Below are 286223 nucleotides of genomic sequence, written 5' to 3' on the forward strand. Positions count from 1 at the left end.
ATATGAAGGAGCAAAAGCAAACACACAAGTCATACCATTTCAGATGGTGATATGTTCTATGATGAAAATAAAGTAAGCCCAGCAGGAGCAAAGTGACAGATGTGAGGTGTGATGATATGTGGTCAGGGGACCTGTGGTCAGAGAAGGATGTGAAGGAGCCAGGTCAGGCTATGCTCTGGTACAAGAACATTTTGCACAGAGGGACCAGGAAATAGAAAGGCTGGGTATGAATAACCTTGGCCTACTGCTGAACAGCAAGGAGCAGGGAGGCTGGGCAGACTGAGTGCAGGGAGATTCGTAGGAAATGGGGTGGGGACTTGCTTTCTTGTCAGGCCCCTGCCAGCTCCAGGATTTGAGGACTCCTCAGGGAAGCCCTTGCCAGGCCCGGCCTGCCAGTCAACTACTTCCTGAATCATCAAGGTGAAGGTACCATGTGGGATGCTCTCCTCATGTTCTCTCATCCTCACCATAACCTTGTGAGGAGGGCCTTTCTACCTCCATTCAGCACATAAAGAAACTGAGGCTCACAGAGGTTGAGCAATCTGCCCAAGGTCACACAGAGTCAGGGAAAGAAATGGAGGTGTACCCGGGTCTGCCCGACCTGCAGTCCAGAGGTGTTTTCTCAGGGCCAGCACATACATTTGCTAAGGACTTCCTCATCAGTAACATTGGCCCTACAGGCACAGGCTGGGAGGAGGACCCCGAGCTCCCAGCTTTGGGTAGGCGTGTCCCAAGGCCACACAGCCCATGGGGAGGGAGCTAGGGTTCACGCCTGGCTCCTTCCACAGCCCCCCCACTCTCTGAACAGGGAAACTCGGCAGGTGAGCCGGAAGGCTGTGCCATGCTCGCCAGGCCCTGACACTCTTCCAGGGCCAGGGCGTGTTGGCTAATGGGTATCATTTCAGACCTTTCATTTCTAATAGACACTGTGCTGTCACCAAGACTGTTATTTCCTGCGGCTCATGCAGGATAATCAACGTGCTGGCTGCCCGGAGGGCAGGGAATGGCAGTGCCTGGGCACGTTTGTGAAGATAAAACCATCCTCTCCCTCTCAGTCATTCCACTTCTTCCCAACCAGACACAGCTGTGATGTTTGAGAGCATTGGCCTGGGTTCCCAAGAGGACCCAGCTCTCTGCATTGTGCCCCAGCTTAGGGAAAAACGGGCTCCTTTCAGACTAGCCTCACATGTCATAGCCATGTCATCTTGGGCACAGCACATTCCCTCCCCAGACCTCAGTGTCCTCATCTGTAAAATGGGGCCATTTATGTTGGCCTCCCCAGGTGGTTTAAGTGAGTGAGATGACACATCTTAAACACCTGCCATGTAGTCGGTGCCTAGGAGGTGGCTGCTGTGACAGTGACAGTGCTGGAGGTGATAATGATGCTTCGCACATTTGCAAAACAGGGAAAATAAGGCCAGAGAAGGGAATGGGCTCTCCCAAGGTCACACAGCAAATCAGTGGCAAAGCTGGGCCAAGGACTTGGGTTTCTAGGCCAGAGCTTTTGCACAGTCAGTAGTAACAACTGTGTTTTGTTGCCCCCTCCCTGTGTCCTGGGCACTGTCACCCATGATCTCACTAGATCCTCACAACGAGTTGTTGGAGTAGAGACGGGGCGACTTGCCCAAGGTAACACAGCTAGCAAGTAGTGGAGCCCTGGTGGCCTGGCTGCCGAGCCAGAGCTCTGGCCTCTGTGCGCTGGCCCTTGAAGATCAGCTGCTGAGAATACAGATGGAGGCCCCCTACATTCCCACCTGTGCATGTCCACTAACACAGTCACGCACTCAGCTTTGAGAACTAGGCTTCGCACAGGCTAAGCTATTGTCTCCCCCTCCACAGTAAGCTGACAAGGATAGGGCCAGCGTGGGCCCACCTGTCTCAGGTTCTGGAGGGCAGAACCTGGGGGGCACCCATAGAGAGTATCTGGTGTGTGTCCAGTTCTTTCCGGAAAGGGAAGCTGAGACCCAGGTGCTTGTGAGATGTTGACAATGCAGGCTGGTGACAGTAACTTGGCTCCGTGGTGGGAGGCATCTGAGAGTGACAAGGTGGGTGGGAGAGAAAGAGGAAGGAGCCTCTGCTCCACATACCGCAGACAGCAGCCGGGACTCTCTCCTGCTATCACACTCATTGTCCTGACAGACCTCCCTAATTCATCATGGTGCTACATCCTCACAGCAAGCTATGATGTATGGTCCCATTTTGCAAGTAGAGATATCAAGGCTCATAGAATAAAAGTGACTTGCCTAGGCTCACAAAATTAAAAAGAACTTGGATTTAAACACAGTTGTTCCAATGTCCAGGCTACTCTTTTTCCCTTAATTCACTTCTTACATCATTGGCTCTCTTCTTGCTAGTTCTTTCCTCTGCAGGTCACCCAGGCACCTGCCTTCCTGTCCCTGATTTTGCTACACCTGACCATAAGCACCTTGAAGGCAGGAATTTGCTTGATGGGTAGACTATTGTGTGCCTGGAGCCTGTCACAACAACAGCTGGTAACCAGTGGATGTTTGTTGGGTTGTTGGAGGAATTGTAATTGGGCTACAGTTTTTAAGATTGATACCAGTGGTCAGCATGGTCAATTTGGAGATTTCTGTTATTGTGGAAGGACTCAGTGGAATGATTTATGATGCCATATAAAGGTGACCAAGGCAAAGTGGTGTATTACGAATGCATGTTTTATTTCTTTTTCATTACAAAGATTGCTCCACTTCTTGGTATGTGGAGCTCTGGGGAGGGATGTACCAATTCACACAAGGGTGCCTGAGGTCTTCTCATAGGTCAGCATTCAGAACCCAGCCCTGCTCCCTCTGGTGGGAACTTAGAAAAATGGGGGTGATCCGGAGTAGTTCTGAGTAGACTGGAGTAGCTCTGAGTGAAGTCCCATAGCAGGAGCAGGTCCAGAGGGCCCCAAGAGAACTCATCTGGAGAGGAAGGGTGTGCTTAGCCTAAGCTCAACATCAGGGGTGAGGAGGACAGAGATACAGAGGACTCAATCAGCTTTTCAGTCAAGGAGCACACAAGATATTTTAGGAAAAATGCCAACATGAAAGAGACACCAGTCCTCAGCCTCCAGCTTCACTGCTGAGCACAGTGTAGGCCTGTCTGTGGTTTACACTGGGATCTGCCCCAGCAGGGCATTGCCACCTCAGTGGGCAGGTAAGCTTTCACCAGGATGCGCTCGGCCAGTCTTCAACAGCAACACCATGTGGCAGAGCCCAGAACGTGGTGGGGTTTCTGCTCCCTTTTCTCTGTTCTGGAGTCTGGAGGCCAGACTGGGCTGCTTTAAATGAAGTTCTCAGGGTTCTTGGGTCAATTTGGGTGACGGCTCCTGGGTAGATACTGAACCTTCAGCTAAGAAGGCTTGGGATGCGTGATTAGCTGGAAAAGTAAGAGACACCCTTATTTGTACTCTGAGTTGGTGAAACACTCTTACAAATTACAAAGGGAGTCGGCTTTATCCACTGTGTCTCCAGTAACAGTAACACATACAGTTCTTTTATATCTTTAAAATTAATAACGATTGCATGCATATACGTGCCATGCTATAGTTCACAAAGCTTTTATCCATTCATGCCCTTCTCTGAGCCTCATGTCAGCCCAGTCAGGTAAGCATGGCCGAGTAACGGTCCTTAGGAACCTGAGGCTCAAAGAGGGACAGTGACTTGCCCATGGTCACCAACCAGTCAACAAGGTCTGGTCCCATCTCTTTTGGAGGGCTCCCAAGCTGCCTCCCAGGGATGCCAGTGGCCAGGTCCCTACCTGGCCTGCTCACAGCAACATCAGGACCACGATGGCAATGACCATGAGGACTCCAGCCAGGATGCAAAGGCCCAGGAAGACAATGTCACTGGTGTCCTGGGCCACAATGGCCACGGGGCCCTCCACTGTGTCCACCTCCTCCCTGGGCGGTGCTTCCTGAAGGTGCTCGGCCGCCGCAGCATAGGGCCCGAGCCAGTGGGAGCCGGACAGCAGGTGGACAGAAGCCTCCTTGCGCCGGGGCTCACAGCGGACCTCATACTCCTGGATGTCGTCCTGCCCCCCGGCCGAGAGGTCGATGTATAGCACGCTGACGATCACTGAAGTGTTGTTCCTTCTCTGTGGGGGTCAAAGGCACTCACTCTTACTAAAGGGTCCCAGAGCTAACCCGGTCCCCCTAGATATCTGCGGACTCTGTACCAAGGCGGCAGCACCCCAGGAGCCTGGGCTCTAGTCCCAGCTTGGTCTCTGACTCCTTTCCCACATGGAGCCTCAGTGTCCCCGCCTGAAGAAGGGGTGCTCTGAGGGTGTCTGGAAGGACAATACCAGATTTGATGGGCCCATGTTTGCTCTGGCTTCTGTGACAGATGGTAACAATAATCACAGGGACATCTGCCACATCTCAGGCTTTATGAATGCATTATCTCATTTAATTCTCACAATCCTCTCTTCCTGGTACCACTGATATCCCCACATCACAAATGAGGAAACTGAGGCCTAGAGTTTAAATCCCTTGTCTGAGTTCACACAGCACACAAGTAACAGGGAACATAGTCTCACCCAGATCCTCCCAATTCTTACTGTGATCTTAGCCATCATGCTTCATTCAAATCAAAGAACATGGAACCACATGGGACTTCCATGGCATCTAGTTCAAGCTCCCTTCCCTGGCACTTTACAGATGTGACTACTGGGGCCCAACAAAGGCAGTAACGCCCGGAGCTAGTTTTGGAAGCCAAGTCTCCAGCCTCCCATATAGAAGCTCTGTCCCTGGTGTTATGTGACCTTTCTTCTGGAATCTTTTCTCCAAGTTATGTCTGCAGCCGTGAAGGGTCCCTGCTGTTGAATCACCAGAGTGGCACCACCTTAAGGTTGGGAAGAGTGCTTGAGGGGTAAGATGTGAGAGGTTTGGCACAATGTTGCCCTCCCCACTGCCACAAATTGGGAGGCAGGAGTCAAATTGCCCTGAGACGCTGAGGTGTGTGTGCCGGGGCCTGGGGGGCAGTATTTTGATGGGCAGTCTGATGTGGTCTAGAGCGGGGGCTGCTGTGACACAGGGCTATTCTCCCCACCCACCCCAAATATGCAGCAGCCCTGCATTCCTCAGGTTGCCCAACTGCCCCTGCCCAGTGGTGGGGCTTCTAAAATTCAAAACTGCCTGAAGCAGCCCTGGCCGGTGTGGCACGGTTGGTTGGGCGTCATCCCACAAAGCCAAAGGTTGCCAGTTTGATTCCCACTCGGGGCACATGCCTAGGTTGTGGGCCAGGTCCCGTGTTGGGGGCACACGAGAGGCAACCGATCAATGTTTCTCTCCCTCTTTCTCCTTCCCTTCCCCTCTCTCTAAAACTAAAAGTTCTGTTTTACTTTTTCTTTTTCTCAGGGGAGAGCGCGAACGCAGTCCCCCGCTACCACAAATTATGCAGGTGTGCTTCCCACACTTGGGGAAATGACAGGGGTCAGCGATGGATAAGCCTCGCCCTGGGAAAACCACCTTCGTGATCATGCTGTCTCCCCTGCCAGGGAAGTATCAAAAAATAAAATTTCTTTAAAAGTTGCCTAGAACAGAGAGAGCAGTCCTGGACACTTTGGAGAAGGGCATTCTGGAGACCAGGTGACTTTGAGGGTCTCTCCCAGCTCTGGGTTCCTAAAAGGCTCTGAGTCCATATCCCCAAGGAGCCCCCCTGCACCTGTGCCCTCAGCCTGTCACCACCACAGCCTCTGAAGAGGACTGGCGCCCTGGATTTTTGTAACACAGAATCGGGACACTGGGCAAGGAAAGGACAGCCCCTGGGAGTGGAAGGGAACCCAGTCAAAGGGCCGAAGTGAATCTTCATTATGAAGAAGGGAGAAAAATCATAAAATGGGGTGCGGGAAAGTTCTTGACGCGTGTGAGGCTTGAGGAGGAAGGAAAAACCACACAAGATGCTACAGTTATGAAATCAAGCCTGCGGTGCACAGAAAGGTTGGGGTGGCTTTTCGCCGTATGAGCTGTGCATTGTTGAAAGCAGCTCAGTGCAGCGACGGGTTCTCCTGGGTCTAAGACTTAAAAGCATTGCAGTAAGAATCTATGCATCTAAGGTTCTCAGCTCTATGTTTCCATGATATTGACTCCAAGAGTCCGTGATTCCAAGATTCTAGGATTCTGTAGTTCCAGGTTCTGGTGGTGGTTCTGTGACCCTGAGACTCTTGAGTTGTCTGATTTCCTTCTTCTAGATCATACAATTCTCTGTTTCTAGAATTCCCTGCCTATACCATTTCATGACTGTGGAATATGGTTCTGCCCCAAAGAAAATTCCTGGGGGACTTAGGCCCTGGAGTAGTACAAGCAGATTATCTTAGCAGCCAAGGCTGACCCTCGCTTCTCGTCCTCTGAGGTCAAAAGAACAGTGGCTGCCAGGAGGCTGGGGAAGCAGAGGGGTGGACAGGAGGGGCCAGAGGCATATCTTTGGCTAACGTCGAGGGGAGGGGGCTATGGCTTGCTGGAAAGCATGATTTCTGCCACACCAGTCTGGCAAATCCCCAGGTACCAAGGCTGGGGGGTTGCCCTCATAAAGACCACTGTTCCTCTTCCCTGTTCCCCTACCTGACCTGTCCCTACGAACACAAGCACGCAGGGTGCTTGGGGCACTGATCAGCAACTCTGAGGGCCCAAGCCAGGGTTTAAGTTTTCCGAAAGGCAAGGGTAGGAGAAAAATTTATCTGCAAGTCTCACTGCCTTTGGAGGGAAGTAGATCCTGTTACTTGAAGGGCCCTTTGGTTTTCCAGAGCCCAGGGAAGGATCTGGATCACAAGATTAGGGAGAGGGCAGGCAGAGGGCAGCAGGGCTGACACAGCTCTGTGTGTGGAAGGGGGGCGGGCCGGGTGACTCTGGGGAGTTCCAAGGAGGGGGGACAGAAGGAAGGCCTTCAGGCATGGTCAACCCATAAGGTCTTATGGGAGGAGCTTATGGGAGGAGCCTCCAACAGGGGCCTTTGGTTGAGCCAGGTTGTGCAATGGGCCCCCCTTATCTGTCTCCCTTATTTGAGTTCTTAGTTGTGTCTACTGAGCAAGTTTGCTGTAAAAGCCAAGGGGGGCTGAGTGCCGTATCCAGACTTGTGGTCACCAGAGCCAGGAAGAGAAGCTGAATTCTCGGGAATGGCAGATGCCTTTCTCTCACCTGCCCTTCGTCATGCCTGCCCTCCTCTCCCCAGCCCCTACCTGAGACTCAGTGCCACAGGTGTCAAAGCGGGCCTGGATCCGGACGGTGCTGCCGACTTCCTGGGCAGTACAGCGCCGGCTGCCCAGGTAGACCTGGGTTTGCCCCAGTGGGGCCAGTGCCTGTGTGGAGATCAGGATCTGGAAGTCCGTGCGGGAGCAGCTCACATTTATGGGCACCACTGGGGACAGGAGGGAGGAGCTGGAGGCCTTAGGGTCAGGAAATCTGACCCCCACCCTCCCAAGCTCCCACTTAAGGGTGGTAAGTGGGAAAACTGAGCCCAGAGAGGGAATGGCTCTTTTGCAGTCCTCTGGGATGTTTTATAGGCATTGCTCCATTTAACTCCATCAACGAGCTGCCCAGGACAGGCACCAGCCTGCTTCTCAGGGCTCTCTGAGCCTCACACAGAGCTTGGCAGGTACAGCAGATGCTGAATGAATGATTGATTGGTTGACTGAACAAATGAGTGGATATTCTTAATCATAATAAAAGCTACTATTTGCTGATTATTTTGCCATGTGCCAGGCAATTCATTCAATTGGTTAACAAATATTTATTGAGGGCCTACTATGTGCAAGCACTATTCTAAGCACCACAGAACAGAAATGGGGGGAAAAAACAGTAAAATATTCCTACCTTCTCAGAGCTTGCACTGTAGTTGGGTGAGGGGACAATAAATATGTAAAATACACCTAAGCTGTGGAGTGGTCTGAAGGCAAACCAGGCAAAGAATAAAGACAGAGAGCAGAGTGTGTCTGTGCTGGGGGAGGGGGAAGGGGAAGGGTAGGGCTGGGGGCTGCAGTCTTCCAAATGGTGAAGATAGCCTCACTCTCTCCCCGTGTTGACCCCATGAGGTGAATGTGACTAAACCCTCCCTACAGTTTTGGGGGCTGAAGCTCTGAGAGGCGAAGCTGTTTGCAGTGGTTTAGGTGGATAGTAACCATCAAGTCTGTAGGATTCCAGAGGTGCTGATCTCCTCTGCTCCCTCCAGGCCACTCAAGTGTTGGGCCTGTGTAAGCATGTGTGTGTGTGCATGAGTATGTGTGTGTGTGTGTGCATGAGTGTGCATGTGCACATGTACATGGGGGGGCAGTGCTTGCTGGGGCAGGGGTGAGTGTAGGGGAAAGGAAGGGGGGTGGCCACTGGAAGGAAAAGGAAAGAGCTGGCAGGCAGGGGCCTGGAACTCTCAATGCCTCTTCAGGAAATGCCTCAGACATATTTCAGCCTCTGGTGTCTGGGCAGTCAGGGATTTATGGGTCTGCCGTCTCCCACGATGATCTCGGTGGCGCTGAACTGTGTGTCACCTCTGATTGATGCTGAGGCTGTCCTCTAGCCAGGAGGCTGCCTGCAGCCTGGGCCGCATCTGGCGCCTCACGCAGCGTGAATGCCCCTGTCTGACCCTGGGCTCCCACGGGGGGATCCGGGGAGGGAGGCGGGGTGTGGTGGGAGCAAGGGCTCCTGCCCCTGAACAGGAGCCAGGATTAGAGCTGCCTCACCTTCAGTCTCTGGAGGCACCAAAAGGAGAAGGGGCTTGTCTGAGATCACACAGAGCTTGGAGAGGACCCAAGCCCGGAACGAAGACTATGGGAGCCAAAAGGCACTTGAAAGATCCTTCGGCCAATGTTATCATTTCACAGGTGGAAAAGCTGAGACCCACAGAGAGAAAGTGACTTGCCAGCTAGCTGTGGCAGAGTCCCATGGCAAGGGGATCCCTCTAACAGAGGAACAGTTCTCCTCTCCCAGTTCAGGGATGGAGCTGACTGAGGTCCTTCCTCTGCCACTAGCTTGTGCAGCTCTACTGTTTCCTTCCCCATCACTGAGGCCCCAAAGTCCTCTTGTATATGAGGTAAGAAGAGAGGAAAGAGCTTTCAAATGCAGAACAGGCCGTGGCACATGAGAGAAAAAAATCCACCCTCCGCAAGGGTGGCCTCAGAGCCAGGCACTGTGACCTGTGTCACCTCATTTCATCTGAATGACAGCCTGTCTAGGGCATTCATCAACACTTTTTGCAGATGGGTGGTCAGTGAATGGCAGCGGTTGGATGTGACCATGGCCTGTCTGAGCTCAGGAGGGCTCAGCAGGGTGTGTCTGAGCTCAACGGGGCCTCCTCCAGGGCCCTGCTCAGCCACACAAGAAGTCAGGGGAGTGAGTTCCAGTCTCAGCTGAGCCAGCCTCTCTCTGCACCTCTGTTTCCAGAGCCTCAGCCTGGTCAGGCAGAGGGCAAAATGGGTCCAGAACACAGGCCTTTCTGGGCCCACGGCCCAGGGAAGGTGGGGAGAAGTAGGAAGAGATGTCGGCTGGCAAAGCTAAGTGCCAATGTCCCCAGCCTCCTCTGCAGTTAGCCATGGCCGTCCGACCACGTTCAAACTAACGAGACCAAGAAGTCTTTTGACAGCTTCTGAAAATATTTTTGCTGTCCTGATAAAAGGGCATTTGTGGCTGCCCCTCTCCTACCCTCTTCCAGCTTTTGAACGTGGACACGATGCCTGAAGCTGTGGCAGTCATTTTACAGTAACGAGGCCAAGCGAGGCCCAGAGATCCCAGCTGGGACAGTGGTGAGTCCCTGAACCGACACAGAAGCTGCCGAGCTCCAGACTTCTTGTCAGGTGAGGAAAACAAGCCATTTGTTCAAGCCACTGTCAGTCAGGATTTCTGACTGATACAAGCAAGGCTGGTCGGCATCTAGGCGGTTATACCAATTATTTACCACAAGTAATATTATTTTGTATATTACTCCTGGATAGAGGACCAAGATCAACCACAGTATAAGAGAGGCCAGAGGCCGATGGCGGAAGAAGCCAATGGGGAGGGGTTAGGGATTGCGGAAATGGAAGCTAGAAAAGTAGGTCCCTCCAACAGTGGAAATAAGTAAGAGCCACAGTGGCACAGACTCAAAGGTCCCAGAGGCTGAGTCAGTGGTGGTAGAGCCACCAGGGTAGAGGTCGGGGAGACCCATTCGTGGGATGGAGGAAGGGAGCTGCAAAGACCTGGGACCCTCACCTTGCCTTCCCCACTCCAGCACGCCCACCCCTTCAACCCCAGCTGACCTCCAATGTAGGCCACAGAGAAGCCCCTGCGGGCGGTGCTGCGGTCTGTGCGTAGCAGAAGCAGGAGCTGGTTGCGACTTGAGGTGACCGGTGGTGGCGTCTGATGGCCACACCAGTTCCCCAGCAGGGGCGCCTCCTCACTGGCCCCATCGAAGGCTGCCAGATGATCAAAGTCACATGTCTTGGTCAGGCTGTTGGGCTCTTCCAATTCCAGGTCCAGGAAGAACACCTTAACTTGGTAGCCAGGTGGCAGGCGGATGGTCCAGTGGCATCGGATATTGTTGGGGTAGGAGCTGGGGTACTGTGGGCTGGAGAAGTTGCCTCGCACAGCTGTGTACACCTCCTGGCAGTCTCCTGGGGAGGAGTGGGTGGAAGGAGCCATAGTGAGAGGGGTGAGACAGGCGCTATAGTGGTTATAATGCCACCCCGGCAGGTTGTGGGCACCATGGCCAGAAAACTAGGCATTTGATCCCAAAGTCTGCTTTAACCTGAAATTAGCTAAAAGCCGGGAGTCTCATTCTAATTGGCACTTCCCTTCATGTGTGTTGGCTGTTATGGATTTTAAAACAGAACCTAATACCTGTCCTCAGAGTTGAGTCTATACTTGGATTTGACAGGCAGTGTGGTTCATGACCTGCCTCTGCCCCTTTTCTCACTGCTTCTCATCCACCCCACCTTCCAGCCTCACCAAACATTTCCTAGTACTACAAGCAAAGCACACCAAACCCTCTCTGTCCTCCATGCTTTTGTGCACGCAGAGCTCTCTGCTTGGAACACCCTTCCCTTCCTTCTGCCAGATTAAAGCACTGCCTAATTCTCTCCTCTTCCAGGATGTCATCTATGATTCTACCATTACATAGCATAGGTCACAGTGAGTTGTCATTGTCTGTTTCCATTCCTGTCTCCTCCTGTAGATGGTGACTACTCCAAGGGTTCATTTATTTGCTTGTACAAACATTAAATACTTCTACATGGTAGGTACAAAGATAAGGCCATAGGAGCTCACAGTCAGGCAGAGAAGATCAATATCCAACACATACAGAGTGATGTTAGATCAATTCTATGAAAAAAACTTCCGTAATGAATTGAAGGAAGGGATTCATTCTGAGTGAATCAGGAAGTCTTCACAGAGGAGGTGACATGCTTATGCCTTGGCATTGGCTAGGCAGGGAAGGGTGTGCTAGAACATTCCAGGCAGAGAAACAGAAAGCACAAAACCCAGAGGCAGGGAAGGGTGACCCTCTCACCCCACAAGCACACTGGGGAGGCAGGTGCCCAGCATGCACAGGGGACTGGGGTGCACCTTCAGACCCTCCTACCTGAGAAGTAGTAGGCCTTGAAGCCCCGGCCTCCAATGTTAAAGTCGGACTTAAAGATCACCTGCAGCTCATGGCCCAGCGACACAAGGGTAGGGGGCCTGGTGTTGCCACAATAGTGGTGCCCACGGGCAGGGTCAGGCCCCCCAAGCACAGCCACGTAGTCATAGGTGCACTCCTCATTGCCCTCCACTTGGAAGTCCACGAACACCAGCTTCACGGTGGCAGGGCCAGCGGCCCGGATCACCCAGCGGCACTCCACATTGTTGGGGTAATTGTTCGGGTATTCAGGGCTGGCGAGGACCCCCGACAGGCCCGTCAGGACACCACCACAAACATCTGTAAGGGATCCCAGTCGAACTAACTTTTCTCCTTCCCCGTGGCTCCACAATCCCCTCATATGGGCACCAGACACCCCCCAATGTGCCACTCCCGCAGGCGTTTCACGGGAACCTCGTCGTCATCCACCGAGCTCTGGCCAAGTGGCAGGGACAGGCCAGGCACTTAGCAGCTGCACCATCTTTTTAAATCGTTATCATAAGTCTACGAGGGACATGCAGTGGTTTTTCCCATTTACAGTTGAGAAAATGGTGGCATAGGGAAGTTAAATTACTTACCTGTGTGAGTTTGGTTTCACCTGGACTCTGAGATAAGGATTTGAGCACAGTGAGTTTATTTGGGAGATAGAGGGGTCCCCATGTGGGGAGTGAGGGCCACTAAAGGGGCAGGAAGGGGAGACAGCCACTGAAGGGTGCTGTCAAACCAGCTGCTGAGCCCTGTTGGGGAGCTCCTGGGAATGGTGTGAAGCTGGGGGTAGAGGTGACCGGTGGAGACTTTAGAAGAAGCCCTCAAGCAAAGAGATGAGGAAGTTAACAGGAGCCATTAAAGTGGCAAAGCCCAAGGGACATGGACAGGGCCCTGATAGCAGCAAGTCACTGGATTGGTAACATAGAAAACAGGGTTTGACTAACTGCAATGCCTGTGCAGTTGATCTTGTGATACTCACTGTCCCTCTGGCCAGGCCAGTGGGCTACAGAGCTGAAGTGCCTGAGTTCATAATTGTTATTAAACCTCCCTAATAGGCGAGGAACTGAGACTTAGAGAGAGGATCTGATGAAGTAGAGATGAGCTTGAAGCCTGAAGACAGGTGTCCTCCCAACTTGGCCTTATATTAGCTGTGTGACCCTGGGCAAGTTGCCCGGCACTCTCTGAGCCTCGTGGGAATATTAGAAATCATCACACATGCCCAGCCTGATCCACTGGGCTCAGACTCATGCAGAGTCTGAGAAGATGCTGGTGAAATCCCTTTGGAACCCTGTGTGACCAATACAACCAGGATGTGGTTGATGACAAACACCATGACTGGCTGGAGACTACCCGCTGGGAGGGGCACACTTGGATGTATTTCCTGAGACTCCAGAATCTCGCCCCATGGCATGGCTGAGTGGACTGAGCACTGTGCTGGGCAGCTGAGGACTTGACTTCTTGTCCCAGCGTTTTCCCCTCTGAGCTGTGTGACCTTGGGAAGGCACATTCTCTCTCTGGCCTCAGATTTATTGCCTGTGCAGGGAGAGGGCAGGCTCTGACAGTCTGTGCGATCCCTTCCAAGGCCAACACCCTTAGTAGTCTTTCCAATTGTGCTCCAGGGCTCCACAGTGGCCTTCTGACGCATCTTTCTACAGCATCTGGTGCAAATTTCATTCTTACGCTGTATTCAAACTATTTTTTAATGCAGTGGAAGACGGCATCCACAGTTACCTGTCTTACATGTAAAAATTTAACTTATTGGTGGCCATAGATATTGACTTACATTTTCAATGATTGGCTTGTAATAAGTAAATGTTAAAAATATGAATGTACAAAACAAATGCATACACTAAAATGCTGGCCACCTTTATCTCTCATATATCAGGGATTACCATAAGGTTCCATTTGACATACGGGTACTACTGTTTTAAAAGATGTTGGGCCCTGATCAGCATGGCTTAGTTGGTTGGGCATCATCCCACAAACCAAAAGGTTGTGGGTTCAATTCCTGGTCGGGGCACATGTCTGGGTTGCGGGCCCAGTCCCCAGTTGGGCATGATGAAAGGCACCTGATTGATGTTTCTCTCACACACATCAACGTTTCTCACTCTGTCTTCCTCCCTTCCCATCTCTTTAAAAATAAATACAATCTTTTTTTAAAAATAAACTTTAAAAAATGTTGGAATACATTGCCCATGGGGCTTTGATATCTGAACATTCTAAAAATCTAAGGGTCTCAACTTGCAAAACTATTATTAAACCAGTCTGTGATTCTGGCGCTTTCTCATTCTCCAATTCTGTGCCTCTAAAGCCAGAGAGAAGGGTTCCACCTGATTGCTTTTGGTGGACCCCGTGTGCCAGGAGTCTCTTCATGGGGCTGCCATGAAGAAGTTTTTGCAGAGAAGCCTAGGACAGAAGGAATGAGTCAAGGAGAAAGGCAAGGCGAGCAAAGCCTCTGGCAGGTTGCCATGCTGGTTGAAGAGGGGAGAAGTTAAGGACCCCAGATTCAAAAGGTGAGTTCAGGAAAAGCTTTTGGAAGGAAACCATCACCAGCTCCACACAGACGCTTGTGCTCCTTCCATTGGATGACATTCAAAGTGGCGGGGGGAGGGGGGGGGCCTGTGTGCCCATGAAGTAATGGGATGCCACAGAGGGACCAGCAGCAGTGACAGCATGGCATCCCCTCTGGTGTCCTGATGCCAGGGAAGGGGATAAGAAGGATAAGAATAGAAGAATATGAGAGGCTTCGTTCCTGAGCACAGTGAAGACTGAGACAGTGAGACACTCTGGGACTCCCAGGAACAACAAAGGGAGACATGGCGATTGTCGCCATGAAGATGGGAACCTGCAACTACCAAGACTGCAGACGGAGGCTGCCTTTGCCCAGTGAGCTATGAGAGCAAGGTCATCCAGGTTACGGAGCAACCTACACACTAAGATGCTGAGACCCTGCAAGGCTCAGCTTAGCCCCACTGCTCTTCCCTGACCTCCACCCCAGGACCACCCTCTCCACTGCCAATTCCCCCTTGCCTTTCTGATAGCCTGCAGAAAAGCCGCGGCTGGCCACGTGCTTGTCTGAGTGGAAGATGACAGACATGACATGCCAGGAGGAGATGAAGGGTGGTGGGGGCACCTGGCCACAGAACCTCCCCAGCAGGTTGCCTGGGTCTCCTGCAGCCCCATTGTAGATCTCCAGGAAGTCAAAGCCGCAGGTGTCATGGTATTCCAGGTCGAAGGTGTAGAAGCTGAGCAGCACAGAGGAGCCCTCAGACACCACAATCAGCCAGCTGCACTCCGTGTTGTAGGGGTAGAGTCTGGGGAAGTTGGGGCTTGAGAAGTTTCCAGAAGGTGCTGAGAGCACACCCCCACATTTGATACCTGAGGCAAGAGGGAAGAATGGCTCAGAGTCAGCACAGAGATCTTGGGTGGTGGGTCCCGCTACAAAGCTGGGTCTTTGGGATGGGAGGAGGGAGCATGAGGCCATGGTCCTAAATTAATTCATTTATTCATCTGGTTGTTCGTTTACTTAGTTATTCTTCATATATTTATCAAGCATTATTTTATTCATTCAAAAAATAATGTGTGAGTGCAAGGTATTGTTCTAGGTGCTAGAGTTACAGCAGAAACAAAACAGACGAAAATTCCTGCCCTCATGGAATTTACATTTTGGTGTGGAAGACAGACAATAAACATAATAAGTAAAATATAGAGTATATTAAATAGTTACAAATGCTATGGGAAAAAAAAAACAGAGAAAGGAGGGAGACAGGATGTCAGATGAGCCTATAATTTTAGACAAAATAGTACCATGTCAGGCCCTAGGTATGTGCAGGAGGGAACTTACAAATTTTTTAAGATAATGACTCCTTCCTGTCACACTGAGTGAAAATGTGCACAGACAATTGTAATGTTAAAAGTACTTGTTTATATGTACATATTTGCTTATAATTTAAAAAAGAAAACAATGGAAGGAAACAAATAAAAATGATTCCCTGTCGGGAAGGAGCAAACAGGAGGAAAGGAGGAAACAGGTATGACTGTGGGACCTCTTTAAATGCAACTTGTTTCATAATTTTGACTTTATAATTATGAATGATTTTAATATAATTTTTAAAGTATCAAAAATTTAAGTTACTCTTAAATATCCCAAACTGAAACAAATACACACTTAACTATGTTATCAAGCTGGAGGCACATTCACATGGAGAAAAATGATTTCAAATGACTTTGAAAGAAACTATTTTGACTGTACATTCCTAATGGAATATATCCCAAAGAAAACTTAAAGTATATTCAGTAGACTGACTATTGGTAACAATGGCAAATATCATTACTGCATTTTACATATTGAAACAAAGCAAATACATTAATATCAGTAGAAAACTAAGTTTTTCAGTGTAACAGAAGAATGGTACACATATAAAATTTGAAAAGTAAGTAAAACCCTTGTGATCCTTAAGTTGAATTGAAAACATCAGCATGAATTTAAGATTTTTTATTTCTGAAAAATAATTTCCTAGTCCTGTTCACTAAAAAATCCTAAGAGTAACAATATTACAGTAGTATTTTGCACCCTAGGCCTTAGATTAGGATTATTATGTCCAACAAAAGTGAGCCAGGGCTCCTTAGCTAGGGCAGGAAACACACAAAATACACTTGGGACCTCTTGTCCCACCAGAAAGCAAAGAAGCTAGCAAAGACTGCTGGGATTGTGTCAAAAGACATGGGAACCTCTGGCTGCTGTGGCTCAGTGGATTGAGCATTGGCCTGTGAACCAAGTGTCACTGGTTCGATTCCCAGTCAGGGCACATGACTAGGTTGCACATCAGATCCCCAGTTGGAGGCACAAGTAAGAGGAAACCACACAGTGATGTTTCTCTCCCTCTTTTTCTCCTTACCCCTCCCTCTAAAAATAAATAAATAAACAAACAAATAATTAATTATTAAAAAAAAAAAAAAGACATGGGAACCTACTTGAAGGGGCTCTTGCTGGCTAAAGAAGATACAATTTGAGCATCAAAAAGAGAATGATGATTGCAGTGGATTAAAACACGTTAAATACATAAAAGTCATGAATTCATAATGCAACTCCAAAGAAATTTTTTTTAAAACCTCATTGGTTTCTTTCAGAGATTTCTGGAGCACAAACTCATTTTTTTAAAAAATTAATTTGAAGAAAAAGAAAGAATTAAGCATCTACTTTGCCTTTCCTGCTGTGTACTGTATCAGGATAACCAAATAGCTGATGAAGAAAAATTGCTTCTTATAGCTGACCGCAGAAATAATAAACACACTATAAAAATATAATTTTGCAAACCTTAATGAAATAATCATCTTCAGTGTCTATTCTAATAACTGAGTAAAATGTAAATGAGGTAAAACTTAGATAGCTAGGTAGGTAGGTATTCCCTATAAAATTCTTTCAACTTTGCTAAATATTTGAAAATTTTTATAATTAAAAATACCAAAAAAGTTACTTTTATAGGTAATGAAATGAAAAGGCAACCTATAGGATCAGTGAAAATATTTGCTAGTCATACATCTGATAAGAGTTTAATATTCAAAATATATAAATAATTCTACAACTCCATAGCAAAAACAGAAAGAAAAACAAACAAACAAAAAACAATAAAAAACACCACAGTCTTATTAAAAACGGGCAGAGAAGCTAAACAGACTTTTTCCAAAGAAGACATACAAATGGCCAACAGTTACATAAAAAGATGCTTCCCATCTAATCATCAGGGAAACGCAAATCAAAACCACAACGAGATATCACCTCACACCTGTTAGAATGGCTATCATCAAAAAGACAAGAGATGACAAGTGTTGGAGAGGATGCGGAGAAGAGGGAACATCTGTGCCCTATTGGTGGAACTTTAAAACGGTGCAGCCACCATTCAAACAGTATGGAGGTTCCTCAAAAAATTAAAATTAAAACAGCCATATGACCCAGCAATCCCACTTCCAGGCATGCATCCAGAGGAAATGAAAACAGAATATTGAAGAGTTAGTTGCACTCCTGTGTTCATCGCAGCATTATTTATAGTAACTAAGATATGAGAACACCCTAACTGTCCATCAACAGATGAATGGATAAAGAAGATGTGATATGTACAATGGCATTAAAGAAAGGCCATCCTTTCATTTGCAATAACATGGATGGACCTTGAGGATGCTCTACTAAATGAAATAAACCAGAGAGAAAAGACAAATACTGCATATCACTTACATGTGGGATCTAAAAAAAAAAAAAGTAAAATTAATAGAAATAGAACAGAAAAGTGGTTGCCAAGGGAGCGGTCAGTATATATATCTGCTAGAGATATATCCTGAAATATTTATGGTGAAGTAATATATCTGAGATTGGCCTTAAATTGTTCCAGACACCCCAAACAGAGGGGGATAGAATAGAAGAAACAAGACAGGCAGAATGTTGATAATTATTGAAGATGGTTGTTGGAGACATAGCAATTCATTACACTATTTTCTCTACTGTGTGTGTGTTTGAAATTTTTTATAATTAAAAGTTTTAAAAAATAACCAACGTGTTCTTGGTCACCTTCTCTGTGAGGCTTTCCCCAGCCGCTCCATTTACAATGTGACCCTCCCACCCTATCCTCTATCTCTCTCTTTCCTGCTACATTTTTCTCCATAGCATTCACCACCATCCAATGTGCTGTATATTTTACTTATTTGTTTGGTTCATAGTTAGACTCTCTCCACAAAAATACAAGCTCTCTGAGGGCAGGATTTTTTGTATTTTGTTCTCTGCCATATCCCAAGATACACCTAGAACAGTAGCTGGCATAAAGCAGGTGCGCAATGCATATTTGCTGAATGAATGAGTGAACAATCTTATCCTCATAATAGCACCATAAAATAGACAAAGCTACAGGTGAGAAAACTGAGGCCCAGGAAGGGTCTCTACTTGCTATAGCTCTCATCTATTGTTTTGGTCTCCCCAGCACCCATTTCTCCATCTCTTGAAACAACACGCCCCCTCTTTCAGACACTGGCTCCCCTGCCTCCAAGGGTAACACCCCTACCACGTGACTCAGCTGGGCAACCCTGGGGTTCCCACCAGCACCACAATGACTGGCCTATGCTAGGTCAGGCCAGAGTCCTGCTGCAGAATACCTAGAGGAGGACCCTGTCCTCCCTGGTCCCTAGGCAGGGAGAGAGAACGCCGGGGGTGGGCACCATGCTCAGGGCCCACTGAGAAAGCTTGTCAGCAGATGGCAAGAACCGTGTGAAAGGTGAGAAGGGCCTGAAGCCAAGATGCTCTGGCTGCAGGCATCCCTGACCCAGCTCAGTGGCACTCCTGCCTCGCTGCATTCCTCTTCCGGCTTAAACCCATGCAAGCTGAGTTTGTCACCAGCAACCAAAAGCACCCTGAAGAATACCCTTAGCCAATGTTCCTGTAAGAGAGACACCCTCTCCAAGCCCTGTGCCAGGGCTTTGCTGATTCCGAATGGGCCCCTCCCTCCCTGGGAGCTCACAGTCAGGGGAAGGGTGGGAGTGGGGAGGGGGGTCAGGCAAATGAGGTAAAAGGCACAGCATGACAGTGCTGTGGCCACACAGGGGCTCTGGGGTCCAGAGGAAGGGAGGCCAGTCTTGCTGGGGCCAGCACTACTGGGGAGGGACAAGATTCGCAGAGGAGGTGGTATTTGAGTTTGACTAGGAGGGGAGAGAAGGTTTGTTAGTTGGGAAGATTTGGAGAGAGAAAATGACATGAACAAAGGCTCAGACTCTCCGTCACTTATCCTCCTGAGCCTCAGTCATGTTCTGTGAAATGGGGACCGTGACACCGCCCTTGCTGGGTAGCTGTGAGCAGTGATGATACAAAGCCATGAAGGGCTGCAAGGTATATACCCGGTTCACATTCTCGACTCCCTGCCTGGCCCCTGGGGCAGGCCAGGCAAGGACGGTGTCTGATTCATGCCTTTATGGCAGGAGGACAGAGGGAAAGTCTGTCTAGTAGCTGTCAGGTCCTTCCCCCAGCCCTGCCCATAGGACAGGACACATCATGACAGAGTCATAGCAGGACTCCCACGGCCCAGGACTTAGCCAGGTACCCTGATCCCCAAGGTCATCCCAAAGCCGCTGAAGCCCAGGTGGCTGGAAAATGAGAACAGTGGGCTCCTCCCACACTCCAGGCATAGAAAGAGACTCTGGGTGTCCAGACCAGTATGCCACCAACCAGGCGACTAGCAAGCTATGTTTCCTTCCTGAGCCCCACTTGAGCTCAGGGAAAATGAGGCACTGACAGCGGCTTGCTGAGCCCGGAAAAACGATACTGTCTTCACTTCACAGGCACACAACACGCAACTCAGACGGCCAGAGCAGCACCAAGTGGCCTCGGACCAGGTGCTGCAGAGGGTTCTGGGGGCATTAGAGGATGATGAAGGGACATGGACAGCTTCCTTAGTTTGAGGGATGAGCCCGATGGAAAAAGACAAAAGGGACCCTCCAGGCAGAGGAGCCCACAGTTGAAAGGGGTGTGATGCTCAGTCAGAGCGAAGGCTGCCCCGGGGACGCAGGGAACTGAGGCTGGATATTGGACAGAAATCGGAGCCAGGGTTGGGAGGGAGCTGAATGCCACCGTTAAGGAACTCTGATTTCACTTGGTTGGCGGTGGGAAGAACAGCAGACTCTCAGGAGCAGAAGGAAGACTCCTTCCAGCAACAAACCTGCACTAGTTCTCTGAGCCACTCCCGTTGCCCTTGGTAACCATGCAGTCTTGACTAGGTTACCTAACTTCTCGCGCCCTCAGTTTCCTCTTCTGTAACATGGGGGACTAATACCCACTGTGACATGTGTTGTGAAGGTTAAATGCAGTCATAAATGTAAAGCATCCAGCACATAGCAGGCACTCAGTAAACACTGTCTCCCCCCCATCTCAGAACCAAATACATCCTCAATGCAGCCATCTTTCCCAAAAGGGCCTCCTGCTGCTCTCTGGCCTCCCACATAGAAACCTCCTGAGACCCCCACTGCTGTCTGTCCACTGCTCTCCCCCTCCTCCCCATTCTTGCCTGTTGCCAGGAGCTCCTACCTTTCGTGGCCTGGGCCCTGGGTCCTGGGCCCAGCAGAGCCACTGCCAGCAGCAGACAGGACCCCAGCCCCGTCAGCATCTCCTCACCAAGGTCCCCACGCGTCTGCAGGCCAGGATCTGAGGGTCTGAGGCAGGGGAAAGAGAGGTGAGGCTGAAAGTCCCTCCAAGTTAATGGTGGTGTGAATAATTCATTGGCCCCTTGAATTAGTAAGCTGATCCCCCAGGTGTTTCCCTCACTCCACCCTAAGGTGATGGATCTAGTGTCACCAGGTTTACACATTCTGAGATCTGCACTGGCCACACTGCATTGGGGAGGGAAGCAAGCCGGGGCTGGAAGGGAATTTGGTGGTGGAGAGGGCATGCGTCTGGGGCTAGACAGATCTGGGATCCAACCCTGGTCAGCCTCTAACTTGCCAGGTAACCTGGAACAAGTCATCTAACTCCGCTGAGTCTCAGCCTTACTCGTCTGTCCAGTGGGACCATTCAGCCCTGCCAGCACAGCTGCTGTGGAAATGAAACGCAGAAGCACAGAGCGAGCGCTTGCTACAGGTGTTTCCCATCCCTCATTCATGCGAGGAACTGAAGGGAACGTCCAACTAGTGGGACAAGTGGAACAAGCACCCTTCAGACACACTTAGATTAGCTCCGAGGGAGAGCGAAGGAGGGAGTAGTGGACAGCTGATGAAGGAAAAGCCTTTGTCATGGAAGAATTCAGCAGGAATAACAGAATGGGATAATCATATTGTGCAATTCCTAACACAATCATGGATCAGGGCCACAGTGTGAATTCTGGCCAAGAATATCAAATGTTCACTGCTTTATTGATCTACAAACCTTGCTCGAACATCCCTATGTGCCAGACCCTGTACTCAGAGCAAGGCTGCAGAAATGCCCTCCAGGACTCGGTGTCCAACAGGAAACTGGATCTTTCTATTTCCTCTAGGAGCTCTGTTTGGTTCAGTTCAGCCCAGTGCTCATTTCCTAAGCTCCTTTGCTCAGAGCCCACACCAGGCAAGGGGCATCCAGGGTAAACATGCACATTCCTGCCTCCCAGCGAGGAGCCTGGGCTCTGGCGGAGAGGACAGATGAGGTCTGAATCCTGGCGCTCCCACCCACCACCAGGCTGTGGGAGCCTGGGAACGTCACCTAGCCTCTCTGAGGCATGGGCTCCTCCACCGTGAGACAGGAGCAATGCGGTGGCCTGTAGTTTGCCATGGGCCTCAGATGAGATAATGTATGGGAAGTCTTAGCCAGCTCCTGGCTCGGTGCTTAGGGACGAGTATGATTTTTATTTACCTCAGAGGAACTCAGATGTCCATCTGCCAGACCTCATGTTGCCTCTGGCCCATCCTTTTGTCCGGAGGTCCCCAGGGAGCCCTTTGTTGCCAGCGAGGGAGGCCACCTGGAAGGTGTTCAGCAAAGAGCATCAGGAATAGTTAGACCTGAGGGATCTGCTTACCTGTGGGGCTTGATTGGCAGGAACAGAAAGGTTCAGCTGTCCTGGGCTGTCTGAGGGGACAGGAGCTTTTATAAAACCACTATATGTGAGAAAGAGCTAGCCCAGTACCTACTAAGTGCTGGGTGTGGTATTAGGAGCCTCACATACAACAACATGCAGCATGTATTAGACTTCCTGTCTTACAGAGGACACCACTGAGGCCCAGAGGGTTTGAGCCACTGTCTTGGGCTGAGTTGTTCCACAAGAAGACTTTTTGACAAGGACTAGAGGGCAAGTAGTTCACATCGGGAAAGATCCCAGTAAACACAGGTTTGGGAGAGAGGGATTGAGACAGGAATGAAAAGAAGCCAGTTCAGGGTGTGTTAATGAGCAGCTTGCTATTGTGGGCAAACAAGGCTTGACCCCCATGGGCACCTCCAGAGACAATATAGACTACAACCCCAACTTCTTCCACTGAGGGGCGAGGAAGTGGAGTGTTTGTCTACCCACAGCTGGCTGTCCCCAGGTGGAGGCTGCTGAGGCATCTCCAGCCTGCCTGCAAATGGGGTCGTAGTCCAGGGGTTGCAGGCACAGCGTCTGCATGCCTGGGAGTGGTGAACGTCACAGAATGCGGGCAGGGCCGTGACAGCCGTCAACTGAGCCATCAACTGAGCCACCCATAAGACTGTTGCTATTATTGTGACAAAACCTGGGACTTGCTGTCCCTTGAATCACTCAACTCTGAAACGTTCATTCCACCCACTGGAACAACATCTCTTCCCACATTCTTATGCACACTCTCGACTTTCTGGTCTTTCTTCCCTGTGATTCTGCGCGCACCTCACAGACCCTTTGCCCCAGGGCTTAGATTCCAGGGTCAGGGTCTTCCAGCTCTCCTTTCATGACATCTGCAGGACAAGCCCCGCTGGCCACATTCTCCCTGTGTGTCTGGACCTCTCTGGGCAGAGTCCTGTCACCACATAGTCAGCACAACAGCAGTTCATGGTCTCCAGCCTTGTCTAGGGTCTCAGTTTCCCCAACTTGCCATGTTTCCCTACGTGGCTCTTTCTCAGATTCTCCACAGACATCGTCCCTGTTGGTCACTAGTCTCTTGGAGACATTGCATCCCCACCTCCCCCTGCAGATGACCGCACCCCTTCATACAGAGCAAAAAGACAAGGCAGAAAGTAGAACCCCTTCGTCTCCACAAATGCTCCAGCACCCTTCTCTCCAGCCTCAGGGAATGGTAGTCCCACCTCCTGTCCAAGGACAGTCCCTCCACCTGTACGGAGCCCACTGCTTTCCCTGGCTCAGGGACCTAACTCTCCATGAGCTCCCCCCTCTCTCCACAACCTCAGCCTCTCCAGCCTGGCTGGCTTTCTCCCATCCACATTTAAACACATGCAGATCTCCCCATTTGGGGGTGGGGTGAGGGGTTGGGGCAAGGATCTGGGGACACAAACACTTCCTATGACCTATCTTTCCCCCCAGCTCTCACTACATCCATCACCCACTGGCTGGCGTTCACAGCCAAGCTGCCTCTTCTCTTTCTCCCCTCCTAGCTCCAAGGCTTGCTGGGCTGCACTATAGTCAGACTATAGTTGGTCACCAGCAACTTCCTGGTCACTAAATCCTATCAGTGTTTCCTTTCTCCTAAATAAACGGCATGCATTCAAATCCTCATCTCAAGGCCAGCTTCTGGAGGAGCTCAAACTAAGACACGTGCCTGGCCTGGAACGTAAGCGGCAAAGAGGAGCAGGTCACATGATTAGCTTAGCACAACTCACCCCTGAAGACCAGGCATATTGCTATCACCACAAAACCAGGATTTGCTTAGCAAAGAGCAAGGCAAGGATGGCTGTGGGGCTGGCAACCAAAGGGAAAAACCAGAGTGCCCCTCGGGCCCCTCAAAACCAACATCTCCCAAACTAAACTCATAGCCTCCCCACAACCCCACTAAACTCCTCTGGTGTTTCTTATCAAGCAGTGAAACAACCAGACCACCAAGCAGACATGTAGCAGCTGCTTTGACTTCCCTTCCTCTCATCCCCACACCAATGGTCACACTTGACCTTGGTCACCACTTTAGGCTCTGGAACAATTTCTGAAGCCATCCCTCCCCATGCTCGCCATCCCTCTCCTGCATTATGACAGCGGCCTGCTCACCGGCCCGTATGTCTCTGCTCTTGTCTGCTCCCCGCCCACCTCAAACCACTCTCTACTCTGATCTTTATAAAATGTTCATCAGACCACATCACCCCTCTGCTCAGGATAAACTCCGAAGTCCTCTGCTTGGCATTCAAGCCTCTTCAGGACACTCCCCCTCCCCAGATGTTGTCCCTGTCTTGAGCTCCTCATCCCAGCCACCAGGTGGGTCTCCCACTTCTCACGTGCTGGGCCCTGAGCCTGAGTGTCCTCTCCTTCTGCTCCACCTTCCCCTGACAGACTCAGCTTGTCCTTCAGAACACTGTCACCTCCTCCAGGGAGCTGTCATGACCCCACCCCAAGCTGGGAGAGTGGCCCTCCCTCCTCTCCTCCTTCCAGGTTCCCTTGTAGTCAGCCAGGCCAGAGGAGAAGTCCCCCTGTGTCGGGCGGAGGAACAGACGCAGGCTCACCTGCCCTCCGAGCTACCATCCAGCCTAGTGTGCCAACCTGCTGCTGTGCTGAGCACCAAGATCTGAGACCTGGTCAAGGCTGTCATCCCGCCCTGCTACAAGCTCTGCCAGCATTGGGAGCAGGGGACAGGACGATGTGATAGTCTCCAGTCAGAGCCTATGGGACCCGCACTCAGATGGCTTTGCCACTTCCCACAATGTGAACCCCACACTCTTCTGCAGGGTGCTGGTACACACACACCATCTATTTGGAGTGAGCTCTGTGGGGTGAGGGGGCCCCATGCTGGAGCCTGGCCCTGAAAACTCAGCTCCTAGTTCATTTATCAGTGACCTGTCAAAGCAGCGCCCACCCGGACAATGCCAGCAGCTTCCACAACTCATGATCAGTTAAAAGAAACCGAGCATGATGCTTTACCTTTACCCCTCCTCCGGCCGGGACCACACACACGGCTGAGTGCCTTTGCCTCTGGCTGGAATTATGTCAACCACGTACGTGCACTCCCAGCTGCCTGTACAGATCAGAAGCTCGGAGGGCAGCTATCCATGTCTTTGATTAATAAAAAATGGGAGATAAATTAATGACTTAATACATGCAATTTGGGATCAAAATCTTCCAAAGCATGGGGAAAATAAGAAAAAGGGGAGTTCCTGATAGTGAAAAGTTTGAGAACAGGTGCTATTCTGAAAGGCTAGCCATGAACCAGGCACTGCTGAGAAGGGCCACCAGGGAGAGGACAGGAGGGGACTGGGCTGGCACCCACTCCGTGCCCGGTGCCATGCTTGGGCATCACACACAGTTCCTTCATCCTCGCACAGCCCTGGGAGATGCACTGTCACCTGCATTGTGTATATGAGTAAACCGCAGCTCAGAGAAGCCAAGTCAGTTACTTGCTTTGAATACTTACACAATCCTAGGTCTGCCGCACATAAAAAAGAACAAAATTTTTTAAAAGGAGGAAAAAAGAATCCCACCTGTGGTTCCTAGAAAGTCAAAAAAGAATCCCAGCTGTGGTCACTCTGAAAGGTCACTCTGGTTTGAGTTTATGAGGAAGAGGGACAAGCAGAAGGAACAGCATGTAAGCTACAAGGGCTGAACATTGCTTATATGTACTCTTGTTGCTATATGTAGACCAGGCCGGCACACAGTAGGTGTGAGACACAAAACCTTGGAAGCATAAAGGGACTTTGCAAATCCTGAGGTGAGAGGGAGGGAATGAATGTTTTAAGCCTCTGATTTCTTTAATTATGGAACTATTTCCAACACAAAAAAAGGTAGAACCCATCACCCAGATTCACCAGATATTCATATTTGATCATGCTCACTTCAAATATTCTTTTTTTTTTAAGACTTAATTTATTCATCTTTAGATAGAGGGGAAGAGAGGGAGAAAGAGAGGGAGAGAAACATCCATCAGCCACCTCTCACATGCGCCCTGACCAGAGATGGAACCCACCACCCAGGAACATGCCCTGACCGGGAACTGACAGGCAGCCCTCTGCCCTGTGGTGCAACGCCCAACCAATCGAGTCACACTGGTCAGGGCTCAAATATTCTTACAACAAAGTGACAAAGATAAAAGCCCTCCACCCACCTCATCCCTTCCCTTCCCTCTATCCCCAGAGGCCACCACTATCCCCGAAGTCGGTGGATCTCCTTCCTGAGCATTTGGCTTCCTTTTTTGTTTTTAAACTTTGCAAAAATGGTTGTCTCACTATACCTTTCCTTCAACAATTGCTTTTCACTCAGTTATTACGCTTTCAGGATTTAGTCTATGTTGATACATGTAGACCTGGATCATTCATTTGAACTGCTGCATGGCACTCTGCTGCATGAATCTCTATAGAACAGTTCACTTCTCCATTCTCTTACTGATGGATAGGAGGTACTTTATTCTTTGCTATTTCAAACAGCGCAGCAATGAAAATCTTTACACACATCTCCTGGTGCACTCACGTGTCACATATGACCATTATACCGATGACAGCACGTGCACCCCTACCTGACCTTGGAGCACTGCTTAACATCTCAGAAGTTCCGTTTCCTCATCAGGCAGCTGGGGTACTAATGCATTTTGGTGAGCTACCTGCTTCCATGTAGATGAAAAAGCATTTTGCGGCCTGTAAAGTACTCCATGAATATTGGTTGTTTATTATTCAGGTAGTCGACGTTCAAGACGTACTGCGTCCACTACCACTTTGGGGACACGATGAACTGGCCACTGTTCGCGGCCCTGGATGTGCTCATGTGCAGATGAGACTGAGCGGAGTGACAACAGAACACACAAGACTGCTCACTCACCCATCCTGGGTGGCAGAGGCAGGTAAGGCTTCTGAGAGGAGGTGACACTGAGCTGAGCCCTTAAAAGACAAGGAGGCCAAGGCGAGTGGCCACAGGACTGCAGGACGGCCCAGGCAGAGGGAGCAGCAAATGAGCGTGAAGGGAATGACTGATGCAGGAGAACAAGTTTGGAACCTAAGAGCTGAGGGTGGGGGGCGAGGGGCTGGTAACATAAAATAAGTCTGGAAAGGTAAACAGAGCTGAGAGGCTGTATCCTGAGGGTCGCAGGGGACCATTGGAAGGTCTGAAGCAAGGGACTGACAGGCTCAGATTTGTGTGAGAAAAAGTCTGAATAAGCTCTGGAGGTCTGTACCTACTGTTGACAATAATGCATTGTACACTTAAAAATGTGTTAAGAGGATAGATCTCATGTTGTGTTCTCACCACAAAAAAAAAAAAAAATCAGTCTGGCTGCAGTGGGAAAGGGGGTATGGGGGAGGGGCTGGAGGCGGGGAGAACAATGGGGGAGGGTGGTCAGGCGGTGCAGGCAAAACACAGCAAGGCCCTTGCGTCTTTGCTCTCATCCCCCTGACAGCACAGCTCCCACGACATGCAGTGAGGGCGCTGTCAGGAGAGATGGCAGGAATGGGCCAGCTGACGGGGACCTCACCCCCAACTCAAAGATGTCTATCCTCACACATCCCAACCAGTCCCCTTCTTGGACTCACTCAGCATCTTATGAGGCACAGCATACAGTCACGAGCTCCCAGGTTTCCGGGTGATAGGAGCCCTTTGGCATCTTGGCACCAAGGGCATGGCTGGGCCCTGCCCGTGTCCCATGATGAGACCCCACCAGTACCCAGGCTGCACAGTGCCCACGTGGAGTGAGGGGAAGAGGAAAGTGACATTACAGGACAAGAGAGGCTATTGGTTATCACTGGGTGGCCTCATCTAATATCTATGGCTAATATCCAACAGGGGACAAGGAGACACACAAGAACTGCCCCAGACTCCCCACCCCTTAAGTGGGGACGCCCACCCTCTCTCTCTCCCTTAAGAGTGAGGAATTACCTTTGAAGCCTCCACCCTGAGTGTGGAGGCGGGTCCTCGGCACTCCCAGGCTGGACTAGAGACCCTGGCCACCCACTCTCCTAGTACTCCACACCTCCCTGTCTAGAACACGCAACCCTTTCAGAACTACCGGCTTCACTCCTGCTCCCCTTTTGGGCTGTAAGCTCCCCGGTGGAGCTCGCTAGAACTGCACCTGCCTTTTCACCGCCATTTCCTTAGTGCCTGGAACAGAGTCTGGCTCCTAACAGGCCCTCCAGAAGTATCTGTGAGGAGACTCAGTAAGATGTGCTGACTGCAGGAGAGGAAGCATGAAGGAAGACGCCCAGATTCCCGAGGCCGAGAGAGGAAACGTGCCTTGCCCGAGTCACAGGCTGGGACCTCTGGCTGCAGGCAGGGCCCTCCCACACATGACACTGTGCTAAAAAGAGACTCTGCAACAGACAGGCATTTCCCAAAGCATATTCCACGGATCGCTGGTCTCCAAAGATTCTAGTGGATAAAACTGTTCCACAGTTAAATAAGCTTGGGAAACTTGGGGTTGAGCAAAATGAAAAAAAGTTCCTTTACCATTGGACTGTCCAGAGCCTTTAATGTACTCATGTACACATGACTCTTGATGAAGGTCACATTCAGCATTCCCCACGTGCATCGGACCATGGGATTCTGCCTGTGAAACAGTCTGAAACCTTGGGTGCCATACCTCCCCCCAACTGCTTGTCATGATTATTTACTGAACATGGCCCAGTACAGAGGTTTGTTGCAAGTGTTGGGGGGGGGGGTGTGTGTGCAAAAGAAACCCTTTTTACACAAATGAAAATTAATCCAAGCCCCAAAACATAAATGGGATAAAAGTGAGACTGCTCTGGTTGAAGGGGGGGCCTGGGATCCCATCTGACTGTCCCTTCCCTGGAGCCGTGCCAGGAACCCTTGTGTCCTGTGGAGCCCCACATGAACTCTGGCAGCAACCTCTGTACACAGGGCTGCCTTTGGGAGACCTGGCTTCTGGGGCTGGCCCTGCTGTGAACTGTTCACCTTTGTCAAGTCACGTTGCCTCACAGGGCCTTGGCTTCCCCATGGGTGGATACAATGAGTCTGACAGACTAGATGCTCTCTGGAGTCCTGAACTTGAATCTCTGATAGGATGAGGACTGTGAGTCTATGACTGTAAAATTCTAACTCCACGATTCTATGGTTCTCTCATTCTGAGTCCACGACTTAATATTCTGATTCTGGGACTGCCTGTAGCCAGCCTGAGCTGGCGCAGCGCACTGGGGCCCGGCTGTGAAAAGCAGAATTCATTAACTGCAGTGCGCTGCCCAGGGACACTGGCTTCCCGGGGGAGGGCATGCCCCATGCAGGATGGAGGGGGCTGGATGTGGAGAGAAGGGGTGGGTGGGTCAGAGTCAGCATCCACTCAGTGGGCAGATCAGGGAGAAGGACCCAGGTCTCCTGACTCCTGCTCTATCTTTAGATCTCCATAGCAACTGTCGCCAGGGCACCAGAGCTGAAGGGAGGGCTGAGCTGGCTGCCTGCAGGAGGGAGGGGCGTTTGCGGCTGTGCCTCTTTTGCTGGAAAAAGGACTCTCAGCTGGGCTCTGGAGCCAGGGAAGAGTGACTGAGAGTGAAGTCCTTCACAGTAGGAAAGGCCTAGGACCAATAAAAAACAGAGGTAACCCAAGGCACCACCCTGCTCTGAGAAAGTGGTCAGGTCACAGGACCCAAAACCCACCCTGTGTCTCATGACAGTTGGAGGTACATAAGGCAGGTTCCTCCTCCAGCGAGCTCTCAGCCACCCCTGTAGTCATCCCCTGATCACTTACCGGGCACCTCACCTGAGCCAGCCCTGAGGCCACCAGGGGATACCCAGTCTTCAGGGGAAGCAGGCTTTGGAACAGACATCGCAGGGCATGGTCTGACAGGAGCCCCACACAAGCCCTATAACCTGAGGAACCAGGGGAGCTCTTCTAGCCCCTTCTCCTATCAACTCCCACTCCTCCCGGGGTACAGCCTGGACCAGCAGTCCTGCAGGAGCCCTCCCTGGCTCCCAGGCTGGTTACTGTCCTCGCCAAGTCCCTGTAGCGCCGTCCTCCCTCCCACAGTAGGATGCTGGCCTGTAGGAGTCAGTAACTTCATGGGGTAGATGAGAAGCAGAGGTGCACAGAGGTAAAGATGCCTGCCCAAGGCCACCTGGCAAGTTAGCAGTGGTCTTCCATCCACATTTTCGGATTTCTGTCTGTGCTCCTCCCTGTGTCCCACCGGCAGGCCCCTGGCCTGGGCTTTGGAAGGGAGGCCAGGCCTAGAAGAGGAAGTAGGAGTCCTCGGCCAGGCCCGCACGCAGCAAGCACCTGGCCACATCCTTGGTGAACTCGGCCGAGCCACAGACCAGTGCGAACGGCTTTCTCCGACAGGAACCAACCAGCTCTTCAATCAGGTCCTGGGCCAGGCGGCCAAAGCGGGTCTTCTCCCGGTAACTCCAGGGAAGCTGTTCCAGGGAGTTCTCCTGGGATGATGAGAAACAGTGAGGGTGACTGCTGGGGGCGGTCCTCAGAGTTTGCACAGCCAGCCCTGTCAAATGAGGAAACTGAGGCAGGGCGGGTGGGAAGGCAACCTTCACCTAGCCCTACCACGAGCCAGGCACTTGCTCACACTGGGACTCAGCACCTCGCCACCAGCCTGTGGGCAGGTGCCTTCGCCCCTAAGACAGGGAAGGCACAGGGAGGAGGGGCATCCCCAGGGCACACAAAGTCTGACAGTGGCAGGGCTAGAACTCAGGTCCCATCGCTTCTCACTGCCTCTTGAGGGCCCCTGTACCTGTCATCCTGGGGGAAATGTTTTCTCCGCATTACTGGGGTCACCTAGCATCTTTTCAAGGTTGTCTATACCCATCACCCTTGGAGCATAACTGTTCACTTGTTTTAAGGTTTCATTTAATTTGTTAACTTGACATTTATGGAGCGCTCACTCTGTGCCTGGCTGCTGGCTTCTCACTGCTTGTGTGTATCAGGGACCATAGGCAGCAGTGCCTTAATCAAGAGAGGGGGCTGTTTCTCTCACAGAAGGGGTTTGGCGGGGCAGGTCAGGGCTGCATGGTGCCCGAGCAACCCAGGCCCAGCCCTCTGCACTTTCTGGCCTCAGCATGTGGCTTTCAGCCTCAAGGTCCACTGCCAGCTGACTTGGAGGAATTTCTTTTATGTAAACATTTTATTGAAGTATAACATATACATACAAAATTACAGAAATCATAAAGTACATGTAGCATGAAGAACTTGAACGAAGAGAAGAACTCATGTAACCAGCACCCAAAACAAACAAAAACCCCCAACAGAATGGGATTATTCAGACTTCTGCAGACCCTGTAAAGGTCAGCTTCTAGTTCCTGGGGCTAAGCAGAGGCAGGAAGGGGGTGGGGGCTGGGGTTGGAATCTGGGCTTTGCTGCCACTTCCTGGCTGAGTGACAGTGCCCTCTCTGAGCTACTGTGATGAGTGTGGGGTGATGGGGAAAGCTGGTGGAGGCTCCATGGGTGCAGGCCTGACCTCAGGGGCACTCCCATGACCTTGGAGCCCACCTCACAGAGCTGTCTGACCCCGAGAGCCCTCTGGGGACAGCACTGTGGTGCAGACAGGAGATCCTCTCTGATGATCTGGATTTTCCTCACTCTCTCCATGCCCCGACATACCCTATGGGCCCTCGAGGACAGGGACCATTGGCCTCACCTCTCCTTCCCACTGCTTGGTCCCCTCAGGCCAGTTAGGTTCAGCTCAGCCCACCTCCATCGTGCACCCAGAGATGTGCTGGGTCTGGTTACTGCTCAGGTGAGGTGGGGACTGATGAATAATGATGGTGCACCAGGGTGGGCGCCATGAAGGAGAGCCCAGGCTGTGAGAGCAGACACATGGACACCAGCCAGGGGCTCAGAGACAGCTTCCAGAATGGCATCACACCTCAGCAGAAACGTGTGGTGACGACTGGGTGTCTGGCTAAGAAGCGGGAAAAGTGCTCCTGGCAAGGGGACACTGGTGAGCAAGGGCCCAGCAGCCAGGAAAGCACGAGCACTGCAATCACAAGCAGACCAGCGACACCAGAACACAGCCTGCGGGGAGACTGGGCTAGGAGACAAGGCCACACAGGACTGGCATAGCCACAGAGGCTTGGACGTCGCCCTGAGAGCAGGAGGGGCCAGGGAAGGGCTGGAGCAGGGCAGTGGTGTGGTCCTTCCAGCTGTAGGATGAAGGACACATCAATGGGGGGGGGGGGGCTGGAGCAGGGGAATGCCTGAAGATTCAAGCTGTCACTGGCTGCTGGCTGTCACTGTGGCCAGGCAGGAGAGGGAGCATCCTGAGTGGAGGGAGCGTAGACAGTAGGAAGTACCTCTCACTCCATCGCCCCTGCCACTGATGGCTAGCCCACTCGCCTACCACATCCCAGGCCACAGGCATTATCCAAGCCCCAGCCCAGGGCTGAAGGCCCTCTATTGCTGGTGAGCTTTCACAAGCCGAGGCTCAGAGGCCATCTCCCCTGTGAAGCCCTCCCTGCTTGCTGCAGCATCCTGAACACCCTCAACAGCACCCATCCTTGTGCTGTTGTGTACTGATGGGAGTAACAGCAGGGCTTCTGGAGTAGGACTACCAGGGCTCACACCCAGCTCTCCACCAATTCGCTGTTACTTTGGACAAAGTTCTTAAAAAAATAATCTCCCTGTGCCTCAGTTTCCACATCTGTACAGTAGGTGTGATGGCAGTCCAAACCTCCTAAGATGGTGGTGGTGGGGTTACATGAGTCAACACAAAAAATGCTTAGCACAATTCTAGGCCCAGACAAAGTGCTCTGAAGGGGAGCCATTATCAGCAACCCCTGTGGCTGTCTCCCCACACACAGGTGAGCACCTGGAGGGCAGGGAGCAGGCAGACCTTGAGCAATAGAGAATGGAGGGAGGTGCCAGCAGGGTATCCCAGCCCAGGGGATGCAAGAAAGAGAAATGAAGCTACCAACCAGGGGAAGGCAGGTGAACAAAGAGAGCTGAGGGCCAAGACAGAGATAAGGGGCATGATGGGCTCCTCATGCTGTGGCCAGAGAAGTGGGGTCAGGAAGGCCTGAGTGAATGAGGGGATAGGAAATCAAAGGGAAGATGAGTCAGGGGACAGAGTCACCTCCAGCTAGAGTGTCTGTAGCCTGGAGAGCTGGAAGCAGCTTTCCTCCCAGGCAGGGGCAAAGTGATGCAGTAGGAACTCTGATCCGTGCAATGAACTCGGATCCAGTTTACTCCACCAATTGCTGATGGAGAGAGTGCCTACTCCGTGCTTGGCACTGTGCTAAGCACTGAGGAGAGTGGAGGTGGACCCTGCCTCAAGGAGGACTCTGTGGCCTGGCCCACGGACTCCACAACCAGGCCCCCAGCTAACGATGCCAGTGGGTGGATGGTTGGCAGCAAAGCATGATGGGTGAGAGCTGGAGCTCTGGAATCAGATAGCCCTGGGTTCAAATCCTGGCTTTACCCCATCTAGCAGCACAGCACTGCAGGCACCATCACCATTCTGAGCATGTTTCCTCATCTGCATAATGAACATGACAACACTGGCCTTCCTTGCCAGGCACATGGTGGGGATCCCACCAGGGCAGGGATCATTGCGGCATGGGCCACAGAGGCCCTGGCATGTCCCTAGGACAGGTGTGAGGGGAGCACAGAGTCTCAATCAGGGGAGGAAGTCATCTCCCTGGGCTTACCTGGCTGAGTACAAAGAAGGTGCGGATATTCCAGAAACGGGCCTGCTCCTCCAGGAAGGTTTTCAGGTAGATGCCCTCAAAGGTCTTGAAGCAGCCAACCAGTGTGACAAAGGTCTCGTCATCTGCATTGTCTGTGATGCTGTGCAGGATGGGCACCATGGGGGCCAGGCCAGTGCCCGCAGCCAGCATGAGAAGCTCACCATACTGGGGAACAGGATGGGTATCTGACAGGATGGGTCAGGGGTGGCCTCACCCCACCCACCCACTACGGGGCCTTTTCGTGTGCTTGCTTGAATCAGATGGCACTGCTCTTCCTGGTGCTCATCCATCTGGGTTTCCCTCTCTACCTCCTCCAGGAAACCATCCTGGCTTGTTCAAGTCTATAGCTGGTGAGGTCTGCGTAACAGAAATCACAGAATCTGAGGACTGAAAGGGAACATAAGGGTGTGGCCCATCCTACACGTGGTTTGTTTTCCTTCTAAAGCGTCCCCACGGGACTCTTACATACTTCTGCTGACAGGTAGTCCATTACCTCTCAAGTCAGTTTGCTCTATTATGGACTGACTCCCTTGCCAGGGAGGTCTTCCCACCTTATGCTGAGCTCAAATCTGCTCTCAGCAAAGCCTTGCCCACTGTCCCCACCCCAGCCCTGCCCTCTGGGCCGCTTGCTCTGCCCCAGGGCAGCCATGCAGAGATCTGAGGGCACTGGCTTGGAATCCTGAGACTGCTCCACCCTAGACCAAATAAGAAACTATACATAAATGTCTAGCATAGAAGGGCCATGTGATAATTGAGTTTCCACCCTAAGAGGTCCCAGTCCCACCAGCCACTCCTCACTGAACCCATTTCCTGGTTCTAGGCCTCTTAAAGAGAGGCAGTCCTCTTTACAGTCAGTTCCTTACAGGTTAGTGCCTGACCCATACAGTGAGGTATTCATCTCCCTCGTTCTAGAGATTAGGCCTCTGTGAATACAGTCTGGGTTTCCACTAGCTTAACTGATAGCCCCTACACACACCATATTATTGCATGAAATACTTCCTGGAGTGCCAGGAGCCATACAGATCTGGGTTGAAATCCCCAGCCATGTGCTCTGGGCAAATGCTTTTACCTGTCTGAACCTTGTTTTCTTCTCTAATTAAAATAATAATAATAATAATAATAATAATAATAATAATGACAGCACCTTCCCATAATAGCTCCTATCTCAGAATTGTCATGAGGATTAAAAGAGATGACACAAACTGCGTGGTGAGGCCTGGGGCTTAAGAATTAGATTCCCTCCTCTTTCTGAGTCCCTACTGCCAGCCACACCATCCAGCCCTGTATCCCTGCTCACCCACCGTCCTGTCTTTAGCCTGCTCTTCCTTCTCCCATTGCTGCTCAGGTTCTCCTCTGGGAAGCCTTCCCTGAGCCAGGGACAGGTAAGGGGTCCTCCCGTGTTTCCCCACAGCCCTCAGTGCACCCTGCCTCACTACACTGGCTATGCTGTGTTGTTGACATGTTTGTGTGTCTGTGTGCCCATCAGCATGAGCTTCTAGAGGACAGAGGCCTTGTCTGACCCATCTTGGGCCCCCAAGGGTCCAGCATAGGCCTAGTCCTGGATGAATCTGGGAATGTCTATGGAAGAGTGCACAGTTAGATGCTAACGTGTCAGTGTCTGGGCTGACTTCATGTCCATCTGCAATGAAGACAAGTTCAGAGCAGCAAGACAGGGCCGGGAAGAGGGCTGGTGCACCCCAGCCTCCTCAGAGGAGCGGAGCCAAGTTTAGCCACCAGTTCAGGAGCCAAATGTTAATGTGCAAGACCCGCTCTCTTCTTCACTGCTGGGCCCTACAGCCTCCCCAGGCAGACATGCAGGGGCTTCTCAGCAGTGTTCTGTGGATGCAGAGAAGCAGCCACAAGGCATGGAGAAGCTCCACTCTGAAAAGGCGGTCAAGACAACCTTAATCAGGTGCACCTCAAGGTTGGGACGAAGCGGAAAACCCCTAGTCCCTCCTCTCAGGGGCCCAGGGGACACAGGGACATACTCAGCTAAAATGCAAGTCTGAGCATGGTTAGTACTAGAATACTATAGAAGAGTATTAATATATGCACATCCCCATATCTGTAAAATGACGGTAGCAGTATCTAGGAGCAGTTGTGAAGATTAAATGAGTTACTACACAATAAGTATTAAAATCAGAGCCTGGCTCAGAGGTAGTGCCACATACATGTTTGATATTACTATACACACATACATGTGTGCACTTGTATATACACCTCTGTGTGGAAGAGGATTTAGAAGGATATATGCCAAGGTAGTAGGTGTTCTTTATTTTCTCCTTATTGCCTCTCTATATTTGCTGATTTTGGGGGTAATGAACATGTATTGCGTTTGTAATAAGGAAAAAAAACAATAAAAGCTATTATTAAATTAAACAAAAAGAATGGAAGGGAATTACTCATTCACTTCCCTTTGTTTTGCTTTGTTTTCCTAATTATAAAGGTAATAGGTGTTTATTGTGGGTAATTTGGAAAATATAATAAAGAAAATAAAAATCACCCATTATTTCATCACCCAGAGCTGCTATCATTTCATTGCAATTTCTTTTCATATTTTTTCTCTGCATTTTAACTCAGTTTCCCAGCCTGTTGTATATTCAGTTTTGTACCTAGTGTTTGTCACTTGATCTTATTACATAAACACATAATATCATTTATTAACATAATTTTAAAATCCAAGATAATATTCTTTTAAGAATCTGCAATCCAGGGTACTTAACTGTTCCCCTGTTGTTGAATATTCAGTTATCTCCAATTTCTTGCTATCATAAATAAAGCTGCAATGAACATGTGCAAAAGAATCAGCATTTTGGATTCCTTCCATAGGGACAGACTTACAAAAGTGGAATTACTGGGTTAAAAATTCTTAAGATTCTTCATACTGCCAAACTGCTTTCCAGATATGCACCAACTGATGAGAAATTGCTATTTCTTCCCGAGAACATCAGGGAAGGCTTTGAATACAGCATGAAAATAAGGAGAAGAGCATTCCAGGCTGGGAAGAGTGGCCTGTCAAGCAGTGAGCCATGGGACATATTTAGGGGTAGTCTACATAGTCTTGTAACTGGAAAGATATCTAAGGATAAGATGGGGTAGGGGCCTTAAATACCAAGTACATGAGTGAATTTTCTAAGCAATGGGCAGTCATGGATATTTCTGGAGCATGGGCAGGCAGTTTTGTTTCTCAGTGCCTATTCCATCTCCTCCCATGTCCAACCCCAAGGATACTCTCGGGCTTGGGTTTGGGCTCAGGAAGAAGAGTATACTGAGATTCTATAACCTGAAACCTGCAGTCCTAGAGGCTAAGCTGGGAGGGGTTTCCTGAGGACTCAGTGTGCTGGCACTGACCTGGTTGGGTTTATAGAAGAAGTCTCCGAAAGGTCCTCGCCAGAAAGCTGTGACTCCTGCTTTCCAGGACTCAACATACCGGGACATCAGCCCAGTCTGGTAGCACTGGAACAAACAAAGGAGACCTCAACGGGACAGGCACATGCTGCCAATACAAACCACAGCAGCCCTTTCTGCAATGCTAAGTGCTTCACATGTGTTATCTCATTTAAGCCTCCTAATCATCCCTCAAAACTGGTACTGTTGTTCTCAACTTTCAGATGAGGCTCAGAAGCTTACAAAGAAGGGAAATGGTGAGGCTGGGATGAGAATTCATAGGGCCTCCAGCTCTATCTACAGAGGTCTCAAATTCAAATAACTAAGGGCCCATGCAGGTAGTCTAAATGAGCAAAGAACTGGGTATAAAATGACTAATGACAACAAACAGTCTCAGTATAAGAGGGCAGTAGGGAATGGTGGGGACTATGGCAAATTGGGGAGTGAATGCTCCCTCTAAAGTTTGTAGACAACTCATCAGAAACCCCTGTAGTACCCTACACTGTTTCCCAGCTGGATAAAAAAACACAAAGGATGTGAAGGAGACGCCTCCACAGAGGGGAGGCAGTCTACATTTCCTGGCAGCTGCCCACTCTATGCCAGGCACCATGCTGAGACTGTAGGGGAGACAGCTGGACCTGAAGTTCCATGAAGGCAGCCAGTGCCTGAACCATGGAAAGAACTTGGTAGATATCTGAATGAATGAATGAATGAATGAATGAATGGACTCACCCAATCGATCAGATTCAGGCCCTGCCTTTAAGGAGCTCACAATCTAGGAGGAACCTAACTCTCAGACATATACAAAGCAGAGACTCTCTAATACTCCATGAGAAGGATAAAGTGCTGGAAGAACACTAAGGGCATGCAGTCACTTCCACTGCAGCAGGATTAAGAATAGCTTCCTGGAGGAGGAAGCATTTGAGCTGGACCTTGAAGACTGGGTAAGACTGAATTCACTGGGAATGAATGAGAGCAGGAGGACAGAGAGGATTCTGGGCATCAGCTATGGTATGATCAAGGGTAGAACAACAGCCCAGGTCATGTGCTGGGAACAGCAAGTGGACACAGCAGGGTGGGTGAGGAGGAAGCACTGGATGACCGGACTGGAAGGTGTCTGGGAAGAGATTATAACCAAACTGGGCTTTTAAGCACCCACAGTCACCTCTAGTACCACCCTGACTTCCTTGGATGCCATATGCATAAAGCAAGGGAAGTCCTTGGGTCACCTGGAAGAGGTCTGGGAGGAAGTTCTCCTAACTTGCTGGAGGCTGTCTCTCAGAGCACACCTTGCTCTGTGGCCCGGACTCAGGGGAGGCACAGCCCACACGGAGCCTGGCTTAATACACATGTGTTAGACAGGACTCACACAGAACTTATGTTCTTCCACTTGGAATTATGTTAGCCAAGGGGCCTTGGGAAATATGATACCATCTCTCTGAGCATTAGCTTCTTCATCTGTAAGATGGGGGTAATATGATGTCCTCTGTAGGGAAATTAGAAAAATAAAGAGCCAGAAGCAGTGCCTGGTGCCCAGACGGTGCCTGAGAAATGGGAGTTCCTCCTTCCCGTGAACCAGAAAGGATAAACCTAAAACCACGCCGTCTGCCTTCCCAATTTGCAATCTTTTCCAACTCTTCCTAGCCAGCGGCTTAGGGATAATTAAGTACCCCTCTAAAGAGAGGCTTTCTGGTAAGTGAAGGAGAAAATCAGCCTTGCAGCTGGGAGAAAACTGTCTCCAGGCTTATCCTTTCAACAGAAACACACCCAGACAAGCAGCCTGGGGAAGCAGGCCATTTGGAGAGGATTTGTGGAATCTCCCAGACAAACAGTTGTGTGGAGAAGGGATCCCGTCCAAGGTTCTGTGTGAGGGAGTAAACACTCGGGCTCTGAAGGCAGGCAGGGAAGGCAGGAGCCAGAGACAGTGCTGGGGTCTTGCAAACAGAAGGCCAGGGCTCACCACCAGCCGCTCTTCTTTCTAGCTGTGGAGCTTTGGGTTCTCCTGAGGCCTCAGTGTGCTTATCAATGAAATGGGGATAATAATTCCTGTCCCACAAGGGAGATAAAAGGATGTGAAAGCTATTCTTAATCATTGGTGTTCCCTAGGATTCCATTTGGGAAATGATGATCTAGAGCTATATAGTACTTTAACCCATGTGAAACTGCTGTTTCTGTAAGTCAAAAATATTAGAGTATCAGCAATTCTGTGTTGTTCCACCTATTTATTTTTTCCACATAACTGGGCCTTCATGTCTTCTTGTATCTTTGGTGCCTTTTCTTTGGGTCTGTGGGGTATTTTGTATTCAACCTACTTTGTTCATCTTATCTCTGCCCACTTCCTCACTACTTGGTTGCCTCCATGAGTACCTTTCCTCCTGCCATTTAGACTGGGAACAGTTCCCATGAGACCCTGTTCTCTTTCACCCATTCCTGCCTTTCCTTATTCGTCCCCTTGGCCTGGATGCCATTCCTTGCCACTGCCAATTTCTGCTCCTCCTTTAAGGCCCAATTCAAATGCCCTGGCCCCTGCCCATCTTCCTGAGAGGTGATCTCAGGTTAGTTTGGTCCACAAGGGCCTCCACGCCCCTGCTGACCCAAGACAAATGATGCACAGTTCCCTAATCAGGCCCCCTTTACCACTGTGCATGCTGTCCCCAGCACTTCAAGCTTCCTTCCCACATTTCCCCTCCGGTTCCCCACTCCGTCACTTACACATTCAGCTCAAACACACATTCCAGCTAGGAGGCCCGGCCTGCTTGCCCACAGCTCCAGCTACCCTGGGCTGGGAGCTCCCGTCCTGGTGTCTCTCACACTGGACTACCCTGGGCTGCTCCTCTAAGGTCAGGCACCGTGTCAGCTGCATCTGGACCCCATGCTTAATACACACTAAGTACAGGTACCGGGCAGCTCAGGTCTCCCACCCCCCCCTCGCTAGGCAAGAAAACCAGAAGCAGCTTTAACTCTCTCAGCTGGAGCCTCATTTTCATAAAATCAGTCAGAAAGAAGCCCCCTGTGGGTGGTCAAGCAGCCCCCCTTCACCAGGAAAGATGGGAGAAGGCTTTCTTTGCTGTCCCCACTGTTCCCTCAAGACAGCCTCCTTCTCTGTGAACCCATGGAAGCACCTGAGAGCACTGTGTGATTCAGCTCACCTTGATTAAAACTTCAAAGTATCCTTCTGCATTGGCAGGACTGATGGGCGTATAGGCTCTCTGAATTTCTAAGCCATCTACTATCCCTCTGGGAAAGAGAAGCAATCGGTCAGTCATTCAACCCTTATAGGTATCTGCTCTGCCAGGCTTGTAAAGGTGGAGGTGGGGTCGGGTCATTCCCAGTGGTCCTCACTGAAAGGTAAACAAGATGGAGCAGAAAAAAGGCACTGAGTCCTCCCTCTGCCACATGCTGGCTGTGAGTCCCTGGGAAGGTCCCTTAACTCCCACTTCTATGAAATGGGGCCAACCATCTTTGTCCCTGTTGTGTAGGTCTACTGGGGTTACAGATGGGAAAGTGCTTCAAGAAGTACACTGATGGCCCTGGCCGGTGTGGCTCAGTGGGTTGAGCGCCAGCCTGCAAACCAAAAGGTCGCTGGTTTGATTCCTGGTGAGGGGACATGCCTGGGTTGTGGGCCAGATCCCCAGTTGGGGACACGTGAGAGGCAATCAATTGTTTCTCTCACATAGATGTTCCTCTCCCTCCCTTCTCTTCTCTCTAAAAATAAAGAAATAAAATCTTAAAAAAAGAAAAGAAAGAGGTACATTGATGAAGCAAAGGGAGCTGAACATTTTCCTGCCCTCTTCTCGACCATAGAACGATAAAGATAAAAACAACTGTTTTTTAACAATTTGTTCATTGAACACTTACTACCATGTGCCAGGATCAGAATTGGAAGGATCCTCAAAAGTGCCCTAGTCCAAGTCCAGCCCTGAGCACAAATCCTCGCCGTAATGTTCTCAACAAGGGGAGCAGGATGATCGTCATGACTGAGCAGCCTTGTTGTCTAGATGCCTACTCTACACCAAGCATATTCTATGCATTATCTTATTTAATTCAAATAATAACCCAAATGAAAAAGCCAAGGCTTAGAGAAGGAAAGCTACTTGCCCAAGGTCACACAGCTAGAATTCACACAGAGCTCTGACTGCAGAGCCAAGTTCCTCACACTACTCCTCAGAGCTTTCCAGAAGCACCTCTCGAGTCCCACAATGTTTGCAAAGATTTTAAAAAGATCCTGTCCTGATGCATCCAAAGCAGGGGAGCAGAACAGCAACATTTAACAAATCCTTGTGGAACAAATGAGGAAATAACAAACAACACATGACATGACCTGGATGCAAAGAGCAGGTGACATTTGCTACAACAGAGGCAAAACTGACATGCTGTGGAGGGAGCCACCATTCTCACTGGGGGCACCGGGAACCTTGGGAGGTCCCCCAGGGCTAGGTTTAAAGGATGAGCAGGCCACTGGCATCTGAGAATGGGGGCAGGAAGGGAAGTAGTTCCAGGCAGGGGAACAGCATGGGCAAAAGCTTAGAGGTAGGATCAAGTAGGGCAGGAACTGGTGGGTGGATGCATGAAACTAGAACAAGGGGCAAATATGCAGCAGGGCGAGGGAGGACTTGGTGGGAAAGGAAGCTGGGAGCCTGGGTTAGGATGTCATTAGGGAGGCATCAGGGAGCAGAAGGTGCTGAAACAAGGAGAGACATGAGTGGCAGACGGGGTGGAGAAGAGGGAGGTAGTTCCTGTTTTATGGATGGTTGGTTGCAAGGGGCTGTGATCTGCCCTGCGGCCCCTCCCATCCATTGGAAGAGTGAGCTTTAAGGATCGCTGGCCAGGCCACAGGCCAGAATGAGCTGGGCACAAACACCGGGGGTCAACGCAAGGCAAGTGGCCAGGGTGTGACCAGTAATATGCTCTCTCCTGGTTTTCCACATCCTCTGGCTACATCTTCTGTCTGCTTTGCTGGCTCCTCCTCCTCTTGCCAATACCGTAAATGCTAGAGTAGACAGGGTTTGGTTTCCTGCCCTTCCCTCTTTTCATGCCACATGCTCCCAAATGCTGTCCAGGTATATGCCAATGATTCCCATACCCACACCTGCAGCTCAAATCTCTCTGCTCAGCCTCATACCCAGAGCCAACTGCCAGGCAAAGGCTCTTATCCCTGGGCAGGAGGGAGAGTACACAAGTAGGCTGGGGGGAAGAAGAAACTTCAAAGGAGTGGTTAAGAGTATAACTCAGGAGCTGAGCTGAATTTGAATCCTGGCTCCATGACTTACTAGCTGTGTGATAGTGGGCAAGTCCCTTGCTCTCAATGACAGTGTTCTTTCTATCAAACTGGTGCTATTCCTATTAGGTTCATACCACAGGCTCTAGAGCCACACTGCCTGCCTTCAAATCCTGGCTCCAACATTTCCTAGCTGTGTGACCTTAGGCAAGTTACTGAACCTCTATGACTTCAGTTTCTTCTCGGGTGTAACAGTACCTACCACACAGGATTTTATGAGAATTAAATGAGTTCATATGTATAAGAACACAGAACTGTGCCTTGGATAGTATAGGCTATAAAAGTGTTCGCTATTTTTATTGTTATTTATTATGAAAACCACATTCTCTAATTCAATCCTAAGAATCCTCTGAGTCCCATAATACTGTCTATTTTGAAGATGACTGGGGTGGGGCACGGGGTTGAGCAATCACCCTAGGCCACATGGCTAGCACATGGCAGAGCAGGGCTTCAAAGCTTTGAACCTCCCACTACCTGAGTGTACCGTAGGATGAGGTGCTGGCCAGGCCACAGGCCAAGCTGGCTTTTCCCGGGGAGCGCAAACTGGACACGGTAGGTGTCTTTGGTGAGTTTTTCCATGGCACTGATGTGGAAGCCCAGGAACGTCTCTGGACTCAGTTTGGAGGGGCAGCTCTGCAACAGGAAAATACCCAACAGCTAGAAGCTGGGGCTCAAGAGACATGCAAGCATCCACAAGTATCCTTCCCACTTTTCCCAAGGAGAGGCTGCCCCAGCTGCTAAGTTTTCTGTTATAACAGAGAGTAGTCCTGCCTTACTTCCCTTTCATGCTCTAATCTAAGAATGCCAAAGCAATTTACACTGTGCTCACCTGCTCTTAAGACTTCCATGGCTCCCCTCAGCCACAGGATAAAGTGTGGGCTCCTTAGCTGGACACTCATGGGACCTGTGGATGACCCTCAGACCTCATTTTACCTCCCATGCTCAGATGCCAGACTCTCCTCCACCCTGCCATGCCAAGAACATGCTGCTGCCTCCTACCTGTGAGCCTTTATTTGCTTAAGCTGGGTCCTCTGTCAATAACACTCATCTGTAACGTATTAATGACCCACCCATCTTTGAAACCTGTTAAAATCCGTATTTGTAAAATTTAGAAATTGATGAGACCTTAAAGGTGATCTAATCTAATATCCTTATTTTACATCTGAGGCCTTGGCGGTAGTGACTTACTTGTCACACCTTCTAGGTCTCAGCCCACTGCTCTTAACATCCCGCCTCACCTGCACCTCCTCCAGGAAGTCTTCTCTGAATGCCATTAACTCATGGATCTCTCTCTCGGGTAAAATGCCCACACCTAGTTACTCCTGGAATTGCCCCCCATACCCAACTCAGGGCCAGGCTTTTCTGTATATTTCCACTAGGCACACTCTCTTTTCTCTGCTGTACAAAGCCAGGGAAAGCTTCCCCAAGCAGGTACACTGCGCAGGGCCAAGGCCAGATAGATGCTGCCACCCTGGCCCTCTGGTCTGAGGAGCAGCTCTCCCGTACCTGTGACTGCTTCCCTCTTAGCAGGCTTCTGTCCTTGTTGGCTCGGGCTGCCTCCCACCTTGCCAGGTCTCGGTGATAGAGGTCGAACACACAGGGTGAGCAGCCACTGCCACAGCACTGGGAAGGCAATGGCTCCACAGGCCGAAGCTGCAGCCAGGCTTCCTCATCATCATCCTCCTCCCTCTCATCCATCATCAGAGGGCTTGGCAGCCTGCGAGGGACAACTGGTGCTCTTCCCAGAGCAGGCCTGGCTCTGTGAGGTCACGGGCCCAGGCCCCGTTCCCTTGCCAGTCTTGGAGAGGGAAAACACGTCACACTCTGGTCACCTCTACAGCCCCCATCCTCCCAAGACTTGCAGGTGCCATGGCTGTGTGTGAGCACTGAAGACAGGGATGAATCTCCCTGGAATTTGGTGCCTGTGGGGGAGGCAGGCAAACAGGACATAACAATCAGAACTGGCAGTCAAGGTTTCCTGGCCTTTTCCTGTGCTCTGAGTTCTGGATTAAGCATTTTACATAGGAAGTCTTGTCAGGGACCCCTGGGAAAGTATTGAGACTTGAAGCCCCACGCAGGCCAGGCGAAGGAAACAAAGCCTGTAAGACCAGACTGGAAAACCAGGAAAGCTGGGTGCATAAATGCCTCGATGCTATAGCCAGTGGGCCCTGGAGGTAATCAGGCCATGAGAAAATGCTTTATGTCCTTTGAAGCTTGCCCTGCTCTTTTACCTCACTTGATCACTTTATCGTACCAGCAGCAGAGGTTTTAACTTTTAACTCAAAATGAACTCACCCTCCCGATTTTATGGCCATCTGAAGTCTTTGTGTCCAACACACTCTGACCTGAGGGAGATCTCAACATTCTTTCAATTGTTATCCCTGAACGATATCTCCTTTCTATAATCAGCACTGTTTAACATTGGTTGATGAACTTTACATGTGTGCTATATGCCCTTATGCTTACTGCACTCAATAAAAGACCCTGGAGGAAGGCAATTGAGGCATTTGTCTCTCAGACATTTGCTGGCCTTCTCTCCCCTAGCACAAGCTGCCTGGGAAGTCTTCATTTCATCCACACCAGGGGATCTCTGTGGGTTGGGGGTCCCCAACAAAATCTTATTGAAGTTTTAAAATATTTTAAATGATGAAATTATAAAAAACAAATTTAAATGTTATCAAAGAACACCGTTGTAACCACCACTCAGTCAAGTAAAAAGAACCTTGCCAGTATCCCATAAGTCACTTACATGTGTGCTTTCCTGATCATACACTCCCATCCTTGTAATCAGCATCTTGACTTTTGATGTAATCACTCCCCGCTTTCCTTAATTTTGCCTCCTGTTTGCAGCCCTAACCACTACAGTTCAGCTGTGCTCAGTTTTTACCTTTACAAATCATATGAATGATTTTCTTACCTATACAGAATCATATGGTTTCTTTCACTCAGCATTGTTGGTGAATCACCCACCAAATTGCTGCATCTCATTTAATCTTTACAACAAGGTGGCGTTTTACACACTGGGGTCTGGAGAGGTTTAATAACCTTTCCAAGGCCACATAGGTCCTATAATGGTGGCACTGGGATTTTAACTCTGGTTTGCCTGGTTTCAGAACATACTTTTCCTCAACCACAAGAAAAGAGAAGGAGGTTGTGATGGTCCAGGTGAGAGATGACAAAGACCTGGGCCAGGGAAGCTTCAGAAAGAATGATAGGACAGGGGTATAGAGAGGTGGAAGGGACATACAAGTATCTGGCTTGGATTCCTGGGTGGACAGTGGGCTTAAGAGAAATGGAGTTTTCGGGAAAAGAGGGAGTGGGGGGAAGTGACAAGTTTAGTCTGAGGTATGCTGAGTGCTCGTGGAGCATCCAAGAGCAGAATCCAGCTGTCAGATGGATTAAACAGGTCTAGGTACAGGAGTCTGGGGACGGAGGTCCTGACACCAAGGGAGGGATGAGTGGGCAGAGGAAAAGAACAGAAGTTTGGAGCCTCTGTGAGGGCCTGCTTGGCTTCACTCCCTCCTGCAAGTACTCACAGCACTTGGTCCAGCCCAAGTGCTCAGTAAGTATTCTTCAAATGAATGAATCTCTCTGTTATAGCATTTCACACTGTTTCAAAATTACATGTTTACATGTCTTCTTCCTTTTTGAGACTGTGAACTCCTTAAGTACAGAGACCCATTTTTATTCATTTTATGAAACAGCACAGTGTATATTTTAAAATATGTGTGTTATATGGAAGGAAGGAAGGGAGGAAGGAAGGAAGGAAGGAAGGAAGGAAAGAAGGACGGGAAGAAATGAAAGTGGAGCTTGTTTTCAGGGCTGTTAGGTAAACATAGTCTGAAAGACAGTTCAGGGAGAAAAAGTTATATGGCTATGATTTAGAGACGTTTCTGTGAAAGTAGTTTGGGATTTATTAAGGTCATCCATATTTATATGTAGAACTCCACAGTTTACATAGAAATAGACTTGATCATCTCATCTATTAGCAAACTATTCATTTAAAACTCCATAGGCAAATAAAAATAAAGGAGGGTGTTCTTTACCTCTTGTCTGAGAATAGAATGAGGGAAAGTCTCATGTCACAGAACATTATTTGATATAAGTATCATTCCTCTCAAATGCAACTTTTCTAAGAGCTCCAGCCTTTGCTTTCCTCCCATTCATTCCTGCCATAGACACTTACTAATAGGGGCAGCTGAATGAGATGGTAGGATGCAGAAGTGAGTGAGACTCTGCCTCTGCTCTGGAGGAGCTCCTGGTCTAGTGGGAGAATCATCCACTAAACAGGTAACAACCATTATAAGAATAAATGCCACTAACTGAGCCACAGTCTAAGCCAAGCACTTTGCACTACCTCAGTCAGTCCATGTTCTTCGTCATTTCACAGAAAACTGAGGCAGGTCAGGAAGCCAGAAGTGGTGAGGTTAGTAATACACACCAGAGTCCCTTAGGTATCCAGGCTGGTGCTTTCTCACTAGATTTCATGCTTCTGGAGGGCAGGGGGGATGGTGTCCTCATCTCTAATTCCCAGTGCCTGGCCACTGGGCTGGCCCAGAACAGGGGTCCAACTTGCTAAACTATCACTGAATTTTATGGGCACCCTAATGGCATTAATTTCATTTGTGCATAAAGTTCTAGGATCAATGTGTGGGCCAAGTCTGTGGAAGGGCAGAGGTGTAAACCACCAAGTTGGCCAGGGAACCAGGAAGTCCCGTTTCTTGGTTACCAATTACTTCCCAGGAATCCTAATCATTAAGACCTTTTCCACTTTTACTGCTCCCCACATCCATTTACACTGGAGCTTCCCACAGGCCCAAAGGATGTGCTTCTAGTCTCTCTATACCATCCATCAGTGCACCTGCCAACAGCTCTGATCACACCAGTACCCTGCTTAGCAACTTCTAACAGTTCCCCATTGCCTACTGGATTGAATTCAATCTTCTTGCCTGATGCCCAAGGCTCTTCCTGATCAGAATCTGTCCAAATTTTCTTACCACTATCATTGGTTTTAGAAGGGTTGTCCTTCTGTGTGCAATAAATCTATCTCTCATAGAAGAAAGGGTATGGCTTCAGAGAAGCTGGTTCTACTCCTGGTTCTACGATTTCAGGAAGGCTTGGCAGGCTGGGGACCCCTTGAGAGCAAGGGTGGTTTCTTATTCTTTCTATATTCTACCACCAAACACAGGCCTGGCATTTGGAAGGCTCTGGTGAGTAGTGAGTGCTCATTCAGTTTACAAATAAGGTCTGGAGGCCAGGCACAGTGCTAGGTGCTGGGATACAGGAGAGGTAAGTAGGACATGGGCCCTACTTCATGGAGCTTTCAGTCTAGCAAAGTGTTACATCAACCCAATCCAATTTTATTGCATGTTATGTGCCAGGTATATGTCTTACTTTGATTTTTGAAAGATAAAGTGAGATAAGTGAAAGAACTCCATTGTCTATAAGCAGCTATACATTGTGAGGGTTATTCATATTAGTCTTTGCCTTACATTTACCTTTTCTATGTTTTAATAATCCATTTCTCTGGTATTTTGGAAACTGGCAGAGAAGTTGGCCACATCACTCAGGAATTTTAAAGATCTGATTCATGCCTCCTCTCCATCTCTACCTTTTCTGTCTAGAAGGCACCACCTTTAAGCCATGCCTTGACACATGTTGTTGTCTCTGCCTGGATGATGCTCCTCACTTGTCAGACCTTGCTTAAGGTCACCTCCCCTCAGAGGCCCTCCGTGAACTTCCCTTTCTCATTCTCTATCATGTACACTATTTGCTTCTATTAGAATTCATTCATTCATTAAACATGCATTTACTGTGTCGGGCACTGTTCTAGGGGTAGAGGGATATAACAGTGAAGAAACACAAACCCCTGCACTCATGGAGCTCACATTCTAGTGAGAGATATCCCTTAAATAAGATAAAGACTGAAAACAGATAGTGTGCCTGGGTTAAATGTTAAAGAGGAAAAAAACTGGGGAAAGGGATAGGAAGTGTGTATGTGTGTTGCTACTGCTTACTTGTTTCTCCCACTAAACTGTAAGTTCTACATTGCACATCTATTGTATTCACGAACACAAACACGATGCTCAGCAGTGTCTGGCGCAGTGGGCATTTGATAAACAGGTGTTGCTTAGTGAGCAAAGGAACGCCTCCATCGCTCCGGCCTTGCTTCCATGGGGCGGAAAGGGAAATCCGGAGGACAAGGGGGGCAAATAACTCACCCTTAGGGCTGGGAGAGAGGCGTGCGGTTCGAGCCTTGACGCTGGTGTGGAGGGCAGGGCGACTCTCAGGCTCAGAAAGGCAAGGGACAAGTGCCCGCCGCTTACCTAAGTGGGTGGAAAGGAAACGGAACTTACAGCGCACTCACTACGTGTCGGGCGCTGTACAGGTGTGTTACCTTGGGCGTTTCTACCCTATATTTACAGCAAGGGACATTGGGTCTCGGAGGAAAGTTCCTTGTCCAAGCTCCAACTGCTCGTTAGCGATCCAGGTTGCCCTGAGTTCAGGACTGGAGTCCAGGCGTTGTCCTATTCCCGTCCCAGTCACAACCAACACCACTCACCTACACTCCTGCGCTTCCCCTCCCGTGAGGATCCTTCAGGTTCCCTCCCTCCCAAGTCCCACCTATGAAAAAGTGAGAACGGCCTGCGGGGTGGAGCAAGCCTAGAAATCCCTGGCTTTTATTGGTTAAAATGGCTGCCACTCAAAAAACTAACTTTGGAGTCCAGCCCCTCCCATTCCCGGCTGGCCTTGCGCACGGGAAGATGGCGGCGTCCAGGAGGACCTCTTGAGGAGACCAACTCGGTATGGCGTTGGTGTCGGGGCCCGCAAGGCGGGCACTGACTTGCCCTGGACGGCTCGGCTTTGGGATCTATGGGGCCCCGAGACGCGGGGCGTACGAGTGGGGCGTCCGTTCCACGCGGAAGCCCGAGCCTCGTCCCCTGGACAGGGTGTACGAAATCCCTGGATTGGAGCCCATCACCTACGCGGGGAAGATGCACTTCGTGCCGGGGCTGGCGCGGCCGGTTTTCCCGCCCTGGGATCCCGGCTGGAGGCATCCAAGATACCACCCCATTCCTCCGCTTCACGAACATCCGCTGTACAAGGACCAAGTCTGCCACACCTTCCACCAGCAATGCCGCCTTCTCGAAGGTGAGGCCCAGGACGGGCGGGAGGACCTTGTTCCTCCACCCAGCACTGACCCCAGCCCTCTGTGGCTTTGGGCAAGATATTGGAACTCCGAAGATCTCGGTTTCTTGCCTGCGAAGTGGGGCCAATAGTGGTCCCTGTTTTCTGATAGTTGTCCGGATTAAGTGGGTTGTAGAGCTGTCTACCCTAAAGCTCATGATGTCTTCATTACCCCAGTCTTGCAGAGTTTTGTTACAAATTTTACAGACCATTTTCAAGTTTAAGGAACAGTGGCAGTGGCAGAACTAAAACTCAGGTTACCCAGCTTCCACTTAAGGATTTTTTCTGCTCCACCACAAAATCCAAAAGTTCAACTTCTAAATGTATTTCTGATGCCTTGTGAGCCTTAAAGTGAAAAGTCTCATTGCCCTCATTGCCTTTCATTTATTAATACAAAAGAAGTGGCCTGAGGGTGTCTCCCCGAACCTGTCTAGACTCCCTTTAATCCCAGACATTGCTTTTCCAATGAAGATATGTCCCTGAGTCGGAGTGGTGTTTTTCAGCCGGGATGAATAGCCTGTCAACCAAAGCGGTAACCAGCCCTCTGCCAACTTGTGGGCACAATCATTGAAAAGAACACAGTGTTAACTTTGATTGGATGGTAGAGAACTGGTATGTGGGCTTTAATGCAGAACCTAGTTTGCTAGGTCTGTGCCTGTTCCTCCCTTAGGGAAGCCACATCTGGGGAAAGTGAATTACGGGAGTTTTGCCTGGCACCGCAGCTCATCCTGCTGAGAGTAGCTGATGTTCCTTAATGTTTAAAGACTTAAGTTGTCTGAATCAACTCTATTTCAGTTTATTTATACTCTACCTTTTTCTGAAAAGTATATTGAGTATCTTAGAAACATCTAACAACACAGCCAGATTAAAAAGTAGGTAGGTGAGGCAGTCAGCACAAAAGAAAGATAAAGCAGTGAGTTGAGTACAAAAAATTCATTCTGTGAGGTTTTGCTTGCTAACTGGGAGCCCCAAACTTGGCTATCAGCTTACTAGCAATCAACAATGGAACAGAGACTGAAGCAGCTGTAGGCCAGCAGCCTGTTTCTGTAAACAGTTTTATTGGAGCACAGCCATGCCCACTTGTTTACTTTTTGCCTATGGCTGCTGTTGTGCTACAGTGGCAGAGGTGATTATGTGACAGAGATTATATGGGCCAGAAGCTGAAAATATTTACTGTCTGGCCTTTTAAGAAATTAAAAGTTTATTGACCATTGGGATAGGGAAAAACATTTTTAGTTATGCAAGTCACCATTTCCATAAGATTAAACAATACTGTACCCAGGAAAAGCCCAGTCTTCCTATATTAAGGCCAGAGAAAGGTTCAGAAGGTCTCAGAGAGACAAATACAGTATGTTTAAGAGGGCTTCTTCATATAAAAATCTGTTTATAAATAGCTCAGTGTAGAATGTCAGGGTTAGCCAGGATGTGAAATATTATCTGAATGCTCCAAAACTCAGGGCTCTTCAAGTTATTCATGATTTGAAAGTTACTTCCATTATTTACAAAAGCTCCTTTCCTTTGATAAAGCAGCATGGGCTTCATCCTAATAAATGAGGTATCATACATTTGGTAGATACCGGGTTTTCTGATCAGGGACTTGATGTGGGTTAATAGACGAGATCTAGGTTTTGAAAGGTTGGTATCCATAGATCTAATTCCATTGTCTAGGTTCTGTCTGAATAGACAGATGCTTATGATCTCAGTCATCTTAGCCACTGTTTTAATACCTCCTATGCTAGGCACCCACTATCTCAATTGTTAACTCTCTTAATAGACAGTCATTTCTGAAATAAGGTTGAAATCTGGCTGTTCTAGCTTCTGCTCCATATTTGTAGTTCTGACCCCTCAGATGTCTATCTGTCTGTCTGTCTCTCTTTCTCCTGTCTGCAGCCCTTTCCCCAAGGTGCTACCAGGCAGGCTTAGGTATCTCATTCCAAATTGTCTTTTTTTTTAACCCAAAGGTGTAAAGCAGGCCCTCTGGCTTACCAAGGCCAAGTTAATAGAAGGCCTTCCCAAGAAAGTACTTAGCCTTCTTGACGACCCGAGAAACCACATAGATAACCAAGATGAACGTGTTCTGAATGTGATCTCTCATGCCCGTCTCTGGCACTCCACTGAAGACATCCCTAAGAGAGAGATCTACTGGTAAGTTTCCTCCAAGTCGGTAAGATTTCCAGTTGATGGATTTTGGAGTCAATGTGTTGTTTTATGTCTCCAAATGTTTCTTCTTTTTTTCCAAGCCCAATCATTGTGGACAGTCTGATACAGCTGTGTAAGTCCCAGATTTTAAAGCATCCTTCTCTGGCCAGGCGGATCTGTGCCAAAAACTACAGGTTATCCACCACCTGGAACCGAGGTTGGTCATTTTGTATACACTCTTACCCATACCACCAGCTCACACTCCCAGTGCCCCACACCCCCATATGTGTCCTCACTTCCATTTTTCATGATCCAAGTTTATAGGCTTAGGCATGTCCTCAATATCATTAGCCATAGCCCAGGTTTTTTTTTTTTTTTTTTTTTTTTTTTTGCTTTTAATCACTTTTTTCTAAGACTATTGTTTCAAACATACCTATTGAGTACCTACAAGTGCCTAAATGTTGACAGAGTGAGGAAGTAACAAACCTCACACAGTCTCTGCTCTCACAAGCTCATATTCTATTGCAAGAGCCTTTTGCCCCATGCATGCCTTTCTCCTTTTCCCAATCCATTTTCCACATAGCTGCTAGAGTGATCTTTCTAAAGTGCATGTCCTATGGGCCTCTTTTTTCAAATCCTTCACTGTCTCCCAGTAGCTTGAACCATTTACCATGGTACCCAGTACCCTCTGTGACTTGCCCCCCTCCCCAGTCTTTCTAGTCTTGACTAGTCTCCTGCTCAGCTGCCTGTTGCCCCCCCAGGCCCAAATTTACACTTGAGCCACTCACAGCTTTTTGGCATCAAGCTTTTACACCTTTGCACATAGTGTGCATTCTATCTGAAAGGCTTTTTTCTACTTTCCTCATTTGACTAAATTCTTACCTGTAAGACTCAACTCAAGCCCCCTTCCCATGTGACTCCATAGGTTAGCTATTCCTCCTCTGTGGTCTTTATGCCCATTATGCATGATTTTTATCATAGCACATATTATACTATATTGTAATTATCTAATATCTTTTCTGTCTGCCCTACTAAACTGTGAACTTCTGTCCACAGTGTCTAACAGTTCATGGTACGTGATAGCTGCTGACTGAAGGAGCAGGTTAATGAATACCAAATCTCAGGTGTTTCAGGCAGGGACCTTCAGAGTTTCAGAGTACACGGGTGTGCTGATGAGTAGAAACCTAAAGCAGGGAGACCAGCTATGAAATAATTTGGGATTTTCAGGACATCTGCTTGGTCACGTTTCTCCAGCTTGCCCCTTTGAGTACAGACCTCCTGGCAAGGAGTCAGCTTTGCGGAGGTAATGGCACCACTAAGGAAATTAGTGCACCTCATTAATAGAGGAGCATTTGCTGGCCCACCATCAAGTATTACCTCTAATTAAACTGTCCCATTTGGAGCTGTCACTGGAGGAGGGAATTGAATTGGAAACCACACTAGAGTGGTCTGTGGGGAGAATCTAAAACCCAAGGTTAAAAGAGGTCCAGACACATTTATCTTCCTTGCAGATTATATGTGAGGAAACAGGAAATACTTCAGAAAACTATTCTTGAGGTATGGGTATGATTTATTTTAACAAACAGATCAGTTTATCCACAGATGTAGTTTCCCTCTTAGGTACTCAACAAGGGAGGCCACATGCTAATTAAATGACAGTTTTTAATGGCCACACCATATGTAAGCTCATTATTCTTGATCCATTACCATTACACAGCTATTTGACTATTTCTAAAAAAAAAACAAAAAACAAAACAAAAAAAACCCTGGACCTTCGGAGGAAGATTTGCCTCCATGGAGAATTCTTAGGAGGCCATTCTTAAGGAGTTTTTCCTTTTGCCTGTTGGTGGCGTGTGGCCTCCTGTGAGGACCTCCATGAAGGGCATTCACCTTCAGAGTATCAGGCTTGTTGATTAGTCAGATGTGAGGTTTTTTCCTCATGTACCTACGTCTCTTTGTAGCAGATATGCTAATCTGACTTGAGTGAGGTTTTCTGACTGGCTTGATTTTTTCCACTCTCAATTGTTGAGGACAATCTGGCTTTTTCCTGGGTTTAATAGCTTTCTCCTCAGCCTCTAGCCTCAGTACTTCTCTCTGTCCGGCTCTCGCTGCCCCCATACCATACTCTAGTCACCTGCATTTCTTTCCCTAAACCCTGCCATGGAGTAGCACTCTTGTATGCCTTTGAACATGCTGCTACTCCTTAACTAGAATGTTCCCCCACCCCCTCTTTCTTTACCTGGCAAACTCTTACCAGCAGTTTTCAACTAAGGGCAGTTGGGCCATCTAGGGGAGATTTTCCAACATCTGGAGACATTTTTTATTGTGACATGACTTGAACCAGGGTGGAAGGGGGGGGGGGCAGTTCTGGCATCCAGGGGTAGAGGTCAGGGATGCTGTCAGACATCTACAAGACAACCTCCCTCACCAAAGAATTATCTGGTCCAAAATGTGAATAGCGCCAAAGTTGCAAACTTCTGCTCTTTACTGTCCTTCAGAAGCTAGTTTGAAGGCAATGTTTCTTTTAGGATGCTTCCCAGGCCTGGAGGAGGCCAGTTTTCCCACCTCTACTATCTCCGAGTGCAGTTCATACTTTTGTTGTAGCACTATCTGGTGACCTTCTTAAGAGCAGAGCGTAATTCATTTGGGGATTGAAATCTGGCTATTCTAGCTTCTGGTCCTTATTTGTAGTTCCAACCCCTCAGATGTCTGTCTCTCTGTAGTTCTGACACCTCAGATGTCTGTCTGTCTGTCTGTCTCTCTCTCTGCAGCCCTTTCCCCAATATGCTACCAGGCAGGCTTAGAGCAGGGCTTAGGATGATCTGTGTGAAGCAGCCCTGAACCCCCAGAAACCACCAGGTCTTAGGGGTCGCTGGAAGGAGAACACAGGAAGCAGAATAAATTGTTCAGTTTCCCTCTCAAGAATCCCAGGATTAATGTCTTACCAAAATTTTATTTTTCTGTGATTAGAGTGATTAGCTCAGAAAGCTATAAAAGACTTGAGCATGGCCAGATGAAGCTGAGATAAGGCTTTAGATCAGGTTAGACTAATCGTCTTTCTCCCCTTCAGAGTCTATTCTCCTTCAGGTCCGCGGCATTAGCGGAGCCCGGCTGAATGCCAAGGATCCTCTTCCCCCCATCGCCTCCAGAGAAGAAGTTGAAGCTACTAAGGATCATGTTCTTGAGACCTTCTATCCCATCTCTCCCACTATTGGTCTTCAGGAATGCAATGTTTATGATGAAAAAGACGACATGGGTAAGTATCCAAGCCTTTGACTAGCAGGCAGTGTGGTGATGAGAGATGTGCTTTTTCTGAAGGGGAAGGGTATATTGAGTACTTACGATGTGCTAGGCACCTCCAATGCATTTTCTCCTAAGATCGACAGAGCAGCCCTGCGCAGCAGGTACTACCATCCACATTTTATAAGCAAGGTAACAGGCCAGAGAGTTCAAATGATTTGCTCAAAGGCTGACTCAAAGCAATACCCTTTACCACCACAGCACTAGGCATCAGAAGCTTAGCCTGAACAGGAATGCCATTTCTAACCGGCTTTTACTGTCAAGATTTAGTCATTGAAGCCTGACACCTAGGAAGCAATGCTGTTACATCCGAGTTTTAATGGGTGGCGTGAGGGGCTTTGGATGAGGGCCAAATGTTTCCTGTGTTCATAGGTTCCTTGAAAGACACCCTCTTTCTCTGTGTCATGTAAACATTGGCCAACCTCCTGGTAGGACTGAGGAAGCTCCACAGGCCTTGAATGGGGCTCTTCATCCAAACGCCATCAAACAGGGCACCGCCCAGTCAGCCCAGACAGAAACTAGGGAGTCAGGCTAGGCAGGACCACAGTTCCGGCTGTCCGCCAGTCACAATGAGCTCTAGAGTCTCCTTAACCTCCCTATTTCCGCAGCTGCAGCCTAGGTCAGCCAGTCCCCACCGTCTCTCACTCAGCCCTTTGCCGTAGTCTCCCAGCTGGTCAGCGTGACCCAGGCTGCTGTCCCTCCAGTCCATCTAGTTCACAGTCCAGCCTTTCTAAAGCAATGTGATTCTGTTTCTCCATGCCCACGTCCCCACTGTCTGTTGGATAAAGTGTGAACTCCGTAGCTTACCACATGAAGGCCCTCAGGTCTGGCCTCTGCCCCTCTCCCCGGCCTCATCTTTGTCTGCTTCCTCGTTTGCCCCCTTTATTCCTGCTGCACTTAACACAATGTGCTCTTTCTCACTGCCGTGCTTTGACACATTGTCTTCCCTCTACCTGGAACTTAGAACCATTCACCTCATTTTGTCTTCAGCTTGGTAACACCTCATCTTCCATAATTCCTCTTAGGAATCTTCTTCCCCAAAATGCACTGAGACTTTACAGTCTCATCAAGGACCTTTTCTCTTTCCTCCCACAGCCCCCTGACTCACCTTGTATCTTGGCATGTCCCTCTGTGTGGATATGATCAGTTCTCCTGTCTCTTCCCCTCTGTACTGTGAGTTCCTCAGAGGCAGTGGCAGGCTCTGCTTGGTTCTGTTCCTGGGACCTTCCATAGAGCTTGGCCCAGAGTGAGCGCTGAATGTTGGATGTTTACATGTGTTGAGGGGCCAAAGCAAGGATTGAGGCAGACTGGAAAGCCATGTCTCTCCTAAGTAGTGCTCTTCTCTGGGCTCTTCAGAGCCACATCGTCCCACCCTCTTTCTTCCTCCTTTTCACCCACATCCACTAGTCCAGGTGACTCATTCTAGGAGCCCCCAGCCTGCCAGGGATTCACCCAGAGCCATACAGGGGAGGAGAACAGTGACCCGCAGGCTCATGGCTGAGATGAGCAAGTGCCAAACATGGCTTCTCAGCACCAGTGTTGTGCTGATAGTTGTGAGGTATGTGGCAAGTCATTTGTTACTAATACTGTAATAAAGTATTGGCCCTGGCTGGTGTGGCTTAGTGGGTTGAGCATCGACCTGTGAACCAAAGGGGTCACTGGTTCAATTCCCAGTCAGGTCACATGCCTGGGTTGCAGGCCAGGTCCCCAATTGAGGGTGTGTGAGAGGCAACCACACATGGATGTTTCTCTCCCTCACTTTCTCCCTCCCTTCCCTCTCTCTAAAATAAATAAAATTTTTAAAAATAAAATAAAATAAAATATTGAATTTTGCAAATGATTTGCTTTAAAAAAAATACTACTGTAGGTTTCAGGTAATCCTGCTAATATCACTGTCATCTGTGTGCTTGAATGAGAGAGAAAGGTGGAATTAGATTCATGTAAGAATCACCTGTAACAGGTTGACACACATTCTCTGTGAAGAGCCCCATAGTAAAGATTTTAGGTTTTGCAGGCAACATTTGGCCCCTGCCACAGCTACTTAATTGGTGTTATGTAAGTGAGGGAGTGGACAGAGTTGTACTCTGGTAAAAAACTATTTTCAAAAACACATGGGGGCCAGCTTTGGCCAGCAGGCTGAAGTTTGCCAGCCCCTGGCCTAGAGTCTCCCTTTATTGAGTCTCTGTGGTGCCTGGCACTGAGGAAGGTGAGGTGACTTTTCTGAGGCTTTGGGGCAGGCTCATTAATCTTTTCTGCCCTCCACATGGTTATGTGTCTTGCAGGATTCCAGGAGGGTTACCCTTACCCCTATGCACACACCCTGTATTTGCTGGAGAAAGCAAATGTTCGACCATACCGCTTCCGGCCAGATCAGCTGAGGGCCAAGATGATCCTGTTTGCCTTTGGCAATGCCCTGGCTCAGGCCCGGCTCCTCTATGGGGTACGTATGCGGAGGAGACCACCGAGCTGCTCTATGTGGTGGTGGTCTCCTTACACTGCTCAAAAAAAGAAAGGGGCAGGGGAGGATTCCTTGCTTTACGGAGGAATTTTAGGGAGAGGCGCTGCATTCACCCTGCAGAGATGAGCTGACAACCACTGGGGGTCTTGTTTGTTGATCACAGTAGCCCACATAGGTTCACTGTGATCCCCAGGGTTAACACTATGCCACTCAGTCACAGAGGCTGAGCTGCTTCTGCAGCATTACAGGGCAGTAAGGAGTAGAGGAAGTCTGGGAACCAGGCACACCCAGCTCCCAAGGCTTTGGTTGTTTGTCTGCAGTATACCGCCTCTGTGCCTCAGTATCAGAACCGGAGCACCAGGCTCCACTGGGCAGGCAGGAGCAGTGGAGGGACCCAGACCTGTCTGCTTAAGTCAGGACGGGTTCTGGGGACCCAAGATACCCCTTGGTGGGAGCCCCTTGATTCTGCGAGGTGGCCTTGGGGACCTGGATGGTGTCATACAGAGCTGTTAAAGATCGGGGGAAGCCTCTCTGGGAGCAAGGGGTGGGGGAATGTTTGCGGGAGCTGCTGCCATGTTAGGGCCTAAGGCCCTCCTGGAGGAGGCAGGAAATCCAGCACGTTCTGCTGCCCATCCCACTCCGTCTGGAACTAGGTGGGGTTGGGGAGGTCGTCAGCCAAGTGAGATGGGGAAAGGCATGGACTTTGCCTGTATTGAACATCTGCTACATGCCAGACATTTAGTTAGGGTGGTTCTCAAAATATGGTCCTGAATCAGCAGCGTCAGCAGCATCTGAGAACTTGTTGGAAGTGCAGGTTCCCAGACCCACCCCAGACCTAATGCATCAGAGACTGGGGGCAGGGCTGGTAGCCAGTGTCGGACAAGCCTCCCAGGATGCTGCAACAAGTTCAGGTTTGAAACCACTGCACGAACACAAGAACCACGCTATTATTTAATCTCTGTAGCAACCCCCTGTGGCAGATACTAGTAGCTTCATTTTACAGATGAAGAAACTGAGGCTCAGGGAGGCTAAGTAACTGCCCAAGGTGACACAGCTAAGAGATGAGCAGCTGTCACATCCTTATGGAGCCTTCTTGTGTCTTTCCAGTCCTTGGAAGGTTATCTTTGTTTCCATTCTCTATATACTTCCTGAAGGCTCAGGAAGGTTCAGTACCTTTCTCAAGAGCCCACAGCTGATGATCCATCTAGCTTCGAAGAACGTGCTGCCTCCCATCTCTGGGGCAGGGGAAGGCGGCAGAGGTCGTCACGTGCCAGGTTCTAGGCCTGCAGGCTTGTTGCTTCTGTGCCAGCAGAGCCTGGGTAGCAACACTGCCACTAATTGCCACCCAGTTGGGTAGAAAGGAGGCCTCCTCCACCCCTCCAGGTACAGATTATTCCTGGGGCTGTGAAGTTGAGCAATTATGGGAAGAGCCTCTGTGTAAAAGGTAAAATTGCTGAGAAATTTATGTACTACCTGCAGCTTTATTGATCTGTAGAGGGAGATAAGAGTCAATACAAAATTCTCAGCTAACACTTAGAGGTACTTCCCTTTTTATTTATTTCTCATGCAGCTAAGAACAGATATTTCTAAGGCCAGTGGTCCTGGTGTGGCCCACATTGAGGTGTGACATTAGCTATTCCTAATGTAAGATGCAGCCCTGGAGGGGTGAACATAGGCAACATTTTCGAATCAAGGGTACTGTGCTTCATGCAGCCTGCCTGGTGGGTCTTTGTCCAGTGGGTAGCAATCAGGAAACTGAGTTGCCGAGAAGTCTCAGTAGGGTAAACATCTGATTTATCATTCAAATGGAACACTGCTGAGTAAGAGAAGAGGTGTGACTATTGGATACCATAGGGCACTGGGTGGAGTCCAGAACAGTGGGATTTTAAGTGATTTAATAGCATGAGGTCTGGCTCACATCTCATGGGTAACCTTGAGCAAATTTTACCACCTCGCTGAACCTCTGTTTCCTCATCTGGTTAGTGGGAATATACCACTAGATTTATGAGATTAGGAATGATTTTATGTAAAACTGGTATAATGCCCGGCACCTGAGAGGCCCTCAGTAAATGGTTGCTAGTATTGTTATTACCAAGCGGCACTAATTGAAAGAGATAATTAGCAAATGGGTTGACTAGTGAAATCCTGAAGCTGACTTGGCGGACGGGACACCCAGGAATCTGGCCGGTTCTCAGAGCTACATTGAGAGTGTGAAGCCCCAGTGAGACCGCCACCCCCTTCCGGGATGCCAGGCTTGGGAGCAGGCAGATGTGGGAAGTGAGCATGGCCTAGGCTGAGCTGGCCTGGGCTCTGATGCTGCACATCTTTGTGGCTCCAGACGAGCCACCTGCCTCACTGAATCTCTGTTTCCTGCTCTGTCCAGTGGAATGAGAACTGAATGGGATTACGTACATCCATTGGGCCTCCAGGCCCACGACTGAGAGAGCTGGGGCACTGTTGTCACCATCAGGTGATGCCAGGAGTTTGAGGGATTTCCTGTTGTTAACTTCTCAGCTCACCTTCCTGTCCTGTGCCCTTTGCCCAGTAATCACCTCTCAGTGGCAGGGATTATTACTTAAACATGCTCAATTTGAAGAGCAGCACCCTGAGGCCACGACGCATCAGGCAGGCAGAGCCAGGCTGGGAGCAGGCAGGAAGCCTGGCACTAGTCAGTGCCCTTCACTCTTTCTGTTTTCATTGTCTTGCGGTGAAGCCAGTAAATGGGAGCTGGCGTTGTTTTAAAGGCCAGAACTAGAAGCTGCCTGGTCTGGGCTGTTCCTTACACCCCACAATTTCACATTTGATTTACTTGTCCCCTTTTCCTGTCAGAACAACACTAAGGTTTTGGAGCAGCCAGTAGTTGTGCAGAGTGTGGGCACCGATGGACGTGTCTTCCAGTTCTTGGTGTTGCAGCTGAACACCACAGATCTGGCCTCGAATGAGGGCGTCAAGAATCTGGTGTGGGTGGACTCAGACCAGCTCCTCTACCAGCATTTTTGGTGTCTCCCAGTGATCAAAAAGAAGGTGGTTGTGGTAAGTCCAGCCATCTCCAGCCTGCGATTGGAGCAGGGCCATGGCTCACCCTACCCCAGGGGAGCGGGGGTGGTGTTGAGGGGATGCTCTTGCGTGAGACCTTGGTTTTAGGAGCTTTGCACCCAGGACCTCTGACTGGAGGACTCCTTCAGCCCTGCCCATCACCTAAAACAACGCCTTCCAGTCCAGGCCTGCCCAGCTCTTCTCCTCCCTTCCTGCTTCCCTCTGCTGCACCGTGCCCAGCTCTTCACAGCTCCCCAGTGGGCCCAGCATCTTAGTGGATGCTGCATGGGCGGCTTTTCTCCCTTGCGACTCTCCACCCCCGTTTCCCTTGTCTGGCCATCCTCCCATGTCCTTCCAGGTTTAGCATAAGGACCCACCAGCCCACTCCCATAGCCCCTGTATTCCCGCATCGCACACGGTCACGTTGCTGTTCTACAGTCATCTGTTTCCATGTTTTTCCCCTCCATCAAGTGGAGCTCCAAGCTCCTGGAAGGCAGGGCCCGTGAATGATGCATCATTCACTTCATCCCACAGACAGGGAGCCCCTCCCGCGGCATGTCACTGCTGCCCCCACAGCACTCCCCTGACATGTGCAGGCCTGCTTCCCGTGCAAGGGCAGCAACAGGATCTAAATCCACCCATAGTGTAACGTCAGGCAGGACCAGCACTCAGAGACCAGTAGGGGTGCTGCTGAATCTGACTCGCTGTGTCCCATGTCCCACACACAGCCTGAGTAGATTTGCTGAATGACATTGTTCAGCCTCCAAACATTATCAGCACGTCAGCTGTGTAATTAGCTCTCCAGCATCCATCAGGGTTGTTTCTACCCTTGAAGGGCCTCCGGGGCCTGGGCCCTTCTCGCCCCACACATCATTGTGTCTCACCTGTGCAGCCACACCGGCCACCTCCACGTGTCTCTGTTCTTAGTCATGCTCTCCCTTCTCCCGTGTGTGTCTCTCCCCTTCCATCAACTTCTTCTCTCCAGAACACTTAGTGCCAGGCCCTCCTGGTTTGGTCAGTGGCTCCTTACCTCGCTGGTTCAGCTCCTGCCCCCACACCCATCCTGCCCGCATCAGCCTCCTCACCCTTGCCCTTCCGCCTTCAGATATGCCTCTGTACCACCTATACTGGTCTCTCTGAGGTCTCCTTCCTTTTCTTTTTCATTCTGCTCCATTCTGCTTGCCCTTTAAGACTCATTTAAAAAAAAACAATAAACAGATTCATACAGTCTCTTCTGTGTATCGAAGTCAGTGAGTTAGTCATTTTCTCAGCATCTTTTTCCTAGTTCTATTACGAGACCTATCCCCTTTTCCTATCACCATTTGAACACCTGGCTGTAAGCTCCGTGAGGGCAGGAGCCAGATTCAGGTCCCTGGGTTTCCAGCACTGGGCACAGGCGCAGTACAGAGAAGGTGCCTGGTAAGTGCGTGTGGAATGAGCGAGGACTTACTGTCCCTGGGGATGAAAAGGAGCAACAGACCATTTGTAGTAGTTAAAGTGAGAGGGATTAGGGATCATGTCAGTGTCAACAGAAGATTTGGCTGAAGGCAGCCAAGAGTGCTTCATGTCCTCTCCAACCCCGCCCCTCATGTATCTCTTTGGTGCCAGCTTGCCAGGGTCCCTCCTTGGTCCATGAGAGAAAGAGTTATTATCCAGGTACTTAGGGTTTACATAAAACCGACCTTTATTTTAATTGCTGCCATTAAACCTGGTAGCAGGATCCTAATGGGTTGTGTTCTTTCCAGGAACCTGTAGGGCCGACTGGTTTCCAGCCAGAGACGTTCAAGAAGTTTTTAGCTCTGTATTTGCACGGTGCTGTGTGAGCCAAGGAGCCTTCTGAGGCCTGAAGGCTGCCTGCCCCTCCCTCACTGAAGATCCTGCATCCTGGGCAGTTCCTGGGCCACATCTGGGCCTGCCTGGAGCCTTAGTGCTCCTTTGGCCCCACGGTCATGCTGACAATAAAGAGTACTTCCGAGTGCGGGCACCTGTGCTTGGTGTGAGGGTGCTGTCCGGAGGGGCACCCGCAGCTGCACGTGGGCCCCCATTGCGTGCCTGCCGCCTGGCCTGTCCCAGCTCTGCCCACAACCCCTTCTGTGACTAGACAAGAATCTTTATCTCTCTGAGTTTCAATTTCTTTGCCTGAAACTTAGGGCTAATATGACCTACCTTGTTTTGAAGACTATCACTTATGTATATGTTGTGTCTGAATAGAGTAGTAGTTGTATTGGATTGGTCAAAAGTTCGTTTGGTTTCTTCCTTAAGATGGCTCTAGTAGCACTTAATTATCTTTAACTTCAAGAAAAGTTTGTTAGGCTGTATTATGATAGTGTCATATCAGCATGCATTTTTTAAAAAACATAAAAATTGAATTTTTGTGTAGCCATTTTAATATTGAAGATGGAAGAAAATACGCAACTTTTTCGGCATATTATGCTCTATTATTTTTAAAAAGGTAAAAACAAGTGAAACACAAGAAAAGATTTGTGCAGCATATGGAGAAGGTCTGGTGACTGATCAAACGTGTCAAAAGTGGTTTGGGAAGTTTTATGCTGGAGATTTCTCTTTGGACCATGCTCTATAGTCAGGTAAACCAGTTGAAGTTGATAGCGATCAAATCAAGACATTAATTGAGAACAAGAACAATCAATGCCCTACCATGTGGGAGACAGCTGACTTACTCAAAATATCCAAATCAATAAAGGTATTGGTGAAAATGAAAAATGTGTCTTATTTTACAGAAAAAATGAAATGGACTTGTTGGCCAACCCAATAGATTTCTCACTAGTGACCTTGTTAATGGATCAGCACATCCATAGTTCAGCTGGTCTCTATTTGTTCTAATAACATCAAGTCCTACTCGGCTGGGCACCTATACACAGCCTCTTGTTGAATCCTCACACAAGGTAAATATCATTTTCGTATCCGAGAGAAATGGTGAGTGCCTATTATGTGTTAGGCACTTTCTGGGCCCTGAAGAAGAGGAAACGCAGATAGTGTAAGGGACATGTCCAAGGTAGCTTCCCTAGGGAACACCGAGATTGGCAGGTGAAAGTTTGGGGAGAACCTTGAACAGCACCTGTGGAGAGGGACAGGCGGCAGCCCTGGGTGGAGAAGGGACTGAGCTCAGTGGGTTTGCACCTGAGGCCGCGGCCATTTCCAGGTCTGCGGGTGCTGTGGAGAAGACTTGTCCCCCCATAGGCGAGGAGCTGAGCCTTTCTAAAAACACCATTGACCTGTCACCAGTCATTGGATATGCACTGCTCCCCAGAGCTGGGAAGACCTTGGGTTAGGTGGCTTTGTTGGGCTGAGTGCAATTCCCAGAGGGACTGGGACATTCCTGCTGCTGGAGCTTCTCTGAAGAGAGATGGAGTACACGCCACATCCCCCACAGGAGTAAATGGCAGGAATAAGTTTGCAGACAGTGTGTCTCTGACCCTCAGGCTTGGGGTCTTTCCGCTTTTTGGCTTGGCAGAGGTGGGTGGGGTGGCAGAGGAAAGGTTACACTGGTGGTGGTGTGTGAAGGGGTTACTGGGGAGAGGCAACATGGTGTGCAAACACAGGGAGTCGCAGGATTCTGGTGAGGCTGGAGTGGCCAACTCACAAGGGGCCTTGAATGCAAAGCACCCAGGCTTCCCATGGCAGGTGAGCTGGGCCAGAGGAATTCACTGAGCCCTGTTGCCTATCTTTTTATTTTAAAGATAAATTGTACATATAAATGGTGAAAATTTAAAGTACACTCAAAGTGAAGGACCAAGACAGACCGCAGTCCTTTTCCCTATGGGTAACTGCAGCTTAAGTTTTCTCATGTAGAACCATTAAAGTGTACATGTATAAGAATAACATATATTACTCAGTGTCATCCTATTTGTACTCTTCTACACCTTTTTAAAAATTATTTAATGATTTTAGAGAGAGAGGAAGGGGAGAAATACCAATTTTGTTGGTCCACTTACTGATGCATTCATTGGTTGAGTCTTGTATGTGCCCTGACTGGGGATTGAACCTGCAACCATGGCAGGTGGGGATGACACTCTTAACCAACTGAGCTACCTGGCCAGGGCCTGCACCTTCCTTTTTCACCTAATACCTTGGGATCACAGCATCTTGCCACATCAGCGTATATGAGCTACCTTGTTCTTTTGAGCAGCTGCATTAATATCTATCAATGGAAATTCAGGTTGTTTTCAGTTGTTAGCTATTACACATAATGCTGCAATGAGCATCCTCGTTCATGTATCTCGGAGTACTTTTGCCAGCATAGCCATTGGATAAATTCCTAGCAGAATTGCTGAGTCAAAGGGATTTTTTTTTTTTTTCTTAAACACACTTGGTTGTGTGTGGAGGACAAGCTGGCAGAGCGGCTGTACAGAGCCCAGCTGGAGGCCGCTGCAGGAATTCTTGGGTGAGCGATGGTGATGGCTTGTAGCCAGGCTCAGCGGGCTGAAGCCCCTTGGAGACCGGTGGCAGAAAGGGGGGTGAGAGGGAGGTAAGCCTGAGTCTGGAGGCTGCAGGCCAGCGGACAGTGAGCAACGAGATGACTCTGTATCTTGGCTGCCCTGGAAGAGGGCCATTGTCACAGGGCAGCCCTGAGCAGCATGCCCCATCCCAGCCCTAATGGCTGGTCTTGGTGTGTCCTCTTGGGAGCTGAGCTGTGGAGCCTGGCGCCCACTGTGCTCTCATTTCAAGCCCCTTGCAGCTCATCTGCAAGGTGAAACCAGCAGACCTGGTGGCTTTTATCCTCCCCATACAGGTGTGGAAACAGGCTCAGAGACCACATGGTGTAGCTGGAAATCTCGTAAATGACAACAGCTGCCCCCTCCACAGAGCTGTACAGCCTCCCAGGGCCCACACACCCACCCACCTCATCGTCACCACCTTCTTACATTCCTTTCCTCCTCAAACACAGGAAGGGAAAAAATACAGGATGATTTTTCAGGCCCTATTTGGAGTTAAGACCTGAGAACAGACTACTTACCTAGCCGGTGAGTCTGGGGGAGGAAGCAGAAGTACTGTGGGGGGAGGTTATGCTATTGGTAGAATAACCCACTTACAGGGACTCGGACTTCTAAGCAACAGTCTCTTGGAACCAAAACTGACGTCTTTGTGAACAGATGTGAACATACTCTCATTTGGTCAGGTTCGTGTCTGGTTGAGCCATTAGAAGATTCCTCCATTCGTTCCCAGCAGTGGCAAGGGAGTTACAGTCTTGGACAGGGGAAGCCGTTTCCCAGAGCCTCCTGAATCCCAGCATTCCTCTCAGACCCTCTGTTCCTCATCTGCAAATGGGATAAAGCACCTCCCTTCCATGTTTTCCCCACTTTTAGATTAATAAACAGCTCCTGACCAGGAGGTTTCTAGTAGCTGGGTCTGGAGCCCTTCAGAAGCCCTGTGCAAAGGCGGGCTTTTCACCGGCGGGCTGCCCCGTCTCCCTAGGCCGGCTCAGCTGGACCCAGGGCAGGTGTCTGACAGAGGCTCTGTGACTGGCCGAGCTCCGTCCCTCAGCTGCAAGCGGAAGCTGGCAAAGAAGCAGTCCAGGGGCACCTCAGGGTTTACACAGCATCTCCCTGCTTCCTGTTGTGGCGGGAGAAAGTCCCTTAAAGCCTGCCTGTGGCCTGAGCATCTCAGACTGGCTTCCCTTTGGCATGAACACACCACTCACCATGGGATGCGGGCCTGCCTGCTTCGCTGCTGGGAGCCCAGCCTGCTATACCTGGGATAAGCTCTCAGGTGAGGGCTCACTCATCCCATGGGTGTCAGTGAACATCAGTTAACGTGGCAGGCGTGCCCAAGGCCCTGGGTATCGAACAGTGAGCCAGGTGAGGTCCCTGCTCTTACCATGTTTACACTCACGTGGGAAGATGGTGAAGAAAGAAGGGAAACTGGGGGCCTTTGACAGGGTTCCCTGAAACAGACTGAGGGGGAGGGTGTGGCAGGTTTATTGAGGAGCACTCTCCAAAGACCTGGAAGCAAGTGAGGAGGGAGGAGGGTGCCACTGGGCAGGGGGAGGAGTGAGGCCTCAGCTGATCCTGTGGAAAGCTTGGAGCTGGCTAGCCCTTCAGAGTTGTCCCAAACTGAGGTAAAATGGTGGGGCTGTGAGGTGCTAGGCTGAGTACAGCAGGGTGGAGTGAGGCCAGCCCCTCCCCTGTTCTGGACACTCTGCTTTGATTATTGCCACCTGAGATCCCCAATCTAGCCCATGCCAGACGCCCCAGGCCAATCTCCCCACACCCAAAGCCTGCTGCATCCAGGGCATGGGCTTGCTGCCCAGGCAAGAGTCCAGCCTGTCAAGAGCTGCATGGCGTCTCCCAGTTTTTTGTCACCCTCCCCACCACACACACACACACACACACACACACACTCTCTCTCTCTCTCTCTCTCTCTCTCTCTCTCTCTCTCGCTGAGCTCTGAGGTTACCCACTATAGACCTTTGCTAGGGGCAGTCCAACATGTTATTCAATCCAGTTTATAAGTACCTACTGTGTGCCAGGTCTTGCACTGGGAGTGAGATACAGAATGAGAGACATGGTCCCTGCCCTCGGGCAGCTCCCAGTTGGCTGGTGGACACTCATAAAGCTGCCAGTCTCCTTTGATCTGCAGAAGCAGGCAGACATAAAGGCCACCTTCCCCCACACCTGAGCACCTACCTTCGGGTGACAGCATGCAGTGGAGAGGGGCACAGGCTGACTACTCAGCAAACATCAAATTACTCCACGGAGCATGTGCTGGGTGGTTCTGGGGACGAAGACTCAAACATGATTCCTGGTTTTAAGGCGCTTCCAGCCTGATGGGGGAGGCAGACGTTGAGCCAACACAGCGCAGGGGCTGTGGGGCTCCAGAGAAAACCTCTAACTCCACCTAGAAGACTTCCTGGAAGAGGGACCAATTGAGCTGGATTCTAAAGGGCAAGCAGGAAAGGCATGCCTAGATGGAACAACAAGAACAAAAGCACCTGGTGGGCAACAATCTGTAGTCTTTTTATGTGGCTGGAGCATGAACTGCTAACGGGCAAAAAAGAGCAGCAGGGGCCTGCAGGGCCCAGCCAGGCAGCGTCTGAGTGAAGAGAGCATTGACTGCACCCCTGGGCACTGTGGGCCGGCCATCTGGGGCCTCTCAGCAGCACTTGGCACTCTGCTCCCTGCCGCTTTCTTCACTTGGCCTCCAGGGCACCTTACTGTCCTACTCATTGTCTGCCACCTTTGCTGGTTCCTATTTCCCAGCTCTCTTACTGCTGAGTCCTTAGGTCCTTGTCCATTTGCTCTCCAGATGATTGATCTCAGCCAGGCTCCTGGCTTACAGCCCTTCCAAAGGCCAGTTCCCAAAGCATGTGTCCAGTACTACCTACTTAACATCTTCACATGGATGGCTTTCACGCAAGCACCTCAAACTTGACACAACAGAGCGTCACCTCAACCTGCTTGTCCTGCAGCTGCCCCACCTTAGTGAGGGACAGCTCCATCCTTTTGTGTGTTTTGTTCACTATGTATCCCTAGAGCCGACAGTCCCTGGCACATAACAGGTGCTCAGTGAACTAGTGCATGAATAGGATGGAAGAATGTAAGGATGCTTAGAGTGAGTTAGAACTTTGTGGCAGTGGAAGGGCTGAGATGGAGGCAGGAACCCAAGGAGATGGCTCAATGTCCAGGTTCCTAGGTGCCAAGCTTAACTGGGCCTCCACAGGTACCTGAGAACCCGAGATTTTTGCACCACCAACAGACAAAATGGCCCTCTAACTTCCAGCACCCCCCACCTTGCTCTGGTCTTATCTATAGTACCTCTAGTGACAATGTCCAGTGAGTCTAGGACAGAGCACACTATCACCCCTTCTCCCCTGCCCAGCCCAAGGGAGTCCCAGCATTCCAAGAGGCCCCACTCCACTCAGTTCATGGCAGAACCCTCACAGAAACCCAGCGTGTGCTCTGGACTCAGTCCCCCGGAGCCGGTGGAATCCACATGGGACAGCAGAGACCGGGGTGGGGCTTCCTCAGGGCCACCCAGAGTATCGGGCTGAACAGTCCCAGCACCCGCTGAGTCCAGACTGGAGTCCTGCTCCGGCTCTGCACCTTGGCAGCTTCTGCCCCTGCACCCCTTTGCACATCAGCTGGTTTGCCCCAAGGCTTTCCTTTTCTGGCTCCAGGGAAGAGTGTCCAGCCAGGAGGGAGAGGGCATGGGTCTCTAGCCTGGCCAACTTTTTCCGACTGGGCCCAACCCTCACTCTGAACCCCCAGGCTGGTTGTCCCCTGGAAGTGGCACTTTGAGGAGCAGCTGCAGAGCTGGGCATGGGGCCTCCACTCCTGCCCCAGTGTCAGGGATAGGCCAGAGCCCATCTGGGAAAGGGGAGGAATGACATCCCCTTTCTCCTGTCTCTCACTCAGGGACCCAAATTCTGGGTGCAGGGCCTGGGTCAGGCCTGGGCAGGGCAGTGAAAACATTTTTGGGAACAGGAGCCAGTCCTCTCCTCAAAGATCTGCCCTGCTGAAAAGGCCAGCCCTGAACAGCCCTTACCAGGGCCACAAATGTTGCAACTATAGAGGCTGCTGGAGGGAGGTCGGGGGGCTGGGGGGCAGGCTGAGGTGTTCTCAGTTCCAGGCAGAGGTGGGCAGTGAGGCAGGCAGCAGGCTCTCATTATGGCAGTCCTCCCTCCCCCATGACCTCTGCTCCTGTCCCGAATGCTGCTCTGGGGAGCACAGGTGGCAGCAAGGGTATTGAGGGATGTTCGTCATCTCCTCGTTCTCCTTCAGCACTGGGTTGGCACATGGCACAAATGCCTCTTTGGAGCTGTGGCTGCAGCTCAGCCAGACCTGAAGTCTCGTCTCCCACACTGATGTCTTCCCAATAGTTCAAAGGTGTCTGTGCTAAGGAAGAGCCTGGAAAACCCTAAGATGAAGGAAGGTGCAAATGGATCTTCTAAACCCTCCCAACTACTTTCCGTCACACCCATTTGGACTCTCCCCAAATGAGTTAATGCCACTAACAGCTAACACTACTGCTGTTACTTCAGCAAGGCATTGTTTGGAACACTACAAACGTTCTTATCCTCACAACCCCGAGGTAGGTAAGGCATTACACCACTTTATAGATGAGGAAACTGAGCACAAGAGTAGAATTTAACTTGCCCATGAAGAGGCAAAGGCAGGATCTGAAACCAGCGATTTGCCATCCGGTCCCTCAGGCCTCGTGAAGGTGGACTGAGCCCAGCTTTTGCTCACTGTGTTTCCCTTCTCTCCTGAAGCAGACCTGGAATGAGGTCCTCAGAGTGCCAGGAAACGGAGATTCTACTTTCTAAATTCAGATCTGCACCCACAGCAGCTTATCTCCCCCAGTTCTCAGTACTTCCTGCCCAGGTGATGGCTGGGATTGGGTCTCCACATCCTTCCAGCCCACCCAGCCATTTTCCAGGATGCTGCTTGTACCAGTTTTCTACAATTCACATCAAACTGTGCTACTGCAAAAATCCAAGAGCTTCCCCTTGTCTTTGAGGTGTAAAAAAAAAAAAAAAGAAAAAAGAAAAATCAACCGCTGGTGGCACAGCACCCTAGGATCAGTGAAATAAATGCCACCGAAGGGAGAAAGCGGGGTGTGGCAGCAGCCCAGGGGCCATCCTCACTGATCCAGGGACCTTTCTGCATTTCCAGGAAAATACATTCTGGTGAGCCAAAATATGTTTGCAAGACAGGAAACCAAAACCGGCTTCCAAAATGCTCCCAAAAGCCTGCAGGGAGGCTGGTGTCCTCCCTCCCCACCCACCTGTCCCAGAAGCTGCTGCAGCTCTCCACAGAAAACTCAGGGTTCACATGCCCAGGAAAAGCAGGCAGACGCCGGGAACATGAAGCAAGATCTCCTTAGGCCTTGGGAATAAGAACTCCGGGCCCCACCCATTGTCTTGCATTTTGTAATCAGTATAATAAACTCCCGCCCAAGGACCCCCCCCAAACATGTCAGGAAGGGCTGCGGAAAAAAGATGTCCCTTTAATAAAACGTTATCAACATATATCGTACACAAACTACAATGTATCATAATTACTTTTTTTTCCTCTCTTAATTCAGAACCAGACTACAAGGTAAGAAAAAACACAGAAACAGCTACAATGTTCCCAATAATCCGCACAAGGTCTTTTTTCAGGCAGATGATATCTCACATAATATGATATACATGGATCAGAAAGGGGGGAGAAACAAAGACCAGCTACGGGGGCGGGGCAGGGAGGAGGAGGAGGGAGTAAATGTACAAAGAATTCGGGTGTCTCCAGGGCAAGACACAGAGGTTTCCACTGGGGGTGCTGAGGTGAGGGAGGCTGAGTCACCCCTCCTGGGAGGGGACAGGCTCCACTGTCGAGTGTCGGTTTTTGAAAATAAAAACAGGACCGGAAACAGCATGTCTGTTTGGTGGTTGGTATCCCACCCACCCCCCACAGCTATTCCAAAGTCTTTCCGTCCAGTTCCAAGCATATGCAGAGCAATTCTGGTCAATATCCCGTCTTTGAAAAAGGAGGAAGAATCAAGAGAAAAAAAATAAAACAAAAACCGCCCCCAAACTCCAGCCCTCCGCTGCAGCACACACGAGAAAGAGGACGATGCTAGGGCCATGGGGACAGGGACGCGGAGGTCACAGTTTCCATGTCCCAGGTCATAGCCATCCTGTTGCAGGTGGCCTCCCCCACTCCGCTCCAGGCCACCACCCAGCTGGCAGGATCCTCGCTGGGAAGACTGGGGTGGGGCTGAGAGGGGGCTGGGGGGGAGGTCCAGGAGAGGGGAGGAAGCAGTCCTGGGGGACACTGCCTGCCACCAGGCTGCAGTGGGTTAGTTGAGTCTCCGCCCTGGCGGAGTCTCGGGAGCCTCCCCGGGTGGCCTGGCCCTGCCAGCTGTGAGGGGGGTGAGGGAAATTCTGGGGTCCAAGTGGTGCAGCATCCCCACCTTGGCGAGGAGAAACTAAGCAAAAAACAAAACAAAAAAGGTCCCGCCCCTCCCTTGTCCATCCACACAAGCCAAGAACCCCACGTGGAAAAGGGTGACTTTCTTTTTCTTCCCAAAGAAGGCCTTTCGAAAGGAACCACTGATTATAAACTGCCCAGTTTATTATTATTATTTTTAGGTGGCTACAAAGACAGCGTGAGATCTCACACCTAGACTAGCTTTCCTGGTGGAAGGGCTTGGGTACAGACAGCAGGGCTTGTTTTTTTTTTCTTTTTTTTTGTCCTTTTTTTTCTTTTTCTTTTTTTTAAAGAAGAAAGCAGAGGTTGATTGGGGTGGGATGGGGTAGGGGCTTGCTAGAAGCTTCCTTTTAAAAAAATCTCCCCCCCCCCAAACCCCCTACTGAAAACAAATTAAAAAATCCCAACAACGGTAAAACCCCAAACAAAAAACAACAAAAAAGTGTCATGTACATAAAAGGTCCTTTTGGGAAAGGACAAAGGGGTGGGATTTTTCTGGTCATTGATTTGAAATATATTTTTGAGTTTTGTCCTTCATGTTTTATGGAATAAAAAGTTCGGCCTTTTTATTGCATGAACTAAAATTGGGAAAAGTCGGGGGAATGGAGAAAAGGGCAAGGGTGGAGGAGGAGCGGGGAGATGCCCCTCCCCCAGCTCCTGGGCAATGACACCTCACTTCTTCTTGCATAATTTCTGGCATCTTCCCGCCTGCAATGCCGGCTCTCTCAGCATCTCGGAGAAGAGGAGGGGGAGTCACACACTCATCGTCATGCTTGGAGAATACTGGAAGAGGAGAAGTAGAGAAGGGGGGTCGTGAGGGCCGGGGAGCAGGGGCCTTGCGAAGGTCTGATTAAATAGAGGTGGATGGGACCAGTCAGGGGGCCTGGCTGGGCTGAGACTGGGTGACACTGGGTGGCCAGGGGGCCCAGCAGGGCCAGGAGGCAGATTCACCCCCCACCTTCCCTCTACAAATCACCCCTCTTTCCAGCTGAAGAAGCAGCACTGCCCTACCCCTCACAGGCTGGAAGCTCTCCGGCAGAGAACAGGGGGTGCTCTGGGGTGGGAGCTACTCTGGGGTTCTCAAAAGCATCTTGACCATGAGGCTATTCCTTCAAATAAGATAGTAAACACGACGCCAGAATGGAAAAGTAGGCGGCCAGCCCCTCTCCAGGGAGACCCCAGGAAATCACTGTTTTGTACCTTCCTCCCCAGGACAGATGGAAATGGACCCCCAGGGATAATGACCCAGCAGGCCTAGGAGTCCCAGCCCAAGGCTTTTCACGCCACAGCAGCGTCGTCAGTGCCTGAGGCATTGTGCCTGCACAGAGGTGCCTCCAGAAGGGCTGGTCTGCTGGTGGTTAGGCTTAGGTGGCCGTAAGTCAGGGCCACGCCACAGGGACAAAGGTGAGGGCTCTCACTGTGTGGAAGAATAACCCAAGTGAGCAGCCCCCAACATGGCTGCTGGGACCCGGGCCCAGAGGCAGGTCTTGGCCGGGGGGGCTCTGAAATGTGTTCAATGAATAGTCCCCAGACCTTGGGGCATTGGACTAGGTGCAGGGATGAAATGAGGGGGCAGGAGGCACGCTTACATTGTCGTTCTGGAAGGAGTGGAGGAAGTTCCCTCCTAGCTCTCCGTCGTCCCGAGGGGTGCCTGGAGGATTGCTAATGCCACTTATGTTGTTCGGAGAATTCTGCAGGGAGAGGAGAGGAGAGGAGCTGAATCCCGGACTGGTGGAAAGGCTTTCTGTGGGGAGGGGTCTCAGGGGTTGGGCATGGCGGGTGCGCTCAGGGAGGAGGCTTCAAATCCACTCACTTTTGGAAGTCCGTCTATGTCACCTGACCCTGAAAGATAAAAAGAATTCTATTCAGTTTCTTGCCCACTCTTTTGCAGAGAGGCCTTCCAATGGTCCCACCCAAATCCCACACTATCTCTGAGCAGAGAATATTTCTGTCCTGGCAGTATCCTTCCCTCAGGATCTTGCTGTGGGCCCAGTGGAGGCTGGGGCTGTGGGCCAGGCCTAGCTGAGGCAGAGAGAAGGCTGGCGGGCAGGGCCAGGCAGGCTTACCTAACGATCCGTTCATGTGGTGTGGCTCCATGCCGCCCATGCCCCCCATCGGGCCATCCGAGCCTGGACCCATCGGGAACTGAGAAAGAAACAGAGCGAGGCGGCTGAGTGGGCCTCAGCCTCAGGCCTCTGCGGGTTCATGGGCTCCCAAGCCCAGTGGCACCCGAGTCCTAACCTCAGGGGGCTTCCTCTCTTGGGGGCTCCTGTCTCAGACACTCAAGGCGGAACAATGGACATTTAACTGGCTTCTCTTTTTTGGCTATTAGGAATAATGCTTATTAATATTTGTGTACAATTCTTGTGGGGACACGTTTCCCTTTCTCTGGGGTAGATATTTAGGAGTGGAACTGCAGGGTCACGTGGCGACCATTTAACCTTCCAAAAAGTTGCCAGACTGTTCGCCAAAGCCGCCGTACCACTACACACTGCCACCAGGAACGTGTCAGGGTTCCCATTTCTTTTCGTCCTCACCAACACTTGGTCTTTGCCTTTTCAATTATAGCCACCCTAGTGGGTATGAGGTGATGTTTGTCGTTTTCATTTGCTTTTCCCTAATAACTAATAATGATGAGCATTACTTTATTATTTTTTCTTCTTTAGAGAAATGTTTATTCAGACCCTTGACCCATTTTTAATTTTTCTTTAAACTATTAAGAGTTCTTTACATATTATAGATTCAAGTCACTTATCAGATACATGATTTGCAAATATTTTTTCCACTTTGTGGGTTGACAGTGTCCTTTGAAGCACAAAAGTTTTAAATTTTTAAGAAGTCCGATGTATCTACTTCTTTTCTTTTGTCACTTGTGTTTTAGGTGTTCAGATACTTCTGCTTAACTCAGGTCAGTCACAAAGACTTACTCCTATAATTTATTCTGTTTCCAGCTTTCTCTCTGCTGTTCCGGCCTAGGGTCTGCCTTGAGTTCCTCTTCTGGTACTGGGGTAGGGAAGCCGTCCAACTCCACTCAGTCAGGTCCTTTGTGTCTGTAAATCCACCAGACGGGCTCTCCCTGTCTCAAAGGTCCATCATTTCTAAACATCCCGAAGCACACTGGACGTCATTAGCTAGCAAACCTGTCTTTCTCAGGGCAACGGTTTTAAAGTAGAAAGGTAATTTGAACTTGTGTGATCCAAGCTGGATTCCAATTAAGTTACAGTTTTAATAAAGAAACTGTGAAAGTCCTGTTTAATGGGGTTGCCCTCACTGGTGACATTTTTTCAATTCTCAAGCAGTCTCATTTCCAAAAAATGAGCCATTCCGTTGGCCGTATGAGGTTTTGTTACTACCCCCTCCCCTCCACGACTGAACAACTCAGGTGCAATCCAAGGTCCACTCATCCTCAGCTAGGCTCCTCGTGGTCTCTTTAAAGATCATCAAACAGTTCTGGAGACACAGCATACACATTTCTATTTCAGTGAATTCCTTTCTCCACTCTCATCTCAACATATTTCCAAATTAGAGAGGGACATCACAGCAGGGTGATATTTTAACATCTTTCCTATGGCCAGCAACAACGATGGCCATTTCGTGGGAGCTGTCTGAGGCTTGCGATTTCTAGAAAGTCGAAAATCTCATTAAGAGCTTCTTCATGTTTTCAGGAAAATGACAAGTGACCAAAAACTTTCATTATGACAGCCTGATGTCACAGATGAGCAAATCGCACCCCTTTGTAGCTGTGGGGAGCAAGGTGTATGGGGGGCATTCAGCAGGTAAGATGTCCAGGGGCTCAATGGAATTTGCCAAATTAACCCTTTGAGTGCCACGCATAATTTGATATTTGGATCAACACATGAAAACTTATATCAATATATAACCTGAGGTACAAAAAAAAAAAAGAGAACAAAACATAAAATACGAATCATTCCATTGTTATTTACATTTATAGCCATCAAAAAAGTCACTGGGAGTGATGCTGGCACTTCTGGAAAAATTTGTCAGCGTTGCTCACAGCGACGTTGGCACTCAAACGGTTAACTGTGTACCGTCTGCCAACTACACAGATAAATGAGCAAAGTCTGAGTTTGTATTTGGACAAGAGAACAACCACCTCTGATTTATGTTTTCTTCACAGAAATCAAAATGACGAATTAAAGCTCCAGTTTTCAAGTCAAAGTACCCAAGACCTAGGACCTGTTTTTGCTGCCGGGATTTGCTGCAGCACTTGACATACTGTAGGAAGCTCACCGGATTGCTAGTTAACATCTGACAGAATCAACTCTACACTAAAGCACCAACACATTTGTCTTCAAAACCCCCCTCGTATTCACCCAGAGGACTGAGCTGCAGCCTCTGAACCAGCTGTAACCTTCTCAGTTCAGAGAGCAATTAAGGGGCCTGCATGGTGATGGTGTTCCTTCATGGGGTACGCCCAGGTGAACGCAGCAGCCACTACTTCTGATGGAGCTAGAAGGGCGTGCTGTCTCCTCCCAGTCGTGTGCGCCCCAGTCTCCAATGTGCCTTCTTCACAGCCCCTCCCTTCCCCTCCTTGCAGCACACTGTGCAGTACCTTCTGTCCTGGTTATTCACCTCCCTGATCCGACTGTACGTGCCCTCCCACCTGTCGTTGAAATAACATGGTCCTTTTGTCTTTTTTCCTGGTTCTGTCTCGGTCATGCTGGTGCTGGTGTCATCGTCGTTCTCATTTCCATCATTTGAACTCTTAGAAAACATGGTCCCAACACTCACAACATAAAACCTGCACTCTCTCCTCACAGAGTGCGACAGTTCACCTGCAAGCTGAGGCAAAGGTGGACGCCACCTGTACCTGTGACAGCATTGCATTTGAGTCGCACCCCTGGGACGACACGATGTGGACGATCCATCGCCAAGCCACAGGTCATGACTGACGGGACCAGTGGTCAGAATAAATATGGCGACAGCAACTGTGGGAGACGGGCGATTGTGCCTTTTCCATTTGAGACAAAACAGTGTGCCCAGTTCCTATTTGGGGTCACTGTACAGGTCTTAAACTTTCCTGCCCCACCTTCTGCATCCACTGCCATAAACCGGCACTTTTGTCCTGGTCCGTCATCTCTCGGGACATAGGGCTTCAAGAGCTAAAGCCCAGATGGCCAGTCACCTTCATAAGAAAAGGGGTGATGAGGCAGGGGGTACTGGAAAGTGCTAGGTGAGCAGATAAGGGAAGAAGCAGGCCGGTGGGGCAGCAGGTGGGACGTGTGATTCCCGTCCTGCTCTGTTACATGACCCTGGTTACAGCCCCTCCTGGCACTTTGGCGCCCTAGGAGATGGGCCGAAGACCGTCACTGCAGGGGGCTACGAGCAGCTTAAACACGTGCAGTGATGTGCATCCGGCTGCTCATGATCAGAGTTTAGCACATGGGGTGTTTTAGGTCTCATATGAATAACTGATCCAACAAAACCAAACAGTACCCCCCAAAGCCACAGACATTCTGGGGCCCCAAGCCCACCCTCTGGCCCTGCAGTCCACAGACTGTTGACCTGTCACATGGCAGCCTTCTTTCCAAACCCTGAGCTCCCAAGGGCAAGGCTGGCTGGGTTGTCTGGAGGTGACATGGACTGGCAGTGTCCTCAGGGAGCTCCCAGCTGGGAGCGGGAGATAGGCTACAGCTGCACAGTCAAGTCCCACAGGACACGGGACAGAGGACCAGGAAGCAGGGTGATCACAAGAGGTAGACTTTGATTTGCAACATCACTGAGGGCTGGAACTTTGAGGGGCCAAGAAGGGAGCAGCTTGTCGACAAGGGGGACGACCTGAGAGAGGCGAAGAGGTTGCCCGTGCGGGAGGCACGGGGCAGGATGGTCCCCAAATGGGCGGGCCACATGCTCCTGCTGTGGCCTCCATTCTGAGCTCCGTGGCCAAGGAAACAGACCCGAGAGGGTGAGGGATGCAAGGGGAGCACAGCCAGCCAGCTGGGCAGACAATGGCCCAAATCCCACCTGCACCCTGGTGCTTTCCTGCACTAACACCCACACGGGGCAGCAGGGGTCCCCCACAGTGGGGCCTGGCGCCCCGCTCTCACCAGAGGAATGGGAATCACTTCATCCCTTCTCTCCCACCCCTGGCAGCTCTGAGATGGGAACTAAGGTACCCAAGTTAATCACTTTTCCAACGTTTTATTTTATTCATCTTTGGTAACAAATGGCTGAAATCAATTAAATGTGCTTTCCCCTCAGCTGATGAAGTTAATTATGATTTGTTATTGTATCTGATATGTAAATTATTAGAAAGCAGACTTACGTTGGACCGGCTGCCTCCGGGCGGCACTGGATTAATCATTGTGTAGATGTTGTCACTGGAATTTGTTGAATCTGTAGAAGAGTGGAAACCCGCAAGTCAGGGTGATTAATTCATTTCTTAATTAAAACAAACTCGTGGCACTTGAACTCATTCTTTTGTATTTTATCACCTAAAATTTTCTTTAAGTACCGCCATTTTCTGGCTAATTTGTATTTAATGAAGATTCAGAAAGTTTTTAATCACAGAAAATTCAACTGTGAAAACCACTCAACCCTGAAACAAAGAATTTCAGGGGGTCTGGACAGCAGTGTGGCCAAGGCAAAGGAGGATTACAGGTTCAAATTCTCATCTCCCAACCCTGAACCAAATCTCATCATTGGCGGAGACAATACAGGGGCAGCCAGATCACCACCTGTGCTCTCCCAACCCTGCCCGGTGGTTTTAATCAAACTGGGGAAAGACAGACACCATAAATAACCTGGGGGCCACCCTGCAAAGCTGATGGGGCAGGAGGAAGAGGCAGGGGCAGGGCTGGAGACACATTACCATATGGAGTGGTTTAATGTGACCCAGTCTGAATGTAGGTCATGCAGCTCATAAAAATGCAGCAGCTGAAAAAAGGAGTAGGAGCGGGAGCCAGAATATTGCTGCCAGCTCCACCCCTGCAGCTGAGCAGCTTCCTTGCTATTGGGGGGGGGGGGGGGGTTGTTGGGAAGAGGAGTGGGAGAGAGAAACCCCTACTCCATCTCCCCAATTAGTCTGAAATGACTTCTTAGGAAATCAGCTAACATGTTTATATCAGGAGTGGGCCCCATATTTCTCATGCAGAAATTCAACCACCTCTCACTTTATTTCGGGGATGGGTGATCTCCTCTAGCTGGCGGTATGCTATTCTTAGCTGGAAGGAAGCACAATGGTCATGCTGTGTGGGCATGTGTGCACGTGCCCACATGTGTGCATGCGTGCTTTCCCTTGGTTAAAGAAAAAGGGAGAAGGGATCTCCTATACGGAAGACCGGAAGCCAAGAGGCACCGTGCGTACAGTCCTGGCCCCAGGCTGCCAGGACATAGAGCAACATACAACCACAACAGGATTCTCTCTGGCCAGTGGGAGCTGAGGCGAGTGAGGCGCTCCCCCATCTCCCTGCTCTGCTCGTCCTTTAACCAGAGATGAGAAGTGACCTGGCTGAGGCCACAAGGTGGTTTTGTGGCACCAGGGGCCTCACACCCCCAAATCCTGATGTCACAATGATCAGTGGAGGACATGCTGCTCAGAAGAGTGGTGGTAGAGAGACTGGCCTCTGTGCCTGTGTCCGCAAAGGCATCCCCACTTCCCCAGGCCCTCTTACCTGCAGGGCTAGGCATGATGGGTGTTCCTGGGGGGCCACCACCACCAGGGGGTCCCTGGAGATAAGGTAAAAACTGACGTGAGAAACCCATGGTGGTGACACAAGGGGAGAGGCCACCAAGCCGCAGCCACAACAGCAGCAAGTGCACACCTGGGGCCCAGCCGGCTTTCAGCCGAGTATCTAGGCCTTCGGGGACCGGTCTGATTCCTCCCTTTGTTTCTTTAGACTGAGGCGGCTGTGTGTGTGCATGCACGTGTACAGTAGTCCCTTGCTATATCGCGGTTCACTTATCGTGGCCTCACTGTATCGCAGGACTTTTAGAAATATTATATTTAATTATTTATTGCAGATTTTTCGTTATATTGCAGGATTTTGCGGTACTGTATACGTATGTTGTTAAAGTTACGTAGGTTTAAGAGTGTGGAATAAATGTAAGGTTCCTACTTCACGGCGGGGTCTGGAACGTAATACCTGCGATACGTGAGGGAATACTGTACACGTGGGTGCTCACGTGCGTGCCAATCGGTGAAACCAGAGGCCCATGGTGGAAGCTAGCCAACCCACTGGCCAGTTCCCCGGATGGGGATTCCCAGTCCCAGGTCTTATTTGTAAACTTCTGGACTACCAGGAGTTACAAATGCCTGTGCCCAGAATGTTTTGAAAGGGAAAAAAGACAAGGACCCTGAGTAGTTCTCTTGCACACTCAGTCACAAGTGGCCAAACCCGCACACACTTACCACATAGGTACCAGGTGATGAGGAGGAGTATGGAATCTAAAAATAAGAGGTGGGGGAACCATGTGTCAGAGTCACTTCCTCCGACAGGCAGCACCTCCTGGCTTCCAAACCCACTCCTGATGGGATAGGCTGTGGGACCCACTGAGCCAACTGGTTAGTTTCCCTAGGAGAGTGGGGTGTGAGCAAAGTCCAGCTCCTGAACGGACCTCAAGGGCCTCACAGGGAGCCCTAGGGGCCTCCAGTTCCAGAGGGCAGGAAAGCGGGAACTGCACCCCACCCGGTCCCTCGCCCCAGACTGTGCTGGCCCCTTCCTGGCTCCTTCTCTGCGCGCTGGAAGCTGGCCCTGCAGGAGCCTCTACGTGACCAGCGCTCTCGGAGCCAGGCCCTCAGCTCACACCTCGGAGTTTCTGCGGAGCAGTGTGCTGGGCTGGCGCTGGCAGGTCACTCCCAAGCCCCCGCCCACAGGTGGGCTTTTCCTCAGAGGCATCAGGTAGATCCTGCTGCACCTCCCCTTCCAGTGACACCTCCAACCTGGGGACAGGAACCACCCTGCACCCCAGAACCTCCATGGCAACCACCACCGAGCTGACTGGGTACTCACTGAATTAGCACTGTTAGGATTGGGCCAGGGTCTGCCAGCTCCCGGGCCCCTGACAGAGGGAGAGAGAGATAAGACAATGGAAAAGATGCCATCCACCCAAGGGGGCGGTGCCTGCAGGGCAGAACAAGGGGCTGGAACGACTAACAGGATGTCCTTCTTACCAGCCCAGGGCCTTAAGAGACCATCTGGCTCTGGGGTCGTAATGAGTAGGCCCATGGGTAGGAATCTACACCCTCCTACAAATTATATGAAAAACTTGTGAAGTATATAAAACTTCCTCTGCATGTGCACTCTCCTATGGATCTATCACTGTAAAGCAGTTAAGAAACACTGAAGCACTAGAACAGTTAGTTGTACAGGGGTTCAAATCCTGACCCTTCCTTCCACTTTATGGTGTGTGAGCCTACGCAAATGGCTTCACCTCTCTGTGCCTCAGTTACCTCCTCTGTAAGCGGGAGATGGTCGTAACCACCTCACAGGGCGTTTCTGAAGAATTGGTGAGCTAAGCCACGTAGCGTGCTGGGCACATACAGCAAGCACCATACGGGGTGAGGCCTTCTCGCCAGTATCCTAACATCCTCACTGTACTGACAAGGAGACAGAGGTCCAGGCAGGTGCCAGTAATGACTTGAATGAGTCACACGTGTTCCAGGAGGGCAGCAGAGTGGGGTGGGGGTGGGGGGAACCATGGGCTCTGAGTCACTGGTGGATCTTTTTGCCTTACATGTTAATCCCGGGCATGGCGGGGCCGAGGGAGTTGGGTGGTGGTCTCATGCCGCTGCCGTAATTCTGCAACGATAACCAAGGGTCAGTCTATGAGAAGGAGAAGGGGAACCGGAGAGAGAAGGAGGGGGGGAAACAAACAATATAAGCAAGAGGATTAGTTTGTGAGAAGAATCCGATGAGAAAAATATAATACATTTGTTTAAAAAAGGTGGAGGGAGGGTGGGAGTCAAGTGATGGGATCACAATGACAAGCCAGCACAGAGGGACAGTCACAACTTGAAACGCAGCTTTGGGGGCTTCAAGATGGTTCTCTCAAAAGCACACGGATGGCAAGCAAGCCGCTCACATCTCTGGGCTCACGGCGCCAATGGGCACCTTTCCCGCGGGTCTCAGGCGGGGAAAGGGGAAAGGACTCAGTAGCAGATCTGACTGGTGCAGGCCGGCTCGGGGCAGGGGCCGCGGCTGACTGTGGAAGGGGAAGAAGTACTCCTGGAAGGCCTGACCTGCAGCTGTCCCCAAGGCCTGGTATGCACAGACACCCCACCCTGCCCCCAGATCAAGTTGCCTGACCCAAGCACCAGCACACGGAGTGCTCAGCAGTAGGAGGAGAACGTTTCTTCCCTCGGAAGGAATCACTGTTCTGCTTGAGAGAAGAGTCCAGAAAGCTCCCAGGAGTCCCAGCCCAGCTCAGTATAACACAGAGGCAGAGTGGGACAGGTCACAGGAGTACCTGGACCAGGTGCTCCAGGCCTTCCACCTGGTTCATTTCCCGTCACCAAAAAGCCTGACTCCCCCCTTCCAATGCGATTTCCTTGGCAGGAATGAATGTTCTGCCTCCCTGCTCCACTGGGCGGGCTCCTACACATCCTCTAGTACCCAGCTCGGACAGCCCCGCCTCTGTGAAGCCTCCCCTGCCCCACCCTAGCTGCTCCCAGCTGCCTTACAGCTCCCCTCCTCCTCTGCCCACACCACACAGGTAATGACAAGGCCACATGTCCATCTCTCCCACTGGGCTCTAAGTGCCTTTTGAACACGGGAACTGTGTCTTAATGACCTTCATAGCCCCTTCCCTCCCAACACCAGCACAGGGCAGGTGCTGAACTGATCAGTGAAGAAGTGAATGAGTGAATGAGTGGGAAGTAAAACAAGCCTGGGTGCAGCACAAACTCTGTCCTCGTGGGAGGATCTAAAAGAAGTTAGGTTGGTGGAATTGATGGCTGTTCTTTACTGAGCACGTAACATGCTTATACACAGTCTCTGGTTTGGTCCTTATTACAATGTCATGAGACTGGTCTTACCCCTGTTCCACAGAAGAGGAGATGGAGGGTCTCAGGGGAGAAAGATTTGCCCAAGTCACAGTCAGCAAATGACACGGTTGGGGTTTAAACGTGGATCTGCAAGCCTCTGGACTGCCCTCGACGCCACACATCTGAGAGGCCAGTGGGAAGTGGTGAGTGGGAGGCTCAAGAGCAGAGCCGCAGATTCAGAGGTGACATTAGGCTGATGGTGAGTCCTTCAGTGAGGGACCATCTCCCAAATCTCACTGCCCCGGGGCCGCCTCCTCTGCTTGGTCTCCCACAGAGGGGCTCAGAGTCTACAGAAGCCCCACAGAGGGCAAGGACACCGACAGGGGCAGCGTCAGGCTGGCTGGCAATGAGCTGGGCCTGGAGCCAGGGGAGGCAGGGCAGAGGGACCCTGCGACAGCCAGCACTCTTAAGCCCGCACTGCCCGTGCCTGACTGGGGCTGAGAAGACCTGCGCCTGCCCTGAGCAAACAGTGGCAGGCTCGGGGGACACGCGGGGCTAGGCCCACTTGACCGAGATGTCAAGGGCAGTGAGGAGTGCCACGCATTTAGGGTCAGGACACGGGGAAGGTTAGCACCCTGACTCAGCCACTTGCTGGTAACTTCGGGCAAACTACACAAATAACAAAAATGCTTCCTCTGTGCCAGGCTGTTCTACGTGTGTTTTCTCGCCTGCATTTAGGCATCATACAAACCCATTACTATCCCCACTTTGAAGACTGGAAGACTGAGGCACAGAAGTGGGGCGACCGCGCCTTACACGCCAGTGCTTGCAGCAGGGCTGCTGCCTCCACAGGCTGAGAACAAAGGCCCACCCAACGGGCCCTGTGAGGATCAGATGAAGTGACAGCTCTGGGGTGCTCAGTCCTCAGAGGGGTGCAAGCTTTGGGACGTCGGCAGCAGAGCCAGTGCCAAAGTCCTCAGTGCTGCCTTACGCATCCCAGAACCTCAGCTCTTAAAGGACCTCAGCCTCACGTGCACTCCTCCAGAACAGGAAGCTCACCCCTCTCCCTGACAGCCCACTCCTCCAGAAAGGGAGACCTTCTGGGGGCTGTGGCAGCAGTGTCCTGCCGCCTCTCCCGCCCCGCGGGGTGGCCTGCACCTTGGGGCGAGGGGGGCACGGTGGACTGAGAGGCGATGACAAGTAGGCGCTCACTCCCGAAGACACCTGAATGGACGCCCCTCAGGGAGACTCCGGGGGCACCACCTGCTGCTTCCCTGGAGGAACTGTGCCCTCCAGGTCCTGCCTCCTTCAGAAGCAGACCCTGGAGGGCCACTCACACCTCCGACCACAGGTGGCAAGCTGGAGGACCAAGGCGGTCAGACACAGTGAGTGACAGGGGAAAGTAGGGCTGAAAGCTAGGTTTTGGGGGAAAGCTTTCAAATCACAAACACCAGCCTTGTCAGAGAGGGCAGGCAGGCCTGGAAACATGGCTTCAGAGACTCAGGTGGCACGGACTCCCTGCTCCTAGTGCCCGCCTCCCTGCCCGAGGCCCAGGGCTGCAAGGTGTGGCCATGAGCCAGACGCTCCCCCCTCCTCTGCTGCAAGCACAGCTCCACAGGGACAGGGGCGGCCGGAGACATGGAGCAGCTCTCACTGCAGCCATGGGACCAACCACACCCACATCCCCATCTCTGTGTGGGCACCCGAAACCCTGGGCAGAGGGTGGGATGTGATCCACGGCCAGAAACAATGAGGGGCCCTCCAGCTGGGGACTTTGGATCAGAGCCCACCCGTTTGGTCTCAGCTCTGTGCTCTGTGCAGGGTCCACACTAACTTGGCAAGTCACCTAGCAGCCAGCAGGAGCTGAGGCCTGCTACCACTTCCCAAAATACCTTGTCAAAGGGACTCTTTCTCGGTGCTGCCTGTGACCTGCTCAGTGCCATCTTCACCTTAAACTAGGGGAAGAGCCATCTTTACAACAGATCTGCCGAGGAGGACCTGTGGCTGACAGGGCAGTTTCCAGCCTGTGGGGCCTGTCCTCCTCCCTCTCTGACCACACGGGGTTCTGGCCATCCCATGCTGGGAGGCCCCCCGCCCCCCCAGCAAAGTCCCCAACTGGCCCACTCCCTCCTCGTTCTGACCCCAGGAGCTCTGACCAGGGTTCGATCCTCCCATCTTCCTGGAGTCTCTGCTCAGAGGCACTAAGTTTGGAACCTGCTGATTGGCAGGGAGGTGCTGTCCCCCCCTCCCTGCCCCCTGTGGGGCGCACAGATCCCCTAGGGACTGTGGATTATCCTTCTGCATTTTCGCAAGTACAGTCAGGCCAGAATGGCCATCTGACTCCAGGCTGTGCTGCCTCCACCTCAAACTGAACCAGACACACTGAGGGCCAGTGTCCCTGGGGACTGGTGTCTGTGAGGTCTGGGGGCCACAGCACCTCGGATGAGTACTCTCCACCTGAACCCGGTGAGAAGCCCCTACAGTTTCATCCTCATTCGATTCACTTTTGAAAAAGTTCCCAGGAGGCTCCCACCTGACACAGCCCCCACACATAATTCTTTACAGAGAGAAAACAATTAAGTGGAAATATTTCACCTCTTTACAGCAGGCCACAGGTGTGTGCTGGACTGCTGGTCAGGCTCACTGACATGAGAGACACCCGCCCACAAGTCCTAAACTTCCGGAACATTCTGCTCTCAGCCAGTCTGATAACATCCATTCCCAGCTTCTAGAACCTCAATATACTAATGACCTCTGGCAGGAAAAATAAAAATGAAACTACAAAAACAATCACCAAACCCAAGCAGCTAGAATCCTGAACGCCTGTTTTAAGCCTCCAAGTTGGAAAATGTAAATTGCTCACTAAGTGGCTACCCTATGCCAAGCGTTGTGCCAAGAATTTGAGCCTCCCCTTTTAGCAACACTACAAGGCAGACACTGGTCTCCTTCCCATTTTACAGATGCAGCTGGCTGAGCCTCCGAGAATCCAGAGGGGTGGGCAATAGTATAGGAATGAAGTTTTCTACCCCACACTCCACCTTCTTCACTGTCCAGAACATTCTGGAAGTCTAAGGCCACTGCCAATTTCAACACCAAGAGTATCTCTCATGTGCAGTGGATGCTGAGGGAGACTCAGGAGAAAACTCTCTTCTGTAGACTCTGCCACCTCCCACGGGTTCCTCGGCTCGGCTGCTTTGCAGAGGTCGGCCCAAGGCGGCCACTGGACAGGTAGGGACCACTCTGGTGGTTTAAGAGGTGGCTGGCAAAAACATGAGCTCTGAGGTATTTGAGGAAAGAAAAAAACAGGGAAACCAGAGCTCCAATTGTTGTGGGCTTGCCTCCTTTTAGGATTATGGGGCCAATAGAAGACAAGGCCCCCCTGAAACCTTCACCACCTCAGATGCTGTAGCACCGAGAAAAAAGCAGGGGCCAGACATGCTAGAAGCACAACGCAGGGTGGAGCAGGGGGTTGCAGGGTGTGCACAGATGCCCCTTCCTGCAAACGGGAGGTATTTGTGTATGTGTGTGTTGGGGGACTACTCCTCTATCTCCAAGGGAACGGGAAACCCGGGGAGGGGCCCAGAGAATCCAAGCATCTACAAGCAGGTGAGAGGGACAAGCAGGCTTCTGGGCAGGGCAGGAAAGAAGGGGAGACATCCTGGAACACAACCCTTCTACTCTCACCATAGGAAACTCCCCTCCCCTTACCCAGACTTCTAGCTTCTTTCAGGTGGTCAGACCCCAGAGAGTGCCCAAAGAGGGAAGAAGAGAGCAACATTCAAATACTAGAGAAGAGCAGGAGCCAACTGTGAGGAGGCTCTAGAACAGGAATGGCCTGTCAGACCCCTGCCCTAGGGTCCTGTGAGACCCTGTACCCGTGACAGGGTATGGAGCTGGGTGACAAGGAGCAAATGCTGTGTTGTAACTGTAAAGAGGCATACAGGGCACTTGACATCATTCCTTTCAAAGGTTTCTAAATGGTCCTTTTTTGCAATGGAGCCCTCTCTGGTCAAAAGAAATTGTAGGCAGGACTCCTGTTCATGAAACATGCAAAGGCTTTTGGGCTGAAGTGAGCTGGGGCCCTGGCCAGCCTGGCCTCCTCTCAGCTGGAGCAACACTGCAGAGAACTGTAAGCACAGACTCACTCCCTGTTGGACAGGTGGAGAAACTGAAGCCTACTAGGGCCTGCAGAGGTCATTGACCTGTCCATGGTAAACTGGAAACAGAGCTAGGACAGCCACTCATTTGTCCTGTCTTTGGATCATGACAAACCATGACCCTTGAGCCACCTCAGGTCCATCTACCCAGGATGAAAGGAGGCTTTGGGATTCCTTCAGAACTCACCACTGCCCAGGTACCAGACTCTCTTCCTTCCAAATCCCTCAAACCACCTGTTGGCACATGCCTCCCCTAGAACGGTCTGTCAACTAGGAGGCTCCCAGAGGGACTCCTAGCTCCCTGGGGGTCCCTCAACTCTGCTTGCTGTGGGGACTGCTCCGGGCTATGCGTGGGGCCGGGCCAGCCCTGGGCAGAGAGAGTAGCTGGGCACCTGGTCATGCCCTCTGCTCTCACCCCTGTCAGCTGAGCAACGTGGAAAGACTGACAGACTGTGGAAAGAGGAGAAAAGGCGGGAGCACAGGATGGTCAGGGAAATGGATGGACACACAGGGTTACCTGTGGGCCAGGCCCCATGGGCCCCATGCCTCGGGGAGGGTTCATTCTCTGCATTGATCCTCCCATGTTGGGGTGCCCTGCATGAGAGAGCAAGTGAGCTGTGAACGGCAGAGGCAGGCAGGAGGGAGAGGAGGAGCCCCTCCCAACTCCCCCTGCCCAGGGCAGCCCGCCCAGCCCTCTACCTTGTTGTCGTGTAGGATCCATGGAATTGGGCAGCAGCGGCTGTGTCCCAGGGACTCCTCCCGGAGGCTGAAAGAGACGGGGTACACGAGCTGAGTGGCTGCTCCCCACACTGGGGGGGGCAGAGGGAGATACGTCTACCGTGGCTCCACCTGACCATTTAGGGTCACTCATGGCCTTCCCAGGACCACTCTTGCTGCCTTGGGAGCGGCAGTGAGACTGAGCTGGCATCAGCGAAAACTGTGGCATGGGTGGGTCCGGGCTTCATCTGTGGGAGAGGAGCCACCGCTCCGCCCTGCCATCTCTGTGGGTCTGTGTCCTGCCAGAGGCTGCCACACCCTCTCAGAGGCAGCGGTGCGCCCCTCCCTCTTCCTGCCAAACCCCAACCCTGTTTCTCCTGTGCCTCACAGAAATGTTAACTCATTTTACCCCACCCTCCAAACTGTGGGGACCCCGAGACCCACTAGCTAAAAGCCTGTTAACAGTGGGAGGTCCTTTGTAAAGGGGAACAGGGAAAGAGGTGGATTTGATGTGGAGACAGGAGATGATGAGGCCCCAAGGAACCTACTGGCAAAGCCGGGGTCGACCCTCGGGACTCCTGGCTCCCTCACATGAAATGCCACCTGCCCACCCCGGGGGTGAAGAGGAGGCCTCCAGGAGAGGGGTGAGCAGGATGCTGATGAGAACCTGCTCCCCAAAGCCAATGCAGGTGGCAGACGCGGGTGTGATTACTGTTAGGAAGGTGAGGACAGGCTGCCATGGGTTTCCTGAGTGAGCACTTGGCACACCCGCTGTGAAAACCTATTAAAAGTGATTTATGTGGAACTGAAGTTATTTCAGCTGCTGTTGGAAAAGAGAGAGTGGGACAGAGCTGTGGGGAAAGGTTACTTCTAGAACCCCATGCCCTAGGATAAACGTGGGTCCTTGCCTGGGAGAGGAAAAGCCCTTGGGAAAGCTGGTCCCCCTTTCCCATCCCCTCTGAGGTGGGCACCTGTGGCAGGGACCCTCACCCCACCTGGCTCACTGCTGTTGGACGGCTGATGGACTGTTCACCTGCCTTTGGGCCAACGATGAACTCCAAACCAGCTTTGGAGCAAGGTGGTGGGAAGTGGAGGGATAAGTCTTCCTGGCTTAGATTCTGAGCGGGTGTGCATGGGTGTCTGGGGTGGGAAGCTTATGGAAGGGCCACATGAGCCTAGGGAGCACTTGATGTTCATGAAGTGGCCGTTGGCACCAACTGCTTCCACCTGTCTGGGGGGCACAGCGTCTGTCTCTCCAGCACGTGGGTTTTGGCTGCTCTGACCTCTTGCTTTCTCCCAGCCCTGCTTCCTCTGTGTTCCCGGGCTCTGAATCGCGTGGCTGGTTTGTGTCCGCCCTTGGGGGATTAGGCTTATTTCTTGAGCCTGGTTACATCTGAGGCTGTTTGGTTTGGAGGATCCCATGATGCTGAGGTGAACAGAGCAGCTGTAGGGGTTAGGTAATTGCTCCCATTCCAGACAGCCCAGTGTTGACCACCAGTTCTCACAGAAAGCTCCTCCTTGGCCTCCTGTAAGCCTGCTGCACGCCAGGGCACAGGAACAGAGCTGGGCTGTGCAGAGGTTCACAGGGGTGAGGGAATCACTTCCCTCACTGGGGTGACCCTGAGATGGGACAGGGCAGTCTGAACCTCCGGTACAAGGGAAGGATGGTGTGCAATGACCAAGATATGAGGGTACTGCACTGAGAAGGCTAAGCCCTCAGATGTGAGAAAGAAGAAAAATAGCAGCTCATATACGGGACTGCAAGCACGTGCCCTGCACACCTTGGGACCTGCTAGAGAGGTGCTCTGAGGCTGTCCCACGGGCTGCTGAAGCAGGCCTGGGCCTCTCCTACAGCAGCATGGGGCAGGTGCGCCAGCGTCTACCCAGGGAACGGACACATCCCAGCGGCATCTGCACGCTCATGTGGCTGCCTACCCGAGTCAGCTGCCAGGCTGGTGGGGGCTCAGCTGGGGTGTGATGATCCTCCTCTCCTAAGTCTAGCTGAACCTCTCTAGTTACCACCCATCTAGCCACCCTTGCTTGGAACAGCAATGCTCTATACACAGCATCAAACCTCAGCCAGGGAGGCAGGTAAGAAAGAGGCTGGCTTTGCAAGACTCTGTGGCAAGTCAATGACCCCCTAAGTGTCCTTCTCATTGCCCTCGGGCAGGAGGCCAGGGAGCCTGAGCAAGTTCTGCTGCCTCTGCTTCCTTCACATGCCCTGGGGAAGGGCCGAGCTAACTGGGTGACTGGAGGCTCTGGTTTGACTGACAGCCCCAAACGGGCACTCTCCAAGAAACCCTCAGGGGCAATACCTGTGAAAGGGGCACATCCCCCCTTGGAGGATGAAATTTCTTGAGTTCACAGGAAACTAGAAAAGCAGTGTCATTTTCTGAAGGGGGTGGCAGGAGGTTGAGAAGACTGGTTTGTAATATCAGATACAGATAACGATTTATTCTCTATTTGCTCTCTTGGGTACATACTCATGGTTAATTGATAAAAAGAAACAGTTTCCTCCAGTGTCCCTTAATGGCTGAAGGAAGGGCCACCATATGATAAGGAAGCATCTGTTCTCTCCCTGGAGCAGAGGCCAATTCAGGCCAAGGAGAGCCCTGGATGGGCAGGAGGAGAAGTTGCTGCTGGGCGCATGCATGCGATGGCAAAAGGAGACTCACTCCGTGACTGGTTAAAAACAGACGTGCACAACTATGAGAGCTGCATGGACAGGGGAGGTGCACGCTGCACTGGCCCAGGAACTGGCGCAGGACCCGAGCCCAGTTCACTGGGACTCACTCCTCCACTCTGACCTTCTGTTTCCTCATCTGTGATCAATCCATGGGCCCTCCTTGCTCAAAAAGCCAAGTCTCTAAGGCTTCTTGTCCAAATTTGTCCCCTCGTGTCAGAGAAAAGAGGAAAGAAAGGACTTCTGAAGAAGAAAAAAAAAGTAAGTGGAAACCTGATAGGCAATTTAACTTGAAAACTGGAGGCTCCCGGTTGTGAGCAGCCCTCCGTGTGCCTGTTCCGTCTCACTCGGGCTTTCTTGCGGAGCCTTGAGAACGGAAGTAATCACGCTTGGGGAACATGGATCTAGTTAGTGACTGAACTCCCAGCTCCCACGGCACCGAGCACTAGATGCACGGCTGTTGCTGTCAGGTTTTTTAAGGGCTTCTGAAAGGGCACTCAAAAAATTACGTATAAAAAATATTTTGGCAAAAAGGACACTTCCTTGACGTTTCTTCCAAGTTTAAAGTTGTCTATCCCCAAGAGAGGATATTCATCAGTACCTCACCAAGCTCCCCTCCTGCCTCTGGATGGGCTGAATTGGGGAGCAGCAGGGGGGCCAATTCTCCAGACCACCTAGAATTGCCAACCCTAATGGGCCAACATAAGGCACACAACCCTAGGCGGAAAGCCCTCCCCTAAGCAGACCACTCTTCTAATTACGTGAACAAATCCTTTCTTGTTTGGAGTTGGGTCTGGGAAGAAGGCAAACATTGCTGAAAAACTCCCAAATGTCCTGCTCTGCTGCCTTGCAGGCTCCTGATCTAAGCATTCCTATGGGCCATTTCTCCCCTTAATAGCAGGATTCTATTTACCAGCCTTGGCAATTCTCAAAAGCTTCCAGGAAAAAATGCACGTTGTCAATTAACTTCATTAAGGAGGAAGACCCTTTTCCAAGAAGGGGCTGAAGGGAGGGGCCAGGGTATTACCACCTTCTCTAGTATAGCTGAAGCCCTGCATTCCCACCCTGGCTGCTTCTGCTGCTGCCCTCCAAGCTCCAGAACTGTGGCCCAAGCCTCCCAGGAGAGGCAGGTGAAATGCTGACAGAGCTGCACCATCTGCACCTAGTGGACACAGGGCCTGCTCTGGGGACCTGCTTGGAAAGCTACCTTGTTAAAACCTGTCCCTCCACTTCCCAGTACCTTCCCCACTTTTTTGATGGGAGTCAAAGTTCAACTGGGGTCAAGGGTAGCCAACTGAGGGAAGAGAGAACATGAAAAGGTACAGTACCTGGTTTCCCATTCTGATCGGGGGCCTGGGGCCGCCTGCGTATCGCGGTGACATAAAAGGCTGCAATTACAGGGAATTAGTTCAATGACAGCCTGCGCTCCCCGCACAGCGACAAACACAAATGCACTCCACTCCACAAAGTCCAGTTTTGTTTCAACTAATGATCTTTTAAACTCTCTTTCTCCTGGTGGCCTCTTCCCTCTGGGCAAAAGTCCCCTTGGGCAGAGGAAACAATAGATGCCCCAACACGGGACACTCCAACTCTGCATCTGTATCTGTTCAGGGAGATCGACTCTGGGTGATGGGGCAGCAGGTGGGACTTGCCACAGGACAGGAAGAGCAGTGACATCAGCATGGGGCTAAGGAGGAAAACCTCTGCTCTTGGGAAGGGCAAATAAAAGAATCAGAAAGGGGACCTACACATACAATGTTCAGGGTGTGCAGACAAAGCTGGACACACGCGCACACACACAGAAACCACTGACAAAGGGGGCGGGGCAGGGGAGCAAGGATTTGAGGGGGCACACAATGAAAATGGTAAGGGGAGAGCGGGCTCCCTAACATAATGCAGGGAATGGGCAGAAAAGCTTTCTCAGCAGCGAGAGTGCACAAAGAAAAGCCTAGGGATGCAGCTTCGGTTACAAACAAATGGTTAACCAAACTCAAAAAACCAAACCAAAAGTGAGAGAGGAAAAAACAAAAACGCAAAGGCCGCTGACAAGGTCACAGAAATGTTTTTCTTTTGGTTTCATATCCAAGCTGGGTGTGATGTCCAAGGAATGAAGACTCTCTTTAGAAAACAATATATATATATTGTTTTTTGTTTTTTTTTTCCCCCAAAACACTTCCTTTGTCAATCAAGACTTGAAGGCAATGGTGAGAGCACGTTTTGATTTTTGTTTTTCCTCTGCTGGCTCTGTCCTCCTGGTGCCCCGTGCCCCCCGGCGGGCGGGCGAGCCAAGTGCGTTACCTGACTGTGGGGTCCCATCATGCTGCTGGGATTGTGGGGTGGAGGCTGTGCGTGCGGCGAGGGCTGTGACCCCGGAGGACCCTGTGAGGCCAGACAGTAGAGGCAGGTTATAGATCACAGCACATGGAGAAGCGCAGAAGCTTAAAAGAACAAAAATTAAACCAAAACGGAGGGTGGGCGGCGGACGTGCGGGCGGCGGGCTCTGGTTGGCAGGGAGGTGTGAGCTGCTGCCTAGGTCACCGGCTCATCAGAAGACGGCGAGCGGGAGGGAGAGAAGCTGATGAATACCTCTGTGAGGATTTATAGGAATGAAAAGTCAAATCGAGCTCCTTCGTCAAAGCACACAGGAGCGGAGGCCCAGGCATTGACTGGTGGTGCTGGAGCAGAGTTTGCCATGTTAAATACATTGGTTGACATGGACTCAGAGAACACAGTATGCACAGAAACAGACCCACTCTGCATGGCGTGTAAGAGGCCCTGCCCCCAAGGAGCTTCCGGTCCGGGAGGACAGATACAGGTCGCAGGTAGCTAGAGACCAGTCTACTGATGGCTGAATGAGAACAGACAGGAGGAGCAGGGTGGTGCCAGAGATTGAACAAATGAGCAAACGAGAGGAAGAGACGGTACGGAGCACCCACTCAGTGCAGTGCATCAATTCACCTTCACTTGAAAGTGGCCCCCTGAGGTGGGGTTTCTCATTCCTATTTTTCTCAAGGGATGAAGGGACGAAGGGACTTGGCTACAGCCACACAACTGGAGATGGAGCGGACTAGGGGGATGAGGCTGTAAGACCCTGACTGCCGTGCTGGGTGGGTGGGCACAGGGGCTGGGCTTTCCTTTCCATTCCAGGCAATGGTGAGCCATCCACAGTTCCAAGCTGCCCTCCAAAGCCCTGCGCAATGCTGAGCATTAAAATCCCCGCAGAAAAAAATGGACAGATAAATTCACTTAAACCAGGGGACTGGTCAAACTTTGGGTTGCAATCTATTCGTGGATGGCGAAATCAATTTTGGGGTTGCAACCATTTTTTTAAAAACCTGGAAAAGAATTTTTAAAATATACTAGAAAATATCAGAGAGCTTTGTGTGTTTTAAAGCAAGTATTTTTCACTATCCTCTATTTGTGTGTGTGTGTGTGTATGTGTCCTGGGTCACAATGTCAAATGCATTTCCTACTTCAGGGCACAGTCTAAAAGCACAAAAAGCCTGTCTTGGAGGTACCTCCCTGCCCACCCAGGGCATTCAGAGCTGGACACTGGTGCTGGTGCTGGTGCTAAGGAGCCCTTCCTAACTCCCTCTTCTCCACCTATGACTGTTGTTACCTTCGGAAGTTTTGCCTTTGAGAAAATTTCAAAACACGCATGGGAATGGGTGTAGTTATATTTAAAAAGACAAGGAGAGAGAATCTTTGAGAGACGCAAGAAGGGTTTTCTTCCCCAGCCTTCTTCTGCCTGCCTCAGAGCCAGGCTGCCGGCCTCCTCCCACCTGCTCAGGAAGTACTGCCCAGAGCGGAGGAGGGGCTGCAGGGGTGGGCCTGAGCTGGTGGGCAGGAAGATCCAGAGAACAGGTGAGCAAAGAAAGACAGAGGGGGCCATTCAGGAGCCCTGGGGTGCCACTAAAGACAGGCCTGGAGTTTGTCCCCAAGCCTGGGGCTGCTCACTTCCGGAAAGCTCCGTGGAGCAGATGTTCCCCTACCTGCCACGCTACTAATTTCAACAAGTGTGTGTCTTTCTAGCGGCTGCCAGCAACGGCATGGTTTGTTACCATGAGCAATTTTCTTAATTAACAGACATTAATTAGCCATTTAGCAATTTTGCAAGCATTTGTTTAGCGGCTTTCCTAAACATGAATACCACTGTGATAATGGCACTGATTAGAGGGTCCCCTAATTAACAGTACAGGGAAGGAAAATTGAAATCACATAAATTAAAAAGGAAGGGGAAGTTAATGAAGGCGGGACATATTTGCACCTGCAAGTCTTTTGTACCATAAAACTTGGGTGCAATGTAAACAAAATAAGATAATTTGAAGCCAACCCCTAGAAAAGGAAAAATAAAAAAAAAAAAACAGACAAGGAGAGTTCAAGGGTAAAGTCCAGCTGCCAAGAGGGGGCAAAAAGGCCTTCTGTTGGTTCCTCAGCTCCTGGCAAGAAGGGACCTCCTCCCTCCTCATCCTCCATCGCCCACCCCGGCAGCATGGCTTTTCCCAGGTCCCTCCCACCTGTGTGCCCCATTAGCCAGGAGATCAGTCGTGGCTGACTCCATGATTGATCATAGGAAACATGAACAAAGCTGGCCTCAACAGATGGCAGTCCTTTCTAGGGGTCAACCCTCAACCTGAGTCTGCAGAGCTCAGCTCTCGCTTAGACCCTCCGAAGCTCAGGAGGCAGGCTCTGGCTCCCCCTCAGAGGCTCCCTGTCAGCCTCTGGTCCCTGCATGAGTGGACATGACACAAGTTTGCCTCAACGCAGCTGCCTCAAGACAAAGGCCTGGTGAGTAGTAAGCACCCAGGGCATGACCGGTCATTGGGCCCCAGGCCAGCCTGTGGGGGGCAGTGGGGAGTGGGCTGTTAAGTCTGGGGAGGGAGCAGCAGCTCAGAAGTCTCTGCTCTGACTTGGAGCTAAGGTTCAGAATACTGAGGGCAAGGGAACCCTGGCCCAGATCAGCCAGTCACCTAATGAGAAAACCCCATCACAACCCCAGCACACCACAGGGTCACAGGGGAGTGGAGATGGGCGCACAGCTGAGGGGCACAGAGTATTAGGCTAGATCGGGGGGGGGGGGGGTCCTTACTACCTATTTCTTGGGTGGTCCTGATATATCCTGCCACCCAATGTCCTTCCTTCACTTATAGGGGAGAAAGAAGAGGCCTATTACAGTGGTGTGATGTCCAAGGCCACTGAGAACAGATGGTGGCAGCGCCACATTTCCTAACTCCAGCCCAGGGCTCTCTTCATGACACCACATCCCCATTCATTTTCTTTTCTTTTAAAGATTTAATTTATTTATTTTTAGAGATGGGAAGGGAGGGAGAAAGAGAGGGAGAGAAATATTGATGTGTGAGAGATACACCAACCGGCTGCTTCTCACACATTCCCAAGCGGGGACCTGGCCAGCAACCCAGGCATGTGCCCTGACTGGGAATCGAACTGGTGAGCTTTTGGTTTGCAGGCTGGCACTCAATCCATTGATCCACAACCAGCCAGGGGCCCATTCATTTTAGATAAAGTAACAGGGTGTGGAAAGACCTGGGTTCAAATCCTGACTCTGCCATTGATTGGACTTCTGTTCTCTCATCAGTGAAATAGGGACAATTATAGCAATAATGATGGAGCCACACATCCCACATGGTGAACGTGGCCCTGACCTGCATTAGCACATGTAATCCTCCACTCCTCACAGTAAGGGCTCCCAATTGCTCCATTTTACAGCCAAGGAACTGAGGCTTAGGAAGTGAAGCCAGTTTCCCAGGGCTGCATGGCTATTAAATGGTAGAGTCAGGCCTCAGGGTGTGGTTCTAAAGCCCCTGCGGATCTTGGCTGGCCTACCATCCCACAAGCACTACAGAGTGCGAGGAGCAAAGAGGCTGAAGACTAAGATTAGTGGGTACATCTAGTCACTCACCCACATACATATCACAGTCAGCCCCACGTTGGGGGGTGCGGGTCGAGGTGCATGAGGCTCTTCTAGCCTCTAAAAGCTTCCAGACTAGTTGAGAAAAAACAAGCTCAGGAGAAGGTGACAAGTAAACAGAGGCACAGAGTGGCCACAGAACGTTAGCCATCAGGTAGCTGGGATGAGAGCCCAGAAGTCATAACTCTTTCCATTGTAAGTCACCCTCCCCAGAGCCAAGGGGGTAGGGTGGTGGGGGTGGGAGAACCCAACTCTGGAAATCCCTCTACTGAGTCTAGAAAGAGGAAGCAGGGAATGTGCCCACTTACTGGGCCTTCACTCAGACCCGGACCCTGTTAATGAACTTGCCATTCTGTCTCAGACATTTCTAAGACCTCTGACCGGAGATACATAATCCCTGCACTTCCTTTTTATTCTTTTTCCTGTAATTTCAGCATTGGGTAGTGTTACATCTAGCGGCTTCTGAGGAGGCTCTGTGGTGGGTGTGACCGAGGCACACACTGGACCGTTCCACTAAAACTCTGAAGCCTGGACACAGAGTTAAGTGAAAGAGCCTTTGCCATGCACTGACGTGGTGAGGAGCGAGCATTCTCACTGTACACGGGATCTTAGGTCTCCGTGGAAAAGCATTGCAGAGCAGTCAGTCAGCAGGACCCACCTATGCCTCCCGGTCACATCTTGGTTGAGTCCCTGTATTTCATATGAAGCCATCTTCGATAGATGGGCTTGTGGTATTATGAGGAAGGCTTCACGGTTTCACAGACATACTGTGAGTCAGGTTTCCTCATAAGGAAATTGGGGACAGTGTACAAATATTGCTGGGCAAGTGGTACAGGCATACAGAAGGGTCCCCCATCATCCACAGTCCCCCATGCCTCATGCTCCAGTTGCCACTTACTGTCCATTTTCCAGGGAGAGTGGGAGCTGGACTCGCCCTGTTGAAAGCCCACATATTCTCCTTGGTGAAGCCTGTCCTGCTACCCACTCAGGTGCTCTCTGAATACCAGGCATCCACTTCAGACAGTCTGCCTTATCTGTGGGTAACTTGTGGGCTCCTCAAGGGCAACGACACTGCCTTGCACCCCACATGGACATCAGGGCAGGGCCTGGAGAGGACATCGAGGCTCAGTCCACAGGCAGCCACCCGCAGCCATGGTCAACAGCCCCTGGGTGGGTACATGTGACAACTCCGGGTTCAAGGAACCAGAAAAAGTTACAGGGTGGCCAAGTTGGTCCTCTGAGCTAGACTCTGGGGGATGAGAAAGAACAGCTTCTTAAAATTAAAAATCTGAAAAAAATTTAAAAACCTGCACTGATTTCTTTTAAAGAAGTAATAAAAGCTATGTGCTAAGTTTAGTATTTCCAAAGCTCACTGCTCCTTCACTGAATGCCACCCCACACTCCCCAAAGCTGCTCTGACCTGCTTAGAAATCACAGACTCTCAGAGAAACAGAGGTTTTCTGGGTGCAGAGGCAAGCCTGAAAGGGAGCACGCACAAGGACAGTGGCAACAGTGTGGGCCTTGAAAAGTCAAAGCACTGGAGTGGGAGTCCCGTCTTATAACCCTGGGTCTTGGGCTTCTCAACTGTGAGATGGGCAAGGGGTCCGGCTGAGACCCGCGCCACAGGACAGCTGTGAGAGCACTCTGTACACTGCCCAGTGATACCCAAACAGAAGGCAGCTCAGTTCCCATTTAGGCCAAGTGTGTCTTTCATCTTTGCAGAAGGCCTTTGGGGAAGGGGATGTGAAGTTTCAGTTGCTCGGAAACAACACGCCCCACACATCCCCATTCCTCCCACCTCCTGAGGATACTGGCCACTGGTCTGGCAAGGCTGATGGGGTGGGTTTTATCAACTGGCAGCGGGAGATGGACGACTTGCATTACTGGTGGCCTCTGTAACCTGTCTGTTGGGCGTGTCACTTTAATGAATATAAAATTACATTGATTACATACATGGTGAAAGGCATACGACAGACAATCCAATTTGCTCCTTGGACATGAATGGTGATGGAAAATGTTATAAACCCATTCTGGGGAGAGGGCCAAGGGTGTGCTCCCTCCCTTCAACATGCAGCTCATCCAAGGAAAAGTTAATTTTCTCATTTCAACCCATGGGAACAACTCAGCAGTGGCTCGGACAGTTGTCTTCCTATCCTGCTTCTATCTGTCCCCTCAGGGGACAAGGTTTCTGTGTATGTATGTGGGGGGTACAGGCCGGAGTTAAAGCTGAGGGCGGAAGGAGCCTGAGCCATCTTCATGCCCACCCAACACAAGTCTGACACATGCCCAGCAGGTCCTCGGGGGGCTAAGCCACACCCAACTGTGAAGCAATCACCAGGGCTGTAGCATGACAGGGAGCTCAGAGTCAGGGGGCTCCTGGTTGCCTAGAAGAAGGCCCACAATAATCATGACCCTCTACAGACACTAGATAAGTGGAATGGGTTTTGCCAGGGAGAAGTCTGGCAAGTGGTGGTGGCCCATATTCCTGGGACGGTGGGGAAGTCACCAATTAGAGAGTGCAGGACAGTACAAACTGTCTGCCCCTTGGAGATACTTCTGTGTAACATCAGGAATCTTCACAGGCACTGAGGTTCACTCTGAGCAAAGATCAGCAAAGACTCATTGTTTTCCGTCTGAGCAAAGGCCCTCTCTCCCCACAACTCTCTGAGGCAGGGCAGCGCTGAGAAGCCAGGGAGCTGGGCAAGCAAGAGTTCCGCATACTTGTGACTCTGGCTTCCTGGGATGGGCCCTCAAGACACCTGCAGGAGGCACTCAGCAAACATTTGGCTCAAGAGGTGGTGAGGCATGCTTGCCGCACAGCGACAAAGACACAGAATCATCAGGCCACAGGTTTTAAAACAAAGGGAGGAAACATGGCAAATGAAAGTATGGCGGCATCCAAGACCTAACGAGGAGCTCTTCCACACACTGCTCCCTGCCTCTTCCCCCAGCCCTGCGCACAGAAGGGAAGACTGAGCCCCACTAATCCTAGGTCCAGACTCGGTTCCCTGCACCACACTGCACATCCGGACTGGAGGCAGGGGCCAGTTGCAGCACGAGGACCCCAAGAGCACAGCCACATGTTGAGCTACAGTAAGAGGTGGCAAACTATAACTCTGGGCCAAATCTGGCCCGCCACTTGTTTTTGTAAATAAAGTTTCTATTTTAAATTCTCACCCAGGAAGATGTTTATTGATCTTAGAGAGAGAAGGGTGGGGGTGGGGGTGGAGAGATTGGTTACCTCCCATACACGCACTGACCAGAGATTGAATCTACAACCTTTTGGTGTACGGGATGATGCTCCAACCAACTGAGCCACCCAGACAGGGCTGTAAATAAAGTTTTATTGGAACACAGACGCATTCAGTCATGTACCATCCACAGCTGGTTTCAGAACAGGATGGCAGAGTTGAGTGGTTATGACAAGAGACCAGATGGCACACAAAGCCTAAAATATTTACTATCTGGCCCTTCACAGGAAGTTTGCCAACACTTGAACTAGGTAAAGGTTTTTAAGACTAAAGAGGGGAAAAAAATGAAGTCTTTTTAAATTCTCAAGGAAATAAAAGTTCATCTACTTTCTGATTCTTTACCTCATATCTCTCTAATAAGCTAAACAAAGCAAAAATTAACCCCATTTAAAAAGGACTGAAGTCCAGTCACATTATGGTGTTCTTTATCAAAGCCAAGATTTACCCCTTTGAGGACAAGCAGAATGAGTGCCCTACCAGGGGTCAGCAAACCGGAGGTGTGATTCTCCTACCACCACATCATGTTGGCCCATCTCTGAGCCCCAGTTTTCTTGGCCAGGAGTCTTGAACAAAATGATCTTTTAGCATTATCAACACAAAAATTGGCACTCACGTCCAGCTGGCCAGTCTCGGGGTATCTCCTTATTGACCATCTCCCCAATTTCATTCTTTCCACAATGCTGGGGAACAAGCTCTTCCCTCACTTATCAACACAAAGCATTCTGGGGGCTTGATTCCAGCCCTGAGATCTCTTAGCAGGTGCACGCTCTTTGACCCTCTCCTATGTCAAGGAATTCACAGAGGAAGTCTCTAGGGTCATCTCAGCAAAGAGCTCTACCTTGAATGGCTGTGGTGGGATGGGGATAAGAGAGTTGACTTTGCCTCCAGCTGCTGAATTCTTCAGGCCTTTTTGGAAGACTTCTCTGCATGTGCCTGTGTCCACACAGCTGAGCACTCTTTTCAGGGGCCCAGGAAGAAGCATCAATACCCAGAACACATGGGCAGAACCCGTGTCCATCTAGCAGTGCTTCCAGCTACCAGAACCCTGGGCTGAGTATGCACTAAGCGCTAAAGACACACAAATTAGCAGTACTCTGGCCCTTCTCAAGAGTCCCAGGCTGGTTGGAGAGACCAAGGTATAACTATTACCACAGCAGCACTGCAACAGAGGCAGGTCTCAGGTGTGCTAGGGAGCGAGAAGGCGGCCATTATGTAACAATCACATTTGGGCGGGATAAACAGGCCTCCTCTGACAGGCAGAAGTGGGCAGAGTGCGTGTGGTGCTGGAGGGCCTTACGAACAAGATGGTGACCCTGGGGCTGGGACTGTCAGGCCAAGGAGCAGGGGTGTTAACCTTTGGGAACTTGTACAAACGAATGGCGATCAGATCTATATTGTCTTGGGAGTCACACATTCCTTCTGTTTCTTTTCAAAGATGGTGCTGTGCCTTATCTCAAGTGAGAAATCAAGACTTATGGCCACTGGAAAACCCTGAATTCACAGCTGTCTAGGGTGCTAATTCCCATCTCTTGCTGACTGCATATGGAGTGAGGAAATTTGTTACTGCATGTCTGTGAGTAGCTCCTTCCATCCCTCCTGGGGTTCTCCCACTAAGCCACACCCCAGCCCGTATCAGCTAACCCTCCTTAATGTTAGCAAAGGAGCTGGGAATCAAATGCCCAGATGAGGATTTCCAACACCTGGTCCCAACAAACCATGTGGGTTTCTAGCCAGGATGCAGAGAGCACACCTCTTCCTTCCCATCTGCTTGCTGCAGTGGAGATCTGCTCTGCAGGTGAGTGGGAAGGTGGAGATGAACCCAGGACCCAGAACCATGCCCCTCCCTTGGAACATGTGGGGAGGACACCTACCTTGCCAAGAGAATCAAATTCTACCCCCCAAAAGATGGCCTTTCGCTATGAAAATGGATAGTGCTGCACAGACACATCCCACTCCTGCCCCCCAGGCCTACAGCACCTCTCACCAGCCCTGAGTCTCTGCTGGGAGTCACAACAGCATGGTGATGGTGAGGCCCATGGTAAAAAGGCACTGCCTCATCCACCCAGAGAATTCCTGCTCCGCTTTACTCTCTGCAGACACAGGCATACACACGACCTTCCTACCCTACCCACAACAGACAATTCCAAAGACTAAGAATTCATCATAGTCGACTGGGGAGGGGGGTGGGGGGTGGGGTGGGGGGGGAATGCAGGGCTCTGGAAGCCGCAAACGCAGAATGCCCGAATTCAACCCCAAGTGTCCCCAAGGTTTTCCCCTTTAGTTTTGCAACTATCTGGATAACTGGGTTGTTTAGCAAGCCGACTCTTCCCAGAGAAGCTGCGGAATGCCCCAAGATCTTGTCTTCCTTCCTCAGCTAAAGAGAAGCAACAGGATGGGGCAAGGAAAACCAGAACTCCGGGGAAAAACCGGTTTAAGAAGCCTGCCCAGTTACCTGGGCCGCGGGTGGTAAAGCCTGGCGCTCCTCAAGAGGAAACACGAGGGGCAGCTGTGCGGCGGATGCTGTTGGAAAAGCCCCAGGTTCGTGGGCCAGGAGTGGCCTCCAGTCCGCCAGGAAACTCACTTCCCTCTCCTGTAAAATGGGCTGCCCCACCCCTGCACAGAGCCACGGGACTTAGATACCTGGAGTACTGGCCCTCACCAAGGCGAGGCTACAGATACACCAAGCTGTGCCTTGTGGTCCTCCCTACTTCATGGAATACTTCAGGAACCCTCTCTTTCTTTGACTAAACCTTCCTATTGCCCCATTCCCAGGGAGCTGCCCCAATGCCCAGCAACACATAACCAGTCTTCACGTGAGCCAGTCTCAGGCTGGAAGAATGGCCCTCACCAAGAGGCCCTCAAGGTCCCTCCTGATGTGGGTGCTCTTCAGCAAACTCTGGAGGGGTAGTCTGGCCCTTTAAGTGGTCCCTTTTTTCTTCTACCCCCAAAGCCTTTGATGCCTCAGAGGAGAGAGGACAAGTTTCTTCTGCACCTCCCATGTCTACTCCTGCTAATGCTGTTGCACTTTACAGCTGGAAAATTGGGCCCCAACAGGTAAAGCCACTGCCCCAAAAGAGACTGCAAGTCCCCAAACTCTTAGACCCCTTCCACAACTTCAGAGTAAGTTTCCCCAGATCAGCTACCATAATTAATCTGAGAACAGGGCATGTAGCCAGATCCAACATTTGGGACCTATCACTTCAGGCCTTGAGGGATGGATGGGGAGACTTTGTTAAAGTCTTCTTGAATAAAACTGACTTGAAATTGAAGAATCTTCAAGAAGGAAAGGGGACAATTCTACAGCCCAAAGAAGAGGCCATCGGACATGCTGGAGGGGCAGAAGCTGAGTTTGAGAGCAAGAGCTCTGGCCCTTGTCCCAGGGAGCAGTAGCTGGTCCAACAACGGGGTGAGGGTGGCAGGGGCTAGATCACAAAGAGCTCTGTCTTACCAAGAACCTTGTTTGTTTGTTTGTTTGTTTGTTTGTTTGAATGAAGGGACACCATGACAAGAAGAGCACCTGAGGAAGGGGAATAAGCTATCTCACTAACTTGTAGTTAGCTCAGGCTAGAGTCCGCCCTATACATGCCAGCGCCTGGGAAGGAGCCCGTGTGCAGATTGCTGATCTGCCTTTCATTCCCACCTAGCTGGTAAAGCAGGTGGAGCTGCTCCTGTTTTATAGGTGGGGAAACTGAAACTCAAATAAATGATGCTCAGTTGACACTCACTAGTGACAGGACTCAGGAATATAGGTAAAGACCAAGATTCCTGGGTGGGTGAGCTGGTTTCTGTCAAGCTCACATTAACAAGCCTGTTTCTGGTAGGAACAGAATCACACAGCCAGCTTCCCTGCCTCCCATAAGGTGGACCACGGAACCAGGAATCAAGGTGGCAGACCATTAAGTGAGGTCACATGTTAAAGGGCCAAGTAGGGCCTGTACTTAGTAGGTGCCAAATATGTCAGTCAAATTGGAAAGGTAAACACTAAAAAGCCCGTGAATCTTGAGAACAGACCCTCTCCCACACACCACTGCCACCAAACAAGAAAACTCAGTGGCCCTTGCTCTTGAAAAAGTTGGAAGACCCAGCTCTACCTGGCCTCTAGACTGGAGAAAATAACAGCCTCAGGACACACCTGCTGTGTCTACAACACAGGATCCTGAGTGTCCCCTGTACCAGGCGCCAAGCAGGGCTTCAGAGGCATCATTTCATGGCAGCCTCACAGCTGCCCCAAGAGGTCAGGGCTTATTTCAGCCCCAACTGTCAGGTGAAACAACCGAGATCAGAAAGTTAACTGACTTTCTCCAGGCAACCCATATGCCAATGTTATGGCCACAAGGAAGGAGAGAATGCCTTCGGAGAGAGAGGGCAGGAGAGGGACGGGACACAGAGGAGGCAGATGAGCCAACAGACACACAGGAGCTCCAAGGGCCGGCCGCTGGCATCTGACCACTGATCAACATGGATCCTAAAGCCAATGGGTCATCATTCAGTGGCAGCAACAAACCACTATTGAACACCGTATGCATTTATACAGTCAGCCCTCATTGGAGCTCCAAAAGGAGACATTTCGATTTGTTGAGTAACTGCTTCTCAGCACAGCTGAGAAAACCAGTAATCAGAGAGGCCGGGTAACTTGCTCAGAACACACTGCCAGGAAGTGGTAGCAGACTGTCCTGCTCCAAGGCCCCTGGTCACAGCAACTGCATGTTGTAACACCTCTCTTCAGAGGTCATCTCCTTGGGAGGCCTCTGCCCCCGCTTGGTGCCCTCCTGCTCCTATCCCTGCACTACACACAGAGCTGATATGGTGTCCCCAGGTAGAGGAGCCCCTTGGGAATCCCAGCACCCAGCATGGCCCCTGCCCATGTGCTTACCAAGTCTTATCCCATCATTCCCATCATTCTGGACTCAGTGAGAGACAGGGCTTTCTAGAAGGCAAGTTCACAGAGCCACTGATGGGCCTGGACCCAGGGGCTTACTTTATCCCAAGGCCCTCATTTGGAAGAGGGAACCTGTCAGGGGAAGATCAGCTAAGGAGTTAATTTAGGCAAAACAGCACATAAAGCAGGATCCACACTGTGGATTTCCTGCTGTATCCCCAGCTCCTAGAACACAGCCTCAGTTAGTACCTGGCAATACACAAGAATGCTCCCCGACTCCCAGTTCTGCCCCCTGGCCCTGGGCCCAGCCCGGACTCCCTGAAGACCACTTTCCTTCTGGGGTGGTGTGATCTTATTCAGGGGGTCTCTCCTGATCCACATAATGCCAAGGCATGTTATTACAGGATTCCTCTGGAATTCTCTTCCCCAAACCTCTCTGCTACAAGGGCTGAGGAATTTGACCTTTTTTTTTTTTTAAAGGAGAAAAACCTCAGCATAATTCACAGAGAAGAAAGGTAGGGGCAGAAGCAAAGGAGGGTCTACCCCTTTAGCCAACTATGGACAAAGCAAAAACACAAGGGGGTTCCCCCCACCACCACGAGAGGCAGGAGGATCTTATGGGGGATCAGACACCGCCACTGTGCAGGGCAAGATGATCACCCAGAGAATAGCTCTTAAGCACAGGGGAAAAATTCAATTCTAAGAGGAACCCAAAATAAAAACCCAGGTCCAAAGGGGAAAAGGATAAACCAGCCCAAGCCCTTAATAAATGCGAGGTGAAGGCATCTGCTGACACCAATCCTTGAGTATCAGATCCATAAAAGTCAGAGATCCGGGAGTCAGCTTACAGCTCAGGAGAAGAGGCCCAGAGAGAGGGGCCGCGGCTGCCAGGGTCTCCAGGGGCACAAGGAGCAGAGTAAGAACACAGCCCAGGCCTCCTAGGTCCAAGGGTCCTTCTGAAGATGATCCCCTTCCTTTCACCCAACAGAGAGGAAAGACTTGGGTGGTGGATTTGAGGTGGTGGAGGCAGAGGCAGACAGCCAGGAGCTGGATGCAGCCCCCGCTGGGTTCCTTGGTGTGGGACCGGCTCTGCGTTAGGGGGCAGCCGAGGCCCATGAAGTGGCTGGGTGCTTTGTTACCGAGAAAATCTCCCAGGCACTGACTGCTGATGCATAGCTAACAGGGCGGCGGACATTGATTTATGTTCAACTTTCCATTTCATCAGTGAGAGTTACGGAGCGACATGTGGAGTTCACAGTTTTGGTTTTTTGTGGGTTTTTTTTTTGGGGGGGGGGGCGTTGTATCTCAAATGTGCATACACAAACAGGCCTGCACGTGTGCAGAAGCACACGCACCAGTCAAGGCCGCAACTTTCTTCCCCCTATTTTTAGGAGGGAGGATGAGGGGGCCAGAGGCAGCCTGGCATGTCAGGAGTAACCTTTTGTCCACTGTTGCTAGGAGCCCAGTGCTGGTCATCTGCCTCTTGGGCAGACGTTAGGCACCAGGCTGGCTGCCGGGCAGGGTGGGAACACAGCCTGACCTTTGTGGAGGCGGTGTTGGCAAGAAAAAAAGCCACCCCCCCCCCTGCCTTTCCATACAGACCAGGAATTGTTGGGGAAGGTCCAGAGGCAGGCGGGGGTAAGGGAGTGTGTTACCGGACCAACCCAAACCACAGTGCTTCAGAGTGGCCAGGGGTTTATAAAGCTCTCCTGAGCACCCCTCACTGGACATATGAGCAAAAGAAGGCCCTGAGAGGGGAGGATGGCTTCCCAAGGACACACAGCAGTTTGGCAGCAGGGCTTGCCTCAAACCAGGGCACCCAACTGCCACTGGTTTCATCAGAGTTAACCAGAGGAGGGGCTGCCACCTCAGAAGCGAAGTCAGCCTGGAACGGTGGGATGGGGGGTGGCTGGGGAGAATAGCAGTTGGGGCTCCCCACCTCCTCTCTAATCCTTCTCAGCAGGGGTGACCCTGCCTTCTGTCAGTCTGGAGCCAGACAGCAGGTCTAGGGGCTGTAAGGAGGGGGTGCTTCTGTCCCCACTCACCCCTGATGCAGCACCTCTGTCCTCCCCTCACACACATAGGCCAATGCATCTACCAGATGCCTTCTGCCCACAGAGAAGCAGATAGAGGCCCAGAAAGGGGAGGGGATTTGCTCCCCAAAAGACAGGGTTTGTCAGGAATCTCTAGATCTCACAGCCCCATCCGATCTTCCTTGAGCAACTCTGGCCAATTTGAGCCTCAGTTTCCTCTCATCCGTACAATGGGAATATTAGCAGCTCTCAGGTCCACGTTATAGGATCAAATGAAATCACAGAAGGGGATGCCTTTCTTTCTTTTTCTTTCTTTCTTTCTCTCTCTTTCTTTTTAAATTTTATTTACTGATCTGAGAGAGAAAATAATTTGTTGTTCCATTTATTTATGCATTCATTGGTTGCTTCTTGTCTATGCCCTGACCACAACCGTGGCATACTGAGATGATGCTCTAACCAACTGAGCTACCCAGCCAGGGCCAGGGATGCCTCTTCTAATCTGGACAGTGTTCTACCAGAAACTTTAGGAAGGGTTCAAATAGTTCCGCTTTAGGGCCTGCGAGCTTTAGCTGGGGCTGCCAGAGAGGGCTAGGCTGGACAGCCACAGGACCACACGTGGGGCCCGACAGGGTGGAAGGCAGCTCAGACTCGGCCTCTCAGCAACATAGCCTCCTACCTCAAAGACCTAGCCAGGAAGGGCCAATGCCACCCAGAACCCTGGGCCTCCGTTTGGCTCTGCTTCCTCCCCAGCTCCAACATCTACTGAGGGGCCACCAGCACAGGCCACTACCCCCAGTCACCACCTCATCTCAGGCCCTGGCCACCTCCTGAGGGTACCACAGCCTAGACTCCACACCTCCACACTGGCCAGCCTACAGAGACCCTGGCCCCTCCAGCCACTAGCATTCTTCCTGGGATCATGTCACTCTCCTTCCTAGAAACCTTCCACAGCTCCCCTCTGTCTTTAGGTTCAAGTCCTTTGTATGTCTAAGTCATGGCTCACCTGGATCTTCCCCCCACCGCTGCCACCCCTGTCCAGCCATCCAGACCTCCTGCCATCCATCCCAAACTCGCCTTTTACATCTCATTCTGGTGTCCTGGCACCCTGCCCCCTTTACCCGCAACTGCCTCCAGCTCAGGCCTCAGCTCAAATGTCAGCCTCTGGAGGCAGCTTTCCCAGACAGCCCCCTGGCCAGGCTGGCTGCTCCTTCTGCCAGCCCCCATGGCACTGACCCCTGCATGTAATCACTGACTGCCTGCCTGTCCATGTCTGCCTCCTTTGTCTGCAGTGCTCACCAGGGCTGGATGACTTGGAGGTCACTGTGCCCTCAGAGACCACACCTGGCCCATGGGCTAAGGGATAATCAACCAGCCTGGCCAGGTCTCACAGGGCTTAGCTTCCAGCCTCAGACTCATCATCTGTCAAATGGGGATCCAGATCCCCCATGATCAAATCCTCCCTAGTAGCAGGCTTTGAAAACCATAAAAACAAGGTAGTTTAATTCTTCCCAAGTCCCCCAAGTCCCAGACTTGCCCTGGTCAGCACAGAAGAGTCTCCTGTGACAGAAGGAATGTCAGCTCACTCAGCTACTCACTGGAGAGAAAGGCAGGAAATAGACCGTACTCGGCCCAGCTCTTAGAACTGCCCACACTGCTACATTGGCATGTTCTCCTTCACTGGGCTTTGACCCTCCCTGGAAACACAGCACCCCATTCCAAGGCTCACAGTCCCCAAGGCTCTCTGCTAGGCATCTAGTCTCTGCTTGGTTATGATCAGTACCAAGGAGCTCACTACTTCACTGTTAAATTGGTGAGTGGTAGAATTGTCTTCCCTATAAAGACTCAAATTGGTCTTCCTCTTCTTTTCTCTCAAGGATCTGAGATCTAAGGGCTGAAGCCTCACAGAGGCAGGGCTGAATATCTTCTACATGACAGAACTGACTGTCCAGTAAGTCATCAGAGCCCTCCTGAGGCTGCTTGTCTCCCAGAGAAACGCGAGCTACTTCTGCGGGAGGTAAGAAATGTTCCCTATAATCTCAATAGGAAACATCCAAGATCATGTGTGCTTTTCTCTCCCTTTGATTTTCTGGATCATCCCTCTGGTTCCTGTGCCATACACATCATCTGCTCCTTCTCTCCCCCCATCACTGATGGGAGGATTCTCTGGAGGCAGACCTCAATGTCTTTCCAAGGTAGATGGGCTTAACTGGCAAGAATGAGGATTCACCGGAATGGGGGACACGTCAACCCCTACTGCCCCCATCACAGCAGAAAATATATTTAGAGCAGGATGCACTGAGCTTTTGGCAAAGGGAGCTGGGTCGCCCAGGGCTGTTTTTCCAGAAAAGGCATAGGCCTTTAGTCCTATGACCCCAGCTGGGTCTCTGCAATGCTAGTGTCCATCAATGTTTTCAGCACCTGGGTCCCTGCCTCCACGGAGCCAGTGAAGCTGTTGAGGAGTAACTGTTCTGGAATGTAGACCTGGCCAAGGCGTTATCCAGACCAGGGTACTCCAGTGGCTTCCCCCGCTGCCGATAGAGCCCACACTCCCAAACAAGATCCATCAATAAATGCCGGCAACATCTCCAGCTTCATCTCCTACTGAGCACCACTTCATTCTGGACACTGTCCCAGCCAGGGCTGCGCTGCCACCAGGAAGCCCTCCCTAATCTCCTGTCTGGGCAGGTAGGTCTCTCACTTCCTGCTACAGGGTATGGGTTTACCTTTCAGTCTCTCTGGTAGGCTGGGTGCTCATGTGGGCAGGCTACGGTGAACTCAGTACTGACTTGGAGCCAAGCCTTGTGCCTTCACATCAGAGATGGCCAATGACTGTCACAAACCACAGTCTCATCTGCCTCTGGGCCTTCATTTCACATCTATAAATGAGAAGTCTGGACTAGACTGGGGATGGCAAATACGCAGGACATGAACTACCAATTATGTATCCATGTTGATGGTAAATCTGGCCAGTCAGTATCTGTTAGGCCTGGATACAGCTTCAGAAGCATTCTCAACACAGTGTTCTAAGCAGCCACCACTAACCAATCACAGCTGGCATTTGAATGGAAACAATGGCTATTTTCGAGAAAAGATGACTATAGAGCTTCCGTCTCCTTCCATTTTTTCCCTCCTTTTCTCTAGTTTCTCTTCATCCTCTAGACAATCAGACCTGTACCTAGACCTGGAGCACTAGGAGCAGGAACCAGGAAGCCTGGGTTTAGACTCTTATTACAACCTGAGTTAATAACTTTGGGCAGGCCATCTCCCCAAGTCTCACTTTCTCAATCAGCCACGCCTCCTCTGCAGAAAGAACTGTGATCAAAATGAAAGTAAGCTGCGTGTCTAAAAACACTACATAACTGAAAACAATTATTGGAATTTAAAACAAAACAAGAACAAAAACAGCCTGTACCCAATGCTCCCTTTTCCATGACCCCTGTCCTCCTGCAATTCCCCAGCTCTGGACTTAAAATCCTCATGAGGCAGTGCCTCGCTCTGAACTACCTTAGGACCAAGGAGCTGGGGACCCACCCAGACCAGTGAGCCTGGTCAAAGCCAAGGCAAGTTTGCCAGATGTGCAGCCCAAATGACTTAAGCTGCATGAAAAAAAATGCCACTGCTAGATTATGTAAAATCCATCCGGTTCCAAAGCAGAAAATCCAAGTTGGAAGGGCCTTCAGAGATCATCTGGTCTATCTAGCTTCATCTACTGCTGAGAAAACTGAGTCCAGAGATGGGGAGCAACTTGCCCAAGGTATGTCTGCAGGTGGGGCACTAACAGAGGCACCCCTCAGGTTTTAGTTTTCTGTTCCCCGCCCTCCTCCAGAACCCCATCCCAGACCCTCCAAGCCTGGTCAGGTCTCAAGCTTTGGGGCTGGTTTGGCTCCACTCCTGGTAATGTGAGCAATAAAAATAAACTCAGTTCCAACATTTCCTGGGGCCCTAGTGCACACCAGGTGCTGGGGATACCAAGATTAGGGCAATCTTTTTACAAGGAACACAGAATTAGAATGCCCTTGCTAAGTTCTGCCATGACCCCCAAGAACCCCACAATATTCCTCAACTGTGAATATGGCCAGGCTCCAAAGCACCTCCCTGTCAGCCCTCAACCTGCTGCTACCACACACGATCTCATGCCACAGGACCAGACAGGCACTATCCACCTCAGAAACCCAAACAACAAGTAAAAAAAGAGCAAAGAAACACAAAGCCAGACCTTCTGACCCCAGGAGCAGCCTCACAGCCTGGCAGTCAGAGGCCTGAGGAGGACAGCCCCCTTGTTGCTTCCTGAGGGGCCAGAATGGGGAGGCGGGGTGGGATGGGGGGGACAGCTGCTCTCTCTCACCCACCCTGGCAGCCCTGTTGGCTTCTAAAGTTAGCACCAAGTGGGGGTGGAGTGCTGACCTGAAAGCTGGGCTTGCCACTTCGGCACGGGGTCTGGCCAAAACTGGATCGGCCAACCCCAGCTGGCTCCCCAGTGCAAAGACCCTCCTACAGCAGAGCTGCCTGCCCAGGCCATGGCCAAGCAGGGGAAGTGCAATTATGGGCAGCAGATTAAAACCCTTGATACCATCTCTACTTCCCTTCTAATATCAGAGTGCCCGTCTGTAAGATGGGTGAGGGGCAGGGCCAACAATCAATAGCTAATATTCCTGTTGTGGGCTGGCCTGCTCTGGAAATGGGAAGCCACTAACTCCTGCCAGAAAGATACCCTTTCACCTTAGCAGTGACCCAGTCCTAGTGGTTTAGCATCATGGCCAGGAAAAACTCCATCCACCTTCATCTGACTGATGGGGAAATGATGCTCTGGAGAGGGGGGAGGGCTGTCGGCCAAAGTCACCCAGGAAGCAGAGGCCATGGCACACAGCCCCCTGCTCACTGATTCAGCCAGCTCTTGATGGTTTACCCTAACAGAGGACCAGAGAAGATCTCAAGTCAAGAGGATCTAAAAGTCATCTCTGTGTGATGGTGGCTGGTGGCAGCTAAATAAGGACAGAAATCAGTCTGGATTTTCTGACCACACACCCCTGAACGTCACAAGGGAGGGCCCAAGAAGTATGTCTGGAATTAAGCCTTAACCATGAACAATTATACCAAAGCAGGAAATAGGGAGCTGCCCATATATCAGGCAGATCTTGCCTTGCCCCAGACTCAGGCCAAAATAGAACTTAATGGCCTATTTTAAAAAATATATCTGCCTATTGTCCAACTCATCCCACCGTCTGCACTGGGCACCCAGATGGCAGCAAGCAGCCTCAGTAGGGGTACACACGGGTGGAGCCTGGTACCTGGGTGGGCTCTAAGCACCAGGCAGGAAAGCCACATCTGCATTCTATCATGGGCATCCATGGCATCATCAGAAAGAAGTCCCCGCACATAGAACACCTGTGGGAAAAACCACCAGCTGGGGATAGAATGCCCTGGGTGTAGTGGCCAGAAGATGACTGCCCCTTAGCACTGATTACCATCTCAGACAGTAGCCCCTTAAGAGTTCCTCTCTGGGAAAAGGTAGAGCCCACCTGACTCCTGTCTTCTTGGATCCATGGGTTTCCAAGGATTTGAACATCTGACTCTCTCTCTGAAGTCTAATCTTTCTTCCCAATGCCTGTGGCCTTAACCCCAAGCCAAGCCTCAGGCTATGCCTGGTCTTGTCCAACCTGGAGCCTACACACTGATTTCTGAGGCTGCACCCATTTCTACTCCTGGAAGAAGACCCCAGTTTGGGCAGTATGCTAAGAATGCATACACCATGCGTGGCCATCCAGTGCCTTGAACTGCCATCCTTATGTCCCTCTCACACTCCTTACTGCCGTCTGGATAGGCCACACGCTGCTTCTGTTTTCAGGGTACACTCATATTTTACTGACTCCCTTGTCTGGTGAGCAGCATGTCCTAACCAGGCTCTCCTGGGAGTTAACATCAATCAAAATGTAAAATCTTGCAAAGTAGAAGTGTCTTCTAGGTCATCTCCCATCCTTAACATCCCTAAGAGGCATTCTTCCCGTTTTTGCTCAGATACCTCTAGTACCAGGGAGGCCCCTGCCTCCTGCAGCCCGCATCTCACTGCTGCGCACACATGGTGTGAAATTCTGGCTCCCACCAAACACCAGTGTCTTTGGACTCTGCCTCACTGGCCCACAGTTTAGAATTCTTGGGCTTCACAAATAAATCTTTGCCTTCTTTTCTACACAACCACTCATTCCATATTCTTATCTGGAAGTGCTAACCTTGCAAAAGGCCTGGGGACCTCAGACAGATTCTCAAACCCAGCTGCAAACAGGTCTGAAAGAATGGGATATTACACTCAAGAGCATCATCATCAAGTTCGTCCCAGCCCTGCATATGGAAGGCACTTCCCAGTTCAATCTGGTTTAAATGGAATGAGCCCCCCCCAGAGGGAACAGACCAGAGACATGGAGGAGGAGGCACAGACGGGGTGGCAGCCACACCCAACTCTGACAACACAGAGAGCCCCTGAGAGGCCAACAAGGTGTCTTTTGGAAAAGGCCAGGCTCTTGATCAACGTGTGATCTGCTCCTGCTTTGGAGGGGCAGTGCGGGCACAGATGCTCATGGGATGCTGTCTGTGATCACACTCGGAAAAAATCAAGTGGTTAACCAGAGGGAGAGGGTTCCGAGACCTGCCAGGATGGTGGGTTTGCTGGGTTTTTTTTTTTTTTTAGATTACGCCTAAGGTTTGTAAGTTTGGACAGGCAAAGTAAACAATGACAACAGCAGCAGCAACAAAACAGAAACAAAGAACAGTTTACTTGTTTAAAAAAAAAAGAAGCCTCTGTTAAAAGACAGCTCCACATGGACTTGGAAGCAGCCCCACCGCCTGCCTGACCAGGGGTGACTGTGTCGTGGCTGCAAAGCAGGTGTGAAGAAAACAAACTCCAGCACATGCGGGAGGTGTCTGCTCTCCATCTCTTTTCTCCCTGCCTCTGTTTTTAGACGGGGTGGAGAAAGGGATGGGAAGGAAAGGGCTTTGACCAGCATAAAGCGACGGTATTTAGACCATGGCAAACTGAGCTATGACTTACTCCTCTCCCTCTCCTTCTCCCTCCCTCCCGCCTGCCGAAGACTGGCCTGGAGTGAAAGGAGCACAGGACCAACCGAGGACCCAGCACGTACCTGAAAGAAACCCGGTGGGATGGGGCCTCCAGGCATCCCATCATTGGGAGGAATGTTGCCAAGCACTGGGCTTGGGGCGGCTGCTGCACTCTGTGGAGACAGGAAGGTGAAGAGTTAGAGAGGCTGTACCCACAACGAAAGACACACAGTTCCAACCGCAGCCCCCACCCCTCCTGTCCGCCCATGTCCTCCATAGACCCTTCTCAATAACGCCTTTGCAGGTGTCACTTCCTAGGCAAATGATGAACTCTTGAGCCTCCATTTCCTCACCTCTAAAATAGGAGAACATCTACCACCTTGCACATGCAAGAGCTGTAGTGGGTGGCCAAAATGCAGTAGCTCTTTTAATGTAAGGAGGCCGTGCCTTACCCACTCAGCTGCTTTATGAAGTTCCTTCAGGACAGGCGGGGCACTTCATAAATGTCTGTACCCTAAGAGGCTGGCATGTTGTACAGAGCAGAAGACCAATAAATATCCACAACTTAATGAATAAACAGGCAGTCCAGCTGGGAAATGTCCCTGGAGAGGGTAAGGGAGGGCAGGTGTGTTTTGGTCCCATCAGTCCTGGGTGCTGTAGGACAGGAGGTAGGCTACACAATGTGGGGATTTGGGGGGAGGGAGGGTCATTACTTTTCCTTTTAAATGCTGCTATTCTGGCATTTACCTGGTACATCTGCTTCAACAAATGCCTCCCAGGGGTGAACAGACGTTGCTTGCCTTAGCCTGGCCACCTTCCAGACAATCTGCGCCCCACCTGTTCGTGTGGTCGGAGTGTCTGTGCCTGGCCCCATGCTGGCACAGGCACGGGGAGGCTGCCCAGGAAGGCACAGGCCTGACCATCCTGCTCCCCACCGATTTGGGCCTCAGTGGTCCCCAAATTCTGCCAGGATTGAGAATTTGAAACTGAATCACTAATCGTCTCCCAGGGGTCTGAGTGGTGCTGTGAGACAAGAGTGAGCCACTGGGGTCAAAAACGCTTTTTTTTCTCTTACAAATGCAGCCTGCTCTATCACCACCTTGAAGGAGTCCCTTCTTCCCCTTCCTCAGCCAAAAAATAGGAACCAGAACTCCAGACTTCCGATTCTGATGGAAGGATGGAAGGAAATGAGGCAGTGTATGAATTCCACAAACACACTGCATGCAGCAAAATGAAGAGATCCCCTGGGAACCAGTACAACTGGGTACAAGCAATGGTGCCTGTACTAGCAAGAGATGACCGTGGGCAAGCCAACTGGCCTTTTTACATGAGTTTCCCATAAGAAGTGGGGTGCCTCTTGTTCCGCCTGGTCTTTAGGCTTGTAGATGATTAAGTGAGCTATATTTTGTAAACCAGGAAAGCTCAGTCGTCTGGAAGCAAGGAGGACTGAGTATGGGCACACAGTAGGTGTTTTAACAGGCCCTAGGTAAAGAGAATGAGGTGGGGTTGGGCCGGCCCTTCTGGCCCAACATTTCAAAATGATTCTGCCTACAGAAAAGCAACCCTTTCTGTCACTAAAAAGGTTCTGACAACCCTCCTGCAATGTAGCGGTTTTCAGCCATTTTCATCTCATGCACATATAAACTAATTACTAAAATTCTGCAGCACATCAAAAAATATATTTTTTGCCATCTGACAAAAAAAAAAAAAAAAAAGGTATAATTTTGATTCATTCACACTAGACGGTTACTGTTGTATTGGCTGTTGTCATTTTTTTATTTGACAATCTAAGGGAAAACACGTCAGTGCCCTCACTAAATAGATACTGCATGTTCTAAAAATTCTTGCGGTACACCGGTTGAAAATCACTATGATGTGTTATCAGCATCCCAAACATCACAGATTAGGCCTTTCCACCTCCCTAGGTTTGAGGCCACAGTACCACCCAGAAGGAGGAGAAGCCAGCCACCCCCCAGTGTTATCTGGGATGAGGGCTGCCTGGGGGAATACGCCAGGTTATCCATTAGCTGCACTGTTTGTTTGTGGTTGGCGGCTCTGTGAAAATGCAACTTTTCATGATTTATGGCCAACAATTACTCCTCAGAAGCAGGAGCAGAAGAGTTTAAAAAACAATGGGGTGCGGTAACTATCCACCTATATTTTTTTCAAGTTCTTTCAGAGATTGGTTTTATATTTAACTCTTTAACCTTTCAGGATATGGTAAAGAATATGGATTTTTACTCCTCAAATAGTCAATGGCCTTAGTATGATTTTTCCCCACTCATCTTTTTTTTCTTTTTGCTAGTATTTTTTAATTGTATTTTTCCCATTACCACTTATGCCCCTCACGCCCCCTGCCCCTACTGCAATCACCACACTGTCATCCATGTCCATGAGTCTATCCCCACCAATCTTAAATCAGAGAAAAAATTCTTACAAAGGTCTGTTTCTGGGCATTTCAATTCTTTCCTATGTCTTTATTTTAATTATCAATTTTACAATGTGTTTTATTATTGCCTTTAATTCTTTAATAGACATTTTCTTGCTTATTTTTATCTACTTATCCCTCCAAACTTCAGATCACTTATAAAAGTCACCTCCCTCCCAAAATAAAAATGGTCTTATACACAGTGTTGGGTTAAAGTAGGTTTACAGTTCTAATATGTGAAAGAGTTTATTCTTGTACTATTATTTATTTATTAATCATTATACTATTTGTCTTGCTTATCATCATTATTATTGTTATTATTTCATATACTTATGACTTATCTTTTAAGTAATAATGGCTGGCAATTAAACCACCAAAGTGGATACTTAGCCCTGGCTGGTGTGGCTCAGTGGACTGAGTGCCAGCCTGCGAACCAAAGGGTCACCGGTTCAATTCCCAGTCAGGGCACATGCCTGGGTTGCAGGCCAGGCCCCTAGTTGGGGGCATGTGAGAGGCAACTACACATTGATGTTTCTTTTTCTGTTTCTCTCTCTTTCTCCCTCCCTTCCCTTCTTTCTAAAAACAAATAAATAAATAAATTTTTTAAAGACTACTTTAAAAAATTTTATTTTAAAGACTACTTAAACCTATTTTTGCCCACCTCTGTATATAAATATTTAAAGGAGAACTGACGTCTTTCTAAAACAGCGGCACCCCCCCCCCAATTAGTCACGTGTTTATTCAAGTCCACCAGTAATGCAGGATGAGTGGACTAACAATGACAATGATAGGTGGAAGCAGGCCATCAATTGGGGAAAACCAAAACCCTCTTTTGTGCAACTGACTTGTTTTTGAGATGAAGGTGAGAAAAACGGAGCTCCTACTGTGGTACGTGAAGGATCCAGTGGAGCCCAGGAGGTGTGGACGGTGGGAGCCATCTAGTCTGAGACTCAGAAAGGCCTGGCGCTTTCACACCATCTGTCCCTGAACCCTCAAGGTGGTCTTCTGAGGTAGACACAAACACCTCCACTTTACAGACAAGAATGAAGAGTAGGCTCAAGACAACTCTTTTCTATTTGCCTTCTTCAGGAAGTCCAGACCTATTCTTCCTCAGCCTTCAGCCCAGAAAAACAATGCTTTGTTTTCAAAGAGCTGAAAAGCTACACTAATTCTATTCCTTAAACTAGCATTTACCATTTAGTTTAAAAACACTTTCGTATTTTATAACACAGCAAAGTAAAAAGAAAATTAGTCACTGCATTTTGTTAAATAATGTCATAAGCACTTACCCTCCCCATAAGTGGTCAAAGGAAACCTGATTGTTTTTAACTAGACCTATTATTAATATATGTCGATGTATCATTATTTAACTAATTTAATTAACAGGCATTATATCAGTGTTTGGTAACCTGGTAATTACAAATTGGCTTCTCTTTGGTATTTCTGACTTACCTTTTGGATCACTTCCTTTTGAAATGGTTTACACTAGCCATCTGTAGATCTACTTTCATGGTAAAACATTCATGCCCTTTGCTATCTGGGTATATGACTTTTTCCCTTAGTGATATATAAGAGCTTTTTATGTATTATGAATATAACATAAGCATATCTTATAACTTTTTAAAAAACCTGTTAAATAAAAACTTGAACCTGAGAGCATTGCTTTCCCCTCACTCCAAGATCTCATTTTCTATGAAATCAGGAATGACTCAGTAGTTCTAGGAACTGGTGGTGGGTGGGTGGGTGGGTGGGTGGTCCACAGTCCCTTGAATGTCAGGGCTGAGGTGACCATGATTTAGTAAATGGACTGTGTAATTCTCTGCTCTGCATCTGGGTGTGGTATGGACTTCTGATACCCTTAAACAAAAGGAAGGCCATGTTAGCAGTGACTAAGGTGGCAGGTAGCTAAAGAGATGACTTTTATCATTTAAAGCCTCTTCCAGCAGCAAAATTAAGTAGTCTGCAGTGCTTAAATTTGTGTCCTGAATTGTAAGTTATTACTATTCTTTGATTATGAGGTAAAAAAACTGAGAATAACGAAAAACTTTTCAAAGGGCAGAAAATCATGAAGACAATGAAAAGCAGCAACCAGTCTAACAGGGTGACAAAAGGGTTAAGAAGACAGGGCCCCCACCCCCACACTTCAACAGCAAGCGCAGTTTTATAGTCTCGAAGACCCAGCACAAAGTGAGGCATACAGCAGGTGTTCAATAAATGATTATAACTTTTATTATTCAGAGACCTGCTTAAACCTGGCCATCTGGAGCCAGGCCTTTCCAGGTTACCAGTAATTGGCCTCTCTCTGTGGCTTCCAACTTGGAGTTCAAGTTCCATTAAGGCACTCAGCAAAGCACCTCATGTGAGTTTTCTCTAAAAACCCAAAACCCAAACTAAAACCCCCTGATGTTCACTGAGGCCTACAGCAGGCTAGGGCTGTGGTAGGTGCATGGGACAGAAGACCCTCACTGGAGCAGGAAAGAGTACTGGTCTCAGTAACCAGAGACAAGGCCCCCCCCCCCCCCACCAATGGGCTCAGCCCTAGCTGGGACCCCATGCACAAGCCCTTTCTCACTGTGTGCCTCAGTTTCCTCACATGTCCAATGGAGGAGTCAGAGAAGATGACTTCAAGAGCCCTTCTACCTCCAAGCTGATCTCCCAGCCCAATCTACACACCCAGGGGGACAGGGACTAGAAACAGCAACTCCCGCATGAACAGAAGGACAATCCTCTTTCCAGAGGGCCCTGCACTTTAACTCTCCTCTGCATTATGGAACAGTTAGATATCAAATGTTAAAAACCATCAACAAACCTATTCGTTATTGGAGCCTGCAGGTAACAGCCGATGACATTTGGGCTTCCCCAACCCCTGGCCCTCCTCACCAACATTTACCCATATATGCATACATCGTCGTCGGCAGCCGTCCGTCTCGAGAGACGATGGTGTAGCTTCTTAAGAGTCTATCTGCACCGCCGAGAATGGCTGTGCAGTCCGACTCGGGAGTGACATGGTATCTGTCTCCTCCCGTGTTGAATCGACATCTTGCGATGACGCTGAAGCTACAGAGCCTGGGCAGGGTAATATGGAGGGTCTGCTGTTGCCCATGCAGCAGACCCCCCCTCTCTTCGCAGCTGAAGGGTCCAAGGGAAAGACGGAGTCAATACAGCTTGGCTTCAGGTGCGCCGCAGGAGTTGCCGGTGTTGACTACAACGTCAAACCGCCTTAGGGACTCCGGCTCCGGATTTTCTGTCGGGGTTTACTCCCTTAGCCTTTCCCCTGAAGAGGTATGCCGCAAGGCAGCGGAGGTTTTTTGGAGTCAGAGTTTTCCTTCTCTGATGTGCCCTGACTGGAAGATCGAACCAGCGACACCTAGCTCGCAGGCCGACGCTCAATCCACTGAGCTAAACCAGCCAGGGCATCAAATCTCTATAGTTCAGCATTAAATAGGGATCTTCTGGGCGACTGCTGAAAGTAGCTTGTGTCTGCCCTTCCTAAGATTAAAAATGGAAGATTCATTTTTCTAGAAAAATAAGTCTTTAGTACCCTCTTGACATTTTATGCATGGATTCTAGCAAAGTTTTGGTATATGCATACATACATGGACTAAAAAGGCAGAATCCATCAGCTATGCAGTTTGGTAACTTGTGCATTTTTACAAAGCTAACTTAAACTTCTTTCTAAATAGAAAACAGGCCTTGTAGGGTGGCAAGGCCCACTTCGGCCAGCTGCATCCTCTAAGCCGCCTGGGTAGAGTCCACTGGAAAAGTCCAAGGTGTCTTCAGACAACTGCCTGAAGCTCTGGAAGTATTTTAGTTTTGTTTACAGCTGAGGAGACTTCCAAGGAGGGCTGATGCCTCAACTTTCCCCCTGAAGAGGGTTTCTTTACGATCCCAGGGTGGTTCCACAGCCACTGGGGCCCTCATGGTGTGCGCCAAACACACACCGGCTGGTTCACACCAGTGCCACTTCAACTACAGGCATCCCTCGTCATCCAAATCTGGTTGCATTGAGGGGTACCTGAACACCTCCACTGACCCAGAGTAAGTATATTCTCTCCTCCCACCCACTCCACCCGCTACCAGTGAAGAAGCAGGGTTCAAACCTGGGGCCTTGGAATCTAAGCAACTGTGAGGAGCCTTGAAAGCTGTGCTAAGGAATTTGGGCTTTCTGCTCTAGGCAACAGGGAAGGATTCTAAGCAGAAGACTGGCCTCTGAGAACCCCTACTTACCTGGCACCAAGCATCCCAATATATCACTGGCAAACCTTCCAATACCCAGAGAACCCAAAGCTCTAAGAACAAACAGACTTGGCAAGCCCTGGATGTCGTGCTGGGCCCTTTCCTCACTCCATGCAAGAAGGTCCCTGTAAAGAAACCAAGAGACAAGAGCCTCTCATCTAGCATTGTAGTATCTCATGGTAGGGGACAAGCATTCGTGTGTTTTTCAAGAAGTGAGAGTACAGGGGATATTCCCTACAAGGTTTTATCTTCCAGCCTCACACTAAGAACCCCAGTTATCCTCACTCACAGACCAGCATGAGTTCCCCCCACCCATTTTTTTCTCTGTCTTAAAAATGGTTCTATGCACATGAGACTCCTGGACAAGTGAATAACAACAAATGCTCAGAGTAAACCTTGGGACTCCTGCCAGGTCGGCCAACCCCTCCTGATTGATTTACAAGGCTACAAAATGGAACTGTGCTGTGCAAATCCCCTCCTTCCTCACCCCACCCCAATACTCAGGCCTCAGCGTGTCGCAGCATGGGGCCCACATGTGAAACCATTAAGTGAGGCCTTCCTTGACTGAAACTCAACAAAGACCAGGTGCCAAGCACCCAGGACACAGGGGTACGTGGGTTGGCTGTGTGCAAAACTGAAGGTCATGACCACGTGGCAAGCACCCAGGACACAGGAGTACGTGGGTTGGCTGTGTGCAGGAGTGGAGGTCACATAGGGGACTGAGGACATTCCCACACTGACTACACAAGGAGGACAAGTGAGAAACAAAAGCCTCTCAGTGATGCTTGTGTTGGGGGTGGGAGGGATGTTTGCACTGGTGTCATCGAGGCAGAGGCTTCAGCCTTCTGTGCAAAATACTGGAGTGACCTGGGGACTTTCCCAGAGGAACTTTCAGCAGCACCCACAAACTGAAGATGTTGGTGAGGGAATGGCATCACCCAGATGGAAAGGCTAAGACCAAGAAAGTGGTATCAAAAGAGGGAAGGTACAGGGGTGAGGCCTCTGGGTTTTATGCAGAGGCCGCAGAAGAGAATCGGTTTTGGAGATGAGGAGCTCTCATTCTGCAGTGTGGGAAAGACACAGAGCTGTTGCTACATGAAGAGACAAAACCAGCTGGTGTTAAAAATAGGTTCAGATGACACACGGGAGTGAGTGACACAGGATCCCTGCCTGCAAATAGCCAAGGTGCCGTCACGTGGAAGGAGGACGTGCTCTCCCAGGGCCAAGGGACGGCCTGGGTCCAGCAGTAGATGAGATGTTCCGGTCTACCAAAAGCTTGTCCAGTTCAGAGCAGTAGAGAGCTGCCTTGGGAAGTGGTGGGTTGGCTATGTTAACTTGGGGTGGCTCACAGTCAGGAAGTGGCAAGACCACATTACAAATCAAAATTATGTGGGCTTGACCTCCACTCGGCCACATCAGAGCCACGCTGACTGTCTCAGCCTTACTTGCCTCTCTATTAAAGGGGAGAGCCACAATACCTAGTAGTGCCTGGTGTCTCCTGGAGGTTACATGAGAAGAGCCCTAGACTGAGAGTCAGGGGGCTGGGACCCACCTACTGTATGACCTGGACAAACTTTCTTGCCCTTGGGTCTCTGCTCAGCTGTAAACCAGGTAGCTGAGATCCTGCTGTTCCAAGGAAACAGTGAGCATCACACTGAGCTGTTAGCCAAGCCACCTGAAAAAAGGCCACGAGTAGATGAAAAAAGCCCCAACCGCCGAGCCAGGCCATCAGTGAGGTATCCTGACATCACAGCTTCTTCCCAGAAGTGCCATGTCACTTCTGTCTCCTGGGGTAAGAGGATGAACATAGGAATGCAGAGAGGGAGCACAAAGGGAAGCAACCGACCCCAAAAGTGAGGAGAGGAGGAAGGGGATACTGTTTGCTCCTCAATACCCCTGGGAAGAAGTCATTTCTGTTTACTGGTAAGGAAACTGAAGCACAGAAAGGCGCACTATCCCAAGCGACTCTCACCTTAGTCTCTCTGTCCCTCCACTCCCTACCTTGGGTTCAAGAAACCCAAATAACAGTGTCTCACCCCACTCCCCAAACCCTGCTGTTCTCAAGAGTTCTGTGTTTTTTGACGCTTATGAAAAGAAATAACAGGCAGGTCACTACAAATGTAAGGTAAGCACAGAGCATTCTCTGCATTTGGCATCATCTACATCCTGCTCTGCCCTAAGCTGACTGACCTCCTCCTAACTCTGGTCCTTTTGACAAGAATTTCACAGAGATGGCCTTCACCAAGGAATGGGGCGTGGGGGGTGGTGATAGAGTGAGTGAGTATGCGTGAGTGTGTGTGTGTGTGTGAGAGTGTGTGTGTGAGTGTGCGTGTGTGTGTGTGTGTGTGTGTGTGTGTGTGTTGCACAATCCCACTGAAGAGCCTGTTGGATCTAACTGGCAAATTACCCTGAGAAGAGAAAGAGAAACAAGGCAGGTGGGAGCTTTGCACAGGTTGCCAGTACTTTGTACACATTGGATGCGCTCAGCAAACACTGGCTCCTGGAGCTGCCTGGGATGCGCTATGCCCACTGGGACAGAGGACGACAGAAGCGGGGCTCTGCCCTCAGGTCTGGAGGATGACATGAGTCTCAGTGACAGAGAACTGAGGGATGTGGGAAGGTGTTCTGGGCAGGTGCTGCGAGGCGGGGATTAGGGGGATCAGGGAGGCTTTATGGAAGAGGTGGCACTCAAGCCAGGGCCTTAAGGGATGGCAGGACTCGAAGATGCGGGAGGTGATACAGACGTGAGAGATTACTGCTGTCATCCTAACCCTCCCTGAAAACCAGGCCTTCTGGCAGCCTCTCCTTCAGAGCACAAATCCTACCAGGCCTCTGCCCTCGCCAGAGCTTCATCCCATTTCTGGTTGCAGGGTAGGCTTGGGTCTTACTTGTTCCCCCTCCCCCAAGAAAAGGGGGCTCTTCCAAAGAAGGGGAGCCATCCACCCAGTCTGAGAAGGCTGTCACTGCTAATCCAGCTAGCCCAGCTCACCTTAATGTGGCTTATCCAGTTTCTATCCCCAACCCATCCAACAACCCACTAGGGACTACAGATGAAAACACAGAGGCTCTGAGATGTCAAGGGACTTATCCAAGGTCACATAGTTTGAAATGGGCAGAACTGGAAGTCAAGTTCAGATGTGTTAAAAGAAGAGCCTGGTTCTTGGCTGTGCCCAGGCTCTCTGGTCTACCTTTTAAAACTGATGTTTAAAGACGGCTGCCTGCCCTGGCTGGTGTGGCTCAATATATTGAGTACCAGCCTGCAAACTAAAGGGTCGCTGGTTCAATTCCCAGCCAGGGCACATGCCTGGGTTGTGGGCCAGGTCCCCGCTGGGGGCACACGAGAGGCAATCACACATTGATGTTTCTCTCCCTCTCTTTCTCCTTCCATTCCCCTCTTTCTAAAAATAAATAAATAAAATCTTAAAATTAAGGCAGCTGCCTGAGGCAAAGTCTAGATTCAAAGCCCAGCCCTTCTGTGCTCCAGAAGCTGGCGTTCTTAGGCAGGTCACTTTACCTTTCTGAGTCCTTCATCATCATCTGTAGAATAGGAGAGCCCTCTACCCTTTGCAAGGGTGTGGGGAACTCAGGTAAGGGGCTCAGGCATGATAGCTGCTCAGCAAACAGAAGCCTCTGAGCCAGCAATACAGCACCAGGCAGGTGACAGATGCAGAGGAGGGTGGGGAATAAAAGGGGGCCAGGGCTCTTGGAAGGCACAGTCCTCTGTGCCATTCTTCTAAGGCATGGCCTCTCGCTACCTTTCGTTAGAAAAATACCCTTTTTTAAAATTAAGAAATGAAAAAAGGGCACACCCCAGTGAGAAGATTTCCAAAACAAAGAGAACTAGCTTCTGTGTGCTGAGAAGGCCACAGCCACCATTCCCCTGGGCCCTGCCCATCTATCCCAGGAAGCATCCAGCTTCTTCTGGGAACTGGATCAAAGGGCACAGTTTGTGTAAGAGGTGGAGCCCCATGTAATTAATACCTGGTTATACTCTGGATCCCAGCCAGGGCGCCCTCTTCCATGTGCAAATGCCTCCCTAGTTGGGCTAGATGACACAGGATGCGCATCCTAGGCATGTACACTCAAGACAAGGGAGATTAAGGGCTAGAGGTGCCCCCACAAATGAACAGTGCACAGTGCAGAGTGGATCAACAGCACACCACTTGTACATGCTGGTTTTCTTTTTAAAGAGAGATGAGCTTCAGGTCCTGGTTTACACCATTAGCAAAAGACACACACACACACACACACACACACACACACACTTACTCACTCACTGTCTTAAAGGAGCTACTTACAACTGCAAACATGTCATAGGCTAGTGACAGCTCCTTAACAAGAACACTGGCAGCTGCTTCTGGAAAAGTGGAAAATTCCCTGGCGTGGGCCCGCACACATGCTTAGCTCCAATGACAACTTAATCTTGCCAGGATTGAGGTGTGCAGAGAACAAAAAAACTGCCTGCTTCTAGAAACTTTTTTTTCTAAGTTTAAAAGAAATCGTTCAAGGCATAGCCCTCAGAACATCTTTCAAGAATGGGAGTCCACACTTTGCTCAGCTGGCACCCAAGTTAGTGTGGACAGAGTCACTTCCCTCAGCTCATCCTCTCCCGTGACAGGACAAACATGCCTTGCCAGAGTCCCCTCATAGCAGAGCAGGGAAGTTTAAACTTGGCTGGGAAGGGGTGGGTAGATGAAGGGACCGGGAATCCCAGGGCTCTCTTGATAGGCGAGGAAGCCAGCTAGCAGCCTACAACCATGGTTTGCAGGGTGGGACGCACAGGCTCAGAGCTGAGCAGATGCCACCTAAGCCTTTAAACCATGCACTAATTGCGCTAATTTAGCTAACAGTCTCTGTTTCGTCCCCACCCCAGTCAACCAGCGTCCTTTGGTACTGCTGGAGAGATGCAAGCTGTTGGCTTTACTGTTATTTTGTCAGCCATTAAACGATTCATCGGAGTCATTAATTGATTTATTACTGCTGCCTGCTTAGAGGCTTTAGCAAATAAAGAATGATGTAGGTCACAATGCAAAGGAAATTGGACGAAACAACGTCAAAAGAAGTTGGGTACTTAGTCTGCTACTGTCCACTCAGGCGGCCCTCCACACCCAGCTATCAGATGGGTGATGGTGCAGCTAGCTCTCCTGCCTGAAATCTGGGTCCCAGCCTGCCTCCCACTCAAGGCACCAGTGTTGCCAAAGATGTAGAAGGCAGAGAACCTTGTCTGGAGGACTCTGGCAGCCGGCACCTGCCAGGCTAAGTCACCAGCAACTGCGTACGCACGAGGGAGAGGAAACCTATAGCTGTCCACCAGGTGGCTGCTGGGTTGCAATGGCTGAGCCTGTGTCTCAGACCTTCAGGGCACCAGGGAGGCCAGGGAAAGGCCCCCCAGCAAGGGCTCTCCACCTCTGGAGGCGCTGTGCTCTGGCCACAATTCCTCGCTCTCCCTCCACTGCCCACAGGAGTGACACGACAAGAACAGCTGATAACAATAGGTGTGTCCCTGTGCCTGGCCCTTCAGTATCCATCTCTGATCCTCTAACAGCCCCTATGTTAGAGAGAAGAAAATTAAAGCTCCAGGAGTTGACCTGACCATGGTTACAATCAGGCCAGGAAGTGGCAATCCTGGGATTTGAACCTAAGCCTACATGACTTCCAAGTCCACATTTCTTCCCCCTACAACACTGTAGCTGACACAAAAGGTGCTACAGCTCAACCTCAATGATAACCCCAACAAAAACCAGCAGGTGAACAAGAACAGGTCAACCCCCTCCTTCTCAGAGCCCCAGGTGCCTCATTTATAAAATGACAGGGTTAATATGGGTGGGCCCTGAAACTACACGGAGGAGTGACACTGCACCACTCAGTCCCCTCTACCTAAATCCCAGCTGCCCTGGCCCACTGCAGTGCTGACAGGCTGGCCGTGCACTCAGCATGAATCATGCTGCCTTGTGCTCCCTTCTTGCTGTGAAGGTTCCTTGTGTCCGGAAGCAAGCCCTCCCATGGTTTCCCCTGCAGCCCTATCTGCCCTTCAAGCCCCAGCCAAAAGACAGCCGGTCCAGGAAGCCTTCCCGGATTAGGCCAGGCACCCAGTAAGTACACAATAAAGGTTTGCTGTGCTAGATCAGACTAGGGAGAAATAATTCTCATCCCTCCCTGATCCAAGTCCCCAGGTTCTGAGCAAACCCGAGGGATTAATATTGATATTGGGGAGGTGCGGGTGGGGGGCTAGAATGGTCATTTTACAGAAATGTGAACACCCCAAAAAAGAGGATTAACTGGTCACAGATACTGTGTGTGCACACATGCACGTGTACTTGTGTGCATGTGTCTGTCTGCCTCTGAGGCAGGAAAGGTCCTAGCTCTGGTACCTAGTGTCCCCCAGGAACCAAACACGGCTGGTCTGGTTGACTCAAATGCTGTGATCACAGATATCAGCCCCTGAAAGACACATCACACCCTCAATCCACCCACTGGCATCTAGAACAGAGCCCACCGGCAAGTGTTCAGAGGGTGGATGACTGTTTACATCTGCTCCGAAAGTGATGCAGATAGGCTGAAGAGGTAGGCCAAGTATACCCCAAGAACCGGTATGCTTCAGGGCTTGATACAGACACACCCCGTAGACACCTGAGTCTGTACCCTGCTGAAGTCTGATGGAGTGGCAGGGCAAGGCAGGGCTGCTCCTTCAGAACTCCCACCAAGAGGTCCACGTATATTTATTGGGTGTCTACCAGGCACACAAGGCAGGGCTTTCTTGTTAACATCCCCCAAGAATGGGTCCAGAGCATCCTAGAACACATATATCCTTTAGGATCCTGGTGAGAAGCTCGCTAAAGGGGCAGCGCCAGGACCCCGGCCTGAGAGGACCAGAGAAGATACCTGACTAATCAAAGGCTTGTGAAGGGACAGAGCAATTAATCTACTAAAAATCAGACCCAAACTTGGTTTCTGAAACAGACAAGGGATTTCCCATAGAGGTGGTCCACCCCACGCCCTCCCTCCATCAATTCATAGGGTATTGAAAGCACAAAGGTCTTTATACAGACCTTCATCGGGGTCTCACAAATTATTCTTTAAGTGCCATTAGAAAAAAAACAACCTATTATTATTTACATATATTTAGTCCTCTTAGCTAACTTACAAAGGCCTTTCTTCCCCCATATTTATTTGATGAATATGCCCAACCACCCTCTGAAACACTCTCTTCCACTCTCTCCCGTGGACGTTAACTCTTCGTCCTTTATGTTATGTGTTCCTCATCACAGCCCTTGTCACATTTGACTGTTAATTCCTTATTAAATTAGCCAGCTGTCTGCACAGGGATAGGGGCAGGAATGGTGCGCACAGCACAGAGAAGGTGCTGGCTCAGTAAATATTTTTTAGATGCATCAAGGCCTTGCAGAAACCCAGCTTTTCAAGAATAGTCACCACATCTACAAGGTCAAATTCCAAGACTAGCTAACTCACTCAACTACTAACTTACCATTTGGAGACATCCATACAACTTAATCCCTCCCCTCCAAATACACCACACACACATGCATGCACATACTCCAGCACATACACCTCCATGCCCATGCATGTCTCAGGACACACTCTTCCCTCTGCCTATAAAACCCAAGCTTTGGGTATTCAGAAAACCTAGGTGCTAGTGCTGCTCAGCCTTTGCTGGCAAATGAGTTGGCCAGGCCACTTCTCCTAGAGCCACTGGGCACCTCATTAAAATGAGATCACTGTTATGCCTCCCCTCCTAACTAAGACAGCTATGAAGACTGCATAAGCTAATGCTGAACAAAGCATTTGTACTTCCATAGAAGGACAAAGGCTATGAGAGGAAGTGGGGTGGCCTCAAGGGGTTCAACTTCCCCTTCTCATTCCAACTTTGGAAGTCAAGACTGGGCCCAGGGAGCTGGGTATAGTGAGAGGATCCAAGTGGTTTTCATGAATTGCTAAGATCTAGCTGCCTCTCCCCACCTCAGCCAAGCCTCCTTTCCATCCCCAAAGCAAAGCCTGTTTCTTCTCAGACAGGTTGGATGCCCTGGCTATTGGCCTGCCTGAAGAGAGATGTTTGTTCCACTAGCCCAAAGAGCCACTTTTTCCACAGGCCCCTTAAAGAGAGAACTTACTACCTTCAGGCAGAGGTGGGAGGGAACCACTCCTGGACTTGGCTAGAAGCTGAGGGGGACAGCAGGGCAGAGGTCCCACCCCAAGATGCCTTTTTCTGTGCACCAGAAAATGTGCCCCAGAGAAAGAGGACTCCTCTGCCAATCACAGTTAGACCCTCCAAACCACAGATTTGTAAGAGACGTGGTTCTTGGGATTAGAGGCAAGACACAGGACAAGCCCTGAGCTCACTCAGGAGGAATGTGTCCTCCTCCTCCTCCCTGCTGGTTGAAGCGCTCACTTCACATGAAACGAGAACTTAAGAGACAGAAAGAAGAGAGGGGCAAGAAACAGAGGAGGGGGAAGGCAGAGACTGGGCTCTCTGGGCCCACGGGGACCTCCGGCTACATTCCCTGTACTTATTATGTCCTGGAATGGCTTCAGCCCTTCACCAATTAGCTCCTGGGGGACATTTTGTGCTACTGTTATTTTCCCAGCTTGACAAACTCCCCCATCACCTTTCATTTACCGACATAAGAAATCTTAGTCATCCACCAATGCCCAGCTCAAATGTCCCTGCTTCCCCGCCCAGAGAAGTACCCAAGCCTCTGAGTAGGTTCATGAACTAAAAGTCACTATTAGAAGATACCTATCTCCACCTGCAACCCTCTCACAAGGGACCCAATGAAACATTTGATACCAACAAACTCCTAACCAAAGGTTGCTGGTGTTGTGGACAGAGCACTGAACCAAGAGCAAGAACTTCAGCTCCACAGCTAATTCAGAAAGGGACTCAATTCACCTGACTCAAGACATCCCCCCCACAAATACAAGATAATACCCTATTGGGGTTGGCATGAGCATTAAAGAAAACAATGAGCTAATGGAAGGGCTATGATCTCCTCTCAGCCTCTCTTTTCCTCCCATTCCAACCTCCCGTTTTCTTGGGCCTCCAGCTTCAGTCACAAGGAGTACTCACTGGTGCCTAGCCTCCGCACACACCATCCCCCCCACCTGGAATACGCACCTCCTTGCCAGTTTCTGCCATTCCAATCCATTTTTCCATCCCTCAGGCCACCCTGGGCACTGGACAGGATGACTTCTTCATCTTCAAGCCCACATGAAACTCTAACCTGACTCTTCCAGCATTACTTCAAAAGATTTTATTTATTTTACTTTTTAGAGAGGGCAAGAAACATCAATTTGTGAGAGATACACCAATCAGTTGCCTCTCACACACTCCCAACTGGGGACCTGGCCTGCAACCCAGGCATGTGCCCTGACTAGGAATCGAACTGGTAACCTTTCGGTTCACAGGCCAGCATTCAATCCACTGACCCACACCAGCCAGGGCTCTCCCAGCATTTTCTACTTGGCCTTATTATATGGACAAAGGATTTCCTTATAGGACTACTGGATCCAAAAAGGGAAATCCAAATATTTACTATATCTAGTAATCAATAACCATTGATGACGGGTAGGGACTGTGAAAGAGCTTTTTGGACAAAGCTAGGCCTGGCTCTTCTGGGAAATGTCTTCCTTGTTTTTCTCTTTTGTAAGACGTAGCTTTAAAGAACAGAACATCCTTTCATAAACCTAAATGTTAAGGGGACAAAGAGGGACCTTATCTTCCAAAGATCTCCATGCTTCTCTCCTCATACACTCGCTGAAGGACAGAAACATGAAAACCTTAGAAAAAAACCTGAATTTGAATCTTGGTTCTGTTCTTAGCTTGAAACCTATAAGTTACTTAGACATGGCAGGACCACCCTTGATGGATGACCAAGCTCCCCTCACTACTGAAAATCTGGTCTAAAGCAGCCCATTTTTCTTCTATTCTTATCTAATTCCATTTGAGGCTATGGCCTGAGTCTTTTCCACTGAAGAAAGGAGTTTTTAATTTGATTTGGGTAGTCCACAGGCCTTTAGAGACATTGAAACTAGACCCTTAGAGCAAGAAGGAATCCCATAGTTCCCTCTGTTACAGAGACAGCCCCCAGATCTGGCCGTGGACAGGAAAGATCTGGGACTTGGGTCTCCCAAGATGTTTGTGCCTTGGTGGTCTCATCTAGGAAACTGGGATAAAAAGCCCTGCTTCACAATTTGTGAAAGTGAAGTTTCTGCTTCCTACCCGAGAGCAGTTTCTGGCCTATTCCCCAGGTGCTCCATAAATACTTATTGAATGGACATCCTTCTAAGCCCTCCTCTCAGCCTTTTCTCCACTGAGAAGGCCTCAGGCCCTATAGGGACAAGCTGGCAGTGCTCAGCTGTAGAGCCTCAGAGCATTCCCACCCCTGTGTCCCAGGAATGGAAACAAACCATCACTCTAGAAGTCACCAAGGGAAGCTGATCCCAACCTCCCAACAACCTCCGCTCCTTTGTTTCACATCTGACCGATCTTCTAGTAAAGATTCTGAGGGTTAAGTGTCTTCACAAGGTCACAGTTCTTCCTGGCTGGGTCCAGTCCTCAAACATCCACATACCCAGCTCCCTCCAGTGGGAACCAGAAGGAAGACTTCAGTCACAGGAGGGAAAAAAAAAACAAAACACAACAACCAGAAACCAAAAACATAACCCTACAATTGGGCTCTCTGATCTGGCACCAGTTTGGGGCAGGTCTCACTGGTAAAGTCTGTACAATGGTGACTTCCCATCTGTAAAATGGGAAATCACCATCCCCTACCTGTCCCACCTCACGCAGGAGTGTGGAGAAACAAAACGAAGAAACAGACACGACACTGGTATGAATAGAAAGACAACAGCATACCCTGCCTACAGACAATCAAAGGAGCTGCGAAGAAAGGAGGATGTTAAGTCACAGAGTCAGGCCTTGGCTAGCTGTCCCCATGATCCCCTTCCACTAATCTATAAAACAAAGGGTTGAATGTGATTCCTGGTCCCCAAACCTGGCTGCACATCAAAATCACCTGGGGACTCTGCAATAGCCCAGCTGCCCACCCTCCCCAGGCTGCAGTGAGGCTTCAGGGGTCTACCTTTTGGGAGTTCCTGGATCAATGTTTCTGCAGATCCCTCCTGGGTTCCACCTCTGCCCTGACCAAGGGAAAGTAACCCCAGGTCCAGGGATGGCTGGCCAGATGGGCAGGCCTTTTCTGCCCTTCCCCCTCCCCAGCCAGGCTCCCAGGAGACCTACAGGAAGCCTCCGGATGCAGGTTGGGGCTTACTCAGACAGCCGCCCAAACAGGTACGAGCCCAGATTTAATTGGCATCTCAGTTAAGCTTCCTAATCTCATTAAAGCTGCCTCCATCACGCAGACCAAAGCTCTGAATTTAATAACAGGAGAGCACTGCCCTGCCCCACTGTAAGCTGATTAGGTCTAGAGAGAACTGAGAGGACAGCTTTGGACCGAGCCCCCTGGTCCAAATCAGACCCCTCTTGCTTGCTATACCAAGCCATGCTGCCATATGAATGGCACAAACTCAGACCAAAAGAAGAGGACACACTGCAAAGGGGGCAGGAAGGGAGGGAGGAAGTGGGAGGAAGTGTTTAGAGCAGGGGCGCAGGGCCCACCTGCCTAACTACCAGGGGGAGCCGGTGCTGTCCCTAAGACTTTCATAAATACAAACCACCAAGTGACTTCATTTCACATCTTATCAGGGTGCAACGATAGAGTCCGCCCCATAGCAGGAGACAACTGCCCTTCAGAGTGTGGGATTCACAGCTGTCTTCCTCACATTCTTTTGCGCAGTTCTCAACCCCTGCACCTTTCACATGGGAAGGAGATTGCAGAGGGGTGTGGTCTGGGGTCCAAACGGATGCTCTTCATCTTCGGAAGAGAAGACTTGTCCTGCCACCCACCTTTTCCCCCATCCTTCCACCCTCTGAGAGGAGGTCACTGGCACCAAAACACCATGGTGTGAATAAATATCATCCACTTCTTGATCATCTCACTCTATCTAAATATATCCCAAGGAAAGTAACTTGGCAATGATAAGAAATTCTGCCATGGCTCCAAAGTAGCAAAAACAAAAAAAGCGCGCGCGCACACACACACACACACACACACACAGATGAGTTCAAGGTGCCATACTGGGTCAAGAACAGGTGTGGAGACTCAAACATTCACAGGCAACAACTGCCCAGAGTGTGCTGAGTTTCAGTCCATTTAAGGGTTAGTGGCTGATTATTATTAATATTTAATAGAGAAGACAATATTTTAGAAGGGAAGGGACTTCCCCACAGGTTCCAGGCTAGGCTAGCACAGATGCCCTGTCCAAGGGAGATGTCTGGGGGCACGCCCAGCCAAGTACACACACACACACACACACCCATCCCCACCCCCTCAGGGACTCACTTTAAGACACTGGCATTTTCCACTCCACTTGCCAAGAATGGAGCCACCCTGCCCTGTTCGATCCTCAAACCCCAGGGAACAAAGGCAGCAGTCATGGGGGCGGGCCAACACCCCTCAGGCATTGGTCCCCTGTCTCCCCCACCTCCTAACATTTCACCAGGAACCAAACGCCCACAATAGGAGACACAAATGTCCAGAATCCGGCCAGTGTCCTGACTCCACTGTGCTTTCGCTCACTTGATAGGTCAGACAGAGGTGGCTTTTATAAAATGCCCTCAGCAAATCTAAGCTGTTTACAATCCCCTTGGGCACAAGGACACCAAATTATTAGGAAAATATCTGAGGGTCAAGAGGGTGTGGGCAATCCTCCCAATCATGCCAGCTCTCGATGGCCAGCCTGACCTTCCAGCTCCCACACAACACTCCAGTGCCCACTGTCCCCACTCCCCACCTGGACTTGGTCCTCAAGCCTGAGCCACTGAATCAGCCTCCTCACTTGTGTATCTTTGCCCCAGTCTTCCCCTGGCCTCTACTCGTTTCTCCAAACAGACCGAAACAGGCCACTGATGGTGCAGGCTCACATCGGGGGGCTGTCTGCTCCTGGCTGCACAGGCCTTTGCTAGGCCCTTCTCACAGGTCCAGCTCCACCCACACAAGCCCTCCTTCCTGAACACAGCATGTCTTTTCATGCTTCCAAGCATTTATATGAGACTTTCCTTGCCCTGGAATGCTCTATCACACTCTCCCTTTTCAGTCATTCAACTTTGATTTCTTTTTTCTTTTGGGACTCACAAGAAATGTCAAAGCATCTAAGAAGCCCTCTGGGTAGGGCCAGTCGGGCCTTCTCTTGGGATGCCCAGCACCTGGGTCTCCTGAAGCACCATTAGCATCTACTTACGTCTGTCTGTCTTGCCCCCTAGACCATGAGATTCCAGAAGGCAGATGGCCTCATCTCCAGGGCCCAAGTAAAGGTTCAGCACAGCAAAGGCATTTCCAGGCCAACACAATTCCAAAAGAAACTTCAAGTTTCTTGAATAAGAAACATTAAGAGAGATTGTTTAATCCAATCCCAGTTTGTTTTTTGTTTTGTTCTGTTTTGATTTTTAAGTTAAGAAAACAGAGGCCCAGGGAGGAGAAGGGAGTATGGACGTCACATAACTGAATAGCAGTGCTGGACTGGTAGCTGACGGGAGTCTTCATGGTAGCTGACGGGAGTCTTCATGGACTTCTCTAGATCAGCCAAAAGCCCCTGCATCAAGACCAAACTCAGGAGAGGGCTACCAGGACCAAACGTCCAAGAAGGGCCCAGAGGCTGCACAGGAAAAGCTGGCTTGGGGCTCAGGAGCCCAGCAGAAGAGCAGACACTCACTGTCCTGGAAGTCCCAAGTGGAGACCTGAGCAGGTGCTTGACAAGGCCTGGCATGTGGAGGCACTCAACCAACATTAGCTGTTACACAATTCATGGGACAGATGACCAATTACCAACCAGTGCGATGCACAGTATTGCACAGGCCTACACTCAGCTCCGAGACCCCAGAGAAAGGAAGGATTATTTCTGCAGGATGGGGAAAAGGGTGGGGGGCAGACCGGGATGGCTTCAGAGTGGTGACATCTGATCAGACACCATCTGTTATTTTTCTCTAATTGCTCCACATGTGTGAAATTCTGATTCTAAGCTAGAATGTGGACTCTGACAGCCTGAAACCGCGGCAGCTTCCCCTGCCTTTCCCAACCCCTCTCCAAAGGTCCTGTCCACAGTGGGAGATACTGAGAGAACTCCAGTAGGAGTGATGGACCATGCCCTTTTATTTCAAAGAGGAGATAAAAGCAACATTGGTTTCCCACAGCTCTACTTTACTCATCAAGAAACGCAGCCATGTCAGTGAGCATTTCCCAGCATCCAATGCCTGGTGCACCTGATGTGGCCTAAGAGATGAGCATCCTCAGGTGCTACTGAACATTTCCTCTGTCCCATGGGTAATATGGCTCTCTTGTACACCTTACCTACTTCCACCTCTCAACAACCCTACAAGATAGGAATCAATATCCCCACTGGACAGACAGGGAAAACCTAGTCTCAAAGTGAGGTCTAGGTAAAGTCAATGGCAGGCACAAACAGAGTCTTGGACCTCATCACATTTACCATAATATTAATTCTCTGCTCACAGTTTCTTGCTACAGAAGCATCACCAGGATCATTTGGTAGGAATGAATAGCGCCCATTCAGACATCAACATCCTATCTGTAAGAAAGGCCACCACCAGCACACCAATGATGGTTCCACAGCAACAACTAACCTAAAGGACTCAGTGCCCCACGTGGGGCCACTCACAGAGACCAGACTTTATCCCAGTTTCTACAGCTGCACCCCACCTCCTCATGTTGCCAAGGCCTTGACACCCCCAACCACCCCCTAGCCACATCCTAGTTTCCACAGGAGCCCAGAAGAATGCAAACTTCAATTATTCCCTTTCTTGTTTAGATAATGGCTACTTCACAATTCTCCCTCCCAAGTGGGACCCTTTGCTGTTCCTTGAGCAGGCGCTCAGGCCAGGGAGAGAGAACAAATGGGAGGGGGGATGAAAAACACACACAACAGTAAGCTCCAACCCAAACAGAACTAATCCATTCAGAGCCGAAAGAGTCTGAGCAGATGGGAAGCCGGCATCCCCCGCCCGCCGCCACCTGGGTTCCGGGGCCTTCACCACAGTGTTGTAATTATAAAGGGTGACCCAGCCACATGCTCTTGGGCCGCCCCCTGCTCCCAGGCACCCTTGGGCACCACCTTCATCTGGTTTGTGTTTACAGCCCTTCTCCCTGAGCCTGCCCCAAATCATACAAAGGCAGGAGCACAAGCACCCAGCCTGAGGACGAGCTGCCACAGGCAAGAGAGAGGTGCCAACTTTATGCGCTCCCCTCTGAATTCTGCAGGAGGAGCAAGACACCCCCAGGAGGGTTCCACCTCATTCTTCCCAGCCCAGTGCCCCCAAGCTCCCTCAGAGCACTGCTGAGATGACATGAGGACGGAGACGGCCTGGGAGCTCATGGTGGCGGCCCCAGTGCTCAGCACAGGGCAAGGCTGTGCCAATGTAATCACAGGTCTGCGAACGGAACGTAGACCACGACTCTTGAGTATTGTATTGACACTTTTATTCCCTTTTATTTGTTCCCTTATCTAAACCTTAAGCACCCTGAGGGCAGAAACTCTGTGTCATTCTTCATTATCTCCCCAATACCTGGCACGTCACCAGGGCTCAATAAATACTTGCTGCACGAAGGAGTGACCGTTCGCCACCCGCAGAACACCGAAGATCAACCAACGGATAGCCACTACAGCTGAGAATATTAGGGCTGAAGGGGGCTTAAATATCACTGGTGTCACCCTGTGTAACAAAAGGGGGAGTGACTTGTTTGCAGACACAGAACAAGTTCGTGTGGCAGATGCAGAACCGGAACCTGGGCCCTAATGCCCAGCCCGCCCTAGCAGGGAAGACAAAGGCACCAAAGACTCGCTGGCGGCTCAGAAGGAGCGGTGGATCTGGCGGGGCAGACGACACCAACACGTGAAACAATTAGTGACAAGATAACTGCCAGGCTCACGGTATTGTACCCTGATATAATAAAGTACACGCTGTACAACACAATTAAAAGACAAGAGTGAGGCACACCACACTAATTACACAGGACACAGAGTTAGCACACGGGAGCCGGTGCTGTCGCAGAGTGCTCTGGGGGCCAAAGGACCTGTGGGGAGCCTCGGGTGGGGTCACTTCCACCAGGAACCCTCTCCTGAATTACTGCTTCCTCCTCGGTATTCTTGCTAGCTCTTGCCCTGAGCTGGACAATCCCTGTCACTCATGGCCCCTGTTCAGTTTGATATGGACTACCTGGATGGTTGGCCTGGGGGCCAGGAGGCAGGCCTGGCATCAAGCCAGCCCCTGGTAGTCACTCAGGATTCATCATTTCAACACAGACGATCACCAGTACTACGTGCTGGGCACTAGGATGAGCCTTCGCACACATCGTCTCGTTCAATCCTGACACCCACCCCATGAGGTGAGGGCGCACTCTTTGCAGATAATAAGCTCAGAGAGGGGAAGTCACCCTCCAAAGTCCATAATCCCAATAAATGACAGTCAAGAGACAACATGAAATAGGTCCACCACTCCACAAATGTCTGTATCCACATGGTCCAAGATGGAAGCTGCAGCCCCAAGGGGCTACTGAGGACTAGAAATGGGGGCAGTATGAACAGAGATGTGTAAAAACAGATGAGGTCTTAAAGATTTAGTATAAAAAGAAAGTATGGAAAATAACTCATTAATAATTTCTATATTTATTACAACTTAAAATAGCATTTTGGACATTCACTTATGATTAAAATACATTATTAATATTAACTTCACCTGTTCCTCTGTGCCTTTTTTTTTAATGTGGCTACCAGAGAATTTAAGATGACATGTGTGGCTCGTCTTCTACTTCTATTGGATTGCATTGCCTCCATGATATTTGCCCAATGAATGATGGGCAGGATGTAGACAAACCCAAAACACCATCACCAGGACAGGAGAACAGAAAAGACAGCCCCGTGGTAAGGGGAAGCCGGGAGCCAGGTTAAAGTGGGAGGCAGCCCTGAGCCAGTGCAAAATGGATGGGTAGAGGTGAATCTGAATATAAGTGGGGAGGGGTTGGAGCCAAATGACATAAGACACGGAAAGCATGACAGGGCTCCAACCTGAGAGTTCTGATAGAAACTGCTCACCATGCGGAGAAGGGAGCTGGGAACCATGACTCCATGTGACTCCAGTGGCCCAGAACTAGACACCCACCCAGCTGCCTTCCAGAACATAGTAGCAATGCCTTAATTTCCTGTAAAGAGCTCTGGAGTGTATCTCCTCTGAGAACCAGGAAATATTTGTTCCAGGCATTCTGCGGGCTCAGGGCTGGTCTCACATGGGGATGCTAAAGAGGCCTTTCACAGGAAGAGGGGCTGGACAGTGAAGCTGAATGAGGTTTGGGATGTGGGGGTAGGTGAAGGACACACAGTAGGTAGGGCTCTAGCAGAACACTCCAGGACAAGGTGCAGTGTGTGCCAAGGCTGCATGTACAGGAGCAGGTACCGAGAGGGGAGCCACAGGCAGAGATGGAAGAGCAGAGTTCAGAGAGGCTGCTGGAGCCAGGCCCTGGATTTTCAGCTGATAGAGAAGACTGTTGGAGCAAGGCTGGAGGATGAGTCTGCGGATCTGTCAGAGAAAAGACTGGTCCTCGCCCAGGCAAACCACTCCTGGACCTGGGCAAAAGGCTGCTCGGCTATGATCTACTGAGATGAAAGTTGGTCTGCTGAGATCATAGAAAAACCCAGGCTACCACCACCAGCACCCAGAAGGGGAGAAGATGCATGGGACCTGACGCTGCCCTTATTGAAACACTCTTTCTCCAGGACACCCAGCTGGGATTTACCGTGACAGGAGAACGGCTGGGCAAAGACCCGGGCCACGTGTGTCTGGTAGGAGATATGGCACAGGAAACATGGCCGGGGGAAACAAATCCCAGCTTTGGTATGTGCACGCTGACAGACTTCAGGCTGCTCATTAACTGAGTAAGAGGGGAATCGCTATCTTACTCCCGAGGGTCATTATAAGGAATCAAGAGATTCAGCAGATGTGAAATACCCAGCACAGACCCAGGCCCTCCCTTCCGAGGGAGTGGAAGCACAGCACCTGCCTAGCACAGAGGGCAGCACACGACAGACATGTGATAAATAGTAAATGTTCTATTATCAGATGTCATGACTGAAGAACAGCAAATTAGATCTGGTGAGGAGAGCAAAAAGTTTCTTTAGTGAGCACTCGCAGGGCCATAGGATGTTCTTAAAAATGGAAAAAGGGCCCTGGCTAGTGTGGCTCAGGGGGCTGGATACATGCCTGTGGACCAAAAGGTCGTTGGTTCAATTCCCAGTCAAGGCACATGCCTGGGTTGCAGGCCAGGTCCCCAGTTGGGGGCATGCAGAGGTAACTGAGTGATGTTTTTCTTGTACATCAATGTTTCTCTCCCTTTCTCCCTTCCTTTCTCTCTCTCTAAAAAATAAATAAAATCTTAAAATAAAAAAATAAAAAAATGGAAGAAGGCTTCATGCTGTAGGCCACTGGCTTCTTTTGCCAGGCTAGGCAATTGGGAGCCAGAGTAAGGGGACTCAAATTTGGACAGTCTTAAAGATATACCATAGGCAGAAAGAAACTCACTTTGTTTTAGGACTCAAAAAGGGTTATTACTCTCTGGGGTTCTCCATCTAGCAGACTTCTCTCCCCTCTCTCAGTTTTATCTCAAGCCCAGTCACCTTATGTGCTGCTGCTTCTTATGTTCCACCTATCCTATCTTCCACAGAGATCTCCCCCCACTATCCCTCACTTGTTTAAATACTCTGAACCTTCAAGGCTCCCTGGAAATGTCACATTCCTCAGTAGCCCTTCCCAGATTCCCCAACTTGAATGGGTTCTCTGCTCCTACCCTGTCCCCAACTCCTGGAACCCTTCTATCAGGGCTGGCAGCTCCTGGTTTCCTTTGTTATTCCTCCTCCTGGACAGTACCAAGTCTTGCATAGGATCCAGGGGGCCTTCCCAAGGAGAGAGAGGAGCTCACACACCTGCTGAGGGAAAGAATGGGAGGAATGCAGTTATGCACACCTAGGTGCGATAAGCCCCAGGCTGGTGTCGGCCATGTGCCACAGAACATATCCGCTGGAGGACAAGGGAGAAGCTACAGGTCCAAACAGGCATAGAGTTTCAGGACAGGACACCAGGCTCATTATCAGCAAACATCAGGTTATTTGAAACCAGACTGTGTGACAGAGAGGTAAAAAGCCACGGCCACAGAGGCCTCACCTGACGCCATGTTCACCCCTTATCTGGGTTATCCCTGGGATGAATGGGAAAGATGCTGGCTGGTAGCGTGGAACCAGCACTCTGACATTTCTTAGGAGCTGTTACTGGTAGTATCATTATAAAGGTGATAAAAATAGTACATGTTTATTTGATGATTCTGTGGGTTGAGCACTTATGGTGATCACTTCTCTTTATCTACCCTCACACCAACCCAAGACGTAAATACTTTATAAGATCCATTTCACAGAGCAGGAAACTGAGGCTTATATTACCAAGGGTCATGCAGTGGTAGGTGGCAGAGCTGAGGTCTGCCTGACTCCAGGATCTTTCGATGACAACCTCAGTCTTTTCTACTGTAGCCCACCATCATCACTTACCTTGACACTCAACCTCGGGATTCTAATGGTGAAACAAGGAAGACTCAGATAGGATTCCAGCCATTCTCTATCCCAGAGCCCCTAGGAAGAATGAAGCCAGGCTTCACTCGAAAGGCCATCCAGGCCCTGCTACCTCAGGACACTTGACATTCCCATCACATTCTCCTCATTCTGCTCTTCTGGTCCTGGCATCTGAGGGCACACTGCCTTCTTTGAAGGAAACAACTTCTCCACCATCTGGCTGCCTGGCAAACACCCACTCTGCGCTCTCAAATCAGCTCTAGCTTTACCTTCTCTACCAATTTTTATACCCATCCCACATTCCCCCTGGCCCCAGAGAACCAAACCTTCCTCCTCCTCTGTGCCCAGCTCAGCCTGGCCTGGGCCCTGCATGAAACCTACACCACTGCCCTGTGTCCAGTGCTCTATTTGGCTTTACTCACCAGTGGGCTCCTTGAGGGCAGACGTGCCGTCTTATTTTATCTTTGAATCCCTAGTATTTGTAGAATAAATTAAGTAATGTTTTAAAGCACACACCCCCCCAACAAGAATTGCTCATAAATAATGAAAAATAACAAAGAGGAGCAGGATAGGCCACCAATCAGAAGGGAAGGGACTCATTCCTAGGTCAGCTCTGAAAATTAAGAATACCTAAAAAAGGGGCAACCTCTGCCAGAAAAATCTCACTGATTTGGAACAGAGATAGAAGATGAAAAGCTGGTGTGGCTTAGTGCTGTAACAAAGTTATGCTGCACGTCTGATGAACTGTATGAAACATACACAGAACATAGCTACAGTGACTGAACAGGGTCCCTTTATCAATATGCACCTGGTGTGTGTAAGCAAACACGCAGATTTCCAGCAATAAGATTATCAAGCAGGTTTCCTAATCTTTCTGCCTCTTATTAATACCACTCATTTGCTTGGCAAACCTGCCTTCTAGTCTTGGCCCAAAGAAGTGAGAGGAATGAGCTCTGCCATGAAGGAGGTTATAAAATCTATCGGACTGAGCTTCCCCCACACCCCCACCCCCGCCAAATATGCAATTCTGCAAGTAGACTAATGAGGCCAATGCTGCTGCAACAAGCTAGATCAAGTCAACACTGGCTAGTGCAGACGTTAGCCATGATGTAACTGGGTAACAAGGAAACATCAGCATCCCTTCAGCGAACAGCAAGAGAAGAGAAACGAAGCTGGTTTTTAAAACAGTCAGCCTTGCATTTGATTGACATTTGGGGAAACGGTCCTATTAGGATTTAAGGCCAACTGCACTGTGAGAAATTATTTGTCCCTTACACGTGTATACAACGAGCTGAGAAAACGCCAGGCAGTTGGAAAGTTGGCTTCATTGCCACTCACTGTTCCTGACACCACACGGTCACTCAAAGGCCCTGGAGTGGTCCCGAAAATCCCTCACTCCTGAAATGCCTGGTACTCAGAAATAACCAAGAGCTTTAGCCTCTGCCAAAAAAGAAAAAAAGAAAGAAAGCCCCAGGAACACACCAAATCCATGTCCAACTCCTTTGCCCCCTGGAACAAAACCCATTGCGGGCGCACACAAAGCGGGGGAAGGCTGGACAAAGGAGAGGCCGGGTCACACTCGACAAGGCTCTTTCTTGTCGTTTCCAAAACAGAACTGTCCTCTATTAAACTGCTCTTGTTGCTCAGATGTTGACGCAGGGAGGGAGGGGGGCACAAATCTCAAAACAAAAGGCGAGCTGCTGGGTAGGGAGGCCCCAAGCCAGCTCCTTCTCCCTGCACACTTCCAAGCCTTTGAAAGCCTGCAGATCTCAGTCCCAGAGCTGGCAGCTGTCTGTTATTATCCCAACAACTCCAAGGGCCCCAGCACCAGGGAGCGCGTCCCGAGCAGGTGAACGCCATCTGCCCGGCTCTGACAAGATGCCCGTCTCTGTGCCTGCTGCTGCCAGCAGGCTGCGCCCGCCTCGAGCCGCCACAGCCAGCCTCCCAACTTCTCTCAGAAGGCTCTTCAAGGCTCAGGCGGGCTTTCTTCTCTCTCCCCGGGGGCTGCAGGCTCAGTCACTACCTGGCATTTATCACAGAGGGGGAGTTCTTTTGAAAGACACTTGGTCACCTTTCAGAGAAATTTCTAAAGGCATTGAGAGTATGTCTTTTCTGGGGACAGGGGCAGGGGTGTTGGTGCACAGAGTAGGCTATACACAGAAAACAGCCCACTGACACACCTTCCAGGGGTCAATTTTAAGAAAGGTCTTTAATTGATCTACAAAGAGGGAAAAAAAACGTTCTACCTGCCTTTTAAAAGCACTCCCTGCATTAGCTAAAACATTCCCAGCACACCCCAGCCCATTTCCTCCCACCCCACCCCAGCTGTTTTAATTGGGGTAAGTGGTTCCCTGATGCAGTCTACAAAGTACTAGTCCAGACCACGGAGAGAGCAAGCGCTAAGTGGAAAAGCAGGGCTGGGCAGAATTTCGAGATGGAGCTGGAAGGCCCAGGGTTCCAGCTCTGCCTCTGCTGCCCCTGGGAAGCGAGGAGTTTCCCCCTTAAAGAATTTCACTGGCTGGTCTGTCCAACAAACGAAATGCCTACAGGTGTGACAAGAGGGGGAACCACTCCCTTTACAGGACCAAAGTGAGCTACAGATGATGACAGTGAGTCTGCCTGCCTGTGAGTCTGGGTTTCTGTGGGGTCAGATCCAACACGTCTCTGCATTGAGAGCTATGGCACCTGGAAGGAGCACAGGTCCCCACCCTCATCTCTCAGGGATCACGAGCAATAAGAAACCTGCAGTTTGATGTCTTCCAAGTCACACAGGTCTGCATCTATTTCACTGACACCCACTAGTGACAGACTTCTTCCTCTGCTCCTGCCATGGCAGGATCTCTGATGGGAAAGCAAAGTGGGGACAGGCACAGGGACAGAGTGGTTGAGCCATCCCAGAAGGGGGCAGCAGAGTTACAGTCTGGCCCTGGGCAGGAGGTAGCAACCCACCAACAGCTGAGATGGGACCACTGTCCTTGTCCTAGGCTTAAGGCCAGCAGCTGAAAACGCCCACAGGAAGGGTAGAGACTTGAATACTCTAGTTCTGAACAAAAGCCAAAAAGCAGGGAGGCAACGTGGAAAACCTGGACATCAAAGCTGGGTACAACCCCCTACAGATTCCCAGGCCCTGGGCAAAGTGAAAACAAGTTCCCTGCCTGATTCTCTGGACTGTTGTGGGGCTCAAAAAGGAGAGTGGAGGTAAAGGGCCTTGGAAAACCCTGCAGGACCATACCCACAAGATCCCCAAGTGGAGTCTACCTCATCAGGGGCAAATGAGCCAAACATGCAGCCCACAAGGGTACGACATCTGTAGCCATGTTACCACCATAATCGCCGCCATTGCTCAGGGAAGGAGCTGTAAACTCAGAAAGCAGCCCAACTATATTGAACATGTGACCTTTCTGTCCCTCCCATGCCCTGCTCACAGCAAAGGATCTGATTTCTAAGGTCTCCAGCTGGAGAAGAGCCAAATTATCATCACTAGAATAAAGCAAGAAGGTGGCACATAGAAGCAGGCCATGTATTACTCTACCCAAACGAAGTGAGCTCTGTGCTGTACCCCTGGTCCACAGTTGTGGGGACTCACATCTATGGCAGCCACCCCCCTGTCCAATGCACGGAGGCTCTCATACGCATCTGTCTTAGCTTAAACCCAACTGCCTCTCTGCAGCATTCACTGGCTGACTGGCCTTTCTCATTCTTGTGCAACAAAGCAGCAGCCCACAGGAAAAAGGGCTCCAGGACACAGCCACCAGCTCTCAGCTTTGTAGTATTTCAAAGGAAAGGGAGATTGTTTGGGGCAAGGAGTCAGAGAGGGCTTCCTTTCCCAAGAAGGTGTAGCTCCTGATGAGCCTTGAAAAATAGGCAGGATTTCAGAGAGGACTGAAAAACACGCTCCCACTTACTCCTCACAGCCCCCACTCTGGCCCAAAGGAAAACGACAACCCTCTAGTGCTCCTAAGGTTGTCTCATCTTGTCACAGATCATGAGCCTGGTCTTCAGACCAGACAAACCACATGCCAGGGACATGGCAGGGCTCAGGACCTGCTAGTCCCACCGGGGAGGCAGAGGCCACTGGACAAGTACCCAGCTGAAGCCCTCGGGTGTCTCCTCCCTGCCGAGCTTCCCCTCCGTTGGGGATAATCGGTCCAGTTTCCTGGAAATGTCTCCTCCACTCTGAATCCGCTGTAGAAACACAGGCCCAGAGCGGGAGATTGGGGAGGGGCTGCAATTGGAACATCCTGTCTGCATCAGAGAAGGCTGAGGACTCCAGGGCTCCCCACGTGCCTTCAGCCTTTTTTTTTCCCATTGAGAGGAAGTGTTCATTCGACCGACAAATAAGTAAGCATCTGGAGGTCGTGGTAGGGTTAGGGCACTGAAGCCAACCTCTGATTTGTGGAAGTGAACAATCCAAGACAATGGGTGTGTGACAGTGGAGAAACCAGCTCCAGATGCAGGCCAGAGCCAGCTGCCCAGGGACCAATCAGGTAATCAATCCTGTTGATATGTTTATTCTCAAAAGGAAGATGGAGAGGGGGTGGAGGAATACAGCCGCTACACACCAAGACAATGGAAGGCAGCTGGCAGCATGGTCCTGTGGTCCACCCTTCTCCCCGGCACAGTCTGGGGTTTCTACTTTCCCTTCTCTCTCAGGGCTTCTCTGCTCTCCAGCCAAGAACTTAGGGCTGAAGGGGATATGACCAACCACAGCCAGCTGTGTGCCTATGTTTTTTACATCAGTAGTCAAGTCCCCTGTGGTCAGCGACCAGGGTCTTGTACAAGGTACTGGGGCCTTAAGTGCCCCTCTCCACACATGGCTACAGGCTGCCCATCACCTCTGTACAAAGGTCTTAAGCAGGTGCTACTCAGGATCCAGATAGCTAGGCTTTCCCTAAACCTCATGTCAGCCAAAAAGCACAAATCCTAGGATTTTCCTTCTCAGGCCTAGACAGTATCAGTGTGTAGAAGATGAAAAATAGGGGCCCAGAGGGGCCCGGACAGCCAGTTAATAAGTAGCAGAGTTGGGACAAGCACCCAGGTTTCCCATCCTATCCTAGGGCTCTTCCCATGCTCACAAAGGGCACCCGCCCCCAATATGTAACCCTAGACCCAGTCCCCAGGGGAAGACTGGATTACTTGGTTCTCTGCCATGGGAGGGGGAGGGGGACCACGTAATGACAAACCACACCAATCAAGTGTATGTGACATATCCCAAAACGCACTTTGGAGGATCTACCATATAGTACAAACTCCTCGGAGAAGCAAGAAGAACAAAGGATTCCCCTGCTTCACAGACCCTCAAAGAGGAAAGTGTAAGAATTCTTCTATACGACACAATGTGACCAGGAGCAGTGGCCTCGAAGCTACACTCTGACCTGGCTAGTGCAGGTTCACTAACACTGTAGGGCAGCAGGGTCTCCCTGCCTGGCACATGTAATAAGCACCGTCCCCCCACCACACACCCCCAAAAAACTTGTTAAGTAGATTGTTAAATGGATGGCAAGTTGAGTCTGACAATGTCTAATACTGCTTTCCAGGACAATAACTTCAAATACCTCTTTAGCTCCTTCCTAAAAAGGACCACAGAGTGAGCTGCCTATTTAGGTAGTAAGCACTCAGTCATTAGCTGTACCCCAACAGGAACTGGGGTGCTGGCTTCCAATGTCCCTTCCCAGCGTGGAAATTCCATGAAAAAAAGCCATCTGGGTATCAACACTGGACAAAGGGGTGATACTTGCTGACTTGCCCAACCTTGGAGGTAAGAAGCCCCTGATGAACAAGAAAAGGAGAAGGGAGTTAAAAAACCTAAAAACAAAAGAACAGCAGAGCTTGTCACTCCGGCCTTGATCATCCATGGCACCCTCTCCAGCCATCTGTCACATCATATAGAAATTCCCTGCGTGTGATTCTGTCTGCCTGGAGAGACTGCTGGCTCTTCTCCATCTCCTTATCCCCACTGAGCTTGGGGCCCAGAAGGCCCCATAAACACTGTTGAACAAAACGATGAACCAGGGCACTACCAGACCCTTCTTTTACAGAGCAAGCACTGGGCATGCCCGTTCCTCCAGACCAAGGCTCTCTAGGCCACACAACTTGCTTTCCTTAACTTCTGACCACATGTAGCTCATACTGTGCAAAGCAGCACGAGATCATACCTGGTCTCTTTGCCACTGGCCACCCATTTCCCCTCTGTTCTCTAACAGAGTCCCCACCAGTCAGAAAACAAAACGACTCACCACGCTCCACTTGACACTCCAAGAAGCACACAGCAGTTGGACTTGGGGGTTAGTTCCAAAAGTAGAAAACTCAGGGTTATAGCATTTTTCATCTACAGTAAAGAGCACTTCCTTAGAAAACTTGTTTGTTTTTAATCCCCAGTGCAAGTATAGAATACCTATTTATCTATTCTAACATCAGTATAAATCAAGACCATCCTTTTGAAAATAATCTGGCAAAATGACTCAAGAATCTTGATAGGAGGAGCCCATACATTTTGACCTGGTAATTTCACTTCTGGGAATTTATCCTAAGGAAATCATCCAAAATGAAATGCAGTGTTCTGTACAATGGTGGGGCAGGGAAAGGGAGGACAGGAAGAAAGATCCAGTAATAGAGGAATGGTTAAATAAAACCCATCAGTTAGTAAGGACAATTAGGAGTACCTGGAAATATGCTTATCAAAAAGAAAGCAGCAGACCCCAAACACATGTGCAGACCCAGGCAGCATTTTGTCCAAGTCTAGAAGCTATGATACAATTTGGTACAGTGAATGCTTGCCTTTCAACTCCAGAACTTTCCCCAAAGTTATCTTTAAGAGACAAGGGCTGCTACACTAAGGGAGGAGAGTGGTGCCTGCATCTCCATCCCTCTACCTCCTTTCCAGGGCTGGGGCTTAAGCAAAGGGAGAAGAGGTGGGGGAAGACTCTGAACCATGGCAGACGAACCTGGTTCCAAGCCCTGTTAACATGACACCTCCAAGAATGACATTTAACCAACAGGAACCTTCTGGGAATATTTAAATATCCTCCAAAAAACCAAACCAGGCAGGCAGGCTTTATATATAGTGTGCACGCACATACAGAGAGCCAAAATTTTCACTATATAGAGATAGATACACCCTTCCTTTCCCCAACAGCAGCGGTGGCCAACTTTACGCCCCAATCAACCATCTGGGGCTCAAAGGGAAGGTGTCAGATTGATCACCAGGGTTGGATTAATTTTTTTTTCTTCTTCTTAAATCCCCTTAACTGAGAAAGTAGCCTGAGCCAATTCTGCTTTTCTCACAGACACCAAAACACCAAGCTATAGTTACACCAGTGCATCTTCACACCCCCAGAGTTTGGGGGAGGGGGACGACAAAGCTTTCCAAGCAGCTCTCTGCAGTCTCACCTCCTGGTGAAGAGGCTAGAAGCACAGGCTTAAAAGAATATGGCTGCTGGGAAAGGATGGTGTCCCCAGCCTCCTTCCACAGGTCACCTTCCAATGAAGAAGGTGGCACCGCCTCCCAGACACCTCTCCAGATCCCTTTCCGCAAGCCAGAAATCTTCCCTCCTCTGCCCTGCCACTGCGAATATTTTCTCTAGACTATTATATTAGCCTGACGTACATCAATTAAACATCCTTCAAACTTATTGAGAGATGGAAGGGAAAAGCTTATCCTGTTCCAGGTTATGCCGGGCACCATCCTCCCTATGATTTCATTTTTTCCCCTCACCGACCCAAAGCATAGACATTCCCATTTTAGAGATGAGTAAACTGAGGCTTGGAAATGCTGCAATTCTGTGGCTGAATCCTTAGTGTTCAAGGCTTTCTGCGCCACACTGGCTACTGTAGACCACACTCAACAGAGAAGAGAAGGGAACCAGCCACTACTGAGCATTGAGTATGTGCCAAGTGCTTCTACATGCATTCTTTCTAATCCTTATAACAACCCAGAGAGGCAGGGACATCCTCATCCCTCAACCTCCAGATGAGAATCTGAGGCTCAGATATGAGCTGGCTTCCTTCTCACACTTCTCGTATGTGCTGAGCCAGACTTGAGCCCGAGTCACAGAACTAGATCTAGGCCTCATGTCTCTCCACACGACAACTGTTCAATCATCAAAAGCTCCTGTAGGAACAGGATTGCAAACCATCTCTGTAGCTCCCAGCCACGTCTACACCTGGCCCTTTGTAGGTGCTCAGACATGTGCTTTTGTTGGGGACAGAGGCAAAACAGGGTAAGGGGAACCTCCAAGGATGCCCCTCTAATGGGGGAAACTTCCAAACACACAAGCAGCAGCAGCAACAATGAACAGGGGTTCTCTGGGAGGCAGCGCCGCCTCATGGCTCAGCTTCCTGCTGAACCTTACAACACAATTAGCACCACCTCTGGCCCAATCATTTGGAAGGTCCCTGACTACCCTCCCCAACTCCCAGGGCAAGACTATGCTGAGTGTTAATGCCTTCACCACTCAGACCCTCCCTGAACTTAATGATTAATCCTCAAGGCAGGCGCCAGCTTTCCAAAGGGACAATGACCACCTCCAGGAAAAATGGCCAAAAGCAGGTTCTGCCTCTATTTACTAGGTTGTAAAAGAGGGCCTAAAATAAAGAAAGAAAAGCAACCAAGACATGGTGTTTCCAGTATTTTTATTGTGCTTGTGTTGACCCCTTCTCTTTGAAGGAGGCAGGTGGTCTGTGAGGTTTAAGGAATGAGCAACCACAAGACTAGAGCCGGGGAGACTGATTTCAAACTCACTGGCTGGACAGACGTCAGGTTCTGACAGGAGAAAAGGGAGCTCCCTCAGTCCCAGGTCCCTCAAATGCACCAAACAGGAGGCTGCCTCCCACCATGGCTCACACTATGCATCCGGGCATCAGCTTCACACCAGGCAGGGAGGCGGGAGGGAGCAGGACTTCAGAGGTGAATCAGATGTGCCCCTGACTTCAAGAGGTTTCCAATTGGGGTTGGGGAGGGAATTCAACAAATACCAGTGACTAAAAAACACCAAGTAAAAGTTATGAGGAAGGAAAGCCAATATCTGAGGTGAGAAATGCTGACTGCACCGCCCTCTCCCCCTACTGGCCCCAAAAGAAAGGAAGAAAATAACCAATTAGGGGAGAGACCTGGTTTCAAAGAAACCAGAGACAAAGTTTGCACAAACAGAGTTTAGGTTAATATCCAAGCTGCTGGGCAGTCACTCAGGACCTTGAGCATCACCCAGGTGGTAGGAACCCAGGACAGAGACAGACAGACAGGCTCTGACTTCAAGGAAACTGGGCAGGGGAGACATAAATAACTTCAATCGGCAACTCTAGCAATTAGCACCATGCCTGACACACAGATGTTCAACCAGTGAATTTGTGGCATAAACGGATGAGTAGAAAAATGGAAGCAGTGTATTCTACCTTGAGGAGGCAGGAAATTTGTTGGGGAAAAAAACCTGGGACTCAGTCCTAAAGGGAAACTTGCCCTCCAAGCAACAAAAGGAGCATCAGGCACCCCGGGGCAGCGGGGACTGTGTGTGCAAAGGTACAGTGGCGTGAGAAAATGTGCCGTATCCAGGGAGCTCCAAAGAGTCCCTCTGTTCATGCTGAGAGACGAGATGGCATGGGCAAAGGCACTGAGCCCACAAGGCCTTGGAGGCCTAGCTGGGGAGCTTGGTTTCAGCCTGAAGAAGAAAACAGACTCCTCGAGATGCCCAGACGCTGGCGTAGCATGGCCAGACTGACATTTCAGAGAGAACTCTGGGAGCAGTTTCCATTCACCCCAATGCCCTCAGTTTCCAAATGAGGAAACTGAGGACTTGAGTAGGGCCATCACTTGCATGAGGTCAAGTGGCTGGATGGTGTCAATCCTTGGCTTTGGTCCAGGGCTCCTTTCACCACACCCTGCTACTGTTCTGAAAGCTGTCACTGCATTACCAAAATATTCCACCAATGCTGCAAAGGCTCTTCTGGATGAATATGCATGAACAGGCAGTGCAGCTCTCGGGCCGGGGACCTGGGAAGCCCTTAACCTGCCTGCGCTCCGGTTTCCTCCTCTTGTGAAAGATGGGGGCATCGATGCTAAACCCACAGAGCCGCTGTGCAAATGAAGTGAGGGAGGTATGTACAAGTGCTGCATGCTGACTTGCACAAGGTAAACCCTCTAAGGATGGTAGGTTAGTATCATTCACTCACTGAAACATACTTAAGGATCCACTATGTGCTCCTCTGATCATTAAGGGCAGGATAAGTTAAAGGAAGTGAAAGCCCACCAGGGTAAAAATGGACAGAATGCCCCTGAGGGTGGAGGGCAGGTGTCTGCGCCCTGTGGCCTATCAAGTGAGGGGTCTGGGTAAGCAAGGAAGAGAGTAAAGCCATAATGTGTTAGGTATTGCCTGGATGCTTGGACACAAACACAGAAAGCTGGCTGGGGAAGAGGCTGGAAAAACGGAATATAAACTGCTCTACCCTGCCCCTTCCAAAGCTTCAGGACTAGAAAATTAGCAGGTCTACCTGACATACAAGGTAGAGGAGGGGGACAGGCACAGCTATGGCCCTGGTTCCAGCCTTGAGAAGGTTCTGGTATGGTCATAAGTCTTTTCTATCCCTCCTGGCCCTGGTTGGCTGCTGGAATAGGTGAACCAGGAAACAGAGTTTCAGGCAGTAAGGGGTGACCGGGGGCAGGTAACAACTTTGATGTGGACTAAAGAATCTCATGGATTTGTGGTCTTCAGGGGTCCACCACAGCACTGCCTATAAAGTTTTGTGGTGTGAAGAAGTAGAACGCTTCGGTGAAGTGAGGTGTGTGTTTATGAGCAGCTGTGGCCAGTGTCCACCAGTGTGAACAATTGTCAACCTTCTTTGATTGGTGCCCACCACTAGGCTGCTGCCCCTGGGCCAGGAGGTTAGCCCCTCAAGGATTCAGTGTACCATGTTCTTAGCACCATCACCTAATAATGCATCTGACACATAAATTCAAGATGACACCTTTCAAATACCAAAAGACAGTGGCCAGGCCAACTCAAGCAGGATCACAGGGTATGCACTGAAGAGGTGCAGAAGACAAGGTCCTTACTCCTAGGGCCAGCAGAAAGAAGAACAAGAAGGAACAGCTATGGTCTCCAAGAACAAGTCAGTTTTCTTCCCCTCCCCCCAACTATAGCACCCCAATCAACTAAACCAGGTTCAGGGAACCCACTTATCCCTTCAGTGTTGTGTCACGCACAGGAGCATTTGGAAGTCCAATACAGTGCCTATCATAGGACAGGCATCCCATATAATAGCTCATTTCCTCCAAAACTGCACCAGGTACCTTACTGGCGCACTGGGATTAAAAACAGACAGGATCCCTGCCTTCTGGGACATTACTAATAATGACTTGGATGGGGGGCACAGAGGAGAGAGGTCCAGGGCCCTTGCCTTCCCCACTTGGGAACCAATGGTCACCCCTTGAACAAGTCAATTAAGCTCCCAGAGCACCTAAAACTACTCTCCCAATGGGAGAAAGAAAAAAGAAAAAAAATGAAGCCCAAAACTCTGCCTCTGGGGCTTAATTAGCTTTGTGAAAGGCCAGGAGATGCACAGATAGCGTACTTTTACCAAGACTAGAAAAAAGTAAACTACTCCAGGTAACACAGACAAGATCGATGCCCCAGCCCCCAGGACCTCTCCAGCAGGTGTAGCAGGGAGTGAGGCCCCTGAAACCAGTTCCTCCAGCAGGGCAGGATGCCAAGGTGTCCTACTGGAATGAGGCTCTCAACTTCCCTGGAGAAGGTGGTGCTCCAGCCTCCTGTCCTGGCCTGTTTGCCAGACCCTGTCCCAACAGGCAAGAGAGGACTGCTCCTGGCCTCACCTGCCCTGCTACCTGCCTCAGGCAAGCAGAGGGTGGGGAGAAGGCCTGCGGAGGCAGCAAGCACGGGGGGGGGGGGGGCCTCAGTCCTGGATTCCAGAAGCCGGATTCCTGTGACAGCTGACATATGCACTGAATTCATGGAATCCTCACCAGCTCTGGAGGTACAAAGGGCTGACACTAGAAGGAACAGAGGAAGGCCCTAACCTCCGGAGACCTCCCAACTCTGGGTCCAACTGTGTGGACCCATATAGTGAAGAAGCTAAGACTGGGCAGAGGGCAGTGGGGAACAAGCGAAAAAGAGGGTCGTCCTCCTTCAGGCTAGCACAGGCCCACCTGAGCAGGATGAACAAGTGGGGTGCAGCAGACACGCCGACATGTCCCCCACCACAAGATTTACTGAGGGTAGAAAGCCAGCACTGCACCAGGAGTTATCCTACCAATTTTACAAGAATTAACTCATTTAACCCTCCAGCATGCTTGCAGACTGTGCTGTCCTGTTTTACAGATGCGGAATGGAGGGGTCAGAAGGTAGGGAGGCAGCAGATTTATTTCTTGGAGACGGTAGCTGTTCCTTCTTATTCCTCCTTTTGCTCATCCTAGGCCCCCATTCTTCCAAGTCACATCTTTTTCAAATACCTCTGAAGTCCTAAGGTAGTGACCAAGAAAGCTGGCATCTAAGCCCAGGTGTGTGGACTCCAAAATCCCAGTTCATGGATACCATCTTCCAAAAGGAGAAAGCCTCTGGTCACTGAAACCAGAAGTGTAGTTAGACTCTCAACTGTCTTCAGAGCTGTGGACAAAGGCCCATATGGCACAACAAAATCCCCCTTCAGCAATCAGGGAACAATCAGGGAAGGAGCCTGCCCCTTTCAGATAGTCCTCAGCACGGCCCCTTTCCCTTGCCAGGTGTACTAAGGGGCCTACTGCAGTTTCTGTAACCCCTCACGAAGATGGCCCCACCCCCCACTCCCCAGTAACTACTTTTATTCAGTGATTCCACAGGGCAGGGAGAGTGCAGCAACCCCTCCAGACCCATGTCCCTGCCTGGGACATGCTCCCAAACCCTGCAAAGCTGCAGCTCCAACCACCCCACCGCCCATGGCATTCCATCACCAAGGCAACTAGGAGGTCCTCCCAGGGAGCAAGGAGAGGAGAAAACCAGCCTGATTTACAGAATTTATTAAATAGGTCTTTTTTTCACCACATTCCAGTCCTTTTGGGAAAACTCCAGGTTTTTAGGAGAAGTAGATTAATGGCGGGGAGTTAATGGGGCAGTGATATATTCTGCCTGAAAATTCTTGAGAAGTTCTGCGTCGAGGCATCCAAGTCCAGTGGACCTGCGTGATTTAGTACAGTGGCCCCTGAGAACAGGCAGGCCCACTACATCGGTAAATCTCCTAAACGAGGTCGTTTCTGGAGGGCAGTTTTCAAGATATACAGCCTGACATGTTGCCAAACTTCCCAGATAGCTGAGCCCCAAATGTGAAGACAATGGGAGAGAGCCAGGCAGCAAGTCAGCCCCAAAAAGTATGTGGAAGCAGCCAGCCAGTGCTGGGGAACCAAGGAGAGTTGAACTTCTGAGTTCTCTGGCTTTCTGCTCTGCTGGGAAAAGGGGGTTCAAGAACAAAAGAACCAAAGGCAGTAGCACCAGAAGGAAATTAGAAGCCACCTACTGCAGTCCCAGTTTATCAATGGGAAAACAGAACCTCAGACACTAGCCCCGAGTCTCGGACCAGGACCCAACTTTTACATGAGCAACCGCACCCATGCCCAAACCTCCAAAACCCAGCCAGACTCCACAGCCGAGGCCTGCCCTTCCTTCTAAGGGCCTCTGATCCCACAGGGAAATGGCAGGAGGGAATCCTCATTCTCTAGCTCAAGGCTCACGGGGCTCACCAGCTCTTTTGGGATCTACTTACCTGAATGAAGACAGAGGCACTGAGGGTGAAACCCTCCTGTCTGACAAGCCCTGTCCGGGGAAAGGTCACACATGCGTGCGCCTGGGCCAAGACTGTGGAGCCGCAACATACAGGTCACAGTCACTCTCACCAAGAAGAGTTGCCCCCTCCCTTATTTTGTAGCTCTCACTGATGTAAGTCAGTATCAGCTCAATTATGATGCCATCATTCCCCATTACCTTTGCTGGGGATTCAATTACTGGATTAATTTATAATCTCCCTTTCTGTTTTTTGGGTTTTTTTTTTACCTACTACTCTCTTTATAACACAATCACATGTAAGTAAAACTTAATCAAACAGCCCAAAAGGCATCCAAATGTCTTGACTGCTGATATCAATTCATTAAGAAGCATTGCTGCCACTTCTCTGTGTTTTCTTCACACTCCTCACCTTATTTTGAAATCCCTAAAACCAAACCTCTTATCTGTGGATTTAACACCGAGGCAAAGATAATCCAAAGGAAACTCCTGCTTGACATCAGGGGTTGTGCTTTCGGGTGGATTTCCAGGTCTCATCCCCAGCCATCTGTGACACCTTCCCACACTGGCTTAGTGGGCACAAACGGGAAAACTGGGTAGGTGCTAATGCTGGGTCCCATTCAGGGGAGACAGTGCTGCTGGTGACTACAGCAGCAGCTCCAACTCTCAAATCTCCCTCCTGGAGCTCAGGGTAATCTGATGATCACAGTGGATAATTACAGTCTCTTATCAAAACAATTAGCGGATGAATGAACAGCCAGCCAGTCCTGTCTCTGACACTAGCGCAGAGGAGCAGCAATGAAGGGGAGGCAGAGGCCGGGGAAATGACAAATTCCGGCCACCTTGCCCATGCCTGGGGACAGGCATTCTATTTCTAACACAGGAGACACACTGCTCCGGCGCCACCTCCCGCCCGGCCGGCCTGCCCATCCCACCAGCAACTGCCGGGAATGGCCTCCCTAGTGCACTCCCCTTTTTAGCCAGGAGTTCAGGCTCATCTTCCTGCTTTTCAGTGAGGTATCTGACTCGCTCTCCTCCTGCAGAAAGTTTCCAGCAGCCAGGCTGTTCCTCTGCTCCTCAGGACCCACTCCCAGTCCCTCTTAGTCGGGTGTTTACTCTCTAACCAGGCTGGGACCCCTGGGCAGTACTCAGAACTCTCCATAAATATTTGTGGAGCACACGAGTGAGCGAGGCCAGCCTGCTTCTCCCCTCACAACTGACTGAGGAGTGTTCCATGGGAATACCCTGGCCGTTCCACCCAGTGCCCCTGTCTGCAATTTCATTAGCTAATGTTTAAAATTCAAAGCTCCTCCATCATTCCCATGTCTCCCCATCTGTAAACAGGCCTGTGGGTCCAATAGCATTTGTTTCCACCGGTGAAAATACACAAAGATTAGCCAGAAAGCCCTCTGGAAACATAATCTGAAGTATGAAGTAGCCTAGATCATCAGGTGAGACAATTTGCCAGAAGAGTTGGTCCTCCCTGTTTGGTTTTCGGACCTAGAAAATAAGTGGAGAAGGTAGGGGATGCCCAAGGTGTCTACTGGGCTTTCACCAACAGGAAACACAAGGAAGAGCCTCGTCGTTTCTAAGCACTGTTCACATGCTCAGGGGTGGGGGCCCAATCTCTCTCAGATCTTACTCTAGCATCACATCCGAAAGCAATATATTCTTCCGTACGCTGGGAGGGGGTACCCCCCATCACTTCCTAATTTTCAACAAAATGAGGAGGGAAAAGGAAAGAAAGAAGCGGAGAAAAGGCAGGGGCCAAAGCAGAGTTCTCCATCTGCTTTTGTTTTCCGCAGTGTTCCTTTCAAAGGCCTGGGCTCTGCTAAGCCCGCGAAAGCCATGGCATCATCTGTCCACTTCCCCCTCTGCAATCTGCCACCCTGCCCAACCCTGGCAGCCATCAATCACTCCATAATGTGCTGACCTCAAAGCTCAGGGGACAAAATTTTCAAGTCAAATGTAGCCGTTAACATAAATAAAGCATTGCCCTGGGTTTGTTTATTTATTTATTTATTTCTCTCTTTCTTTCTCTCTTTCTTTGTGATTCTGCAGCTGCTGCTGTGGACTCAGTAGGCAACAAAAGTGAGGAGAGACAGGCAGAATGGAATGGCAATTCTACTTTCCTGACTCCTAAAAATTACGATGTTGATACAAGAACCATTTTCTATGAATTTTTAAGTACGAGTTATCCTGTTTTGCAATTGTCCCCAGGGAAGGAACAGTAGATTTAATAAGACCAAAGACTACAACCCAACAGTCCTGAGTAAGGGAGACCGGGGGTTCCTTCTGCACTGCACCTCCAGACACCCCCTCTAGCTGGGGCTCACTCTGCATCTTAAGTAAAGCAGCTGTCCTATAAGCACATTTACATGCAAACTACTTCCATATACCAAATATAGTTCTCTAAGCCAGCGTTTATTTTTAAACATGAAGAAGAGTCTCCCATAATAAAGCTCATGATAAATGTTATGATCCTTAAAATGATTTTCAGGGGGAAAGGAAGAGCGAGAAGAGGGACCAGGAGAGAGACTGGGGGTTTTACCCTGCTCCCCTTCTGCCCCACAGCCATCTTGGCCTCACATCCAGGCAGACCATATCCTCTCTCCCTGCACTCTGTGAACCACACACGCAGTGGAGAATAATAGGCCCAGACAAGGACCACAAGGTTAAAGGGACGGTCCCCAGAGATACAACCCACGGGCCCAGAATAGGGCAGGTGGCCCTGCACAAGCCAGGTATCTGGTAGAGCTCTGTTCACCTGCTATAATCAGGACACCTGAGAGTCACCAGCAAGGCTCACCTGAGACGGTAGACAGAAGTGACTAAAGGCTTCTGACTAGAAGTCAGGGTGCCTGGCTGGGCTCTGGTTCTGGCTCCGCTGCTGATCTGTGTGACCTTGACCAAGTCGCTGCCCCTCTCTGGGCCTCCATTTCTTCATCTATATAATGGCAGGGCCTAGCCTAGAAAGAATCCTCCAGGTTTGTTCCAGACCTAACTAGGCATAACCACCGTCACACCAGAAGCTCCCCTGATAGCTCTCCTTTAGGCAGGAGGCTGCTTTGCCCACAGAGGTTTTTAAGTTCCTCAACCAGTGTAACAATGTCTTGACATTCTCACTCACACCCTGAAAAACCTGGGGGTTACTCCAATTCCTTCTGGGAGAAAAACAGCTGAGGTGCCAGGCTGAGGTGCCAGGGTGTCCTTATAGATGCTACACAACACATGACAACAGGATATAAACCCCATGGACTGATTCATCCTTCCAGGGGCCATCTTCCTCCCTCTGGCCCAACCTCTTTCCATCCCCCCAACCTTGGAAACAGAGTGCTGGCCAAAGGAACCACACAAGAACAGGGGCTCCCCTCACGTCAGGCCCAACTTCCCCCACCTTATACTGAGCAGGGAACAGGGGCCTGCCTGGTTCAGAGGGCAGGGGCTGGAGCATGCACATCCCCTCCTCTGATCCTCTGGCTGGTGGGTTCTCATGGGAAGAGAGAAGGGTCCCCTGGCAGAGGAAGCCAGGAGCCAACACCTGTTTCTCAGATCCAACAGTAAAGTTCCCAAAAATATTTTGGAAACTCTGTGTAGGGCTTTATCTGACTCAAAACCGGAGAAACCACTGTATCTCCTGGGCTTCTGAAAGAAAGGGCCTTTGAGTTTAGTCCCCAGCCTCACCAAACCTCTGCTCATGGAAGAGAGACGGACACAGCATCCAAGGCAGGAGGCTGGGGGTGGGCGTGAACATGCCTATGACCCTGAGGATGAATGACAGACTTTTTTTTAAGACTGTTCAAGGCAGACACATTAGGAAGGCTGCACATTTATCTTTCTGACACTTTAAAATATACTGCAAGAAGCTGAATCTTAAATCAAGGTGCATTTTTAAAGGCATTTATACCAGGGATAAAACCAGCTCTTCCCCCTTCAAGGAGCATGCCTGCTGTGGAACAAGGATTACTGCGTGTGGCAGTCTGCACTTCCTGCACAACAGAGAGTGAGTTTTGTTTTGGAGGCGGCAGGACGGAGGCCCAGGCTGGGGCTCGCAACCACACACGGCCCCTTGTCAGGAACCTGCCTACCTCAACATCCCGGGCCCCCTGCCACAGGGGAGCTGAACGAGCCCTATGGAGAGAGCACAGGCCCTGCAAGGGTTCAACAGAAATGGACACTTTCCAGTTCTGGGGCTCTAAGGCTCTAGCTTCCCATCAAGTGTTCCAAGGCACAACCCCAAACAGGGAGCTCCCAGCTTCTTAGGAATCTGGATGCCATGGCAGCAAACGCTCTACAACAATACAGCTGCCCCAGCTACACCGCTCCCTGGGTCTGGGGGAGGGGTGGCCCTAGTTGGCTGTCCTCTTCACGTCATAATTCAAGTTAGGCTGCTAGGGCTGGAGTAGGTGGGAGGGCGGTCAGGGAAAAGAAACTTTAAATGGCTTTTGGAGTGGATTTGGCCCAATATTCCATAAACTGGGTAGAACACCTTCAACATAACCTAAGGGAGTATACCCCAAACAATCCAGGTCTACACCTGCGGTCAGTAGGGTATACTGATGCATAGCATGGCCTGGTTATAGAGTTATCTGGTCTAGATATTAAATGGCCCCTAATTCTCATTCTCATTCTCTCTCACTCTGTCTCAGCACTGAGCCAAAAAAGGAAAGACCTGCACCAACCCCCCACAGGCAGCCCCCAAAGCAGAGAAGGCAGGCCTTAAACCTACAGGGAACTGCTCTCAAGGGATCTCATTGCCGGGTTCTCCATCAGACCTGAGCCAGGGGGAGGCCTGGGTCCAACTCCACTGTCAACAGAAAAAAAGCAGAAATCAATACACCCAACTGCCACCTCCAGGAGGGAAGGCTACCTACGCCAAGGGGCACTCGTGCCAGAAGAAGAAGGGTCGGTGGTAACCACAAGGAAAGTGTTACCAATCTCACCGTACCCTTAATTCAGAGAAGAGTTGATAATGTGTCTCCAGGGGTCACGTAGACTGGCCGCACTTGCCTCCATATGCCTCCTCCAAGGCCATCCATTCGTCCTGTTTCATTCATCCTTATGGTCATCAAATTCTTCCTGGTATCAACTCTAGGTGGTTACTATAAATCAGCCAACAGAAATCCCAGATGCAAAGGAGGGCAAGGGCAACCCCTTGTTCACAGGGGTCCCTCTCTGCCACTATCAGTCGTCTCACTCACTTTCCCCTGGCCATTCCACCTGACTGAACAGAGAAGCTCAGCGCTCCCAGTCTGTCACCCCCAAGGTTCTATCTGCTGACACAGCTCAAACCTCAGTACAACCAACAGCTCCACTCTTGTGCAGTCAAGAGTCTATCCCAAGCCTAAATCTGAAGGACAGAACTGTCCCGGAAACCCCCCAGGACAGGCTGCACCCCTGCCAATACCAGGCAGCAAAAAGACACCATTAACAGATGGCCAACAAAGGCCTCCTCGAAACATGCAGTCTCTGCAGAGCACCAACTCTGGGTGGGGGATCGCCACACTAGTGGTAGGGACAGGGGTCCTGGAATGCCTGTTAAGGCAAAGCCTGGGAATAATGAGGAAACAGCTCATTACAATCACTGAAGGCATTGTTAAATGGTTTATTAAACTTGGCAAAGAAAAATACATCAACATCCATCAGTGCAAACGCTTTTCTATACATCAAGCCCTTGAAATTGTCCTCATTCCAAGTAGAAATAAAGGTTTATACATGTGTATATATACGCACATAAGCATATGTACCAATATAATAACACTATGTGTAAAGTCATCTCATCTATAGAGAAAGAAACGCAGGTCTATGCCTGGTTGGAGAGACAAAGACATATTATCTGGGTAAAGGCATGTTATATTATAGAAGTGTGTGCATGCACGCACACATACTTAAACCAGATGCCGAATCATTTCCAGATGCTACAATGCAGGATAGCCTTTGTTCAGGAAGAGGAGGAAAAAAGCTTACCCTTCATGTCCAGATACTTGGGTTCAGGTTACACGAAACAGGATTAGTTCAGAAAATAGTACAACTTCACAGCCAAGGAGAAAAACCAAAGAATGAAAACCTTGTAAACAGCCAGCACAACTGCAAGACTGAGCAGTGACAAAAGGCCAAAGACTTATTATGGTTTTGCTCCGACTCCCTTCCCTCTACCCCACACCTGAGATCTAATGTGGAATGGGGGGTCTCTCAGGCCTAATTACAGGGCTTGTGTTCTTACCATGACAAAATCCATTGACATCCAACCCAGGGGAGAGGTCTCAGGATTTGTTGTCTGCCTGGGTCTAGCTGTCATTTCTGCCTCCAAGGCCACACCAATCAAATGGCCAACTTCCATGAGCAACCTCTCTACTCTGGATGGTCACCACCAAGGACGAGCAGTGTCTGTGCACACAGCAAGGGTGCAGAAAAAGAAGTGGCAGAGAAGGGGCCGAGAATGGTGGAGTCCCTTGCCCCAATCACCCTCCAGCGCCCAAAGCCAAGGCAACAGTCTTTCGATGAAGCCAAAACTCTAAATGCACACATTCCCTGGTGCCTCCCAACACGGCCTCTTCACACTAGTCCAGGCCACCTGGCCTTCCCGAAAGCCTCCAACTACAGGTCTACATGGATCTCACTCACTTACATGAAAATCACTTGTCAAAGACCTGCAGAGCTGGAAGGTCATTGGACATTACCAAATCCAAATCATCTTATCTCCCAGATGAAGAACCAGGGCTCAGAAAGGTTAGGTGACTTGCCCAAGGTCACACAGCTCACAAGTGCGGGAGCTGGGACTGGATGCTAAAGCTGTCTAGCTAAGTCCTTGCTCCTTCCACTCAGCTAAGTCCTGAGAGGCAAAAGAAGTGACAAATGGGAAAATCAGACCCTGGCAGCCAAGGAAGGCAGCATGGCAGTGAAAATCACTGCATCAGCCCTAGAGGAGAAGCCGCAGCAGAAATGAGCTTCAAGGAAACCAAAGGTGGAGGAGGGAGCTGCAGAGTGGGCAGGACAAGAAAGTTGGAGCCAGGACACCTGGGGCCTAGTCCTGGCTCTGCCACTGACAACCTGAGATACCTTGACCAGGTCAAGCCTCAAATCTGGGCCTTGTTTTCTCATCTGTAAAATGAAAGGGCTCGACAAGGTGATCTGGAAAAGCCTCTTGCCCCCATTTCAAGTCATTAGGGCCTGATGATAGCTTCAGCCATGCTTGCTGGTTTTGTGGCCTCCAAAAGTCACTTCACCTCTCTGTGCCTGCATTCCTTAGCCTGAGACAAGGAGGTGACAGGCTCCCAGAGCTCCTTGGTAAGAACTCTGAGGAAGCCTAATAAACCTCAGGGATGCCCCCAACTGCCCTGGAGTCAGGAGGGACCAGAGCCAGCTGACTGGCTCCCATACTCTGCAGCCAAAGTGGCAGCTGAACAAGGAACCAGAGTGGGAGTTCAATGCATCAAGGAGTCAGGCAGAGTGCCCATAGGGGACCAGAGGGACCAAATAAAGTATGTCACTGCTGGCACTCAGGTCAGGAGGCGAGCAAACACATGCACACACCTCCTCCCACGCAGCATTGTTCCCGGTGCCTCTGTCAGCAGTTCTGCTGGCTTGACAGCCGGGTCTTCCTAATACGGCAGGCTGACCCAGCAGACACTGGTCACTTCCCCTCCAGTGGTCCATGGGGACATACCATTGCCTGGGGGTGGGGGATGTTCCAGGAAAGCTGGGCTTGTCCTCAACAAAGGACTGGGAGTCAGCCAGCTACACACGGTGGGCCCTGGGGACCTACCACACCCCACACACATGGTCTCCTCCACCCTCCTGCCTCTGCATCACCCCCAACAGGTGGGCAGTCAGTCACCTGGCAGCAGGGAGTTCACTACCTTTCTCAAGGGGCCTACACCACAGCCACCTGGCGTCCAGATTTAGGAGCGCAGGAAGCCGCTCCCATATATACATACATCCACCAACGGTTCTGCCCTGGATTCAGACACAACAGCCATCTTGCAGACAGGCTGTCTCAAAGAACAAAGAGCTCAGTAGGCTCTCTCCCACCCCAAACACTTTTCTCTCCAAAGCTGCATGGCCTACAAATAAAGTAATCCAAGCCACTCTATCTGGGTTTGAATACTGGATCTGCCACTTAACAAGCTGAAGCTGTGTCTTCTTCAGCAACTTACTTAACCTCTCTGTGCCTCATCTTCCTCATCTATAAAACAGAGATAATAATGGAGTTGACATATATAAACTCTCTAGAATGGGGCCTGGTAGACGGTAAGGACTATATAAAAGTCAAGGATTATTAAAACTGCCTTCAAGCTAAACGGCATCGTGTCCTTCAGCATTTCTTCATTCAGAATCACCACCATCTATGACTCCCCAGTTCAAGTTGACAGCACAGGCTTTGGGATCCAGCTGGGTCTGGCACTTCCTTGCAACATAACATTGGGCAAGTAACTTAACCCCTCAAGCTGGGTTTCCTTTTCCAAAAAAAGGAGGATCTTCTGACCTACCTCAAAGGATGACTTTACAGATGAAATGATAATGCACGTAAAGCACCTAGCTATTATTATGAATTATTAACAGTAACAACATCATTTTTCTCCTTTTAAGATTTTATTTATTTATTTTTTTGTTTTTTTGTTTGTTTGTTTGTTTTTTTAAGAGAGAGAGAGGGTAAGGGGGAGAGAGAGAGAAACATCAACCAGTTGCCTCTCAAACATGCCCCAACTGGGAACAAAATCTGCAACCCAGGCATGTGCCCTGACTGGGAATCGAACCGGCGACCCTTCATTTCGCAGGACACTGCCCAAACAACTGAGCCACACTGGGCTCATGCTTCTCCTTTTAGACATGATCCTTATTCAGTGAGCCTGTGTTACTTTCTTTCAACGATGACTAACTGCAGACACATAATATGGCTCTCAGGTAAAATTTGAGGGTCACTTTCTCACTTGCTGTTCAAATGAAGCTTCCTCATCCTGTGCCTATGAAGTTAATTCTTTTATTTTTTTTTTTGAACCCATATACAGAACTTTACATTTATGCCTATTAAATTTTATCCTATTGTTTGCAACCTGGAATGGGAGCGGGAGGATTCACTAATCAGCTCTGACTCAGACAGCATAGAGGCACTGTCCCCAAAGAGCTGCAATCCCTAAGAAATTACAGGATCCAGAGATGCCAAACTTCAGAAATAAAAAGGTGACAGTTACAGCTGTGAGGGCCTTGGCCAGCTCTGCCCTCTGCCCAACACCCAGACACAAGAGACAGCTCTTATTACCAGAATCCTATCAAGAGGAGGGGAAGTACCACTTTCAAAAATAAAGCCACATGTGCACACTGTTGTCATAAACACAGCCCCCATCAAGGCCTCTATTGCTTTCCTCCCCACATACTAATGTGTTTCATTTCTTCAACATAAACACAATCAGATTTATTACATTCACACAGTATTTCCAGGATGGAGAATGAGAAAGCTGCGTTTCCTGGGAACAATAGGTACTTGTACATAAGTATGCAAAGAAAAAGGAGAGAAAAGGCAAAAACCACCTTCCAGATTCCAGGTCAGGCAACTGAGCCACACAAGAACCTTTATGCTGTCTACCCTGCAGTGGCTGCAGGAGATACAGAGGCAGACTAAGCTTGCGGTTCAAGACCGTGTGTCAGACCAGACTTAAAACTTGCCCGCCACAGACTGCAGAGCTTCATGCCATTTAAAGTCTATCTACCTCGAGCTTACACATCAATTCAACAAACCCTTCTTGGAAGCCTGAGCCGCCCAACAGAGCATGAATCTCATCTTGGTCTGTTCTCAGGAGACAGGTATGCACAATCCTGTAAGACAAGCATCTGTCCCCTGGAAGGTGGCACAGTAGCAGTTGGGGGCTGGGATCTCACTTGCACCTTCCGCTCTTACTACTTTCCCAGGCTGTACAAGACAGCACCAGCAGGAGGGATTCCTGGGGAATCCAGGCAGGAAAGGGAAGCCATTGGGGAAAGGGCAGGAGAAATGAGTCTCACTAAAAGGGAGGACTTGTAGCAGGAACCAACGTGATGTCATGGGACAAGTACTGGTACTGGAGCCAAAGACACTGATCAAATTCCAGCTTCACCACTTCCTGTGTAGCTTTGCACAGATGACTTAACCTCTCTGAGATTCAGCTACATCTACAGAAGGAAGACAGAATGAACAGGACCTCTCTAAGGTTCTTCTGGCAATGACATTCCAGGTTCTCGCCAGAGACTTCTGCACCTTTGTTGACCCTCTCATCATCCATTCGGAGGGACTATAATACAACAGGCCGCCTAATTCCCTTTCACCTACTAGGTCTTTGCAGCAGGCAAGGCAAACATGAGATTAAACAGAAATTGACCGACACGGACCCCCATCTTGGTGGACCCTCCCAAACCCCTCCTGAAACCCCTGGAGGCCCCACCTCTTCATCTCCAGTCCCCCTCCCCTTCTGCTTTCACAACACTAATGAGAAGGGACTGGCTTTGATTCCTGCCCAAGCTCAGTGAGTACCCCTGGAGGTGGGAAGGAAAGAACCAGCAGAGCCAGAGCCCCTCAAACCCAGGGAGCCAATGGGCACCAAGTAGATGCCCCCGTCTCTGCACACTGGCATGATTCAGCAGCTTTTCAAATCAACAACGTAAGTTTTTCAAATCCTAAAAGGATTCTCAAGCCTCTTCTAATCTGACTGCCATTTTGTTTCGTCTGCTCAGCTCAAGTCAAGGGGAACTTGACATTTGGAATACTAACTGCATATAATCCACACCAAGGACAGGGCCTGGAGCGCTGCAGTGTCAGCATGTGGCTCACAAGGATGGTGGGGACATTCCAGTTACCTGCAGAGGTCCTAGAAGACACACTGCGCGGGGGCGGGGGTGGAGAGTGGGAAAGACGCCACAGGGAGCTGTCAGCTACCCCAAGGGCAGGGCTGTACCTAACTCACTGTATTTTTCAATACCTTGCCCAGGGCGTGGCAGAGGGGAGATGCTCTGCTGGATGAACAAATGCATACAAGCAGTGGAAGTGGAAAGCAAAGTTCAATGAACCAGCATTCTGCAAATTAGCTGTCAGCCCCAGTCCCAAGCAGCACAATACTTGGGGCTGCCTCAGGTGAAGTACTCTGCTTCTTTGCACTTCCACTTTGCAACAGTCACCGAATCCACAGTTGGCCCTGACGGTGGGGTCCTCCAGCAACCCCTCCACCTCTAGGCCACATATCTCAACCAGCAAAACATGCAGGCAGGATCACATGTTCAACCCTGGCACTCATGCTGGAGTCCTTGTGCACAGGCAAGGCAGGACCCAGGGTGGAGGCAGGGGTTGCCTTACATCCTGCTTGCAAACCCTCTCTGGCCTGCTCTTTTAAGAGGTAGTGGTACAGGGAGTGCCCAGCAGCCAAGGGAGACCAGGACTTCAAGGGCAGATTTTGGGTGGCCAAGGCTGACCTCCAGTCTCCAGCCTCTGAAACAACCAGGGCTTGGCTGACACAAAGCATTTTTTTCTCAAACTTTTCAAAGACAGTGAGCCCTTTGGATATAAAAATAAAATCCCAAGACCTCAACTGAGTAATAAAAGAAGATGTAACGACTATTACCATAACATCATCTACGTATACGAATAAAGCTCAACAGCAAATAAATCCAAGTGCACACTTGAAACCTCTTGTCTCCCGTCGGCTTAAGCCATCACTTCCTCCAGGAAGCCATCTCTGAACACCCTGTGTGATCGGGGCACCCCTCTTCTGTGTTCCCACAGCCCCTGTGCCCTCTTATGAGAGCTCTGGATCCTCAGTTCCTCCAACAGAGCCAAACACATATGCTTGGTATGCATATGCCAAACCAATGTTTACTTTCCATTTCTTCAATTAGACTGTAACATCCTTGAGGGACCATATTTTCTTCGACATCACTTTGCAAATAGATCTAGCATGTATCTCACACTGAAAACCACCTGTTGAATAAACAGGGAGTGGAAGAGCACATGGCCTTAGGTAGGGTTCTGAAGAGCCCTTGAAAATCTAAGCCCGACTAAGACAATTTCGAACTATCGAGAGTGATCGCATGGTTACTTTGGGTCCCGCCACCTTGAGAGAAATATATATACCCAAGGAATATGAGCCTGAGTTTCCATACAGGCCCAGGCAGCAAAGGGAATTCTCTCTTCCGGCTGAGGCTAAACAGGGACCCAACCACAAACATCCAGTAATGCTGAACATGACGTGAACAATGTAAAAATAGCTCCTGTATCTCTTGCCCCCTCCCTTCTCCCCAGCAACACAAAGGGCAGAACAAAGTGACACCCCTAACAAGCCTTAGCTTGTTCCAGCACAGACAGCCCCAGCCTCCTACATCTGGACCAGCTGCTGTGAACCAACAGGGGATTCCAAATTACATTTTAATTACCATAATTTTTCACAGGTACCTGAAACCAGACCATGACAATGACAATGGTGCAAGAAATCCCCAAGTATGATGCATGAGGGGCACGTTACAAGCTGGCCTTCTACACACACACACACACACACACACACACACACACACACACACTTTCTCCCACGTCCTTCAATTCATGGGGCACTTTACAGTTTTACAGTTTACAGAATGCTTTCAGGGGCCTTCTCTCTCCCATAGGCTCTGGTTCCATTCCAGCCTCTGAAGTAAGTGCCCTCTACAAAGAACTGTGATTTTAAAAAAGGGAAATTGGGGGTTGGGGGTGCAATTGTTATCCCACAGGGTTACTAGGTATATTAAAGAACAAATGGAAAGCACAGTGAAGATGTTTAAAGAGAAAGCCCCTATTTAGGATACTTCATGCTGGGCAGAGAGCAGATGCTTAACAGACCCACATTCTCAGTGTGCATGTGTCTATACCGCCAACAGGTTAGGAGAGTGAGCTCTGGAATTAATCTGCTTACATTTGAATCCAGGCTCTGAAACAGTGTAGCTGTGGGATCTTGGGCAAGTTAATTAACCTTTCTGGACCTCAGTTTCATCAACTGGAAAATGAGGATAATAGTAATTACTTCACTGGGTCACGGTGAGTCCAATGAAATAAATATAAGTAAAGCACAAGCAGGGTGCCCAGCCCTAGTACATAGGAAGCACTCAAAAAATAAAAATGTACTGTGGGAGAATGGCAAGTGTCCTAGGAAAGGGGAAGGCAAACGCATGGTGCTGCATTTAGCTCCCCATGTAGCAGGCAGACACTGTAAGGGAATTCCGAAGGGAGGTGGTGTGGGGATGAGGACCCCGTGACTCTCCTGCTCTAATTCTGTCTTAACACTTACATCTTTTTTTCCCCACCTAGAGGATGAGCACCTTCAAGGAAGGGACTGTGTCATGTTGCTTTCTGGTAACCCTTGGGTCCCTAACATGCGACTAGCACGAAACTTCTGCTCAGTCAATATTTACAAAATTAATTGAACAAATTAATTTTATCTCTCTTGCCTCTGTGCAGTCTAGATATCAAAAAGAAGCAGGCTGCCCAAAGTCCTCTAAACATGGCTTGTCTCTTTTCAGCTGCAGTAATATTTGCAAAGGGAGTTGGCGTCCCTGTGCAAGCCAGAGCTCCAGAGCTTCAGCACTGTTTGCTGCCGCAGAGGAGCAGAGGTGCTTCCTCATGGAGGGAGGCCCTCTAGCCCTCTTCTGGGGGCAGTGAGCAGCATCAAGCCCATCCATGTACCCAAATTGTGGGAATCCCCACATCAGCCAAGGGACAGCAGGGAGGGGGACCAAGGGTAAGTGGCTCCCATTGAACCCACCCCCCCCCAAAAAAAAGCCTACGTGCAGCGAGAAGCAAATATACACTTTATTTTTAGCTACAAATGATGGACAGTTACTCCCGGAACAGTACAAATTCTGCTTCATCACCCTCAGTACCTTTCCAGGATCCCCAGTGGCTTTCCCAGGGAAAGGGCGACTGATAAGGGGTAAGAGCAATTTCTGAGGCTCTCTCAGAGGAAAAGAGGGAAGACAGAAAAAATGAGGTGAAGTCAGGTGGGGGAGAGAGAGAAGGTGGTATCAGGGAACCACCAGACCCCCTGACCCAAAGGGTTGGAAGAACCTGAGGCTCCTACAAGTGGCTACAGCTCCACTGGCCAGCAGGAAGCAAGGGGGTCTTCAGCCCTCTACCTCCCGCTGGGAGGCACCAGGCTATGGAATCAGAAAGATCTGAGTTCCAATCAGTGTTGCTTCTGCTGTGTTCTGAAGCAAGCAACCAAAGGGCACTGAGCCCCCATTTCCTCCTCCACAAACTCGTGCTGCCACAACTGAGCCACTACAAGGAGCAAATGAAATGGTGACTGCCAGGCAGGCACCTGGCACTTAATGAATTCTCTTTTAACAATTAAACTGGAGCCCAGATAAACGTTGTCAAAGGCTCTGTTGTGTGATCCTGGCCTAGTCCTTTCTGTTGTTCTCTGGGCTCTCCATCTTCCCTCCCACAAAGGGAACCAGCTGGCCACACAACCTCTGAGACATGCCTGCTCTGGGATGCTACATCACGGTCTACTGGACTATTGGCAGGAGCATCCCTCTTTCAAGTGTTGGGGGTTCCACTCGGATCATACCCTGACCTCATTAAGGGCCCGAATTCTGATTACAATGTTTATTCCCTCCCACCCTCTGCCGAACAGTATCCACTGCACAAGGATTTGCTACCCCCTCCCCTCTAGGGCTGGGCAATGGCTATTTAGCAAACAGGACAGACCAGCCCCTGCCTTCCCCAAGCTTAATTGCTAAATGTTGTACAATGTAAGCTAATTATTTATTGTGCTTGTGCTAAGAGCTACAAAAGATAAGTACTGAGAGCCTTGGGGTATACAAAAGGCCTGACCTACTGACGGTCAGGAAGTGCCCTTTAGGCAGATTTGAAAGATGAGCAGGTGTTAACCTGGAGACCAGGGAAAAAGGGAAGGGAGGAACACACCTTCCAGGCAGAGGGAATAGCAGGTGCAAAGGCACTTTTCAGAAACCAAGAGAAGACCTGTGTATATTGAGGGCAGAAAGAGGATACTGCCCAAGTCCAAGTCGGGGCTTGCAAGGCAGGCTTTGAAATATAGATTGCCACTAAACCCTGTGTGAGGCTTCCTCCATCCTACCCCCCACCCCAAGGGGTTTCCTGAAACCTCTGGATTTGGGTCAAGTCTCTCTGCACAGACTAAGCAGGAGAGGTAGGGATGACTCAGGTCACAGCAAAAGAGGGAAGCAGAAGACTCCAGAATCCAGGTACAGTTCCTAACCTAGAACTGGCACAGACATTCAGAAGAACCTTCCTCAAATACCTTTTCTAAGATTTTTCTAAGGTTTTGCTCCTTCCCTGCTCCCCTTACTCCTACTTGTTTTGTTTCTTTTTATTTATTTATTTTTAAACTGGGGCCCGCTTATGGTCAAGTTAATGCATTTTTAAAAAGAAAGGCTTGCATATGCCGTGGCCCTCCCTCAGAGGAGATGGGTAGATCAATAGCCCTCTTAGCATTCTTCCTGTACCACCAGGAGGCCAGAGGGGTGGGCGCCAGGGCAGGCCCTGTGCTCCCTGCAAAGTGGGCCTGAGAGCAAGCATGGCTCACCCTCACCCCCTCACTCTGCTCACGCAGCATCTCCCACACCCTGGCCTGCACCCCTTAGAGAGGTAAAGCCCAGGAAACAAGAGGACAGACTCTGTTAAGGGAGAGAACACTGAACAGAGCCTAAAGACTTCAGTTTAAATCTCAGCTCAGCCTCTTCACAACCCTGAAATCTTGGACAATAGACTTAACCTATACCTCCCAGTACTGTTTCCTTAACTAAAAAGTGGGGATCTTGTCTAAAAATTGAGTGAATGGGAAAGGGGACCTGGGATGCTGCTGACCAGCAAAGCCCAAGGACCTAGTCTACCCCCATCTCCCAGGTTCCAAGGCCCCCATCCTGGAAGAACGTGCCCTCCGTGGAGGAGCAGATCCACTCTGTTGTCAAAGATCCTCCTTGCCCACCTCCCTCTGAGCCCTCCCCACCCCTGACCCCTCCAACCCCCCCACCATCGGTGAGCTGGCATACTATGAACTCCCTCAAGTGAAAACCTTCTCCCAATGCCCAACGCCAACAGATGGGGAGTCCTAAAATACAGCGTATGTATCATGTTTCGTGACTAGCAAAACATGCCAGCCGGGACACTACGAGAACCCGGCCAGTCTTCAAGGAACAGGATTTTACACATTTCCCAGGATTGGCGAATCTGCACTTGCCTCCGCCAGTAAGCGCTGGAGCCTGGGTCCTGCACCTGAAGATACTTAGGACAAATGGGAGCCTGGGTGGAGGGGAAGCCCCATAACCAACAGGCTAGCTGTGCCCTAACCCTTTGCTGCTTTCAATATTGTTATAACCATTTACTGAGCACCTACGAAGTTCATTCCTTGTACAGATCAGGTGTTTGGCACATCCTCTCAGGTCACACAGCCTGGGTCCCATCCTGACTCTCACCGTATGCCCACAGGCATGTTACTTTAGCACTCTGAGCTTCAGCTGGGGTTGGGAGTACCTTCCCCTCACTAGGTCAGGTGAGGAGCAGGTGAACAACCTAATGTGAGCCGCTGTAACAACTACTGTCATTGTCACAACAGCATAACTGTTGGGTAACCATCATTGCCACTATCCTATAGAAGGCAACGGCAGCTATCAGGGCAACACAGTGGTAGGGGGCATGTCTGTCTCTAGAGGGCCTCGGGGATGGGCTTCGAAGTGTCTGAACACCTCTGGCTTTCTTATTCACAGTGATTTGTACATAGAATGTGCAGTATTTGAAGAAGGCACCAGAATGTAGAATGTAGCTAACTCACAGGGATCCAGGGTCCCACAAAGGTTAAAAAACACAGCTCCCTGCAGCCCTGTCTGCTTGACACACACGAGGTCCCCTGGCAAAGCAGTCCTGGACTCTAGGATTTGGAGCAAGAATTACACCCCATTCCCCTCTCTCCAAGGGGAAGAAATCAGTTCAGGGCAACATCAGTTACAAAGCACTCCCGACTGAAGGAAAAAGCCAGGAGAGCCACAGGCAGTTAAGTGTGTGGGCAAGCCTCCTGGAAGGGAAGCCATGTGTTACACAGGTTCTAGAGTCTTAGAAAATTCTACAGAGCAAACAAGAGAAAGGTGGTCTGCACTTCCAAAGGCTCTAGAAGACCAGAGGGGCAGAAGGGAGATGGAGGCAGGAAACTGGGCACCTGGCAACTGAGGATACACATAAGGGGAGGGGCAGAATGCCCAAGAGGTGCCTCTGTTTAGAAGCCTGGGTTCACTGAGCTAAGTGAACTGATATTACCCCACTGAACTTGACCTCTTAAGGACAGGCACATGTTTAGAAAATAAGTCATACCAACAACATAAATCAGGGTATTAACCCTATTAATCTTTGGATAGTGAAATGCCAGAATTTTCTATTTATTATCTAATTTCCCTCACAATGAACATATACCCATGTACTACTTTGGAAATAAGACATGAAACTAATCTACTTGCAACGCTACCTATGTTGAGTACATGATCAGCCTTGGCATAGTATAAGTACTTATGCTTCTGCCCAAAATAGGCTCTTCAAGGCCCTGTCTGGGAATGGGTAATGCAAACCACTCCCAGGAAAGGTATCATTCTGGGACAGAATACAAAGATTAAGTATGTTCAAGACACTCCTTGGATCCTCAGCGGTTTGGTCTCTTGGGGACATACATTATGTGCTCTCACTATAATGACTGATTGAAAGAAAGCATCAAATCCAGTTGAATCAATATGTTCTGTAGAGTGGTGAAGGCCTTGTAAAGAGATTAAAGAAATGGACAAAATGTCTAATTAATTTTTTTGGTTAGGAACAGGGGACAAGAGGAAAAGAAGAATGGAGAAAAGAACAAGGTCCCCCCACTCCTAAGCCCTTGCTGCCTGCAGACAGCGCGCTAAATCCTACACGCGCACAGCTGTAAATTTCATTTGGCGTGTGTGGTTTTCAGTCTCAATGTTTTGAGGATACATATAATCCAGACTTCCTATTTACATTACATTGGTTTTCAGCAACACAATAGCTACAAATGCTTTCTACTCCATTCCTGTCATCTGTATGAAAATCCTTTTCTGACTCAGGAAGACTATAAAGCCACGGGAAGAATTCCCGTGAGTGGTGAGAGGACTCAAGTCTCACTTCTTCGTGCTTGTATAGGAAACTTCTGTGTGGGAAGAAAAGGGGCTGACCCAAGCCATGAGCCACTAACCCACACTTGGCTTCTTGTTTATCCACAGTGAAAACACAGGAGCCTGTTCAGAAAACATCCTTTATTGATTCTACACAGTATTTGCTCTCCCAATAAAACAGTTCCTAGCCACCAAGGCAGCCTGGAACAGACAATACAGAGAAGCAGTCTTGAATAACCATCTAAGTCCTACCCTTACTTGCAGAGAGGAAACTGAGGCACTGAAAGACCCTCCAGACCCAGTGGTTCCGGCCACCTTCCCTATCACCTTCTTCCAGAGAACAGTGACAGTAAATCCAAGCTTCATCAAGTTGACCTCAAAATTAAGAGGACAGGAAAGAAAAGCCTGCCTATATTTCTAAGGAGATTGCTGAAGTACTTGCATTAACATCTCCTTTAAACTTTCTTGTAAAAACCCTGGTGTCCATAATCAGGCTTCTCTCCATAAAACCAGGCAGTGCCTCATCTCTGTGAAGGCTGAGCCCAGAACCCGGCACACAGCAGATTACTAACCTAAATTTCCTGGATTTACTGAAATTACAGAATAGATTAGGACTTTGAGATTCCTTAAAACAGGAATTAGAATATGCCATCTAGATTTGGGGCCCAACACTGTCACCCTGTACTATAGACCCCCTACACAATATGTTCAAGTCTTAACCCCCAGTACCTGTGAATGTGACCTTAGTCAGAAACAGATCCTTTGCAGATGTAATCAAGTTAAATCAAGGTCATAGTAGATTAGGGTGGGCCCTAATCCAATTACTGGTGGCCTCATAAAATAAGGGAAATTTGTGCCCACAGACACACAGGGAGAATACCGTGTGATGACAGAGGCAAATACTGCGACTGATGTAAGCCAAAGAATGCCAAGAATTGCCAACACCAAAAGAGAAAGGCCAGGAACATATTATTTTCTAGGACCCTCAGAGGGAACATGGCCCCACCAAGACACCTTGATTCTGGATTTCTAGCCTCCAGAATGCCAAGAGAATAAATCTGTGTCATTTAAAGCACCCTAATTGTGGTACTCTGTTACTGCTGCCTAGGAAACTAATACACTCTTGAATTCTTTCCAACCCTCTTCACTTACTCACCCACCCACCCCTTTCCTCTTCCTCTGTACTGTTTCTCAATTCAGAGTTACATGACTTGAAACAATATAGCTGCACTTTGACATCCATGCAACCACCTCTGACCTTCTACCAACACCACCTGGGATAGGTCAGAGTCCCCATCCCAGTCTGAGTCACAGCAACACAAGGTCGTCTTTACTGGGTAGCAGACTCTGCCCCTACGCCTGCCAACTGAAAACAGCCAAGGAGAGTCTGAGGCAATGCACAAGGTGTTGGGAAAAACAGGGAAGATGTGGAGAAATGGGGTGGAAGATGAGTGGAAATTAGGAGAGTCAGCATAAAGGGGGAGAGAAGAGAAAGTTTAAAAAAGGAGCCTGAAGGGCACAGACAAGAGGCAAAGAAAGCAGACTTGCTTTCCACTGTCCTCCATGGCCAGCCACATGCTTGTTGCTCCCTCCCCCACCTGCTAGACACCTGCCTGGAACTTTAATCCAATAGCCTGCCAAGCAGGTTAACACCCAGAAAGCTGTCTACCCACACAGCTGTTGCACTTTGAGCTTCCGCAAAGAGAAAGCCAGCCTGCTTCCGTCCAGAGGCTGGGCTTTATTTGTTTTGGATTTGCAATACCTGGAACTTGGTGAAGCCAAGTCAACATCAAATGGCCAAGGAGCTGGCTAGGCAGATAGATGGGGCTGGGGTTGAACACATCACCTCACCTGTGCGGGCTTAGGGGGCAGAGTCCCGGGGAAGCAGGGCAGGTGTGTCCCAGTCTCACTCCTCTACCACACTCCCAGCACCAACGCACCTCAAGCAGCGAGACTTGGAGACTGATAGGGCCAGGGAAGTGAGTGACCTTGAAATCTCACCTCCACGCCTACAAAACCAGAAACAAAGGAATCCTCCAGCAGTGGCAGTGATGAGGGGTAACGCAGATCCACATGGTCACAGATCACGCCAGGACCTTGTTGTACCACAGTCTTCCTAGGCTCTGGGACTCACTCACCTCAAAGCAAGTCCACAAATGACGCCAGTCCCAAGCCACAGGTACTACAGAGGCAGCCTGATGTCTGGTTGAGAGGCTGGATTGGAAACCCAGTTCCACTAGCCTATAGGCTGTATGCCATTCATCCAGCCAACAAAACTTTACTGAGCACCTACTATGGGCTCCAGTGGCCTCATCTGCAAAAATGAGGTGACAATACCTGCCTTAAAAAAGCTTTTCTGAGGATGAAACACAATAAATATAAAATGCCCAGCACCATGTTGGGCACATTAAAAGAGCCGCTATTAAAGAGATTAGAATTGTTATGGTCCTGCCCTGGACAGCGTGGCTCAGTTGGTCAAGCATTGGTCGACCCATGAACCAAAAGATCATCAGTTAGATTCCTGGCAAGCGTGGCTCAGTTGGTCGAGCTTAGGCCCATGAACCAACAGGTCACTAGTTTGATTCCCAGTGACCAGTTCAATTCCCAATCAGGGCACATGCCTTGGTTGCAGGTTCAATCCCCCATCAGGACACATGCAAAAGGCAACTCTGTGAGAGGCAACCAAGCAATGTCTCTCTCTCACATCTATATTTCTCTTGATACCTCTACCTCCCTCCCTTCTCCTCATTCAAACAAACAAAATGAAGGAAGGAAGGAAGGAAGGAAGGAAGGAAGGAAGGAAGGAAGGAAGGAAGGAAGGAAGGAAGGAAGGAGGGAAGAAATTGACCCTGGCTGGTATGGCTCAGTGGATGGAGTACCAGCCTGTGAACCAAAAGGTTGCAGATTCGATTCCCAGTCAGGGCAACTGCTTGGGTTGCGAGCCAAGTCCCCAGTTGGGGGCATGTGAGAAGCAGCCAACTGATGTATCTCTTGCACATGAATGTTTCTCTCCCTCTTTCTCCCTTCTTTCTCCTTTCTCTAAAAATAAATAAGTAGTCTTTAAAAAAAAAAGAATTGTTATGGTCCTATCTTCCATATCAGAACTTGACATCTAAGGTCTACAGCAAATTTCTGTGCCATCTACTAGAACATCATGCTCCACGAGGACAGGCAGGATTATCATCTGTGCTGTTCCCTGCTGTACTCTCAGTACCTACAACGATACCTGGCACATGGCAGGCACTCAAATGTTTGTTATATGAACCAAACTCTCAGTAGCCAAGGCACCAACAATGGATGCAGAAATATCAAAACCACCACAACACATTAAATATCCTGGGGAGGAAAAGACGGAATCTGAGGTTATGAGTAGTCCTACCCCCAGGCCAAGGGGCAAAATGGCCAGGCACCCACTGGTTGCCCCAAATGAAGCCAAATTAAAGCAGGAGACCAGCATAGGTTCAGCCTCGAAGAGCACGATGGCTGCTCTTAGAGAACACAGGTAAGGGATTATGCCTCCTTAGTTGTATTCATAAAATGAGGGCTGGGGGCTCACACGCGACGGGTATCCAATGAGGAAACAGGTGTGGAAGGGCCAGAAAAACCTACCAAAACTTTTTTTATTTTGCTGATGTCTTCTGCAAGAGATCATGGCTCCCGCTTTGGTCAAAAGTCCAATAATATCATCTTCTTTAACCTCCCTCTCCTCTACCTACTTCCACTTCAGGTTCAAACTCACTGACCATCTGGAGTCCCCTGGCACATCAGCCTCCCAGGATCCTTTTAGCCACAGCAGTTAGCTGTCACTCCAACTCTTCTGCCCCAGATAAAACCTTACCAAACCCCAAACCTGGGTACTTAACCACTTCCATCCCTATTGGCTGTGCCCCACTGGCCACTCCTAGCACAGGCCTATTAAAACCACTAAGATATATGACTAGGAGGCATCCATGTGGAAAGGCATTACAGCAGATAGGATCTGGGACTTGAGAACCTGAAGGCTGAAGCACTGTCTTGCTTAGGTATGTAACTAAAGGTTTCTTCCCACTGTCCCTAAAAATGAGCATCATTAACAATAGTCCATAGGGCACTCGGAAGACCAGGAGACATGCCCCTAAATGGCTGTGTTTTTAAAGTGCAGTCCAAATGCTGTTGTTACTTGGAACTCCAGTCTTCTCTTCCTCACCAGCGGAAAAATGGACCCAAGTACAAGTTAGAAAACCATGCCAAGCACAAGGCAGCCCTGCAAAGCAGAAGTAGTCCCGTTTTTCTCAAGTGATTAACAGGTCCAAGAAAGGCTGCGGTGCAATTTACAAGGGCCACAGCCAAGAGAGATTTACACGCGTGTGGCCTTCAGATGGTTTTCTAAGACTGTGCACAACCCTCGTTTGGCTGAGGATCTCAGCAGCAAGTAATTTTCTAATTGATTCATTAGCACTCCAATCAACTAGTACTTTAGACACAAAGGGCCCTGCTTGGGTCTGAATGCCTGAGCCCAGGGAGCTGCACTGAATGGACCACTCCTGCTCCTGGGTTAGTGCAGCCCAGGGGCGGGCCCAGAGCCCTCAAGGAGTCCCTCCAAAAGCCATGCCAGCACAGGAAGAATACTCAGTTTGAAAAGAGAAACGGAGCCTACATAGCTAATAAACATTTTTTGTGTGTAACAAAAATTTTCAGACGAACACAATTATGTAAAAATGTTAAATGAAAAAAGAGGAAAACAGCCTGAAAGGAAACACTCCCCCCCCCACAAAAAAAGATGTTAACACAAACTTAGTGTTGGTGGTGGAATGATGGGCAAATTTTTCTTCCTTCTACTTTTCAAAATAAGCAAATACAGGACACAAAATTTCAGTTTTCTCAAGTGTAAAGCCACAGCGATTACACCCAATTCCTATGAGAGTGAAATGACATTATGTATGAAACAGGCAGACCCCAAGAGCTATGGGCACCGGACATTGTGTCAGGCTTGGCTTACCCACCAGCTCAGTGACTCAGAGTCCACCTGCCATTTGGACCAAGAATCAAAGTTATGCTCAGGGAGGTTATAAATTACTCCTGTCACGTGTGAATTGTTGAAGCTACAAATGCTAAAATTTGCAGATCTCAAGAGTAATGCTGTGGTCATTTAAATATAAATTAAACTTCATCGTTCCATATTTGTTTGGTGAGTAGAATAGTCATATAACACAAAGTTCCTGAATGGACCAAGCCAATAGGGAAGGAACCTCCAGCAGATACTCGAAGGCAGTGGTTCTCAACCTTCCTAATGCCGCGACACTTTAATATAGTTTCTCATGTTGTGATGACCCCCAACCATAACTAACTCATAGTGATTAATCACAAAAACAATATGTAATTATATATGTGTTTTCCAATGGTCTTAGGCGACCTCTGTGAAAGGGTCGCTCGATCCCCAAAGGGATCGCGACTCACGGGTTGAGAACCGCTGCTCTAAGGGAACAGTGAGAACTTTTTACTCGGCCTTTGTGAGATTCAGGACCTGGGTTGCTGCCTGTACACTCGGCTGTAGAAAAGCGCTCAACTACATGGCATTTTGGAAGGACTCCTAACTCAACCCAGCCTGGATCAGCACCCTACTCTACCCATGCACCCATCCTCCCATCCATCCACCCAGCCAGCCAGCCAGCCAAACTTCTCTAAGTATACTCTCCGTAAGGAACTCCTGGTGAGCCAAAGTCAGCGGGAATGCTCAGCAAACTAACAGGCACCCTCAGTCTGTACAGCCCTGGGCTCAAGGCAGATAAAAGGACCTAAGGTCTAGACACAATAGTTTGCTCATCAAAGCCCAAAATTTCAGAACTAGCATAGGGACACCTCAGGAAGCTTAAAAAAAATTATTAAAGTCCTACTTCACCTAGAAAGGAATTTACTTGTTTCCCCAGGAAGTGGCATTCTCCAGGAAAGCCCAATGGGTCTAAATTTCTTGGCTGGTAGATAAGGTGGCTTCTTCAAGTGACACCATGAAGTCAAACTTCCTCACAAAATATCCCTAGGGAACCTTTGTCAAAACTGACCCCACTCGTTTTCTCACCCCAACTTCCTATGAGGCCTCACATCATCTCCAAGCCCTCCCTCCCTTCCCCTCACCTCCCACGCTCCTAGAAGAAAGCCACCCACTTGGGGTCTTGCTATGGCAAGTCTAACACAAGAAGGCGAGCACAAACTGCGTGGCTGCGACCACGAGTCGCCCCTTACGAGGATCCACGGCAGGAAGCAGCTGTTTCACTCATCTTTCTGACTATCCACGCATCTACCATGATCAGCACTGCGTTCGCTATTATTATTACTGCCCACAGAAACGTGCAAACAATGCAAAATCTGAGAGGCACCATCTCAATCCACTGCTCTGAAATTTCAATGTGGGGGTAAATTCTTTGTCATTATTGCTTACTCTAAAACAGGATGGTTAATGATAGAAAAACATCAACAAGATCCATGAGGCTCAACCAAGATTCCCCCAAGAGAGCACAAAACCCACCCAACCCCACAAAACAGAAGTCCACACTGGGCCCCTCAGCAGACTTTAAATGGCAAATCCAAGAAACTTGGAGCTGGCCCTCAGGAGCCCCAGGTTTTGTGCTGGGCCCTGCCAATAATGCGTCCTCAGGCGGAGTCACTCCATCTCCTGCGCAACCCAACATTTCCTCATCTGGAAGGTAAGCGCTAAGGTTCCGCACATATCCCAGTCAGGGGAGGGCAGTTCTCTGAGGGCTTCAGCCAGCTTTGGAGCTGAATACACAGCTTGTTTTGTTTAGTTTGCATCTAATGAGGCCTCAGCTGTCTAACAAGAACAGGGTAGATCCATTCTTTCCAAAGAAATCAGGCCCTTTCTGAGAGGAAGAACTCTGGATCAAAATCTAAGCCAAAGTGGGAAAGACCAATGTCACCTCTACTTTTATATCCTAGAGGTCTCAGAAATCTTCAGCTCAACTTGCCCACTCCTCACCCCGTGACTCACATACAAACACACAGCAAGTCCAGCACCAGCAGCTTCAACATGAAGCTTTTTCCCCTTTAGCTGTTCTAAGATGATTCCAGTTGAGAAATCCCTGGGTACCCACTACATTCACCCCAACTCCCTGCCAGGAGGATCTTCCTGTAGTGAAATTAATAGTTTGGAGTATCCCAGTGAACCACACACTGAGTCGGAACCCAATTCCGACCACCCTCTTCCAGGCTCCATGGAAGTCAGACAAAAGTGGACAGGTCCCCAAGGTGTGGTCGGACCCTGTCTCCCCCACTGCTGCAGTCCAAAAGCAATGGAGGGGGCACTCAACAATCCTCGCTGAAATGCACTGAATTGAGCAAAATTACACCCAAGCCAGATAAAAACTGGAAAACACTAAAGCCACCCTCTACACTAAGAAGCCAGCCTGAGACCCAGCAGTGCAAAGAAACTTTGCCAACATGCTCCTTCCATACACAGGCATGGGTTGAGGGACCTGAGTGGTGCTGAGGATGATGAGGTAAATTTCTGGGTTTTACAGACAGAGGACAACAGCACAGAGGGGACTAACTACCCAAATCACACGTAACCAGAAGCTGAGTTGGACCCAGACCCTGGGCTGCAGGTGGCAGACCCTGTCCCCTCCATAGACCACCCACATTCCAACGCTGGACCTGGCTGGCCAGAAAGGAGTCTCCCATTTCACTGCTGCCAACCCAATCCTCTGACCCCAGAAAGCTGAAGCCCTCAGCTGGTGTATCCTACTGTCTGTGGGCTCTCCTGGTCAGCATGCTCCTTGGACCTCTGCAATGCGGGTGTAACCACCCAAGTCCTCAGACTCCCACCCATCAAGACCCACATTGCAACCCAGCCTTTCCCACCCACCTGCCATACACAGGGCAGGGTGGACAGCCCAGCAAGGACATGGGACAAATCCTCACCTGGGATCGCGCAGCCCCAGGAGTGGATACCCCGTCCCTCACCCCTGCACGGTCCTCAACATCTGCATCTAAGAAACCAGAGCAATGAATCTTCATACCTGCTGGGCCTTTAACACACAGACCTCTCTTCAGAGAGCTCATAATTGTGATGGGGAGAGAGAGTACACCATATAAAATTCCCTCCCAGAAACACCCAATCTCTTCAAAGGGTAGGAACTCAAAAGCCTGAAACCCCAAAAGCCAACCAATTGGAAGTCCCTTTGAACCTGGGTGTGGGCTAAAACAGAACTCTGCATAGGACACGGTGCTTAGGGAGGCATGGACTCTGAACACACCATCTACACGTGCCATTCATGGGGCCCATGGATCACCGGGTAACTACAGCCAAGAGGAAAAGGGGCGAAATGAAGCAGACCCCTTGGAGAAAGGTGGGGTGAGAAATGTGAATGTCTCATACCTTCCCAAGCTGAAAGACCACTCACTGCCCTCAATACAAGGTCCCCTAAAAAGGAGTGAATTAGGTAGAAGGTCCCTCATGTACTAGGAGGCTCTCAGGCCAGGACAGTGCTATAATCTGCCTCTTCTCTGCAGTGCCTGGCACATGTGGCAACCAATGAACGCTTGCTGAGTGAATGAATGAAAGTAGGTATTCGGTCCTGTTCCTCTCTGCTCCGGGCACACTGCAGCCACACAACTAATGTGCTGAACTGAACCAAAGTTCTGGACAGTATCTATCTGGACATAAACGAAAGAGGAGGGCGCCAAGTGTAGATACTGCAGTTGGCGCGCGGGGGGGGGGGGGGGGGGGGGGGATCCTCCCTCACTCTAAACAAGCCCCAAAAATGTGAGGCGAATTCTTGGCAAACTAAAGAGGTTCTCCTAAAATCTAGTCTAAAATCTCCTAAAAAGGCAGTCCCTCTCCAGACACTAAAAAACAGGATTCAGTTTACACCACGGGTGTTTCAAGAAGGCAGCTATTGTATGCAGGAAAGTGAACCTGGGTGCACACCCTTCTATCCACACCCTCCCCTTTGTGTGAGGGACACAGTCCCACGTTGGGGCTCCTGGAACCTGGCTCCCGCTCCTCCGCCCACCCTGCCTGGCCAGGCCCCATTAACGCATTGCTCGCACCATCAACACTGTTGTTTTGGAATGTGCCAGTAATTCTAGTGGCAGGAACAGCAAGCTTTAAGCTCAGCAGAGAAACCAGCTGGAGAGGCAGCCTCATGAAATAATGAAATGCCAAACCAACCCCTACATCTTCTCCAGTCTCTCAGGTCACCTACCAGATTAGAAGGCCTGTTGCTACGGCAACCATATCTTGCAAGTGCTGGCTGAACTTCCCAATAATTTTTAACCCTTTAACTAGCTGGGGGAGGGTGATGTGCAAATGAACCCAAATTGTGGGAGAGTTGTCCTGCTCTGGCTGCACTTTCACAGATTAAAGCAAGGAAAAGGAAAAATAGTGGCCAGGGCAGGAAGGGGGTTGGAGGGGTGAAGGTCCCCAGTTAAACAAACAGACAAACAGTGGAAAAGGAAACACTGCGCATATCCACCTTTCCTTCCCACCACCATGCCACAGCTACACTTGGCGGCTGTGCAGCAAACTTTTCACGCACCTGACAACTCATCCACTATGCCAGAGCTGAAAATAAGATGGGAACAAACAAAGACAAGATGGGCCTCTGCCTGCCCTCTCGGCCAGGCTCCGTGCCCTCACGCCACAGACTACTGCAGGCCCTTCTGTGGTAAGCAGAAGGCGGATGGGAGCCAGGCGGAGGGGGACAGATGGCCAAGCAAGCACGGGCACTTTCCAGTTGTCTGATGGGCATCTGCTGCCAAATGAGCCCCCACCTCCTTGCAGCATCCACCCCAACCCCACACACTGCTCCTGGAAACCGTGGGGCTAACTCTAAAGGGACAGCAGACGCCATGCCAAAAGCTGGTGCTCAGGGAGGCCGACTTCTCCCAGCCCACGCTTCCCTTACATCTGCAAGTCATGGCAGAAGCACGCAGGGCGTCTACTCCCCACACTGCCCAGGCCACTCCCTCTCTCCATGTCAGAGCAGAAGTCTTCCCCCACCTACCCCCAACCAATGAACCCTCTTTGTGCTCCACAACAGAGTTCATGGGGTCCTTCAAGAATAAATCTTCAAAACAACTTGCCTCGGCCTCTCAGATTTGACAGGAGAAACTTAATAAAACCAGAGAGGCAGAAAAATGCCCTCTACAGCTTCACCACTGGGGGTGAAGCCCCCTCACCTCATACCTCTTCTTTTGCAGGGGAGTCATGGAGGCAAGGAACGGGGCTCACCAGTGGCAGCAGAGGCTCTTAACCAGCCAATAGGAGGCCCGTGTGGTGTCCCCAGAGGACCAAGAAAAGGTCCCTGGGAAGGAGAGAAGGGAAAACAGGAGAGAAGACTGGACCCCCACTAAGAGGAAAGAGAAAGCCAAAGGGGGCAGGATGAAGGGTAGGAAAGGAAAAACGCAGTGAGGGAGCAGGGACGGCCTGGCAACAGGCACAGGAGGCTGCACGGGAAGCTGCTCAAGTCTCCCCAGAGTGCCTAGCACAGTGTCCCCCACCCCAGGCACCAGATCAACGAAGCTGCTGTGCTGCACACAGCTCAAAGCCCCACTCCTGACAGAGGCTCCAGATTCCTTCTGGATGTGGGGGCTGAGAGGAGTGGGGGCAGGTGTGCATCCTGGGGACGGGCGGTGCTTCAGTAGGATCCGGGGTGGGAGAGAGAGCAGGGCAGGTGGCCTGCCAGTGTACTAGCGTGACTGGTAGAGAAAAGAGAGAAAAATTCAACCCTGCACACCCTGCCCCCCCCCCATCTCCCTGCTGCCCGTCTAGGCTGGCCACTTCCACCTCTCACCCATTCAGGGGGACATCTTGGAGGAAATCCAGTCCAGTGAATTAAAGTCCTAATGTTCTCTTTGCCAAGTAATTAACAAGACATACCACAACAGCCTGGTGAGGAGTGATAATTTTTATTAGTATATTCACCCATCACCCAGCCCTCTGCACATGGGGTGGTCAGTCAGGTTAAAAAAGAGCTGAGGAGAGGCCTGTGGGGGTATAGGAGAAGGTAAGAACAGGTCCTGTCCCTTGGGGGAAGGAGGGTGCAGCTTCAGTTGGAGTTTTGTCACTGGGCTGCACACTTAACAGGCATCTGGGCACTGGGCACTGTGTTACTACAGGTGGCACTCTGATGGAGGAGGCCAAGGCAGGTGAGCGACCAGCACTTAAAGAGTATCTGCTATACTATCCAGGCACAAGGGAATCCTTATATTAGGGTCTGCTTCCCCAACCTACTCAAGGGCAGGGCTGTGAACACAACTTTATATCCCTCTGCAGTGTCCAGGACAGGGCAGGAGACCCAAGAACACTTGCAAGATAAAAAAGGAACTTAGCCCTGGCTAGTGTGACTCAGTGGATTGAGCAACAGTCTGCAAAGTGGAAGGCTGCAGGTTCGATTCCCAGTCAGGGCACAAGCCTGGGTTGCAGGCTAGGTCCCCAGTTGGGGTTGTGTGAGAGGAAACCGATCTATCTTGCACGTGTTTCTCTCCCTCTCTTTATCTTTCCATTCCCTTCACTCTAAAACTAAATAAACAAAATCTTTAAAAAATAAAAATAAATAAAAAGAACCTTAATTCCCCAGATGGGCAAGTGGCCGCCGAGCTCATCCACTGTTTGATCTCATTTATGCCAAACCTTCATTCAGCAATTCTTTATTGGGCACTTACTATGTGCCAAGCACCATGCATACAAAAGTGAAGACTAACACACCTGACTGCCCTCAAGGAGCACCTCTCACCTGGCAACTGAACGCCGCACTCCCACAGCACTCCTTTCCACCCAGTGCACAGCTAGCCCTCAGCATCTGATGCACGCACTGGACTCCTGGATGGATCTTCAGGAAGCGTGTCCTAAGGCTCAGCCAGTGTGCCCAGCTCAGAGGAAGAGGAAAGCAAGGACAGAGTCTCAGGGCTTCTATACAAGTAAGTAACTGTTGACCATGCTGACCAACCAGAACACTCAGAAGCAATGCCAGAACTAATGAACTAAAGACCATTTTTCAGGGGCTGCAACTGGTACCTTGCTGCAGAGCAGAGAACATCAGAACAAGAGCCTGGCTTCCAGCCACAAAGACTAACTTAACCTGCTGTGTAACAGGAGAATAGGGACCAGATGACATCCACTCTCCAGGCCTCAGTTTCCCCTGCTGTACACTAAGGGGTTGTCCAGTTGGATGTCTTTTAGACATCCTAACACACACATAAAGAGAGCAGCACCATCCTAGCTGGACAGGGCTTTGGGAACCAAGGATGCAGCAGAGAGGATTCTGGGCAGAGTGGGCAACCCGCTGCTACATCTCCACCCATTCTCTAAACGACACAGAGAAATCCTACCCACAGCTCTGAATAATAACAGAAGTAACATTTAGGTAAGGTTGAGGATTAAGCTAAACCTCACTTAAGAGGCAGGGATGTTGGCATTTGGGAGCAGGAAACAGGCCTGGGAACGTACTTAATACCTACCGCAGAGCAAAGCGGATCACGGCCAGCTCCTGACTCAAGTGCATCTTCAGCTGCTGCCACATTCTCCCACTTGCAAACTCCAGACACTTCAATGGTGCCAGGCCAAAGAGTGGGGGCTGGAGGTCAGTTTTGAAAGCCACGTTTTCAGAAGAACATTGGCAAACCAGAAGCTAAGCAAGATGCCTTCCAAAACAGAACAGGAGCTATTTTAAATGGAAACCCCTTGGTGGAGGCGGAGGAGTTTTATGGGAAGAACAGGGAACTTGAATGAGTTGCTATAATTAACAGCCCCCAAAAAGCTGTCATAAAGAAGAGGAAGCCTTTCCACTTGGTGGTGGTAATACCAAGAACACAGACTTACAACCATTCTAACTGCCTAAAACTGAAACGTGCTGAGGTAGTGAGCTCTCTGTCAGTGGAGGTGAAGCAGAGGCTGTAGAGGGAACCTGGGCCAAGGAGACTCTCATTTGACTTTAGAGATTACCCACTGATAAAACACTGATGGGAAAAATATATACAAAGGGGAGTATTCAGGCCCTTCATATTTTAAAACAACTTTTCTTGAGAGAGAGAGAGAGAGAGAGAGAGAGAGAGAGAGAGAGAGAGAGAGAGACTCCTACAGGAACATAGAAATATTCTGCCTGCCCCTAACTAACCTGCGGAGGGCTTTTTATAAACAGGTTTCCCATCATCCTTGGGCAAACTCCACCCACCCTTCTTGGAGGCTGCAGAGGTCACTGTGTTTTTGTGGCAAAAGCTGCAGGTGGTGACTGAGCTGCTGGCTAAGTAAGAAAAGCTCCATTATGTAAAAACACAAATGTTTAAGGCACTTCTGTGGAGCAGAAAATCAGAAAACAAGGTTGGGGAGCAGACCCTGTATAAGAAATAAAGCAAGCAGTTCAGCATTCATGATTTTAGGAGGACGAGCTGCCCTCTTGGCATCCTGTACCAGTGTCACCCGCCTGGCATGCTGAGGATGATGGCAGATCACAGTGATTAGTAAGCACTCACCACCTATCTCAGAAAAACGTTCAGATCACAGATCAGTGATCACCACGGAAATAAACTAGGACCTCCACCTCTAGTGGGTTTCAGTAAGAATCGAGTGCATTATAATTGCCAAATCCTTCAGAGCTTGCTGAATTCTCTGGACCTAGAACAGTCCCTGGTACATAACATGTGCTCAAGAAATACTTGTAGAAAGAACGGATCTTTTAAAATGAGTAAGCAAACCAAGTATCTTTTCTCTTAGTTTTGGAATCAGTTACATAACTTCTTTTCCCCCCACTGACTCACCCATCTCCTTGCATTCAGCTCAAAATATTATACTAAAATTATTTTGCATTTCCTGAGTCCACAGTGGGATAAAGGAGATGTTTACAAGCTTAGGGAGAAAGGCTATGGGAATATGAAACTCTCAGTCTGAGCTCCACAAGGGTAGGAATATTTATCTGTTTTGTTCACTGCTTTATCCCCAACAATGTGGTATAACACGGGGACATGGCATGCACTCAACAAATATCTAAAGAATCAGCAAACGCATTCAGTGTATGATAGGGGCAAGTCCTTTTTCTCTCCAGGCAATCTTTTATCAACTATAAAATGGCAGTGCTAGAGAGGCTCAGGGGTCCCCAGCTAGTTTCAATGTGTTTGAAAGTCTGTGTCCCAGGGAAGCTGGCCTAGGAATGACTTTGATCAGAGAAAGTCTGCCTAGGTCTCCCCAGGTGTTTCCACAAAGGAGGAAGCTAGGAGGCAGTGTGGTACCATAGAAAAAGCACAGGCTTTAGAGCCCAAAAGTCTGTCTCAGCTCAGCTTAGGACAGAGGACCTTGAGGATGTCACTGAATCTCTTGAGCCTCAATTACCTCATCTGCAAAATGGAGACTATGCCTAGCTTGCTCCCCAAGTTGTGCCTGCATTATATGATAATGCATGTAAAAGCATGTTGTAGGGGTTATAGGTTAGCAGTAGTACTAGGTTAGGGTTAAGAGTGAGGCTCCGCAAACCCTCATTCATAGAGTGAGGTGTGTCACTTCCAGTGTTAAACCTTGCAATTATTTCTATCCTCAATGGGCGATGCCAATTTGAGACAAAGGATAATCAAGACCAGATCACAAAACCACATTATACAAAGATTCACGATCTGTAACTTGATCCATGTACAGCTTTTTGCTCCTTTCTCAAGAGAGAGGTTTGAAGGAGAGAAGGGGATATAGTGGGGAAACTGGGCCCTGGTCAGGTAACTCAGTTGATTAGAGTGCCACCCCAACATGCCAAGGTTGTGGGTTCGATCTCTGGTCAGCGTACATACAACAATCAACCAATGAATGCATAAATAAATGGAACAACAGATTGATGTCTGTCTGTCTCTCTCTCTCTTCCCACTGTACTGTCTTTAAAATCAATAAAAAAAGAAAGAAATATTGGGAAAACTGAACACACCTAAAAAGAAGACAGGAGACCTTCCAAAGCTGCAACTCAACCCCACCCTGATGGCTTCTGTAGGATAAGCAGAGAAATGCTGCCCTGATGAACAGGACCTCCCAGGTGGGGCAGCTTTTAAGAGCCTCTGGCATAGCTTTGGGTCAGAGCATGGCCTCAGAGAGGAGGTGTGAAGCCTCCCTCTTCACCACAGCCAGCAAGGCCGTAATCAGTGGTATATATCAACACAGCATCTATGACCAGCAGAAGTGACAGCCAAAATCAGGACAAGTGACCTTTCTGGACACACCAGATGCATTTGGGCCCCCACGCCACAATGATACTGCCAGGCAATGTGCATTATCATTAAAAGGGTAAAGGGTCTCATTTTTAACTCTGACTGGCAGGCATTGTCATTGCCTTTCCAACATCATGGGTTCTCCCTTCCTCGTACAATAGGGTGCAACCAGAAGGTCTCCTGAGGGGAGAATGGGCATAATTTAAAGTTCAGGAAAAAGAAGGGTTCAAGGCCTAACAAAGGTTTCTTGGGTGGCCTCAGGCAAAATTTAGAATTTACATCTCTGAGTCTGGCATCTTATTTCTCTGCGTCCAGCTTTTCACCTCCACGGAAAGGACAAGCAGACGTAACCACAAATAAATACATCCACACAAACAGCTGAGCAAGAAAAAACTCCCTCCCTTTCCCCACTGTGCATTCATTTCCTCACTGGAGTAGGAGGTCCCCCAAGTGTGTTGGGTGACTGGTGCCAGAACTGTACCCCTGGACAGACCCTTCCTCATGCCCACCAAGTGGTGCTCGTCTGCAGAGCAGACTCTCCCCAACAGCCCAAAAAGGCACAAAGGGGAAATGAGTGACATCCCTAACAAATGAGGGAAGGACATCTGTGCTCAGGTCCCCATGAGGGCTATAAACAGTGGCAGTCCACTTTGTGTGGCCCTCAGTAGGTGGAAGCCTGCGCCCCAACTCCTCCAAGTGGCCGCTACACAGGCACAGGGGAGAAGTTACTCCACCAGGAAGGTTCGGCCTACAGTGTATTTCCCACCCAGTAAGATCCTGGCCTTGAGAGCAGCAGGCCCCCAAAGCTAACATTTTACAGATCAGGTAGTTGGTTTTATTTACTTAAGTTCTAGTTTATCTTTTAAGCTGTCCAAACATTTGTCAGAGCACCTCCGCCACAGGCTCAGCTGCCCTGGGGGGTAGTTTTGCTTTTAGTGGTGGATTTTTTTCCCCTTATTCTCTCCCCCAGAAAATGCCAAGGCCTCGCTGTATACTTCATAGGAGTAGTTCTCTGGCTGGCTGGGGGGGGGGGGGGGGGGGGGGAATACAGCAAACTGCACAGCACACTTGTTTTATTTAATTACATGTTTCCAGGGAGAGTCTTGGACAGCAGGGCACAACGGAATCCTCTCGGCCGCCGGGATCTGGATGCACCACTCTCGGCAGCGTGTTCCTGGGAAGGGAGGCACAAGGCCTTTGGAAGCCCACCCCAGCGCAGTGCTCCTGAACACCCAGAAACTGTTTGCTGAGTCCCATCTTGGTTTCCAAGGGAAAACAGTAAAGATACTTTCCTTATTGCAGCCAGAAGAGATTTCCAATCCAGAACTGCAAACCTCTTAACTACATGCAGCCATGTTTTGCCAGTCTGGGAAATGGGACAAGTGTTCCCTTCTCCCAGCTCAAAAGGGGTGACCTGGGGAAGAACACACACAGCCTTCAGCAATAATGTGGATAATGAGCACTTTTTGCTTGGAGGAAAAGCATTTTGCAAATTCAAAGAAATAAGAGACGATCTTGCCACCAAATCAGCCATCTGAAGCCACATTGGACAGTTACAAAGGAGAGGGGTAACCTTTATTTATACTCCTATCTCCCCACTAAACAGTATTCTCTGACCCTCAAAGTAAGAGCTTCTTTAAAAACTAAGAAGTTAAGTGTGATGGGGGAGCGCACTATTGTTATCCCTGAAACCACCCTGTTTACCAATTCTTTTTAAATTTTAAAATAAAACCCCTACACTGACGAAAGCAAACAGGATTTGATTTTTTCTCCCACTAGAAGGGTATCTCGCAGGGGTAAGATACAGGGAAAGGTATATTATTTGTGGTACAGTTTCCTTAATCAGACTTAACCTGGGATTTACCAAATCTTCCAATTCTTCAGGAATAGCGTGATTTGCATAGCCAGAGACTTCTGGAAGGGGCACCTCCCTGGAGGTGTTACCAGATGCAGAAACACAGGGACAGACCAGGTTCCTGGCAAGGCTGGGCCTCAGAAGGGCTCAAGTGTTGGTCTCTATTTCAAATAAGAACTTCTTTCCTTCAGACCAGGCTGGTGCATGAGAAGACATTATAGTATCCAAAGAGAACTCTAGAGCTGGGGTTGGTAAACTGAGGTCCAGGAGCCAAATCCGGCCCCCCACCTGTATTTGTAAATCAAGTTTTACTGGAAACAGGCACACCCGCTCATCTCTGTACTGTCCATGCCTGCTTTTGTGCCACGATGGCAGAGCTGAGTAGTTGCAGTAGAGACCACACAACTCACAAAGCCTAAATATAATACTTACTATCTGGCCCTTTACAGAAAAAGTACGCAGAACCCTCTCTGGAGTCAAATGCATTCCATTACAAAGGATGTAGTACTATGTGGGTTACAAAGAATGAGGACAACGAGTTCGGCACCTCCACCTCATAGACAGAGAAACTGAGGCCTCGAGAGGGGGAAGTGACCTGCCAGGGTTGGGCTACCAGAAAGACTGTTTACCACAGCAGGAGAGGCTTCTCACAACGCAGCACCAGCAGCAGAGAAAACTATAAATAGAAAATTAAATCCTACAAACAAATATTAATGCATGGTCCAAGTTTAAACATCAAAAATGTGAAAAATGGGTAAGGAAGGAGGAGGACATAGGATGGTCTAAACAAATTCATATCCAAAAGGACAGACTATTTTAAGCCCTTTAGAAATACCCCTTCCACACACTCAAAAGCACATGTGCCAATTACAAATCCTGCCTCTGCTCCCTGCCCAGGCAGATGGCCACTCCTCCTCTCCCCACGATAGTGAGCTTGGCAGGACTGAACCCAAACAGCCTTTCTTTACCACTTGCCTGCAATTTTAGCTTTTCCTGGTTCTCATACTACTCTGCCCTTGAGGAGACCAAATGAGTGAGGTTTGTGCTCAACTTAAGCAGTCCAATAATTAAGACCTCTCCCCAAAGGAACGCTCAGCACTTTCCCCAGAACAGCTGTGGAAAATCAGGCTGAGAGGGAAATGCAGATGGGGAAGGACCCAGGCCTTCACAGAAGGTGCAGGAGGGAGTGTCAGAATCCACAGCTTCCATTTCCAGAGCCTTCCTTGAACCCTCACTGGGGAAAACACTGGACAATGTGAATCGTGCATGGAGATGAAGCAATATTACAAAGTTAAAATTAATTAGCTGGCATGTTGACAGAGGCTCCATTGTGCCATGCAGTGAAGCAATCATAGTGCAAGGGCATCACACATAATGTCGAAAGGCCCTCGGCAGCCACAGGTACAAGAGGTGAGGACATGCTCTGTCATGTCACCTACATGGTTCCCTAAAGGAAGGCATGCATGCTTGTGTGTGTGTGTGTGTGTGTAATGCTAATAGTAAAACAAGTCTGATGTTAGATTTAAATTAATTTCAAAAAAGCAACAGTGTAGTGATTGCTGGCGGAGGGAGGTGTAGGGGGACTAAATGGTAATGGAAAAAAATACAATAAAGATAAAAAAAGAAAAAAAGGCAATAATCAAAATATTGATCATAATAACTACTATTAGAGCAGGGGTCCCCAACCTCCAGACGGGGCAGGTACCAGTCTGAGCCTGTCAAGAACTAAGCCGCCCAGGAAGAGGTGAGCTTGAATGTAATGTGCTTGAATCATCCTGAAACCATCGCCCCCACCCCCATGGAAAAACTGTCTTCCACAAAACCGGTCCCTGTTGCCAAAAAGGCTGGGGATTGCTGTATTAAAGGACCAACAACAAAAGACAAAAAGTGAGGAACTGAGCAGCGCAAAGCTTGCCTATAAACTACCGAGCGGCCTTCGAGGGGAGGGCAGGTGGGCTGGGAGCTGGAGCTCACTGTGGTGGATGCCAGGGAGGGCAGATGCTGGCCCCCTGGAGACTCTAGGTGCTCCCCTATCTGCCTGCAATCACCCTATTCAGCCATCATGAACTACCTCCCACTCCCACTCGGCTGCACACCGCGGTTTCCCTGACCTGCCGACAGCTGCCTCACCTACACCCCTAGCCCCAGACCCCCTTGCTCACACTGGTTCCTCCACTCCCCCCACCCGGACTCACCTTGAAATCGGGTGGGCTGTGCAACATAGCCTTTAAAAGCACTGAATGCCTATGCTCAAATCCTGGCTCCAACACTTACTAGCTGTGTGACCCTGGGCAGTTTACTTAACCTCTTCTCTGCCTCAGTTTTCTCATCTGGGAAACTAATTATACTAGCTCTGACCTTATAGGTAATGGTACGGGTTAAATAAGTCAGTTTACATGGAGCATTCAGAACACTGCCTGGCACAAAGTCAGGGCTAAATAAGCTAGTATTACTAAGGCCCACACCACTCCGTCTTGGAGGGCACTTCCTTCAGAAAGCTGTCCCTAATTCCCTCTGTGGGTTCACTGCAGCTAACACCTGATGGCATCTATAGTTTATTTATAGCTTACTTTATATTCATGGCTATGTAATTTTTTGCCCACATGACTGAGTCAGGCAGTATTGACTATATCCACTCTCATATCCTGCAACATGGGGGCACAGTCTCAGGTAACTTTCCAGAACTTGCATTTGTGCCCTACACTGGGCCACTATGTGGTTATCTCATAATCCTCTCAACAAAACCTGTGATATTCCAGACTGTTACCCCCAAGTCGGCAGATGAAGAATCTGACCCTTGATCTCTCCAGGATGGATGTCTTACCCAAAATCACAGAGCGAGTTAGTATGCTGCTATTTAATTCAGGTTTGCTGAGATTAAGGAAATAGAGTGGGTAAATGAGGGGGCTCCCAGTCAGAATTGAACGAGGTTTCAGGCTCAATCAAGGCAGATATTAATGCATGTAAATGCCCAGAAACGGGTCTAGAAGGACACCCTCAACTGGTCAAATCTGGTTACGGTAAAGAATAGGTCAGTGGGGGGATGAGGGGGGTTCTCTTTACTTTTTACTTTATAGACCTCTATATTTTAGCAATATTTAATACACAAAGTGCTTAGGTATTACTTATATAATTAAAAATAACAAGAATTGGCCTGGCTGGCATGGATCAGCGGAATGAATGCCAGCCTGCAAACCTAAAGGTCACTGGCTCGATTCCTGGTCAGGGCATATGCCTAGGTTTTGGGTCAGGTCCCCAGGTGGGGGCATGCAAGAGGAAACTGATTAATGAGTCTCTCACAAACCCATCAATGTTTCTCTCCCTCTTTCTCCCTCCCTTCCCCTCTCTCTCTCTAAAAATAAAATCTTAAAAAAAAAAAAAAAGGAATTGTGTTGAATTCACCTCCTACAGAAGACCTTGAAACCATTCAGATTTAATTCTAATAAAACTTTAGGAATGTTCAATCATCCTGGACAAAAAGCATGGTAAGAACCAGCTTTGGAGTCAAACTGAGCTTCAAGTCCCAATAGCATCCCTCTCCTTACAGCCTAGTGACACTGTTGAAGTCACTAAACCTCTCAGAGACTTGAATTCCTTGTGCAGGAAGGGAATGTGATCTTATTTATTTACCCAAGGGTTTCCATGAAGCTGACTTGAAGAGGCATGCAAAATTCTGATACAGGTTCTACACAGGCCAGAGTATGGCCGCCTCCCTCTGATTGTTAAGGGTTAATCCTAATCTATAGCCATGAGTCAGCCCTTCTCCGAAATGATCTACTTGGGCAAAAGGAAAGGTGGGGGGGGGTTTCAATAAAAAAACAGAATGCCATCAACCACTCCAGCCCTAAAGCCACCCCCACCCGAGACCCCCCTTCTGAGACACCAGTGTTTAGGAGTCAGACAAGATCCAGGCAATAAAAGCGGCGACAGAAACCTTACGAATGAGGTCCCTGAAGCCCCATTGTCTCTGTAGTCCAATCAGTGCCTCTCACACAAGGTTTCAGGGACATAAAAAGCATTCAGATAAATGGGTCTTCACCAATGGGATCTTACACAGGGAAAAACATCTAAATCTAAATCAATTAACATGTACTCAGTCCCCACAGGGCACGCCCCTGGAACCAAGCACTGAAGGGTGAGAGGAGACAGAACGAGGGGCTGAGTCCCACCCCTCCAGTGCCAGGTGGGCCAGGTGAGGCATCACAGTCAATGTCAGGAGGCCCTGCTTTGACTTTCCAGGCACTGGTACCTAGGCCAACGCTGCCTCTGCAGCTGACACCTTCCGACACTACCCGTCATTAGTACCTTCACCAAGAAGTGAAACTTGGATCATCTGAACAGCAATGTGCCGACAGTTCCAATGGACTCTGGTTTTTAAAGCATATATATACATATGACCGAACCATTTCACATGCAAGAATACTATCACATCTAAGTGCACGTTTAGCCAGCAAGATGTTCATAACAGTGTTGCTTACAAGATGAGAAAACTGGAAAAAATCTCAATGTTCCATAGTGAGGCACTGAGAAAGTATGTCACACCCCAGAAGCAGAATACTTGGTCATCACTGAGAAAGATGGAAAACAGCTAATAGCATGGAAGGCAGGGATTTATGGGAGCCCTTCACACAACTCCAAAACAGGTGCTTAATGAAGACAGACAGCTCTAGAGGATGGAGACGATAGTCGACAACCCAGGAAAAGGGACTCGTTCTTAGAATGCCAACTGGATCCACAGTTGCCCACATCTTGAGTAAGATCAGGTACCAGCTCACAACCCAGTCACCTCCCTGCCTGCAATGTTTCCAAAACAGTTTTAGGATTACTTAACCAGGTGAGGTCCTGTGGTCAAAACAAGTTTCAGAATCTCTCTACATTATACGGTTTATCCATCCCATATCTTACCCTACCTCACTTCTGAGATCTGCAATGCATCCTAATGCACTAGAAATTCTTGAGAAGCCCCTACATTAAAGAAACTGCCTAATTCTGCATTTCCCACAAGCATCTGGCTGCAGACCTTTCACTGAAACGTGTGAACATCTCACTGAGCTGGGAATGCTGATAGTCCAGAAGGCACTCTGGATGTGGCTGAGAGGCCTGGGGACCCCTGTGCCTTTCACTTAGTGCAGAATCTTCATTCAAGTCCTCTCCTATTCCTGGGCCCAACCTGTCCATCTGGGAGCGGAACTAAATCAGAGGGTGAAACTCTTGGGGGCGGGGAGGGGGGAATAGAGGACAGGGGCGTAAAGGTGGGAAGCTCAGCAGGCAGGACTCGTGGTAACCCACTCCCCTTAAACTAGTAGACAGTTTTGATTTTTCTGTTTCATTATTTGGATTTCCACATTAGACTTCATTTAAAGAAAGGGCTTTCCTGCTAAAAAGAAAAAAAAGTAAGTTAAAACCACCAAAGCCTATGTCCCATAAGGTCCCTTCTAACTATTACTGTTAACTTTCTTTAAATCTTTATTTCATGCAGAAAAAAAGTCCTCTCAAATGGAGGGGCCAAGCCAGGCTTCCTGGAAAATCAAGGATTTAAGCTGAACTCACTCCAAGAGACGCCGTGGGTTTAGGGTGGGAGACGAACCAGAGAGCTCAGACTGGGCAGGAAGGCGGGGCGTGGGCGTGAGCACTGCCGGTGGAGATGAGAGGGACTGTGCAGGCACGTGGACAGATGAAAGGCATCTCAAAAACCAAGGTCAAGAATATCCACGTGGAGTCTGACAGTAAGAAACCAGCTGATGTTTGAAGAATTATGTGATCAAAACAAGAGAGCCACTAGTTAGGTGACTGTGGCAGGCCATTTCTGTGGCTCTGCGTGAAGGGGAGACTGAGGTGAAGAAGTGCCACAGTATCCTACGCTCGTGTCTGACTACGAGGGCACAGGCAGAATTCAAGGTTCAACTTGAACAAGAGCTTCAAATTCAACCTCCAGTTCAACTCTGGCATATGAAGATGCCCCGAACAGCACTGGATATTCAGGCTCGCCAGCCAGTCTGAGAACTCGATCTGTCCCTCTGGCTGAGGTGGGATTCCCAAGGACGGTATACCCGACATCCCCAGCACACATAACCCCTCCATCCCTCAGAATCCCCAAGTCCCATGAGGGTCCTGTGTGGTGTCAAAGGTCATCCTGCAGATATCCCAGGAGAAATCAAAACCTGGAGTGGAACTCTGATGGGAAAGGCATTCATCCTTCACTCTCTGTTTCTTTCAGCTGGGAGGTTCAATCACTTTTTGGCGATTAGCTTGTCCCACCTTCCATGCCCATTTGGATTACTATCTGGCACTCCAATTCGAGCAGCCCTTCCTCCCCACACACCTTCCTGAGACTCTCCAGGGACTTCCTGAAAGCTGGTAGTTGGCTCTGTCAGACAGGTATGGGGCTTCCAACTGGAATTCTGTTACGGTCTGTATCTACCTTTCACTAATCTGGAAATCCAAACAATCAGGAAATCCACACAACATCACTGACCAACTTCCAGCCTAGTGTGTGACACTGATGACAAGGAACACATCTTGCATGCCACGTTCTTTGATTGTCAATGGCTTACTGAATATGGCACTGAAAAATCTGAACCTGGGGTTGGAAGGAAAAGATTTACTGTGATCAACTTTCAAGGTCTGACGTGAGCAAGGCAGTCATATATGTCGGCATATGTGGCAAGCATTTGCCATCTGTCCTGTACACCATGACTAGCCTTCGGATTGGATTTTTATCTTAGCTTCAACATGCACTGGATGTGTGACTCTGGAAAGTCACAAAAGCCACCTACCTACCTTTTCATCAACAGAACGGAATAAAAGGCCTTGTTTGTTGCTCCCCTGGGACTGCTGAAGGGCGCCAACAAACTCATGTACAGGAGACAGTTCTATAAAGTTAAAATGTCCAGTGCAGGAGGTTATTATATTTAAGGGATTACAGCTCCTCTCCACAAGAGTGGCCCTGAGGCACTACATGATCCTGGAGCGGCTTCTAGATCAACAAAGAATTAGCACCAACATGGTGGCTACAAGTAGTAGCAGCATGAGTGAGGCAAGGCTCAGTTCCAAACTTAGGAAGAGCCCAGGGCCTGATTCTCTGTTCCCCTGTCACATAGGATAAAGAAACGCGGGGATCCCTGTGTCTTCACTGGTTGCACCCAGTGCTGTCTAGTGCAGTGCTATGAGCACACACAGTCCGAGAAACCTGACTGTTCAAAACCAAAGGACCCAGTTTGCAAACTGACAGGGCCAACCACCTGTTCCCAGTGTTGGTGAGGTGGGAAAAGAGCAATGATACCACTGCCAGAAGACCACCCAAAGGGGATGTACCAAACTGGGGCCAGGATGAAAGGTCTGCAGGCAGCCCCAAAACTACAGACACTTCTTCCGTGGCATTGTCTTTATAACCCACTGGGTCACCTAGCAGGCAACACGTGAGTCTTGGGATAGGAGCCGTGTGTTCTTGTAGGACTGAGTTGTTCAGAGTCCAGATTAGGTTCAGGGTGTGCGCACACACCAGCACCAGGGATAACTGCATTGCTAGTGCAGTAGGGACGCTGTCATGAGCTCCAGTGCTCATGTGGGGAAAAGAGCCAGTGTGGATGCACACAGGTCCACAGCACGCTTTGGAAGGCCGTCCCAGGGGAAGCCTTGGTCGTTTTAAGCCCTGCTTTAGGACACGAGGGAGGGCCTACTGGAGCCTTCCTGTGATGTAACACAGGAGCACATGGACAGGCGTGGACACACCCAACTCAGTGTCTCAGTCTGTCTGCCAACTGTGACTTCAGATGCATTTTCCACTCTCCAAGTGTTTCCTCTTCTATAAAATGAAGACTAAAATCACCCCACAGGACTGATGAGAGAACCATCAATAATAATTACTAATATCAAGAGATAAGACACAGTAATGAACATGACTACTGTTCGCAGGGGCAGTGCGCGTGCCAGCGCTATGCTGGGCACTGTGCCCGTGTTTTATCTAATCCTGCCTAAGTCCCACAGGCTTCTGTCCTCTCAAACGAGGACAGTTGGGGCGGGGCAGGGAAGCCTGCCTTAAGATTGAATACCTTCTACCTTGCAACCACACCTGGTAAAGTTCCTGGGGGTGACAGCGCCCCACCCACAAAGCACATCTGAACAAACCCCAAAGTGCAAATCCCACCCAAGAACCTCATCTCAGTTCACGGACATGGGTTATTCTCATTACACAGATAAAGAAACTGAGGTGCAGGGAGGGAGGGAACTCCACAACTCACCCAACTAGTGACTAGTGGGTCATACCACTAGTTAATGAACATTTATCTCTCAAAAGTCAGACCTGGGTCCTGTCAGGCAAGGTAGTGACTCAAGCGATAATGTGCGTGTGTGCTCTCTGGATACTGGTGGCATTTGAACACTGGATCTTTCGTGTTGTGGGAGCCTGGAAAAGTTCCTCAATTTTTCCATGGCCCCATTTTTCAACTGTAAAACGGGGTAATACCTGCCTCAGGGGGTTGATTACGGGAATTAAATTACTTCATATATGCCAACCACTTGGACCATGGCCTGGCACTGACTAAAAACCCAAGAAATATTAGCTGCTATCATTATACATTGTCCACCACCCTTGAAGACAAAGATCTGCATGGTCTTCCCTCCACTTTCTCCTTCTCTGTCTTCTCTGAGGTACAGCAACAACACTCCCTCCAGAAAGCCCTCCCAGCCCCTAAAGTAACCAGCAACTGCCCTGTCTGGGCTCCCTCAAGACTCTTCCTGTGCCCTCTTCCCAGCATGAACGGTCAGCTGCCATGCAACTGTCAATTGGTCTGTCTGACCTTCTGAATAACAATCAACTTAACCCCCAGCAAGCTCTGTATCCCATCAGTATCATGCCTCTGGCAGGTCCTGGATGACATTCCCTAAATGGTAACCAAGTGACTGGCAACCCACTCTTCCGTAGGTTTCTAATTCTTCCGACACCAGTAATGTTTTACTGCGAGTTCAGGGGTATCTGGCAAAGTGCTAAGCAGTGTACATATGCACTGCTGATGTATAACACCTGTACCTTGACCTCTGTTTTATGGATGGATAAACTGAGTCTCAGAGGGGCCAAGTGATTAACCCAAGGCCACATAGCTGGAGAACGGCTGAGCCAAGTCAAGAACAAGGTCTACCTGACCCCAGTAGATCCTACTGCCTAGTAATCCTCTACTTTGTGCTTTCCACCCTTCTCCATTCTTTTGTCTGTATGGGTGGATGGGGTGGGGGAGGCATCTTTTTGCACAAAGCAAGGTGTCCCTAATATATAATGTCCCCATTACTGGGAAAATTAATAGCAAACCAATGGGTTTATGCACTGGATGGCTCAGATGAACCCAGGCCCTCCTCAGTGTCGCCAGCACTAACCCACTGAAAGACACCAAAATGCCACTTGACTGACTGACAGCCTGGCTTCCACCTTCTTCCCTCTTCCCCTCAAGGGCCCCCAGAACCAATAGGGGAAGTTGGTTGCTAATGGCAACGGTCTTGGGAGCAAGGTGAGACCTATCAGCCCACTGCTGAGGGCTGGAGGGAAATTTTCAACAGCCTCTGGGGCCCCTTTCCTGTCAATCAAGGCGGGCCTCTTCCCTGCCTGGGCCTGAGTTTCCTCTTCTATAAGTAGAAGATGCTGCCCTCCATGGTTCTAGTTACAGAGCTGAGGAGGGTTACGGGAATCCAGCCAACAGTCCTCTGGAAGGTGCCCTGGGTGGACTTACATGTCAGCAAGTGTTGTATTTAAAAACTAAGGATGTCTCTCAGCACCCTAGCTCAGCAGACCCCCTCCACCTACTTACACCCAGAACCGCACATATTGGTGGTGTCCGGGTGGAGGCCCTGGGCTGAGCCTATCTGAGGCTGTGTATGATTTGGGACCACTGGAGCTGGAGGCTGCTGTGAACTATTTCCATCCCATCATCCCTACTAGGGCAGGAAAGACAGGCTACTATTGATGCTTCCCCTTAGAACCAGCACCCAGGAAGCTCACAAGTTGACTAAAAGGCTCAAAGAGCGGATGGGCTTGGGGCTGGAAGCCTGTCTCTCAGGAGAACCAAGCAATCCAAGCAGCATCCTGGGGGCAGTGAGGACTTACACAGAGTGCTCAGAGGCCAGCGGACAGGAACATCAGCAGAGGCCAGGTGGTGGGCAGTACACAGGGTGTCTTCGGTCAGTGACCTAGCAGCTGGGTGGCTGGTAGGCCTGAGACCTGGCTCCTCAGCTGAGGAGGCACGAGCTCTGGGAAGATGGCCCCTCTGAGAAAACACCCTGGGAAAAGCTGTTTCCCCATAGGACCTTAGTTATTTAAGCTCCTCAGCAAGCCACAGAAGGGCAGAGAATCATTCCTTCAGGCACCACTGGCTCACTTCCTCCCACCTGCAAGTTCCTGACCTGTCCAAGTCTTTCTGGGATATCAATACCAAATATCTAACATTTTCCAGAATGAAATTTGCTCACAAACCACCCTCAGCCATCCTATGATAGATGCTTATCTTCTCTTCATTTCCCGGAAGAAGTTGTGGCTCAGAGAAATGAAGCATTCAGTGAAGCTTGTACCACGTGGAACAAGCTATCACCTTTCTTCTCCCTCTGTCCCCAACCCCATCTAGCAATGTGGGGATGAAGCAAACCCACACTGCCCCCATCCAACCTGCCAGGAAAAAGAAGTACCGAGCCCTGCTCCCCAGGAACCCGCCGTGAGTTACAGCTGATATCTAAAATACCAACCCCACCTAATCCAACTTGGGATCCTAGGGAACTAACTGGCCTCTAGGGCCTGAACTTGCTTTCAAATGTTTTCAGTCCTCAATCTGTGATAGGACCATAACCTAAACCTAAGCAAAGATCAAACTCTGGTATGGGGGAGGGGAGGGAGCAACCCTAGAAAGATTGAAATGGAGCAGCCCTCACCCCCTGGGGGGAAACTGGAGGAGTTTTACCTCACAACAGATAACCTTGTCCTGGGGCAAAATAAACAGTGTGTTGGCTACAGAAGAAGCACCTGGATGATCGGCAACCATATTGCCTGCCCACTAGCTTTCAGCCACGGGGTTTTCCCCTGTCCGCAGATGAATCCAGGTCCTGCTTCTGTTCCTGTGCCCCAGATGTTGGGCAGAACCCTCTGGTCAGAGCCTGGAGGGCTCAATGTGCTCAGCATTATGGCAATAATCACTATAGAGTATGTGACTTGAGTCTAGCAGACAAGTGGACCAAGGAATGTCACCACCATTTTACAAATGGGGAAACTGAGGCCCAGGCAAGGGCGCTCGATGACACAGACTCACTAACAGAGAACCCTAGAGGTAGATAACAAACACTAAGTAGTGCTTATTTCGATTTGGGGGTCACACCACAGGCGGGCATCACTGACTGGTTTAGCAGAGATGTGTGGCGGGCTCACAGATAGTAATGTTTCGGGTCTGAAGTAGTGACAGATGCTCTGAGCTCATTCACAGGCTTCTCCACCTCAGCTCCCTGGGTCTCCCATCTTGACACTTGGTGGGTGCTACTACGGGACGGACAACCAGCCACCAGCCCCCTTTCATTTCCAGAGCTGCCCTCAACTCTAATGAATCTCCAAGTGTCAAGTTGTAGGCCACAGGAAATAGGCCCCAGAAAACCACCTAATGGGAGACTCCTGCCACAGCTACCCTCCAGAGGCCTCCAGTCTCTAAGAGGAAAAGATGGTGGGGCAAGCACTTCAGAGCTCACACAAGGAACCGTTTTTTATAAAGCACCAGTTTTTAGAAAGACGCACAGCCAGAGGCCTTCCTTTGGACTTTATCTTGACTTGACAGGCAGCTGTGGTGGCCCTGCCTGCACTTGGAATCCAGGCTGTAGAACACTGTCCACTGGGCAACAAGGGCAAGGCCAACTCTGTGCCATCAGAGGGGGCACAGGTGGTGCTGACAAGGCTCAGGGCCTGACAGGGGAAGGGGGGGGGAGGGTAAGAAAGGGGAAACAGGGAGGGAACGGGGAAAGGATGGGCTGGGGAGGGGACAGGGAGGAAGAGCCTTTGTGCTGCCCTCCCTTCCCCCACCACAATCCCCAGATGCAACAACAATCAGTTATGCAAATAGTGACCCCTCCCCCGCGCCTGAGCCTTCCACCCCTCCTGGCCCCCTCCTCCCTCTGGGTCTCTAGGTCTCGTCTCGGGTGTCTCCCTCTCTTCTCACTCCCCACCTCCGCCCACACCTCTCTCTCTCACAGGCACAGGGGGCCTGAGGCCTTACCCATTCGGAAGAAGCCTGCCCCTATCCCCCACGTCCTCCCTCAAGGTCTGTCGTCTTTTGAAATTAATTTTACCCCAATTTTACCAATGCTAGCTTCTTAAACCGTTACATGTTTCTCACATTGGGGCCAGGGAGAGAGGGCACAATGGAAGGAGGGACACAGCCCTTAAAGCTTCACAATAACTGAACACAGCACACGCTTCCATTTCATTTCGCCAGGTCTCTCAGTGCAATATTAGAATCTGAGAATGTGAAGGAAAAACTGGCTTGGAGGCAGCACTCTCAACATGTGGTCAGTCTAGACCCCTGCCATCCACATGGAAAGTCACAGCCAGGTGACAACTGCCAGCATGGTGGGAGTGAGGTAGGGTAGTTCTTACTCCCCCCACACAGACACACTCTTCTTTTTTCATGAGATACATATTTCTGATTGTTTCAGTTTCAAATTACCGTCAGGTATCTAAATTGGGGATCCCAGGGCCTCCACCACTGGTGCATCCGAGGTGGATATTCAAAACAGCCCTTTATTTACAAAGGGAGATGCAAATCTGCCCTGTAAACTCGGACACTGGCAACATACACTGTGGCCACTGTCCATCCCAGGAGTTTCCAACCCTACCAAGGACCAAGAGTGTGCCATCTGTCACCCGAAGCCCAGAGATGCCAAACAATGACCATGATGATGATGACAAACATCTGCGGACACACGCAGAACCTGGCGCCTGCCATATCTCCATTTAAGCTTTTGCCAGCTTTGAAATAAAAGATTAAGAGACAAAGCGTAAATGTTCTCTATTGAGTCCTATCTACAGACTGGTAAAGTCTTCTCTCACCTCCTGAGTACACAGGCCCCTGAGCAAGCACGTTTAAAACATGCCACTCTGATAATGCCAGAGAGCCGGCCACAGGGATTACTTTTAAAGAATCAATAAATGGTCGCAGGGCCACGGGCCTCACCTGGCCCCATACTGTGTTCTCATCAGTTGAACATTCTCTTTCCACCGGAATGGATTCCCCACTCCAAAACCAAAAACCAAAAACCATTGTGGTCCTGGCTTTCCCCACAAGGGCTGTTCCAGGCCTTGCCTGATAAGCCCTCAAAGTCACCCTGCAAAACCAGAAGGGCCAGGGTGCTCCAACCAGTCAACCTCCAACAGTGCACTTGCTGAGTACTTACTGTATACAGGGCACTGTCCTGCGCTCTTCACACTTAATCCTGAGATGTGAGCCTCTGACACTGTTGTGTTTTTTACAGATAAAGAATAAGGCTCAGAAAAATATCAGGGTCACACAGGGACACTCAAGAAGGGCAGTGCCATCCCCCACATCAGAACAGGGTCTCAAATCTGCTGAAGCATTTCCAGCAATAGACATCTATGAGACTATGAGACAAATTTCACAATCCACTGTCTTAACGTTATAATGGGTCCCTGTGGCTTCAGATAAAAATCCTAGAGACAGAATCACACATAAATTTGAAAAGTATATCTCAACTTAGGGTGTTGGTGACATATGCTGAAAGGTGGGTTAGAATACAAAGTGGCCTTGGGTGACAGCATTTAAGACACTGATGTCCAAAGTGCTTATAAAGGCCTAGCGTAAAAATTTTTATGTAAGTTGAGAGCAGAATATACTACTTCTATATTTACATGTTATTTTCAACAACATGATTTTAAGCACGTAGGTTGAAATTAGTAACAAAGATTCTAGGTAAAGACACTGGCAACGATGAAGCTACACCGAATGACCACAGCTCTGCTCTGCCTCAACAACTCCACACCCGCCTCCACCCAACCTCTGCTGGGCATGTGATCCCCTCACTCTAATGTGAAGTGCCTGTCATGGACCCCAGGAAGCACACAACCTCAGACCTCCGGACTTCAAGTTAAGAGCCCAGGTACTGGAGGGCCCATTTTCATCAAGAAAGACTCAATCAAGCCCATCCTTTCCATATTTCTCAGCAAATTAAGCAAATGTTGCTTTTCTCCCCAAGTTTTTGCTTAACCCCCAAGTGACTGCTAACACTGCTTAAAGATGATTAAGATAATCTTATAACAGAAGTGGTTGCTCTGGTACTCAGAAGTGTGGGCTTGCCCCTTTTGCAGTTGAGCACGTCCTTATTTCTAGGTGTCGCACACAAAACTCATGACCAAAAAGGCCCCAGAACCACCCAGTGCAGAAGAGCAGCTTGGATGGAAACCACAGGGCACTTCCCCAGGAAAGGGTCCGTCCCTCCCCAACAGGCCCCTCCAAGTAGCGCAGCAGGCCCCCCAACAATGCTCCCTCTGCAGGGGCTGCCAACAGCCAGCGCCAAACTTCAAAACTAACCACCACCTTTGGGGAGGTGGGGCCCCTGTCTGGTTCCTTTCAGTCCGTGTGCTGACAGCCAGGCCAGGACCTACCAGCTACTTTTGTTTCACGGGGAGCAGAGAAGGCAGGGGCCTCTGCGGACACTGGAGGCTAGAGTTAAGTTTCGCTGGTGAGTGGCGGGGGCACAAAGGAAGGAACCGCTGGGGGAGGGGAGGCCGCAGAGCTAGAGGGCTGGGACAAAGGGGACCAGAGACAAAGGGACAGGAAAAGGGAGCCGCTTTCTCCTCGGAGGAAGAAACTCTCCATTTCACCTAACAGTTCACTCACATCCCTGGGCAAGAAATGGGCAGTTACATATTTCAGGAGGCGGCTTCAGGTGTCCCTGATACCCCTGCAGCCTCAGCTACACAATGGTTCTCATCCCTCCTCCTGTCTGTCCAGGTCCCCTCCTCAGCCCACTTGTTTGATAGGCTGCCTCTCTCCAACCCGATCTGCCACCCTGAAGAGAGACAAAGAATTATTTATTAGGAGAGAAGAAACCCCCTTAAGTGTCAGCCAGTGACAGACATGACACTTTCTACAAAGGAGTAAGGAGACAGAGGTGAGGTGGCAGGTTGGGGGGCGGGGGGGCGGCTGTCACCAGCAACACACACTCAACAGGGCCTCAGATGCTCTCTAAAATCCTACCTGCTTAGCCCTTTGGATTTTTTCCCCCTTAAGACCACTGCCTACCTCACCAGGTGGTTGTGATGATTCATCTGTATTGAAGGTGAGCATGCCCAGCAGCAGGACAAGGTCTGCAATAAAGATGGCAAAACCTGAAATGTGGGCGAGGTCAGACCAGAAAGACCTTGAACGTCTGGCTCACAGTCTGGGGCCTCTGTCCCACAGTCAGGGAAGCCTCAGTGCTGTCCTCATGGCAGGCTCTGAATTGTCTTATTTTGGTTTTGGTTTGATTTTAGTAAGGGAGAAAGACATGATGCCATCGCATTTCACATGAACAAAGCCCATCTGGCACCCATACCTGGACCCAGGTCAACGAAGGGGCAGTTGAAGGGTATGGCCAAGAGCCTGGCTGTCACCACCCACAGGGACAGCAGGAGAATGGCAGGAGCCACAAAGCTTGGCTCCTTCCCTCACTGCTGCCACCCATGCCACTTCCCATGCCAGAGTCCTGTCCTCTGGACACAACTTCATTCGCCCAGATAGCTGAGCACCCTCCAGTGTGCGAGGCGCAGCACAGGGTAGGATGGTCCCTGCCCTGCTGGCAAGAGCATCACTCATACGGCATCAAGTCCTTCATACCTGCTATTTCTAAAATGCAACATTTTTATGGAGCACTAACCGTAGCTGGGTGCTGGGGCTCACTCATCTATTAGGGCCCGAGAGAGGCCTTCTGGTCTCTCAATGGGGTCAGTGGGAACTTGAGGAATGGTAAAAAAACCTATATCCAGAGGAGGAAATAGTGAAACCAGGCCAATCAAACCAGAGAGACGAGAGCTGTTCCAGGCTCCTCCCTCCTGTGGGGTCTGACCTGGGCAGCCAAGGTGGTGGTGGCCGTGGCCCCTGCCTGCATCAGGTCAGGGGCAGACCCTTCGCCAGAGCAGCAAATGCTGCTCCAGAGGGGAGTGACCCCTTCTGTGGCCTGGACAGGCTAAGACCTGCCCCCTCCCCATTTCTCTTCCTTTCCCTAGGACGGCAGCCTCTCCCCACGGCTCTTCCTCACCCCAGACCCAGTGCTCGAGTCCGGATTAACCCTGGAGAGGACCCTAGCAACCGGCCAAGTATCTGGCCACAACCGACTCTGGACCAGAACCAGTCTCACTACAGCGTGCAGAGACAGCTTCTGTCTTCTGTCCTCTCTCCTGAAAAGAATGCTGGTGTAACACACACTCAGAATTAAAAACATTTTCAAAAAGAAAAAAAGGAGGGGGAAAGAAGCCAGCTGTATCTCAAGTCTGCAAGGCAGCTCTGGACAGGGCCAACCCCAGCTTCCTGAGACGCTGTGGCCCAGAGTGGCCCTAGCCCGTGGCCCCAGCCCTCACTCGGGAAGGGACATTCTAGGACAAACTCGCTGACTCACCGGAAAGGGTGGCGCTGTGGCAGGCACCTGTGCCTTGGAGGGGGCCAGGAGGTAGCTGTGGCCTGGCTGCAATGCCCAACCCCCAATCATGAGGAGGGAGAGTTGTGTTTTTGATAAAGCCTAGGAAAACTAACTCAGGCCTGAGAGAACACAGGTCCCCTTCAAGCTTCCTTAAAACTAGTATATCCTTTGTTCTTTTAGTTTATATTCTTGTGGGTGTATGTTCCCAATAACCAATTTTTAAAAAATGTTTACTAGAATAAGCTGGACAAGAATATTTTTGTTCCAATTCCTTTGTCTTGAAGGTGCAGTCATTGCTTTCTCCAAACTCTTAGCCATACCTTCAAGAGGCCTCAGACAGCCACACCCCAACGCCGGGACCGCCAAGGTATCCTTTACCACCACTTTACAGAGAAGGAAGTGAATATGCAGTTAATTTCAAGCAACTAGTCCAAAAATCACCAAGTCAGCCAGGGCAGCATCAGGGGACCAGGGCCAGCACAGACAAGAGTAGCCTCACTGGTTCTCAAGTCCCAGCAAAAGTTACCGGAGGAGAGGCTGGAATGCATCCCAATGCCTTCCTGGGGGCATGCCCAGCTGAACCTGCAAGATGTATCTTCTATTTAAAGTTGTGCAGTTAGCATCTTAAAACACATAAACCCCAGATAAAGGGGAATAATTGTCTTTCAGTTCTGTAAGGGCAAAAACTCTGCGGTGTCCTTCGGTCTGTAGCCACACCTCGGAGGCATCAACTATCCAATGAGGGATGGGGCGACTATCTGAGAAAAACAAGGATCTGCTGACTCCCACAGTGGATTTTGGATAAAGTGTTCTCCCATTAAGATTGTACTGACAGGAAGTGGGGACTTAAAGGAAGTGAGCATTTATTTCAAGTCCCTGGGAAAGCCTGAATGGCCAGCTCAGAACCAAAGAAGCCCCCCAGCCAGGGTGTGGCCGGCGGGACCCTGCCTGAGGAGTAGATAAGAGCTGCTCACAATGAGAAGCCATCCCCTGCACTAACACCCACAGCAGCCCCCCTGGAATCTTGTTTATCCTCCACAGCTAAGCAAACAGGAGTCTTCTGAGATAATGTAAAGGTCAACCTATAGACTTCTGTGCCCTGATAATATCGCCACCAACCCTGAATTACAGGGGTCAAATCATAAAATATTCCTGCCCATATAAGCGGGAGAGGTAGAGGGATCAGAAGTGGGCTATTTCCCATAATCATAGGTTAACACTCCACTACAACACCAGCTGGTGACTGTTCAGGATCCCAGGCTACATCCCTGCCCACCTGTTCCCCAAACCCCTTTACAAAAGGCAAAAACTGGGCAAGAGAAGAGTCATGGGGCTTCTAGCTCAAGAGGCCTCAACAGTTGGCAAAAGGTTGGGCTAACTGAACACTGAGCATTTGTCCACACATCTCTGAGGACACATCATGTCCAAAGTGACATCAGTATGTCAAAGACCTATTTCAGAAAAGGCGAATGCCAGTGCCAGGGCTCAAACCAAGCAGCCAAACCTGGCCTTGCTCTGAGGGCAGAAAGGTTTCAGGGAGCCTTTCTAATGCACCGACGTAGTCCTGGCAGTCGGGCAATCTCCTGTACTTTCTAATCAATCCTTTAATCTGAAAACATGAACTGGGTATCCATCAGGTAGGTGTCAGGCCCTGACTTTACAAAGGGAAGTGCTCCAAGCAAGTAGGAGAGCCTGTGCAAAGGCCCTGAGATAGGCAGGTTGGTCCTTTCTTTCCTTAAATATAGTCGGCAAGTGGCTGGTATCAAAATCTGAGCTCATTCCACGCTAACAATGAAAAATACACAGTGGTAATTTTTATTTCAAAACAGAAACATTCCACAGTTCCCTAAAGTATTTTTTTCTAATGTACCAAAGTCTACTACCTTCTCACCTTTCCCCGCTGTGACCACCTTTCCATTTCTGCAGTGGTTTCCCAGCAGCAATAGCTTCTAATTCCTGAACAGCTCACCTGGGCATCCAGTTTAGAGCACACCCTAGCTCCTCACTGGCCAATGGTTGTCCCAGCTGCCTGCCCATGTCTCCAGAGCAGGCCTGGAACACGGAGAGGGGAGGACATGTTTCCTAAATACAAGAAAAAAGCAAACCCACTCTGCTCTGGGCAGTATAGGCCAGGAAGGAAGTAGGAAGTCATCCTGAGTGCAGGAAGTCCTTGCTCATCCCTAGATGAGACCCCAGCAACAGGAGGCCCTCCTCTGTCCAGGGAAGGAAAAGATCCTTTGGGGGCAGGGAGCGGAGATCAAAACACTGACTGCCCTGGCCCTGGTCATGGTGTTCACTGGGGACAAACACTTCTAACCTCAAAGCACTTGGTTCCCTTGGCTGACTCTGTCCTCACCCCCAATCCCCACCAAAAACAGACTTCAGGAAGAAAATGAATCAATTTTTACAAGCTTCCCTATTTACCCAGGGCTGCAAATCTATCAGTGGGGAAGCTTTTAAAATAAACTCTCTCCTAGTGCTGTCACTTCCTTTCTTCTGTTTGCCGCCGCTCACACACACACACACACACACACACACCTCATGGTTTCTTTAACCTTGGCTGTGGATCCTGAGTCTGAAAGAGGAATTCCAAATTGAGAACATACGCCAATCCACTACTTATAAATACTTCCTCCTTTTTATTCTGCTCCTCTCAGTTACTCGTGCATCTGAACTTACCCCAATAGAGCTCCCTAAGCAGATACTTTCCCAAGAACACTAACTATCTTATCAGCCTCTCATGTGGTCATTCCAGAAGTATTTACGGGGCATCTTTCTAGGGTGCGCTGCATCATTACCTCAAAACAGAACTGTCAGTTGAATGCAATCTCCATTTTACAAATGAGGACACTGAGGCGCAGAAGCACCTAGAACTGGTTACACTGTGAGTAAAGGACCTAGAGAGGATTAGAACACAGGCTGCTTCACCTTGTACTTTTTGTACCCTGGTTCCCCAGCACCCCAGTATATCAGATACAAAATCAAAGCTGCTTCCTTAAAAGAAAAAAAAAGAAAAAAAAAAAAAAGGGGAAGAAACGCATGGATCACTAGCCATTGTAATACTAAATCTTGAAAGCTAAAGGTTATTTTAATTCCTTCTTCCCAAAAGGATCATGGAAAACACAACAGCAGAATGTGCTCTAACACCAGCGATGCTGTCGGGGTGGCTCCAGGCGGCACAGGGTTTGGGGCAGCTTTCCCCAAGACAGGGAGGCTGCTCAACGGGTTGTAAGGAGCCGGCAGCCGGGCAGCCAGCAGCCTGTAACTAGCGTCTCAACCTCCTGCTGCCCAAGGAGAAGTGAGGGCTGGAGGGCGTTCCTGTAGTGGCCCCTGGACCTCTTCTAAGGCCTTCCAGATAAAACGGCCCATGTGCACAGTGGTTTCAAGCTTAGAGCTGGACCCGTCATGAACTCCCACGAGCTGAGGCAGAGGGCAAGGCGATGGGAGGCCCCTACTGGCAGATGAGGAGTCCCAGGCTATGTGCTGGGGTCAGCGGCTGGAAGAAGCCCTGGTTTTCTCAGTCCCCCACCCCCAGCACCAAGGATAGTAGTTATAACCCATATTCCAACATCTCCAGGGGCAATACCACGGCATCCCACAGAAACACAAAATGAAAAAATCACTTGCTCCATTTCAAACTGGCTTACCCTATTCATCCTAAATTCTCTGGCTGGCTTTCTAGACATCTAATTCCATAAACGGACCCTAGTTTTTGATCCCATCTTCCTTCCAAGCCCCTCTCCCCTCTGGTCTCTGTTCACCCCCAACTACTACTTATAAAAATTCCCTTGCTTCCACAGCCAGTCTGCACCCCACCTTCCCCAATACCCACTGAGGACCTCGCTTCCCCATTCCCCAGCTCTTCACTCTGCTCAGCCCTAAAGCAGAGGCAGTGAGTACTTTCATTCCATCTGTCCTTCTAAACGGACTGCCCAGAAAATAAGAAAATATATTAAAAGAAGTTGGATATTGTTATTCAGCTACACTAGTATCTGAGGTCCCACCATACTTCATATACAGGGGTGGGCAAAAGTTGGTTTACAGTTGTAATACAAATAAATAATACAATAATTAATAAATAATGATACAAGAATAAACTGATTTCATGTACTCACAACTTTTAACCTACTTTTCCCACCCCTGTACACAGTAGTTTGGTACCTCACTGCAGTCTGTCTCCTACTGCCTATAGCTTACTGGGTGTTGATCAGAAAAACCCCTTAGGTGACAGACTGGGGGAGACCCTAAAAAGAACTAACTCAATGACTTGGCTGCCTGAAGCTGAAATCCAACTTCCCCTTTAAAGCAAAAACAAAGCTGCCAAACGCCTGGCCATATCATCCTTCCTTCAAAAAAGGATGGATTTCGAACTAACCCTTACACCGAAATCCAGTGTGACCTCTTAACTAAACCCCCCACCCTACTGAAGAGCCTTTTCACATTATTTTCTTTCAAAAAAAACCATAATTTATACATCGAGTGTCTTTACTTTCCAAACCATTCAGAATTAGAAAAAGGGGGGGAAAACACGTCTGTTTCTATTTGAAACTGTCAAAATTAGCATTCAGTAATTAAAAATCACACCCTTTCTCTTAATAACCTAACCAGCATGATACAATCAGGTTGTGCCAACTCTTTAATCTAATTGACTAATTACAGATTTTAATTTAGTCAGTTACTGAACAACTGTTGACAATTTGTTTTCATTAGGGACAGAACAGAATAAATATTTAGGCTTCTAGTCACAAAGACTCCTGCGATCAGCTCTCCACAGTGACCCCCAACTTCAGAGCAACTGTAGCTCCCTTGACATCCTCAGACACAGGTACGCATGTGGCCATCCAGCCACCTCTCAGCTACAGCCTGAGCCACACCAGCCTTCCTTCAGGTCCCTCGTAAGGCAAAATCCTTAAGTACGCGTGGCGGCCTCCGTTCCCAAAATACAGGCAATTCCCAAATTCACACACGTCATTCAAGAAGTGGCAAACACTTAAATGTTGTGAGGAAAAACAAATTCGATGCTACATGCCACTGGCTTTTAAGCAACAAAATAAGTTAACAGTCAAAATAGGTTTATCTGCATTCTGCAAAATGTCACTGACATATTTTTTTAAAGACACACATTTTTATAGGTTTCTGCTGAAATGATCCAATTCTTTCAAAGTACATCTTTTCCCCAAGGTCCCCATCCCCCAAAGTCATCCAAAAGTTTGTGAAAATAACAGCATAGCTCAAGAAATGGAGACCTGGGTTCAAGTCCAGACTCCATTATTTAATGACTTCATAACCATGGGCTTATGACTTCACTTCTCTGAGCCTCAGTTTGTTTTCATTTTTGTTTTTTAAACAAAGGAATAGGCTAGAAGCAGACCCTGCCTAGTAGAGTTACAGGGATTAAGTGTCATAAGCCCACACAGTGCCTGCCCCAGGGCAAATGCGCAAAAAATGCTGGTCACTGCTGTTTCAGAACCCCATGCTGGCCACCCCAGAACAAAGCCAGAAGGAACCCACTGCATTGCTAGATGGGTGTGAGAAACACAGATGTTAAGCCAGAGAGATTCCAGGCCTGAGGACTCCGGTCTCCTGAAAAGTTTATGGACTCTGGAAAATTGCTGGTATTTTTTAAGCTCAACAAGAATCAGGTCTTTCTCAACTGAATTGGAATCCAAATTCCCAATGTTTTCTGTTGACTAGAATTCCACCAAACTGGTATGCTCACATCAGTTCCCCTGAGCCAGTAAGAAGCTCTGATTATCAGCAACTATATAGTTCTTGCTGTTCCTATTTCTTCATCAAAATGAATGATGACTGCCCTGACTGGTGTGGCTCAGTTGGTTGAGCGCTGTCGTGCTAACCAAGAGGTTGTCAGTTCAATTCCCAAGCAGGGCACATGCCTGGGTTGCAGACCAGGTCCCGGTTGGGGGTGTGCAATGTGTTTCTCTTACACGTCGATGTTTCTCTCCCTCTCTCCCCCCGCCTTCCCCTCTCTCTAAAAATAAATAAATAAAATCTTTAAAAAATGGAATGGTGACTCAATGCATGCAATCTTATTTGTAAGTAAAATATTTTCAAGCATGGAATCCACACAGGTGATAGAGAACTAGTAAAAGAAGGCCTTGTAAGTGACGAGATGGAGAAACTCTTCCTTAAGGTATATTGGTCCAAAGCAGGATGTCTTCTTCCTGGGTGAGGCCACAGAAAACCAACCCAGCCCTTTTGCCCGTGAAGAAGCAAAGCAACCCACGGGCAGGGCTTGAGCTTGCCTGTGTCCCTCAGAACCCACTTCCTACCCTAGTGCTGCCACCGCCTGTACCAAAAGACCCTGGGCTAGGCCGTGGCTCATTAATTAATGAAACAGCAAAGTTATCAAATCTGGTGTTAATTCTTAGGGAGGCAGTGTGAACAGAGCAGTGAAAAGCACTTTAGTTTAAGTCCACCTTCAACACTGCTGAATTCCTCTAGTGCCCCAGTTTCCTTAACTACAATATAGAAAAATGGGACTTAACCCACAGAGCGGTTTCGAATATGACACCAGATAAAACCTAAAGCACCTAGAACACTGCCTGGCATACAGTTAGCACTCAGTAACTATCTTCTGTTGTCATCACTGCTTCCTCCACGAAATGGGAAGAAAAACCTGTCCCCTACACTGCCCGAACAGGGTAAGAATGAAATACGAACACTTTTAAAGGTCCGGGCTCAATAAACACTCGTTTCCTTCATTATTACTAAACCACAACACCACAGTTTAGTAACTTATCCCTTAGCAAGAAACCACCACTGACTCCCAACAGCTCAACGTCCCACAGAAAGATCATCACTCCCGAAAATCGCAAGGGCCCGAGTCAAACACTGTGATTTTTACCAAGTCTCATATCTTCAAGTTGCCTTTGATGAAGGTGCTGCTAGCAAAATAATGCCAAAGAAAGTACATGGCGACACTCAACTAGATTTAAGTTCATTTTCTGTAGCTTGGGGTCAGAATTGACTGACGCACTCCAGTGATCAAGTTTTCTGCAATTCCCTATTCCACGCACTCGCTCGCTGACAGAAATTCACTGCGGTATTTAAAGTGGCAGCCATCACAACTAACTCAAATTGTATTGACTTCCCCGATGCTGAAATGCTCTGCTGAAACCATCAATTGGCCAATTCGGAGATAACGTAGTGGCTGAAATTCCCTGTCATGCTGTAAAATCCCCTTTTGAAGCAGTTCACCAGCCCGGAGATCCGCAGCTGTGGGCCAGCACTGCCTCATGTAACACAAGTGGGCTCGCAGAGCGGGATCTGGCGGGCAGCGCTGCCAAGAGCCGGGGCCTCCAGAGAGAGGATAACATTTTCTACTGGAAGCCTTCTAAAAGACAGCAAGAAAAGGAGGGCAGTGTGCACACGCCCGACACCAAGCCTGCCCGCTGGGCCATCAGCCCTCCCAGCACAGGCCGGGTGGCCAAAGCCACGGGAAGCCCAGGGCATCTCCCAAAGAAAGCTGCAAAATTCCTAACGGATGGCACAGACGCAGACAGAGGCGCCAACCTCTTAAGTGAAGGTTTGCTAACTCCAGTGGCTGTCCCGGGAACCAGGAGCCCATCCAGCCATGGACTCGCTGTATTACCACCCTATTCCAAGCGTCAGTGTCCCTACCTGTAAATAGAGAGACTCCTTTTTCATATAATTTCTATGATTTTATGGTCTGTTTAAATTTCAGATTGCCTTCTCAAAAGGGAAACACAAATTACCAACAATTTCCAAATGCTCTCACACAACTTAAAAAAACAAACAAACAAAAACCCCCACTTATTTCACACATTGTCATACTGCAAAAAAACACATACTAAGGCTCAGAGAGACCAAATGACTTACCCAAGGCCATCTGAAGAATCAGAACTTAAAACCTGAACCCTGGTCACCCAAGTTCAAATCCTGGTACCGTCCCCATCGCCAACCAGCACAGAGCCAGGCACCCAGCAAGAATGCAGGACTCACACCCCAACAACCGACCGCTGCTCCGGGCCAGTCTGCAAAGCCACACTGTCCATCCCAAGAAAGCTGGCAAAGCTGAGGCTAACATCCCGGGCGTGGGGGGAGGTCTACCACCCCAGAGCCTGCTCTCTTAAACAGCCTTTTGTGATGGGGAGAGAAGGATCAGAAGAAAACCTCAGACAGAGGCCGCAGGGAGCAGCCCTGCCTCTTAAGGTCAGAGGACTGTGAAACAGAAGTGAAATGTCAGGCTCTTCACCCAAACACACAAAGAGCAAGAGATACAAAGCCTGCCTGGGAGCTATGCAAACAGCTGTCATCCGGAGGGGAAAGGGAATTTGGGAGGCTGGGCCAACCTGGGTCAGACAGGATGCCCTGAGATCTATTCTCAAGATTCTTGCTGTGGCCAGAGCCTGAGCCCTGCAGATGTTCAGATAACACCCTCCACAGGGGGCTGGAACCCCAGCCCCCCGCAACTGTAGACAGGCCGGAGTAGCTGCCCAAGGCCAGTCAGCAGGGAGGAGCTGCAGACTTCAAGTGAGAGCCACTGCTTATTCAGCGTTCAGCAAGCATCTGCTGGCACCTTCCACATGTGTTCAGTACCCTAGCAATATCGCAGGAAACACCAAAGGCAGAGGTGCTGAGCACCCCTCAGGCACCACTCAGGGAACAAAATGGGGAGACAACTCTCTCAAGAACCCTCGGAGGTGGGGATGACTCTCCCCTTATTAGTAGGTCAAGGGAACTGAGGTCAGCAATCTCTCGTCACTTTGCCTCATTCAGCCAACCTGTAGGTCCCAAGATTCAATCTCAGCCTCTCCAGTCTAGTGACTCTCAAAGTTTAGACTAAGATCCAGAATAAGGCAAATTTCATATCACAATCCAGGGCACATGTTCATTTATAGGCACACATACATCACTGAAAACAAGTTTCCCAAATTAATACTTATGTAGCCTTTCTGTGATACAGTTGTTTCATTTTCTGTAATTACTAATCTGACCCACTAAGTTGATTTCAGGAGGCACAAATGGGTCACGACTCGGTATGCAAAACAATGGGTTACCATGATCACTTATCCATCTCCATTAAAATGTGTACATGACACTCTTGGTCCCTGGGCAGGAATCAAATCATTCTCATGTCTCAAGGCCCAGACTGTAGTTCATCAACCTTGGGACTTATTCAATATTCTCCAATGGCCCCAGGAGTGGAAGAGCAGAAAGAAGGGGGTGAAGATAAGGGCTCCTGCCCTCAGGAGCTTCCAATCTAGGAGGAAGAAGGAAAGAGATACAACCTTGACCCAATCCCTCTCCTCCCAGGAAGCCAGTAGCAAGTGACTAAGAAGTTCTTGGGGAGGGGCGGGGTGTTCCCATGAGGGTGGTCCTGGCAGGCCTGGTGGAGGGAGCCACATTCCAGGCTGGCCTCTGCTTCACAGAAGGGATGGTTGGCACGGGAGCAAAAACACCCATCTCAGGTGGTGCACTACCAAGTAGGGACAACAGGAAAGGGTCAGAGGGGGCTGGGGAAAGTTCCAGACTCGTAGAGCAAGAGAAGTGGCTGGAAGAGGAGAAAATGGACATTGAATAATATAGGCCAGGTGCTGGCCAGGAATGTCCACGCTCAGCTCCTTCCATCCTCACAAGCACAGGGGGCTAGTTTGGAGGCTGTGTGTGGGATTCCCCCACCCCAGTTACGTGAGTGAGCTTGAAGAAGGTGGATTCAAACCCAGGGATCAAGAGAACTAATTAACAGGTTAGCAAGCCAATGATGGCTCATGTTTCACACTTCTCACCCCCAAACCCTCGCTGCTGTCTCCCTTTTGGCCATCAGAGAGCCAGGACCCATTCCTGGCAAGGTGAGATAATAGCTACAGCACATGTTCATGTAGCACTTACACTGTGCCAAGCACTATATGTACTGTGTGTGTATGTACACACACGCATAAACTCACTTAATCCCCATGACAACCTTAGGAGGCAGGTATACTTTATTAACTCCATTTTGACGAAAGGAAGCTGAAGCACAGAAAGGTTAAGATACCCAAGTCTCCACAGCCTGTAAGGGCAGTGAGGCAGCACAGAGCAAAGAAAAGAGTCCTGGACTCTATTAGGTTTGCAGGTTGGAGTTCTACTGGTGACATCGGACGGGGCCTCCTTCCTCTCCTGGCCTCAGTTTACCTACTTGTAAGATGACTAGGTGACCTCTGGTTCCATTACCTGCAACCCTGCACTAAATACATTTTCCAGCCACCACCAGGGGTGGGACCGTTTACCTGCTCCTGTCACCTGTCCTGACTCTCTGCACCTGTCTCTCCAAAGAACAAGATCATTCTGCACAAGTGTTTTTAAGCACTTATCACATCCTAAGCTGCATCTCTCTCTTCAACTAGGCTAAGCAGAGCAGGCACTCTGTGAAGGAACTGAGTCAACACTCTGAAACTCAGCAGTGTCTTCTGCTCCTGCTCTGCAGGCCATCTCACCAAGGCCTAAGAAGTCGAAGGAGAAAGTAGCCGATGCACCCAGAGCCAGTTTCCCATGAACCTTTCCCAAGCCCACCTTCTCCTTCAGGCCCCTCTTCAGAACACCACACTCAGCCAAGACGTCAGGTGAGGCCCAAGGCCAGCCAGAGCAGCATACACCCACAGAGGACAATGACAAGACCCCAACTCAGGGGCTTTCAATCCTGCCATCCCCATAAACATTTACACAGCACTTCCCTGCACAGCAGCTTTCTATGCCTTTCTCCCAGACACCCCCCAAGATGGGCTGAGCAAGGATGACCCTTTGTGCCTATTTCGCAGTCAGGAGAAGCAAACCCCTGTCCCCAGCTAATAAGGAGTGGGAAGCTAAAATTTGTATTCAGATTTCTGCTGATGCCAAGTCGCCAGCCCTCTGGGCCTCACCGTTTAGCTATGTGGCAGCCACATGTGGGATTGGGACAGGACCACTCTGTCCAGCATAGATAAGGGGTGCAGACATCTCCAAGAAGCAATTATCAGTGCCAGCCTGTGGCAGGACGCCTGCTAGGCCTCGTGCAGGGGCGTGGAGGTGAGACAAGACAGCTGGATGGAGCGAGGACTCCGTGACGCATCAGGGGAGACCAGGCACCAGAGGGCATCACTGGGAAATTCAAGTGTCCAGTTCCCTGTGGCCGACTTGTTCTCCGAGAAAAATATGCTATTGTCTCAATGATAGTACAGGTTTTGGGGGAAAACTTTAAGGCTGTAAAAGAGAAAGGAAACACACTCACCAAGTACTAGCCACAGAAAGACAACCATTATGTATAAAAATATATATGAAAATTACTACGTAACCCTCATGACAAACACACAAAGGAATCACCATTTCCCCATTTTATGGATGGGAAAACTGAGTATCTAAAAGTCTGCCCTGCCAGGAAATGACAGAGTGAGAACTGGGACTCAGATATGCATCCCAGTCACCAGTCAGAGCCCAAACCCTTCACAATCCAAAGGATTTGAGGTTAAGGAAAAAATTTTTTAAAAAGCATAACATAGAGAGAAACATTCCTAAAACTAATCTCGCCAAGGCTCCAGAAAACCCCATTACCCTGGCAAATCAAAAACAAACAGTCATTATTGTCCATTTGCTGTAAGCTCCCAGCAACATGTATTAAAGTTTATGTGAATCGCCTAATGCACCTGTGCCACGGTCAGAATTATTACCAGGCTAAAAAAGATTAATTTTTCTAAATACTCTAAACCCTAGACACCATAATAAAGGCTACAGCTAGTGTAACATTTCTGTTATCTTGGCTGACAGACCCTCAAGCACACACACCTCCTTTCCACTTCTACCTCTTAAGACTTAAGCACACACACTCACACACAGAGGTGGGAAGGTCGAGGGGGCTCTGGCCTGAGGTCCCCAACTGGAGAACCTGCTTCCCTAGGAAAACTAAGACGGCCTAAAAGATGCAACAGGGAGAGAGCTGGGTGTCTCCCAGCTCCCTTAGAGCAGCGGCTGGCACAGAGCTAGCTCTCAGTCCAAGTTTGCAAATGCTTAGCTAACAAGGATGGCATTATGCAAAGACTGGTGAGCACGGCTAGTCTTGGAGTTCAAATGAAGTGACCACTGCCAAAAACTTTGTTTGGGTCCCCACCACTCCCCCCGCCCCACCTCCTGCCTTGAAATAAAGGGCAAGAATTTGCAATTTGGGGTCTTGCTGCCACTTGAAACCCATTAAAGTGGCCGCATGGCCTGGGTTCTGGCAAAATGCAATTCCAGTTACTCATTTAGTGTTTAATTAACTACCGATGGAGGAGTCTGCCAGCCACCGGGGGTTAAGAGGAATTGCAGCAAGTGGGGTGGGAGCCCGAAGAAAGGACCGACACAAAGTCTAAGCTCCAAGGGGAGTGGGGAAAGAAACAACTGTGTGTATGTTTTGTTTTCATAATCTGCCACACAAGGATGCCAAGGGTCAGAGCCAAAGGCAATGCCGTGAACTCGTCAGGACCTCTAAGCAGATAGCTCCGCTGGCTCATCACTGGGGAGAGCGCTCCCCCAAGCCACCCAGAGCCCAGCTGCAGTCTTATCCTCCCACTCCTGCCTGCACCGCCACCTTCTCATGCCCCTGCTCCCACAGGCACTGGCAGGCGTGGACACTCCCTGCCTGGCAGGAACCTCAGCTCAGCACATCCAAGGAGAGCCCTCTCAAATATCACTTTGCTATTTCAAACCCACCAAGGACGCTGGACCCCTGCCACTGAGCCACAAATACCTCCGCTCCCATGCAGGCCCAGGACTCTTAACCAACCTGCCTGGAGACACAGGCTCACAGCAGGGGTTGCAGGGGTTCAGCAGAGTCCTGCTGGGCAGGAGCACAGGGGCAAGGGAGCCGGCCCCACAGAGAGAGAGTGACTCAGGGGTTCACACAGCAGAGGTTTTCAGAGCAGGGAAACTGAGGCTTAAAGCTCCCAAGGTCATGGGACTCTGTCCACTACAAACCCAAGTTCTTCACTGTGGATCACAAGAGGGGTTTAAAATTTGGGGCAGCAGTCCGTGAACCTCCTGAAATCATGTACAAAGTCTCCTTTGTGGGAACACATGTATTTTTCTGGAAGGAAAGGCCAGAGCTTTTATCACGTTTCCCTGCCAAAAGAGCCAGTGTACCATAACTCCCTTCCCAGGGTTCAGTTCCCACCTCTGCCATTCACCTCTCAGGAACTTTGGTTTAATAAATTCTCTTCTAAATACATTTTTTAAAATTTACTTATTGTTTTTTCTATTACAGTTGTCCCACTTTTCCCCTCATTGTTTAAATGCACTTCAGTGAAAATGTGTGGGCACACTTTGTCAAAAGCAAATACCTTCCCTCTACCCTGTGGCTGCATGCCGTTGGATAAAGCATCTATACTCCAAGCCTCCATCTCATCTGTAAAATGGGGATAATACTAAATAAAACCTAACCAAAAAGGCAGCAGTGAGACCAAACCACAAGCACATGCTGAAAAAAGTGTTATAAGTATAGCAACATGAGCTGTGTATGAAGCCACCACTGTTCTCCACCACCTTCCACCTAGACCCCACTTCAAGGACCTTATCCACTCCACTCATTTTTTGCCACCAAAAGGAAAATACAAAATCAGCTTCCACAAGCAGGGAAAGGGCTGCTGGTGGTTGAGAAGGTACCAAAGACACTTCTACCAACCACGCAGAGCTGGAGGAGGTCCAAGTGCAGAGGAACGCCAGGTCACCACTGGGTCCACAGTGCGAGACACAGCAGGCAGCTGGGAGCGGCTGCTCCACTAAAGGCCAGCACCCAAACAACAGCATCTGAAAACCCAATGGGACCCCAAAGAATTTCATCAACAGCTGACAACCACTGTTCTGACTGGAGGGGAACAGCAAGGAAACCACAGGCAAGGTCCCTGTGAGCCCCTTTCCGTGGCCTCAGAGCTCTTCTGACTTAAAACAAACCAATTTCTCAGAGAAGTCCACTCCAGGTACCAAATCCCCCAATGTTCCACGGTTCTATGTGGTCAACATTAGGGCGTGCGGGCTTATGAAGAGTGAGCCAAGAAACCTGAAGTTGCCAGATGTGTGGGGGAAAATAGACTGTGACTCAAATAAAAACTCACCAATTCAAAGAAAATTTAAACCCCCTCCCCGCTGAGTCATCCAGTTCATTCCAGGCCCTGTAGCCTGGCCTTGACCTGAGAGGAGCCTTTGAGATCACCCTGACCTGTCAGGAAAAGGAGACAACTGACCAGGAGCACAGAATCCTTTCCCTAAGAGAGCTGAGACCACGATCTTCCAAATGGATCAAGGTCCTTTCCAGACCCTCAGGAATCAGGCACCCCCCTCCTCATCCCTGCCCAGCAAGCACTTACTACTTATCACCCACCACGACCTGAACCTGGTACCTGGGCTACAGACCCCCCACAAACCATGTGAATCTCTGAATCTCCTTGATCGAAAACAGGTATTCCACTTTATCTTCTAAAAAGGATTTAAAGTAACTAGTTAAATCGCCTGGCTCAAGATCACCAGGCAAAAATGAATACCTTCCAGTATTCCACTGGCTGTTCCAGACCAGGCTACTTACTGACCCCAAATGGCTATTTTTTCTTACCTACATAGTTCCTTATCCCTTCATTCAATTAGCACACGTGCCTACTATGTGCAAGATATTGTGGGAACTACAGAGACAATAGGTCTTTGGATGAATGGTTTCTGGCATGGAAAAATTAATAAGCTGTGGTTGGAAAGACAAACCTGAATGAGAAGTTAGTCAGAACAGGTGCAGACAAATAACACCATGGACTTGTGAGGCTGAGCGATTCGAGTCTGTTATGACCTGAGCTTAGATCCTAATTCTACGACCTATCAGCTGTGAATTCACCTCTCCGTGCCTCTCAGTTTCTCCATCGGCAAAATGGAGTTAACAACATGCCTTTTCTCACAGGGTCACTGAACCTGTACCACTCGGCACAGGGATGCAGCACATGGAAAGCCAACAAAGGCTTTGTATAGGTGGTTTTTAAAGACACTGTGATTAGGGAGTGATCTGAGTGTGCAGAAAACTATCATGAAAGTCTTCCAAGACAGAGAACTTAAACGATGGATAGGTTGTGAGTGGGTAAGAGGCATGCATTCCAGACAAAGAGTCCAGAAGGAGCTTATAGCAATAATTCTAGTAAGAGGGAACATGGGCTGACTAGACGGTACCCATGGGAATGGAGAAAACACATGAAGATCTGAGAGGGACAAAGATAAAAGAGGGTTTCTTAAGTATCTTAAATAGTTCTTAATTTTCCAGTTGCCTCTCTGTCTTCCCTGCAACTCAATGCTACCTCCTAACTCCTTTCACAATAGATACAACCCTTTCCTATCCCCATTCATCACTCCATCCCTCCTCCCACATGACCTGACTCTCTGGCCACATAACAGCAAGTGGATTCCAATCCAAGAAAAAAGGTTTGGATGCTAAAATCTGGGCCTCAATGTGACTCATCTCTTGGTAGCATCTTCTAAATATCTATGCCAATCTAAGAAATCTCTACCCCCATGCCTTAACAAATCATTGAAAGCAAACCCATGCAAGCTTTTGCAGCTACCATATTGTTTTAAGGTGGCAGACCAAACTACAAATTGCCATAGAAAATCTCACATTATTTATTAGAGCACTAAACTTAGTTAAGAAATCATTAACATCTCTGAAAAAATTACTTCAAAAGATAGTACAGATACCTATTATCAAATGATTGGCTTGAAATAGGCACACCTACCCATCCCCGCACTCTTAAAATAAGACTATTTGCATAGCCGTCGAAGACTGGCCACATAGGAACTAGCTGCCCATTGGTTTAAAAAACAACAACAAGACTTTTACTAGGTAGAAAGGTCAAATTCACCAACTATTTTTCTACAGCTAACTTACCTCTTAGCCTCCTACCCTGACCTCCAGCTCAGGAAACCCTGTAATCATCACCATGGATTTTCCCAGAAGAACCACATCACAAGTAAACGAGTCTCCTCACCTCTCACTACTAAAAGTTTACCAGGCCATAAGTACCATTTGCCAGCATCTCATTTTCAACCATAGAGAGAGCATGAGAACTGGTCAATTTCCTCAGCATTCCACTCCAAGGGTATTAACTATTCTGTTATAGCAGAATTTCATCACATTGAATATTCTCAAAACCAGAGAGCCTCCAGGAGAAATTTTAACCATAAAGATATTCATGGTAATGGGATTTGACCACTTGTGAAGCTCAACCACATGAGTTCAGAGGCCAGTTTCAAATTCCGCATGCAGAGGACACAAATGGCCTGGCCAAATATGTGGGCCCAGATGCCACTCAAAAAATCAACTTCCATGCCCCAGAGTTTGGGGACCAACTCCTCCCCACTTCATGCAGAAGTGTAAGACAAAAATAGGCCACACCTCTTATATGCACGTATGTACGCATAGACAGGCACGCACAAATGCTTAACCTTCTACAAGGCCAATGGAAAGCAGACTGGAAGGAAGCTGGAAAGACCTCCAGACACTTCCCCTTCCCTCTTCCTCCAAAACATCCTAACTAACATGTTTCATCTGATCATAAAGTCTGATACCAACCTAGGTTTGGAGTCCAATTTTTTTTTTGGGGGGGGGGGGTGTGCTGCCATTTAAGATTGGACATGGGGCAGACGTCTCTCTTACAAGCATTTCACAAAATTTTAAGTAACTCACCCAGGTAGCGGGGTTAGGGTTAAGACAGAAAGCACTACAATGTGATGACATTAAGTATATCCACAAGAATATTTTGAACACAAGATTACAGACCAGCCAGGGACCTTAAAACATACATAGTCTCAGTAAACACAATGTGAGCCCCCCGCCCCTTGTCCCCCGCCTCCACACCAAATACAAACACCTAAAACACAATTTGATAAATCACTCCCTGGTCCTGACCTGTGTGGCTCAGTTGGTTAGGTGTCACCCTGCAAAGTGAAAGGTCACTGGTTTGATTCCCAGTCAGGGCACATGCCTGGGTTGTAGGTTCAGTCCCAGGATGTGGCACATACCAGAGGCAACAAACAGATGTTTCTCTCCCTCTCTCTCCCCTTCCCCTCTCTTTAAAAATAAGTAAATTCTTTAAAAAAAAAAAAAAAGAAAAGAAAAAGAAAGATCACTCCCTGGAAAGTAATGCAAGAGTCCATTTCACCAAATTCTCACTCAACATCCCTTCTACTCCAAAACACAAGTTTCATATTTCCCTTTTTAATTTTTTGGTTGTGATCTACTTTTTCTTAAACCAACACCAAAGAGGCTCAGTCCCCTCCCAGCTAACTGTCCACTATGAACATAAACCTCACCTGGTTGAGTGAGCCCTGCTCAATGCCATTTAATTCTCCAGATAGGTATCTACACACTCTTTTGCATAATTACAACATTATGAAATACCGTTCACCAAGTCAGAACGGCGCTGGAGGAGGGAGGGGACAGGGCGAGGGCAGCAGGGAGATGGGCAAAGAAGAAAGGCAAGGAGAAAACAAAACCCACTGCCAATTGGCCATGTATTTGCTTTTGGTCCTACAGAAGTTAGAGCTATCCAACCCTGTAATTATTGCCAGGATTAAAATTTTGTTACTCACGTAATCATGAAAGGCTTTCGCTTCACTTGAATGTTCACAAGTGTCTCGCCTTTCAGGAGCTGCACAGTAAAGGTCCCAAAATACGCTGCAAGTTGAAAAATAAAATAAGATCAGGTTACTAATTATGACTTGTGTACACAACGGCAAGTGCACAATGCGCCGTGCTAACAGCACCACGTCTCCCGAAGGCTCAAGCCCTCCTTTCCAGCCTTCATCGGGCAAATTCAGCCTAGGAAACAAAATGGACCTAACCTCTTCTAGCAAGCCAGCTATCTGTAATAATAGTTCTCATCTATCAGGCACCTACTGTGTGCTAAAATGCCTTACACCCATGATTATGCTTGTGATTACCACAGTGCCTAAGACAGATTTAGCCCTACATTACACAGGGGCACTGAAGCTCACTGAGTAGGTACAACCTACCTACAGATGCCCAGACAGCACAGACAGGAATCTGGATGAGAATCCATGCATCTTATCTGTGCTCCTTTTACCAAGACCCCCAACCCAACGTGGCTGCACTTAGTTAAAGGTTAAATTGTCCAAGTCAGGACTATGATTCATATGCAGAGCAAACTAGGTGACTTCCAATAAAGGAAAGCTATAGATTCTTAATCCAGGAACCCATACCCCCACCCTTCCCAACTCACCCCTACTCCCAGTTAGGCCCTCTCCCAAGGTATTCTTATGCAAGAACCGCTCTACCCCATCCCACCAAAGAACAAGTCAATCAGCCAAAGATCAACCACATAACTTTTCCTTTCCTATTGAAACAGAGAGCCCTCCTGGAGAGGCACAGTCCACCTGTCCAGCAAAGGGAGGAATTGGTCTGGGGGGCATGGGGGGAGGGTTGTTGATATATCCCTGATGCATCCTTCTCCATGAGTTTTTATGGTCACTCCAACACTTCGTATTACATGAGAACAGATATACAAGCCCTTTGTCTACCAGGAAAACCCTGTGCAACCATGGGGGAGTCAATGTATTAACAAGAGGCCTTAGAAACCCTCTTCAGGTCAGGAGCCCAAGGTCCAGTGATGAGAACCAACTGAAGGGTACAATGGGCACCGGAGCAGAAGTCTGAGTCCTGGTGCAGTGCTCCTGGCCCTGTTGTGAACAGCCAGCACAGAAGAAACCATCTCAACCACCAGCTCTGCCAGTCATCCGACAAAGCATCTCACTCAAGGTGTTTGAATAACACAACCTGGCCCTCTTTGGATCAGCTCCATCACTTCCTCCCACCCCAAAAGCCTTGGTCATTTGCTCAGGATCAAATCATGAGGTGCTTTCTAACTAACAAGACCACAGCCAGAGCCACCACTGCCGGAGCCCAGAACCACAGAGAAGGGCTGGATAAGTTTCAGGAAGATTATGGATAAAACAGGAAAATCAGCGTCTTCTACTAGCTGCAGCGGGGGGCTCAAGAACATTCCTTGCTGTCCTCTGAAGCTGCACATATTTGATAAACTCCTTCGCACACTACAGATTTCTAACACTACAAACTCCCCAGCTCCTTCTAAGTAACATTTATTCATAAACTAGGTTTCTGCAAAACTTATAATGGTCAGACTCGCCAACCCCATCCACACTCCTCTCCAAAAACAACCACAGAAAACCTACCACCGACTCCAACAGGTAGAAGAATCCTTATGCCGCACCAAATGCCTACAACACTAGTAATTAAAAACTCATTTTCCCTGCGCAAGGTAGAACAGTCACTTCATCCCCCTGCACTGCAAAGAGACTTGAAACAGTAACCTGAGCTGGCGGTCAGGTAAACACGCTAAGATCCCAAGACACGGCACTCTGTTTTCCTAAACTCCACCAAAATATCAAAAGCCACTCTGCTTTCTTTTCCTTTACAGAAGGATGTCAAAGATGCCACTGATCAGTCACACAAAACACCCAGGTCTCCTTGCACTGCCTCCAGCTCCCGCTGACCTTAAGCCTCCCTCCTGCCTCCGGGCAAATGAAGACCAGGCTGAGGTGGTCCCACAGCCAGCAGGGCCCAGGGGCCTGAGAGAGGGTCACAGACAAGAGAGCCCCTAACTACCCACGACAGGCACTCCGCGACATCAACAGCGACAAGTGAAGATTCTCAGTAAAAGGAAACTTTGTAGTTTTAGGAATGCTGGGGGTAGGGTTAAAGGGAGAGACCACAGAGGAGAGGAAGGTCCAGTCAGTCTGAATCAGTATCTTTAAAGGAAGTGGCAGCCCCTTCTTGCTTTTTCTCAGGGTGCCTGGAAAGGCCTCAGTAGATTCTCATTCTCTCTCTCTCTAAGCTTTGAGCGTAGAGTGAAAAAAAGAAAAGGAAAAAGAAAAAAAGAACGGATAAGCCAGTTGTAAAACAGACCTGGTATCCCCTCCACCTCGCCCCACCCCCCACTCCCCCTAATTAAAGCAGCATGCAGAATTGACAAAAATCCTTCAAGGTTTTTTCAAGCCTGCCTAGTGGACGGGAGTGAGATGGAAAAGTAAGGAGTTTCTATCCAAACACTAGGCATGATTTAGTAGGTTCTCAATAGGAGGGTAAAGAGGAGGCAAAAACTTCAGGCCCTTTTCCTCTTGCACAGATCCTGGTCTGAGTGCCCACAGAGGTGTCCTGCTCTGTGCAATGCTGAGGGTAAGGCACAGGGTGGGGGAGAAGGGAGGGGATTTCTGCTCCAAGCCTCCCATCTTTACTCACTTGGACCCGGACTCACACAAAACACACGCGCGCACACACACACACACACACACACAAACTATTACACAAACTTACCACCACCAAGAATGCAAAAACCCAGGCGGTTCTCCCAACGTGATGTTTTTTTCCCATCGAATCTAGAAAGGAGAGAGCAGAGGAAGCTTAGAGGAGCAGAGGGAAGGAGTGGACTGGGGGCTTCCCAGACCAAAAGGTTGCGAAGACCAACTAACAATAAATGCCAAAAGGTGATAAAAATTCAAAATGGTGGCCACAGTGACTGCTCCAGAAAACAAAGGCTCTAAGAATAGTGTGGGAAGGAAGGGGTGTCAAGAAATTGGATGGTTAGGGGAGTTCCACTCACCTCTGACAAGAAGGTCTGTGCAGATTTCTGTGCTCCTACGTGCAGTAAATATTCGTAGACGTATAAAGCTAACCTGGAAAGCAGGCAGGGGCACAGAGAGAGAGGGAAGGTGTCAGATCACAAGGGGAAACTGCTCCTGGACCTTGCCAGCCGGCTTCCAGCCCTGTCTGCGCTGTCCCATTGTGGCTCCGACCAGAGGTGAACAGCTGCCCCGGCCCTGCCAGAAGCCGCGGGTCGAAGCAGTAGGGGCTGCATATCTGGAGACACGTCGCCTCAAGCCGTGGGGGCCTGAAGAGTAGCCCCCAAACTTGAACTTCCAAGTGGCGTCAGGGCCAAACCCACCTAAGTCTCTCGAACTTGAAAACCACCGATCCCAGAGCCTCTCTCTTTTTTGCGACCCACTCCTTGCCACCCTCTCCCCAGTTTTGAGGGTCCGGGACACTACAGTCCTGGACTCCGGGGTGCTTGGCGAGCTCCGGAGAAGGCAGTAAAGCCCGCCCTCACTACCTTCCCCCCACAAACAACTGTCCCCCAAACCTAGGGCCAAGCCGACGCCGCCGCCTCTGCCCAGCCCGGAGCCCCAGAGGGCACGGGACCTTCGGCGAGGCCGAGGGCAGAGAAGGGAGAGCGCTGCGGGCCGAACAAAGCCCCAAGCACGCACTCCTCACGCCGCGGGCGGACAAAAGGAGCCTTCGGGGCTGCAGAAGCCACGCGCCCCCTGCCCGCGCCCGGTGGGCAAAGTGCGGCCACCGCGGCGAGCGCCCCGAGTGGGGCGCCATCCCAGCTCGCTCACGGGACCTCGCCCACCCCACACCGCGGGCCCCCACGCCCGGCACGCCCCGCGGCCACCAAGGGCCCCCTCCTCCGGCAGCGCCTCCCGCCGCCCCTTCCCCGATGCCCTAACCTCTGCCGGCTCCCAACAATGGGCTCTCCCATGCCGTCGCCGCGGCCTCGGGGACGGGACGCAGGCAGGCGGCGCCGGGGCCCGGGGCGCAGCAGCCCCCACCCGCCCACCTGACTCCCACCGCCCGCCCGCCCGCTCGCCAGCAGCCCGGTGGCCACTTGGAAAATAGGGCTTACTTTTCTCGAGCCTGCCCGTCCGAGGGCACCGCCGAGCCTTTGCCTTTGGCAAACATGTTTTGCAGAGAAGAGGGCGCCGAGCCTTGCCGCCGCCGCCGCTACCGCTCCGGCTGCTCCCGAGCTGCCCCTCGCTCCCGGCCCCCTCCCCGGCGCTCGCCCGCTCGCTCGCTCGCGCTCTCCTAGCCGCGCTTCCCTTCCTCCCCCCCAGGCGCTGGCTCCGCGCTCTTTCCAGCTGTCAAAGCGTCAGCCCCGGCCGCGGCCCCATCGCCCTGGAACTCCTCCCGCGCCGGCTCGGCCTGGGGTGCCGGGGCCGCCGCCGCCGCCGCTCGCCCGCCGGCCCGGCTGCCCGCTGGCTCGCTCGCGCGCCCGCCCGCCTCGTACAGCCTGCGCCGCCCTCTGCGCCTCCGGCACCGCTGCCGCCGCCGCTGCCGCTGGTCTACTTGGAGCTCAACCGAACGTGGCTACCCCGGCGAGGGAACGGGGCGGGCGTCAACGTCCCGCGATTGATAGCCACTCCGGCCAATAGGCGTGTGGGGGCGGGCCCGAAGCGGCCCTGGAGGGACGTCCTGTCAGCGCCCAGCCGCGGCAGTCCCCGCTGCGGCCACCTCGGTGGAGAGACGCTACCCCGGCTCCTGCAGGCGGACCGGGGGCGCGAGCCTCTCTTTTCTGTAGATGTGGGGAGGGAACACGAGTCAGGATGGGGGAACTCTGATTTCCTGGCCCCAGAGAGGAGGGGGTTTGACCAGCGCTCTCCGCAGCATGGACCATTGGGGGTGGGCGGGGGGCGCTGCGGCAGACTCGGAGGGGAGGGGGCGCGGACCCCTAAGCCCGGCACCGCCGGCTCCCTCCTGCCACGTCCCTCTCTTATCTGCCCCTCACCTCCCCCAGCTACGGTCCGCGCCGGCCCAACCCTTATCTTTCCCTTCCCTTCGCTGGCTCTCCCCCTGGGCTCCAAACCCGACCACCCCTTCAGACTACAACCCGCCCGCCTGACAGACACACACAACGCCCCCCCACCCCCCGATCCTCCCTCTCGCTCAGTGTGGTTTCAGAGCGCCCGGCCTGGGACTCCACGCTGCGAGCTGGGCGGCTGAAGCCGGGGGCGAGGTGCGGGGCTGCTCCTTTACTAGATCATTAAAATACTTTGGAAAGCCCCAAAGTGGAGCCGCGCGAAAATGGCCCTTGGCTTGCCTTGGGGAGCCTGGGGGAGGAGACGGGGCACTTGGCTAAGATAAGGGAGAGTGATTTCCCCCCTAATTTCTAAGATCGGCCAGCACCGGCAAGTTAGCCCTTGACTTGGGGAGACAGTGCCATTCTGGGGTAGGGGGGCGTCACCTGTCTGCACGGCGACGCGGAATGCACGCCACAGAAATCGGCAAACTTCAAATAAATGGAGCTAAATTGGGGAGTGGGTGACGGGAGTCAGGAATGGGGGGAGGGGAAGCTTCCATTGTCAGTGACCCAGGTGTACAATGGGAAATTGAGGGGAGGCTGGCAGAGTGACCCAGCTGTTTGCTGCTGACTCCTTCCTGCCCACACCGAGAACCCCGAGGACACACTGTGAGTCCCTTATTAGAGACTCTTAAGACCAGAAACCAGCGAAATAGGGAGGACGCCCCCATTTTCAGGATGTCTTTAGAGCGCGGTTCTCTTTAAATGTGATAAAACACTATCGGCACTGTCTCTTTAAAAGAGTCAAGCAGAAAAAGCTGTGTAAGCGCTGATTGGCTGCCTGTTTGGATACATCTTTAGGGGAGCCTTGAAACTGTTAGCCTAGGTTGATTTTTTTTTTTTTTTTTTTTTTTTTTTTTTTTTTTTTTACTGCGCTGTTCCAATAAACAAGTAACGCCCCTCCCCCTAACATGCCTAGCTCCAAACAATTAAAGGGTAGGTCAGTGTCCTGGGGAAGACACGTTACGAGTAGGAAAACTCGGAACTAGCTTTCAACAAAATAAAGAATAATTCCTTACCACTAAAGTTTGTTTATTTTGATCTATAGAAGAGAGAAAAGGGGCTTTTAAAAGAAATGCCCCGCAGCAAACAGATCTGTGTTGGTTAAGGAAGGAGACACTGCGTGCATTTTTGGAATAATGTTCTATTCAATGTAATAGCCTCCCTAAATTAGAATATAGTCAGGCCCTAGGGATGCATCTGTTCTCTACCAGGACCTGGAGCTCTCAGGAGAAGAGGACAGAAAAAGGGAAACACAGGACCCTAGTCTATGGTTGACTGTGCTTAGCCCCTAGTTTAAAGGTTGTTTTGTGAATGAGAGAGACATGGAGGTTGGGAGGGAGTTGAAATACAACGATAGGGGAGAGAAGGAAATAATTACAGTTATTTTTTCCCCTAGGCAGTTTAATTTAATAGGGCTAACTTAGGTACCATAGAGCCCACACTAATTAAATTGGCCTGCTCATACCCTTCCCCTGGACTTCTATTTTTGATGGGCTAGGAATGGCCGGGGATGGCTTGTCAACAGACTGACTCACAAGAAACCTGACTCATCCTGGGTCTGCAAGGCCCACAAATTATGAAGATTTGTTAGGTCCTGGTGAAAGGAAAACACTGCCCTTCTCTGGCCCTTCTAAACATGGACACTACCAAATTGGCCATGCCCTATCAGCACCAGGGCTGTGGCACGGGCAGGGCGTATCTGTGCACCATTTTCCTCCTATGTCAAATGAGAAAGGAGGGGTTAAGAGATCTTTACTGTCCCTTGAGAGCCTAATGTTCTGTGATGCTGATTTCCCTACTCCTCACCCTGAAAAAAAAAAATTTTTTTTTAAAGGACTAGCATTTCTTTCCAGAGCCTTTGTGACAAGAAAAGAGGGGTGGCTTTTGGGAAACCTGTGCCAGGAACTCTGTCCCTTTGCTGGGACTTCATACAGAATGAGGCCCTGAGTCAGTAGGATCCTGGTGGAGCTAAAAGACACAGCAGCAGGGTCCAAGCAGAGAGAGCAGGGAGCCCCCAGCCTGAAGGAGAGGAGGGAGCTGATGGGTTCCCAGGAAGCAGAACCACTCAGCAGCCCAACTAAGTGTGCAGCCGCTGGCACTAGGATCCAAAATGCAGTCACATAAGCAGCAAATCCAAACACCTTGGAACAGCATTCAAAACCCCAACCTACCTTTCCCCACTCTATCCCCTTGTCCCCGCATTCCCTGAACCACATCTTTGGGCCTGGCCTCTCTCCTTAGAGTGCCTCCTACTTGAACCCCCTTCTTTAACTATTCCATTACTTAAGGCTGACATCCCTTCCAATGCCATCTCCTCCATAACCCGCCACCCAGTTGTTTATTGTCTGTCTCCCCAGCCAGAGTGGCCGGCTGGGGGGTGGGGGGGGGGGTGTGCAGAAACTAATTCTGAGTCATCTGTGTGTCTCCAGCACCCAGCACAGGTCTAATACCTGTGTGCACGTTAACATTCAATGCAGACATCAGGGGCTATAGAGGCCACAAGATGAAAAATGGTCCCATCCCCACAGTAGTTCTGGGTCCAGTGGGGAGATAAGAAATGGACACCACCACCAATAGGATTAGATAAGGCCACACACCCCCGCCCCACCCACCTAAGCTGCAGGCCACCCTGGAACTATGTACTTTCTTCCTAGAATGTATCACACATGCAATTCTTTCATTCTTTCTCGAGACCTTTCTATCTCTCTTCTCCCCCTGATTCCCTCCCTCCCCCTCCTGTCACTCCTTCTCTTCCCTTTTTTCTTTCTTTTAAGCAATGTTTATTGAGCATCTACTATGTACCAAGTACTGTTGTAGGCACTGGGTAATAAACTAAACAAAACTTCTTACCCTGTGGAGCTTACACTGTTGTGAAATCCTCTGCCCAAAAGCCTCTTCCTGTAACAGACACCTAATTCTTCTGAAATCCAGCCTGACAGGTAGCACCTTCTCCAGAAAGCCTTCCCAGGAAACCCTCTCTGAGCTCCCAGTCTGGGCCAAGTGTCCCCTGGTGACCCCTGTGCCTCCCCCTGATCACAGCTGATTGCTGTTGGCAGCACTGCATGGTGTGGTCATGGGTGCATTTCCCCCATGGAATGTGAGCTCCTCTTGGCCAGGGAATGATGGCCATTCACCTGGGGACCCCCAGTACACAGTAGCTGTAGTGAAAGGAGCGGAAGAAGTGGGTACCAGTGGCCAGAATGGGAAGAGACAGGCAGGTGAAGTGCGAGAGAAGGAGAGGTAAATTCCAAGCTTAGGCAAGAATGGCCACACCTTCTCTCAGCTGCCAGAACGAGGGAAAAGGGGGTGAGGGTGGGAGTGGGAGGCAGAAACCCTGGGTTCTGGGATCAGGTTGGTGGAGGTGGGGTGGGGGACAAGCCCTCAGAAGGTAGCAATTAAAGGAAATGGACTTCAAGCCCATAGGCTCAACCCAGGAGGTTGTGCCTGCCAAGGATACTAGAGGGTCTTGTTTTCTCTATATGGTTCCAGCTATATTTCAGTATTTCTCACAGCTGCTGGAAGGATGGGGACTCCCCTGGGGACACTGAGCATGCAGCCCATCTCCCTCCTGCCCACAGCACACTGGGTCCTGGAACTGCACAGAGACAACTCTGGTTCAAAGCTTGGGCTACTCCACCAAGAGAGGCCTGGGCCCACCCCTGGTCAGCCTTGTTTCAGCAGAAGTTTCTCCAAGGGTACAGTGTACAAATGAAGTGTTGTAGAATTGTGCACCTGGAACCTGTATAATTTTGTTAACCAGTGACCCCTCAATAAATTCAATAAAAAGGGGAAAAACATTCCCCCAAAGGGTTAAGGCCTCCATGGGGAAGAATGCAAAATCCAGTACCCAGAGACCTGGCTTCAATCTGGCTTAGGGGCTCACTGGTGGACTTTGGGCAGGTGATGTCCCCTCCCTGAGTCTGTCTGTGAAAGGAGGATGTTAACCCCTATGTCAAAGGCAGATGGAAAGATGAAAAGCAGGCACTGATAGGGAACTACCTACTGGGCTGTCGGTTAATGCAGGCCCATCCCAGGTTCTGAGTGCCTCTGGACAATGGAGCATCGCTACTTTGAAGATTGTTCAGAGGCTTAGCAGAGATAATGATTGGGGAAACGTTTTGTAAATTGAAAAAAAAAAAATTACTCTTGATGTTATTGGTATAACAGCCAGGAAACAAAGAGTTGCTAAGGAAGAAGGTAGTGGATTTAAGTTTAAAATCAAGTGTGTTTTGAAATGTTTCCTGATGGATTCATACCTATCCTGAACCAACTTGTTATAGTAAAATGGTTTTAGGCAATTTATTCAATGGGTTTAGTTCTATCTAGAAAGCACCTACTAAGTGCTAAGCACTGAGCCAGGGATACTGAAAAGTATAAGAAAATACAAGGCAAGGTCCTGCCTGGGGTAGCTGGAAAGAGGAAGCTGATGCTGTGGTTCATCCCAGGTTCCTGCTGCACCTCCCCCACCTCCTCTCCAGAGTGTACTGGCCTTGAGTTTACTCCCATCCCGGCCTCCGTGCCAGGGTACAATTCCCCCTTGTATCCTCTACCCGGCCTTGGACCAGTACATTTCTGTTTTCACTCACCTGCCACACATTTACTTATGCTGTTCTCTCTGCCTGGAACACTTTCTCCCAGCTTCCCTCATTTCCTCACTTCCTACAGGTCCCAGATCAAACATCACCAGAGCCCCTCCTCCCAATGAACCTCTACGAAGTGGCATCTGCCCCCCTTATCCTGTTCTGTCTTTCTCCATAGCAACAATCACCACCTGACATATTATGTTTGCTTATTTTTTCTTACCTATTTTCCTCATTAGAATTTAAGCATTCTGGGAGTTTTATCCCCACTTTTAGAACAGATATTCAGTACAAATGGGTTAAATGTTGAGGAAGAAATTCATTTAACAAAGGCTTTCTGGTATGGCCTGGGCATCCTGGTAGGTGCTGAAAATGCGATGATATTAAGATAATCACAGGTTCCTTCCACGTGGAGCTTACACCCCAGTGGGAAAGACGATGGTTACTTCAATAGGCACATAGATAAATATGTCATCGCAAACTGCCAAGTAGAAGATGATGTAAGAGCAAGTAACCGTGAGTCTGATCCTATGGGGGACGGGGGGTAATCAAGGAGGGCTTCTCTGTGGAGGTAAATTTGAGTTCTAAAGAATGTGGGAGAGTTAACCATGTTCCAGGCAGGGAAAGGAAGTCTCTACAGCAGGGAGGAACCCTGCCAACTGCAGTTACTGATAGTGGGTCTATGTGGCAAGAGCAGAATGTCCAGTGGTTCTGCTGGTCCCCTGCCATGGTATGAGAGAAAGCTCAGGGCAGAAAACAAGAGCTCCTTGGCATAGCTAAGGGGAGGTGCTGTTGGCCAACACTGTAGAAATTGGATTGCTGGAGTCAAAATGGGCCGACCACTTTCACACCCATCATGATGGCTATCACAGAAAAGAAGGAGAGAGAGTACATGTGTGGGAGAGAGAGAAAATAAGTATTGGCCATATGGAGAAACTGGAACTCTTGTGCACTGTTGGTGGGAATGTAAAATGGACAGCCACTATGGAAACTGTATGGTGATATCTCAAAAAATTAAACATAGAATTACTATATGACTCCTCAGTTCCACATCTAGGTGAAATATATACACAAAATAATTGAAAGCGGGCACTCAGTACAGGTATTTTTACACCAATAAGTCGTCGGCAGCCGTCCGTCTCGAGAGACGATGGTGTAGCTTCTTAAGAGTCTATCTGCATCGCCGAGAATGGTTGTGCAGTCCGACTCGGGGGTGACACGGTATCTGTCTCCTCCCGTGTTGAATCGACATCTTGCGATGACACTGGAGTGTCCTCTCCAGTGAAGCTGAAGCTACAGAGCCTGGGCAGGGTGATATGGAGGGTCTGCTGTTGCCCATGCAGCAGACCCCCCCTCTCTTCGCAGCTGAAGGGTCCAAGGGAAAGACGGAGTCAATACAGCTTGGCTTCAGGTGCGCCGCAGGAGTTGCCGGTGTTGACTACAACGTCAAACCGCCTTAGGGACTCCGGCTCCGGATTTTCTGTCGGGGTTTACTCCCTTAGCCTTTCCCCTGAAGAGGTATGCCGCAAGGCAGCGGAGGTTTTTTGGAATCAGAGTTTTCCTTCTCTGACACCAATAAGTATAGCAGCATTATTCACAATAGCCAAAAGATGAAAACAACCCAAATGTTGGTTGACAGATGAATGGAAAAACAAAATGCAGTATGTCCGTACAGTAGAATATTATTTGGCCTTGAAAAAGATATGCAGTTCTGATGCATGCTACAACATGGGTGAACCCTGAAGATATTATGCTAAGTAAATAGGCAGACAAAAGAGTACAAAGATTATATAAGTCCACTCATAAGGGACACCTAAAGTAATCAGATTCTTAGAAATAGAAACTGCAATGGTGGTTGCCTTGGACTGGGGGCAAGGAGATGGGGAACTATTGTTTAATGGGTACAAAGTTTCAGTGTGGGAAGATGAAGTTCTGGAGATGGATAGTGGCAATGGCAGCACAGCAATGTAAAGTACTTAATGCCACTTAACTGTACACTTAAAATGGTTAAAATGGTAAAATTTATGTTATGTATATTTTACCACAATTTTTAAAAAGCAAGGAAAAAAATACTAGTCTGAGAGCTATTAGGCAAGGCAGAAAGGGGGTCCAATACAGGATGTAATGGGGCTTTCAAAGGGATGCTAAAAAGAGAGACATTTAAAGGAGCCCAGTGTGGGTGGGCGACGTGGGATGAAGTGGGAGGTGGACAGGGAGCACTGTCTGGAGGAGGACAAATCTAAACTGAGCTTTGAGTGGGAGTCGGGGGCGGGGGGTTAGGTTTGGAATATGTTTCAGACACAAGGGACTGCATTAATTAATTTATTCAACTGAGACTGGACCATTCAGGGTCTTGAGTGTCATGCTAAGAAGTTTGGTCTTTGTCCTACAGGCAAGGTCTTTCACCAGGGACGGAAAGAGCACTCTGGAAGAAGCAAGCCCGGAGGGCAGTGAGGGGCCCAGCAGCAGGTGTAGCGGGAGGTGCTGGGGCGGGCAAGATGGAGAAAAGTTGATGGATGAGAACTTCCTGGCCTTGGTAACTGATGGGATGTGAGGATGTAGAAGATGACTCCCACCCAGGCTTCTGGTGTGGGTGATGGGGCTGCCGGTCAGAGAGCCCAGTAAGCAAAGCAAGTCTGTTGATAGGGAGCAGGATGGGGTCAGTCTTGGACGTGTTGAGTTTGGAAAGTGCTTTCCCTGACCGGGTAGAAATATCCAGGAGACAGGCAGGTGATGAGTCTGGAGCTCCAGAGAGAAGTCTGGCCTGAAGGTGTAGTAGCGTAGGGGTCATCAATATCTAGAATTTAGAGGCAAACCCGGGTGGGAGTCAGGTGACCCCAGCACCAGGTGTAAGAAAGAAGGTGTGTGGGTGTGGCACAGAGGTCAGGGTGCTCCTAAAGCCTCTCCTCCACTGTTCCCGTGCCCCTGCTCTCTCCTGGGGTCCTTCCTTCCCCCTGATGGTTCCTCCTGTCATCCTTTAAGGCAGCAATCTTCAACCTTTTTCATCTCATGACATGCATGAATTAATTACTAAAATTCTGAGGCACACCAAAAAATATCTTTTTTGCAGATCTGACAAAAATAGGTATAATTTTGATTTATTCACCCCAGACAGCTATTGCTGTGTTGGCTATTGTCATTTTTTATTTGACAGTCTATGGGGAAAGAGGTCAGTGCCACATGTTGTGGGATTTTTTTGTTTTTGTTTTTGTTTTTTATTTGATTTCTTAAAGAGAGAGAGAAAGAGAACATCAATTTGTTGTTCCACTTATTTATGGGTTCATTGGCTGATTCTTGAATGTGCCCTTATCAGGGATTGAACCCACAACCTTGATGTATCAGGACGGTGCTCTAACCAACTGAGCTACCCCGCTAAAGTGGTATTGCACATTGTAAAAATTCTTGCAGCACACTGGTTGAAAAATCACTGCTTTGAAGGATTCTTTTTTTTCTCCAGCCTCCTTTTACAATTTTATTAGTCAAGCTCCTCCTGATAACAGGTACATAACAAAAAGCCCAGAGATCTCAGTGGCTCAAAATAGAAGTCATTTTTTTCTCACTCACAGGTCTGTAGTCAACGGGTGCCTCTACATCAGGGAACAGCTTTAGTCGGCTCTGTGGGTCTTCCTTGCTGGGGCCCAGGCTGAAGGGTAGAGACTGCCTGGCATGTTCTTTTCGGAGTGGGTAAGAGGAACACCAAAGGCCAAGCCAATCCCTGCAAGTATCACATCTGCTCCCAAGTCACATGGCCAGCCCCAACATCAGTGGGGCAGGGAAGTATGCACCCCCCACAAAAGGGGGTGGATATTTGCTGAACAATAATAGTCTTCCACAAATGGGCTTTTCTTGGGCTCTGCCTTTGACCTTCTCTTTCTCTTTGGGCAAGCTCAGCTATGCACATGGCATTGACCACACCTGCACTTCCATGATGACTTCTGAATCCATCCCACTGGCTCGGATCTTCTCAGCACCAGTTCACCATCTGCTTAGTTACAAGGCATTCCCGCCTGGATGTCCTTCAGGTGCATCAAAGTCCATGTGTCCAAAACCGTACTCATTATGTCTCCATATCTAATTTCTATTCACTCCATCTCTGGACACCGCACCGACGCCTAGCCAATTAGAGCAAAGCCCCTGAGAGGGTGGGAAGGAAGGGGACTCAACACGGATGCAGAGATGCCTTCACCTCAGAACTCAGAGATGAGTAGACTCAGCCGGTGCCCTGGAGGCACTCATGGTCTAGGGCAGGGGGCTTTGCAGAGGACATGAGCTTGGAGTTGGGCTTTGAAGACTGAGCAGGAGTTTATAGGCACACCAGCAGTGATCAAGGGATCCCGAGCACGGTTGCAGCGTGAGGCATGGGACAGCCAACATGCTAGAGCCCCACGGTTGGTTCGGGAGGTGGCACATGTGACATGACAGGGGCATGGTGAAAGGTGAGGAGGGTCAGAGGCTTTTCAGACCCTTCCATGCTGACTTCACAAGCACCTGTGCACTCAGCGCCCAGCTTGGGCATGCGCGGGTCTTGAGGGAAACCAAGGACTATTTCATCTCTGGAGCTTGCATGTGTGTTGAGTGAAAGAAGGATCCACATTGGGATAAAATAAGTCTGTCCTGAGAATGAGTGTCATGGAGATCAGAATGATTTCGGAATCATTCATTCTATTCCTCCCGTGTGCCAATGCTGTGTTGGGGTGGGGCACCCAGTGGGCGCTCAGTAAATGTGAGTTATGTCCCTAGGAGCCCTGAGTTCACAGCCTCCTTTCTAGTCACCTCTCCCCCAGGGATCAGCATGGTGAGGCTGAGGGGACTCAGGAACCGGCGATGAAGGAGATGCAGTGTGGCCATCTCCCCCAGCTATCTGGGGCACCCAGAGCAGAGCTCACAGGCTCAGCCTCTGATTCTGAGCCCTGTTTCCACGGAAACAGACCTCAGCAACCGTCAAAGCCCCAGCTTTCCAAGCTCTCCAACACAGGGCTTTTTCCAAACTTGCTCTCACATGATTCATAGGCTCCACGATTGTGAGGCTGCAGGAGCCCTCACGAGTGTCCCACCCTCTACTGGCTGTGAGGAGGGGGACCAAGGCTAGGTCATGTCATCTTGGCTCCCAGATCAGTGCTCATCTCATGCTGCCCCCAACCCAGGAGGCCCAGCAGCTGTCCTGCCCGTTGGCCTGCGCCTTGTTTGCCCACCCATTCATGTAACGAGGAGAAAGTACCTGAAGTCAACACACGCTTGCAGGCTCAGTGCAGGCGAGCTCAGAACAATGGGTGTGGGGGAGTTGGGTCTGGGACCTTGACCCCAGCACAGCCCACAGTCTCCAAGGCTGATGGCACTGGAACCCAAGACTCACTCCCTGGTCACTTCCTCAGAGGACACTGTGGGAGTGAATGATAGGGCACCCAGCAGGCACGCAAGAAAAGGGCTCCTTTGTGCAACGTCCACTGGGCTCTGCCTCTCTCTGCCTCCGAAATGCTATTTGTCTGCTCGTGCCCAGATCTCCAACTTCTTATCACTCTGCTCTGTCTCTGTCTCAGGGTCCATTGTTCTCTGTATTGAGGCACCCTTATCTGTCTCTGCCTCTTCTGTCTCCCTGTCCTGACTCATCTCTGCTACTCTTCATATAGCTCTTTCTCCAACTTTCTTTGAGCTTCTCTAGATTTTTACCTGTCTTTCTGGGTGTCTCTAGTCTCCCACTGGTGACATCTATAAGGACGGAGATTTTGTCTATTTTGCCCATTGTCACATTCCCAATACCTAAGGCAGCAGCTGGCACGTAGTAGGTACTCAATAAACATTTGCTGAATTAATTTCTTTTTAAATAGCTGCTTTTGCTCCCCTCTCTTCCTCTCTCTCCCTCCCTGCATATCTTTATCCTTGCTCTCTCTGTGCTCTCTCGGCCATATCTTTTGACTTCTCTCTTCTTTTCCTTCTTTCTTTCTTTGTCTCTCTTACTCAGTCTCTCACTGTTCTTCCCCTCAGTGCTGCTGGCCTCTCTCTTACAAGCACACTCACACACACAGAAACCATCTGCGGCGTCTTTCCTGTAACTGTTTCCTAGGTTGATGTGGGTTTAAGAAACCTAACGTCAAGCCTTCAGCTCCAACCCTCAGCAAGCCGCCTACACACATTCCCTCCTCTCCCAAATTACCATTATAAACAGGGCCAGGCACTGGGCAGCCCACAGCAAAACTGGGAAGTCAGCAATTTGTTGCTAATGCCTTCAGCTGGCTCCTGAGTCACTGTTTTCCTCTGCTCAGGGCCCCTCCTGAACAGCAGGACCCCCAGGGCCAAGAGACTGTCCATTCCAATAATCTGCTCTTGGGAAGGGTCCTGAGACCCTGAGACCAGCCACTCACTGCCCTGCTGTGGCCCTAGTCACTGTCAGACTTCTTCAGGGCCCTGTCCCAAAGTTTCTTCTCTGGAGTGTGGAGTGGAAGATGAAGGTTTTGCCCCAGAAGTGCAGTTTTAGACCCCTAGAAATTTGAGGGGTAGTATATAAGGAGGTTCAAAGAAAGAGGTTGCATATCCCCAGATATTAGCCTTGTAGACAACCCCGTAATCTAGAGACAGTGTGATATGATGGTGGGAACATGGGTATGAAGGCCAACGAAGACCTGGTTCAACCTCTGCTCTACCCCTTATTTGCTGTGTGGCCTAAGGCAAGTGCTTTAACCTCTCTGAACCTCTGTTTCCTCATTTGGAAATGAGAATCATGATGCCATTCTTTTGTGGTGAGATTGAGAGTAAGGTGCATGAGGATTTCATGCATAGGACATGCTCAGTGAATGATCACTTCGATTTCTTCCAGTGCATAGAATTTGATAAGATAAAATGCAATAAAGATGTATTAGATATTTGTATTGTGCCAGCCCCTGTGCTGGTCCTGTGTGTTCGTTAACTTCAGGGTCAGATAAGCCTCCATTTTGTCTGTAAAACGGGAGTCATTATACCACCTCTAGGTTTGTCAGAGGATGAAATGAGAAAACAGCTACAAAGTGCTTGGCCAAGCACCTGGCTTGGTATGTGATCAGGAATTAGTAGGTGGTACTAGTTTTCCAAATGTTCGCTTGTTGATTGATGCACGATCCTAAAAATAGATGTTATTTGTCCCCTTTTCCAGTGGTAGAAGTTGAAGCTTGGGGAGGAGAGGTGATTCACTAGGTCACCTAGTGAGCAGGTGGCAGGGCAAGAACTGGAACCTGGGCATTCTGACTCTAGCTTCTTTTTCTGCATCATCGGTAGTTTTAGCCTTCTCTCTCCTGCCCTGAGCTCCCCAAAACCCGGAAGCTGAGCCCCAGCACACAAGTTTTCCCTAAGCACTCTCGTGTTTTCACTCTTCCTTGTCAATGATGTGATTGCAGGAGGAAGCAGGTTGGGGGAGAAGGACACCTGCCCTGGGAGGCTAAATACCCAGGCTCATTCAGGACACCCCAGGCTCTTGAACTTGACATGGAACCACAAATGGTGGGACCAGGGGTCGGGGGAGCCAAGAGCCATGAACATGTGAACATGTGAAGTCCTTCAGAAAAGTGTCCGTTGACATGAGTTCCAGGGGAGTGTTATTCATGCATGGTTCATCTTCTACACTGACATGAACACGAGAATAAGAGGCATGGCATCCACTGCCACTCAGAGGTCGTCTATGGAGGGAGGGAAGAGAATGAGGTGTTTGCTCGCAAGAATTCTCCTAGAGATAGTGAAGGGATCTCAAAGAAGAAAACCCAGCAGGACACACCTTGAGCCTGCTGACTCCATGACTGAGTCCGTCGCCCAGATGCCTTGAGGTTGGGTGCAAGCTTGTTGGGTAGCTTGGAGTGGGAGGACCCAGCTCAGTCACAACATCTGGGCCACATATGCCCCAGTCTGCCCCTAAATGGCTCAATTCCAATAGCAGGATGGGACTAGTAACCCAGCCATCTGGGGATGAGGAGAGGGGCCCTTCTGGAAACAGAAGCTGGGAATAGAGATTACCAGCAGTGTCTGGCTGATGAGAATGCCTGATAGTACTAATCCCCCCATTTTTTGTATTTTTCCAAGTTGTCAGAGCTGTGAGTCACCCTCTAAGTGAAGGGATTCCCACGCCTAGGTGCTGGTTGGCTGGCAGATGCCAAAACAAATCAAAGACCCAGTAGCAAACTGCTTGGCTAGATTTGAGCAAGGTGCAAGGACAGTGTTGTAGGTGAGGCACTGTTACATGTACTTCTTGGAAAATGAACTGTCTTCAGAGCAGCAGGTTTCTCTACTAGTTATTTATTTATCTTCTGCTACTTTGCCAATGTGATTCCAGTTCGAGGAGCTTGCAACAAAGGGATTATGTTCAAGGTTAGTTAAAGAGAAAACAGTAACCAAAACAAAAACACACAGGATCAAGGAAATAAGAGAAAGAAGGAAAATGAGCAGTGCATCTGCTATGACTGAGCATGAGATGAAGGTATAAGCTCCTTACCCTCCAAGGCAAAAAGGGAAACATGATCCCTCATGGAGCTCTTGACATAAAGGGGATAGGAACTAATGTTTGTTGAGTACAGTCAGATTTTTAACATCCATGATCTCACTTCCTTCCCATTACCCCTGCCAATAAGCCATTGTTATTCTCATTTTTCTGGAAAGAAAAGTGAATCTCAGACGTGGCAGGAGATACTGTGGTGGCCCCTCACTGAGACTCCCTCTCCTGGACCACCACACCCACTCCTCCGCTTCCAGTAGTTTGGGCTGCTGACAACTCGCAGAGGCATTCCTCCCTAGGAACAGCGTTGGACTGCAGGGAACTACTTCACCCAAAGCCACACCCCCTTCAAAGGGGGCTTCCTATTCCTGCTCTGAAGGTCTAGAGGTCTCAGAGGAGTAACGTTTCCATCAGGGGACACAGTAAGAGTTCCAAAGAACTTTAAACTATGGCTTCTGCCTGATTATTTTGAACTCCTTGAGCTGAGAGACCATCAGCGAGGGGAAGAATCCCGACACTGGCAGAGGTCATTGACCCTGGACGTCAGGAGAAGCTAAGGAACAGGAGCAGAGAGGAATACATGTCATGCTCACATGATCCACTGGGGCATCCTTTGTGCTCCACGTCCAGCTTGAATGGTACATAGACCAGTCAAGCAGAGCATGGTAACCCAGGCTCAAACCTTCCATGGTTGAGAGTCTGGGTCTCCACCAGGAAAGCTGCCTAGACCAGAGGACATGTGAGCAGAGGTGAGGGGAATCTAGATTAAGTGGTGGGAGAGTGATCCCAGTATCAGTTACAGCCTTAAGGTCAGCTTCACAGCTGGTGCTATAGTTCACCCACTAACCTCTTTCAAGTTTCCCAGGAAGCAAACCCAACCAGGAACATGGAGAACTGATTCCCAAATGGGTCAGACTTCACAGAAGCAAATGTAAGGGGTAAACTGTGGTGGACACTCTGGTCCTCCACCTAGATCTCACCCATCCTGAGCTGCTTAGAATTGTTATGCCCCCTTCCAGGAGTGGCTAATGTGGAGCTGCAGGCCCCTCTACTTTGCTGCAATTTGGGACACGTCTGAAGGGCCATCCCAGCTCCAGGCTCTTACTAGCAGCAGCTGAGGCCTCAATCACAGCCATGTTGCAGGTCAGCTTCTGCCTCTGATCAACCTTGCCTTCCTACTTTCCTTACAGGCACATTTGCCAAGAACACTTCCGCATAAACCTTAAGCCAAAACTCTCAAAGTCAGGTTGGTTTCTAGAGAACATCATCTAAGCAGACATGTTGGTAAACTTGCTCGAGGTAATAGCCCAGGTATATACCTACCCCACCATGTCATGAAGACAGTTTTTGAAGGTGACAATAATGTTCTTGCATTGAGTTATAAAATTTTATTAAGTATTTAATAGACAATAAGAGGTTTAAATAATGCATTTTTTTTTTTTTTTAATATTTGCTGTTTAGCCCTGGCTGGTGTGGCTCAGTGGCTTGAGTGCTGACCTTCGAACTAAAGGGTCACTGGTTCGATTCCTTGTCAGGGCACATGCCTGGGTTGCTGGCCGGGTCCCCAGTTGGGAGCATGGAAGAAAAAACCACATGTTGACATTTCTAGAGGGAGAGAAACATCAATGCCAGAGAAAAGCATTGATTAATTGTCTCTCATACCTGCCCTGACTGGGGTCCGAACCTGCAACACAGGCATGTGCCCTGACCCATAATCAAACCTATGACCTTTGGCTCTATGGGATGACGCCCAACCAACTGAGCCACATTAGTCAGGGCAATAGCGTATTCTTTATAAAATTTTTGAGATACTATTATATAACTACCTCAAACTTAGCCATGTGAACAACGACTGTTTTGTCAGGCTTGGGGATTTCAGTGGGCCTTGGACAGGGCTTAGCAGGATGGCTATGCTCTGCTCCATGGTGTCTGGGACTCAGCTAACAAGACTACAACAGTGGAGGGGCTGGAATATTCTAGAGGCTTTCTCTCTTACACATCTGGTGCCTAGGCTAAGATGACTTCAAAGTTGAGTTCAGCTAGGATATCGTGGCCTCTCCACATGACTTGGGCATTTCTGTGCATGTCGCCTGAGTTTCTAAACGGAGAGTCCTGAAAGGGAGCATTTCAAGACTCCAGGGTGGGAGCTGCAGGAATCTTTCTGACTTTGCCTCGGAAGTCAGGCATCATCACCTCTGCTGTACTCTTGGGGTCCAAGCTGCGCGGTTTCAATCAGCTTTCAGAAGAGAAAATGGAGGCCACACTCCTTGATGGGAGGAGTATCAAAGAATTTGCAACCATTTGTTTTTATGTATGTATGTATGTAATGTATGCATTTCCTCACTGTAGGACATGCTTATTGATTTTTTAAAGTATTTTATTTATTTATTTTTAGAGAGGGGGAAAACATCAATGTGAGAGAGAAATAGCAATTGGGTGCCTCTCACACATCTCCTGACTGGGAACCAAACTTGCAACCCAGGCATGTGCCCTGACTGGGAATTGAACTCGTGACTTTTCAATTTACAAGATGACACTCCAACCAAGAAGTGAGCCACATCACCCAGGGCAACCTTTTTTTTTTTTTTAAACCACACACCACTCGTAGGGATTTACCATAAGGAACAAATACAAGTGTATAAGGTCTATGCAAAAGGAAGTTTACCTCTCAACATTGTTCATAATGCTGAAAAACTGGAAACCATCTAAATGGCCAACAACCCATAGGGATTAGTTAAATAATTTGTGGTACAATGTGTCAATACTATGAAATACTATGTAACTACTTAAAAAGATGATCTAATATGATGGAAAGATTTTTGTAATACATTGTTAAATGAAAAAAGTTGGTCACAGACAGATCATATAGTAAGATACATTTTGATTTAAAGAACGTAGTTTTTTAAAAAGATTTTATTTATGTTTAAAGAGAGGGGAAGGTAGTGAGAAATAGAGGGAGAGAAACATCGATGTGCAAAAGAAGCATGAATTAGTTGCCTCTCAATCACAACCCCAATGGGGACCTGGTCCGCAACCCAGGCATGTGCCCTGACCAAGAATCAAACCAGTGACCTTTCAGTTCATCCAACCCCTGAGCCACACCAGTCAGGGCTACAGTTTGTTTGCTTTTTAATTACAGAAATATTCAACAAGCTAACTGAGTTTCTCCTGTGCCAGCTCTGAGAGAGGCACCGGAAATAGGGATAGAGTAAATAAGAACCAGCTTCATGATATGAAAGAATTTATATTCCAGGCGCAGAGGAGGTAGTGGTGGTAGTGGTGCTGGCAGACAGACACATAAGAGAAGGGACGTTTTTCTCTTTGGTAATTTTCCAGAGGACATAGCACTTGAGTTGAACTTTGCAATAAATTAGCCAGAAAAATGAAGAGGGCAGGTGTTGTACTCATGACTGTTGACCACCCCTCATGCCTTCCACCTGTCATAATCCCATTTTTGTTGCTGGTGATTGGTTCAGGAATGGGCATGTGGCCAATCCTGGCCAATGTGAGGTGAGGGGAAGTCTCCTAGGGGGCTTCTGAGAAAAGTTTTTGAGTGCCTAATAAAGACACTAGACATGGTCACTTTTTATTCCTGTGTATGTTTTCATGTCTAGGTGTGAAGTTTGAGTCTACTGCCATCTTTTCCCAACCCAGAGAAGATTCAACTTTACAATGAACCTGATGTCAAGGATGGCAGAGAAAAGAGACCTAAAAAGCTGGCTCTTCAACATTTTTGAGCATTGATTATATAATGCCTGGAGTCCGTCTTGCCTCTATGTCAAGTGAGATACTGTATTTCCTGATTGTTCAAGCAGGTTTGAGGCAGGGTGTTAAGTTACTTGCAGCTGAAGGCATGCTAACTATTGCAGAAGGGCATTCCAGGCACCAAAAATAGGTGAGAGAGAATGGCCTGTAGTTCAGTATGGCTGCTGGGGAGGCTGGATGGGGGAGGAGGAATGCCAGGTGCTGACAATGGACTTGCCAGTAGGGCAGGGTCATTACAAGGTTACATCATCAAAGGTTTCATGACTTAATGAAACAGCAATGGGGAGCTAGTCAAGAGTAATAAGCAGCAAAGTGATTTTTTCAAACCTGTGTCTTATGAAAATCATTCTAGTAGCTAAGAACAATATGCAAGAGAGGGAAAGCACTCAGGGAGATCAGGGGGAACATTGTCACGTATGGGAAGAGATGATTGATTGGGCAATGATATTGAAGTGCATAGCAAGAGAAAGTCAAGAAATATTAAGGAGGCAGAGTTGCCAGGCTAGGTGTTCATCTGTCTGTGATGGAGAAGAGAGGGGATGGGGCTCCCTCCCAGGGTTCAAACTTGGACATCTGGGAAGCTAGTGGTGCCATGACATGAGAAAGGCAATGCCAGAAGTAGGCTTGTGTGGGAAACAAAGAGCTTGGTCTACACATGGTATGTACGTGGTGCCCCCAAGATACTGTGAGTGTAGAGAAATCTACTGAAGGGCATCGATCACCTTTTTTCTGCTAACCATCTTGATTCACTGAGGGAAGCTGTCCCTCCACCACTCAACCGAGTGTTGGGGGACCTGCCATCAGTCTGGTCAAAGGGTAGATCACAATCCAAGCCTGGACAATTAAACGCTTTTCTTGAAATCTGAACCTTGACCTGCCTCAACCAAAGTATTCAGTCATCCTCAAGATTAAATTTTGTCTTTGTTTGAGCTCTCCTGAACTTAGAGCCTGAGCAAGGACTTGTGTGTAGGAAGTGTATTTGAGAAGTGATTCCAGGGAGCAGGAGAGAGGAACAGGGAAGAGAAATTTAACCTGAAATTTGTCACATTTGGGTGCTCCAGCCCACTGGAACCTTCTGAGGAGTATACTATGAGTCTCAGAACAATCTGCAAGAGGGGTGAAGGGAGAGGCCTGTGTTTACTGGCTCCTGACCCCACTGGGTAAGGGTGTCCACCTACGCATCCCTGGGTTGCCCGTACATGTGTGCTCAGAAGACTCCCATAGGCAACTCAGGTGGCAGCCTCAGAGGAGCTTGGGGTGGAATATGAGAGGCTGCAGCACACCTCAGTTTGAGATGAAGCACTGTCAGTGCAAATTGGGTCAAAATCTGTGCAGAAAAGACTGGAGTGGCAGAGGGGAGGCTGAAAAGATGTAAGGCACAAGAGATATGTCATCTGGGCCTTGTCTGCAGGCTCCTGCTGCTTGGATCTCCAGACTATCCCCACAAGGCTTTGTGGTCCAGCTTTACCTTCAGTTCTGCAAGTCACACCATAGCCTTCTAGTGGGCTCACAGTAGCCATCACCTCTTTCTGCAGCATAACACCAAAAAACACTAACGGATGTAGCACATGACATCTTAAAGATCTAACTCAAAAACTGTTGTGGAGCAAATAAAAGATTTTCCTGTGGTATTTCTTAAAAAGTCCTTTGGTAAAAAGGGAGCACGGAAGGCATGTCTTCTGAGGGTGTAGCCTCCCTAGACGCTGTCTTCCCTGAATCTAAGAGAATACTTGGACACTTAAGAGGAGAAGGCCCAACCACTTTATCACTCAGGTTGCTTACTAAGAACAACAGGACATTCCTGTATCTCATCAACATCCCTGGATGGTTGTGCTCCTGGGCTAAAAGAGGGTTGTCAAGGTACAGCATCTAAGAGTGGGCCAGCTTAGACCAGTAATTTTTGACTGGTGTGCTGCAAGAATTTTTAAAAGATTTTACTTACTTAATTCTTTTAGAGAGAGGGGAAGGGAGGGACAAAGAGAGGGAGAGAAACATTGATGTGTGAGAAAAACATTGATTGATTGCCTTTCGCACTCCCGCAGCTGGGGACCTGACCCACAACCCAGGCATGTGCCCTGACCAGGAATCGAATCAGTGACCTTTTGATTTGTGAGATGAAGTCCAACCCACTGAGCCACACCTGTCAAGGTGTGCCACACTGACTTCCTTTCCCTTAGATTGTCAAACTTAAGAATGACAACAGTCAACACAACAAATAGCTGTCTGCTGTGAATGAATCACAATTATATCTATTATTTGTCAGATCAGGAAAATATATATATTTTTGGTGTGCTGTAGAATTTTACTAATTAGTTTATTTGTGCTATCAGATGGAAAAGCTTGAAAAATTACTGGCTTAAACCAAGGTCTTGACCCTGGGCATGAGGTTTCATGAGTTCATGGGTACAGGAGGGGAGTACACCATAAATGAAACATGAATGTGTTGGGGGGGGCAGTGTGGGCATGGGCACAGGCATTCCTCAGTGGAGATAGTACTGATGGCCACTGACAAAGTATCACTTTTAGGGAGAGAATGGCATGTAAAGCTAAATTGGTAAATAGAGACGCACCAAGTGGTGCGCATTTTTTCATTCTATCAGCATTAACTAAGCTTACATATTGGGTACCTGCACCCTCCAAATCTAATAAAGCTGACAGACACAAATGTAAAGTTTAATAGAAATTTATAAGAGCTAAGATACAGGGATATGCAATATATCACAAGAGAGTAAGTATTTTATCATGTGAAATCAGGATAGACTGTCTAAAGGAGAAAGTGCTCAGGTGGGTCTTGAAGGACCACGAGGAGTTTCCAGGCAGATGATGGGGATTAGAGAACAAGAATCAAGGATCATCAGAGTAAAAGCACAGAGGTGTGAAACGACCTGATGCATTAGGGGACACCATGAGAGGTGATGGTGGGAGGTAACTTCTGTACTTGACCCTACAGGATAAGGAGATTTTGTTTGAGAAATAACACTCATGTATGAATGTTTTATATATTTTAAATAAAGCATGTGTGATTTTTTTTTAAGTTCAAGTAGTACAAAAAAAAAGAAAAGAAAAGTAACAGCCTCCACTGTCCTTTCCACCCACCTAAATTTCCTCAGGTAACCTTAACAGTTTACAGGATAGCAGTTTCTTGTGTATCCCTCCAAATATTCTTTATATACTTTTACACACACACACACACACACACACACACACATGGTCTGTCCAGAAGGCATCCAGCCATGTAATATGAAAAATAGAGACATTTATTGAAGAAGATTCAAGAAACATTGTACATAGGACAACGATGCCTCAGTCCCCTTCAAAGTAGGCACCTTGGAACCTCACACAGTTCTCCCAATCTCCATCAGCTGCTCTGTCATATTTTCCTCAATTTCATCAATGATCTGAAATATCTTCCCTTTCAAAGGTGATTTTAGTTTTGGAAAAAGCTGGAAGTCGCAGGGCACCAAATCTGGGCTGTAAGGGGGCTGAGTCACCTGGGTGACTCTGCACAAAACTCTGCACAAGACTCTGATGCCTGAGCAGGTGTGTTGTCGTGATGAGCTGCCAATCACCAGTTGCCCGTAGCTGTGGCCTTCTGAATCATCTGAATAGTTTCCACAAGGAATGTTCAAGCTTAACACAATATTTGATGCAGACTCATTGGCCTACTCACTCAAGTCATTTTGAATGCGAGGGCTACACAGTACACATGCTCACTCAATGGCGTCTACCACCCCCACTGACCAGTACAGTGAAGCTGTCATTGTTCATACATATGCATTCCAGTCCACTCTTCGTGGCTGCCAGTTTACATAGATGTCTCACAAACAGTTCTCGTTATATTAACAACGGCTGGACTTTTTCCAGACAGACCTCATGCATATTAATTATCTTTTGACTTTGTTTACAGTGTTTTTGCCATATGGAAATTTAAAGTGTTTTTTTTTTTAAATAATCTAAGAGAACTATAGTAATTCCTTTGTTTTATGTCTTGCCATATCCTAAACATATTTCATTCTTTCTTTCCTTTTTGGTCTTGGTTTTGCTTTTTTTTAATTAAATTTATTGAGGTAATATTGGTTAATAGCATTTTATAAGTTTGCTCTAACTGGTGTGGCTCAGTGAGCTGGGCATTGTCCTGCAAACTGAAAGTTCTGAATGGTGTGGCTCAGTGGGTTGGGCATTGTCCTGCAAACTGAAACGTCTGTCACCAGTTCAATTCCCCATCAGGGCACATGCCTGGCTTGTAGGCCAGGTCCCGGGTTAGGGGCATGTGAGAGGCAACCTATCAATGTTTCTCTCACACATCAGTTTCTCTCCCTTTCTTTCTCCCTCCCTTCCCTTCTCTCTAAAAATAAATAAATAAAATATTTTTAAAATAAATAAAAATTTAAAGAAGAAAAGAAGTATATGTGTTTAGGTAGCAAGCAAACTGTTTCATTGTTCTTTAAATAAGTTACATGGGTTGTATGTCACTAATTAAATTTTTAATCAGAAAATACATTCTAATGGTCAGAAAAATTTAAAGGTATAAAACTGTATACACATGGATAAAGTTCCTGCCCAGTCCTGTCCTGCAAGCACCAGGGACTCTCTGTGGTGACCCCCACCATCACCAATTTGTTAGTTGCTTTTTTCTACTGTGATTTGTGAGACAGAAAAATATTCCCACACCTAGTGACTTAATCTGTAACTGATGGAAACCTAATTCAAAGTAGCTTAAGCAAAACAGGGAATTTTTTGGCTTATGTCCTGAAAAGCCCAGGGGTTGTGCTGGCTTCAGGCTTGGCTGAGTCCAGACCCTGAAACACCACCATTGAACATGTGTTTCTAAGTCTTGGCTCTGCTTTCTTTGCTGTTTGCTTCATTCTCAGACTCCTCCTAGAAAGCCTCCAAGATAGCCACTGATGTTTCCTGGCTTATGTTCTACCAGTTCAGTAACCCCCATGAAAAAGCAGCATTTCTCTCTTGGCAACTCAGCCAAGAATCCCAGGTTTTCCTCTCATTGGCCTAATGTGGGTCACATGACCACCTCAGGACCAGTCACTGCGCCATAGAATGCTCTTATAAGCCAGGCAGCCCGATGCCAACCTCACTGGAACCAAGAGTAAGACAGAATAAGCTCGTGAAAGGAAAAGTGGGCTTTGTCACCAAAGAAGGGGAGCGAATGTTCAACAGGCAGAGTAAGATAGTTGGCCATCATCCTTCCCTAGTAATTCTAGTATTAATAGAACAGTCCATTTACTGAACGAGCAAAAAGGAGGCACCGGCATTCCTTCCAGTAGCGTCACATGTATATGGTGTGAATGTCCCTGAGAGGCTTGAGTGTTGCTAAGCCCTCTGCCTAGCTACTTACACAACAGCTTTTTTTTTTAAATTGACACTCTGATTCTAAAATTTACATGAAAATGCAAGGAATCTGAGCAGACAGTGGAATATCGGAGAACAAAGCTTAAGAACTTACAATAGCCCTAACTGGTGTGGGTCAGTGGGTTGGCAACCAACTGATGTTTCTCTTGCACATTAATGTTTCTCTCCTCTCTTTCTCCCTCCCCTTCTCCCTCCCTTCCCTTCTCTCTGAAAATAAATAAATAAAATATTTTGAAAAATAAAATAAAATATAGTGCATATGTCTATAGCGGAATATTATAGAGCCAGTAACAGGAATAGACAACTGCTGCATGAAGCAACACAAATCAATCTCTTGGATACAATGTTGGACAAAAGAAGCCAGGCACAAACAAGTATGTACTATATGATGCCATTTATATGAAGCTCAAAAAAAAACAAAACAAATAAATGGTAATAGAGATCAAAATAGTGATTACTCTATAAAGGGTATGGCCAGGAGGGTGCATGAAAGAGCTTTCTGAGTCTTGATCTGAGCGGTGGTTATAATTCATTAAAAGATGTACTTACAATATGGACAGTCTGTTTGTAAGCTATACCTCAACTTACAAAGAATAAACAAGTTTAAACCATCCATTGCTTATAAGAAAAAATCCAGCTTTTCCTTCAGAGCATGGATCCCAACAGTAATTAGTTTATTATTTGGCTTCTACCCATTGCCCCACTAGACTGTAAGCTCCATGAAGTTGGGACCACGACTACACTTTTCACCGCTTCAATCTCAACTCCTAGCACAGCTCCCGGCAAAGAGAAGATGTGCAATCAAGATATATTTTTAATAAATTCATGAATGAGTAATGGCTTTGTCTTGTTCCAATAGCGACACTTCTGAGCTCCCTCTTCAGCCTCCCATCACAGGTTTCTGGAACCTTCCTAGCACTCTCTAGCCCTGCAGAATGGCCTACTCCTGCCCAACAGGTGGTGTTCTTACACAGGTCTAGCCTTTCCATAACTTGTTCTAGAATGTCCTTTCCCCTTTCACTGTCCCACAAACTGTCTTCCAGGCCCTTTCAAACCCTCCCACAACTCACTTCTTCATGTTCTTAAAACTTGAATATAGTCTTGGCTGGTGTGGCTCAGTGGATTGAGTACTGGCCTGTGAACCAAAGGGTTGCTGGTTTGATTCCCAGTCAGGGCAAATGCCTGGGTTGTGGGCTGGGTCCCCAGATGGGGGGCGTGCAAGAGGCAACCACACATTGATGTTTTTCTCCTTCCCTCTGTCTCCCTGCCTTCCTCTCTCTCTAAAAATAAATAAATAAAATCTTAAAAAAAAATTAACTTGAATATAGCATACTTATCTTTGTGTCTTTATTTCTATGGCTCTACACCTTCCTGACTTTGAGACCTTAGAGAAATTGTTTAACTCTCCAGGCTGGTTATTCTCAGTTTGCATGCACCCCTTCCCCAAGATCTATTCTTTATCTTTCTCTTCCTTTTGCATGCCCCAGAAGGCTGACCTCTGTTGGACTACATCACCTAGGAAACGTTGCCTCCTGCTTTCCTGTGGATTCAACCAATGGGAACTATAAGCAGCAGCCAGAAAAGAGGATATGAATTCCTCACCTCCCACCCCGTTCTCTACAGCCCCAGCTTCACTAGGTGTTAGTGACAACCCTTCCCCTTTCAGACCTATAGCTGGTAAAAGCTCCTCATTGTTGCTAACCTTGGGCACCCCACTATCCCTTGTAGGTTTCTTTAACCCTTCCCTCACTTCTGTAAACAATCTCCCTACTAAACTCTTCAAAAAAACCCTTTCAATTGCCATCCTTTTCCTACTGGGACCTGGTCTCGCATACTCTCTAACCCTCATTTGCTCATATGTAAACTAGGAGGCAACTGTGATGATTAAATGGGATGCCATGTATGCGGTGCTTAGTATAGTGCTGGCCATAGTAAGTGCTCAAAGCACATAAACTACCTTTATTTTTTAAAAGATTTTACTTTATTTTTTAGAGAGAGGGGAAGGGAAGGAGAAAGGAAGGGAGAGAAACATTGATTGACTGCCTCCTGCACACACCCTGGCTGGGGACTGAATCCGCAACCAAGGCATGTACCCTAACTGGGAATTCGAACTAGGGACTCTTCACTTTGTGGGATGATGCTCAACCAAAGCTAAACTATGATTTTGCTCCATCATTTGCCTGCGAGTGCCTTGCTCTATTTGATGGAAGCTCAATAGATATTGTTGAATGATAGAATCATAAAATCTTTGTATTTAGCTGAAGAACTTTCTGATAGAACTGTCTTAACTAAGGTAGTGAGCTCCCCATGTCTGGAGGTGTACAAGCTCTGAAGGTAGACAATAAACTGATGGTGATGTTGAAACAAAGTTCAGCAGAACAGGTAGCATGGAGCAGGGGAATTTTGTTAGATTTTTCAAGGCCTTTCTAGCCTCAACATTCTGGAATTCTCTGACTCCAAGAGTCAGAAGAACAGGAAACAGAAAACTCCTTGGTTCAGTCTTTGAAGAAGGAACAAGGGCAAATCTACACCCAGTTGGTCAGCCTCATTTACAGAAGAGCAAATGAAGCCCAGAGAGTGGAAGTGACTGGTCTGTTGCATAGGCAGGTTAGAACCCAGCTTTCCTAACACCAAGCCTGGTTATGTTATGCCTCCCCAAGCATCAGACCTCAGAAGAAAATGTACTTCTACAAGTTCTTCCAAATGACTCCTCTCCATGTCTTTCTGGAATCAGGTGTATATCACAGCATGAATTCATGGGCAGGCAAGGAACCAGGCTGGGGTAGGGAGGAGGCACCATCTGAGATCCTCCCCAGGGTAACTCATAGGTAAGAAGACATGGGGTGGAAGTGGAGACAAGAGCCATGTCCTTACCTTTGGGGGCCTCTTGGGGCAGAGAAAACAGAGGTGGTTAGTCTGGTGGCCCAGAGCAGAGCAGGGACCCCTGGCAGTAGCTGCAAGGAGGCAGCTCTCAGAACTTCCCAGCAGAGTGATCCGTGGGGACAGGGTGATCCTCATCCCCTGCAGGGCACAGCAAGGGTTGCATAACCATTAGCCCATGATTTTGGAAAGGGGATTCATGCACAGCAGTCTCTGAGGTTCCTTCCCCAGTCCACAAATTTCAGGACCTTCAGTTTGGGAAAAATCAAATCATCTGGTTTAATATCCCCCACGGCGTGCTAGAAGCATCTCTACAACATCCCATGACAGCCAAGATTTATCTGGAGACCTCACTGTGAACCCCTGCAGCACCCCAGCCTCCCTCAATTCTTACTCATCTCACTAAGACACGAATGTCCTTGCCCTAGTTAAACCACCAGTGACACTGTCACCTGGACCCCTCCCACCACTTCCCAACTGTTCTCCCCATCCCTCTCCCCCCTCTCATCCCCTTCTCCACCTCGAAGCCAGAGTAATGTTAATAGGTGATTATCAGATCACTCTCTTCTTAAAGCCCTCCTGGGGTGGCCCTTTACACTTAAAGTTCCCTGGTTCACAGGACCCTTTGGGGTTGGTCTTTGCCCACCTCTCTGACTGCTGGCCTTCTTTCCGTGCCTCAGGCTAAGCTCATTTCTGCCTTAGGAATTTTGTGCTTGCTGTTCCCTCTGTCTGGAATGTTCTTCCTCCTGATCTTTGCACACCGAGTGGATGCTGACGTGTGCCACTCAGACTCCCCTTCTAGGCTCAGGTTCTCATCTCCCAGCTGCAAAGTGCTGGAGGCAGCGGCGCTCAGGAGAGCTCTGTGGGAACGACTCTGCTGAAGGTAGCTGGCTTGCCCCAAGTCTTGCCCCAAGTCTTGCTCTTTCCTCGAGGCAGCTACCCATGGCTGATCAGTGCGAGGTACCAAGGCCTGGCCGGCCCTGTTGCCTCCGGCTGGGACAACTGTGAAAGGCTATTTGCTCCAGAGCTCCCTGCGGGTCAGCTGACTAACTTCTCCCTTTACTCCACCCTGCCTCCTTCCCTCACCGTAGGACACCGAGCCCATGAGTGTGCCCCAACAAGCGTCCTGCATGCAAACCTCCATGTTCACCTCTGCTTGTGGGGGTTGGATCTGAGGCAGCAGGGTGGGAATCACCTCCCGGGCCACCGCTTGTAATGTTGCCCTGATCTCTCTCTCACCCTACCCTATTTTATTTTTATCACTTTTTGAAACTACCTCTTATTTGTGTTTGTTCATTCGTCTGTTATCTCTCTCCCCCACTAGAACATCAGTTCCACAAGAGCTGCTATCTTGTCCTTACTGTGTCCCCAGAGCTGATGACAGGTCTGATGCGCAGTGGGTGCTCACTGAGTATTTGTGGACTGAACAGTTGCGTGCATAAGAGTGGGTGAAGGGATAAAGGACTCTGAGTGATGCCTGCCTTTCCTGCTCTCCCCTGCCCTGCCCCACCCCCCAGAGCCCCTGAGTCAGGCTGCAGCCCCTCCCCCACATGACCCCAGCTGAGCTGGGGCCTCTTGGGAGGATGGAGCCTGCAGCCGCCTTGGCTGCTTGCCCTGTATTGATCAAAGCTGGGAGGCCTGCTGGCGGAGGTCTGTCCCAGCCCATGGGGGTGGGGGAGCAGAAGGGGGATTCTGGCTGCGATTTGTGCAGGGCTTGCCTGGGGCAAAGCCATGCTGGCTCAAGATCCATCTGCTTTAGGGGCTGACAGCACGCCTTCCCCACACCTCTCAGGAGAGGCCCCCCTGCCTAGTCCCAGGAGGACGGCTGGGCAGGAGGACAGGGACACAGAAGCAAGGCTGCAGTCAGACTTGGGCAGTAAATGTTCTTCGCCTCTTGCAAGCCACACACTTAATGGCATATCACTGTTTACAGAGATCCTCCTGCTCCCTCTCTGGGGGCTGAGGAGTAGATAAGCGACTCTTTATACAGGCTGGTAGGGCACCCCCTGTGCAGAACACCATGTAGGACCCAGGGACAAGGTTCTCAGTGAGTTCAGGTTCTGGTGGGAGTCACACTGGAGCAGATCATTGTGACACTGTGATCCAGGGCACAGGAAAGGAAATGCTGAGGGGAGGTGCTGGGGAGGAGGCCCAAGGATGGGTACTCCCTTAAGAGTCCTGACTTTAGAATGAATGATAGAGATCATTGCTATGTAGCCAAGAAGGACCTCGATCCAGAGAGAAGTGCCTTCCTTGCCCAAGGTCACACAGCTTTTAGTCATTAAGCTGGGCCTGGAGCCTGTCAGGGTAGCCCTGCTCTGAGAAATCGCCCAGAGACTGCTGTGGGAACAGATAACTGGTTTATTGAGGGACCAGGGGAAGGGAGAAGAGGGTTAAAGGGAAAGGCAATTCCCCGCGACTGACTCAATGGCCCGTAGGAGCAAGGGAAACGGCGGCGGATGGGGTGGGTAGCTCCAGTAGGAGCAAGGGAAACGGCAGTGGAGGGCGTGGGGGTAGCTCCCGGTCCTCCTCGTGGGCCCGTAGGAATTGCCACCGGCACTTCTGCAGGCACCTTTTTTATACACCTTTCGGTAAGGGGGGAGTTTGCTTATTGACATATTCAGTAGGTCATTTACATCTCATTGCTTTCCCCCTCCCACACCAGCTTAGTTAACATATCAGGCTAAGTTCATTAGCATTTCCTCTGGAAAAGTTTCAGTCCATCAACATATCTTTTGGGAAATGCTAAGTCCAGGGCCAGGTTGATTACCAAAGTCCAGGTGTACATGATCTGACAGAGCCTAGTCTCCTACCCTGCAGCAGAACTCAAAGGGTAGGATGCTTTGGCATCCTCCGTACCTTGCCTGCATGTACTTAGTACCTCCTCTGGGCCAGGCCAGGTGTTGGGGCTGGGGGCTTTACGGGAATGGGCAACACACCCCTCCTGACCTCAGGAGCTCACAGCCCAGGAGAGGGCAAGCATGCAAGCACGTGTAAACACACAATAGTAATTCAGAAGGGTCCTATGATGAAGGTACCTAGAGCTGGGAAACTGGATGGTAGAGGAGATTAACTACTCAAAGACAATCTGGTAAGGCCTTATGGAGGAGGTGCTCCCTGAACTGTGTCTTAAAGATGAGTGAGTTTTAAAAAGCTGGAGATAGGGGAGTTTGGGGAGGGGGTGATACTGGGAAGAGGCAGGGCAGCCCAGGCATGGGACATGGAATGAGAAACAATCCAGAGGCTGCTATCTTCTGCCACCTGGGCAAAGGCAACAACCCCCTTCCAGGTCTCTGGACTCCGAATTCCCCATCCTTCTCTCTATAACCCGCAGGCTGCCAGAATGAGCTCTGAAACATGACTCAGATCATGCCACTATCCTGCTCAAAGCCCTTCAGTGGCTCCTCACTGCCCTCTGGATAACATCCTGTCATCATAGAGCTTGAATACTAGACGTCACTTGAGGCATCCTGTGTCCACCCACCCACTCCCATTTTACAGAAAAGGAAATTGAGACCCGGAAGATCATGTAGTGGATCAGTGGTCATGCTGGAGCTAAAATAGTGGACTTCTGAATCCCGGGCAGGGCTCTTTCCCTCACACCACCCTCTCTGCCTTCCCCGCTACCATCCAGCTGCTATTTGCAGAGCCTAGGAAAGTCTGGGCATCCTCAGACCTTTATCAAAACTGTGAGGGACCCTAGCTAGCACAACTTCGGCTTCTATTTTACAAACAAGCAAACTGAGGCCAGGAAGGCAAGAATGAAATCATTGTGACTCATCAGGCTTGCAGTTAATAAAATACTTGCACAAAGGTTCTTAACTCTCACATCGCTGAGAAGTAGACTGGGTAAAAGTTAACATGCCCATTTGATAGATGAGGTAACTGAAACCCAAAAAGCAGAGCGATGGCTCAGGGTCACATGGTGGCTTCATTTCTTCATTTTTCATATATACACAGTATTTGCTCTGCAGCAGACCCAGTGCTGGGTACAAGCAGGGGACAAGACCTCCTGTGTGCTGGACACTCACAGTATACCTGGCAATACTGACAAGCTGAAGCTGCAGTGCCCTGCAAGGAACACCAGCATGGGAAAGCCCACAGCAGGACTTTGCGGGTAGGGGGCAGGTGGTATTTCAGGGGAGTTCAGGGTGGGAGCTGGGGAGAGTGGGAGTTCCAGGCAGGGCCCTGGCCAGCCTCCTGCTTCCTGCCTGCCAACCCCAGCTCCTTCCTGGAGGATTTAAGACTGTGTTGAGCAGTTGTTTTAAATTTCCGGGCAGGGGGCTGCAAGGAGGGGGAGCTGCAGGCCGTCTGGGGTGTGGGCTGCTATTTACCAGGGCCCTTTGTGGGATGCAGCTCTCCAGGCTGGAGGCTCCCACAATTGCTTCCAGCTGGGCTGTCAGCCAGCCCAAGGAATTGGGGGTAGGTAAGGGGGGGCAGTATCAGAGAGGAGCACAGGGGCATGAGGGATCCCTCCCAGCCTAGCGTCCTCTCTGCCTCCCTGGGTGGCTCCACTTGCTGGGACATCAGGCCTGGCTGGGCATCCTCGGACATAAATGTATCTATAAACCGGAATCCATCCGGCCTGGACGCTCCTGAGCTTTATGGCCTTTATGCACTTAATCTTTCATTTCCTCTCCCCTGCTTCATCTCCCCTCTCACTTCCCCTCTTTCCCGGGAGGAATTGCTTTGCTACCCTCCCCCACGGAGGCTCCATGGCCCCTTTGTCAGGATGTACCTGTGTGTACAGCTGTCCCCACTCACTTGGTCTCCAGCAGGGCCCCCACTATTCATTCCCTTTACTACAATGGGAGTCAATGACCAGCACCTGGCATAAAATCCTACCCCACCCACCCTGGCTCCTCAGCACCCACAGCACTAACTCCTTAGCCAGGGGAGCCTCCTCTCCCCATCCCCTCAGGCACACCCTGGGCCTCAGCCAAACACACTACAGCACACTGCCCTCTCCTGTGCTCATGTGGGTCCCTCCACCAGAATATCTTACCCATTCTTCCCGTTGGACTCAGGCAGTGCTTTCCAGGCCCCCCACTCTCAGGCCAGGTCAGGGCCTGTCCTGTGTGTGCCTGCAGCCTTATTTTCTGTGAAAGGAAAACACGATTTGGTCTTGTCTCACACATCTATGACTAGATGAAGGGGGTAGAGAGCTCTGGAGGTTGTACAGGACTGTATCAATCCGAGGGAATGGAGGCTAGTTAGCTGTTCAGCATTTGGGGGTAAGTGGGGCAGTGGTCCTGCTTTCATGGAAACATTACTCTCACCTCAAGCGTCATCTGTGCTCTTTTCTGATGGAATTCTAGAACTAAATTCTGGGAGTATGGCTCGTCTCCAGTATCCTAGCCTCTAGCTAGGTCTGGCTCAGGAAATCTCTCATGTGCATGTGCCAGATCTTCCAGTTTTTCCTCTTCATATTATACAAGGGAGACCAAGGCCCAGAGAAAGAAAGGAATTCACCCAAGGTCACACAGCAAATCAGGGCAAGGTTGGAACCAGTTTCTTTAAAAGATACTCAGAAACTAGTTAATGCAAAGAACCCTTCCCTGGGAGGCAGAAGAAGATTGGGTATTAACTTCAATTTAGCACCCACCCCAATCTCAAAGACGTCACAAACTGTAATCTCCTTGGACTCTTCTCCTGTTACCCTCCCCCTCCTCTGGTTTCCTTTGTACCAATTCTAATGATGGAGGTGGGGAACACTTTCTGAGAGAAGGCTCTGCTCCTTTAGGCCCTTCCCTTCCCCCCTCCCTCTCACTCCCTCGTTCTCTCCCTCCCTCTGTTCTCTCAGAGCAAAGGTCTCTGGAGAGCTGGAACAGGACTGGGGGAAGATAGCAGGTTCCAGATGCAAGGCCTGGTGGGACCTACACTCACAGAATGAGTGCACCAGACAAAGAATGTCAAATGTCCCTTTTGTTCTGAGGGTGGGGTGGGGACAGAGCCTGGGCTGGCATGAAGAATGCAGCAGGATGGACGTGTATGGGCTCCAGGACAGAGTAGAAGGCGTGAGGGTTCATTCTCTGAGGGTCCACGCAGGAGAAAGTTCACATGAGTCTCTAGTCTGCCCTCTCAGGCCCAAGAATGCTTTGGCCTCTTGGTCGGGAAAGCCACTTACTAGTCCCATAGCAAGGTGGTGGGAAACTTGTAGGCCTGGGTCTCCCAGATCACAGTCACTAGGCTTTCTCATTAGGTTTCTCTCCACCCCTCGCCCACCAGCTGTGGAGCCCTTCAAGGTGCCGAGCATGGTACTGTCCTTTCTATGTACCTTATATTTCCCAATCTTCAGAAAACCCCATTTCACAGGTGTGAGGTCAGAGAGGGCAATGACTTCTCTAGCCACTCAACTAGGAAATAGCAGAACCAGGATTTGAAATCATCTAGCTCCAAAGCCCAGGCCTTTATCACCTTTCCCTTGAGGGCAAATGTTACTCCAGTTCAGATTTTAACTCAGAAAGATGAAGTGACTTGCCTGAGGTCACTGAGCCTCTTTGGGACAGGGACTGGCCAGCCCAGGCCTCCCATCTGCTCTGACTGGCTTCAAGAAATGACCTTTTCCAGGACTCAGAGCCTCAGGATCTGGGAAGCTATCTTCTTCCTCTTGGGTGAATTTAAGTTCCTGGATTTCACCTTAGAGTCTTGGAATGAGGAGGGGAAGCAGGAAAGCTGATTTCTTATCAGTGTGATGTCTGTCAGAACTAACACCTAGGTTCTTAAAAGCTGACTTTGCCCCTCTGTAAATTGGTTCTGCCTTGTCAGGTGGCCAGTGGGGGTGGCTGGGGCCTTTAGGAGAGAGTGGAGGCAAAGGTGAGCAGAGCTGGCCAGGTCTCAATGAAGGCAAATTCTCTCCTTCCTTCTCTCTGTCTCCCTGCCTCCTCCTCTTGCCTCTTCAGCCTTGAGGTCAGATCAGGCCTGAATAATGGGCTACGGGAAGCTAGTTGAGCAGGGGCTGGGAGAGACAGGCAGGCAGCTGGAGGAGGCAGGAGAGGAGACAGAGAAGAGCAGGAAGAGCAGAAGGAGGTGGTGTGAGAGAGCCTTGTATTCAGATTCCTGTTCAGAAGCAAGAATTCATTTCCTGGGGGTCCATAACACTCGAGTTACTCACCCTAGTCTCACCCTCCAGAACGCTGGACTGCGTGTCCTGGAAGCCAGCGTCTCCCACCCTTTCCCCAAATTGTCCAGATGAGGAGACAAAATTGGGCTATGGTAAGGTCCCACCCAAGCACTGGAAGAGCAGGGTCCAGAATAGGCTGCCCCTGGGGCCTGCTGGGATTTCCCCACCCCATAGGCCCACTGGTGGGAGGCGGGCTGGAATGGGGGTGGTGCAGAAGCTTGTCTTGAAGCCAGTGAGCATCCTGTTCTCACTTAAGCATGTTTGCTTGGGGTGGCCTGGGGAATCCAGAGGTTATGGGAGCAATAAGTCTGGACAGAACCCCCTACCTAGGTGTCTCCTTGGACCCAGGCCTCCCCAGGCTGCTCCCACTCGACCCACAGGTTCCCCCCACATGGTCCCCGCCATTACGCCCCACTCCATTAAGGCAGAAAATTAATCCCCACAAAGAAGTGGGGAGTGGACTTCAGGTTGTGTCTCTCTGTCAGCTGGGTTGATTCCTGGGTCTCTCATGGAAGATGCTCAGGATCTTTATAAATAGATAGATAGATAGATAGATAGATAGATAGATAGATAGATAGATAAAATAAATAAATAGATAAATAAACCTAAGACCAGATTTAAAGTCTTGCCTGAACGTTCTCAGCCCAGGTTCTTTCTCCCTCCCTCCCCACCCTCCCGCCTCCCCCTGGAGCTCCTACAGCTTTTCCAGGGCCCTTCTTGGGCATCCAGACCTCCCAGTTGAGAGGAAGAGCAGGAAGAAACCTCTGTTCTTTGAGGACCTCCGAAGTGCCCTGTGCCGCGCTACACACCTTACCTCTCTGATTTCAACCTCCTAAAGACCTTACCAGGCTGTTCCAGCTGGTGGTGTTTTCTCCACGAGCATAGAACCTGGCAGAGGAGAAAAGTCTGGCTGAATGAGGGTGGAAACTTGCCTGAGGCCACATACAGGCAGAGCTGGGGCTTGTCCAAGGTCCTCCCAGCTGAGTTCAGAGTTCTCTCCTATGCCACTCTAGGATCTCCAGGGCCAAAGTACGGAGGCTGAAATGGGCAGTCATCAGAGCTGCAGAGGGTCTCACAGTCCATTTTAAATGACCCTTTCTCATATGGATGGAGAGACTGAGGCCCAGAGAACGCAATGGGCTTAGCCAGGGTTCCACAGCAAGTTATTCTAAATGCCATTCGACGTGCAAGAGTCTGGGGAGTGAACACAGTGGACAAGAGACAAGACGCTGGTCTCATGAGTTCTTATTGATGAAGGACAAGCAGTGCACTTAGGGTCCTCATAGGGGAAGTATGGCGGCTTCTAACTGCACAGAGAAGTCCCTAACCCAGTTAATGGCTGTTTGCAAGGCTTCCTGGAGGAGGTGATTTCTGAGAATTGAAAGGTGGCTGGAGATAGGCCGAGAAGGACCAGTGTGAGAAGAGTGCTCTAAGCACCCACTGTCCCTCAGGGACCCACTGGAGAGTTTTAAGTGGTGAAGCGCTCTCTGTTTTAGGGTTGCCAGGTAAAATACAAGCTGTCCAGTAAGGTTTCAGATAAACAATGAATAATAATTTTTTGGTGTAAGTATGTCCTATGCAATATCTGGGACATCCTTATCTTGAACAATTATTCATTGTTTGTCTGAAATTCAAATTTAATTGAGAGTCCTATATTTTTTATTTGCTCTATCCTGGCAACTCTGCCTTGGCTGCCCTGGGGAGATTGGAGGTCCAAGGCAGCAAGGAGAGGTAGAGTTTGAAAGGAGTAAGAGGTAGAAGGAAGAGGCAAGGCTAGCACAACTAACATCTGAGCAATCAAATTGGGTATGGAGGTGGCATTTCCAGGAGGCTGGAAGGTAGTCAGGGAGCGTGATGAGTTTAGTCATGGACAGTTATGGTTGAGATTTGCCAAGGCTTTCCAAGTGGAAATGTTCAGGTGACAGTTGGGGACAGGGTTAGAAGCATAGATACTGAGGTGTTCTTGGCAGGCTAGGGGAAGGGAAATTCCAGTTGAGGAAACAGCAGGGGCTGAGGTATAGCAGTTGTAAATCCTGGCTCATGGAGGAGCCTGGGGGGTGGGTGCCTGCCTGCAGCTGGTCCTGGTCCCTGGCAGTATCACCCCCGATCCACCTCAGCTGGTCTCCTTTCTAAGTAGTGGAATTTGACTTTATCTCCCCAAAGGTCACCTTGCCCACAGCGCTGCCCTGGGGGTGAACATTCCTCACATTCCATGGCCTTCACAGGAAATGGCAGGCCCAGTTTCCAACCAACCTCAGCTCCTCTTGGCCAGACTTTACTGAAGGCCTACTATGTATCCCTGGGGTCTGGGCTGGGTTATCTGACCAGTCTGACTTTGATTTTTGACTCTGCTTTCTACCAACTAGATGATCCTTGGGCCAGGTACCTCTCCTTTCTGAGCCACAGTATTCTCTCCTGTAAATTGGGCCTAATTCTTACAGGGATGTTGTGTGGTCACATCTTTAAAAAGCACCAACGTCAGGATTTGACGTTCAGTAGGTGCTCTATAACACTAATTCCTCCTCTGCCTTCTCTGAGCTTCTGTTTTCTAACTTTTAAAGGAGAATAATATCCTAATCTCCCATGACAAGCCAGGGCCTGGGCACATATGGGCTCTGATGGCCCACGAGGAGGTTGTGTGGGGAAGGCTCAGAACCCTGTATTTCTCAGGGCCAGCAGAGACTGGAGGCAAAATCTGAGGCAACTCAACGGGGCAGTGACCAGGCAAATAGACAGAGGCTTACAGCCTCCATGATACAGCTGCTGGGAACCAGGGAGCTGGCCAGAGGGCCTTGGTGGGAGAGGCTGATAGGAATAGAGGCAGGGGAACTCACAGAACGGGGAAGCTGGGCCTCTGCTCTGAGTTCTGTTATATAAGATTCCCCTATGCCTTCCTGCTGCCCTACTTCTACCTACAAGGTGAGGTGTATATGGATGGGGCCAAGGGGACATGCCCATCTGAAGCCCAAGCTTATCATTCCAGACCATTCTCCAGATATCTGACACCTGGAATTCCTGCCCAAAGGGCTCTGAGCCCACTTCCAGGACCTGAGTCTATCCTCTCAATGGACTGTGCTGCAGGTATGTGCAATCCTAGGTGTGAGGAGTGAACAAGGAAGCAAAGGGGGCGGGCAGGTGTGCCTAGGAGTTTAGACATGAAGCTTGAGTTCACATGTCTGCATATAAGGACTCTTGCAGTAGAAACAAAGTAGGTGGGAAAGGAAGAAGGAAGCTGGAGGGGGGCTGCCATTTGAACTCTTGCCCTATGCCAAAAGTATTAGGCATGGACCAGTGCCAGAGGAGTCCCAGGATGATAGTTGGAGGCTTTGATCCAATGACAGATCAGTTTTACCTATAGATTCCCAGACCCACCCATGGAAATTCATATTTCTGTGTCTTGGAGAAAAACCCAGAATTTTCTTTTTCTTCCTTCCTTCCTTCCTTCCTTCCTTCCTTCCTTCCTTCCTTCCTTCCTTCCTTCCTTCCTTCCTTCCTTTCTCTCTCTCTTTCTTTCTTTCTGAAGAATTTATTTATTTATTTTTAGAGAGAAGGGAAGGGAGGGAGAAAAGGAGAGAAACATCAATGTGTGGTTGCCTCTCACACACCCCCAACTGGGGCTGGCCCGCAACCTACGCATATACCCTGACTGGGAATTGAACTGGCGACCCGTTGGTTTGCAGGCCGGTGCTCAATCCATTGAGTCATACCAGCCAGGGCTGAAATTTTCTTTGTTCTTCTTTTTTTTTTTTTATTTAAGATTTTATTTATTTATTTTTAGAGAGAGGGGAAAGAAGGGAGAAAGAGGAAAAGAAACATTGATTGATGTGTGAGAGAGACATCAATCAGTTGCCTCTTACCCACCCCCAACTGGGGACCTGGCCCCCAACTTAGGCAAGTGACCAGACCGAGAATTGAACTGGCACCCTCTTGGATTGCAGGCTGGTGCTCAATCCACTGAGCCACACCAGCCAGGGCTAGAATTTTCATGTTTAACAAAGATGGCCAGAGACCATGTTGAGAACTTTGTGTCCAGCATCCCATTTAATTCTTATAATAGCCCTGCATGTTAAGAAGCTAGGAGGAAACTGAGGCTTGGTGGAAAGAATTGCCTAAGACCTCACAGCTGGTAAACAACAAAGCTGGGACAGAGTGGCACGACATGCTATCACCTTGTACTCTTCTGCCCCTCCCTTACCCCAAACAGCCCTCCCAAAACTCCAAACCTCAAAAAAGATAATGACACACCTAGAATTTGGCTCAGAATTCCTGAATTCCTCTTGGACAAATTCTACTTGGACTCAGGGAAATGAAACTTAAGAGCCCTTCTTAGAATCCTGAAGCCTAAGCCTTCCTCAGTGCAGGAGGAGGTGGTTTGGTGAGGGCCCCTACCTACCCCTGCTGACTCTGGGCAACTCTCAGACCATGGCAGGATTTGTGACTGTCCAGGTACTGATGTCTCCCAGGCTGGTTGGCTCCAAACTCAAATGTTCTCAACCCAGGCAGCATGTCCTTCCCCCTTGCTACACCCTAACAGCTCATCATCCTCCCCACCCCCAGATCTGCCCCTCTTTCTGGTCCTGCCACCCTCCCAGTACCCAAGCCAACAACCTAAGTGTCCATGCCCATTGTTAACTCTGCCCTTTCCAGTTGCAACCAATCCATAGGTTGCTATCCTGCCAGGTCTACTTTCTTAATAGCTATGAATCTGTCCCCACCTTCCATTGACCTTGTACTTGTATCTCCCCTAGTTCAGGCTTTACCATCTCTCAGAAGGACCACTGGACCATCCATTGCATGGATGGCAGCTGGAGTAATCTCTAGGAAAACAAGGGGCATGTCATGCTTCTGTTCAAAGTCGTTCAGTGGCTCCTGTCCCAGTGCCCTCCGTCTGAAAGCCAAGCTCTTCTACACTCTCCAGCAACACTGTAGGGCTTTGTAAGTCTCCCTATTCCCTTCCCACACCCCTGCTATTTTCACCTCTCCCTCTCTGCTGCTATTCCCTCCTCTAAGAAGCTTTCCCTGTTGCCCCCAGGCTGAGTTCCCAAAGACCTCTCTTATAGCACTTGCCACCTGCAGTAATAATAATAGCTGATATTTACTGAGTGCTAACTCCATGTATTTTTCTTTAATGACTCATTTAACCCTCACAACCACCCTATGAGGCAGGTTCTATGATCACCTCCATTTTTCAGATGGGTAAAAGGTTAAATAGATTGCCCGGGGTCACACTACTTGGGGATTTGAGCCCAGGTGGCTGGCTCCAGAAAGCTCGCCTCTAATCCTGAGATTCCGCCTCCTGCTCCATTGGATGGATATAGGGGGTAGGGTGTCTCCCTAGAATGTGAGGTCCTAGAGGGTAGGGAGGCTTTTAATCCATCAGGGTGAGTTCAGCAGCCCAGGTGCTGGCAAGGGTAAGGGCCGGACGCCTGGAGCGCCTGTCCGGGGCTGCTGCCCGGCTGTAAGCGGCCCCCCCCCGGTGGCAGGGCCTCGGCAGCCCAGTAGGGACGGGCTTGGGGCCAGATGGGCTGCGCCGCTGCAGGGAGGCCAGGGCAGCCTGCTGGGCCGCGCGTTGCCATGGAGACAGGGCGACGGCCCCGCCCCAGCGGGCGGGGGAGCAGGTGGCGGGACTGTGCTCAGGCTGGGAGAGGGGCCGGAAGGGGCCCGCGGGAGGGCGCGCCCCCGGTTCTTCCTCCTCTTCCCCGCCTCCCGTCTCCCGCCGCTTTCTCGGCGACCTGGGGTTCTTCCTCATAGCGGGAACCTGGGGCCGGGGGACCAGGGCTCTGGTCCCAGCCTCGGCTCTCTCTCCCTGTGTGTGTCTGGGAAATCACTGCCTCGGTTTCCTCATGTGTGAAATGGAGGAGTTCGGCCAGAGATTTTCATGGACACTTAGGCGCCGCTACTTTTTGTGGCTCTGGTATAGGTCTGGAGAACGCAGAGCTGAGTAATTTCTCATTCTCTTCCTAGATGGAGGCATTTTCTCATCAAATTACGCCCATCATAGGACTCAGAACCTGGGAAGCTTAGTTAGAAGAGCTGTTAGAGTCTCTTGACTCCAACGTCTCTATTATACAGAGCAGGCAACGGCAGCCCAGAGAAAGTGAGGGATCTGTTCAGGGTCACACAGCGAGTAGGAGAGGAGGTTGAGGCAGGATGAGAAACCAGGTCTTAGCCTCCCAGTGCTCCACCCATCATCACCTCCAGCCTAGGAACCAAAACCCGGTGTGAGTGTGGGGGAGGGGCGGGTGGCTGTGGGAAGAAAACAAACACCCCCGCGCTCTGTTGTGCAAGCTCCCGCTGCCAACATGGCAGGAAGGCTGCCTGAGAGCAGACCTGAAATAGGGGCTTCCTGTCTGCAGCAGAGACCCTCTGGTTGTCCTGCCACCATCCACGCCCTCGAGATCTCTGTCCCTGACTGCAGCACAGCCCTGCGCAGGTGTCCCCGCCCTGCAAAAGAGGTGCGGAGGTTGTGGACTTCATCCACTCACCCCACCCCTAGTAAGCGAAGAACTGGGACCCCATCCAGGCAGTTGTGCCTCAGAGTTGGGCCTCCTCCCCAGCCCCCAGTCCTCTGGGAGGCCCTGCTTTCCTCAGGAATAAAGCCCCTTTCTCCTTCCTCTGGTGGGACCCATTTCTGAGCTCTCAGAGCCTCAGCCTGGGAGAGGAGGGGGTGTGTCTGAGAGAGCTGGGCTTGCTTCTCTTCCCTCAGGCAGGAGTCACTGGGGACTGGCCTGCTCTGGTTTCCAGCTCATGGTGGTCAGGGTCGGGGTGATTCTGGCTGGGGTTGGAGGTGGAGTGGAGCAGGGCAGAGGCAGGGTCTGTACCTTTAAGGTACAGCTTGCTGCCGGAGTGCCACACACAAGCGCACACACACACACACCACAGTCTCTCTTGCACATAGCCATGCAGTCTCACAGCCACACACACTCCCAGGCTCTGTTCTCCCTCCCACCTTCTCCCTCTCCCCACAGAGACTCTCTCTCTCTCTCTCTCTCTCTCTCTCTCTCTCTCTCACACACACACACACACACACACACACACACACACCCATACTCTCCTCTCCTCAAGGTCTAGTTTTGAAAAATGGGCTAGGAAAGGTAAGACAAAGAGTTCTGACCTAGGAAGTGGACCCTGCTGCCTCCTGTCCCTGCCCAGCCCAGGAAAGGGGGCTGATTTAACAATTTGGTGTCACTGCTCTGGGTCAGGGATTCAGGGGCAAATGAAGGACCCAGGCAGGGTGGTGTCAGGCTTTTGGAGAGGGAGGGAAGTGGGTTGGTTGACCATGAGTCCAGCCTGTTAGCTACAAACCCAGGCATTGGGAGGGAGCATCCCTCCTTCTGTTCACTCGAGGTGAGACTCAAGGTTTAGGGACAAAAGTAATTGTGTGGCTTAGCCAGAGAGGTAGGGACCAGTTGACCTTTGATTTGTGGTGAAGGGGGCCTTGACCTTTCTTAGGACATTTTACACCTTTGGTCAAGTCCTGGACTAGAATTCTGCACAAAGCCCTAGGATGAGAAGTCCTTCCTTCTCCTTAACCAAAATTCTTCTTGCTATAAGTCCATGTAGAGGCTGGGAGTACACTCCCTATGTGACCCTCAGCCTTTTCATCTCGATTGCCTGATGAAGCCCTGGTGGGGTTGCTCAGTGGGTTAGAGTGTCGTCCAGATACACCAAGGTTGTGGGTTTGATCCCTCATCAGGGCACATATAAGAATCAACTTATAAAGAATTCATAAATAAGTGGAAAAATAAATCTATGTTTCTCTTTCTCCCTTCCTCTCTAAAAAACAATAAATGAAAAATTTTAAAATTTCCTGATGATTTATGGGGAACTTTTATTTCCCTTCAAAACCCAACTCAAAAGTACCCTCAAAAGTAGAGCGCTTTCTCTGTCTCAGTCCCTTGGGCAGAATGAGTTCCTATTTTCCCTAGACATCTGAGCTTTCTGCACTTTTACAGTTCTAAGACTTCCATAATTTCATAAGCAAGTGTATACTTGACCTGTGGCTGTTGCTTTTCTCACATTATCTCACGTATTCATCATACCCTACCTGCCTCTGTGGTGGGCGTTAGGATCCCTCTTTAACTCACGAGAATACTCTGGCTATGCTGCATTAGTGAACAGCTAAACAGAGTTTGAACCCACACCTACCTGGTGTTACATCTTTGCCTTTTCCCTGATTCTCACAATTCTTCACAGGCACCTTTACCTATAGGAGACCTGGCAGAAGAGGAAGCCCGTGAAAGGTCCCAGAGTGGAACTGATGTCACCACTCTGAGCACCGGAAGTACCCTCTTCAATTCAGCAAAGCTTCGTTGCGTACCTGCTTGCTGCAGACCTTGTGCTGGGTGCCGGGATATGGAGATAAAACAGACACTGTCTCCCCAGTGATAGGGATAGTGGCGCACAAATAGACAATGATAACCTAGGGTGCCTGGAGCTGGGATGTCAAGGAAGCTGGGATCCCATAGAAGGCTCTAACTCATACTGAGGCTGGAGGACTAGAGAGATTGAGAAAGAGCTCCCCAGAAGTGGTGACAAGGGAGTTTGAAGGGGAAGTAAGAATCAACTAGGTAGACGAAGCATATGCAAAGAAACTTTGGGAATGACACAAGACTCTTGGAAGAAAAAAAGGTGAAGGAGCTTCATTTTTATCACAGGGTGAAGGGGGTCCTCTCACAACCCTTGTCTTCATTGGCCTTACTCTCCAAATGGCTGCAAGGTCAGACATTCTGCTAAAGGCCCTCCTGACAGCTGCTCTTGACTCAGGGGGTTTCAGAGTCCCAGAGTTCCATCTCTAGAGCACCTCTAGCATCAGGAGAGGGCTCAGGACCAGCCACCCCAGCTTAGGGCTCCCTCCTCACCCCCACCTTCAAAGAGGGTGTGGCCAAGGTGCTACAGTTGACATTGAAGTTTGCTGAGGGAAATTCCTTGGTAAATAGTTGTTTCATGAAATGTCCAGTGAAATTCCAGGAACCTTTCCCCTCTTTGTGAAAAAGAACAATAGCACTTAGACTCTAAGTAAGTTCCCTAGAAAAATGGCTGATGTTAGAACTCAAGCGTCTGAGATGCAATCCCTAGGAGTTCCCTCAGGTCCCGTCATTGGTATCTCCATAATTTTCGCCAGATCCTCTCACCTCATCTGCTTAGTCTTTTTCTTGAAATGAACTCACTTTTACAAAAATTTAACAAGGATACTGTACTGTAAATATTTTAGCATTATAAAAACAAGGTAAATATAAAAAGAAATTAAATGAAAACAAAACAGTTTTAGCTTAGATAGTCTTGCTTGCTAAGGAAGAGTCTCCCTTTATTATAAAGGTGGATGAGAAAGCGGCCAAGAGGTGTTAAAAGACATACCGGCCTTAAATTGGGCCTTTCTCCTTCTCCTGCCTTAATGAGAAGCAAGAACTAAAACGGGGTGACTTCCCTGAGGGGAGCTTGAGATTGCATGTTCTGTGTGGCCAGGTCTGTGCACTCCCTGACATCAGCCCCATCCACTGAGTCTACCTGACTCACACTTTGGGCGACTCTGTCTCAGTTCAAGCCCTTTGTTACAGAGAAAGGAGGGAATGTAGCTAAGGCCATTCAGACAACTGGAGCTAGGGACCCAAGGACCCAAGGACCCAGGATTTGGGCTGAGGGTGGAACACAAAGAGGCCCAGCCCTGCCATTGCCTACCTAGTTGTCTCTGAGCACGTGTCAGCATCACCCAAAGCCTCAGGTTCCTCGGTGTGTGGCAGGACCCCTCCACTCCCACCCTCCAGTTTCGTTACCAGGATTACGTCCCAGAAGATACAAGCCCCACAGTGCTACTCCGTGGCTTGCAGAGCAGAGACCATACTTCCTTGCAAGACATACAAGCTCACCCCCATGGTCTGGCCCCTGCTTCCTCCAGCTCATTCCCTTACAATCCAGCCACAGCTATCTGCTGAGCACAGTGCCTGAAACATCACAGGCACGCCATCAGTATTTGTTGAATGAGTGAATCAATGAATATTTTGCCACGTGTTCCATGCTGCCTCATCCCTGCGTCAGCCATTTGCTTTGAATGCCCTTTCTTCCTTTTTTGGTCTCCAAGCTTTGATTCATTTCTTAAAACTGTGTAGATGTATCTCTCTTTTAAGAAGCTTTCCCTGAAATTTCCCAGAAAAGTTCATCACTCATTCATTCAACAGAGATCTATTGAGTGCTTCCTGTGTGCCAGGCATGACGCTACTGGCTAAGGAGACAAGAATGAACAGGATGGACAAGGTTCCTTTCCTCTTGGATCTTCCATTCTCCTCTGAGCCTCCCAGAGCTCAGCTCTTAGTGCCTCTCTCACATCGGCCACATGCAATGCAGTTCCATTCGTGCCTGTTGTTCCTGGGCTGTGCAGGCGCTCTCAGCTTTGGTCATCTTGGGGTCTCAGTGTCCAGCCCTCAGCTTGATACTCTGTAGGGAGCATTGTTAACCACCAGGCACCGTCCCCACCCCCAGAGCTGGAATTGATAGAACAATGTGAGCGTGGACAGAAGCAATGCTGGCCACCATTTACTGAGAGCCTACTGTGTGCCAGGCACCTGACGCACATTGTCCACCACCCTGACAGCACACTGGAAGTTGGTAACTGTGAACCGGGACTTACACTGCCAGGCCAGGCTTCTTTCCCAGCAGGCCGCTCAGCCCGACACCCTTTGGGAGCCTCTTCCTGAGGCCAGATTCCAGGAGCCTCCTCATTCTGAGCCCTGCTCTGCGCACCCCCATCCCCCAGCACTGGCCTGGCTTCCTGGAATTTGTCCTCCTAATTGAAACCAAACACCGGGGCTCCTCCAGGGCTGTGCCCCAGAGGCCCCCGGTGGGTTTCTCTTTCCCTCCCTCCTCCCTCCCCCAGCTGGGGGCAGGGTGCTCAGCCTTTGGTAGCTATTGGGGGAGGCACCTCCCCTGCACAGGGTGTGGGGCAGGGGCCCTTCCTGTTGCTGAGGCCTGACTGAAACTCAGCTGTCTCACAGGCTGGAGATGATAGGAGAAGACAAGGAAGCAAGTGAAGGGAAGAGACTGGAGAAGGGTCAGCTGGGAGAGTCCCAGGAACACCCTAGACGAGCCAAAGGCCTGTGAATTGGAGGCTGGATTTGTGAAAGTCAGCTCCTACTAAACCTACCTTGCGACCTTGGGCCTTGGGCAAGTCACTTCATCTCTTTAAGCTTCAAGTTCCTCATCTGTACAAAAATGGAGACCTCACAAGATCATTGAGAAAATGGAACGAGATAACCTATCTAAGTACTTGGCCTGTGGCTGGTGCTCACTGAAACCCGGCCTCTGTTATTGTTACAGCAGTGATGTGGGTACATATGGTTGGCTGGAAAATGTTAAGGATGTAGTTGGAAATGTTGCTTCGGGTCAGTGAATGTTTGTTGAACGAAGGTATTCATTCAACTTTCCACATTTCACTGGGACACTGGGACACACCACTGTGAGGAATCAGGCACTGCCCTCAGGCTCAGAGTCGGGAGGGGTGGGCAGATGGTCACAGCCATTAAAGGCGATGACAAGGCAGAGTGCTCAGTGCTGTGACAGAAGTGGAGGAGGGTGTGGAGCCTCCAGGAAGACCTAACCCAGGCGGGGGTAGGGACAGGGTGGTCACGGATGGCTTCCCAGAGAAAGGGACTAGGTGAGAGCTGGGCTGGGATCTGAATGTTTGCTTTACCTTCCTCTCGCACTTATTTCCAGCAGCACGTGTTGCTGTATGCCAGCTGGACCCAGGTGCTAACTGAGGCATGTGGTTATGCTGGGAAGCTTAAGTTGGCCAGTCAGATGGGGATCTCCCCCTGACGTGTGTCTCAAGCACCCTGTGTTGTGTTTCCCACCACCATTGCTAGCTTCCACCACATTATCATTGTAACCACTTGTTTTCATGCCACGCCCCTTGCAACACTGTCCCATAAACATATCATGCAAATCACAAAGGTGAGGCACACCCTGCAAGTTAAAATTCTTTAGTAGCCATATTTTAAAAGTGAAAAAACACAGATGGAATTACTTTTTAAAAATTATTGTTGAGTTTAGAGAAAGGAAAGAAGAGAGAGGGAATAAAAACATAGATTTGTTGTTCCACTTAAATTTTTTTAAAGATTTTATTTATTTTTAGAGGGAAAGAAAGGGAGAAAGAGACGGAGTAAAACATCAATGTGTGGTTGCCTCTCATGCACCCCCAAATGGGGACCTGACCCGAAACCCAGGCATGTGCCCTGACTGGGAATTGAACCGATGACCTTTTGGTTCACAGGCCAGTACTCAATTTACTGAGCCACACCAGTCAGGGTTTAATTTTTTTTAAAGATTTAAAAAAATTTTTATTTCCTTTTAGGGAGAGGGGAAGGGACGTAGAAGGAGAGGGAGAGAAACATTGAAGTGTGAGAGATACATCGATCGGTTGCCTCTCAATCGGTTGCCTCTCGATCAGTTGCCTCTCACATGCTCCCAACTGGGGACCTGGCCCGCAACCTAGGCATATGCCCTAACAGAGAATCGAAGCAGCAATCTTTCAGTTCTCAGGCCGGTGCTCAATCCACTGAGCCAGACTAGCTAGGGCTTATGCACTTATTTATGCCTTCATTGATTGATTTTTGTGTGTGCTCTGACTGGGGATTGAACCCTCAACCTTGGCATTTCGGGATGATGCTCTAACCAACTGGGCTAGCTACTTAGCCAGGGCTGGAATTACTTTTAATAATAATTTTATTTAACCCAATATATCCAAAATATTATAAACATGTAATTGATATAAACAAGTTATTAATGAGCAAATTTACTTTTTTCTTTTAACTAAATCTTTGAAGTCTGTTACGTGTTAGGCACTCACAGAACACCTCGATTCAGATTAGCACATTTTGTGGGCACTATCGGTCTGTGTGGTGAGTGGTTAGCATAGTGGAGGGTACAGCTCTCAAATATGGGTTCCTCTAGGGCAGGGACCCTGTTCTTTTCGTTCCTTTCTTCAATACCAGGAGGGGTGTCCCAGGTAGAGAACTGGCCACAGACTTATGGGCACGGAGGAACAACAGTATGCTCAGGGAAGAGCCAGCCATGTGGTATGGCCACAGTGCAACATCTGTTAGCTGGGGGTGGACAGCGGTATTGCATGTGTGTCTGCGGCCAGGTTGAGAGAGGCCTTGAATAATATGCTAAGGAGTTGGGATTTTGATTATGTGGGCAACTCAGATCATTTATTTATAAGCAGACAAGTATTGTATTCAGGTTAAGCTTTAGAAATAGCCCTCTGGTGGACATCGTGGAGGATAATTTGGGTGGAACTAGTGAGGAGGCAGGGAGACCAGCTAGGAAGCTGATGCCACCGCATAGGCAAGCAATGATGAGGCAGTGGGGATGAGGAGCCGGACTGTGGAGACAAGAAGGCTGAACAGCAGGACTTGGTGACTGACTGATTGGAGGGGGAATGGAAAGTCAAAAATGAGTCCCCAGTTTTTAGCTTGTGATGCTCGTTGCTGTTGTTTGCCTAAAATGTATGCTTTATTAGATTTATTGATTGATTGAGTGATGCTAGTTTTTTTATCCCGGACACCTAGGAAGAAGGGGGAGAGGAGCAGATCTGTTGAGGGTAACATCAAGAGTTCAGTGTTGTTACATGCAGGACATCTTGGTGGACAGGAGTAGTAAGTGTTTAGGAGTAAGTGTTCCTAAGTGGTGGTGGCATTCACGCAGGAGCTGGACACACACCAGTCTGGGATGCAATAGAGGGTTTACATGCATCCCAGGTGACCTCTCAGCCTACATGGTGTCTGACACTAGGGTTTGGCTGCATATGTGTGTAGGAGACACTGCATGTTGGAACTTGGGCATGTCTGTAATTTGGGGACTTTTGCAGTCTACAGGTGGTTTGTGTTTTTTTGAACCTTGGCCCAGAACTGGAACTGGGGGCAGGATATAGGCTGACAACTGCATGTGAACAGAGGCTCCATCCCAACAGACGACGAGGGAAAATAGCCCTGCGACCCTACTGGACGCGTATCTTAGAACCAGAAAGTAAGAAGGATCCTTGATCTTCAACCAGACTCTTCTCCTCGCTCTTATTTGATTGATGGGAACACTGAGGGCCATGCCCAAGGTCACACAGCAGGTCATGACTTCTCTGAAAGAGAGGCTCATGCTGGATCTGGGTACTACATCCCCAGTGCCTATTGCTTCTGCCTCTCCTTACCTTTCTGAGGCACAAGAGATATTCTTCAACACGTGTCGAAAGGGATCCTGGTCCTTTTTAATTAGGAGGATACAGAGAGAGAAGTTAGCTACCCCCACCCACGGCTGGGAGACTAAGTGCTCCCCAAATTACACAACAGATGCCAGGGCTCCAGCAACAAGACCCAGCTTGATAGCTTTGTGGTAACCTCAGCCAGCACCATTTTATTTTTATGTTTTAACTCCTCCATAATATATAGACCTCTCGCAAACAGGAGAAATGGCATCCAGAACTTCTCTCTTGGAAACAAAAATAATTTTTGAACTTGCGCAACACACACTCAGTTTAATTAACCCTTTTGTCAGTGTGCTTGGTCGTCCCCAGGCTTCGTGAGAAAACTGTCTCTCTCCTGTGAGATGGGGATAGTGCAAATGATTGAGAAAGAGGCAAAAAACATGGGGCTGGTGTGCCAGCTCTGCCACTGACTGGCCCATGATCCTCTTCGGGCTTCTGGGTCCCAAAGGACAACTCCCTGGACAAACAACTCTTTGGGCAGTTAATTGTATGCGCTTCCTCGTGGATTTTGTAATTTCAGCAGGAGGTGCCTGTTCTGCAGAAGACCCAATGTCTCACTTCTGCATCCTTCTAATGTCTATTTCCATACAGACTTGCGATTCAGAATTGGAACCAGAACATGTTGAATTAAAAGCTCACCTTTGACCACTCCCACTCCCTTGCCTCCAGGTGCTAAAAAGGTACTGACCTCCCCACCCTCCAATATCCTTTTCTCTCTAGTCCCACTGACTGCCTGAAGTGTCCCTCGTCCAGATTAGTTTTTTAACGCTCAGCTCTGCTCTCTTTCTGGGCCAGAAAGGCTGGGCGGGGGGGGGGGGGGGCTCTCCCATTATCTGAGGGCTAAAGCCTGAACTCTTGCATCTTTAATGCATGGTGCCCCAAGACCTACCCACTGGCGACTTTTGTAACCATTCCCCCATCCCCTGTATATGTTCCATGCTCCATGCGCTCAACATGCAAATATTTGTTCAGCCACTACTATGGGCCAGGAATTGTGTTGGCCACTCAGGACATAGTTGCACACATGCCCAGAAACCAAGTATGTTTTGAGAACTCTGGGGTTTGGGGGCTCTAAGGAGGGGCACAGAATTGAGAGAGGGACTGGGCTGCGGCCAGCTCTCTGCTCACTGGTTTCCTGTTTACTATTAACAGCTGCCCATCCCGCCTAGCGCACAAACGCCCATGCGAAGCTTGGTGTGTTTTCAGACCAGCAGCTCAATCCTAAACTGAAGCAGGTCGCCTCCAGCTGTCTTGAAAATCTGCAAAGTAACCCCTTTTAATCCCTCCCTCCCTACCCCGTGCACTCCCCAACTTCTGCCTTCCTCCCCGCCCTTGGAGGACATATGGCCCCTTGAAGTTTTTGTTTGCTTGCAAGGGGGAAAAAAAAAAATCCAGCTTCAGTGTGAAGGGGTTTCCTTTATTTTTATCTTATTAAGCATCGAGAGACATAGCAATCTGCTTGCAGATAGTATACGTGCATAATTAATAAAATCTCATTACTTATTTATAAAGAGACACACGAGGAACTGGAGAATTAGGGCTATCCCCATTATATATGAAGAGAGGGAGAGAAAGAGTGGGAGAGAGAGGCAAATACTTCTTGAACATTAGCTCCTTCCAGAGAAGCGCAATGAATAAAAAGCCATCTACTCCTCAGCGAAGTGGTGCTCCACGCCCAGGGGGCATCAGAAAGCAGAAACCTGGTTCAGAGAGCTTAAAAAGGGAATGGGGACCAACTTGGTGCTAGCGCTGCCCAGCATGCCGGCTTTGGGTAGTTGGCAGGAGAGCAGGAGGCATGGTGGAGGGCCTGGCTGCTGGGGTGGGGGGTGGGTAGGGGGAGCGGGAGGTTTGAGAGCCAGTTCCAGGCCTTCTGAGAGGGACTTGGGCACTGAATCCCCACTAGTTGAGGGAGAAGAGGGCACAGTCACCCCACGGGCACTACATACATAACCTGGTTCCTCTGGTCTACTACAAAGCAGGTAACTTTAATTGAGGGTGGTTCTAAATGCCAGTTTTGCCCTTGGACCTCTGCATGCCAGATGCCCCGCCAAGACCGCCAATATCAATAACGTAACTTATTATATAACAGCCCCCGCGACAAGCCAGGCAGGGGTCAGAGACTCCCAGGCTTCATGAGTTGGGGTGGACCTACTCTCTCCTTGCTCTCTCCCTCCCTCCCTCATTTTTTCTTGAGAGAAGATTTAAAATAGAAAACAGGCTTGTACAGGAACCAACCCATAGAAAGGGGTGGTTTGGAGCGATTTTCCCCCCACCTCCCTCCAGTACAAGCAAGTCACGCCGCGGAAGGCTCGGCCTTCCCCGGGCGGTGGGCTCCGGGAGGGGGGAGGGGAGAAGGGCTGGGGAGGGGGTCGGCCTGGGCAGCAGCCCCCGCAGGGTTACCCGGGCGCGTGCAGGAAAACGTCTCAGCAATTCCAGCGCCCGAGCGGAGCGCGCGGAGCGGGGGCGGGGGGCGCACGGCGCGGGGCACCTTGAAACCGCCGGCGGCCGCTCACTGATTGGCTGAGCCGCTGCCTCGGCGTTCCAGCCAGGCGCCCCTCCCCCCGCGCCGTCCACCCCGGAAGGAATTTCCTCCTCTGGCGGCCGCTATTGTTGTCCGGTTTCGCTGTTTGGGTCGGATCGCGTAACCATAGTATCCAAACTGTGTCCGCGCGGGGCCCCAGCCTAGGACCCCTGTGCTCCTAGCACACCCCCCACTTTTTGTTGCAGCCTACTTATCATGACTTCATCGGACTCCGGGGAGCTGGGGAGGGGGATGAGGCGGGGTGGGGAAGCTGGACCGCTTCTGGCGGCCCCTACTTCGAGATGTTTTCAATTATAATTTTTTAAAAAGTCTGCTTTGTGGGTTCGGGGCTTTTAAATTCTTCCTTACCACCCCCCTCCCCCCGCCCATTAAACCGTTGGACCAAACTTGAATGGGGCTTTCCCTCCGTTTTCCCATTACCATCTTTATTCCAGCCCCTGACTTTGTTGCTCACAGCTGGGGGTTGGGTGACTTCGCAGCATGAGTCGTCCCCCAAAACCAACCCCTCAAATCCTGGCTGTGTCCCTGCCCTTGGGCCTGGGCTTGAACCGGGTAAAGCGAGACTGCGGTTGCAGTCGGGAATATCAGACCCTGAGAGCCTCTACCCTCAGCTCCGGGGCACTTTCTTTCGGGGTTGGGGGATCTCTGGAGGTGGATCTGGGGCCTCGAGGAGGTGCGTTGTGGATGTCTGCCAAACGTCGAGGGTGGGGTAGAGTGTCAAATGGATGATCGGTGATGGGGGAAGCAGCTGACAGGGTCTTGGAAAAACAAGCCCTCTCGCCCCTAAAATTTCTCCCTGAGATCTGAGCCCTGACGTCCTAGTCCGCGCAAGCAGCCTGAGTCCAATACCTGTCGCCCACTCCTGCAAAAAAACAAAAACAAAAGCCCCGTGCCAGCGAAGTGTATTCTACTGGGAGAGGTGGGGAAGCCAGTAGCGAGTCCGCACCGGGCGGCCTGCGCCCGGCGCGGGAGCCCCGGGGGCTGAGGCCCGCAGCGGGGGACGGTGTGTGTGCTGGGGGTGTCAAACATTCCCAGAACTCAAGTATTCTCCCGGCGCCGGTTGGGGCGGGGGCAGCAGCATCAGCAGCCCAAATTCGGGGTAACACTGCCCCCTAGGGGCCGCCGGTGGAGGTTTGCAGCCGGGGCGTTCAGGGGTCTTGAGGTTTTAGTCTAGTCCTGGACGGAGCCAGGAGTACCTGGGCAGGGGCTGCAGTGATCCCCTGGCCCACCGGTGACAGGCCAGAGGAGGGCTTCCAAGCGTCAGTAATGGGGGCTGAGGGTATGTGGTGGTAGGGATTGTATATTTGCTCTAGAATTTAAAGCTTTCGTGGGCAGTTGGCTGCATCCTACAGACTCCTGGTGGATGGGGCCTTTAAGATCAAGGGGTCTACTTGCCTCAGTGTGCAGTTGGGGAAACTGAGGCCTGAAGAGGGGAGAGACGTGCTCAGGGCAAGGACATGAGGTTTGAGCCCCATTCTCCTGGAGTCCTGTGACTTTTTTGGATTTACAAAGTCTTTTTTTCATCCCTGACTTCAGTGGCTCCATGTCAGAGAGGCTTTTCCAGGCATTTTACAAGTGAAAAATGAGTGGTTTTGCCTTGCTCAGCCATACAGCTGAGTAAGAACTCAAGTGTCCTTTCAGTCCAGCCCTCTATGCCTGGGGGACTTGAACTCTGGGCTGAGCTAGTCTGCCCTTCCACTGGGGCTCCTGAGACTTGGGTGGAGGTACCTGCTCCAGGTTGAGAGGGTCCAACAGAAAGCTGTGGGTCTACTGAAACCTGGATTCTGGGACCCTAAACTGTTGCCATCTCGGGTTCTCAGCTTCCCTATCTCTAAAATGGGGGGTGGGAAGGCACCTTGCATCTTCAGTCCTTGGTGACACTGTAAGGCTCCTCCTCCTCTTTTGTCTGCCACGCCCTCTCTTTAGCTCTTCCTTGCTTCTCGACTGGGGTCTGCCTGGCAAGTTTCCTCTACTCGCCCTTCCTCCCTCTCTGCAGGGCTTCTGCGGCCGGCCTACTCTCCCCTGCCTTTCTGGCAAGCGCTGAGCTGACTGTGGGAGGGAGCAGTGGGCAAGGAGCCAGCGGAGCGTCAGGTTAACCCCTTGGGAAAACTGGGTGGGGGTGGGGGTGCTGCTGTCAGAGGCTGCAGCTTGGCGCTAGTGGGGGAAGGGTCTGTGGGGGTTGTGTCCTAGGTAACTGGTGTCTGAACTGGCTGCTGGCCTCCTTCCCCTCTCCCTAGAGGCCAGGGGAACTGCACTGGGAGCTCTTTGGACTCCTTCCTCTTCCTTAGCACCCACGAACATTCAGGCACAAAGTCTGGTCCTTCCTCTCCTTACATCTCTCTGCAGTCATTCCCTTCTCCCCACCCCGCAGCCAACATCCTAACCCACTGGCTTGCTGGTCTCTCGGGTGCTCTAACAGGCTCCTCTGAGCCTTCCTCCACACTGTCTCCTACACTGAGCTTACTGAATCACATTCCCTGCCCTGTCTTCCATTGCCCTCAGGATCAGCCTCACCTCTCCACCTCATTTTGGGTCTTTCTCTGACACATCCTTTGTGTCCTGGTGACACTGCATGTGACTTCCGGAGCCTGCCCTGTTTCCTGGACTCATCACTATGAGGTCCTGCCAGGCTTTGGGGATCCTAAGGCGAACAGGACCACCCATCCCTGCAGAGAGCCCAAAGACCAGGGCAGAGACAATCAGCAGGGTCATATAATGATTGTTGGCAGTATGGGGTCTAGAGAGGACCCTCACCCAGCCTGGGGGAAAATCAGGGAAAACTCCCTGGAGGAGGTGATGCTTGTGCTGAGTCCCAAGGGAGGAGTAGGAAGTGGGCAGAGACACAGAGGTAAAGGGGGAAAACAGTCCAGGGGGAAGGAATGATATGAACAGACAACAGCATGGGCAAATACAAGTCATGAGAGAGTATGAGCCTTAAGGATACGGAGATAACGTAGCTGAAATGAAAGGGGAGAGGGCTGGAGAGCAAGGCAGAGAGAGGTGGTCCTTGGTGCTGGCCTAAGGAGCTGGGGTTGCCATGTACTGGTCACAAGGAGCCATGGGAGGGCTCTGAGCTCTGGGCTCAGCTGCACTTGGAGATGTCATTTCTCTTGCAACTGCACTTGGGGATGTCATTTCTTTTGCAACTGCAATTGGGGACGTCATTTCTCTTGCAGTCAGGCCCTGGGAATGCAGAAATGACTATTTTAATTTACCCAATGTACCTCTTATTCCCTGTCTCTTTCCATAAAGGGTATGAAAGGCTCTAAAGAGAAATCAGATACAGTTCTTGTCTTTGCTGAGCTGGTACACTGGGGTATGTAAAGAATACCCTGGGTCAAGCAGAACGAAAAAAGCACAGTGAGAACTTTCTAAAACCCACACCAAGTGGCCCTGTTCATCCCTGCTATAAACCTCTTCATTGGCTCTATGATGCCGTCAGGGGCAAGCTGGTCTCCTTTGTGTGGCATTGTAGTCCCTTGTGGTCCACCCCCTCTGGCTTCTCCTTTTACTCCAGCCAAGTGAGTTGTTTGCAGCTCTGTAGCTAGACCACCTTCCCTCCAACCATCAGGTCTGTGCCTGTACTGTTTGCTCTGCCTGGAGTCTTATCCCCCAGCAACCAGGTCTCACGCTTCCTTCTTTTAACAGCTTGTTTTCTGAAAATGCTGCTTAGGCCTCACCCCCTTGAGGAAGCCCTCTTTGAGCCCCAAAGCTGGGCCAGGTTCCTTTTTTGAACTCCCATTGTCCCTTGTGCTTTTTTTGTTTTTTTAAAAATTATTTTAAATTTTTTTAAAAAGTTTACTTATTTTTAGAGAGAGGGGAAGGGAAGATGGCAGAGAAGGAGAAAAACATCGATGTGTGAGGAAAACATGGATCAGTTGCCTCTCGTATACACCCTGACCAGGGATTGACTCCGAAACCCAAGCATGTGCCCTGACCAGGAATCAAACCAGCGACCTTTCACTTTATAGGATGATGCCCAACCAACGGAGCCACACTGGTCAGGGCTCTCGTGCTTTCTTTTATCATAGCACCCATCCCAGCATAGTTTAATAATCCAAAGGAGACTGGCAGCAGCCATTTCTGACTTATCCATTGGTCTCCTGCAGGTTGTTCACACCTGGGGCATAGAGTAGATGCTCACTTTATCTTTTGTTGTTGAGGACTGTGTACAAGCTGCTTGTAATGAATAATAGTGATAGACATTCACTGAGTGCCTGCTGTGTGCCAGGCACTATGCTAACCACTTGTCATATTACTTTTCTATCTTATAACAGCCCTATAAGGTTGATGTTATCCCATTTTGCAGATGGAGAAACTGTGACTCAGAGTGAGGAGATGACTACCAGAATGACTAAGGTATTTGTCAAAACTCACTGAATTCCTTGAAGTTAAGATTAGTGCATGCAAATTATACTTCAATTAAAAAAGAAAACACAACAGATAAGAAAACTACCATAGCGTATGCTATTTCTTATGTCTGAAAAAACTTTGAGAAATAGTTTCTTGTTATTACAAAAGAAAAAGAGAAGGCAGAGTTGATGAGAGAAGCAGGGCTAGTCCTTGACCCATGTAGTCCGTCTCTAAGCCTTTGTTGGTCCAACATCACTCTAGTCCAGTAAGCCATCTGGAAGGCCCCAAGAAGGCTTCCCAGAAGAAAATGGTTCTTCCAGGATTCAACGATCCCACTGGCAGAGGAGGGCTGAAGGCATTCAAGGTGGTCTGAAAGTCCATGGCATGTCAAGGCCAGGAGCTTGGTCTGATGTAGTACCACTATTAGAAGCATGTAGGGGAATAATGGGAGATGAGGCTTCTCAGATCAGCTGGGTCTAAGTGTGGGGGACGTTGCGTATCTGGATATGGAGTTGGGCTTAGTGTATAGGCGGTGGGAGTCATCAGCTTCTAGAGAGCACTGATCTGAACTTCTCTTGGAGGGAGCCATTTCTGCATGAGAGGTGCTGGTTGCTGGTTGGTGTGGGGCTGGATTTGAAGGGGCCAGAGCTGGTGGGTGGAGGGCAGAGGGGAGGAGGAAATCCCAGGGCATGGAGACATACAAAGGAAAGGCAGTCTGAAGAGGTTTGAATGCCAGCAGCCTAGTAGATAGCGCAAGGCCACAGCACCAGATGGAGAAGCAAGGCCAATTCAGAGTTCAGCTGAGCTGGGATTGCGTGAAGTCAGGCAGGGCAGGAAGGAGATAACTCCCATGGCCAAGGCCTGCAGTAGAATGCTGGCACTTCCACAGGGATGTGACCCTGGATAATATAATGACCTCTCCTAGCCTCAGTTTTCTCAACTGAAAAAAATGGAAATATTAATAGGACCTACCTCATAGAATATTCCGAAGATTAAATTAGATGATACATAGCTCTGAATACTGTGCCTGGCTCATAGTAAATACATAATTTAGGTTGGACTTTCTTTTCTTCTTAACCCCCTTGCCCCATTTTCAGTCCCCTCTCCCAGTCTCTTATTTCAATGACACTCACTTCAGTGAATTCCATATATGACCCTAAATATACATGTATGTGTATAAGATACGAGTGTTGTTGGTTGTTAGAGGTCTCATTCATTCCCTGCCCTCCAATACTGCCTACTTCAAGATCTCTCTAGGTTACTTCCAGTTGCTGTAGAGTTTTCTGATTGCACATCTACCACATTTTACTTATCCAGTCTCCTGGTGATGGACATCTACATTGCCTCGAATTTCTTCCTCTCACAAATATAATTCCTTGACAAAACACCCTGTGCACATCATGGATGTGTCCTTTTGGACCTGTATGAGAATTTCCTTGGGATGTCCAGGGATGCATTGGCTATGCTATGGGACACACACCTATTTAATTTTACTAAATTTTGTTTGGTTGCTTTTTAGAATGACTGAATCACTTTGCATCCCCCACGCCCGTCTCCTCCTCCTGTGTGTCTGCCAGCACTTGGTATTATCCACCATTTTAGTTTTTGCCAGTGTGATGGATGGCAAGTGCCAACACATTAATTTGTGTTTCTTGGATTATTTGTGAATAATAAATAATAAGTACATGAAGTACTTATTAGCCATCTGGGCTTCTCCTTCTGTGAATTGTTTATGTCCTTTGCATACTTTTCTGCTTAGTTTCCGGATTTGTCTTTCTGTTGGGTGCTCCACAATCAACATTGAGGACAGCCTGCAGCAACTGTCTTGAAGCAGGTCTGTCCTCTGGGGCTGGGGTGGTCAGGTGGCTTAAAGGGCCATGACTTCCATATGTGACCCTAGATAAGGCCTGAGTTCTGGCTCGCTGCCATTTGAATTGCTGTCATTTCATAAACCTTTCCTGTGTGCTTCTCATGTGTGGGCTCCAAGGACCCAAATGACTTAGGCTGTTCCTGCTTCTAAGTACTCAGTGCAGTGAGGGAGGCAGACTAGACAGGGTAGAGTTATTCCAAAGATTATATGATAGGACATATATAAAACCCTTCCCCATTAGAGTCCCTGACTTGGAGAATGGAGGAAAAAGCCATTGTTATGTCAAGGAATCCACGCCAATCTTCTAGAGAAGGGGGCTTTGAACTTGGAAAGCGTAAAGCTTCCAAAAGAACGCCCAGGGCCAAGTTTACAGCAAGGGGTCTAGGAGAACTGCTTAGCTGACAGAAATTTGGGTGGGGGGTGGAATTGAGAGGAAAGGGTAAGGAAGAGAGAGGGCAGAAGAGGGGAGAGAGAAGATGACAGAGGGTGAGGTATGTGGAGTGAAGAGGTCCAGAAAGAAACCTTAGTTACAAGCAGTGATGTTTAATATTCACTCTTAAATCACTGGAGTTGTTCTCTGCCTTCTTAAATCTTTGGCAAAGACCACCACGTTCTCATTTACCTTAGGTGATGGTTTTTTTGTGGAAATTGAGGCAGAGGTTGAGTTTCTGTAGAAGTCTTTTGGCTTGTAACAAAATTAGCAACCACCGGTCAGTGATAGAGTCCAAAAATTGATCAAATACAGCTGGAGCAGGAATTTAGAATCAGAGGTGATCATGGGAATGTAAGTCAGCCCCTGGGGAATTTGTAGAAATGTGAAATGTGAAGGAGTAACTTCCAGGGGGAATGGAGCATTTGAGGTGATTTTATTTAAATGTAAGTGGGTTTTGAACAGATTGTATTTTCCAAAAATGGTTGCATTAATATCTCCCATCCCATATGTTCCTCTTTCAATGTAACTCTGATACTCCTCCCATCAAATCAATATATGTGATCTATATGTCATCTCTTTGAGCTTAGGTGGACCTTTACGACTGCCTTGACCAGCAGAGTGGCGGAAGCGACACTATTTTTATGACTAAGGCTAGGCCATAAAAACACCAAGCCTTGTCTGCTGTGTTCTCTTGGAAAATTCACCGCAGTGGAAGCCTGCTGCCATGTCTGCATTGAAACCGACATGATGTGAGGAAGCCCAAGCTCATTTACATGGAGCGATTCCCCTGGAGAAGTCCTGAGACTAAATGAGGAGAGGTCCTCAGCCATCCTGCAGTTGCTCAGCCCTCTGCTGTCCGTCTCCAGCTGCTATCTACCTGTGGGACTCTGAGCCAGGGCTGCCCAGCTGTCCCCTTTCCAAATTCCATACCCACAGAAATCGTGGGAGGGGAGAAAGTGATGGTTTTTATTTTAAGTCATGGAAGTTTGATATGATCTGTTACACAGTCATAGATTTTCCAAACAGGTTTACACTTATTTTATTATCCATCTTCCCTGGTAAACTACAATTAGTGTTTGTTTTCAGCTCTATTCCCAGCATTTAACTTTGAACATACTATGCTCCACAGATATTTGTTGTATAAATGAATGAAGTGAGCAGACAGGATCACCTTGGTGTTGGGAAACCAAAGGGTTTGTGGAAGCCCAGAGGAGGCTTCTAACTGGGCACGGGAGATCTGGGAAGGCTGCCTGAGGGAAGTGATTCTGGGCAGGGCTAGACCCACAAGAATATCTGTTCCTCGTGTCTGTGTGTTGCTTGTTTGTTCTTGGCCCACATGAGGCTTCCTTGCTTGATGTGTGTCTATTGGGCCCATCCCCATGTTCATTTTGGGGTTCTTCCTTTCCTCTCCCTGTTCCGGCTTCTTTTCTCACTACCTAGTTGGTCCTGCAGGCTCACTCCTCCTGCCTCCTCTGACTCTGGGTTTTGCTGGAGAAAATTAAGTCAATGGGGAGGGAGGAGTTGACAAATAGACGGTCTGGTAATTGAATTTTTTCTCTCTAGCCCTCTCTCCACCCCCCAGAGAGCAGGAGAAATTAGCTCTCTAGATAGTGGTTTTCCCTGCTAAGGAGCTGTGCTACTGCAACCTCTCCCTGCCTAGACCAGTAGGGAGGAGGGTGGGGTGGCAAACAGGAGCCTTCTTAGGAGTCTCTAGGCTAAGCCTCATACAAAGGAGGAAACTGAGGCCCAGGGAAGGGAGGGATTCGCTGCAGGTGTTAAGTGGTTTAGCACTGGAGCCAGGACTAGAAAGGAAAGTGAGTAGCCAGTCCTTGCACTGGCCCAGGAAGGTGGGGAGCAGGGACACAGGAGTGGCAGGCTGCTGGAAACCTGGAGCTCCTGGGTTCCTGGCAGGAGGGAGCCTCTTTACCATTGGTGGGGTTTTCTTGGTTGGAGTAGGGTGGCCAGCCTCAGGCGCACCCAAGAGGTGAGCCTGTCGCTGTGCAGGTCCAGCCACCCTGTCGGACCTGGCTACCCTGCAGGTCTCTTTTTCACATAGGGTACCCTCTAGAGAGAGAGGCAGGGACACAGGTTGGTAGTAACCTTGGGCAGAGGGTTGGCAAGGCTGGAAATACCACGCTACATGCTCTAAATCTCACCATTCTGAAAAATGGGATGGCTCGCACCTCTCCGGGCTGTGGTGAGCTGCGGAGGGCACTGGCTCTCTAGCTCCCCGTCAACAGGGTCTGTTATTGCCTCATTGTAGAGAGGAAGACACTGAGGCTCCCAGGAGGTCCTCATTCTAAGTCACAGGTGAGCAAGTGGCAGCCTGGGTGATCTGAGCTCCCAAGCCCACTCCACAGGCTTCTTGGTACCTTAGCGGGGGGTGGCCATGGGGTGGGAGTGCAGACGTGGCCCCGAGAGGTGGGGTTGCAAGCCTGGCTCCTCAGAGCAGGAGGGGCTGGTGGATCTGCTGTGGCTCTGAGCTCCAGGGCTCTCCAGGCCCGGCAGGGGTGGGCGCCCAGGCTGCTCCTCACAGAGCCGCGTGGCTGCAGGGCTCCAGGAGCGCTTGATTTATTAAGCTAATGTTCTAACACATTTTCCCCATCCCATAATGAGCTATTTCCACCAGGGGGGTGTCTGCAGAGCGACTTCAGGCTTCCGGCAGCTCCAGGAATGAGGCAGGGCTGGCCGGCAGCTGTCTGTGGGGGGTCAGGGGCCTCTGCCGCCCAGGGAGAGGTGAGGGTGGAAAATCTGGGCTGAAAAATCAGCCCCTGGTGATGGGGGGCTGCTGAGGAGAGGTGGGAGACTAGTCCTGCCTAGGCAGCCTGGGAGCATTCCACATTTTGTCCTGTGCCATCCTGCCTCAGCTTCCCACAAACTCCA

The 286223-nt window shown here is 49.7% G+C and overlaps 4 protein-coding genes, 1 long non-coding RNA gene and 1 pseudogene across 11 annotated transcripts; 1 reads left to right on the top strand and 5 right to left on the bottom strand.

Moving 5' to 3' along the window:
• Positions 1-2657: 2657 nt before the first annotated feature.
• Positions 2658-25212, bottom strand: CDCP2 (CUB domain containing protein 2). Its single transcript, XM_090271635.1, has 9 exons — positions 25088-25212; positions 21916-22021; positions 20620-20744; positions 14592-14939; positions 11538-11873; positions 10219-10572; positions 7174-7352; positions 3760-4095; positions 2658-3378 (listed from the first exon to the last, which is right to left on the bottom strand). Exons 3-8 carry the CDS (start codon positions 20696-20698, stop codon positions 3769-3771), a joined length of 1623 nt encoding a protein of 540 aa, XP_090127761.1. The 5' UTR covers positions 20699-20744; positions 21916-22021; positions 25088-25212; the 3' UTR covers positions 2658-3378; positions 3760-3768.
• On the bottom strand, positions 5354-5504 carry LOC150014940 (U1 spliceosomal RNA; annotated as a pseudogene).
• A 3590-nt stretch (positions 25213-28802) lies between the features above and the next one.
• On the bottom strand, positions 28803-49043 carry CYB5R5 (cytochrome b5 reductase 5 (putative)). Of its 4 annotated transcripts, none has more exons than XM_090269515.1 (7): positions 49009-49043; positions 43953-44368; positions 42931-43079; positions 40318-40405; positions 37133-37237; positions 33743-33946; positions 28803-30520 (listed from the first exon to the last, which is right to left on the bottom strand). In XM_090269515.1, exons 2-7 carry the CDS (start codon positions 44145-44147, stop codon positions 30317-30319), a joined length of 945 nt encoding a protein of 314 aa, XP_090125641.1. In that variant the 5' UTR covers positions 44148-44368; positions 49009-49043; the 3' UTR covers positions 28803-30316. The 4 variants fall into 4 exon arrangements, with proteins under 4 accessions (XP_090125641.1, XP_090125640.1, XP_090125642.1 ...); XM_090269514.1 differs by lacking the exon at positions 49009-49043 and adding an exon at positions 48844-49002; XM_090269516.1 differs by lacking the exons at positions 37133-37237; positions 49009-49043 and adding an exon at positions 48844-49002.
• A 148-nt stretch (positions 49044-49191) lies between these two features.
• MRPL37 (mitochondrial ribosomal protein L37) lies at positions 49192-62557 on the top strand. Its single transcript, XM_090269518.1, is given in 7 exon segments — positions 49192-49598; positions 51596-51779; positions 51875-51990; positions 54844-55029; positions 57356-57513; positions 60361-60564; positions 62313-62557. Coding segments are annotated over 7 exon segments (1296 nt in total). The 5' UTR covers positions 49192-49252; the 3' UTR covers positions 62415-62557.
• An 8093-nt stretch (positions 62558-70650) lies between these two features.
• On the bottom strand, positions 70651-227265 carry SSBP3 (single stranded DNA binding protein 3). Of its 4 annotated transcripts, none has more exons than XM_090269519.1 (18): positions 226777-227265; positions 225697-225769; positions 225411-225472; positions 222650-222734; positions 113223-113312; positions 92296-92376; positions 91326-91385; positions 87297-87363; positions 87115-87191; positions 81192-81280; positions 80468-80516; positions 79867-79902; positions 79130-79184; positions 77782-77852; positions 73562-73640; positions 73309-73337; positions 73085-73186; positions 70651-72278 (listed from the first exon to the last, which is right to left on the bottom strand). In XM_090269519.1, exons 1-18 carry the CDS (start codon positions 226830-226832, stop codon positions 72249-72251), a joined length of 1191 nt encoding a protein of 396 aa, XP_090125645.1. In that variant the 5' UTR covers positions 226833-227265; the 3' UTR covers positions 70651-72248. The 4 variants fall into 4 exon arrangements, with proteins under 4 accessions (XP_090125645.1, XP_090125646.1, XP_090125647.1 ...); XM_090269520.1 differs by having other exon boundaries at positions 81192-81256; positions 226777-227263; XM_090269521.1 differs by lacking the exon at positions 92296-92376 and having other exon boundaries at positions 226777-227262.
• Positions 227266-255133: 27868 nt separating this feature from the next.
• Positions 255134-260800, bottom strand: LOC150014944 (uncharacterized). The gene is made up of 3 exons (XR_016509951.1): positions 260740-260800; positions 257777-257870; positions 255134-255356 (listed from the first exon to the last, which is right to left on the bottom strand). It is a non-coding gene; the product is annotated as an uncharacterized LOC150014944 (long non-coding RNA).
• Between the last annotated feature and the right edge of the window lie 25423 nt (positions 260801-286223).

Source organism: Furipterus horrens, unplaced genomic scaffold (assembly GCF_987537825.1).
Source record: "Furipterus horrens unplaced genomic scaffold, mFurHor1.1.pri manual_scaffold_3, whole genome shotgun sequence".
In the NCBI taxonomy this organism is placed as follows: Eukaryota; Metazoa; Chordata; class Mammalia; order Chiroptera; family Furipteridae; genus Furipterus; species Furipterus horrens.

What these genes read in the sequence shown, in the direction of transcription:
- CDCP2 (XM_090271635.1), bottom strand. Translation starts at nt 20,698, where the DNA reads ATGCTGACGGGGCTGGGGTCCTGTCTGCTGCTGGCAGTGGCTCTGCTG. An exon ending in CAGGGCCCAGGCCACGAAAG is followed by an intron (nt 14,940 to 20,619) that starts GTAGGAGCTCCT and finishes CTCTTGCCTCAG; the next exon opens with GTATCAAATGTGGGGGTGTG. An exon ending in CTCTGTGGCCTACATTGGAG is followed by an intron (nt 7,353 to 10,218) that starts GTCAGCTGGGGT and finishes TCCTGTCCCCAG; the next exon opens with TGGTGCCCATAAATGTGAGC.
- CYB5R5 (XM_090269515.1), bottom strand. Translation starts at nt 44,147, where the DNA reads ATGATGGATGAGAGGGAGGAGGATGATGATGAGGAAGCCTGGCTGCAG. An exon ending in TAAGAGGGAAGCAGTCACAG is followed by an intron (nt 43,080 to 43,952) that starts GTACGGGAGAGC and finishes TTCCTGTTGCAG; the next exon opens with AGCTGCCCCTCCAAACTGAG. An exon ending in ACTTTGAAGTTTTAATCAAG is followed by an intron (nt 37,238 to 40,317) that starts GTGAGCTGAATC and finishes TGTTTGTTCCAG; the next exon opens with TGCTACCAGACTGGGCTGAT.
- SSBP3 (XM_090269519.1), bottom strand. Translation starts at nt 226,832, where the DNA reads ATGTTTGCCAAAGGCAAAGGCTCGGCGGTGCCCTCGGACGGGCAGGCT. An exon ending in GCCATGCCCGGGATTAACAT is followed by an intron (nt 80,517 to 81,191) that starts GTAAGGCAAAAA and finishes TCCCTCTGTCAG; the next exon opens with GGGCCCGGGAGCTGGCAGAC. An exon ending in CATCACCTGGTACCTATGTG is followed by an intron (nt 79,185 to 79,866) that starts GTAAGTGTGTGC and finishes CCTTATCTCCAG; the next exon opens with GGACCCCCTGGTGGTGGTGG.